At 40.0% G+C, this 288,358-nt stretch overlaps 2 protein-coding genes, 3 long non-coding RNA genes and 1 pseudogene across 7 annotated transcripts in view; 3 read left to right on the top strand and 3 right to left on the bottom strand.

Annotated features, from left to right (window-relative positions):
• LOC115414601 (uncharacterized) overlaps positions 1-587 on the top strand; it is a 1,499-nt gene extending 912 nt beyond the window's left edge. The window contains exon 2 of the long non-coding RNA XR_003934680.1: positions 126-587. This is a non-coding gene — a long non-coding RNA (uncharacterized LOC115414601). The remainder of the gene's footprint in view (positions 1-125) is intronic.
• An 8,599-nt stretch (positions 588-9,186) lies between these two features.
• Positions 9,187-10,322, bottom strand: LOC115414605 (uncharacterized). The gene is made up of 3 exons (XR_003934683.1): positions 10,279-10,322; positions 9,950-10,045; positions 9,187-9,319 (listed from the first exon to the last, which is right to left on the bottom strand). It is a non-coding gene; the product is annotated as an uncharacterized LOC115414605 (long non-coding RNA).
• Positions 10,323-52,994: 42,672 nt separating this feature from the next.
• Positions 52,995-158,015, bottom strand: ube2j1 (ubiquitin-conjugating enzyme E2, J1). 2 transcript variants are annotated; one of them, XM_030127811.1, is made up of 9 exons: positions 157,661-158,015; positions 152,789-152,885; positions 119,771-119,844; positions 108,810-108,941; positions 107,247-107,331; positions 92,923-93,028; positions 79,036-79,165; positions 68,288-68,419; positions 52,995-55,963 (listed from the first exon to the last, which is right to left on the bottom strand). In XM_030127811.1, exons 2-9 carry the CDS (start codon positions 152,835-152,837, stop codon positions 55,670-55,672), a joined length of 1,002 nt encoding a protein of 333 aa, XP_029983671.1. In that variant the 5' UTR covers positions 152,838-152,885; positions 157,661-158,015; the 3' UTR covers positions 52,995-55,669. The 2 variants fall into 2 exon arrangements, with proteins under 2 accessions (XP_029983671.1, XP_029983672.1); XM_030127812.1 differs by lacking the exon at positions 152,789-152,885.
• Positions 158,016-162,858: 4,843 nt separating this feature from the next.
• On the top strand, positions 162,859-168,525 carry LOC115415589 (uncharacterized; annotated as a pseudogene).
• A 69,257-nt stretch (positions 168,526-237,782) lies between these two features.
• On the bottom strand, positions 237,783-254,788 carry LOC115414598 (uncharacterized). Its single transcript, XR_003934677.1, has 3 exons — positions 254,735-254,788; positions 254,502-254,536; positions 237,783-237,980 (listed from the first exon to the last, which is right to left on the bottom strand). It is a non-coding gene; the product is annotated as an uncharacterized LOC115414598 (long non-coding RNA).
• A 2,537-nt stretch (positions 254,789-257,325) lies between these two features.
• gabrr2b (gamma-aminobutyric acid type A receptor subunit rho2b) overlaps positions 257,326-288,358 on the top strand; it is a 51,972-nt gene continuing 20,939 nt past the window's right edge. For both annotated transcript variants that reach the window (XM_030127815.1, XM_030127814.1), the window contains exons 1-5: positions 257,326-257,397; positions 262,443-262,666; positions 262,787-262,869; positions 265,798-265,938; positions 267,333-267,485. In XM_030127815.1, coding sequence (XP_029983675.1) covers positions 257,395-257,397; positions 262,443-262,666; positions 262,787-262,869; positions 265,798-265,938; positions 267,333-267,485 — 604 coding nt within the window. In that variant the 5' untranslated portion in view covers positions 257,326-257,394. The remainder of the gene's footprint in view (positions 257,398-262,442; positions 262,667-262,786; positions 262,870-265,797; positions 265,939-267,332; positions 267,486-288,358) is intronic.

Here is a 288,358-nt window from a genome sequence, read left to right as displayed (position 1 = left end):
GGGGAGGAGTAAAGCATGTTGATTTTTTAACAGTATGGTTTGTCATTTAAATTCATTTTAAATTGACGCACTACTGCCCACTGACAATTGCAATGCTTTATTTGAACGCCGATGCTTTCCCCAAGGTAAACCAGCATATGAGATGGACCAGGCTCATCCAGACTTGGGCTCCAGCCTGTCTTTTGGGTAACTCTGAAAGGGCAGCCACATCGTCACACCAACATGTCCACAGACAACGCAGATGTCATCTGACAGTGTCCAGGAGATGTGAAGATGAAGCCAGAGCTGCAGAGGAAGACCAGCGTGGGGGTTTTCACTAAAGGCAGATGACAGCTTGATGCAAAAGACGTGGAAGAGACACATGTTATATCACACCTTAGAATCCATGCAGAAAGGGTAATATGCAAGTTGTGTAGCAAGTACTGTTGGAGGACACCAGTCAGTTTGTTGCTTCCATGTGAGGGTGAGGTTACCCTTCTAAAATAGTTGATGTTTGTTGTATATTACTGAACATGTGCCCAAGTGTTGTTGTAAGGCCAGAGGACACATGCACTTGTTGAGTGATTGAATAAAAAAAAAAAAAAAAAGTCCTGCAAACTGCAGTGTAAAGTTGCTTGTGCTTTTATCAAATTAGCAATTTTGAATCACTGAATTCAAGCACCATATTTCAAGTACCAGGGTGATACGTTGAGTCAAGTAAAAACTTAAAAATAAAGTATACACACAAAGCTCTGTGTATTAACCCATAAAGGCCCAGTACTACGTTGGTGGCAGTTCCTAAATTAATTTTTATTTAACCTTTCTAAAATGATTGATCACCATTATAATATTATCCTCTGTATTTCGCTTCTTTTTTTTTTTTTTTTAAATGTAAATCAGGTATTTTCCCATATTAAATTCACTGATCATGTAGGTGTTCATAAAATCTCAGATTAAAGTTGAGGATTATTATATCTCTGATATTTTATGCACCTTATATATCACGCTGATTATCATATATCATATTGTTTATCATATATCATACTGTTTATCATAGAATCATATGTCATACTGCTATCTTGGACTGTTCAGACTGTATTTCTGATAATTCTGCACATTAACATCTGACTTGTCTCAGGCAGTTTTGCACATTCTCTGTGCCATGTGTCTGACAATTTACACAATTACCAGATGTTGCACATTCATTTAAATATAATTTTTTTTCTCTTGGTAATACTAGTTTATATTTTTATGCTTTTTTCTATTGCATGTCATTTTTAATTAACGCTTTGTTTTGGTTGTGTAACATCCTAGTTTAATTATTCTCTTCAATTTTTTTATACTTAAACTCTTGTGGCGTTCAGTGTGAATGGCAAAATAAGATTTTCCTTGTACAGGGAAACCTGTTTACACATGGCAATAAACACTTTGAATCTAGAATCTTTAGTCAAAAACAGAGAAAACTAAAGAAAAGTGACTGTCAGTGAAATCTTTCAACTGAAAATAAACCCAGTGTCTCCATCCACTGTCATTGATTCCAAGTGAAAGCAGCCTCAGCCCCACAATGTAATAAAATTGGTGAGATTTGCTACATTCATATGGTATAAAAATTCAAGAAAATGTGAAATTATTCCAAGTTTAGGATTACAATACTCAGATTGATTAATGTAACGAATTATAGTACAGATTACTTTTTGGGAGTGTATTCTGTAATCTGTAGAGGAATACATTTCAAAAGTAACCCTAACCATATGGATTGTGCTTTCAGGAAGAGGAAAATAATGATCGCTTTTTTTTTACTCGTGTTCAATTACAAACTATTTGTGGAAAGACATAGTAGACTGGCTGAAAATGAAAACTGATAAAGTAACTAATGTAGAACAAGTAACATAATTTTCCAAAGGAACTCTTCACAATTTGTTACATAATTATGGGTAAATACCACATTCATAAACGTAAATACAAAATAAAAATTCTTTCCTTTGTGTGTGAACATTGAGCTAAGAGCCTTGTTTTTGTCTTTGTCACTCCTAAAGGACTCAAAGGAAAATGGAAGCCTTATATGTGAAGATGTTTCTACATATCTATAACTTTGATAAAATGCGCTTTTGTGTATTGTCGTTTCTCTCTCTTTCAGTGACATACATATTTAATTTGTTAATAAGCAGCCTTGCTCGTCCCTTTTTGTCTTTGTGCTGCATCCCATCGAGAGTTTTGTACGTTTAAAGATGTAAATAAATAAAAGTGGTGTATTTCTGGGTTTGAGTGGAGGTCACATGGTCTGAACGGAAGTGGAGCTCCATTTTCTACCGGCTTCCACAGCTAGACTCTTGTTCTGAAAATTAAAAAAAAAAAAAAAGCTGTTAAGACCACTGATTTATTTACATTTTATAACTTTAAAGTAGATTTTTTTTTTCCATACATGTATTTGTCCCCTGGCAATGTTCTGTAATTTTCTGTTCTGTTCAATCGTTGTTTACTTCGTTATATCTTCATTATGTTGTATATGTCATAATTACTATGTATTTTGTATGAAAGCAAATAAATACGTTTAGTTTCAAAAAAAAAAACCTAGACCCTCTTGCAAATCTTGAGTAATGGCCACTCTGCAATGCATGATGGGAGTTGGTACTTGCACCATGAGTAAAACTCGTTGTGCGTTTGATCTGGTTCAGGCTCAATAGAGTACCAAGTGCGTTTGGAGTGCACTCGATTTCACCCCCAACTGGACACTTGTAAAAATTACTTGATATATATGGAATGAAGATTGAATATTTTGAATGAAAGCTGATATATATGGAATGAAAGCTGATATATGGAATGAAGTTTGAATAAGTATACATACATTTGAAAATACTGAGTGAATTCAAGTCATTTACTTGTCATCAAAGTGATACTCTTCTGAATTCCCTGGCTTTGCAACATGGCTTCAGTTGGAATATTCCAATACTTTGCTGAACTCGACAACTTTTTTGCATCACCTGGCCGTACTCCAAATGACACAAACAGTTTGGAGGTTATATTGCGTCACCTTGAGGATCATATTACCATTGTTGCGATGTTCTTATTGCTTGTGGGTAATAATGCTCAACAAAACCTTGTTGAAAGAACATTATGCATGAATCTTGAAAGAATTTACGCGTTACTTCAGGAGATGTTGGCTGAAATAACACTTCAGGCAGAAGCTGATATACAAAGGCATTGTATGGACACATTCTGCATCTCAGAGAGGAAGACCAAAGCAAGTGAATCTGAATAATTTTGGCTGCTGAGTGTAACTCTTTTAATGCAGAAGTGTTCTTGTAAGCAAGTATTTACACACACATTAACGCATTTTATTTATTTTTTTTCTTTTAAGGTACAACATAACAGCTGCTCAACTGACTAACATGCGGGACTTAGGATTTAGCTGGATGGCCATATCTCGAATACTGTCTGTCAACATTCGAACACTGTACAACCACAGGACACAGCTTGGTTTACTGGACTACGGGAATTTCAATAACATTTCAAATGATGATCTTGATTATCTTATCAATGAGGTTCTTAGACAAACCCCTGGCTCTGGAGAGACTTACATCACTGGTAGTTTGAGAGGGAGAGGAATCCGAGTTCAACGATGGCGAGTGTGAGAGCGATTAAGAATTGTCGATCCAGTAGGAAGAATGTTAAGAGGACGGAGGGCAATTCAGCGGAGGGTCTACAATGTTTCTATCCCAAATCAAGTGTGGTATGTGCTGTTTTGTAAATTTCATTAAGGTATAAGTCACTATATACATATTTTTACAAGATTATACTTTTTTAAAAAAAGTTTTATTTACAGTATTCAAAAAGGTTTAAGAGAGGGGAAGCTACTGGTTTTGCAGTAGAATATAAGCGTGCAGTACTAATGTAGTAACCCAGTTTCCCCACAGATGGAGTTTGATGTTTGTGAGCACTCTGCCAACCAGAAATATGTAGTAGTATTACACTAATGAAGTAACAGCAGAGTTACTCATGTTATGCTGTAAAATCTCTGCGTGTTTGAAATAAAAATATCTTCTGCGTGTTTAAAATAAAAATATCTTCAAGTATGCGACACTAGAATGGCTTATGAGCAACCAAAGAACAACACATGACAGTCGTAAGAAGCTTTGAGACTGAGGGTTTACACAAGCTGCCCAGTTTATAAAGAGTTTGATCAGATGGGCAATTGGCAGCACCACTGGAGCAGCTGAGGCTAAGAGCCTTGCTCAAAGGCCAAAGGCACCTCAGTAGCGACTAGGAAGGGGCAAGTACTGATGTGTGGTGATTGAACTACTGCCCCTAAAATGCTGAAAAGGTAGTTTAGTATTTTGCAGGCAGATTTATGGCAGTTACACAGAAACAACCATAAATCTTGTCAGGTAACAAGTTACAACAATAAACATAATTTATGCAATATATGGTAAGTACTTATTCTAAATTTTCACAAATTGCTACATTATTACTGAGCTATAATGTAAGGTGCTACATATTTTTTTACTTTGTACACATGCATGATCTTTGGGGTTGGGAAGTTTTTATCACCAAGTAGCCTAGAAGAGTCAAAGACGGTACATTTTGATATGCAGTATATTCAATGTGGTTCATAATAATCAAAATAATAATGATGCATTTCCTCTTATTCTAGGCATATTGACACAAACCACAAGATAAATCCATGGGGATTTGTCTTTCATGGAGGAGTTGATGGATATAGTCGCTGCATTACCTACCTGAGATGCTGCACAGACAACAGAGCATCAACTGCATTACAACTTTTCCAGCGTGCTGTTGATGTTTTTGGGCTCCCAACATGTCAGGGGTGATGCTGGTAGTGAGAATATTGATATTGCAAGGTTTATGATACAAAATCGAGGGGCAAATAGGGGGAGTTTTATGGTTGGACGTAGTGTTCATAATCAAAGAACTGAAAGATTATGGGGAGAACTCAACAGGGTTGTGTCAGCATACTTTAAAGACCTTTTCCTCTTTATGGAAAATTTTGGAATTTTAGATGCACTGATCCACTTCATATTAGGTTTCTTCACCATGTTTACCTTCCAAGGATAAATAGATCTGTGGATGAGTTTGTAAGACAGTGGAACAACCACAGCTTACGAACAATGGAAAGCTGGTCACCACTGCAACTGTGGACGGTTGGATGCTTCAACTTCCTCAACATCAAAGAACAGCATATCAGGTGCATGGGCAATACCCTTATGATCACCAGTGGGATGTTGAGTTGGGGCCAATTAATCCCTTGGAGGATGATGGAAATCATGGGATAGAACTTTTTCTCTCAGCATGTAACCTGCTTGAAATAAATGCTTAATCTACCAAGTAAATACGTTGCTGTTCATCTCACAGTAGTTACGTGATGTCAGACAGATGACCAGTGGATTATACAACGTTATTGTGAGAAAATCAAAGTTCTATGCTGATATTTTGTAAGACACTCGATTTGCAAAGACTATTTTAACCTTCACTCGTGCCTTTTAAAGGACAAAGATGGACAAGAGTCTGCAGGTCCTTGGACAGAATAGTATATTCTTAATACACTTACAGCTTAAAATACACTTGTTTCATGACAAACCAATTGTTATGACCATATAAATACTGAATGTAGTGTGTATTTTGTATCATACATAATGTGTTTGCACCATATTGAAGATGAAGCCTGCTTTTTAAGATCTAAAAATGTGTATACTTAACTTGAAATAAAAAGAAATGACATCTAAAGTCTGGTGTGCCTTTATTTCACAACAGATACTTAAGGACAATAAGTCAGTACATGCAAACCAGGAATATAGAACACTTTGTTAGAGATCCAATGCACAATGCATGAGGGGGAACAACCTGCCATAGAAATGGGGGTTGAGCTTTACATTACAGGAGGCCATTGTTTGTCTCCCATTTCAAACAAAATGTAAACACCATTTGTAACTAACCCAGTGTTTGATAGTAACTATGACCATTGTCATTTATATTCTTATTTAACCCTTTGACCTTTTCCTAACCAACCTTATTATTGAAAATTATGCCTTTACAATCCAAACCTTAAACATGGCATTGTCACAACCTAAACTAATAGTGATTTTATAAATTTGAATGCTTAATTTGTGTATTTTGTTTACAGTTCCTTGTAGGGGTACTAATCAACCAACATTGCCAGGGGTGGAGACAAACATAGTTGTTCAGTAGTGGTCAACAAAGTGCCTCACATTTCTCAACTAAAAAAAAAAGTTCAACTGCACATTATTAATTTTAACACAAAACCAGGGCTTAAGATATATCAAATTTAACTTAAATTGTTTGACTATTTGTGCCTATTCTTATGCTGAATTTGTATCAAAAAAACTAAATGAAACAGGAACTACATGTCTTCCTCATAACTCAAGCGCTCAACCTCTTCAAGCCCTCCATAATACCTCACGCTCTTCCAAATCCTGGTGAATTCCGTATGGCAAAATTCATATCAGCTTTGAAGTCAGAGTAGACTAAATGAATTGGTATGTGAAGAATGTTTTCGCAAGTATTGGCCACTGGAAATCGGGAATAGGTGATGAACTCGAGGCTTGGCTTTGGGGAGAAACCCAGTGCTGGAATGCTGTCACATCCAGTGAAGAACACAAGAATATCCTCCAGATGGACATCTTTTTCAACTGTGAAAAAAAAAAAAAAAAACAAAGTAGATGAGAACCACGTCTACTTGTCTTTTTATAGAGTACATAATTATACATCTGGAGCAGAGGTGCCCAATCCTGGTCCTCGAGCTACTATCCTATCCTAGTTTTAGATTTCTCCCTCTTCTAAAAACACCCGATTCACTTGATAGCCTATCATTAAGCTCTGCAGAAGCCTGATAACGACCGTTGAATATGTTGGAACAGGGATACATCTAAAAACAGTAGGATAGTAGCTCTCGACCAAAACTGGGCACCCCTGATCTGGAATGATACTAAAGACAGGTAAGAGGGGCGAGTAGTTAAATTCCCTTTAACCACCACTAGATTTTTTATTATTGCCATGACAGTAATGTCTAAGGGTTTGCTATAATGCCAGAAAAAAAAAGTGTTTAATTAGCAGGGAAAGATAGCATTGATTAACACCAACTGCTGGATGGTCTGCTGATACATAAATAACTATTATTTACACACAGCCATAATGAAGGTCACAATATTGTAACCTTTGCACAGGTGAGGCCCTCTACGGTATCCTAGGGTTGGGTGATATGGAGAAAGTAGAATCACAATATTACTGACCAAATGCATCAATATTGATATTGCAGCGATAATATATGGTTATTATTGGTGCTTTCACATAATATTACACAATGAGATTACTGATGATCAGAAGTAATGTGTAAATAAAGACTATGTGGATAAAGATAAATTGGAGAACAGCTAGAACAGACTTGTAAGTAAAGCACATTTTGCTTTCATGTAAGCTTTAAAAAAAAAAAAAAGAAAGAAAGAAACTACTCTTACATTATGACATCCAAAATGAAAACCACATCTGGTTTCAGCACAATATTAATAAGTGCACTTATTAAGAAAAAAAAATCTTTAGGGTGTTTTTGTAGAACAGGACAGGGAAGAAAGAATCGGACATCACCACACCTGAACTTGGAAGACAGAAGTTAATTCCAGCTCATGGAAATAATAGCCTCAGCAGACAACAGTAAACACAAAATCAACATGGCTCTGCCCCCTTTGGAGCTTCAGCCTAAACAATGTCTTACATTGAAACACTGCAAATTGAAAACTTACATTCAGCATCCTGGAGGTAGTCTTGCCAGAAAGCCAGGGCCCGGCATTCTCGTTGGAATGCATTACTTCCCCTTTCAGAATGAATGATCTGGACGAGATTCTCCACATCTGTCGCTGTTAAAGCCTTTTCAGCCTTCACAAAAAGACACTTCATCTGTATAGGGTTTCTCTGGAGAGCATCTTGGACACCTAGAGATTTTAGGCCGTCTCTGAACCTAGTCAAAAGAAAATAAATCGTAATGTGTTTGTGACTAGAAACCTGTGATGCAAGTTTTGTCCATGTTTAATTTAGTAAGTTCCTCAATGAATTGCAGAAAATTATATGTCTGCTTGGACTGGTGTTATAGAAAATTATATCTTGAATCTTTTATATACACTGCAGTAGCATTCTTTGTACAAAACTTAAGCTTTTTCCTTGTATTTGATTTTCTCTCATCTTTTCCATTTCTACCATTTTACTACAACTGACAATCGTTTGTTTTTTGCCAATGTACCATTATGTGCTCAGACATGAACATACCTTTCAAAATGTGCACGGGTCCGCTGAAGGACATACCAGTGAGCCAAGTCCAAAGCAGTCTCTTGTTTGTTTGCAAGTGTTATGCGAACGTTGTGACCAGCAAGGCTGATCAAGCTGGCGGCTTGTGCAACGGCATCTTGCAGTTGCGTTTCAGTCTCAGCCTGTAAGATCTAAAAACAAAAGGATAGGAAGGTAGTGATTTTTCGTTGACCCCATTATTAGAAGCTTCAACAACTATTAGCTTTACCGTTTACCTTGCATGTTAATGTGTACAGGCAAAATAACTGCATTAGAAATTCAATAGAATCAGAAAAATGTGCTCACCGACAACACCTGTGACCTTGTTTCTTCATCAGTAAGATGTTCAGCTGTGACCTTTACATTGTCTGGACCCTTTTGAAGACACTCGTACAAGAGTTCAGACAGGAAACATGGACTCTGTCCCCCATAGGCAATTGACATTGCCATGATCTGACCAGCATAGAAGTATCCATTGTCTTTCATCCTGTTATCAAATGAAAAAACATCACAAAAAGTGGTTACATCCAAAAAAAAAAAAAAGTCACATGTACAAAAAGCTGGTTAATTTTTATGCCAAAGCTCCTTTCCCAGTGTCAGTATAATAGAAAACTCCAAAGTATTTACATTTCCTCACAAATCTTAAGATGCAATGTATCCATTAAGCCAAAAGAAATGCAATAGTCCTCTTGCAGCAATATAAACTAATTTATTCATAAGTACCTTTAGCGTTGCATGTGAGGACTTTTGCATTAGGTGGACCCTCAAATATGCCAATTTTGTCCTTAATTTCATGAAGACAAAGTCAGAAAAACTCCAGAGTAGGTCCTCCATTGTCCACAGCACCCTCAGATGTTCCGTAGTCATCTGTAATCTTCACATCCACCTTCTTCTCAGGTGAAAAATTTGATCTGCTCTGGATGCACCATCCCACACATTTCTTCTTATGATATTGAAGTGTACAGTGCAGGCATCAATGACCCTTGAAGAAATCTGTTCGGCAATTGTCTCTAAAGCCATCCTTGAATCACTGAAATTTTCATAACACAATGTAGTTAGTGCAAATGATATTAACTCGCCCACTGAGCTATAATATAATATTCCTAAGATTGTAAGCAATGTTTATGAAAGTTTTACAAAAACATTTGTGATAGAAAAAGGTCAGAGTTTTACTTTCTCTTGTTTATCTTGAATTACCTTATCTAGTAATTTATCACAAAAAGTGTGAAGAGCAATGCAATCATTACAACACTGATACAAATCACACATGTGCATATCATAAAATTTATCATAGCATGGATAATTGTCACTGAGAAATTTTATACCATGGCTTTAAAATAAATGTTGATAATATGACTTCAGAAATGAATGCATATCTCATAAGAAAAAAAAAGGTATACATAAAGATATTTCTGACCAACTTGGGTTGCAGCCTGCTTTTAAGGGACCAAGTGACGACTCACTGTCATCTTTGCTTCAATGGTCTTTTTCATATATGAAAAAGTTGTTTTTTGTCATTTAACACTCATATGCTTAAAATTCTGCTTGCTAATCATAGTTACCTTGCAGCTGTCTAGTTAATCTTTGTACTAGTCCACACAAAGTTTTATACTGCAATACAATTTAAATAAATTACACTTTATATACATCTTCTACTAACCTCTCATTTACTCTGCAATCCAAAGACCTTGAAATGGCTTCCTGGAGATCAGGGTCATCAGAGTGGTATTCTTCCTCAAATAGGTCGAGGTATGCACTACAAAATAAAACAGTATCATTTTAATGACATAGAGCTACAAATATGATATGACAGTTTCACAGGACGAAGATGTTGATGGTCTAATAACGCCAACGGACAGTGCGTTACTAGAGAATCACAGTATCAAGTAAAGAACATCTATTGTAATACAAAAATTAGACTGTAAATATGGCCAATAGTTATGAATTCCGGACCATTAAAAGAGACCAGAACATTTTAAAAAGATATACCTGTAGGACGTGCTGGACAAACTACTGCCAGATGCACTGGGCTGATTGAGACCATGAGACACACTGGAGATATTGGTGAGGACAAATGAGTGTCAGCACTAGCACTGGCAGTGGGACAGATCAGCAAGTGATGGGTGTTGCCGCTGGAGATAGCAGAAGTTCCACTGGAGGGGTGAGAGTCTCTTCATCAATAATGACAGGAGCACTAGTGGACAGCGTTAGGGTGTCAGCTGAGATGGAGGGTGCATCGGTGGAAATATCTTTGGTATCAACACACCAGACAACTTGATCACCACTAAAGCAGGATGGGGCCTCAACAATGGAGTTAGCTGACACAACATGTTTGGGAATGCCAGGCATGCTTTCAGTGACTGCAAGAACATAGTAAAACAGATTAATATTTAGATTTTGAGTAACATTGAGTAACAGCGTCAGCATCAGACCAATCTTGAGGTTGTACAATGCATGAATTTAGCAATAGATTAAAAGTTGCAATAGGCTTTTAGATTTGTGTCTGACTTTACACCAATTTGCTCCAATGTCTTACACGCATGAGCAATGATAGCCACACAAAACCATAGTTTTTAGAGCCAGGTGCTGCAGTTGCTCTGAACCAATTGCAGACCAAGAACATGGGAAACACTTAGCCCTCACCTGATTGGTTGTTGACTGAACTATGACATTTACATAACCACGTCATTTCTGAGGGACAGATTTTGATTTTTCCGATTCAAAAGTTTATGCTGTTAGTATACATATTGTGTTGTTGATTGTGACGTTTAGTCGATTCTCACATTTGTACAGATGTAAAGCCCTGACTGCATCCGACTGATTAATAGTGAAAGCCATTGTCCTCTGAGTATTAATGTATTTATACATTCCTTTTTCACATTTCAATTGATTACCCTGTCAGTATTGAAATAGCTGTACACTGCAGACAAACTGATACAGAAGTCCGATTACATTTTAATGGAGCAGAATCTGATTTAACAGGATGTAAGGGTTGCTGTGACTTCCAAAGTGACTTGCAATGACTGAAGGCTGCTGAAAACTAATCAAGAACACTGCAGATTTGTCACACCCCATGGTCTTGGCCACTTTAACAGTCAAGGTCCAGTTCATCTTTAACAAGCCTAATGTTGGTTTCTTACCTTGTATTTTTGCTTTGGAGTTGCTACATATACCTGTGCCTGAACTCTAACTGGGACCTGTAACTACTGCCTGCACTTGCTTTTAAGCCTTCATCATTAAAGTCATATGCACATTACCCTGCACAGCCAGCTGTGAAAGAACCAACATCATTCTCAGCTTTTTTGTGGATGCATGTAGAAAAAAATTATATTTACCATGTTTGTCAGTTTCTGATATTTCTGTGAAATCATGGCTGTTTGTCCGGTTGTCTTCCTCAGAACATAACTGTCAATTATAGCAGAGAAGTAAAACAAACTTTATGGATCCATTCAATAAAATTATACTAACAAACTTTGTCAGAGCATAGCATAACAGTATTTCAAAATAGCCAGTAAAAATACATTGCAATTGTCATTGTCACATTTCTTGAAATCTTTAGCACTACTCACAGATTCTTTTTCCTCACTTAGAATGACCTTGTCAGGCCTGACATAAATTGACTTCTGATGAAACAGTTTTTCACAAGGTGTCCATTCAAAGTCTGATTAGAGATAAGGGATGGTTGAACTAACTTGTAGTGGCACGGCATCAAGATTTGTAACCTGAGGGAATGAAAGAAAAGCATGCTGTATGAAACTTGTTAAGGTACACTACAGAAACCTATGGAAAGGCTTTAGTTTCAGCACATTTGTTTGCACATAGACATGGAGGCTACATTGTCAATTTCAGTTAATCAGTTCAACTCATTTGAATGCAATTTTAAAGCTAGTTGTGAGAAGAAATTTGACCAAAAATGGTTTGTCAAAACCAAAATTGTGTAGTTACATATCCTTGCCAGCTTGTCAGAAATGAGCAGCTGCCACAAGGGATGTAAACAACAATAAATTCAAAACCTTTCCAACTACAGAATGTCATGTTACTGTTGCAAAAATACCATTATCAAACAGGTAACAAATGTGACAAGACAGATCAAAAACTTACCTGCACCCTTCCACATTTGGCTGGAAAGCCATCATTATTGTCTGCATTACTTTGTCAGCGTCCCAGTCACAGGAAAATTCCAAGGCAGATTTTATATGTCCATTTTCAAAGAGCCAAGCTTTACTGTCACGCCTCGGCACATGTGTAGATGTATGGTCTGGCAGGAGAATGACCTCTTTGGTGAAAGACTGAGCCACACTGCTTAATTGTTCCTGAAACCTTAGAAAAATTAACCAAAAAACAATAATGTATTCCATGACATTAAACAGTGTTAAAGATGTACTTAATGTTTTACGATTAGGCTATTTATTATCACAGCATACATACAGTTGTGGAAAAAAGTTGTCCAACACTTTTAAGATTTTGCACAATCTCAAATATCATCATGCAATCCAAGGAAAGAGAAATCAGGGCACTCATTACGGTTGGAAAAATCGACAGTGCTGGCGTAAAATAACATCTACATGTATCAGCATGCGCCTTCTTCAGGGTATTACAAAGACAAACACTTATTTATGCTAATGTCAAAGAAAGACACTCATTTATTGTAATGGACTTCATGTGGGACAGCCAGTGAGACAACTGTGAAAAGTTGTTTTGGGCACTAGGTGAGAGTAATTTTCTTGTGTTTTGAAAAACAGAATATGTCGGAGGGGGAAAAAAATAAGAAAAAAAGGAAAAAAATACAAGAAGCACCCAAAAAACGATACAAAAAAATTAAAATAAAATAAAAAAACTAAAACTAAAAATAAATTAAATTTAAAAATATTTTAAATATAAATTTAAAAAAGAAAAGACAAAAAAATAAAGAGAAATAAATAAAATAATGATTAATAAATAAGTGAAAAAAATTATAATAAAGAAAGAAAGAAAAAATAAATTTAAAAAATACGAAAACACACAAAAAACAAAAAAACTAATATAAAAGTATATATAATAAAATATATTTTTTAAAAAGTTAAAAAATAAAATAACAAATCTGAAATTCAACATTTTGAGAAATAATTTATAAATAGCGTGACAAATCGAAGTCTCCATTCAAACCTGGGTGCCACATGGCTTTGAGGACAAAGATCCAGTAGGCTAATCATACAAATGACTCGATTCTGATGGTTTCTGGCATTGAAGCCATCATAATGGATGCCAGGGGTGGGGACAGTCAAACGCCTCAAACAAAGAGAAGCCTAGTGGATTATTTTTTCTTCCTTCATTTATTTGTAATCATATTATTATTATTATTATTTTATTATTATTATTATTATTATTATTATATTACTATTATGATGATGATGATGATGATGACGATGATGATGATGATGATTATTATTATTACTATTATTATTATTATTATTATTATTTTGCACTTATTTAGTTACCTATTTATTTTATTTATTTCTATTTATAATTTTCTTCTTTTAATTAATTTATTTTTTAATTACATTTTTTAATTTGCTTTAATATTTTCTTATTTATTTTCTTCGTCCTGTGAAACTGTCATATCATATTTGTAGCTCTATGTCATTATAAAATGATACTGTTTTATTTTGTAGTGCATACCTCGACCTATTTGAGGAAGAATACCACTCTGATGACCCTGATCTCCAGGAAGCCATTTCAAGGTCTTTGGATTGCAGAGTAAATGAGAGGTTAGTAGAAGATGTTATATAAAGTGTAATTTATTTAAATTGTATTGCAGTATAAAACTTTGTGTGGACTAGTACAAAGATTAACTAGACAGCTGCAAGGTAACTATGATTAGCAAGCAGAATTTTAAGCATATGAGTGTTAAATGACAAGAAACAACTTTTTCATATATGAAAAAGACCATTGAAGCAAAGACAGTGAGTCGTCACTTGGTCCCTTAAAAGCAGGCTGCAACCCAAGTTGGTCAGAAATATCTTTATGTATACCTTTTTTTTTTCTTATGAGATATGCATTCATTTCTGAAGTCATATATCAACATTTATTTTAAAGCCATGGTATAAAATTTCTCAGTGACAATTATCCATGCTATGATAAATTTTATGATATGCACATGTGTGATTTGTAGTCAGTGTTGTAAATGATTGCATTGCTCTTCACACTTTTTGTGATAAATTACTAGATAAGGTAATTCAAGATAAACAAGAGAAAGTAAAACTCTGACCTTTTTCTATCACAAATGTTTTTGTAAAACTTTCATAAACATTGCTTACAATCTTAGGAATATTATATTATAGCTCAGTGGGCGAGTTAATATCATTTGCACTAACTACATTGTGTTATGAAAATTTCAGTGATTCAAGGATGGCTTTAGAGACAATTGCCGAACAGATTTCTTCAAGGGTCATTGATGCCTGCACTGTACACTTCAATATCATAAGAAGAAATGTGTGGGATGGTGCATCCAGAGCAGATCAAATTTTTCACCTGAGAAGAAGGTGGATGTGAAGATTACAGATGACTACGGAACATCTGAGGGTGCTGTGGACAATGGAGGACCTACTCTGGAGTTTTTCTGACTTTGTCTTCATGAAATTAAGGACAAAATTGGCATATTTGAGGGTCCACCTAATGCAAAAGTCCTCACATGCAACGCTAAAGGTACTTATGAATAAATTAGTTTATATTGCTGCAAGAGGACTCTATTGCATTTCTTTTGGCTTAATGGATACATTGCATCTTAAGATTTGTGAGGAAATGTAAATACTTTGGAGTTTTCTATTATACTGACACTGGGAAAGGAGCTTTGGCATAAAAATTAACCAGCTTTTTGTACATGTGACTGTTTTTGTTTTTTGTTTTTTGGATGTAACCACTTTTTGTGATGTTTACTTTCATTTGATAACAGGGATGAAAGACAATGGATACTTCTATGCTGGTCAGATCATGGCAATGTCAATTGCCTATGGGGGACAGAGTCCATGTTTCCTGTCTGAACTCTTGTACGAGTGTCTTCAAAAGGGTCCAGACAATGTAAAGGTCACAGCTGAACATCTTACTGATGAAGAAACAAGGTCACAGGTGTTGTCGGTGAGCACATTTTTCTGATTCTATTGAATTTCTAATGCAGTTATTTTGCCTGTACACATTAACATGCAAGGTAAACGGTAAAGCTAATAGTTGTTGAAGCTTCTAAATAATGGGGTCAACGAAAAATCACTACCTTCCTATCCTTTTGTTTTTAGATCTTACAGGCTGAGACTGAAACGCAACTGCAAGATGCCGTTGCACAAGCCGCCAGCTTGATCAGCCTTGCTGGTCACAACGTTCGCATAACACTTGCAAACAAACAAGAGACTGCTTTGGACTTGGCTCACTGGTATGTCCTTCAGCGGACCCGTGCACATTTTGAAAGGTATGTTCATGTCTGAGCACATAATGGTACATTGGCAAAAAACAACGATTGTCAGTTGTAGTAAAATGGTAGAAATGAAAAGATGAGAGAAAATCAAATACAAGGAAAAGCTTAAGTTTTGTACAAAGAATGCTACTGCAGTGTATATAAAAGATTCAAGATATACAATTTTCTATAACACCAGTCCAAGCAGACATATAATTTTCTGCAATTCATTGAGGGAACTTACTAAATTAAACATGGACAAAACTTGCATCACAGGTTTCTAGTCACAAACACATTACGATTTATTTTCTTTTGACTAGGTTCAGAGACGGCCTAAAATCTCTAGGTGTCCAAGATGCTCTCCAGAGAAACCCTATACAGATGAAGTGTCTTTTTGTGAAGGCTGAAAAGGCTTTAACAGCGACAGATGTGGAGAATCTCGTCCAGATCATTCATTCTGAAAGGGGAAGTAATGCATTCCAACGAGAATGCCGGGCCCTGGCTTTCTGGCAAGACTACCTCCAGGATGCTGAATGTAAGTTTTCAATTTGCAGTGTTTCAATGTAAGACATTGTTTAGGCTGAAGCTCCAAAGGGGGCAGAGCCATGTTGATTTTGTGTTTACTGTTGTCTGCTGAGGCTATTATTTCCATGAGCTGGAATTAACTTCTGTCTTCCAAGTTCAGGTGTGGTGATGTCCGATTCTTTCTTCCCTGTCCTGTTCTACAAAAACACCCTAAAGATTTTTTTTCTTAATAAGTGCACTTATTAATATTGTGCTGAAACCAGATGTGGTTTTTCATTTTGGATGTCATAATGTAAGAGTAGTTTCTTTTCTTTCTTTTTTTTTTTTTAAAGCTTACATGAAAGCAAAATGTGCTTTACTTACAAGTCTGTTCTAGCTGTTCTCCAATTTATCTTTATCCACATAGTCTTTATTTACACATTACTTCTGATCATCAGTAATCTCATTGTGTAAATATTATGTGAAAGCACCAATAATAACCATATATTATCGCTGCAATATCAATATTGATGCATTTGGTCAGTAATATTGTGATTCTACTTTCTCCATATCACCCAACCCTAGGATACCGTAGAGGGCCTCACCTGTGCAAAGGTTACAATATTGTGACCTTCATTATGGCTGTGTGTAAATAATAGCTTATTTATGTATCAGCAGACCATCCAGCAGTTGGTGTTAATCAATGCTATCTTTCCCTGCTAATTAAACACTTTTTTTTTCTGGCATTATAGCAAACCCTTAGACATTACTGTCATGGCAATAAATAAAAAATCTAGTGGTGGTTAAAGGGAATTTAACTACTCGCCCCCTTACCTGTCTTTAGTATCATTCCAGATCAGGGGTGCCCAGTTTTGGTCGAGAGCTACTATCCTACGTGTTTTTAGATGTATCCCTGTTCCAACATATTCAACGGTCGTTATCAGGCTTCTGCAGAGCTTAATGATAGGCTAAATCAAGTGAATCGGGTGTTTTTAGAAGAGGGAGAAATCTAAAACTAGGATAGGATAGTAGTGCTCGAGGACCAGGATTGGGCACCTCTGCTCCAGATGTATAATTATGTACTCTATAAAAAGACAAGTAGACGTGGTTCTCATCTACTTTTGTTTTTTTTTTTTTTTCACAGTTGAAAAAGATGTCCATCTGGAGGATATTCTTGTGTTCTTCACTGGATGTGACAGCATTCCAGCACTGGGTTTCTCCCCAAAGCCAAGCCTCGAGTTCATCACCTATTCCCGATTTCCAGTGGCCAATACTTGCGAAAACATTCTTCACATACCAATTCATTTAGTCTACTCTGACTTCAAAGCTGATATGAATTTTGCCATACGGAATTCACCAGGATTTGGAAGAGCATGAGGTATTATGGAGGGCTTGAAGAGGTTGAGCGCTTGAGTTATGAGGAAGACATGTAGTTCCTGTTTCATTTAGTTTTTTTTATACAAATTCAGCATAAGAATAGGCACAAATAGTCAAACAATTTAAGTTAAATTTGATATATCTTAAGCCCTGGTTTTGTGTTCAAAATTAAATAATGTGCAGTTGAACTTTTTTTTTTTAGTTGAGAAATGTGAGGCACTTTGTTGACCACTACTGAACAACTATGTTTGTCTCCACCCCTGGCAATGTTGGTTGATTAGTACCCCTACAGGAACTGTAAACAAAATACACAAATTAAGCATTCAAATTTATAAAATCACTATTAGTTTAGGTTGTGACAATGCCATGTTTAAGGTTTGGATTGTAAAGGCATAATTTTCAATAATAAGGTTGGTTAGGAAAGGTCAAAGGGTTAAATAAGAATATAAATGACAATGGTCATAGTTACTATCAAACACTGGGTTAGTTACAAATGGTGTTTACATTTTGTTTGAAATGGGAGACAAACATGGCCTCCTGTAATGTAAAGCTCAACCCCCATTTCTATGGCAGGTTGTTCCCCCTCATGCATTGTGCATTGGATCTCTAACAAAGTGTTCTATATTCCTGGTTTGCATGTACTGACTTATTGTCCTTAAGTATCTGTTGTGAAATAAAGGCACACCAGACTTTAGATGTCATTTCTTTTTATTTCAAGTTAAGTATACACATTTTTAGATCTTAAAAAGCAGGCTTCATCTTCAATATGGTGCAATAACACATTATGTATGATACAAAATACACACTACATTCAGTATTTATATGGTCATAACAATTGGTTTGTCATGAAACAAGTGTATTTTAAGCTGTAAGTGTATTAAGAATATACTATTTCTGTCCAAGGACCTGCAGACTCTTGTCCATCTTTGTCCTTTAAAAGGCACGAGTGAAGGTTAAAATAGTCTTTGCAAATCGAGTGTCTTACAAAATATCAGCATAGAACTTTGATTTTCTCACAATAACGTTGTATAATCCACTGGTCATCTGTCTGACATCACTGTAACTACTGTGAGATGAACAGCAACGTATTTACTTGGTAGATTAAGCATTTATTTCAAGCAGGTTACATGCTGAGAGAAAAAGTTCTATCCCATGATTTCCATCATCCTCCAAGGGATTAATTGGCCCCAACTCAACATCCCACTGGTGATCATAAGGGTATTGCCCATGCACCTGATATGCTGTTCTTTGATGTTGAGGAAGTTGAAGCATCCCAACCGTCCACAGTTGCAGTGGTGACCAGCTTTCCATTGTTCGTAAGCTGTGGTTGTTCCACTGTCTTACAAACTCATCCACAGATCTATTTATCCTTGGAAGGTAAACATGGTGAAGAAACCTAATATGAAGTGGATCAGTGCTATCTAAAATTCCAAAATTTTCCATAAAGAGGAAAAGGTCTTTAAAGTATGCTGACACAACCCTGTTGAGTTCTCCCCATAATCTTTCAGTTCTTTGATTATGAACACTACGTCCAACCATAAAACTCCCCCTATTTGCCCCTCGATTTTGTATCATAAACCTTGCAATATCAATATTCTCACTACCAGCATCACCCCTGACATGTTGCGGGAGCCCAAAAACATCAACAGCACGCTGGAAAAGTTGTAATGCAGTTGATGCTCTGTTCTGTGCAGCATCTCAGGTAGGTAATGCAGCGACTATATCCATCAACTCCTCCATGAAAGACAAATCCCCATGGATTTATCTTGTGGTTTGTGTCAATATGCCTAGAATAAGAGGAAATGCATCATTATTATTTTGATTATTATGAACCACATTGAATATACTGCATATCAAAATGTACCGTCTTTGACTCTTCTAGGCTACTTGGTGATAAAAACTTCCCAACCCCAAAGATCATGCATGTGTACAAAGTAAAAAAAATTATGTAGCACCTTACATTATAGCTCAGTAATAATGTAGCAATTTGTGAAAATTTAGAATAAGTACTTACCATGATATTGCATAAATGTTTATTGTTGTAACTTGTTACCTGACAAGATTTATGGTTGTTTCTGTGTAACTGCCATAAATCTGCCTGCAAAATACTAAACTACCTTTTCAGCATTTTAGGGGCAGTAGTTCAATCACCACACATCAGTACTTGCCCCTTCCTAGTCGCTACTGAGGTGCCTTTGGCCTTTGAGCAAGGCTCTTAGCCTCAGCTGCTCCAGTGGTGCTGCCAATTGCCCATCTGATCAAACTCTTTATAAACTGGGCAGCTTGTGTAAACCCTCAGTCTCAAAGCTTCTTACGACTGTCATGTGTTGTCTTTGGTTGCTCATAAGCCATTCCTAGTGTCGCATACTTGAAGATATTTTTATTTTAAACACGCAGAAGATATTTTTATTTCAAACACGCAGAGATTTTACAGCTAACATGAGTAACTCTGCTGTTACTTCATTAGTGTAATATACTACATATTTCTGGTTGGCAGAGTGCTCACAAACATCAAACTCCATCTGCTGGGGAAACTGGGTTACTACATTAGTACTGCACGCTTATATTCTACTGCAAAACCAGTAGCTTCCCCTCTCTTAAACCTTTTTGAATACTGTAAATAAAACTTTTTTTTAAAAAAGTATAATCTTGTAAAAATATGTATTTAGTGACTTATACCTTAATGAAATTTACAAAACAGCACATACCACACTTGATTTGGGATAGAAACATTGTAGACCCTCCGCTGAATTGCCCTCCGTCCTCTTAACATTCTTCCTACTGGATCGACAATTCTTAATCGCTCTCACACTCGCCATCGTTGAACTCGGATTCCTCTCCCTCTCAAACTACCAGTGATGTAAGTCTCTCCAGAGCCAGGGGTTTGTCTAAGAACCTCATTGATAAGATAATCAAGATCATCATTTGAAATGTTATTGAAATTCCCGTAGTCCAGTAAACCAAGCTGTGTCCTGTGGTTGTACAGTGTTCGAATGTTGACAGACAGTATTCGAGATATGGCCATCCAGCTAAATCCTAAGTCCCGCATGTTAGTCAGTTGAGCAGCTGTTATGTTGTACCTTAAAAGAGAAAAAAATAAATAAAATGCGTTAATGTGTGTGTAAATACTTGCTTACAAAGAACACTTCTGCATTAAAAGAGTTACACTCAGCAGCCAAAATTATTCAGATTCACTTGCTTTGGTCTTCCTCTCTGAGATGCAGAATGTGTGTCCATACAATGCCTTTGTATATCAGCTTCTGCCTGAAGTGTTATTTCAGCCAACATCTCCTGAAGTAACGCGTAAATTCTTTCAAGATTCATGCATAATGTTCTTTCAACAAGGTTTTTGAGCATTATTACCCACAAGCAATAAGAATCGCAACAATGGTAATATGATCCTCAAGGTGACGCAATATAACCTCCAAACTGTTTGTGTCATTTGGAGTACGGCCAGGTGACGCAAAAAAGTTGTCGAGTTCAGCAAAGTATTGGAATATTCCAACTGAAGCCATGTTGCAAAGCCAGGGAATTCAGAAGAGTATCACTTTGATGACAAGTAAATGACTTGAATTCACTCAGTATTTTCAAATGTATGTATACTTATTCAAACTTCATTCCATATATATCAGCTTTCATTCCATATATATCAGCTTTCATTCAAAATATTCAATCTTCATTCCATATATATCAAGTAATTTTTACAAGTGTCCAGTTGGGGGTGAAATCGAGTGCACTCCAAACGCACTTGGTACTCTATTGAGCCTGAACCAGATCAAACGCACAACGAGTTTTACTCATGGTGCAAGTACCAACTCCCATCATGCATTGCAGAGTGGCCATTACTCAAGATTTGCAAGAGGGTCTAGGTTTTTTTTTTTTGAAACTAAACGTATTTATTTGCTTTCATACAAAATACATAGTAATTATGACATATACAACATAATGAAGATATAACGAAGTAAACAACGATTGAACAGAACAGAAAATTACAGAACATTGCCAGGGGACAAATACATGTATGGAAAAAAAATCTACTTTAAAGTTATAAAATGTAAATAAATCAGTGGTCTTAACAGCTTTTTTTTTTTTTAATTTTCAGAACAAGAGTCTAGCTGTGGAAGCCGGTAGAAAATGGAGCTCCACTTCCGTTCAGACCATGTGACCTCCACTCAAACCCAGAAATACACCACTTTTATTTATTTACATCTTTAAACGTACAAAACTCTCGATGGGATGCAGCACAAAGACAAAAAGGGACGAGCAAGGCTGCTTATTAACAAATTAAATATGTATGTCACTGAAAGAGAAACGACAATACACAAAAGCGCATTTTATCAAAGTTATAGATATGTAGAAACATCTTCACATATAAGGCTTCCATTTTCCTTTGAGTCCTTTAGAGTGACAAAGACAAAACCAAGGCTCTTAGCTCAATGTTCAACACACAAAGGATAAGAATTTTTATTTTGTATTTACGTTTATGAATGTGGTATTTACCCATAATTATGTAACAAATTGTGAAGAGTTCCTTTGGAAATTATGTTACTTGTTCTACATTAGTTACTTTATCAGTTTTCATTTTCAGCCAGTCTACTATGTCTTTCCACAAATAGTTTGTAATTGAAAACGAGTAAAAAAAGCGATCATTATTTTCCTCTTCCTGAAAGCACAATCCATATGGTTAGGGTTACTTTTGAAATGTATTCCTCTACAGATTACAGAATACACTCCAAAAAGTAATCTGTACTATAATTCGTTACATTAATCAATCTGAGTATTGTAATCCTAAAACTTGGAATAATTTCACATTTTCTTGAATTTTATACCATATGAATGTAGCAAATCTCACCAATTTTATACATTGTGGGGCTGAGGGCTGCTTTCACTTGGAATCAATGACAGTGGATGGAGACACTGGGTTTATTTTCAGTTGAAAGATTTCACTGACAGTCACTTTTTCTTTAGTTTTCTCTGTTTTTGACTAAAGATTCTAGATTCAAAGTGTTTATTGCCATGTGTAAACAGGTTTCCCTGTACAAGGAAAATCTTATTTTGCCATTCACACTGAACGCCACAAGAGTTTAAGTATAAAAAATTGAAGAGAATAATTAAACTAGGATGTTACACAACCAAAACAAAGCGTTAATTAAAAATGACATGCAATAGAAAAAGCATAAAAATATAAACTAGTATTACCAAGAGAAAAAAAATTATTTTAAATAAATGTGCAACATCTGGTAATTGTGTAAATTGTCAGACACATGGCACAGAGATGTGCAAAACTGCCTGAGAAAAGTCAGATGTTAATGTGCAGAATTATCAGAAATACAGTCTGAACAGTCCAAGATAGCAGTATGACATATGATTCTATGATAAACAGTATGATATATGATAACAATATGATATATGATAATCAGCGTGATATATAAGGTGCATAAATATCAGAGATATATAATCCTCAACTTTAATCTGAGATTTTATGAACACCTACATGATCAGTGAATTTAATATGGGAAAATACCTGATTTACATTTTAAAAAAAAAAAAAAAAAGAAGCGAATACAGAGGATAATATTATAATGGTGATCAATCATTTTACAAAGGTTAAATAAAAATTAATTTAGGACCTGCCACCAAAGTAGTACTGGGCCTTTATGGGTTAATACCCAGAGCTTTGTGTGTATACTTTATTTTTAAGTTTTTACTTGACTCAACGTATCACCCTGGTACTTGAAATATGGTGCTTGAATTTCAGTGTTCAAAATTGCTAATTTGATAAAAGCACAAGCAACTTACACTGCAGTTTGCAGGACTTTTTTTTTTTTTTTTTATTCAATCACTCAACAAGTGCAGGTGTCCTCTGGCCTTACAACAACACTTGGGCACATGTTCAGTAATATACAACAAACATCAACTATTTAGAAGGGTAACCTCAACCCTCACATGGAAGCACAAAACTGACTGGTGTCCTCCAACAGTACTTGCTACACAACTTGCATATTTCACCCTTTCTGCATGGGATTCTAAGGTGTGATTAATACCATGTGTCTCTTCCACGTCTTTTTGCATCAAGCTGTCATCTGCCTTTAGTGAAAACCCCCACGCTGGTCTTCCGCTGCACTCTGGCTTCATCTTCACATCTCCTGGACACTGTCAGATGACATCTGCGTGTCTGTGGACATGTTGGTGTGACGATGTGGCTGCCCTTTCAGAGTTACCTCAAAAGACCAGGCTGGAGCCCAAGTCTGGATGAGCCTGGTCCATCTCATATGCGGGTTTCCTTGGGGAAAGCTCGGCGTTCAAATAAAGCATTGCAATGTCATGGGCAGTAGTGCGTCAATTAAAATGAATTTAAATGACAAACCATACTGTTAAAAAATCAACATGCTTTACCTCCTCCCCTAGTGATAATTACTTTAAAATAGTGAATTTGGCACAGATAGTACCAACACAAAGTCTTATAATTGATATGGCATCATAGTGAGTGTCTGTGTTGTGTCAGTTTTGTCATCCTTTACTATCCACTACTAGTTCTGGCTATACACATAGACCATAGATGAACTACAGACACTTATCACAGGGTCAGTACAGTTTCTACACATGACTTTAAGCTGATAAATACACAAATATCACTTCGTTCGGGCCTTTACTCTGACACAAAGGATTAATGAACTTAATAAACCACGCACTATTGCTGTTAACCAGTCCTTTTCCCTGTTTTAATTACCATTTTTAATCTCTAAAACACCCGTTGAATGTGAGCTTAAGCATGTATTTGAATGTATTGATACCGTACCATTTAACAGTGATCTGATATCCTATCCTTTAGTTAACACAGTTCCTTGGTCTAGTTTGAACCAATACGCACATGTTAAAGGTCATCAACTATGGTATTAGCTTAGCAACTGCATTAGCATGGGTCCAGGTCCCACTTGTAATCAGACTCATAAACTCTCATGTGTTTGACATGTCTTGGTCAGAGTGTGTGTCTTCTGTACCTCTTGTCCATGTGTGACTCTTCCTTTAGTTCATGGTAGTTTCTATCAGACACATACAACATGTTCTTTTGGACCTGAGTTCCACTGAGCAGCGTCCACCACATTAGCTCATAGCCCGAACACAACTGGGCTTTAGCTTCACAAAGAGTCCCCTCAGAGGGTAGTTCAGAAGAAATACTACGGTTCTATGTGTGTGTTCAATTAGAACAGCTACCTGCAAAACACAAGATGTGGTTACTAACCGGTGCGGACTTGTTGACAGGTTCTCAGCTTTGTCACTTACTGACCGAACTGACCGCGTATGTACGACCTGCACCTACTGATGCACAAGGCACCCTCTGCTGGTCAGAGGAAATAGAGCTTTTACAACACACGAGAAGAACAGAACGGGAAGCTTACGTAGTAGGCCACTCTGCAGTCAGCACCATGAGGAAAATCCGATGCGCGTTGATCTGATTCGGGCTCAATAGCGTGCCAAGTGCGCACAGAGTGTGCTCAAAGTTCCCTGCTACCGACCAACACCGTAAAAATCACCTGATATATATTGAATGAAGTTTGAATATTTGAATGAAAGCTGATATATATGGAATGAAAGCTGATACATATGGAATGAAAGCTGATATATATTGAATGAAGTTTGAATATATGGAATGAAAGCTGATATATATGGAATGAAAGCTGATATATATGAATGAAGTTTGAATATTTTGATGAAAGCTGATATATATGAATGAAGTTTGAATATATTGAATAAAAGCTGATATATATGGAATGAAGCTGATATATATGGAATGAAAGCTGATATATATGAATGAAGTTTGAATATTTTGAATGAAAGCTGATATATACTGAATGAAGTTTGAATATTTTGAATGAAAGCTGATATATATGGAATGAAAGCTGATATATATGGAATGAAAGCTGATTTATACTGAATGACGTTTGAATATTTTGAATGAAAGCTGATATATATTGAATGAGGTTTGAATATTTTGAATGAAAGCTGATATATACTGAATGAAGTTTGAATTATTGAATGAAGCTGATATATATGGAATGAAAGCTGATATATAAGGAATGAAAGCTGATATATATTGAATGAAGTTTGAATATTTTGAATGAAAGCAAATATATACGGAATGAAAGCTGATATATATTGAATGAAGTTTGAATATTTTGAATGAAAGCTGATATATACTGAATGAAGTTTGAATATATTGAATGAAAGCTGATATATATGGAATGAAAGCTGATATATATTGAATGAAGTTTGAATATTTGAATGAAAGCTGATATATATTGAATGAAGTTTGAATATTTTGAATGAAAGCTGATATATATTGAATGAGGTTTGACTATTTTGAATGAAAGCTGATATATATTGAATGAAGTTTGAATATTTTGAATGAAAGCTGATATATATTGAATGAAGTTTGAAGTATTTGAATGAAAGCTGATATATATGGAATGAAAGCTGATATATATGGAATGAAAGCTGATAATATTGAATGAAGTTTGAATATTTTGAATGAAAGCTGATATATATTGAATGAAGTTTGAATATTTTTGAATGAAAGCTGATATATATTGAATGAAGTTTGAATATTTGCATGAAAGCTGATATTAATTGAATGAAGTTTGAATATATTGAATGAAAGCTGATATAGTATGGAATGAAAGCTGATATATATGGAATGAAAGCTGATATATCTGAATGAAGTTTGAAGTTTGAATATTTTCAATGAAAGCTGATATATATTGAATGAAGTTTGAATATTTTGAATGAAAGCTGATATATATTGAATGAAGTTTGAATATATTGAATGAAAGCTGATATATATTGAATGAAGTTTGAATATTTGAATGAAAGCTGATATATATTGAATGAAAGCTGATATATACTGAATGAAGTTTGAATATATGGATTGAAGTGTATATATATTGAATGAATTTCAGACTTTCAATCCATATATTCAGACTTTCCATAATATATATATATAATAATTTCCTAAACGGCATGCCTAGTGTGTGTGTATATATATATATGTAAAGGTAGAGACTGCGATCTGGTAGGATCGGCGATTCTACCAGTAGTGACTCCGATCGTAGTCTGTACTGGTAGAAACCTGATCCTGCCAGTAGAAGGGTTTGGTTTAGGTTCGGATCGGAGTTTCTACTAGTAGAGACTCTGATCGGAGGTCTCTACTGGTAGAATCGCCGATGCCTACCAGATCGCAGTCTCTACACTGACACACACAATATATATATATATATATATATATATATATATATAAAACCTTTTTTTTTTCAGTGGCCCTAATCCTCTGCTGTAGATTTGAGATATTGGGCTTTGAAAAGATATACTTTTTAATGAATTTACTTATTTGCACACAACAACAAATCAACATTAGGACAAGCAAAGAAACAGATTCTGCCGGGTGAGATGAGAAAACCCCATGGGGTTTATAAAATTAATCTCAGCTCATTACAATAATAGACTAAGTACAACAAAAATTTGAGCCCGACCAATATGGCATTTTTGGGTCCGATACCGATACTGGGGCTTAAGAAAAAAAGCAGATGTCCAATATATCGGTCGATATTTGATATATTGACTGATAACCAGTATATCAGCCGATATATGAAATAAGAACATTGATGTACACAGGATATAGTAGTCTTAGTGGACATGTGAATTAACAGTTGCATCTTTGTTTATCTCACGAAGATAATTTACACAACTTTAAAATGCTGTATAATAGACCAGTGTTTCCCAACCAGTGTGCCACGGCACATAAGTGAAATCAATCGGGTGTGCCATGGAAAATTATCCAATTTCACCTGATTGGTACTGTAAGCGAGTAGCGTGATATAAGTACATATGACAGCATGCACCAATGATTCGCTCAATAATAACAGTCTCCAGTTTCCCTTTGCAAAATAAAAGTGAAAGTGTGCCGGCCTTGATGCAGTGCATTCTGTTGATAAAGCCCCCTCACTAGTGATGTACAGATTAGTGGAATACCTGCGAACATATCAGGTTGGGGCGGGGGGTTATGCCTCCCATACTATTATACAACGGACCTCAATCCAGGGGTCCAGCTGAGGGGTCGCTGACGAACCCCTCTTAGCTTTCTTGTATCAAACGCCCCCACGACAATGTCACCCTGCAATGTGGCCCCCGACTCAGAGCTGTTGAGTAAGATTCGTGTGTGTCTTTCTTCAATTCCTGCAAGAATATCAGCTTTGTGTTCAACTAAACAGGCCCAGGTTTCACAATGAGTAACTTGAGACTAGATTTGCATTATATTTCAATAAATTACTTTTGTGACATTTTTGTTTGGTGGTGAGCCTCGTGATTTTTCTAATGTAAAAATATGTGCTGTGGTTCAAAAGAGGTTGGGAAACACTGACGTAGACCATTTTTTTAATAAGCACATGCAGCATCAGCAACAAAATCATTCTATAAATCAAAGCAGGTTTCCCTCTTTAATAATACAATTACCGTAATTGTCATGATCAGTAGAACCAAGATTACACTTATTTTGTCCAGGGTACAAAAAGAGCACCAAATCAACCAAATGAACAAAAATGAATAAAATAATCCAACAAAGTAAAAAATAATGATAAAAATCAATGAAATGAACAAAAATTTACAATACGATCAACAAAATTAACAAGAATTAACATAAAAATGTCCTAACAAATAAACAAGCATGATCAAATTTTATTTTATTTAATTTTTTGGAGTATATAGGACTTAGATTGTGTTGGGAGTTTTTCAAAAAAAGTGCGTTTTGACAGTGTGACAATGTAGAGTTATTGGATTTAGTTGTCGCACTTAAATTCACTGCTACACATGTAAATGGTTTTCTGAGATTGAGGTGTCAGTAAAAGTGACATGTTCTTTCCATGATCACCTGCAGGTGGTGTAACTCCAAATGCAGTAGATGAAGCGCCCCCTCTGTCCTCTTCCCATCGCAGAAAGGCAGCTGGACCACTTCCTCCAGATAGCACAAGCAGTTTGGTTAACCAACCAGAAAATGAAATGTATGAAGTAGTGAGATAAACTGTCTCTGTGTCTGAAATAATTTAACATTTAAATCATGTAGCCCTGTCATGGTCCAAAGAACATCTATAGTTCCAGGAAAAAGGGTAGACACTGACAGATACAGCACACTGACAAATTGTAAGACATGTTCCAGATTATTCTGCTAACCTTACATGGGTGTACAAATCTAGTGTTTGGGGGAGTGTGACAAACAGCCGTGTGTCACTTAAGTATGAATACAGGCACCTTTTTTCACTTAAGCATTTTAATTTGCACATGTAGTTTACAGCACAGCACTTTAAACAAACATATTTGCACAAACAGAGTAATTGCACACGATTGGTTTTTTAAAGTAGTTTATTGGTTTTATTGTCTTTCCTTTTCAGTTTTTACTTCCAGTGGTACTTGTATTTTAATTGATTGATGATTGCTTGGCCCTGGAGAAAAGGGAGACACAAATTAGACCACAAAAAGATAGAGTGCAATGTAAATGTGCAGTATTTAAGTTTAACTTTGTTAGTGTCTGTGTGAGTGGATTTTAAAGCGTTTAGTGAATGGCGTTTAGTGTGTTTATACTTACCCTGTCCTTGTGCTCAGGTCCGTCAGCAAGAAGAGTCACAGCATGAACAACAGCCCTGAAGAAGGTTCCGGCCTGGACCAAGGCAGGGAAATATGTGGTGTAGCCTGGAGATGTATTTTATTGGTTTATGGTTTTTATTTAACTTTGGTGTTTAGATTTAGAGTTTTTAGATTTATAGCTTGGGTTTTAGATAGGTTATGGTTGTGGGTTTTAGTTATGGAGGTTTTAGATTAGTTTTAGCAATTTATGTAGATTTGTAAGTCCCCTAGGGAGTTGTAGTGGTTTTAGCCAGTTAGTTGAACAGTATAAAAGATTTTCATCAGTTGAGGTTCGGCTGCTGGAGAAGACACTGCTGCTCAAACTGCCATATGCACTTGCACTTTTTTTTTTTAAGCCCTTGCACTTTGTTGGAAAAAGGATTATTGAAAACATTAAAAAAAAAAAAAAAAATTGTGGACCATGCCATCTCCTGCCTCTGCCTCATCTCCTTCCTCATTCACTGACCCCCAACCGCTAAATGGCCAGCCTACTTCACAGGGAGTGATAGAATATCGAAGGGAAGAGGGACTTATTTTATTCATATCCTTCAGCACAACTGGATGCTCTGTGCTCTACTGTTATATTCATCTTTCAAGTTAAGTGCCTGTAGTGTCATTATAATTACATTTAAAGTATATTGTGAGATGAAATAATGTTCCAACATGCTGCTGCAGAAAACATAAAGATGAAAACACAGGACTTCATTATATGTGCAAGCATTCAAGTAACCTAAAATGCACATTGCATAAAAATAGCTAATTTCAGTACAGTTCAGCCAGGAGTGAAGTAGAGTGTAGTTTCAGGCCTCCCTGTGGTCATTCAGCAACAAATTCAAAACAGCAGGCACAAAACTGTTGTTGAAAATGTAAGAACATAACGTGCTCGCACTTGAAAATCCTTGGCCTGACTTATGAAAATCTTCAAAATATTGACTGTCACTGATATGTTGGTTTGCAATATGTAAAATGTTTAAGACTGTTAATACTGGAATTGGTTTGTGCAATAGATGTATCAAGGAATTCAAGATTTATCTAAAACAGTACATACAGTGGTAAAGAATTAATGTAAATTAACCATAAGTATAGGAGAAATAAGTCAAAGAGAAATAAATATACGATGAGAATATTTTAAACTGTTTAGATACTTAGCATGTTTAAGAGATCATGTGAGTTAGTGTCATGTCTTTTAAAAGTGAATAAGAAATAAATGTGAATGACAGAATCCACAAAGTGGGATAAGTGTAGAAAAATTTGTCATATTGAGGCTTGATTATGATTTATTTAAGAGAAAACATGTCAAGGAACTGTAAAGGGTGCGTTTCAAGTTTATTATACAGATATTCTAATTTATCTAGTTTTGTCTGTAATTAGGCACCCCCTCCAGCAGATGGCGCCCTAGGCAGTCACCTGTGCCACCTATACCCAGAGCCAGGCCAAACTCTAACATTACATTAGGCCCTTTTCCACCGCAGGAACTTTTGCAGGAACTTTGTGCATTACCCTGAACTTTCAAAGTTCCTGGTGCGTTTCCACCGAAAATTACCTGGGTAAATGACTTCCCCCAGTCCTGAATTTACCCCAAAGAGGTTCCTGGTAGGGAGGTAGTACTTTCCAGATTACCAGGAACTTTAAGGGGCGGAGCTGTGTGCTGCAGAACACTGAGTGGTGTACTACACTCACAACGTTTCTGCATTCTGTTCACCACCAATATTTAATTCATGTAATTTCCACAAGCTTTGTATTTTGGTAATTCGGAAAATGGACCAAAAGAGAAGCTACAAGTGGACGGGCGATGAAGAAATTTAGACGGACTTTGAATCGCCGACACGAAACGAACGAGTAAAAGCTGTCGGAGCCAAAATATAAGACACAAGCCTAAAGAAATACGAGAAAAGAAGAAGAAACTTGTGCAGGATTAAAGGAAACTTAAAGGACCACAACGGTCGCAGTGGTTCTGACTGTCGAACAAACCAATGGTATGTATTTGACAGAAATATTCCCTGTTTAGTTGGTTCCCTTCTGTAACAGTAGTCAGCGGCACATCAGCTGTTCAGTCAAAAGAGAAGTCCGGTTAACCTAATACTAACTGGTCAACAGTCTGACGCTAAACCTAAGTCAGAGAACTGGATGTATTTGTGTTGTTGCCGTGAGTGGAACACTGATTTATTCTGTATGTTTTTGATTTCCACCTGAAATGGACTGGACGGACTCGCCTCTTTTTCCGAACCGGCGGCTCATTTGTGCGCTGGTCCATTGTCTACTGTCCTTCACAACGGCCCAGGTAAGACATTTGACATTTCACATCATACTGGTAGGAATCTGTCATCATGTGTTCTGTTATTCATTTTAGCATTTTTCTTACTTTTCCTGTAGGAAAACGAAAAAGGGAGCGGGACCATGGAGTTCCAGACCGGCTGTCCAGGACCAGCTGGTCCAGACACTGGCCCAAAAGCCTGAACCTTTCACACGTGTTTATTTCCCTTTTAATCTCAAGGCACCTTGTTTTTTTGCACCTTTTGTTTTGTTTCAATTTTTAATAAAAAAAAAAAAATCTAACCTAATACTGTCTGTTCATTTACAAGGCATCAAAATATTAGTAGAGTATAAGTAGCTTTAAAAGTAATATGCGTTCGAATTAAATGCAGGCATTTGAGTAAATCTGTCTGACTTTAGGATTGAACCTGGACTATATCTGTAAACAATAGAAATGAAAAAGAACCATCCATCACACATAAAGTTAGATGTGATTTAGTTTAAGGAATGAGAAGTTGAAAATACATGTTCTACCATTTTTAAATACAAATTAAGGATATGTAATGATGGTAAACTTCATTTAAAATATATTCCAGAGGGATTAAGTGATTCAACAACCAGTAAAACATTAAACCCAACCTGTCCACTTAAGTACTGTTTCATTTTGTTGTGCTAGAGGTTAGTTTGTGAATGTACATGAACTGGACTACAGGTTCTGTTACTGCTCCCTCATACATCATCAACCTGATTTGAATAAATTACCCTGAACTTTGGGGTGCGGTGGAAACGCAATTGCCAGGAACTTTTTTTTACCCCAAATAAGTTCCTAGTAAATAAGTTCCTGGTAATAAAGTTCCTGGGCTTTTGGTGGAAAAGGGCCTATTATTAACATTCACGTTAACAATTAGGGTCATTTTCACAGGCTTGAGGAAAATATTGGTGAAAGTTATTCTTTAGTTACTTTCTCTCACCCATTCCTCCACTTTATCATGTCTCCAATGTCAAGCTGCAGTGAAGCTGGACAGGAAGTGAGACTACATTGTTTGTTTTTCCAAATGATGGTTTGCAGAGGCATTTTCATTCATCCCTCTTTTTTTCTTAACCGTGCTGTGCACTGTCACGTCCGATTTTGGTCTGCATTGAGTGTGGTACGAGTACCTGCAGATATCCATGGAGTGTATTCAGCCGACTCCGGACTACTCTTGGGGGCCTGCCCTAGTGGCCTAACTTATCAGTGCATGGCAAAGTTTTGGACAGATGGACGGACGGATGGCCAACCAACTGATGACAATACCCTGCGGCCAGTGTGGCCGAGGGTAAAAATCATAGATGGCATTTAATTTTCGGAAATGTTTTACATTTGATGTCTATATTTTATATATTTTGTATTATGTCAGAAATTTCTACTCCCTACATTTCAAAACAGGCTCACTTCAGTCATAATGGATTAATGGAGTTGTAAGTAGGGTGACCAGGTGTCCCGCTTTGTGTGGGACTGCACAGCATGCTGACCATTTTTTCCACGTCCCGCAAATTGAGACGATGTCCTGCATTTGATTGGCTCAAGCTCTCCAAAGAGCAGGACTGCACACATGTTTCGCCTTTCGCAAAACATGACTTTCATTTTATAGCAGAGACAGCACTACCCCATTGGCTGTGTCCCCTGTCAATCAACCAACATACACGTGGGGTCAGGAGTCCATCAGCCTGTCACCAGCGTCCTCCTGACCTACGCCCACTGACACACAAAAAACAAAGGGAAAAGCCTCAGACATAGGTGGAAATCATAGAACTCCGCGCAAAAAAAAGAAGATGCAGCTACAGAAAAGAATGGGAAAATGTTTATACATGGGTGAAAGCGGTGGGGGATGATTCACAGAGGGTATTCTGCGAACTATGTCAAACCTATTTCTATATTGTGCATAGAGGCGAGTATAACTTGAAGCGACACACTGTATGTATGTGATGTTTGGTTAGATTTGATCCATATTCCCTTTTGCCTATTTTTTTTTTTAGCTTACCTGGCTGAAAGGCCGTAAGCTATTTTTGTCATGCGGCATCGTTGTTGTCTGTTGTCATCGTCTGTCGTTGTCTGTTGTCGTCTGTTGTCGTCTGTTGTCCGTTACAAAACTTTCAATCATCTTCTTCTCCGAAACTACAATTCCGATTGACTTCAAACTTGGCATACAGCTTCTTCATGATGATTTCAACAAAAGTTAGTGAAATTATTTGGATCTGGATCTGATTCTGGATTTGGTGTGACTTTGAAAAATTTCCCCATTATAAGAGATAGGAAGTGGATCGATGCAATAACTCAGTAAATATAAAGGATATCAAGCTGAAATTTCTACAGTACAGCCCTGATGGGTAGATGACCAAAACATAAAGGCCACATGCTGATCAGGATCTTCTTCTGGATCCGGGAACTTACGGAAAATTTAACATGGGCTCTTATGGGGAAAAATTTTCAACTGTCTTCTTCTCCGAAACTACAGTTCTGATTGACTTCAAACTTGGCATACAGCTTCTTTATGATGATGTCAACACAAGGTATTGAAATTATTTCGATCCGCATCTGATTCTGGATTTGGTGCGACTTTGAAAAATTTCCCCATTATAAGAGATAAGAAGTGGATTGATACAATAACTCAGTAAGTATCCATGATATCAAGTTGGAATTTGAATTTTTTACAGATCTGATTGGAATATGACCAAACATGGGCTATTTCTGTAATAGAATAAATACACATAACTGGGTGATAATAATGGCATCTGGATACATTTCCCAAAGCTTTTAATTTGGCTGGTAAACTACAGGGCCATTGGTCCTATTTTTAAGTTCGGAGTTTGAACTAAGAGACAACAAACAAACCAATATGCTTTTGTTAAGTATGGGGATATTTATTTTTTGACAAAATTCCACAGGATATTTACTTTATCTTATTCTATTTTAATGACTGTGTTAGACTGTTAAATGTTTGACTGTTCTGTGTATGGATGCACAAAGGTTTTTGGTCCAAGTAATTTTAGGTTGGCTGGAAGTGGAAACAGCTGTTATAATGTTGTCAGTTATGCCTTTTTGTTTTATTGCACATACTGTTGATTAGTTTACCTTTGAGGGTTGAGAACATGTAGTCAAATAAAAAAAAGCTGACTTTCTAAAAGTATTCAATAACAATTTTTGAAACTTGAGGTTTCTTTTTGAGTTTTTACAAATAAATTTTTGTTTTGTTTTTACAAGCAAAAAAAGTTGTTGAAACCTGTGGAAAAAAAGCAAAAAATAATGCCCAGTGCAAAAATATGCATACTGTGTGCAACCGAATGAAATTGTTGTTATTCATATTTATAAGCTCGACAATATGATGCACATTTTTTAAAAATCTAGACTTTGTTCCAGCATTACAATTACATGTCTCACATTGTTCCACACAAACACCTTCTTGTCCCACATGTGGCTCGTAAGCACCTGGTCACCCTAGTTGTAACAAATTTGAGAGAAATTATTTGTTATTTTTCCATCACTGCATAAGAGACGAAACTAATTCAATACCATTTCAGTATGTTTTTATATTTGAAGCTAGAGACAAATTTAATAGCATGTAGGAATGTTCTACTTTTTACTTTTATAGACTTTTTCAATTTTACTGCAGTAAGGAATCAATCAGTTCAATACCTCTACTTTTACTACAGTGTTTCTCATACACGTATATGTGCTTGTTCTGTATTGAAAAAACGAAGGGGCTTCGAAAATTTGTGGAAAAAGGACAGTTGGAAACAACAGTTTGAGTTAGAATGTTTATTTTTCAACATACAATACAGGCCAAAAGTTTGGACACACCTTCTCATTCTTTGCATTTTCTTTATTTTCATGACTATTTACATTGTAGATTCTCACTGAAGGCATCACAACTATGAATGAACACATGTGGAATTATGTACTTTACAAAAAAGTGTGAAATAACTGAAAACATCTCTTATATTCTAGTTTCTTCAAAGTAGCCACCCTTAGCTCTGATGACTGTTTTGCACACTCTTGGCATTCTCTTGATGAGCTTCAAGAGGCAGTCACCTGAAATGGTTTCCTAACAGTCTTGAAGAAGTTCCCAGAGATGCTTAGCACTTGTTGGCCCTTTTGCCTTCACTCTGCGGTCCAGCTCACCCCAAACCATCTCGATTGGGTTCAGGTCCGGTGACTGTGGAGGCCAGGTCATCTGGTGCAGCACTCCATCACTCTCCTTCTTGGTCAAATATCCCTCACACAGCCTGGAGGTGTGTTTGGGGTCATTGTCCTGTTGAAACATAATGATGGTCCAACTAAACGCAAACCGGATGGAATGGCATGTCGCTGCAGGATGCTGTGGTAGCCATGCTGATTCAGGTTGCCTTCAATCTTGAATAAATCCCCAACAGCGTCACCAGCAAAACACCCCCACACCATCACACCTCCCCCTCCATGCTTCACGGTGGGAACCAGGCATGTAGCATCCATCCGTTCACCTTTCTGCGTCGCACAAAGACACGGCGGTTGGATCCAAAGATCTCAAATTTGGACTCATCAGACCAAAGCACAGATTTCCACTGGTCTAATGTCCATTCCTTGGCTTTCTTGGCCCAAATAAATCTCTTCTGTTTGTTGCCTCTCCTGAGCAGTGGTTTCCCTAGCAGCTATTTGACCATGAAGGCCTGATTCACGCAGTCTCCTCTTAACAGTTGTTGTAGAGATGTGTCTGCTGCTAGAGCTCTGTGTGGTATTCATCTGGTCTCTAATCTGAGCTGCTGTTAATTTGCGATTTCTGAGGCTGGTGACTCAGATGAACTTATCTTCAGCATCAGAGGTGACTCTTGGTCTTCCTTTCCTGGGGCGGTCCTCATGTGAGCCAGTTTCGTTGGAGCGCTTGATGGTTTTTGCGACTGCACTTGGGGACACATTCAGAGTTTTTGAAATTTTCTAGACTGACTGACCTTCATTTCTTAAAGTAATGATGGCCACTCGTTTGTCTTTACTTAGCTGATTGGTTCTCGCCATAATATGCATTCTAACAGTTGTCCAATAGGGCTGTCAGCTGTGCATCAACCTGACTTCTGCACAACACAACTGATGGTCCCAACCCCATCAATAAGGCAAGAAATTCCACTAAGTAACCCTGACAAGGCACAGCTATGAAGTGAAAACCATTTCAGGTGACTACCTCTTGATGCTCATCAAGAGAATGCCAAGGGTGTGCAAGGCAGTCATCAGAGCAAAGGGTGGCTACTTTGAAGAAACTAGAATATAAGAGATGTTTTCAGTTATTTCACACTTTTTGTTAAGTACATAATTCCACATGTGTTCATTCATAGTTTTGATGCCTTCAGTGATAATCTACAATGTAAATAGTCATGAAAATAAAGAAAATGCGAAGAATGAGAAGGTGTGTCCAAACTTTTGGCCTGTACTGTATGCTCCATCTAGGTCAATACACTTCTCCATCCATCTCAGTTCATCTGTGTAAAACTGAGGGCCATGTGATTTAACCCATGTCCAAGCTATGTTCTTTTTCTCAAAGTTTTTGATGACCCTTTGTAGGTGCTTTCAGAAACTTCATCAGAATTCTGGATTGTGTAGTCCATGTTTAGTTAAGGTTAATCAAATTAGTTTTATATATCAAATCCACCTCAAAAAAGAATTTCAAAAACAGTATTTTACATGAAAAAAACATTTAGAAGAATATATTTTATTAATAGAATTGGAAGAAAAAAAACTCTGCCTCAGAATTATACAGTGAGAATTAGGTCTAAGTTTTAGAGTTCAGGCACATGAAAAGAAACTGTTAAAAACTAAAACATCTGGTGCTAGTATAATTACCAATAGCTAGAAGAAATATCCATAACTATTAATACTATTACTCCAAATACAAGTATTAACAAGTATTAACTACTGCAACTGTTATTACAAATAATAGAAACCTCTACCATCTATATAACTATATAATAAGCACTATCACTGTATGGATAAATGAGTAACAATGACGACAGGAGAGAAGCAGGACCACAGCAGCATTGAATTGAATTGAAAAAATCTTTAATGTCCCCGAAGGGCAGTTTGATTTGTCACAGAAGTGTACATATCTCACATATCACCAAAACAATCAATCTCATATAATACAAAAAATACAGTAAATAAGACATCATAGTTAATTGTGCATTGTTCCCAACAAGCTCGTCTACAGGCTATTTAAAAATTTAACGGTAGATGGGCCAAATGATTTGAGATATTGGTTTGATTTGGCTCTGTCTACCTTCTCTTAGATGGAAGAAGCTGAAACTATGTACCAAGTTTGAAGTAAACTGAAACAAAATTGATGTTTTTATAAACATTTGAAATTTCGCACATTATAAGTAAATGGGAGAGGAAAAAAGATTTTAAACATTTACAAAAAAAAAAAATAATAATAATAATTTTGACCTACTTCTCCCACAATGTAATCACATACATTCTGGATCACTGGCAATCTATAAGCCAAAACTGGTGTGAATTCAACCGGTAGTTTTGCTGTGATAGACATTTGAAATTCCGCCCATTGCAAGTAAATGGGGGAAAAAAAGATTTTAAAAATTCATAAAAATTTTTTAACTTTGACCTACTGTTCCCAAAATGTAATGAGATCTATTCTGGGACACTAGCAATGCATAAACCAAATCTGGTATGAATTCAACCAATAATTTTGCTGCTAGAGCCAGACCAAAAACTATACCCCTTAAAAAAATTATTACAAAAGCAATTGATGAAATGTGTTAATCACATTTGTTCTATGTACTCAGGGGTTATCAAAGTTTTTAATCACATTGCATTTTTGTATTTCAGGTACCCTGTTGATAAAATAGGTTCCGTTAAATAAACCCCTAAAAATGGCTACGCCTCAAGAAGAGGCACAATGTGTATTGTGGTTTATTGAAACAAAATTTCTATCTATGGGGTAAGTGCAGTGTTTCCCAACCAGTGTACCACGGCACATAAGTCTCTTTACAATGTAACACATTTATTACAAAAGCTTTTTATTTAACACACCTCTATCTGGGCATCTATTAGTTGCACAAAGCACATCAAGACAGTACTAGATTTCTTGCCATGTTCACTGCAGCATAGCCTCATCAATGGTAGTATCTTTGTTCAATACACTGATAACTGACAAAAAGTCTTTCACATCTCTGTGGTGGAATTTTCTTATTTGCAGAATTGTTCAGCCGCATTAGAAGGTTTTCAAGCATGAACGACCTGTTTAAGGTCATGCATAGCATCTCAATCAGATTTAAGTACAGACTTTGACTAGGCCACTCTGGAACCCTTATTTTTATTATTTTTTTCAGCCATTCAGACATGGACTTGCTGGTGTGTTTCAGATAATTATAATGCTGCATTACCCAAGAATGCTTGAGCTTAAGATCACAAACTGCTGATCGGACGTTCTCCTTCAGGATTTTCTGGTAGAGAGTAGAATTCATGGTTCCATCAATAACAGTGAGTCATCCAGTTCCTGAAGTAGCAAAGCAGCCCCAGACTATCACATACCACCATCATGTTTGGCTGTTGGTATAATGATTTTTTCTGAAATGCTGCTTTAGGTTTACGCCAGATGTATTAGAAAAGTCCTGAAAAGTTCCACTTTTGTCTCATTAGTTCACAGAATATTTTCCCAAAAGTCTTGGGGATCATCTACAGTCTACTCTCGTTAAACCGCCCGCCGTTATACCGCCATTTTCGCTCACCACCGACCAAAACCTTTGCACAAAAATCCCCAATGCATTATTCCATTAGCTACCGCCATTTCCGCCTATCGCCATCCGCCAGCCCAGTTCCATGCACAAACAACACTTATACCATTGATTTCCCGACCGTTATACCGCCAGCGTGATTGCCATCGAGTACACATAAATTTTAACAATGCACTGAAACAAATGCGCCAGACGCTGATCGCGACAAGCTACGAGTAGGTCTACGGAACGGCCACCGTTCATTTATCGCAGAACACTCAGTAGGTCAGGATGTCAGGAAGAGGACATGGGATTAAGCCAAAGCCTCAAGATGATGGGGTGTCATTTCCCGGCACGGTATAATAATGCTTAAAATGTTTCCCCACTTTAAATGATCCCTTACAACATAACAGAATCAAGATTTATTTAGAAACGCAATTAGAACGGGTTAACGGAGGCAGCATAGACATCATATAGTAAAGACATGCACATTATGGATGCAACCCGTTGTAATGCCATTTTCGCTATACCGCCAATTTGGCCGTGAACGGAAGTTGGCAGTATAACGAGAGTAGACTGTATATTTTTTTGGCCAAATGTGAGACAGGCCTTTGGTTTCTTTTTGGTAAGCAGTGGTTTTCACCTAGGAACTCTCCCCTGGATTTTTGCCTTGTAACTTTCTTAATGTAGAGTCATGAACACTGACCTTAACTGATGCAAGTGTGGCCTGACCCGACTCATGATTTAACATATTGTCTACACAGTAACTCACTTTTAAGGGCTTTATTTTGGGCTAACACGTACGCCATCAATAAATCTCTAATATGTTATATATACATCACTCACAAACACGAGCAAGCATGCACTTGGCAATAAAACATTTTTAAAAATGCCCAAGTGGCGATACATAGTCCAAAAGTGCAACAACAAAGTAAAAGAAAAATGTTGGTCTCTATCAACACATTTTGTCAAAGAACAGTGCCCTAATTAAAGCGGGAATGTAGAAGCCAATAACATAATAAGGACACATAACGTAATAAATTTGCCATTTTTAAAATGTAATAGGCCAATAACAGACTTTGACTAGGCCACTAATGTAATTAAAGCCCTGAACTGATAATGTAATAACTTCTGGCCAATAACGTAATAACTTATTACGCTGTCGGTAGATTACTATGTTATTGGCCTGGTAAAAAAAAAAAAATCTTTGCAAATGTAATGACTGAGCCAATAGCATAATAATATATAAATATCATTGTATTTAAGTTTAATTTATGAGATATAACTGTGATAAATTCTCTCTTTCTCTCTCTCTCCATGTATTTGTCTATTTAACTTGATGGTTAAAATTATGCCCTGGGAGACCCTACCAGGGGCATAAAGCCCCTGACAACATAGCTCCTGGGATCATGCGGGCACTAAAACTCCCCCACCATGATTAGGTGGCAGTTCAAGTCTCCCAAGGCAAACAGGTCCTGGGTGACGGGCCAGACTAAGAGCAGTTCAGAAGCCCCTCTGACAAAGACACATCAATGGAATGTGACGTCGCCCGGTACGGCGCAGCCGGGGCCCCACCCTGGAGCCTGGCCCGGGATTGGGGCTTGTAAGTGAGCGCCTGGCGGCCGGGCCTATGCCCACGGGGCCCAACCGGGCCCAGCCCGAAGGAGTGATGTGGGCCGGCCCTCCGGAGGACCCACCACCCACTGAGGGAGCCGTAGGGGCTGGGTGCAGTGTGGATTGGGTGGCAATCGACGGCAGGGGGCTCGACGACTCAATCCCTGGACACAGAGTCCTTAGGGACATGGAATGTCACTTCGCTGGGGGGGAGGAGCCTGAGCTTGTGAGGGAGGTTGAGAGATACTGTCTAGATATAGTCAGGCTCACCTCCACACACAGCTTGGGCTCTGGAACCCAACCCCTCGAGAGGGGCTGGACTCTCCACTTCTCTGGCGTTGCCCGCGGTGAGAGGTGGCAGGCTGGCGTGGGCTTGCTCATAGCCCCTCAGCTCAGCTGCCATGTGTTGGAGTTTTCCCTGGTGAATGAGAGGGTCACATCCCTGCGCCTTCGGGTCAGGGACAGGTGCCTCACTGTTGTTTCGTCCTACGGGTCGAACAGCAGTGCAGAGTACCCAACCTTCTTGGAGTCCCTGGGAGGAGTGCTGGATGGTGCTCCGACTGGGGACTCCATTGTTCTCCTGGGCGACTTCAATGCCCACGTGGGCAACGACAGTGAGAACTGTAGGGGGGTGATGGGGAGGAACGGCCTCCCCGATCTGAAACCGAGCGGTGTTTTGTTATCGGACTTCTGTGCTAGTCACAGTTTGTCCATAACAAACACCATGTTCGAACACAGGGATGTCCATAAGTGCACTTGGCACCAGGACACCCTAGGCTGGAGGTCAATGATCGACTTTGTTGTTGTGTCATCAGACCTATATATGTATATATATATATATATATATATATATATGTGTGTATATACATATATATATATATATATATATATATATATATATATATATATATATATATATATATATATATGTGTGTGTGTGTGTGTATATATATATATATATATATATACATAAGGGCTGGGCAAGTTAACGCGTTACTATTGCATTAACAAATTCATTAAATAACACTGACAATTTTTTTTAAAATCTCCTGTTAAAGCCGTTCTCCCTTTCAAGCAAGTCCTAGTTCATTTATACATAAGGACTCTTATTTTGAAACTCATGCTTTTATTTTGGCGCTCCACACACACTCCACACACTGGTGTTCTGTGTGAACAGCACATAGCTGAGAGAAGAGTGAACAAACTTTCCGAGTAATGCTGAACCAAACTTTGCAGAAGCAACGCCTGTATGTGTCAATCTTTCTATTGTTTGCTAAATAATTTCACATGCAAATGTGCCGTTAGAAACATGTTTATGACATTATTTTGGGTGTGTTTATTACAATGTGTTATTAACATGTTTAAGCTAATTCGTTTATGCTAGCAGTCGGAGATGGGTTGCAAATTCTTTATGCAGGCTCATGTAGCGATTAGCTCGGCAGATAGACAACAGGTTTCCCAAGAAAAGCCCAAAACTTCTCTCCAAATCTTTTACTTGAGACTCACTGTAAAACTGCAACATACAAACAAAATATGTCTCAGTTCTGTTCATTGCCTTAGTACATTTACATGGCATTATACATTTAAATGAATGGGGAAAAGACCGCTAGCTCAATGATAACTTGAATGGGAAAATCCATAGACACGCTAACGATTAGCATTTACAGATTAACTTAAGATTTACAACGTCTTTTTATCCAGCAACTACGGTTCACATCAGAGATATTTGATACTATACATTCTTACAACAACTGACCATAAAATACTCACTGGCAAACATTTTTGGGGCCAAACAAACAGAGTGAAAGAAACGTGTCTGTCAGTTCCTTTTTATGTCTGAACTGGCTACGGGAACACCGCAAGGACAAAACATATGTTAGTGCAACTAATTCCGACCACTAGAGGGACCCTTTGTTTGCTTTGAACAACTGAACATCACATATTATTGGGCTTATTAGTATTAGTACTTATTAGTGGGCTTAAGACTCCTGTCAATCACTCACAAGCGGAAATAAACTGGTGGGGACATAAACATGGAGAAAAATAGCAGGCTTTTACATGGACATTTTCATTTTAAATGTCTTCAGATGGTAGGGTTGAGAAGGCCAAAGTTGTTTTTAAGCACTGACGTGGAATTATTTTTATCACTGGAGTACTTCAAGTCTGAAATATCACTTAAAGGCAATACTGTACATGCTGTTGATGCCAACAACCCCCCCCCCCCCCCCCCCAAATATAACTATGCAATTACTCACGATTAATCGCAGAAATCCACGTGATTAATTGCGATTAAAAATTTTAATCGCTGCCCAGCACTAACATATATATATATATATATATATATATATATATATATATATATATATATATATATATATATAAAAGTAGAATAAAAATGAGGACATGAGAAGAATTATGAATAGCACACACATAATTTACCATTTTTATTAGGGCTTTGATTTTGAAAAACCTATTCGTGTATGTGTTATGCTAAAAATCAAGTCAATCAAACGGATTGTGTCTCACAGACAAAAACACACATACACACACAGTAGGATTTTTCAAAATAAAAGCCTCATTCAAAATGCAAAATAATGAGTGAACTTTTCTTCATTTTGATGACCAAATGCTTGACTGTACAATTTCAGTAAAAAAAAATTTCGTTCTCACACACAAAACAGGGTTTTTCAAAATAACCGCCTTAAATGTGCTAAATTCTGAGTTGTATGATCAACTGTTCGTACAATTTCAAGTCACTCAAACAGATTCTGTCTCACACACACACACATGCATACACACACAGTATAGATTTCAAAAATAAAAGCCTTATTAAAAATGCTCAATAATGAATATTAATTAATAACTTTTCTACATTTTATGACCAAATGCTTGACTGTTTGTACAGTTTAAGTTCATTAAAAATTAGTCTTTCTCACACACACACACACACACACACACACACACACACACACACACACACACAGAGTATGGATTTTCAAAATAAAAGCCTCATTCAAAATACAAAATAATGACCATTACAGAAAATTTCTTAATTTTTATGACATGATAAAAATGTGACATTGGACTCTACGGAGACGTGGGGGACCTTGAGAGTTTTCAAATAAAGCCAAATATGTGGTTGCCATGGGAATGGCTATATTGTTCTTGCTCAGATTGTTATTATTAGGTCCGAGCCGAGTAATGCCCGTGCAGGGCATATTGAGTCTGCAGTGGGTGCATGGGGATGAAATCGCCAGTGACACGGTCGCCTTTCACCACTCTCACACATATTCACATTCACGACAGTGAGACCTTTCCAAACATGTACATGTCATGTACACAAACCGCATATTTACACCTGCTTGAAATGAATGGGAGCCAATGGCCACACCCAGTAGGGGTCAGTCGTGTGTGTAAGTGCAAGGCATGAGATATTGGACCCCACATAGACGTGGGGGACCTTGAGAGCTTTCAAAAAAATCCAAATATGTGGTTGCCACGAAAACGGATATACTGTTCTTGCTCAGATTATTTTTAGGGACCGACCTGAAAGGTAAGGCCCTCTCACACAGTGAGGGGCCTTGCCTTGAAAGCAAGGCCCTATTGTTTTTCGTTCGTTTTTATATTATTATTATACTGTCGCAAATTTCAACTGGATTTTGACCCCCTAAACATGCTCAAAAACTCACCAAATTTGGCACGTATGTCAGGCCTGGTGAAAAATTTGATAAAATGAAAAAACTAACCCCATAGGTGCCAAAATAAGCACTCTAGCACCACCTATCTGAAAAAAAACCATAACGGCCCTAGTGGCCAGTAGGAATGTTGTACAGACATGAAACCAGTGCCAAAATTGTTGTTGGATGAAGCACTACAAATGATACACTGACACCCATGACCTAACTCCAACAGGAAGTTCGCAATATGCCTTTCAAAATAAAATTTCTAAAACTAACTCGTCTGACACCGTTTGTCGTATTGACTTCTAAATTCCTGCGATTACTCTTTATTAATTTCAGACTTTTTTCAAAAAAGTTATACAGCCTTAAATTCCCACAAGTCTGAAGAATCAATAAGTGAAAGAATTTTTTAGATAGGACCTACGGTTTTGGAATAATCGTGATTTTTTGAAGACTACTCTTTACTTTCACTTTTCACTTTGAAAACAATCCCTTTGAAAGTCTTACTGGTGTATTATTGCAAGTGTCTAGGGATGGAGTAGCGGTGAGAGATTATACCTATTGCACAGGAGGTCCCTGGTTCAAATCCCAGCCTATGCAAAGAATCCCGCCCCGCACACTTTAAAACAGGTTTTGCTGCATTGTATTGTGGATATTTGACATTCTGCACACATTACAGAGTACACAGAGTACATTTTTTCAAAATAAAACCCTTATTAAAAATACTACATAATGACTATTAAATAACTTCTCCAGTTTTATGCCAAACGCTCAACTGTTTCTACAGTTTTAGTTCATTAAAAATTATTGTCTCACAGACACACACGCACACACAATAGGGTTTTCCAAAATAAAAGCCTTAAATGTGGTAAATCACGACTTTTATGCTCAACTGTTTGTATAATTTCAATTCATTCAGACTGATTCTGTCTCTCTAACACACACACACATACATACACATACACACAGTAGGGTTTTTCCAAAAAAGCCTCATTAAAAAGTGATGGTGGTTTCAGTAGAGGGTTGCTGGTGTTCTGTAGAGATGTAAGGTTGACGGACACAAAAGGGTGGGAGCTGGTATTGGGACAGAGAGGTGTGAGTGGAGCTGAGGTGTCAACGGTCACGAGTGGCAGAACGCGTGGTGCGAGGTCCCGCCCAATGCTGCTTATTATACTTCTGTCAGTTTAAACTGGATTTTGACCCCCTAAACATGCTCAAAAACTCACCAAATTTGGCACAGATGTCAGGTCCGGTGAAAAATTTGATAAAATGTAAAAATTAACCCCGTAAGTGCCAAAATGGGCTCTCTAGTGCCACCTATGTGAAAAAAAAACATAACGGCCCTAGTGGCCAGTAGGAATGTCATAGATACATGAAACCAACGACAAAATGTTTGTTGGATGAAGCACTACAAATAATACACTGACACCCATGACCTAACTCCAACAGGAAGTTTGCAATATGCCTTTCAAAATAAAATTTCTAAAACTAACTCGTCTGACACCGTTTGTCGTATTGACTTCTAAATAGCACCAAAAGATAGAGTGAACTCTTCTCAAAAAAGTGATCGTGCAAGTTTTTCAGAACTGCCTTAGTTTTTTTGTAGAAGCTCAGAAAGTTGCGATGTCTGGAACCCATTTTTCACTTTGGACTTTTTCCCCACATGTTATATATCTATACATTCAGGGGACTAACCATAACTCTCACATGCAAAAATTTATGAGCTAGGATGTACGGTTATGGATTTTTTTTACAATTTGTTTATTTTTATACTTTTTCCACTTTAAACTGCCATTTGACCCCCTTAACATGCTCCAAAATTCACCAAAGTTGGCAGACATGTCATGAATGTTGAACACTTTGATACAATATCAAAATTAACCTCTTGGGTGCCAAAATGGACTCTGTAGCACCACCTATGCACTGAAAAACACACAACTGCCAGTGCTAGTGGCCAGTACGAATGTCACAGACACATGAAATAAACGCCAAAATGTTGGTCTGATTGAGCCCGACAAATCATACACTGACACCCATGAGCAAAATCCAACAGGAAGTTGGCAATCTGCCTTTAAAAGTTACTACATATTTCTGCAATTACTGCTTATTCATTTCCAAATTTTTTCACAAAACTTATACATCACCAAATTCCCACAAGTCTGCAGAATCCAAAAGCGAAAGAATTTTTGAGATAGGACTTACGGTTGTGGAATAATCGTGATTTGTTTCAAGAGTATTTTACCATACTGTTATTTTTCACTTCGACAGATTGGCCTCTCTGCTATCAGGGCTCATAATCAGTCTGTAATAATGTGACTGTTTAGTGTGGTGGTTAATGCTTTGGTCTGTCACACAGAGGACCAGGGTTTGATTCCCAGGTGAAGCTGACTTTTTCCTTTTTATATTCATAACCAGCAGTTTACTGCATTTCGTTGTGGGTAGGTGACAATTTGCACACAGAGGAAAAAGTACACACAGTATGTTTTTCAAAATAAAAGCCTTATTGAAAATAATAAATAATGACTATTAAATAACTTCTTTTCATTTTTATGACCAAACACTCAACTGTTTGTACAATGTTTCTTCATTAAAAATGACTCTTTCTCACAGACACACATGCTCACACAATAGGGGTTTTCCAAAATAATAGCCTTAAATGTGGTAAATCATCACTATTATGTTCAATTATTCATACAATTTCAATTCATTTTTCAAACTGATTCTGTCTCTCACATACATGCACAGTAGGATTTTCAAAATAAAAGTCTCATTTAAAGGTGATGGTGGTCTCAGCAAAGGGTCACTGGTGTTCTGTAGGGATGTAAGGAGGATGGACACAAAAGGGTGGGAGCTGGTATCGGAACGGAGAGGTGTGAGTGGAGCTGAGGTGTCAATGGTCACAGGAGGCGGAATGCCCGGTGCGAGGTCCTGCCCAATGTTGCTTGCAGCTTTAATTATTATTATTATTTTTGTTTGTGTTTTTTTTTTTTTTTTGTATTTTTTATTTTTATTTATTAGGCCCGAGCCGAGTAAAGCCGGTGCAGGGCCTATTGAGCGCATGGTGGGCGCATGGGAACGAAATCGCCAGTGCCTTTCGCCACTGTCACCACTCTCACACATATTCAAATTCGTGGTAGTGAGAACTTTCCGAACATGTACATGTCATGTACACATACTGCATATTTACATCTGCTTGGAATGAATGGGAGTCAGTGGGCCATGCCCAGTCGTGGTCAGTCATGTGTGTGTAAGCGCACAGCACGTGACACTGGACCCCACAGACATGTGGGGGTCCTCGAGAGCTGTCAAATATGGCCAAATAAGTGGTTGCCACGAAAACGGATATATTGTTCTTGCTCAGATTATTATTATTATTATTATTTTTTTATTTTATTCATTTTTCTTTCTCCTGTGCTTTGAGCTTAAATTTGACCCCCTGAACATTTACGAAAACTCGCCAAATTTTACCCAAAATTCAGAAGTGTGAGAAATTGAATTTACATATAGTAGGTGGTGGGCCAGACCCCAATAACTCATTTTTAATCAAAACTGAGAAGCTGTGTATGATTTCTTTCAATGATGTTATAGTCAAAAATCGTTTAAGCTTCATAGAAACTGTTTCCATCGTTGCCTCCCGCACATTCATTAAATACAGTCTTTTAAACGCCATTCATTTTGAGCATGCAAACCTGCAGGACAGCTAAATGATAATGAACGATTTGTGTCACGTTTCCTGGGCAACCAGGAAGTAAACAACTCAGCTTGCCTCTCACTGGACTCTCACTTCTGTCTCCTGTTAACACCATGTCTTTCCTATCTTCTAAAACAGTGTGTTGTTGGGAAAATGTTTTGTTGGGATTTACATGGAACTGATCTGCTAAACGAGACAGACAGTATACAAGCAGTCAAACGGGTTAGCTTTGCATTTTAGACATGTTTTCTGATGAGATGGTGGATCACAAAGGTATGGTACGAATGTTTGAAAATGCAGTATGGTCATGTCGATAGTATCTTATGTGTGCAAGTTGTATGGTTTTTGACTTTACAGATTATTCAAATAAATTATATCTTGTTTGATGAATAACTTGTGTATCTCTCCTCTCAATCAATGCATTTTAACTTACACAACACACTTAATGAAAGCACCCACAGCATGTCGAGTGATTACTTGACATGCAAGTTGTTGACAATTACACAGAGAGAGAGAGAAGGAGAGAGATGGGGAGTAGGACTGGTTGGCACATGTTCTCCTAGGTGAACTATTGAGATACTCCTTGTCCTAACTTTTTAGGAAGGTGTTGCAGGGCTGAATGGCAGAAATGGGTGGATATTTACGAATAGTCATGAATTATTCTGTTCTTAATATTAGCTGCAATGAAATATGAATCAAAGGATGTTAATCAATCACTGCAGTCAGGTTTAGCTGCATTTTACATACTGTACCAACTTTCACTGGACATACAATTTTCAATTTGGAAAGTTACTTAATACAGTAACAAGTAGTAAGTTACAGAGTATAAATAATTAGGAAGACAAAAAAGAAACCTTGAAGAAGTTGTCTGCACATAAGGTAGCCTGTTGATGTTATGTCTGTGTTGAGACAGCTTTTCTTGCATGTACAGGCTCAAGTAGAACTCCCTGCCATGATCCACTCAAATTTGGTCCCACATGCCATTGTTGGCAACTGCTGTGCTGTAAAAGAAAAATGTGTGTATTTTATGGATACATGTTTGGATATGATACACGTAGCACATAGTGATTATAACATAAAACTACTGATATTGTACTATAATCCCATGTAGTGCTTATTATTTACTTTGTTTTTAACCTTGACTGGACTTGCCTGTAAACTTGTTCATAAATAACAAGGTTGCTCTTCATGGCATTGTGAATTCAGCAACGATTTTGCTGCTGAATCCATCAATGGCCAAGAAATGTGTCACTCCAAACATTACCAGCTTCTCATTTTGATCAAGGTGGAATTTGTGGCCCATATATGCTGCATGGTAAGTAACCGAATTTAGATTACATGCACCCTTAAAAACGAGAATAATTCAGTCAATGTAAAGTTCAAAAACATTAAGATAGCTAAAAAGTTCATATAATTTTTAAACTGAAGACATGCATGGACTACTACTAATATGTGTACTTTAAGTCTACTGTAAATTTAACATTTCATCAGATCATTAATTTCAAAAATCTCACTTTTGATCTCAAATATAATTAAAGGAATAATTCACCCAATAATTAATTAATTAATTAATTAATTAATTCATTCATTCATTCATTCATTCAGGTGACTTACCTGGCAACACAGCTCATTATAAGGTTGGTGCACCTCTCTGAGAACCCTTCCTACTTGAGGTTTTCCTGCCCTAACCCCCACTGATGACAGGCATCCCGTCATGAATTTCTGGCCATAAAATGGACCTGTCTGTTCAGACAAAAACATAAAACAAACAAATAAACAAACAACAACAACAAAAAAACATTTTGAAGACCGCATCAGGACAGGACTGCAGCTCAAGACAGCTGGTTTCTTCTGTTAGAAATTTATCATGTTCGAGGTCAGAAATGTCACAATGACATACAGGATCAACAACAGAAATGAATCCGTTTAAGGAGACAAAGATGAAATAATATCACTTCTAAAGTCAAAAGATTAATGAGTGAAGGATCACGTCATGATTGTCCTAAATGAAAAACAGACACAACATAAGCATGGAGACTAATTCAAATCCAGTGCATTCTTGTTAAAACTACACGTACCTACACGTTTGCATGCACTTCTGCCCAGCAATGTAATTAACAGTTCAAACTGAAAAAGAATATATATGTATAATTAACAAAATTACAGAGAGCATATGGTACATTATAAATAGATAAATACAAAATAAATAAATAGAAATTAGGCACAGTGCACAGGAAATTTTAAATATTCCAAAGATAGGAAAAGGAGTGGGAGTGGTGGGGATATCTTCACAACCTGAACTTAAACCAGCACCTCAAGTGTTGATAACAAATTTACACTATCTCCATTGAATAATGAATACGAAATGCATATCAGTTACTGTTAATGTTGTAATGCTTACCTTATCAATTGATGACCTGATTGCACTTTCCAGCTTTGCATCTGACACATGGCCCTTTCGCCTAGCTGATGTCTGGCACAGAATCTTCTTACAGACATTTCCGAGCATCTCAGCACACCTGTCTGCTGAAGCACCGCGGAAATCTCAGCATGTGTTTTGCCATCCTCAAACAGCTGCTTAATTATAGCAAAATATTCCTCCAGTCCGACCATGATTCCGTTTGTTTATTTTTCCCTAGTAACGACTACTTCCAGGTCAGACAACTTAACTATATTAAAAATAGCAAAATCGGAGGAAATGGTTATCTGTTTTTTCCATTTTTCATTTGAGCACAACATCGGGAAATGGAAAAACGAACCGTTATCCGTTTTTCATTCTGGTTTTGAAAATGAAACACAAAAAACGAATCTTTTTTTGTTTTTAAATTGAAAAACGAATGAACAAATGATTCATGGATTGAGATTGTCTTGTCAAGTCTTTGATGTTAGAATACATTCAGAGGCAGATTGCTAACTTCCTGTTGGATTTAGCTCATGGGTGTGAGCATATGATTTGTCGGGCTCGATGAAACTAACATTTTGGCATTTGTTTTATGTCTGTACAACATTCCTACTGGCTGCTAGGGCCATTTTTTTGTACATAGGTGGTGCTACAGAGTGCATTTTGGCACCTAAGGGGGTAATTTTGATATTGTATGAAAGTGTTCACCAGACAGGACATGTCTGCCAAATTTGGTGAGTTTCTGAGAATGTTGAGGGGGTCAAATGGCAGTTTGGCTGAAACTCCTTCTTTGTGGAATGCATACAATGGAAACACAAGATGGTGCTATAACACCATGAATAGACAGTGAGATCACTACTTTGACTTTTCCCTTACCTAAAAAGCATGCAAAGCAACTTAACTGTCAAATTCTCCACAGAAAATCCTTTTTACAATACAGAAAAAAATATGAAAATTAAACAAGAATATATATACACACACACAGAAGGGATTTTCAAAATAAAAGCCTCATTCAAAATACAAAATAATGACCATTACATAACATTCCTTAATTTTTATGACATGACAAAAATGTGAATGGTACACACATACATACATACATGCACACACACAGTAGGGTTTTTGAAAATAAAAGCCTCATTCAAAATGCAAAATAATGAGTATTACATAAACTATTCTTCATTTTTATAACCAAATGCTTGACTGTTTGTACAATTTTAGTTCAATAAAAATTATTCTCTCAGACAGAATAGGGTTTTCAAAAAAAAAAAAAAAAAAAAAGCCTTAAATGTGCTAAATAATGAGTTTTCTGCACAACTGTTTGTACAATTTCAAGTCACGCAAACAGATTCTGTCTCTCTAACACATGCATACACACACACATTATGGTTTTTCAAAAATAAAAGCCTTATTAAAAATGCTAAATAATGACTATTAATAACTTTTCTTCATTTTTAAGACCAAATGCTCAACTGTTTGTACAATTTTAATTCATGAAAAATTATTCTTTCTCACAGACACACACACACACACAAATGGAATTTTCAAAATGAAAGTCTTAAATGTAGTAAATCATGAGTTTTATAAACAACTGTTCCTACAATTTCAATTTTTTCAAACTGATTCTGTCTCACACACACACACACACACACACACACACACACACACACACACACACACACACACACACACACACACACACACACACACACACACACACAATAAAGCCAAAGAGATTGTTTGTTTCAAGTGGTTTATTTTCTGTTGCTATCCTACTACATCAGCCTGGGGTAGAATAAGTACCAGCAGATGCAGAGAGATTCCAAAATAAGGGTTTTCAAACAGGATCTCTGCTGCCTGCTTCCAGTCGTAGCTGGGTACATGCAAGCACAAGTTGTTGCACTAAAGAGACAGATTTGTTCCCCTCAACAGGTGCTCTCTCTGAGCTATCTATGCTGCCAAATTGCAGAACGTGTCACAAAACTCTTTGCTATGATGTGCAAAGAAATAATTTAAATTGCTTCCCAATTTGGCAGTCCCATCAGTGTGATAAAACCCAACTCAAGGTATATCAAAGACGCTACAATGTTAGAGAGTGCATGGGTCTATTTGTACAAGTGAGTCTGCATATAGCTTTAGAAAACAATGAGCCAAAGAAGAGGCAAATGTGCAGAGATGTGGTGTGAATGTGGTGAAACAGTAGCAAAGAAGCAGCAATGCTGAGTATCAAATTACAAAAAGAACTTCCTGATAGAAATCAAACAAATAAAATCCGTAGGTGTTCATTGAGCATGTGGGATTTAGCTGGTTCTCAGTCACTGTTTATTCCCTCCATAGAACTGCTGGGAACACTTTTTATCCTGGTGTTTTGTGGCAGTAACACAGCACCAGCACAAGTAGCAGCTCTGACACTTCCATTTTCATGACCTCACATTGGTTGTATTCTCTGCAGTATTTTGGTACATAGGTGGGAGACTCCTAGAACTGAGGCAGAGGTAGGTGGACTGTGGTGTTGACTGTCTGAAAGCTTTAAAACATAATAATAAAGAAAGTAATCGAATGTTTTTGCAGAGAGATACATATCTTGTTAAATTTTTTGTTTTCTGTTTCATTTTTGTCCTCTTGTAATTTCTTTGTTTCATCTTAAATGCTTTTTATCTAATAGATTTTTTTTAACAGCCTTCATCCCATCCTTGACATTTTAATCTTCTTTCACATGATTTTCATCTTATTTAATTATTTATTTATTTAACCTTTATTTAACCAGGTAGGTCAATTGAGAGCCAATTTTCATTTACTATGATGACCTGGCCAAGAGGCAGCATAACAGGCAGATTAAACAGTAAAAACAAAACAAAATAAAGGAACAAGTTATATAACAAGCCATAACAGTGCTAAACAGTATTATTTACAGTATTTACAATTATATATTTTTAAAAAAAATAGTAGTTATTAACAGTAAGACTAGAAAAACAAACAATGCAGTTTTACAACATGTTGGACCAATGCTAAAAGAAGGTAGCAGGTATGCTATATATGGTAACATGTGTAATGCCTTTTTTTTTTTTTTTTTTTTTTTATTACGTTACAAACTTTTTTGAGTTGTTCAATCATTTTTGTCTAATTACGTCTTTTACATTGTTTTGGTATTGTGTTTTTTTCATGTAGTTTTTTGTTACATAATTATGTTCTTTTTGACTCAAAAAACGTGACATTGCTCAACTAAGTCTGGTTGAGCAATAGCATTACACATATGCAACACCTTGGAAAAAAATAAGAAAACGCTCATAAATGTCTATGACATCCTAATTGGCTTCAATAAAATAATCACCCACTAAATCTGTTTCCATTTTTCCTCTAAAAACAGAAACATACATAATAGAATATGTGTGTAGTAAAAGATCTGAAATGTCAGAGCTATAAAGAACTACAATATGCATTTGAAAGCTAAATACACAATATAGTGGTAGACTGATCAATAGAAATTATCTTGTAACTAATGCTAACTAGCTTAGCACACAGCTGTTAACGAAGAAAGGTAGTTTAAAAATAATTATAAGCTATTCATAATAAATTAATCTTGTATTGTGCATATAGATTTCAAACATTGTTTCAATCATTGTTTCTGTCTCCCAACTAACCAGTACACAAATATGCTATTATTTCCTTTGGAATATCACATCTATGTAAGAAATACCAGTCACTGTAACAAAACAAACCTGAAGCACAAAGCTCTTATTTGATGCATGCTTGCTAAAAAAAAATCAAACATTTTGAAAATAAATGATTATTTTAAAATTACTTTATTGATTTAAGAATTATCTCCCAAGTCTATGAACTTTGCCAACAGCATTGGGCAGTAATTTATAGTAGTTCTGTGTGACAGAAATGACAAACAGTAGAATGTTGTCCTTGGCCAATCAGTATCAGTATCAGTATTCAGGAAAGCCATGCAATATAATCAGATTTATCATTAATTTACTATAATTGTAATAAAATAATGGAAAATGCCATTAAAAGTTGTCATACATAATGTATTATTAGTAACTCTGCCTGCTACAACGGTTAGTATATATCAATGTAATATGTAACGGTGACAGATTCAGCATCAACACACCATTGAATCCATGAACTCATCTCTCTCCTCTCAAGGTTTAGCTTCATGAAAGTCCAAGATACCCCATCTTCCTCTATACTTTGATCAAACCTGCTTGACGTAATGAGCTTGATATTTCACTCACTTCCTCCCACCTCACTTTAGCTTCTAACACAAAACTGGACAGCAGCTGTTCTTGGATCACCCATGCCAGTGTTTTTTGCCTGCAGATTAGGTGGAAGTTTATGCCCTCAACGACACTTTTGCGCCTTCTAGGCATCTCCACCTCTACCTGATGATTCTGCTTTGGTTCATTTGAGACTTATGAGTGAAACTTATGAGTGAACTGGTAGCTATGCTTAAGCAATCAAAACAGAGCTCTCTGTGTATGTGTGTGTGTGTGTGTGTGTATATATATATATATATATATATATATATATATATGTACTGAGTTAAAGCACATGATCCAAGAGGCTCTATGAACATACAACCTACGTGTGCTGATGCTTCCATGATTAAATGACTACTTTGGGACAAGACACACTTTAATTTTGTGCTGTTGACCTATTAGATTACAGTTTTGATTAAATAATGGGAACAAGCAGCAGCTCAAGGACAGATGACAATTGTACAAAAAATGTGGTGAGTGCAGCGGCTGATCACAAAGACAAGGAAGATTCCCGTTCTTAAAAATGCATAACTCTCGAGAGTAAAATTTCACATTGATTTAAAAGACACAATGGAGGTGTTGTATTGAGTCAACCACTTCCTCTGTAGGAATGAAAGCTCCTTCTGGAAGGAGACCGAAGCCTCGACTATTTGGCAGCCAGGGCTCAGCATCAGTGTCGACGCCAGCTTCGGCTCTGCTGGTAATGTGGTTCTGTAGGCAGCGGTCAGAGAAGGCGAGGTTGACTCGCGGCCTAACAATGGTGCAGCCTCATTATAGTTCATAGTCGAACTTGTACTCATGGGCCAAGTAGATTCTGCGGAAGATGAGTGCAGCCAGAGCCAGAGTTAGCACCACGATGAGGACAGCCGAGCCGGCGTGACTTTCCTCCTGAGGCTGGTGGGCGGCAGCTGCGAAGGCAGGCCTGTTGGGAGCCTCCCTGCTGTCCCTCTGGCCCTGCTGGCTATGATGCTGAGTACGACGCTGCCGGGGGCTGAGGGGGCGGCTGGTGGTGGGCACTGGGGGGGTAGGAGGTCCCTCTACTCTCGAAGCTGGAGATGCTTCTGCCTGTGAAGGTCGATAAAGGCTTTGTGACACTGGAAGTCAATTAGTTAGTGAATGCATCTAAAATCACACATTTCTGAGGTCCCCAAGCGAAGTAAAGATGTAATCAAATATTTTCAATTCATAACATTAACTTAAGAATAAGAATAGAAAACTTTTAATCAGTGTGAATGTTACTCTACAGATTTGGAGAATGCATTTTCAAGAATGAGACACCAAACCACACATGTTCCATCCCTTGAATGAATGTAGAAATTATGTTTTCTGAATCCTAGAATTATGAATGGTGCTTAAAGTGCTTAAAGGGTTAATATATCATCCCTAATATCTTCTGTAATTTCAAACCTTGCACAGTAATTTTACATAACAATCATTGAGCTCAATCATTCCATCATCTTTGATGGAATGCAAGCATCATGTTGTATTTTTAAGCACATAAGTGGAAAAGGAGAAGAGAGCACATAGAACACACAATCAGAGACCAGGAAACACTTAGCTTGCACTGTATAACTTCTAAAGCTGTAGTATTTGTGTCAATTTCAGTCTCTTTGGTCACCGTACTATGTATTTTTGTTATATGCTGAACCAATTAACAGTAGATTTTCATGAGGCTCAGCACTGATGGAAAAGCAGCCACTGTAGCTTTGTATCACCTCAGTCATGTTCTCGTGAAACATAAAAAGCTGTTTAAAGACAATAAGATGATGACACATAATGGTACCAATACTAATTTCTGAGCAGAGATACATTTCGTAAGCAATTACGCAAACCGTTAGCTGCAATGAAACGTTCCTAAAGTAATCTGAAGCTGTGGTGTCTAACTGCATAAAAGATGAGCAGTAGCTCATAGATGTAGTTTTCTGAATGACATCAATTTAAAGTTGCAAAGCAAACACAAAAATATAATTGACTTGATCAGGTCTCAATCACAGTTTGATAGACTTTGCAACAAGCTTTCCACGAAAAACGTTATATGGAAATGTGGCTAATAGTCTATCAGCCAGAGGGGGTCACTGGTACCAAACAAGGGGGCAAATGCTATCACTTATTTTTTGAAAGGTGTATATATGTAGATAATAAAAATGCATGATAGCAGTGTGAGAGTGGTAGCTTTCTGTAAAATATTGGCATGTTTGATATACGTAGTTGGTTCCTTTACAGCATTTTGGCTACACTGACCTTTAGGTAGTTTTCTACTAATATCTTCTGGCCATTTGAAGATATTATCACAAATATGGTCTTAATCAAAAGCCAAGATATGGGCCTTTAAGATAAATATTCATATTTGTTGCAGAAAACTTTATTGTAGGAAAACTAGCCACTGGTACTTACCCCTACCCCTTAAATATTTGTGTTTTTTTCGTTAAAATTCTAAAGTTCATCTCAGAAGACAACCATGTAGTTTACGACAATATGTTTGGCTAAATTACTTAGCCTTAGGACATTTCTACATAATGCATATCTTACATTAGGAATTTATGCATGTTCTAGGAGAAATTATGTGAAAATAATGCCAAACAGTCTGCTTTTTCAAAGGTTTTTTTATGATAGCTTCCTTATTAGTCAAGATATATCTACGAAAAGGGTATCAACCTAAAGTTGGTATTACTGGCTTTTAGGAAAGACTAGAAAATGTAAATTATATCCAATTAAACTGGCAATCTTTACTTAGATTGTTAGCCCTACCCCTTAAATATTTCGTTGTTTTTTTTTTTTTTTTACATTGACTCTCTATTTTGACCTTCATGCTGTGAACATATGGAGCCTTGGATCCTTGTTTTACTTTGGATGAAAGAGGTAATTATTTTTCATAATTAATCTTTTCCACAGTTTGGTAATAAGTGACTTTGTACATGTATGCTTTACACTGAATCTTCTGTATTTGCAGATCTGATTGGTTACTTAAATTAGAGGTAACAAAGTTGTGTGTTTTATTCTGTTAATTCAGTTTCAAATTGTTTGGTTTGGTTTCCTTTGCCATGTTCTTTTACCAACTTACTTATGACATTGAAAATTGTATTTGAGTGTAAAACCTATCATTATGGCATGACCATTATACAAACAGGAAGATATATCTCTATTCTCCAAACAGATATCTATCATGTTTTGGCACATTAGGAGGGTTTGTATGTTTATGGTTCATTTAGTATTTAAATGCTAACAATGAAAAGAGTTCTTGTAAAGTAAACTTAAGCATAATCTTTGGATGATTCAATATTGAAGGAGCTAATCTGTACCATATTATCTCTAATAATCTGAGTTTAAATTGTGTTCAACAGGAAAATGGCAGACAAACAGGGAGAGACTGTTGATGATCAGATCCCTGGTGGTCGAACAACCAGTGCCGCAGCCTCTTGCATAGGGCGTCTCAAAAATCACTTTTCTCTTCAGATCACAGTGTTATTTAAACAGTTAATCTCCAACATGATAATAGCCCCCCCAAAAAACATTTCAGCAAAATCTGTCAACGTTTGACCCCCCCCCCCCCCCACACACACACACACACCACCACCACCGCAAAGTATGAAGGGCCCATCAAAAAACGTCAAAAAGTGCCAAAAAATGCTGTTTTTAAATGCATTACCATGTTTAATAGATACTAAATGGATACTAAAGTGTCTAAAGTACAGACATCCATACTGCGTCACATGTGTTGCCTGTACTGACTGAGTCTACTGTGGTACTAAGTCTGTTTGATAAAGAAGTACCAATAGAAACCAAAGCAGCTATGGAGAGACGACTGCAGGCCAAGCCCAAACCTGCAGTATTCACTAGAGGCATGGACAGCAGCCTGACCTGGAGGATCTTGTGGGACCCCAGTCCTGGCTGATATTTGACCTTGGCATGGATGGGGCATGGCTGGAAGCACCCCCTAGAGCAGTGGGAGGAAGAGCCACAGTGCAGAGAAATGAGGGCTATTGTCTCGGGAGACACAGTGGTGCAGTGGTTAGCACTGGTGCCTCACAGCAAGAAGGTCCTGGGTTCGATTCCTGGGTGGGTCCTTTCTGTGTGGAGTTTGCATGTTCTCCCCGTGTCTGCGTGTCTACCCTCCCTGGGTACTCTGGCTCCTCCCACCATCCAAAGACATGCACTGATAGGTTAATTGATTAATCTAAATCACCCATAGGTGTGAATGTGACAGTAATTGTTTGTCCCTATGTGTTCAGTCTGTGATGAACTGGTCACATGTCCAGGGTGAACCCTGCCTTTACCCCTAAGTAGCTGGGATAGGCTCCAGGTGACCCCTCTAGTGAAGGTTCAGAAAATGAATGTCTCGGAGCTATCTGTGGTTAACGATGCTGCAGACAGAGGTGTTAAGGACATCCCAGATGATGCCAGTGCATCCATGGATGGAGCCCATAGAGGGAACATGGTTCCCACAGAATCAAACTACCAAAGTTTCTCAAGAATGAAATGGAAGAGTAACTATAGAGTGAGAAATAACTGAATAAATTGTGAAATGCATATGTATAAAAGTCATCATTAAAGTCTTTGATTTATGCAACCTTAAATCTCGTATTTAGCCTTATTATTGAAGTGTTCAGTTATATTTGTCTTTAACACAAACTTGTATTTTGCTGAAAAGGAGGTTAAGAAAATAGACATTGTGTTCAACTAGATTTACTGTTCTGAACTTCTTTCTATTTCAAGTTTTTAGCCTATAATTGAGTTATTTTATCTTAAAATAACCTTATTTTCACTTCTATATCACCTGACACAATAACCTATGAAGTTGATATTACAGGAACACTGTAAAATACCAGAAAAAGCAATTTGTGGACACTTAAAACCTAATTAAATATGATTTTTTGGGTTAAAATCAGCGTTTTTGGCGTTTTTTGATGGGCCCTTCATACTTTGTGGTGGTCGTGGGGGGGTCAAACGTTGACAGATTTTGCTGAAATTTTTTTGGGCGGGCTATTATCATGTTGGAGATTAACTGGTTTAATTAACACCGTGATCTGAAGAGAAAAGTGATTTTTGAGTCGCCCTACTCCTGCATCATTCATTGCAAACTTAAAACCTGTACAAACCAACCAAATGATGAGGAAGAAAGTGAAGTGAACATATCGAGTGAAGACGACATTGATGAGCCTGATTATTAAATTATTCTCACAATCTTAAAAACTGTAACATACTTTTCATATGCAAGCACCACGTTGTCTAAGAGGTTTTCACAATGTACAGAGTGGCTATTCAAAAAGACAATTCCTAATCAGTGAAATACGTCTATTAACCAATGGTTTCCGCCATGTTTACATATTCTCCTGTAGATGTTGAAACATTCCCCTTATGTCATGTATATAGATTAGTAAATATTAGCTAAACACAAACATTGGTTCTCATTCCGTGTGGTCACCATGTACGATGCGTTCTTCATTATTGTTATAATGCTTTGTATAAAAAGAGCTTCATGTAGAATTTGTACACAAAGAAAGATTAAATTGTAATAAACATGCTTTTCTCAGATATATACAGACCTATATTTGATTCCCTAGTGGACATGATTGTTATTTGGTTGGTATACCACTGCATAAGTATTCTAATCAAACCACAGTGCAAATGTGTCAGTAAATTTAAGGGGTAGGGGAAACATATTTTGGCAACTTGTTTTAGGATAGGCCTAAATATTTATTTTTGGGTAAAAGCCTATTGTGTTAGCTTTTAGTGATATATTATTTGTAGCTCTATCCTGAGCAGAACGAAAGTTATTACAAAATGTCCTTCAAAAAGTATGTGCTGCTGAAAATCATAGTTTGATTGACTACTTTTCTAATTTCCTCAAAATCTGCAGCAAAATCTGCACAATAATTCATAAACAAATATGCATTTTATAGCAAAGGCCTTGGTTAATGTAAAAAAAGTCAAATAATCATTCTTAAGACCCATATTGTCAATAAAGAACAATAAACATTGACCAAAATTGAAATATTTTCAAATTTTAAGGGGTAGGGGTAAGTATAATCGCAAATTTCTTCTTATGTAAATTATATTTTACCACATGTGAATATTTGTGTTAAATACCTGTCTCCTGGCTCTAGATTAAGACCAAATTTGTCATGATATATTTATTGTACTTGAAGTTATTGACAGAAATTCTCTTAAAGGTCATCATGGGCAAAAGTTAAAAGGACCGACATTGCATATCAAACATGCCAATATTTTACAGAAAGCTACCACTCTCACACTGCTATCATACATTTTTATTATTTACAGATGTACACCTTTCAAAAAAATAACTAATAGCATTTGCCCCCCCTGTTTGGTACCGATGGCCCAAATTTTGAGGTCGGGCTGATAGACTATAATATCCCATCAATAACTGCTTTGTCTTTCAAAGGAAGAATGAGTGAGACAGCAGATTACTCAAGCAGGCCCTCCATGCTTTTCAATACATTTAGGTATGATACCTTTTGTTTCCAATCTTTTATTTTATTTTTTATTATTTTACATAATAGTTCTGCATCAAGCTCCACTATTGTGGAACCACCTCCCTGCTTCACTCCAGGAGGCAGATACCCTCTCTATGTTTAAGAGTGGGCTAAAAACTTTCCTTTTTGATTAATCTTATGCCACGTTTCTGCTAAGTGGAACCGGCTCAGCTGGACTCGACTTGACTCAACTCAGGTACCAGATACTATTCCTGGAGACATTACAGGACATTACAAGATATTACCGACTTTAGAGTGCCTGGATGTCATAGCAATGCAGCACATAAGTTCTGTGATGTCTCCTCAGAGAGTTGCATATTGTCCCATCAAGCTCACGCTGAATTTTTTCTCAGCCACCAAGGACAGAATGTCTGAACGTCCTTGATCGACCATGGTGTAGTTTGGCGGGCTGCCATCATGTGGATTAGCCTACCAGTTTATTTAATGTAAACTTCTGAATCTGTTTTTTTAAAATGGCGTGTCGCACATTGATTCTTCCATTTTGGAACCTTGGCGGAGCAGATACCAATAAACTAGTACCAGGTACCAGATTCCAGGTCCTTTTACATAATGGAAACGCAAAAAGGCCAAGTCAAGTCCAGCCGGTACCACTTAGTGGAAACGTGGCATTACAGTTAGGGTGGTTCAGGCTGCTCTTAGTTAGGCTGCTATGGGCTTAGACTGCTGGGAGACTCATCATGATACACTGAGCTCTTCTCTGCTTCTCCTCCTTCTCTCTGACCTCCCTTCTGCTCCTCCTCTCTCCTATTCTCCTCTATTCACACCCCAGCAAATGCATGTTACTGACTTGACTTCTTCCCTGGAATCTCTGTACTTTATCACCTCACAGATATTCCCTGAATCATCTCTGGACTTGCTGCTGTGGTCCTTCTTCTCTACTGCCTTCTCTCACCATCATCATTCACTTATCCATATTGTTGTGATAATGTTTATTATATAGTTACATAGATAGTAGAGGTTTATATTATTTGTACTAACAGTTGCAGTAGTAGTATATCCACTGTTAAGAGTTGTGTTTGTAGTAGTAATATTAACAGTTATGGACATTTGTTCTAGCTATTGGTAATTATACTAGCACCCACTGTTCTACTTTTTAACAGTTCAAGTTCAGTTTGCTGTGCATCCATGTGTCTCCCCCTACTTTCCCCTTCTCCCCCTCTCCCCCAATCTCTCTCTCTCTTTCTCTTCCTTTACCCTCTCTCCTTAACTCCAACTGGTCAAGGCAGACGACCATCCTCCAGAAGGTGGGGTCTGCTTGAGGTTTCTGCCTGTTAAGAGAAAGTTGTTCCTTGCCACAATCACCAAGTGTTTGCGTATGGAGGATTCTGTTGGGTTCTGTAAATTGGCTTGAGAGTCTGGTTTCCACCGCCTCTATATGTAAAGTGTCATGAAAAGGGTGTAAAATTAACTTTTTACCTCATCTGCCATTGGCTAGTGACCTCCAAAAATGTACCTGCCAAAATTATTTTTCACCGGCCAAATAAAAATTACAGGCCTTATTTGACTTCAAATAATTACTTTAGGTTTTTGTAATGAAAATCCAACTTAAGCATCACTTAAATAATACAGTTATATACAGATGAAATTAGATTTTGCCATTTTATTAGGTTAGACTTCATTTCAAGGTGACTGCTGCGCAATCATTTCATAAAAATATTCAAAATTTAAACGTTGCACATTGACTGAGTGAACAAGATGTCTGTCTGACAGCTTTATCAGGAACATTCTGTTTAACCCGCAGGAAAAGGAAAAAGAATTTAAAAAAACATTAACTGGGATTGAGTCTAAATGAAATTACCGTACTTTCCAGACTATAAGCCGCTACTTTTTTCTTGTTTAGAACCCTGCAGCTTATACGGCGATGCAGCTCGAGTATAGATTTATATGGGCTAACGGCCACCGGGGGCGGTCTAGCAGGAAGCACAAAAGTGAGACAGACAGGTGGAAGAGGTGATGCGAAGAGAAGTTTTAATCTTAACTTTTAACTATCATTTTGCGTGTCGTGCACAAACCCTCATCATGGAAAACACACAAAGAAATGCATATTTTGCAGCTTTTAAGTTAAAAGCAATCAATGTGTCTGTCCAAGAAGGAAACAGAGCTGCTGCACGCAAGTGCCATTGAGTAACAACAGAGGAGAGACGTAGAAGGTGTGTGATGGAACCTTTGAGGCTGTACAACTCCAACACTGAAGAAGATGACTGCAGTGGTTTCAATGAGCAGAAGGAAGATGAAGATAGAGATCAATTACTTTTCTGGTTTTTGAACCAGCTGTGTTCCGGCTGTTTTACTGCCGTGTTACAAGCACTGTTTGGGAAAAAAGCAGTGAAGGTATGGAAATAAATATTTAAATAATCTTTCTGTTTACCATCTTTCTGTATAAATATCTCATGTCACAATGTGGACACCTGCGGCTTATAGTCAGGTGTGACTTAAAGTCAGCCACGGCTTATAGTCAGGTGCGGCTTATATTCTGGTGCGCCTTATAGCCCGGAAAGTATGGTAACTCCACAGACCAGGGACATTTGTCTAGAATGCTCTATGAATACTAGAGCTGGGTAAAAAAAATCAATTTGATCGCTTTTTCAGAGCGTGAGTACCTGACCCGGGTACTGCCACACCAGGGTGTGGACGGGTCCGTCTCGCGGGCCCCTAGGGGAGACGTGGAGTCTCGATCTTGATCGCCAGGACGCTCGTGGAGGAGGGGTGGGGAAAACTCCTCCGTGGGAGGTCTCCGCTGAACCCATACGCAGTGCCGAGGAACTGGCTCTCCGAGGCGAGTTGCGGAAGCCAGCCGTTCTCACATGCGATTCAAAATTTTCCATTGGCCACTGGTGAGTGTGTGTTTTTGTTTTACATGCCAAACAAGTTTTTTACCCGCAATTGGTGCTTGGCAGGTGTTAATTTTACACCCTGGTCATGAGATAACTTTTGTTATCATTTGGCACTATATAAATAAAATTTGATTTGATTTTGGATGCTCTCCATGCTAGTGTCTGTCTCTGAACTGCCTACACAAATTGTGGAAATATACATGGAGGAATGATTGCTGTAAGACATTTGTTCTAAAGTCGCACCAATTACAGTGCAGGTGGAGTGAGTCCAGAGGAGAAACCTGAGGAAACCCAGTAAACAGCATAAATTTCTCTGTACTTCTAAGGCAGTGTGGGACACCATGGACCTACGCATCTCATTTCTCTTGCAACTTCAACGGCAGATGGAGAGTTCTATTTTTGCCATGGCCCTCCTCAGTTTATCCAAACTTGGAAGGACCAAACACTAATCTAAACTGGCCTCCTCTTTGTGCTTCTGTAGGGAGCACCCGGCATCAAAAATCAATCCTCTTAGCTATATCATCTAAACTGGTGAAAATAAGCCATGTGAACACAGACTTTGAGCTTCTACAACACGTTCACTATGACGTTAAGGGACAGTGCTCATGTGCAGCTGCTTGATTTCACAGCTTGAGTCTGTGCAGCCGTTCCAGCCTGCATGGTGTGGCACAGTATGCATAATCATTTCCTTTTATTCCATTAGAAATTATTCAGGAGCTCAATGAAATGTCAGTGGGTGATGAAGCATATAATTAATTAAACGAAACAATGTGAGAAATACAGTTATTGATTGCATGACAACAGCTCCATGTAAGACTGTGTGTGTGTACACACATACACACACACACACACACACACATTAAAATAAACTGTGTTACACTTCCTTCATGCTCTGGTCCTCCACCAGAGGCCTGGGCATCTGAGGATTTCTGCGCAGGATCTTAGCTGTTCTTTGTACAGTGCTCTTTTGGACAGAGATCTCTGATGTTGTTCCTGGTGTCTGTTGGAGCCATTCACCCAGCTTGGGGGTTACTGGGTTGGTAGAGAACAGGAGCAATTCTAGGATCTGACCTTTGGGGGGGCTCAGCGCCCAGGAAGCAGCTGACATCGATTCTTGACAAAGAATTATTAGGCTATTGAATTTAATCCAGTTTTTAAATTTCTTAGAAAAGGCAAAGATTTTTCATAAAAACATGTATGACAAGAATGTGTGATAATCCAACAATGATCTATGTACAACTTCCACTGACATACAATCCCACCACTTTTTCAGCCATTTCACCCGATGAGAGTCTAATATCATCTTAAAACTATGATGTATAATATTAATAATTAAGGATGAACAATGATCAACTTTTCTCCAAAATTAGTGAATGTAAACTCAGGAGAATGCTCAATTGACCACAGCTGTCTATTATATTGTGTCTCAGCTTTTTTGGCCTATTAAAGGATAAAAGAACATTTTGAACTTTAGACTATTTTTGGGCTATTTCTAAAAGCCTATGCCTTCTAAATGTGATTTAGTACTGTGTAAATACGATATGGAATTATGTGCTGTCCATGGCATGGAGGAAGGTAGTTCATGTCTCAATACATATTAAATCACATTTAGAAGGCAAAGGCTTTTAGAAATAGCCCAAAAATAGCCTAAAGTTCACAGCCGCTGCGGATCAAGGAGGAGGCTGTGGAGGAGGTGGAGGACTACTAATACCTGGATGTGGTGATCAGCAACAGACTGTACAGGAAATCTAACACTGAAGGCTCTGTACAAGAAGGGGATGAGCAGACTCTTCTTTCTGAGGAAGCTTAGATCCTTCGGCGTATGCAATAAGATGTTGGAGATCTTTTATCAGTCTGTTGTGGCCAGTGCCATCTTTGCTGCTGTTTGCTGGGGCAGCAACATCAGAGCCAGCGATACCAACAGCCTTGATAGAATCATCAAGAAGGCTGGCTCTGTAATTGGTCTCATGTTGGACAATTTTGAGACCATGGTGGAGAGGAGGACGCTTAGAAAACTGGTATCCATTACGGACAATGATGAGCACCCTCTCCACCACACACTGAATAGACAATGGAGCACACTCTCCACCATACACTGGATAGACAGCGGAGCACCCTCTCCAACAGACTGTTGCAGTTCCTCTGTCGAATGGACAGATTCAGGTAATCGATAAACTCACCTTTGTTTAATGTTAAAAACTGGTTATAAACATATTTCCACTGTGCACTTTGTTAATTATGCACCAACATCTTACTGAAAAATTCCATTTTACATTTACACATTACATTTTATTGTTGCTCCTTATTGTTCAGATTTTCTACCAGTTCTGTTTCTATACTTCTAATGTATTGTGTATAGTGTGTTTCTATGTGTGTTGTATTTATGATTCTTGTGTCCTGTTAGTATTGTCATACTGCTGCAGTACAATCTCCCAGTTTGGGATCAATAGATAAAGTAAATAAAATAAGTAAAAAAAGTCAGTCCGTCTGTCTATATTCAGTTTCAGGTATTGTCAACATACGTTCTTTGGCCAGCAACTTCTATTTCTATCTACTTTATAAAACCAGCAAAATGATACATTAACATTAGACTTTATTTAATTTCCCAACACTGTAGTTAACTACTAGTGACAGGGGGCCGAATCTACTAAGATCCCAATTTGTGTGTACTAATTTGCTTGCACAATCTAGAATTTTGCGTGTGGGGTGTGACCACGGTTTGCGGGTGATTTACCAAGATTGCTTGTGCAAATTACAACAGGTGCAAAGCTTTGGAGACCGCCCTATTTAAACAAGGGTTTTGCGTGTGCTAATGGAGACAATATGCTGTAAAAACTGCTCTGGGATACACCAGCACTAATGGGAACAGTGTGCTGAATGATCCAGACGCACAGAAATGTGACGTTGGAGGAGTTTTGTCATAGAAGGCATTGCATGACTCATTCATTCCTTCATTTATTTTTCATTTTAAAAGGGTGTGTGTGTGTGTGTGTGCGCACGCGCGCACACAGATAGTTGGGGGGATAGTTGGATTGAATGACTGTCACGCACATAATTTTGTCACACTGTAGCCTAATGTCGGTGCGTATTTTTAATCACAATCATCAGGAGTGGAAAAAAGTCCTGTAAAGTGTGTGTCTGTGTGTGAGTGTGTGGGGGTGGGTGGGGGGTGCATATGTCTCAATTATTTTTTCTTCCGTCACTCCAAAAATGTTAACACGAGGGTGAAAAATGCGTTCTCTGCCTCTCATTCCATCATTTTGATGTCCCCAAACCGCAGCCATGAGTGTGCAATTACACATCCAAACCATTTGCACCTCCTTTTGAGACATGTTAAATATAGACGCAGTTTCTGTGAGCAAAATTGCTTTCGGGTTTGATAAATCACTTTGCGTGTGCTAAATTAATAAATTTATATTTTCTTCTCCCAGCACACGCACAACTGTGTTGAAATGCCCCAACTTGCATATTCATTGTGACAAATGTACTAACTGGATGCAGACACACTATTTTGCACCTTTGAAAGACGCAACTCTTACTGCACACTGTTAGAAAATCAGTTTGTACATTTTTTTGCGTGTGCAATGAGTTTGCACACATTTTAATACACGCAAACCTTTGATAGATCCGGCCCAGGAAGTAGTTGTCTTTTCACACATGCAGGACAAATTAGGTTTCTGGCTTCACACAAAAAAGCAAATATCTTTCTACTAGCTGCTTCATGGAGATTCTAAATAGGTGTTTTCAAATGCTCTCCTGATATGACTTCACTAGAAGTCAGAAAACAACAACTCCCCCAGTCTAAACTGACTGGAACTGTTCACATTACACGATTATCTTGATCATGCTGCAGCTACATATTTTGGTTGATTTTTCAAGTAATTCTATGAGTTTTCTACTGTAATGAACTCAGACTGAAGGACAGGTGAGCAGAATGCTGTGGGAAATGTCTCCAATAGTATTATGTAATTATGTAATTTGCTGCTGGGGTCCACACTGGAGGCTGGTTGGGATCTGTGCAGCAGCGCCATCCAACCTACCTGTTCATCCAGGGCGGACCTGTCAGCATGTTCAGGGCCTGCAGACCTAGTGGTGTCTCCCTGGGGGGGTGTGGGGGGCTCATTTCCTGACCCTCTGCACTCACTGGCCTGTCTGGATAAACTGGATTCTGCCTGTACGGACACACAAACAATTAACTCAAAGCTGCAGCTGGAAATGGAAACCAAGACCTTCATTAAACAGTCACTGATCACAGCTGATAACATGGTATATAAAGTATCACTGTGGTTTTCTAATACTGGTTCACTTTGCTCTGAATAATTACCAGTTATACATTGAAACTGTGGGGCCTTGGACTTTCAGGGAACAAATTATCTGATTTATTTCACAACTATACTCATTATGTCTGAGTGGAGATTTGACCTAGGTACACATACTTTACTTTCTGATGTCATGTAACCTAGGTATTGAAATTCAGTTACATGAAAACCTGTGGACATAGAGATGTGCACTCCATTTACTTCCATTTTTTCAATTTTTGCAAGAAAAGTTTAGAGTTAGGAAAATCACTTTCTTCTAAAACTGTTGAAGACTCAGACTGAGAACATATGTTATTGGAAAGACTACACATTCAAACCTCTTGTAAATGTTCCCCTAATTTTCTCTGTCCACAGTCTGTCCCGAGCTGCTGAAGATCAGACCTGCATTTACTCTCACCTCCTTTAATCCTCTTTGACTCATGCTGGAGAACACAATCCAGTGTGGTAATGTGACAGTCCTACAGGTGTCTGTTGGCATCTGTGGTACTTTACTATCTTCACAATAAACTGTAATTTTTGTGTTTAACTTTTTTTACTGAAAATTTTTTATTTAAATAGACAAATACATATGTAATTGATGTCATGATTCCAAGGGGATCCAAAATTGTCTCTCACCATTGACTGATATTGACATTTTTTCCAAAATAGGGTCCCATGGAGCCCAGCAAAAGGGTACCCATAACCCTAACCCCCAACTGTCAACCCCAACAAAGCGGTTACCACAGATGGCGTTACCTTGGAGCCCAAAACCACTGTGAGGAATCTAGGCATTATTTTCAATCAGGATGTTGTCATTTAACTCAAACATAAAACCGATTTCTGACTGCCTTTTTTCATCATCAAAATACTTATAAAATCAGGCATATTTTAACACAGAATGATGCAGAAAAATTAATCCATGCATTTATTACCTCCAGGTTATATTATTGTATTTTGCTTTTCTCAGGTTGTCCCAAAAATACTTTAAAGACGCTTCAGTTAGTCCAGAATGCTGCTTCCTGTGTTTTGACTAGGACTAATATCAGTGAACATATTTCTCCTGTGTTGGCTTCTCTGCACTGGGTCCCTGTAAAAATTAGGATATACTTTAAAATACTCCTCACTTACAAAGCGCTTCACGGCCAGGCACCTACTTATCTGAAAGAGCTCTTAGTTCTCTACAATCTAGAGCACTATGCTCTTAACATGCAGGCTTACTGGTGGTCCCCAAAATCTCCAAAAGTAGGACAGGGGCTAGAGTATTCAACTATCAAGCTCCTCTACTGTGCAACCACCTCTCTGCCTCAGCCTGGGGGGCAGAAACCCTCTCTATAGCCCCTTTTACACAGCACCTCTGTTACGGAAATATTTCACGTTTATTCCGGAACATCTGTGTAAACAAAATGGTGGGATTGTGACAAACAGCCGTTTGTCACTTAAGTATGAATACAGGCACCTTTTTCACTTAAGCACTTTAACTTGCACATGTAGTTTACAGCACAGCACTTTAAACAAACATACTTGCACAAAAAAATAATTGCACATGATTGGTTTTAAAAGTAGTTTATTGATTTTTATTGTCTTTCCTTTTCAGTTTTTACATCCAGTGGTACTTGTATTTTAATTGATGATTGCTTGGCTCTGGAGAAAAGGAGATAAATTAGGTCACAAACAGAAGCAGTGCAATGTAAATGTGCAATATTTAAGTTTAGTGTCTGTGTGAGTGGATTTTAAAAGTGCTTAGTGAATGGTGTTTTAGAGTGTTTGTACTTACCCTGTCCTTGTGTCCAGGTCCGTCAGCAAAAAGAATCCAAGCATGAACAACAGCCCTTAAGAAGGTTCCGGCCTGGACCAAGGCAGGGAAATGTGTGGGGGAGCCAGGAGGTGTATTTTATTGGTTTATGGGTTTTTATTTAACTTTAGTGTTTGGATTTAGAGTTTTTAGATATATAGCTTGGGTTTTAGATAGGCTAAGGTTGTGGGTTTTAGTTATGGAGGTTTTAGATTAGTTTTAATAAGTTATGTAGATTTGTAACTCCCCTGTGGCGCTGTAGTGGTTTTATCCAGTTAGCAAAACAGTATAAAAGGGCGCCTGTTTTCATCACTTGTGGTTCTGCTGCTGGAGAAGACACTGCTACTCCAACCTCCATATGCACTTGCACTTTTTTTTGGCATTTGCACTTTTTCAGCACTTGCACTTTGTTGGAAATAGGTATTATTGAAAATAAAAAAAAAATAAAATTGTGGACCATGCCATCTCCTTCCTCGTTTCACTGACCTCCAACCGCTAAACGGCCAGCCTACGTCACAGGGATCAATCTGCAATTTATTCACTATGATGGTCTGTTCCATTTGGTCACCTGTGGATAATGTCATATCACCTATAGTAAGTTAACACTGACATTACTGGCATACATGTCCATGAAATTAAATAACTTAACCGAACTCTGACTCGAATCAAACAAGCAGACTGAGACTCCACTTCCAAATGGTCTCTGGGCCAGTTCACTTCTGGTGTGAATATAACCAGCTTCGAGCCAAAACAAACCAAGGAACCATGCGCCTTTTTGTGCTTGATGAGTGCTGGAAGTGGCCAAGCCACACGGATAGTCAGAGCTAATAGCAGCAGCCATGAGCCGTGGACAGACGTGGACCAATGAGGAGATTGAATGTGTCATTGACATTTGGTCAGATGCCCGTATTACAAAACTGGCTCTGAATGAGATGTTCTTGACAGTTAACATTATTTTCATAAATTTGTGTCTATAAAAATATAATACATATTCAGAAAATGATAACTGCACATAGGACCTGCACATACGTTTTCATCAACACCTGCCATCTCTGATTGACCCTGCCCCCAACTTTTCTGTTCAATGCCAGTAGTCACAGCAGTTGTCACATGCATGCTTATATTTACAAATTTTGATCCACTAGCAAAAAGTGTAATGAGAATGTGATCCGACCCAAACAAAAAAAAACAAAGTCTGCATTCAATTCGAATCAAATAAGAAGACGAAAGGACTTTCCAGGTATGAATACACCATAAAGATATACGTCTTTGTTGAAACACACCATTTTAAGTGTGTAATTGCAGTGTATGTTCTTTCATTGAAAATGCTACTCAAAGGTACATAATTTCAACATTTGCTGTAAAAGAATGACATGCATGTTGTACTGAGAGATGGTCATTTTCTAACTCGCTCACTGCATTTCTAAGGTAAAGGTAGTTTTTGTTGTAAAAGAGCAGCAGAAATACTGAGGAAGTCAGGAACAAGCACGATGATTGACAGAAATCAGTGTGTTGTGTTATCATGGATGGAGACAACTGAGCAACTAGCTAAGCATCGACTGACCATCTCCCACCACAAAACAGACACTAGGGCTGCACAATTAATCGATTTTAAATCGAAATCAGATTTTTTAATTAGGACAATTTTTTAAAAAGGAAAATCGTCAAATCGATGTCATCTCTCTCATGCCTCCCTACCGCGCGCCACCGGGCTACTGTAGGCTCTTCCTTCTATCTGTGACAGCAGTCTTTCACAGAAATCTATGTAATGACTGGACTTCAAATCTGCTCATGAGCCTGCAGTAGTGATACCAATATAAGCCATGGCTTCACGCACGGATCCCACAATTCAAATATAACTGCATGGGGATCACTCATCTTATGTGGTCCACGCATGCATGACTGATGCCTGTCTTATATTGGTGCCACTTCTGTGGGCCCAGATACCCCAAAAAGGAAAAAAAATAAATTACAATTAATTTAGTTCTCTTACTTGCTAAATTTTTCATTCACAAATGTAAGTTCTGTGACATAAAACCAAATATTATTTATTTTTTGAAAGATGTTGAACTTTATTCAAAGCTGTTAGATAAATCTGGAAACAAAAGGTATCAGTATTTGGTCTGATTTGGACATTGTATTGTAGTGTATTCCCCCTGGCAAACTTATGTTAGTTTCTTATTGTATACATTGTTTGTATACTCTACTTCATTCAGTAAAGATTTGATGAAGAAAAATAAAACTTCTGTGGGCCCATCACGTGATACCATCACAGATTTGAGGTAGGGAGCAGTGGCCTGCATTGTGGGCTGCTCACAAAAATGGCATGCTGGCTTCTGTTGTCTTTTGTAGTTCTACCCAAAAATCGAAATCAAAAAACGAGTTTTTAGAGGAAAAAAATCGGGATTTTATGTTTTGGCAAAATCGTGCAGCCCTAACAGACACCAAGACAAGCTTCATAGAAGCACATGAGCATGTACTAATATTCAGCACAGAGAAACAGATGAATGTGAAAACATAGATGTTGTTCTGTATGAAGGAAGTCATAGTCATGTCACATCAAAAAATGATCATTACTGATTGGACGGATTCTTTTCTTCCTCTTCATTTTTCAGTCTTCTGAGTTTTCATTTAATTTGAGCCAAGACGATCTGCAGTGTAAATACGCTGTCTGACAAAACACAAATGTGACGGCCCCGCACCTTCCGGGCACTAGGGGCACTGTCAGTTTTCTTTTGCAGATGGTGATTTCGTGATGGGTAACACCTGTGGCAGCCAAGGCCTGCCTATTTAAGCAGCTCGCCCGGGATGATCATTGGCTCTCTGGCTCTGTGGTTCTCGGGCTCTCTGGCTGGCTCTCTGGTCGTCTCACTCTGGTTTGGCCTGGTCTACACGCTCTCGGTCTGCTCCGGTCTGGTCTCAGTGCTGCTGGTGTCTGGTCTGGCCTGGTCTAGTCCTGCTCTGCCCTGCTCCTCCTGGCTGGCGTTTTCAGCATTCTTGTGTTTTTGTTATTGTTAATTTACTTAATAAATCCTTGTTACTTTTTCACCACCTCCGTCTCCATTCTGGTCACCACCTCAGAGCCGGGTTGTGACAAGTGGGGGCTCGTCCGTTTGGTTTCCTTGATCATGTGACAAGTGGGGGCTCGTCCATTTGGTTTCCTTGATCACATGACGAGTGGAGGTTGTCCGGTCCTTGGTCCATGTGACAAGCGGAGGTTTGTTTGATTCATTCATTTTTTCATTAGCGGTAGTCTCTGCCGTGTGGGCGGGGCCTACATGATTTTGTGAATGACTGGTTGTAGTACTGTCCACGTGACGTGGCGGTCGGGTGTGTTTTTTCATTGTGCATGTGTGCGCAATCTGTCTGCTTTTGGAGACTTGAGGTGAGTCTGTTTGTGTGTAGAGCGAGCCGGATGTGTGTTTTGTTAATGTTCAGCTGAGTTTAAACTCTGAGCTCTGTTCATGTCCTTTCACACTGGTGTGTCGCTGCTGTCTGGTCCCTGTAGGCTCAGAGCGTCTTCCCCTTTGGAATTCGCTGGGGGGGCTCTTTCTTAGGTGGTGTTGACCGTGGGTAGAGCAGTTGTCTCGGGAGCACGTCCGATGCTTTAGTTGAAGTCGCCGTTTATCCGGTTGCTTCACTATGCATGCGGGTGCATAAGTACCCACCACCAGTAGACAGCTGAAGACTAGGGAGGAGCTTAGAGAAGTTTCTGCTAGGCAGATAGAGGGACTGGCTGCGGTGGCTGTGGGGTGTGTTCTGGCTTTTGGCTCAGGAGTTTCAGGTGAGTTTTAGTGGTTTTTTTCTGGTAGGTTGACTTAAAATGGCCTCGGTAGAAGACTTCCTGTCTGCTCCTTCAGAGGAGTGGTTAGACAGCTGTTCCAGAGAGCAACTGGTTAAAGTAGCTGAGCATTTTGATTTGGATGTCGGTGATAAGCGGCAGAAAGTCGTTATGAGACAGATTATTAAAGGCAATCTGTTAGAGAGCGGGGTTCTCCGGTCTAAACCTCAGGTTGGCTTGACCGTAGATTCTGGTGCTGTGTCTGTCTCAGATGTGGAAGACGCAGGCTTAACGTTTGAGCAGCGGGAAAGGTTGCTTTTACTGCAGCTGGAGCTTAAACGGTTAGATCTGGATGAACGAAGACTGAGTTTAAGTCAGGGTAGTGGACCCGGTCCTACTCAGTCCTCTGAGGTTCCGCGTTTCGATGTGGTTACTAACTTACGTCTGGTCCCTCAGTTTTGTGAGCGGGACCCAGACACATTTTTTTCTCTGTTCGAGTGCGTGGCTGACAGCCGGAACTGGTCTGACGCAGAGCGCACACTGCTGCTCCAGTGCGTCCTGACAGGGAAGGCGCAGGAAGCGTATTCTGCTCTGAGTCTGGCAGAGAGTAAAGTTTACGGATCTGTCAAAAAGGCTGTGTTAAAGGCATATGAACTGGTGCCTGAGGCATACCGTCAGCGGTTCCGCACCTGGCAAAAAACACAGTGGGCAGACTCATATGGAGTTTGCTAGAGACTTAATTACACACTTTAATCGGTGGTGTTTGTCATTGGGTGTTGAGTCTTATGAAGCACTGTGTGACTTGATAGTTTTGGAGCAATTCAAAAACACTGTTCCTCCTCACATAGCTGTTCATATTGACGAGCGCAAAGTGAAAACTGTGACCGAAGCGGCTGCGCTCGCGGATGAGTACGTGCTGACGCACAGAGGCCGTCAGTTTAATGGTGGTGTAGACCCTGAGGACAGCAGGTTCCGTTCGTCTGGTAGACAACGGGAGGCTGGGTCTAGGTCCTGGAAGCAGGACGCATCACCACGTTTTCCAACTAACTCTAAGGTTTGTAATTATTGCAGAGGCAGGGGCCATTGGAAAGCAGAATGTCCACGCAGATCTGGTAAAAATGCGCAGGTTAAGCCCGTGGTTCTGGCTGCTCCTGTGACACACTCTGTTTCTGTGGACACCTGTAGGGTCAGTATCGATCCTATTCAGGTTCATTCCTGTGTGCCCTGTAGCGACGTTAAATCTATGAATGATTGTGGTTTGGCGCAATCTGATTTTTCTGCATTTATTTCAGATGGTCATGTGTCTTTGGTGGGCGCTGATGTTTCCACTCCAGTGAAAATCCTACGTGACACAGGTGCATTCCATTCTTTTATTCTGGGTTCTGTGTTACTGTTTTCTGACAGCACAGCCACTGGAGATTTCGTTCTGGTCCGAGGAATGGGTTTGACGGTCATACCTGCTCCCATTCATAAACTCCATCTTAGTTGTGGGCTGGTGACAGGTGAGGTGGTTATGGGGGTGCGTCCTGCCCTGCCTGTTCCCGGAGTGCATGTTATCCTGGGTAATGACCTGGCTGGTAGCAGGGTATGGGTTGATACTCCGCTTTCCCCAGTTGTGACATTTTTTCCATCTGTCCCCGAAATGCCTGAACAGTCAATCCAGGACGACTCTGAGGTGTACCCGGCATGTGTGGTTACTCGCGCTCAGAGTAAAAATCAGTCTGAGGCGGAGCATTGTGAGGATGTCCGTGACACATGTGCTTTTGCTGTACCTGACTCACTTCTGTCTATTTCCCGTAGTGAGCTGATCGCAGAACAGCGTGCTGATCCGACTCTCTGTGAGCTTGTGCATAAGGTGCTATCAGCTACTGAAGGGAACAGTGCGGCTCAGTGTTATTTACTGTTGGATGACCTGTTGGTGCGTAAATGGACGCCCCACTGTGACAGTTTCTTTGGTGAACCGGTGTTTCAAGTTGTTGTTCCCTCAAAATTCAGGGGGGAGGTGCTTAGGACTTCTCATGATCAGTCAGGACATTTAGGGGTTCACAAGACTTATAACTACATTCTTCAGTATTTTTTTGGCCCCGTATGAAAAAGGATGTGTCAAACTACATCAAATCATGTCACACGTGTCAAATTACACGTAAACCAAATCAAACCATTAAACCAGCTCCTTTAGCTCCGATTCCAGTTGCGGCCCAACCTTTTGAGCACCTGATTGTTGATTGTGGTGGCCCATTACCACGTTCCAAATCAGGTAACTGTTATTTACTCACCGTGATGTGTCAGACAACGAGGTATCCAGCTGCTTATCCGCTTCGCACGATAACTGCGAAGGCTGTGGTTAAAGCCTTAAAACAGTTCATTTCAGTGTTTGGAATCCCTAAAATAATTCAGAGTGACCAGGGTACAAATTTCTCCTCAAATTTATTTTCACAGGTTCTTAAACAGCTAGGCGTGAAACATAATAAAGCTTCTGCATGTCATGCACAGAGCCAAGGTGCATTAGAACGATTCCATCAAACCCTTAAGTCTCTGTTGCGCAGTTATTGCGTAGAGTTGGATCAGGACTGGGATGAGGGGTTGCCGTGGTTATTGTTGGCTGCCAGAGGGGTGGTGCAGGAGAGCACTGGCTTCAGTCCGAATGACCTGGTGTTTGGTCACGCAGTTCGCAGTCCATTGACTCTCCTCCGTGACTCTGTGGTTCCGTCTGAACCTCCTCAGTCTCTCGTTGATTATGTGCAAGGGTTTCGACGTCGTTTGCTTTTGGCTGTGGAGATGGCTAGGGGAAATCTAGCCTGTGCACAAAGTAAAATGAAAAGATTATATGACAGGAAAGCTGAAATTCGGGTATTTTCTCCTGGTGATCAGGTTGTGGCTTTATTACCGCTGGTGAACTCACCGTTCCAGGCTAAATTTCAGGGTCCATTTTCAGTTTTGCAGCGGACTTCGGATGTGAACTACTTACTGTCCACTCCAGGTCGTAGGAAGAAAAAACAGCTGTGTCATGTTAACCTGCTGAAGCCGTACCACCCCCGTGAGTTCCAGTCTTTTGAGGGCGGGGGGAGTGCGCAACAGCAGGACGCAACACCTGTGCTTGCTGTTGCTGCCGCTGAGTTGTGTTCAGTAAATGTCACACCTGTGGTAGAAAATGATGAAGTCCGTTCACCAGATGAAAGTATGTTGTGTGGCAGACTGAAAAATTCTGAAATGCTGAATAATAATAATAATCTCTCACTGGGTCACCAGGTGAAGGCTATTTCCCACTATCCTGTGCCGACCACCAAAAAGGAACTCATGCGTTTCCTTGGCTTAGTCGGTTATTACCGTTGTTTTTGTAAAAATTTTTCCACCATAGTTGCTCCCTTGACAGACCTGTTAAAGGCGAGGGCAAAATTCATCTGGTCCAACTCCTGTCAGCAGGCTTTTGACAGCGTAAAGACTGTTCTGTGTTCTCCTCCGGTCCTCGCGGCTCCCCGTTTGGATCAGCCCTTTCAGCTGCACGTGGATGCGAGTGACGTAGGAGCAGGTGCTGTGCTGCTTCAGACAGGAAGTGATGGCATTGAACATCCTGTTAGTTTCTTTTCAAAGAAGTTCAATGGGTACCAGATTAACTATTCAGTCATAGAGAAAGAAACTCTGGCTCTGGTGTGGGCTCTCCAGCATTTTGAAGTCTATCTGGACTGTAGTGTCCCACTGATCATTTACACTGATCATAACCCAATCACATTCTTGAACTCTTTGATCTGTCCGAACTGTAGGCTGATGCGGTGGTTCCTGTTTTTACAGGCATATAGTTTAGACATTCGCCATATTAGAGGCTCTGAAAATTTTGTGGCGGATGCTCTGTCTCGAGCCTGATTTTTTGATTTCATTCCCCATCTCTCTTAACCCGCTTGCTTCCACCTGTCCCTCTCACTCTTAAAGTGCTTCTCCAGGCGCCGGAGTTGCTGGGTGGCTGGATGAGGATGGTAAGCTGGTGCTGGTTTTAAGAGACCTGGGTAAGCATACAAATCAAAATTGTTACTGAGTGAATGTTTTGTTTAACCTGTTTTCTCGCAGTCGGTCCTCTTGGAGAGAGGCCCTTTCTTTTTGGGGGGGGGGGTGACGGCCCCGCACCTTCCGGGCACTAGGGGCACTGTCAGTTTTCTTTTGCAGACAGTGATTTCGTGATGGGTAACACCTGTGGCAGCCAAGGCCTGCCTATTTAAGCAGCTCGCCCAGGATGATCATTGGCTCTCTGGCTCTCTGGTTCTCGGGCTCTCTGGCTGGCTCTCTGGTCATCTCACTCTGGTTTGGCCTGGTCTACACGCTCTCGGTCTGCTCCGGTCTGGTCTCGGTGCTGCTGGTGTCTGGTCTGGCCTGGTCTGGTCCTGCTCTGCCCTGCTCCTCCTGGCTGGCGTTTTCAGCATTCTTGTGTTTTTGTTATTGTTAATTTACTTAATAAATCCTTGTTACTTTTTCACCACCTCCGTCTCCATTCTGGTCACCACCTCAGAGCCGGGTTGTGACACAAACTATAAACTTCTGATGGTTGGCCAGTTATTGTCTGTTTTTCTGTCTGTGTGATTGTACCATCCTTACTCTATTAACTCTATACTATTATCCATTAACAGTCTGGAGTTACCAGTTCCTCCATACAGGGCTGTGAAAAAGTATTCACCTCCTTCCCAATTTATTTGATTTTTTTCATATTTGTCATACTTACATTTTTCAGAACAAGTCATAATAGTGTAACTGAAGTTCTTTCCTTTAGTGATAATGAAATCTCTGCAAAGAACGTGATGCTTTTTCCGACTGAGTGTAGGTAGAGACAAAAATGAAAAGCAACAGTCAAGGTTTCTTTGTACTTCGTGCAGTCACTCATCAGTGACTGAACCGTGAATCAATATAATGTGGAATGTCCAGTCTTTGTACCTTGAAGTTGATTTGCTGAGCCAGTTCTTTAGCCTTGTGGTCATCTGTGCTGCAGCGGCTGTTGGCGGACAGAGGCAGGAGGGCCGAAGACATGGAACAACCACATATGTCACAGCAGAAGTCCACAGACCTGCCCAAGAAGAGTAAGCATTGGTCAGAACCATGGTGTTCCAGAACACTGAGAACATTCACTGCCTTCTGCTCAGTGATAGAATTGGGCACTTGGATGAACTACAGCAGGGGTGTCCAATCCTGGTCCTTGAGGGCCGGTATCCTGCATGTTTTAGATGTATCCCTCTTCAAACACACCTGCTTCAAATGATTATCATATCATAGAGCTCTGCAGAAGACTGATAACGACCGTCAGATGTGCTGGAAGAGGGAAACATCTAAAACATGCAGGATACCGGCCCCCGAGGGTCAGGATTGGACACACCTGAACTACAGGTACATCTCAAAAAATTAAAACATCATGAAAAAGTTCAATATTTTTTGTCCCTCAAATCAGAAAGTGAAACCCATATATTAAATAGACTCATTAGACATGGAGGGAAATATTTCCAGTCTTTATTTCTTGAAATTTTGATGATTATGACTTACAAATAATAAAAACCCAAAATCCAATGTCTCAGAAAATTTGAATATTACATAAAATCAATGAAAATTAAAGCCGCAAGCGGCATTGAAAGGCCCTCGCCACGGGCATGCCCAGTAAAAGTATGTCCCTTGTTCAGAAGGTGAAGCTCTAGCACCAAATTTTATGTATTCTGATGAATGGGTGTAGGCCTGGGAGACTGACAATTGACCCAAAGTTTAGGCAAATCAGTGTTCATATGTCCGAACTGAAAAAATTTTAGTATAAGTAAATCTGTAGGGGGCGCTATGGAGCCAAAATCCAATTTCTTCCATTGAATGAGTGTAGGCCTGCGATATATACCACTGAGTCAAATTTCAGCCAAGTAGATGTTTGTATGTCCAGACTGATGCAATTTTTGTGAAGGTAAATTTGTAGGGGGCGCTATTGCGTGAAGTGGCATTTTCTTTCGATAAATGGGTGTAGGCCTGGGATATTGACAACTGATTCAAATTTGAGCCAAATCGGTGTTCGTATGTCTGAATTGCTGCAATTTTTGTGAAGGTAAATTTGTAGGGGGCGCTATTGAGCGAAACGGCAATTTCTTTTGATAAATGGGTGTAGGCCTGGGAGATTGACAACTGATTCAAATTTGAGCAAAATTGGTGTTCATAGGTCTCAAGTAAAGTAATTTTTGTAAAGATAAAATTGTAGGGAGCGCTGTAGAAAAAATTTCAAATTTTTCTGATAAATGGGTGTAGGCCGTAAATATAGATGTCTGAGTCAAATTTGAGCCAAACTGGTGTTCGTATGTCCGAACGAAAGCAATTTTAATAAAAAAATGTAAAAAAAAACTTGTAGGGGGCGCTGTAGAGCGAAATTTCAGTTTCTTTTGACAAATATGTGTAGGCCTGGGAGACAGATGTCTGAGTCAAATTTAAGCCAAATCGGTGTTCGTATGTCCGAACTGATGTCATTTTTGTAAAAGTAAATTTGTAGGGGGCACTATAGTGTGAAATTTCAATTTCTTTTAATAAATGGGTGTAGGCCTGGGAGATAGATGTCTGAGTCAAATTTCAGCCAAATCGGTGTTTGTATGTCTGAGCTGAAGCAATTTTTGTGATGGCAAATTTTTGAAAAAACTTCGCAAAGTTTGTAACTTCGTCGCAAAAGAACGGTGACACCGATTCAAAAAATTCATCTAACTTTTGATGTCCCACTTCTCTAGATATTGTACACCGATTTTGAGGTCATTCGGCTAAACGGCTTAGTAGGAGATAGGTAAAATACAACGTCAGCGAAAACGCTGACACTGCATTTTGGAAATTTCAATCCAATATGGCCGACTAAGGGTTGGTTTAGGGGTGTGGCCATAATAATATTTGTTGTTTGTCTCCTCATGATGGATCTGTGTACCGATTTTCGTGGCTCTACGACAAACTTTATGTTGGACAAGCTCCCATTGGCGCAATGCATTTCCACTTTTCAAGGGGGCGCTGCTGCAACATTTCTTTACCGACCTCTACGAAACCTATATGTAAATTCAATTTCTCGCACTTCTGAATTTTAGGCAAAATTTGGTGAGTTTTCGTAAATGTTCAGAGGGTCAAAATTGAGCTCAAGGCGCAGGAGAAAAATAAGAATCTGAGCAAGAACAATATAGCCGTTTCTATGGCAACCACAGCAACCACAAATTTGGCCTTATTTGAAAGCTCTCGAGCTCCCCCACATGTCTGTGGGGTCAGATGTCACGTGTTGTGCACTTACACACAAGTGACTGACCCCGAGTGGGCGTGGCCCATTGACTCCCATTCATTCTGAGCAGGTGTAAATATGTGATTTGCGCACATGTCATTTACATCTTCGGAAAGGTCTAAGTGCCGTGAATGTGAATATGTGTGAGAGTGGCGACACTGGCGAAAAGCGACCGCGTCACTGGCGATTTTGTCCCCATGCGCCCACTGCAGACTCAATAGGCCCTGTGCCGGCTTTACTCGGCTCGGGCCTAAAAAGACAAAAAAAACAAAAATAAAAAATAATAATCTGAGCAAGAACAATATAGTCGTTTCCGTGGCAAACACGTATTTGGCCCTATTTGAAAGCTCTCGAGGTCCTCCACATGTCTGTGGGGTCAGGTGTCACGTGTCGTGCACTTACACCCACGTGACTGACCCCGACTGGGCGTGTCCCATTGACTCCCATTCATTCTGAGCAGGTGTTAATATGTGATTTGTGCACATGTCATGTACATCTTCGGAAAGGTCTCAGTGCCGTGAATGTGAATATGTGTGAGAGTGGCGACAGTGGCGAAAGGCGACCGCGTCACTGGCGATTTTGTCCCCATGCACCCACTGCAGACTAAATAGGCCCTGCGCCGGCTTTACTCGGCTCGAGCCAAAAAAAATAAAAAATAAAAATAATAATAATCTGAGCAAGAACAATATAGCCGTTTCCGTGGTAACCATGTATTTGACTTTCTTTGAAAGCTCTCAAGGTCCCCCACATGTCTGTGGGGTCAGATGTCACGTGTCGTGCTCTTACACACACGTGACTGACCCCGAGTGGGCGTGTCCCATTGACTCCCATTCATTCTGAGCAGGTGTAAATATGCGATTTGTGCACTTGTCATATACATCTTCGGAAAGGTCTCAGTGCCATGAATGTGAATATGTGTGAGAGTGGCGACAGTGGCGAAAGGCGACCGCGTCACTGGCGATTTCGTCCCCATGCGCCCACTGCAGACTCAATAGGCCCTGCGCCGGCTTTACTCGGCTCGGGCCTAAATATTAAAAATTTTGTAGGGGGCACTGTAGTGCAAAATTTCAGTTTCTTTTGACAAATAGGTGTAGGCCTGGGAGACAGATGTCTGAGTCAAATTTCAGCCAAATCGGTGTTCGTTTGTCCGAACTGATGTCATTTTTGTAAATGTACATTTGTAGGGGGCGCTATAGTGCGAAATTTCTTTTAATAAATGGGTGTAGGCCTGGGAGATGGACGTCTGAGTCAAATTTTAGCCAAATCGCTGTTTGTATGTCTAAGCTGAAGCAATTTTTGTGATGGTAAATTTTTGAAAAAACTTTGCAAAGTTTGCAACCTCGTCGCACAAAACCAGTGACACCAATCCCAAAAATTCGGCTAACTTTTGATGCCCCACCTCTCTAGATATTGTACACCAATTTTGAGCTCATTTGGCCAAATGGCCAAGAAGGAGATAGTTAAAATACAATGTCGGCGAAAACGCTGACTCAGCATTTTGGAAATTTCAATCCAATATGGCCGACTAAGGGTTGGTTTAGGGGCGTGGCCACTATAATATTTTTTGTTTGTCTCCTCATGATGAATCTGTGTACTGATTTTCGTGGCTCTATGACAAACTTTATGTTGGACAAGCTCCCATTGGCGCAATGCATTTCCAATTTTCAAGGGGGCACTGCAGCAACATTTCTTTACCGACATCTACGAAACCTATATGTAAATTCAATTTTGGACATTTCTGAATTTTAGGCAAACTTTGGTGAGTTTTAGTAAATGTTCAGGGGGTCAAAATTGAGCTCAAAGCACAGGATAAAGAAAAATAAGACAAAAAAAATAATAAAAATTAAAGCCGCAAGCGGCATCTAAAGGCCCTCACCAAGGGCACGTCCAGTAGAAGTATGGCCATCGTTCAGCAGGTGGTGCTCTAGCACCAAATTTCAATGTCTTCTGATGAATGGGTGTAGGCCTGGGAGATTGACAATTGACTCAAATTTGAGACAAATCAGTGTTAGTATGTCCGAACTGAAAAAATATTTGTATAAATAAATCTGTAGGGGGCGTTATGGAGCCAAAATTCAATTTGTTCCATTGAATGGGTGTAGGCCTGCGAGATGTACCACGGAGTCAAATTTGAGCCAAATATGTGTTTGTATGTCTGAAGTAAAGTAATTTTCGTAAAGGTAAAATTGTAGGAGGCGCTATAGCACCAAATGGCAATTTTTTCTGATATATGGGTGTAGGCCTGAGAGATCGACATCTGAGTCAAATTTGAGCCAAATCGGTGTTCGTATGTCCAAACTGAAGCAATGTTACTAAAAAAAATTTAAAAAAAACTTGTAGGGGGCGCTGTATTGCGAAATTTCAGTTTCTTTTGACAAATAGGTGTAGGCCTGGGAGACAAATGTCTGAGTCAAATGTGAGCCAAATTGGTGTTCGTATCTCCGAACTGATGTCATTTTTTTAAATGTACACTTGTAGGAGGCGCTATAGTGCGAAATTTCAATTTTTTTTATAAAATGGGTGTAGGCCTGGGAGATGGACGTCTGAGTCAAATTTGAGCCAAATTGGTGTTTGTATGTCTGAGCTGAAGCAATTTTTGTAATGTTAAATTCGCGAAGAAACTTTGCAAAGTTTGCGACGTCGTCACACAAAAACGGTGACACCAATCCAAAAAATAACTTGTGATGCCCCACTTCTCTAGATACTGATTCTGATGAATGGGCGTAGGCGTGGGAGATTTACAATTGATTCAAATTTGAGCCAAATCGATGTTCATATGTCTGAATTAATGCAATTTTCGTGAAGGTAAATTTGTAGGGGGCGCTACTGAGCGACATGGCAATTTCTTCTGATAAATGGGTTTAGGCATGGGAGATTGACAACTGATTCAAATTTGAGCCAAACTGGTGTTCGTATATCTAAAGTGAAGTAATTTTCGTAAAGGTAAATTTGTAGGGGGCGCTATGGCACCAAATTTCAAATTTTTCTGATAAATGGGTGTAGGCCTGGGAGATAGACATCTGAGTCAACTCTGAGCCAAATCGGTGTTCGTATGTCCGAACTGAAGCAATTTTAATAAAAAAATATAAAAAAAATTTGTAGGGGGCGCTGTAGTGCAAAATTTCAGTTTCTTTTGACAAATAGGTGTAGGCCTGGGAGACAGATGTCTGAGTCAAATTTCAGCCAAATCAGTGTTCGTATGTCCGAACTGATGTCATTTTTGTAAATGTACATTTGTAGGGGGCGCTATAGTGCGAAATTTCAATTTCTTTTAATAAATGGGTGTAGGCCTGGGAGATGGACGTCTGAGTCAAATTTCAGCCAAATCGGTGTTTGTATGTCTGAGCTGAAGCAATTTTTGTGATGGTAAATTTTCAAAAAAACTTTGCAAAGTTTGCAACCTCGTCGCACAAAAACGGTGACACCGATTCAAAAAATTCGGCTAACTTTTGATTCCCCACTTGTCTAGATACTGTACACTGATTTTGAGCTCATTTGGCCAAACGGCTTAGTAGGAGATAGTTAAAATACAACGTCAGCGAAAACACTGACTCTGCATTTTGGAAATTTCAATCCAATATGGCCGACTAAGGGTAGGTTTAGGGGCGTGGCCATAATAATATTTTTTGTTTGTCTCCTCATGATGAATCTGTGTACCGATTTTTGTGGCTCTATGACAAACTTTATGTTGGACGTGCTCCCATTGGCGCAATGCATTTTCACTTTTCAAGGGGGAGCTGCAGCAACATTTCTTTACCAACATCTACGAAACCTATATGTAAATTCAATTTCTCGCACTCCTGAATTTTCGGCAAAATTTGGTGAGTTTTCATAAATGTTCAGGGGGTCAAAATTGAGCTCAAAGAGCAGGAGAAGAAAAATAAATAAAATAAATAAATAAAGAAATAAAGAAAAATAATAAGAATCTGAGCAAGAACAATATAGCCGTTTCTATGGCAACCACGTATTTGGCCTTATGTCAAAGCTCTCGAGGTCCCCCACATGTCTGTGGGGTCAGATGTCACGTGTCGTGCACTTACACCCACATGACTGACCGCGACTGGGTGTGTCCCATTGACTCCCATTCATTCTGAGCAGGTGTAAATATGCGATTTGTGCACATGTCATGTACATCCAGGGCTTTAGATTACCTTAATTTGGGCACATCAGATGCTGGAATCGGCGGAGGGGGTGGGTGCGGGATTAGATTTTTCAACAGTAATTCCTGTTTTCTCAGACTATTTCAGATATATTCAAGAGTATGAAGGCATGGATTCCACAAGTCTAATTTCCAGAAGTATTGATCAGCATATGGCCAGCTGATTTTAATTCCAAAATCACAGGACTGCATGCAGGCAGATAATTCATATGTCATATGTTTCACTGCGTTTGTTATGTGAGCGGCCTGAACTTATAGGTCGCCCACGAGGCATGGTTGTTGAGAGAAAACCTTTGGCGTACAACGTACAAGTCAATCTCCAAGCTCTCATCACCTCTCATTGGCCGAAACGGGTGATTTAGACCAATCAAACGGCGCAAATATGTCATACCTGCTGCCAGACAATAGTCTGGTCTTGTCTGTCTTTTATGTTTTGTGTGTCACTTCCTGTTTTATTTTGTTAAGTTTTCCCTCATGTGTCTTGTCTGTCGTCTTTACTTCCTGTTCCCCGCTCATCCTGACCTCTGTCCTGATTACCTGTCTCCGCCCTAATTTGCTTCACCTGTGTCTAGTTGTCTTCCCTCCCTTTTGTGTATTTAAACCCTGTCTTTTCCCCTTGTCAGTCGCCAGTTTGTAACTCCAGTAGTTCAGACCAGCGTACTTGACCTCGTTTGCTTGCCTGTTTTTTGACCTGTTTTGGATTCCTCGGTTTTTCGTCTTCTGCCTGATCCCTGTCGGTTTTTGTCTGCCTCATCTGATCTGGTTTTGACCTTCTCGCCCTGACTACCGGTACGTGAGTTTGCCTAGTCCTTATGTCCTGTTGCTCGATTGTTAGCCTGCCTGTGTATGACCTGTTTCCGTCCCTGACCTCCCTTTGCTTTTCCCCAGTCGGGGAAAAGACTCCTAACACCGCTCGGGGAGACGGGCTGCTGCCCTCGATCCGGAGGACGAATCTGAGGAGAAAATCCCCAACCATTATCCTCAAGATTCTGTCACTCATTATATTTTTTCACCTGTGTGTGAACAATAAACCTTTTGGAACTAACTTTTGTTGTCGGAGTTCTGCATTTGGATTCTGTGTTTGTGCTAACGTTATCACAAAATATGACTTCTGCGGGAAGCATGAATACTTGTGCTTTCCTGTTCGGTACATATGTGTTGTTGTTGTTGTCAATGTTTTCTCTGTCGTTATGAACAAGCCTTGTATATTATAACCGATGTGTTTTACGGGAGGAAAAAAGCAGGGGCGAGTGAGTCAATACTTTCGTTTACACTCTGCTCTGGCCTTTTTTTATTTTTAATTTGGGGACACTAATTTGGGGACATTTAATTTGGGCACACCGTTAGTCGGCCCAGCCAAGGTGTAATCTAAAGGCCTGACATCGTCGGAAAGGTCTCAGTGCCGTGAATGTGAATATGTGTGAGAGTGGCGACAGTGGCGAAAGGCGACCGCGTCACTGGCGATTTCGTCCCCATGCGCCCACTGCAGACTCAATAGGCCCTGCGCCGGCTTTACTCGGCTCGGGCCTAATAATAACCGTTTCCATGATAACCACGTATTTGGCCTTATGTGAAAGCTCTCGACGTTCCCCACATGTCTGGGGGGTCAGACGTCACGTGTCGTGCACTTACACCCACGTGACTGACCCCAACTTGGCGTGGCCCATTGACTCCCATTCATTCTGAGCAGGTGTAAATATGCGATTTGTGCACATGTCATATACATCTTCGGAAAGGTCTCAGTGCTGTGAATGTGAATATGTGTGAGAATGGCGGCAGTGGTGAAAGGCAACCGCGTCACTGGCGATTTTGTCCCCATGCGCCCACTGCAGACTCAATAGGCCCTGCGCCGGCTTTACTCGGCTCGGGCCTAATAATAAGAATCTGAGCAAGAACAATACAGCCGTTTCTATGGCAACAAAATATTTGGCTTTAATTGAAAGCTCTCGAGGTCCCTCACATGTCTGTGGGGTCAGATGTCACGTGTTGTTCACTTACACCCATGTGACTGACCCCGAGTGGGCATGTCCCATTGACTCCCATTTATTCTGAGCAGGTGTAAATGTGCAATTTGTGCACGTCAGTGCCGTGAACGTGAATATGTGTGAGAGTGGCGACAGTGGCAAAAGGCGACTGCGTCACTGGCGATTTCGTCCCCATGCGCCCACTGCAGACTCAATAGGCCCTGCGCGGGCTTTACTCGGCTCGGGCCTAATTAAAGCCGCAAGCGGCATCTAAAGGCCCTTGCCCAGTAGAAGTATGCTCATCGTTCAGCAGGTGGCGCTCTAGCCCCAAATTTTGCGTCTTCTGATGAATGGGTGTAGACCTGGAAGATTGACAATTGACTCAAATTTGAGACAAATCAGTGTTCATATGTCCGAACTGAACAAAATTTTGTATAAATAAATCTTTAGGGGGCGCTATGGAGCCAAAATTCAATTTGTTCCATTGAATGGGTGTAGGCCTGCGAGATGTACCACTGAGTCAAATTTGAGCTAAATCGGTATTCGTATGTCCGAACTGATGCAATTTTCGTGAAGGTAAATTTGTAGGGGGCGCTATTGCGTTAAATTGCATTTTCTTTTAATAAATGGGTGTAGGCCTGGGAGATTGACAACTGATTCAAATTTGAGCCAAATTTGTTTGTATGTCTGAAGTAAAGTAATTTTTGTAAAGGTAAAATTTTAGGGGGCGCTATAGCGCCAAATTTCAATTTTTTCTGATAAATGGGTGAAGGCCTGAGAGATAGACGTCTGAGTGAAATTTGAGTAAAATTGGTGTTCGTATGTCCGAACTGAAGCAATTTTAATAAAACAATTTTTTTTTAAAAATTGTAGGGGGCGCTGTAGTGCGAAATTTCAGTTTCTTTTGAGAAGTAGGTGTGGGCCTGGGAGACAGATGTCTTAGTCAAATTTGCGCCAAATCGGTGTGCGTATGTCCGAACTGATGTCATTTTTGTAAATGTACATTTGTAGGGGGCGCTATAGGGTGAAATTTAAATTTCTTTTAATAATTGGGTGTAGGCCCTGGAGATGGACGTCTGATTCCTCCATCCATTATCTTCCGCTTTATTCAGGGCCGGGTCGCGGGGGCAATAGTCTAAGCAGGGACGCCCAGACTTCCCTCTCCCCAGACACCTCCTCCAGCTCTTCCAGGGGGACCCCCAGGGTTCCCAGGGCAGCGAGAGACATAGTCTCTCCAACATGTCCTGGGTCTTCCCCGAGGTCTCCTCCCGGTGGGATATGCCCGGAACACCTCCCCAGGGAGGCGTCCAGGAGGCATCCGAAACAGATGCCCGAGCCACCTCAGCTGGCTCCTTTCGATGCGGAGGAGCAGCAGCTCTACTCCGAGCTCCTCCCTGGTGACTGAGCTCCTCACCCTATCCCTAAGGGTGTGCCCAGCCACCCTGTGGAGGAAACTCATTTCGACCGCTTGTAACCGGGATCTTGTCCTTTCGGTCATGACCCAAAGTTCATGACCATAGGTGAGGGTAGGAACGTTGATTGACCGGTAAATTGAGAGCTTCGCCTCTTGGCTCAGCTCCTTCTTTACCACAACTAACCGGTACAGCGACCGCATCACCGCAGACGCTGCACCGATCCGTCTGTCAATCTCATGCTCCATCCTTCTCTCACTCGTGAACACGACCCCAAGAAACTTAAACTCCTCCACTTGGGGCAAAGACTCCCCACCAACCTGGAGAGGGCAAACCACCTTTTTCTGGTCGAGAACCATGGCCTCGGATTTGGAAGTGCTGATCCTCATCCCGCTCACTTCACACTCGGCTGCAAACCGCCCCAGGGCACGCTGAAGGTTCAGGTTCAATGAGGCCAACAGGACAACATCATTTGCAAAAAGCACAGATGAAATCCTGTGGTCCTCAAACCAGACCCCCTCAGGTTTGGAGGGGATCCTGAGCTTAGAAATTGTGTCCATAGAAATTATGAACAGAATCGGTGACAAAGGGCAGCCCTGCCGGAGTCCAACATGCACCTGGAACAGGTCTGACTTACTGCCGGCAATGCGAACCAGGCTCCTGCTTCGGTCATACAAGGACCGGACTGCCCTTAGCAAAGGGCCCCGGATCCCATACTCCCGATGCACCCCCCACAGGATACCACGAGGGACACGGTCGAACGCCTTCTCCAGATCCACAAAACACATGTGGACTGGTTGGGCGAACTCCCATGAACCCTCGAGCACCCGATGGAGAGTGTAGAGCTGGTCTAGTGTTCCGCGACCGGGATGAAAACCACATTGTTCCTCCTGGATCCGAGGTTCGACTATCGGTTGGATCCTCCTCTCCAGTACCCTGGAATAGACTTTCCCCGGGAGGCTGAGGAGTGTGATCCTCAATAGTTGGAGCACATCCTCCGGTCCCCCTTCTTAAAAAGGGGGACCACCACCCCAGTCTACCAATCCCGAGGTACTTTCCCCGACTGCCACGCGATGTTACAGAGACGTGTCAGCCAAGACAGTCCCTGCTCATCCACCCCAGGAGCCCTGCCACAGAGGAGCTTGCCAACCACCTCGGTGGCTTCAGCTTGGGTGATGGATGACTCCACCTCTGAGACCTCAGCCTCTGCTTCCTCCATGGGAGACGTGACAGCGGGATTGAGGAGATCCTCAAAGTATTCCTTCCACCGTCTGACAACATCCCCAGTCGAGGTCAGCAGCTTCCCACTTCCACTGTAAACAGTGTTGGTGGCGTACTGCTTTCCTCTCCTGAGGCGCCGGATGGTTTGCCAGAATTTCCTCGAGGCCGACCAGTAGTCCTCCTCCATGTCCTCCCCAAACTCCACCCAGACCCGAGTTTTTGCCTCCACAACCACTCAGGCTGCCACACGCTTGGTCTGCCGGTACCCATCAGCTGCCTCGGGAGTCCCACGAGCCAACAAGGCTTGATAAGACTCCTTCTTCAGCTTGACGGCATCCCTTACTTCCGGGGTCCACCACCGGGTTCGGGGATTGCCGCCACGAAAGGCACCAGAGACCGTATGACCACAGCTCCAATCAGCCGCTTTGACAATGGAGGTGGAGAACATGGTCCACTCGGACTCAATGTCATCAGCCTCTCCCAGGATCTGGGAGAAACTCTCCCGGACGTGGGAGTTGAAGACCACGCTGACATTGGGCTCTGCCAGATGTTCCCAACAGACTCTCACAACACGTTTGGGCCTGCCGAGTCTGTCCGGCTTCCTCCTTCGCCAGCGGATCTAACTCACCACCAGGTAGTGATCGGTTGGCAGCTCTGCCCCTCTCTTCACCCGAGTGTCCAAAACATGCGGCCGGAGGTCTGATGATACGACAACGAAGTCGATCATCGATCTCCGGCCTAGGGTGTCCTGGTGCCAAGTGCACTTACAGGGGTTGGACAAAATAATGGAAACACCTTCTATGATGCCACAATGTTAGGTGTTTCCATTATTTTGTCCAACCCCTGTATGTACATCCCTGTGTTCGAACATGGTGTTTGTTATGGACAAACTGTGACTAGCACAGAAGTCCAATAACAGAACACCACTCGGGTTCAGATCAGGGAGGCCGTTCCTCCCTATCACCCCCCTCCAGGTCTCACTGTCATTGCCCACGTGGGCATTGAAGTCACCCAGGAGAACAATGGAGTCCCCAGTCGGAGCACCATCCAGCACACCTCCCAGGGACTCCAAGAAGGCTGGGTACTCTCTGCACTGCTGTTCGGCCCGTAGGCCGAAACAACAGTGAGGCACTTGTCCCTGACCCGAAGGCACAGGGACGCGACCCCCTTGTTCACCGGGGTGAACTCCAACACATGGCGGCTGAGCTGAGGGGCTATGAGCAAGCCCACACCAGCCCACCGCCTCTCACCGCGGGCAATGCCAGAGAAGTGGAGAGTCCAGTCCCTTTTGAGGGGTTGGGTTCCAGAGCCCAAGTTGTGTGTGGAGGTGAGCCCAACTATATCTAGACGGTACCTCTCAACCTCCCTCACAAGCTCCGGCTCCTTCTCCCCCAGCGAAGTGACATTCCATGTCCCTAGAGCTAGACTCTGTGTCCGGGGATCGGGTCGTCGGGCCTCCTGCCGTTGACTGCCACCCAATCCACATCGCACCCAGCCCCTACGGCTCCCTCGGTGGGTGGTGAGTCCACCGGAGGGCGGGCCCATGTCGCTCCTTCGGGCTGGGCCCAGCCGGACTCCGTGGGCATAGGCCCAGCCACCAGTCGCATTCGAGCCCCAACCCCAGGCCTGGCTCCAGGGTGGGGCCCCGGCTCCGCCATACCAGGCAACGTCACGTTCTTCTGTTGTTTATATTCCATAAGGGCTTCTGAACTGCTCTTAGTCTGGCCCGTCACCCAGGACCTGTTTGCCTTGGGAGACCCTACCAGGGGCATAAAGCAGTGTAGCTGGCTGCTCTTCTCCACTGCCTTTGGATTGATTTCTCTGAGGTAAATATGGTGTGAAATGAAGAGTGACATGCCCACTCATGATCCCTCCAGAGAATGGGTAGTTTGGTGATAATGTATTTGTTGTCTTGCAAAACCTGAGGTGGTTTAGGCGCGTGTAATTTCTTTTGCAAGCAAGGTGGGTGGCATGTCCACTGAGGCAATGACTGTATTACATGCTGCATAAGTAACCCCACCAGGAAAACGTCTACCAGTCTTAAAAATAAAACTAAATTGTCTTCTCTTAAGTACACAAACCTGATCAGCTAAATTGAAAGTAGAATAAAATTACATAACAATACAAAGGGTTTTTGTTGCTTAAGAATGAGTTTGCTAGACCATGTTTCTGTGGTGAAGAACAGACTTCTTTTTCCCCTTTTTTTATTGTAATAAATAGACAGCATCTAACCTTAAACAGGACTACTGTCACCTACTTTTAGAGATAGATAACTAATTTTCAAGACTGATATAATAATAGACAAGGACGAGTTTAAAACCATAATCAACCATTGGAAATCTTTAACCATCACACAGGACCAAAATCTGCATATAACTTGAACAAAACATTAATATACCATCTATCAAACTACATTTATTGATAGGGACAAAAATGTTATCCTGATAGCATTTATTATCTCACCCAGTTTTGAGCTAAATTCATGAAATACATTAATTCCAGTAAAATGGAATTCAATCTTTTCCTATTTCATATCATAATACAAGATGGCTTGGAAATGACCGTAGAAGTGGTCAAGAACATTCACTTGCTCCACCAATGATTTATAGATCATACAAATTGTGGAAAAAGGTCATGGTGTTTTTTTTTCATTTTTACAAAGTTTGGAAAACATTCATCAACAGAACAATCAACAAACTGCCCCATAGTGTCTAATCATCATTCTCCAACCATAGCTGTGAACACACAACTTACATTCTGCAGAGATCAAACACTGAAGAGGGTTCACCAATCAAAACTTACTTTTTGGCCAGAGCTTTTCTTTCCTCTGGGGTGTAGTCCAGAGATCCTATGGCTCCCTCCCCTTTTGTTGGCATGAATCCAATGATAGCTAACAAGGCCGTTCGGACTGACAAGACAAGAAGGGAAAGGAAAAAAAACACAAATTGATAAGAACAGTGTAAAAACAGAGCACATTCAACTTTGTTTGGTGAAGGCAAAGAAGGTTAAATTACACGTCAGGAACTGAGACTCATGATATTCGTTACCTGTGCGTTAGTTAACTAGGTCCCAAGGCCTTAGTATGTCTGTGTCACTATCAGACATACATACTGATTGTTAGGCCTGTTAAGAGAGGTGTGAATTTGTCAAAGTTAAAATTTAAAGTAAAAGTACTCTTGCAACAAAGTGACGTCAAAATATGACGTCAGCGAAAACGCTGACTCAGCATTTTGGAAATTTCAATCCAATATGGCCGACTTCCGGTTTGTTTAGGGGCGTGGCCACAATAATATTTTTTGTTTGTCTCCTCATGATGAATCTGTGTACCGATTTTCGTGGCTCTACGACAAACTTTATGTTGGACGTGCTCCCATTGACGTAATGCATTTCCACTTTTCAAGGGGGCACTGCAGCAACATTTCTTTACTGACATCTACAAAACCTATATGTAAATTCAATTTTGCACATTTCTGAATTTGTGGCAAAATTTGGTGAGTTTTCGTAAATGTTCAGAGGGTCAAAATTTAGCTCAAAGCGCTAGAGAAAGAAAAATAAGACAAAATTAAAGCTGCAAGCAGCATTGGGCGGGACCTCGCACCGGGCGTTCCGCCTCCCCCGCGATCTGCCTCCCGTGACCGTCCACACCTCAGCTCCACTCACACCTCTCCGTCCCCATACCAGTTCCCACCCTTTAGTGTCTGTCCTCCTTACATCTGTACAGAACACCAGCGACCCTCTGCTGAAACCACCATCACCTTTAAAATGAGACTTTTATTTTGGAAACCCTACTGTGTGTATGTGCATTTGTTTTGTATGTGAGAAAGAATCAGTTTGAAAAATGAATTGAAATTGTATGAATAATTGAGCATAAAAGTGATGATTTCTCAGATTTAAGGCTATTATTTTGGAAAAACCCTATTGTGTGAGTATGTGTGTCTGTGAGAAAGAGTACTTTTGAATGAAGAAACATTGTACAAACAGTTGAACGTTTGGTCCTAAAAATGAAAAGAAGTTATGCAATAGACATTTTGTATTATTCTTAATTGGGGTTTTATTTTGAAAAAATGTAGTCCGTGTACTTTTGAATGTGTGCCAAATTTCCAATATCCACAATACAATGCAGTAAAACCTGTTTTAAAATTACAAAAAAAAAAAAAAAAAAAAAAAATAGGATTGCCTGGGACTTGAACCCAAGTCTTTTTGTTCCATAGGCAGCTACATGAACCACTGCACTATAGAAGGACACTTACAATTGTGCACCAGGAGGAGTTTTAAAGGGACTTTGTCATTGTGAAAAGTGAAACTAAAGACAGTCTTCAAAAAATCGTCATAATTCCATAACCGTAGGTCGTATCTGAAAAATTCTTTCACTTTTGGATTCTGCAGACTTGTGGGAATTTAATGAGGTATACCTTTTGTGTCAAAAGCCTGAAATGAATAAGCAGTAATTGCAGAAACGTAGAGTAACTTTCAAAGGCAGATTGGCAACTTCCTGTTGGAGTTAGCTCATGAGTGTCAGTGTATGATTTGTCGGGCTCAATCAGACCAACATTTTGGCATTTGTTTCATGTTTCTGTGACATTCCTACTGGCCGCTAGGGCAGATTTTGTGTTTTTTAATACAAAGGTGGCGCTACAGAGTCCATTTTGGCACCCAAGGGGTTAATTTTGATATTGAATCAAAGTGTTCACCAGCCATGACATACATGGCAAATTTGGTGAGTTTTGGAGCATGTTAAGGGGGTTAAATGACAGTCTAAAGTAGAAAAAGTATGAAAATAAACAAATTGCTATAAATCAATAACCGTACATTCTATCTGAAAAATTTTTGCATGTGAATGTTGTGGTGAGTCCCGTGAACGCATAGATATGTCACATGTGGGGAAAAACTGCAAAGTGAAAAATGAGTTCCAAACATCGCAACTTTGCAGGCTTGTAAAAAAAAAAACTAAGACAGTTAAGACTAAGCTACGAGATAACTTTTATGAGGAGGGTTCACTCTATCTTTTGGTGCTATTTAGAAGTCAATACGACAAACGGTGTCATTGGAGTTCATTTTAGAAATTTTATATTGAAAGGCATATTGCGAACTTCCTGTTGGAGATAGCTGATAGGTGTCAGCATGTGATTTGTTGGGCTCGATTGAACGAAGGTTTTGGCGTTGGTTTCATGTCTCTACGACATTCCTCCTGGAAGTTTGCTATTTGAGCATTTTACTTTGAAAGGCAAATTCTGAACTTCCTGTTGGAGTTAGGTCATGAGTGTCAGCAAGTGATTTGTCGGGCTCAATGAGACGAAAATTTTGGCGTTGGTTTCATGTTTCTACGACATTCCTACTGGGCGCTAGGGCCGATTTTGTGAATCTAGGGGGTGCTAGAGAGCTCATTTTGGCACCTATGGGGTTAATTTTTACATTTTATCAAATTTTTCGCCAGACCTGACATGTGTGCCAAATTTGGTGAGTTTTTGAGCATGTTCTGAGGGTCAAAATCCAGGTCAAAGTGGTGTGTGAATAATAATATAAAAACGAACGAATAACAATAGGGCCTTGCTTGCAGGCAAGGCCTCTCACTGTGTGAGAGGGCCTTACCCTTCGGCTCGGTCCCTAATTAGCCGCAAGCGGCATCTAAAGGCCCTCGCCACGGGCACGTCCAGTAGAAGTATGTCCATCGTTCAGCAGGTGGCGCTCTAGCACCAAATTTCAATGTCTTCTGATGAATGGGTGTAGGCCTGGGAGATTAACAACTGATTCAAATTTGACGCAGATCTTTGTTCGTATGTCCAAACTAAAGACATTTTGGTATTAGTAAATTTATAGGGGGCGCTATTCAGCGAAATGGCAATTTCTTTTGATAAATGGGTGTAGGCCTGGGAGATTGACAACTGCTTCAAATTTGAGCCTAAACTGTGTTCGTATTTCTGAAGTAAAGTAATTTTCGTAAAGGTAAAATTGTAGGGGGCGCTATAGCTCCAAATTTCAAATGTTTCTGATAAATGGGTGTAGGCCTGAGAGATAGACGTCTGAGTCAAATTTGAGCCAAATTGGTGTTCATATGTCCGACATGAAGCAATTTTAATAAAAAAATGTAAAAAAAAACTTGTAGGGAGCGCTGTAGTGCAAAATTTCAGTTTCTTTTGACAAATAGGTGTAGACCTGGGAGACAGATGTCTGAGTCAAATTTGAGCCAAATCGGTGTTCGTATGTCCGAACTGATGTCATTTTTGTAAATGTACATTTGTAGGGGGCGCTATAGTACGAAATTTCCATTTCTTTTAATAAATGGGTGTAGGCCTGGGAGATGGACGTCTGAGTCAAATTTGAGCCAAATCGGTGTTCGTATGTCTGAGCTGAAGCAATTTTTGTAATGGTAAATTCCTGAAGAAACTTTGCAAAGTTTGCGATGTCGTCACACAAAAACGGTGACACCGATCCCAACACTTTGGCTAACTTTTGATGTCCAACTTCTCTAGATACTGTACACCGATTTTGAGCTCATTCGGCAAAACGGCCAAGGAGGAGATACTTAAAATACGACGTCAGCGAAAACGCTGACTCAGCATTTTGGAAATTTCAATCCAATATGGCCGACTAAGGGTTGGTTTTGGGGCGTGGCCATAATAATATTTTTTGTTTGTCTCCTCATGATGAATCTGTGTACCAATTTTTGTGGCTCTACAACAAACTTTATGGTGGACGTGCTCCCATTGGCGTAATGCATTTCCACTTTTCGACGGGGCGCTGAAGCAACATTTCTTTACCAACATCTACGAAACCTATATGTAAATTCAAGTTTGCACATTTCTGAATTTTGGGCAAACTTTGGTGAGTTTTCGTAAATTTTCAGGGAGTCAAAATTGAGCTCAAAGCGCAGGAGAAAGAAAAAAAATTAAAGCCGCAAGAGGCATCTAAAGGCCCTTGCCACGGGCACGTCCAGTAGAAGTATGTCCGTCGTTCAGCAGGTGGCACTCTAGCACCAAATTTCAATGTCTTCTGATGAATGGGTGTAGGCCTGGGAGATTGAAAACTGATTCAAATTTGAGGCAGATCTTTGTTTGTATGTCCAAACTAAAGAAATTTTTGTATAAGTAAATCTGTAAGGGGCGCTATGGAGCCCAAATTCAATTTGTTCAATTGAATGGGTGTAGGCCTGCAAGATGTACCACTGAGTCAAATTTGAGCCAAATCAGTGTTCGTATGTCCGAGCTGATAACATTTGCGTGAAGGTAAATTTGTAGGGGGCGCTATTGAGCAAAATGGCATTTTCTTTTGATAAATGGGTGTAGGCCTGGGAGATTGACAACTGATTCAAATTTGAGCCAAATTGGTGTTCGTATGTCTGAAGTGAAGTAATTGTCGAAAAGGAAAAATTGTAGGGGGCGCTATAGCGCCGAAATTTCAATTTTTTCTGACAAATGGGTGTAGGCCTGAGAGATAGATGTCTGAGTCAAATTTGAGCCAAATCGGTGTTCGTATGTCCAAACTGAAGCAATTTTAATAAAAAAAAATGTAAAAAAAAAACTTGTACGGGGCGCTGTAGTACGAAATTTCAGTTTCTTTTGACAAATAGGTGTAGACCTGGGAGACAGATGTCTGAGTCAAATTTGAGCCAAATCGGTGTTCGTATGTCCGAACTAATGTCATTTTTGTAAATGTACATTTGTAGGGGGCGCTATAATGTGAAATTTCAATTTCTTTTAATAAATGGGTGTAGGCCTGGGAGATAGACGTCTAATGGAAATTTAAGCCAAATCGGTGTTTGTATGTCTGAGCTGAAGCAATTTTTGTGATGGTAAATTTTCGAAAAAACTTTGCAAAGTTTGCAACCTCGTCACACAAAAAGGGTGACACTGATTCAAAAAATTCGGCTAACTTTTGATGCCCCACTTCTCTAGATACTGTATACTGATTTTGAGCTCATTTGGCCAAACGGCCAAGGAGGGGATAGTTAAAATACAACGTCAGCGAAAACGCTGATTCAGCATTTTGGAAATTTCAATCCAATATGGCCGACTAAGGGTTGGTTTTGGGGCGTGGCCATAATAATATTTGTTGTTTGTCTCCTCATGTTGAATCTGTGTACCGATTTTCGTGGCTCTATGACAAACTTTATGTTGGACACGCTCCCATTGGCGCAATGCATTTCCACTTTTCAAGGGGGCGCTGCTGCAACATTTCTTTACCGACATCTACGAAACCTATATGAAAATTTAATTTTGCACATTTCTGAATTTTGGGCTAAATTTGGTGAGTTTTTGTAAATGTTCAGGGGGTCAAAATTGAGCTCAAAGCGCAGGAGAAAAAAAAAAAAATTAAAGCCACAAGCGGCATCTAAAGGCCCTCGCCAATGGCACGTCCAGTGGAAGTATGCTCATCGTTCAGCAGGTGGCACTCTAGCACCAAATTTTGTGTCTTCTGATGAATGGGTGTAGGCCTGGGACATTGACAATTGACTCAAATTTGAGACAAATCAGTGTTCGTATGTCCGAACTGAACAAAATTTTGTATAAATAAATCTGTAGGGGGTGCTATGACCCAAAATTCAATTTGTTCCATTGAATGGGTGTAGGCCTGCGAGATGTACCACTGAGTCAAATTTGAGCCCATCAGTGTTCGTATGTCTGAACTGATGCAATTTTCGTGAAGGTAAATTTATAGGGGGCGCTATTGTGTGAAATGGCAATTTCTTTTGATAAATGGGTGTAGGACAGGGAGATTGACAACTGATTCAAATTTGAGCCAAATAGGTGTTCTTATTTCCGAATTGATGCAATTTTCGTGAAGGTAAAGTTGTAGGGGGCGCTATTGAGCAAAATGGCAATTTCTTTTGATAAATGGGTGTAGGCCTGGGAGATTGACGACTGATTCAAATTTGAGCCAAATTAGTGTTCATATGTCTGAAGTGAAGTAATTCTTGTAAAAGTAAAATTGTAGGGGGCGCTATAGGTCCAAATTTCAAATTTTTCTGATAAATGGGTGTAGGCCTGAGAGATAGACATCTGAGTCAAATTTGAGCCAAACTGGTGTTCGTATGTCCGAACTGAAGCAATTTGAATAAAAAAATTAAAAAAAAAAAACTTGTAGGGGGCGCAGTAGTGCGAAATTTCAGTTTCTTTTGACAAGTAGGTGTAGGCCTGGGAGAAAGATATCTGAGTGAAATTTGAGCCAAATCGGTGGTCGTATGTCCGAACTGATGTCATTTTTGTAAATGTACATTTGTAGGGGGCGCTATAGTGCAAAATTTCAATTTCTTTTAATAAATCGGTGTAGGCCTGGGAGATGGACGTCTCAGTCAAATTTGAGCAAAATTGGTGTTCTTATGTCTGAGCTGAAGAAATTTTTGTAATGGTAAATTCGCGAAGAAACTTTGAAAAGTTTGCGATGTCGTCACACAAAAACGGTGACACCGATCTTAAGAATTTGGCTAACTTTGGATGCCCCACTTCTCTAGATACTGTACACTGATTTTGAGCTCATTCGGCTAAACGGCCAAGGAGGAGATAGTTAAAATACGACGTCAGCGAAAATGCTGACTCAGCATTTTGGAAATTTCAATCCAATATGGCCGACTAAGGGTTGGTTTTGGGGCGTGGCCATAATAATATTTTTTGTTTGTCTCCTCATGATGAATCTGTGTACCGATTTTTGTGGTTATATGACAAACTTTATGTTGGACGTGCTCCCATTGGCGTAATGTATTTCCACCTTTCAAGGGGGCGCTGCAGCAACATTTCTTTACCGACATCTACGAAACCTATATGTAAATTAAATTTTGCACATTTCTGAATTTTGGGCAAACTTTGGTGAGTTTTCATAAATGTTTAGGGGGTCAAAATTGAGCTCAAAGCGCAGGAGAAAGAAAAGAAATAAAAAAATATTAAAGCCGCAAGCGGCATCTAAAGGCCCTCGCCACGGGCACGTCCAGTAGAAGTATGTCCATCGTTCAGCAGGTTGCGCTCTAGCACCAAATTTCAATGTCTTCTGATGAATGGGTGTAGGCCTGGGAGATTGACAACTGATTCAAATTTGAGGCAAATCTTTGTTTGTATGTCCGAACTAAAGAAATTTTTGTTTAAGTAAATCTGTAGGGGGTGGTTTGCAGCTAAAATTAAATTTCTTCCACTGAATGGGTGTAGGCCTGTGAGATTTACCACTGAGTCAAATTTGAGCCAAATCGGTTTTCGTATGTCCGAATTGATGCAGTTTTCGTAAAGATAAATTTAAAGGGGGCGCTGTTGAGCGAAATGGCAATTTCTTTTGATAAATGGGTGTAGGCCTGGGAGATTTAAAACTGAGTCAAATTTGAGCCAAATTGGTGTTCGTATGTCTAATATGAAGTAATTTTCATAAAGGTCAAATTGTAGGGGGCGCTTTGGTACCGAATTTCAAATTTTTCTGATAAATGGGTGTAGGCCTGAGAGATAGACGTCTGAGTCAAATTTGAGCCAAATTGGTGTTCGTATGTCCGAACTGAAGCAATTTTAATAAAAAAATATTTAAAAATTTTGTAGGGGGCGCTGTAGTGCAAAATTTCAGTTTCTTTTGACAAATAGGTGTAGGCCTGGGAGACAGATGTCTGAGTCAAATTTGAGCCAAATCGGTGTTCGTATGTCCGAACTGATGTCATTTTTGTAAATGTACATTTGTAGGGGGCGCTATAGTGCGAAATTTCAATTTCTTTTAATAAATGGGTGTAGGCCTGGGAGATAGATGTCTGAGTCAAATTTCAGCCAAATCAGTGTTTGTATGTCTAAGCTGAAGCAATTTTTGTGATGGCAAATTTTCGAAAAAACTTCGCAAAGTTTGACACCTCGTCACACAAAAACGGTGACACCGATTCAAAAAACTCGGCTAACTTTTGATGCCCCACTTCTCTCGATACTGTACACCGATTTTGAGCTCATTTAGCCAAACGGTTTAGTAGGAGATAGTTAAAATACAACGTCAGCGAAAACGCTGACTCAGCATTTTGGAAATTTCAATCCAATATAGCCGACTAAGGGTGGGTTTTGGGGCGTGGCCACAATAATATTTTTTGTTTGTCTCCTCATGATGAATCTGTGTACCGATTTTCGGGGCTCTATTACAAACTTTATGTTGGACATGCTCCCATTGGCGCAATGCATTTCCACTTTTCAAGGGGGCGCTGCTGCAATATTTCTTTACCGACATCTACGAAACCTATATGTAAATTAAATTTCTCTCACTTCTGAATTTTGGGCAAAATTTGGTGAGTTTTCGTAAATGTTCAGAGGGTCAAATTGAGCTCAAAGCGCAGGAGAAGGAAAAATAAGACAAAAAATAAATAAATAAATAAAAATTAAAAATAAAAATAATAATAATCTGAGCAAGAACAATATAGCCGTTTCCATGGTAACCACGTATTTGGCCTTATGTTAAAGCTCTTGAGGTCCCCCACATGTCTGTGGGGTCAGATGTCACGTGTCGTGCACTTACACACACATGACTGACCGCGACTGGGCGTGTGCCATTGACTCCCATTCATTCTGAGCAGGTGTAAATATGCGATTTGTGCACGTCATGTACATCGTCGGAAAGGTCTCAGTGCCGTGAATGTGAATATGTGTGAGAGTGGCGACACTGGCGAAAGGCGACCGCGTCACTGGCGATTTCGTCCCCATGCGCCCACTGCAGACTCAATAGGACCTGCGCCGGCTTTACTCGGCTTGGCCTAAAAAAAATTTTAAAAAATTAATAAATAAAGAAAAATAATAAGAATCTGAGCAAGAACGATATAGCCGTTTCTATGGCAACCATGTATTTGGCCTTATGTCAAAGCTCTCGAGGTCCCCCACATGTGTGTGGGGTCAGATGTCACGTGTCGTGCACTTACACCCACGTGACTGACCGCGAGTGGGCGTGTCCCATTGACTCCCATTCATTCTGAGCAAACATTCTGTGTAAATATGCGATTTGTGCACATGTCATATACATCGTCGGAAAGGTCTCAGTGCCGTGAATGTGAATATGTGTGAGAGTGGCGAATGTGGCGAAAGGCGACCGCAGCGAAAGGCGACCGCGTCACTGGCGATTTCGTCCCCATGCGCCCACTGCAGACCCAATAGGCCCTGCGCCAGCTTTACTCGGCTCGGGCCTAACAAAATAAATAAATAAAAATAATAATAATCTGAGCAAGAACAATATAGCCGTTTCCGTGGCAACCACGTATTTGCACTTATTTGAAAGCTCTCGAGGTCCCCCACATGTCCTTGGGGTCAGATGTCACGTTTCGTGCACTTACACATTTGTGACTGACCTCGAGTGCGCGTGCCCCTTTGACTCCCATTCATTCAGAGCAGGTGTAAATATGCGATTTGTGCACATGTCATATACATCTTCGGAAAGGTCTCAGTGCCGTGAATGTGAATATGTGTGAGAGTGGCGACAGTGGCGAAAGGCGACTGCGTCACTGGCGATTTTGTCCCCATGCGCCCACTGCAGACTCAATAGGCCCTGCGCTGGCTTTACTCGGCTCGGGCCTAATAAATAAATAATAATTAAAAAAATAATAATAATAATATGAGCAAGAACAATATAGCCGTTTCCGTGGCAACCACGTATTTGGCCTTATTTGAAAGCTCTCGAGCTCCCCCACATGTCTGTGGGGTCAGATGTCACGTGTTGTGCACTTACACACACGTGACTGACCCCGAGTGGACGTGGCCCATTGACTCCCATTCATTCAGAGCAGGTGTAAATATGCAATTTGTGCTCATGTCATGTACATCTTCGGAAAGGTCTAAGTGCCATGAATGTGAATATGTGTGAGAGTGGCGACAGTGGCGAAAAGCGACCGTGTCACTGGCAATTTTGTCCCCATGCGCCCACTGCAGACTCAATAGGCCCTGCGCCGGCTTTACTCGGCTCGGGCCTAAAAATAAATAAAGAAAAAAATAATAAGAATCTGAGCAAGAACAATATAGCTGTTTCTATGGCAACCACATATTTGGCCTCATGTGAAAGCTCTCGAGGTCCCACACGTCTGTGGGGTCAGAGGTCACGTGTCGTGCAATTACATCCACATGACTGACCCCGAGTGGGCGTGGCCCATTGACTCCCATTCATTCTGAGCAGGTGTAAATATGTGATTTGTGCACGTCATGTACATCTTCGGAAAGGTCTCAGTGCCGTGAACGTGAATATGTGTGAGAGTGGCGACAGTGGCGAAAGGCGACCGCATCACTAGCTATTTCCTCCCCATGAGCCCACTGCAAACTCAATAGGCCCTGCGCTGGCTTTACTCGGCTCGGGCCTAATAAGACAGAAAAATAAATAAATAAATAAAAATAATAATAATCTGAGCAAGAACAATATAGACGTTTCTATGGCAACCACATATTTGGCCTTATTTGAAAGCTTTCGAGGTCCCCCACATGTCTGTGGGGTCAGAGGTCACGTGTTGTGCACTTACACCCACGTGACTGACCCCGAGTGGGCGTGTCCCATTGACTCCCATTCATTCTGAGTAGGTGTAAATATGCGATTTGTGCACATGTCATGTACATCTTCGGAAAGGTCTCAGTGCCGTGAATGTGAATATGTGTGAGAGTGGCGACAGTGGCGAAAGGCGACTGCGTCACTGGCGATTTTGTCCCCATGCGCCCACTGCAGACTCAATAGGCCCTGCGCCGGCTTTACTCGGCTCGGGCCTAATAAGAATCTAAGCAAGAACAATATAGCCGTTTCTATGGCAACCACATATTTGACCTTATTTGAAAGCTCTCGAGGTCCCCCACGTCTGTGGGGTCCGATGTCACGTGTCGTCCACTTACACCCACATGACTGACCCCGAGTGGGCGTTTCCCATTGACTCCCATTCATTCTGAGCAGGTGTAAATATGCGATTTGTGCACATGTCGTGTACATCTTCGGAAAGGTCTCAGTGCCGTGAACGTGAATATGTGTGAGAGTGGCAACAGTGGCGAAAGACGACTGCGTCACTGGCGATTTCCTCCCCATGCGCCCACTGCAGACTCAATAGGCTCTGCGCCGGCTTTACTTGGCTCGGGCCTAAAAACAATAATAATCTGAGCAAGAACAATATAGCCGTTTCCGTGGCAACCACGTATTTGGCCTTATTTGAAAGCTCTCGAGCTCCCCCCCGTCTGTGGGGTCAGACATCATGTGTCATCCACTTACACCCACGTGACTGACCCCGACTGGCTGTGGCCCATTGACTCCCATTCATTCAGAGCAGGTGTAAATATGCGATTTGTGCACGTCACGTACATCTTCGGAAAGGTCTCAGTGCCGTGAATGTGAATATGTGAGAGTGGCGACAGTGGCGAAAGGCGACCGCGTCACTGGCGATTTCGTCCCCATGCGCCCACTGCAGACTCAATAGGCCCTGCGCCGGCTTTACTCGGCTCGGGCCTAATAAAAATAATTAAAGCCGCAGGCGTCATCTAAAGGCCCTCGCCACGGGCACGTCCAGTAGAAGTATGGCCATCATTCAGCAGGTGGTGCTCTAGCACCAAATTTCAATGTCTTCTGATGAATTGGTGTAGGCCTGGGAGATTGACAACTGATTCAAATTTGAGGCAAATCTTTGTTCGTATGTCCGAAGTAAAGAAGTTTTTGTATAAGTAAATCTGTAGGGGGCGCTATGAAGCTAAAATTAAATTTCTTTTGTTAAATGGGTGTACGCCTGCAAGATGTACTACTGAAACAATCCTTTATAAGCATTTTTTCACTTGACGTGTAGAAATTGGCCTGTGCCTGTAACAGAAGTTTTGTAACATGTGCTTTTCCAAATAAAGAATTAAAAAAAACAAACAAACAAAAAAAAAACACAGTCGGCCCACTGACTATAATAGTCATGTGCAAGATTGTTGATTAACAGATACGAATGTCGATTACGATTATTTTTCGATTAATTGCCCAGCTCTACCTTTAGTGTAAGTCAAATTGCTATGTTGAATGAGCTGACTGATTATATAAATTATCCAGCAATAAATAATGTAAACCTGCAAGTTGCTTACTGTTACAGTCCTCAAACCTAAACATTTGTAACAGGCTTCCTAGCAATGACAGTAAATCCTATGGGAGCTAGCATGTCTCTTAAGGCATCAAGAGTCTACGTTGGCTAATGCTAACATTGGCATAACATTCTGTCAATTAGCTTTAAGGCTTTATTTCTGCTCACATAAACATTTTATCAATAAACTACTCTTTGTAACTTATAGATAAGGTCCTGTAAAAGATTTTAAATCTTTTTCTGTATGTACTTTTCAAGTAATTCCCCACTCAAATGAGGCATAGGTGTGATTGGCAAAGGGCAAAAAAGCAGGAAAATATACAGTGCACCTACTAGGGCTGCAACGGTATAGGTAGCTCACGGTATGGTCCCTTCCACAGTTTTTGGGCCATGGTTTCGGTACACGTTTTGTGCGTAAAGAGAACTGTTTATTTTCCTCCCAAAATTATATTTATATTTTGCTTGTCAGTAAAAACTGAATTTCACAGTGGAAACAAATTCAATCACTGTACTGAATGAAATAACACTTTCTGTACTGAACAACAGAACCCTGTCTTATTCCTTGACTACTTGTATACAGTTGAATAAGACAGGCACGTGCACACATATGGCCCAAAAGGGGTTTGAGCCCCTTCCCTTTTTGCCCTGCTGAAAAAAGTGCCCTTTTTATTAGATTTTATTTTATTTTTTAATAAATGGGCCCCATGCACAAGCCCACTACTTCCTTCAGGTGGCTCCTTTATTTCCAGTCTTTCATTATTGGACATACTGTTTAATCCAGGCGTGTCTGTTACTTCTTGTTGTGACTACTGTGGTCAGGAACACATAGATGCAGTCAGCAGCAAAGCAGATCAGCTGTCAACTGCTGTGGTCTGTCTGTTCTCTTTACTTACTGACTGATCAGAGTTCAACTTTAGTGGCTATGAAAGCCAGGGGGTAGGGATGAAAATAATACAAGAAAACACCGCTTTTTACGCCGTCAAAAGTGACACAGAGCGCTGTAAAATACGGCGTTTTAAAGAGCTGTAAGACGGCGCTTTATGCGCCACTCTTAAAACAGTACATGACGGCGTAAAAAAACGGCATCTATGCACTTTGTAGAAAGACTGCCAATATCCCTAAAAAACCACTCCATGTCCCAGCATCATGTTTTTATTCCTTCAGGATCATAAAACCTATTGTTGGGAAGTGATTCTAATCTCCAGAAAGCATGCAGAGAAGAGATAAGCTGAAAAAAAGTGGTTTATGTCCATCAAACAATAACGCGCAAATGGGGAGAGGTCTTGTGAAAAAAATTGATTTTTTTGTTGAAGAGGGTATAAAACTATATTTCCTACAGTGGATTAACCTTGTTCATATTGCTGAACTTTCATAAAATACTTGTGAAATAAATGACAGAAGAATTCTATTTTCTGACCCAAATGTGACACTTTATTACACCTTAGCTGATTTTGACTCATATACTTCATCTAGCATGTGATTTGATGTAAATACAATATTTTTCTTTCACTAAAAGTTTTCAAACTGGATTCCATCTCCTGTCATCATGTCAGAATCATGTTACTGTGCCAACAGTTCATATCTGGATTTTACCTCCGCCAAGAAATGGCGGAGGTTATGTTTTCGTTGGGGTTTGTCTGTTTGTTTGCTTGTTTGTTTGTCTGTTAGCAAGATAACTCAAAAAGTTATGGATGGATTTGGATGAAATTTTCAGGAAATGTTGATACTGGCACAAGGAACAAATGATTAAATTTTGGTGGTGATCGGGGTCGGGGAGCTGATCTGCCTTGGCAGAGGTCTGCGCTCCCCAAGTGCTTTTCTAGTTTAGGGCATACATTAACAAGAACACTACAAATTATACATTTCCTAAAAGGGCTAAATGAACCCAGCGTGATGGCATAGCGTTATTTTCCAGAGCCACAGAACACATTATACAGCTGTTTGTGCAGGATAAACAATACTCACCATGACTCTTCGAAAAAGCAATCGGCCCTGGATGCAAATAATATGATTCATCCTTAAGAGCATACTGTCTGGTCTAGAACTCTGAGGTGTCGTAGAAAAAAGAACAACACAGAGGAATTGATGGCCCTCATGTGGAGAACTGGGGCTTTTCTTTAAGAATACTCACTGCTCCACGAAGGCTGCCATGTCTCTGGATGGTGACCGGAGATGCTGAGACAAATCTTCTTTCCAACTTCAAATCTTCCATTTGGCTGAGAGAAAACAAATATTCAGAGTGAACATGTGGTAGGAGTTGAATAAATGACACCAAACGTGTGGTCGAGGATGCTTTCACATCAATTAATGAAATGCTATATCTGATTTTGTAAGAATGTTCCTGTGTACATGCACAAAGCTTGAGCTTTAACCTTGTTAGTCCTAAAGCACTAAAGAAAGAAGCCAATTTTTAGGGTGTGTGACAAGAACTTTACAACGAGGCTCTGAAAGCCATGTCCCAAATGCAGATATTCTTCACAAAGCATCTGTAATTGTTTGTATGCAACTTTTTTGTGCCATCTATTGATACAGTGACCTTGTCTGTTGCTGTCCTTCTGTGCCTGAGTTGATTTTGACAGAAAGCCATACTTCATAATACATTCTATTGCATCTTAGACTCTGAAATCTACATCGCTATATTGCTTTCTATGGAAATGCATGTGGACGCTAATAGAGATTTCATAATGCATTGAAGTGTCATGCATAAACTCAGAAATCTTTACCTGACTAGCCATAAAGGAAGTTTAATACTTAGAAGGTAATTTAGATTAATTGTATCTACGCTAGTTAACATACATAGTTTTAGACAAAAGTATATTTTTGGCATTCAAATTAATTAATAATGTGGCTTTTGAATACCACCACAATGAGATCACAGGAACCTTGACCAACAAAGTCAACATGCTGAATTTTGTGTCATTCCGTCAAACTGCTTCTGTGATATCACATAAGGTGACAAATGGAGAGAGATTGAGATTATGGCTGCATCTAAAACACATATGACACATTTTTGATTTAATGGGATTGAGATGGGGTTCATTCTTGATGTAAAGATTAACATCTTTAATACTGTACCAGGTTACAGGGTTCCTTGGAAAAAAAGTTGCTCATGATTAGCCTTACTCTTTTGACAGGCTCTTTCGTATCTAAGAAAACCTGACATGATACCTGAAATATCTCTGACTCAATACTAAAAGGACGTGTAAATCAGTGGTGATACACAGCCCTAGTTCGGACACAGAAGTATGAAGCAGTTAGTGTGAGGATTTTACAAATGTTGGATGCTATTCTGGTAAATATACGCTTTCAGAAAATTTATATAAACAAATAAATGAAGTATTATAGTAAAAAAAAAGGAAAAGAAGCTGGACAGAATACAAAAAATTAGTATGTCACAACAACTCAGAACCATGTAGCTTTTATAATTCAATCCTGAATGCAGCTGTTTGAATATAATGAGACATTTTGATATCGTCATAAAACCATTGATTATTCATGTGTCAGTGATGACAGATTAGGCTTTGTTCTGACAACTGTCACTATGTGTTACGCAACCAGAAATATCTCAGTTCCAAAGATGCGCTGTCCATTTTCCATACTTTGATCATCTAATATGATGTCTTCCAGCTCCGCCTCTGTAGCTGAATTTGATTTGACTGAATGTGATCTCTGTGCGGTGAGGGCCTCTTCTTACTGTGAGAAGGATGATGCTTGGGGGCTTCATGGGGTACTCTGGGGGTAGCACAATCCTGCCATGGTAAACCCCACCATCGAAGTCTGAATCTGGAGGACCGCGAACAGAGAAGTGCCACTCAAAGAGGTTATCCTACAGGGAGAAAACAGAAACGAATGTCATATTAAACACAAAGTCAGTGTCATCTGAAGAGTGAAGTGACAGCACTGACAGGCCAAAGGAGGATGAGCTGCATACAAAGGTCGGTTTTGTTAAGGAAAGGCCCAAATTGTTGTCTAGCAACATCTCATTTATTAGAGAAGTTATGACTATGGCTACAAAAATATATTTTCAAAGAAAAACTAGACTTTTTAAAGTTATGATACAAGATACAATGTTCAGAAAACACTATGATCAAAGGGCCAAAGAACACATTGATGTACATCTGAAGGAGACTTAGACCAGAGATACACAGTTTCATGGTTTAAAGGTGATAAGACATTCATTCATTCATTTTCTGAACCCACTTTATCCTCACTAGGGTCACGGAGGTCACTGGAGCCTATCCCAGCTACTTTATGGGCGAAGGCAGGGTACATCCTGGACATGTCGCCAGTTCATCACAGGGCCAACATATAGAGACAAACAATCACTCTCACATTCACATTACCTATGGGCAATTAAACGATTAACCTATCAATGTATGTCTTTGGACAGTGGGAGGAAGCCGGACCCAGGACCTTCTTGCTGTGAGGCACGAGTGCTATCCACTGCACCACCGTGTCACCCATGTGATAAGACATACTAAAATATTTTCTCAATTATTTTTTCTTATTTCAAAATTAGTTTTGTTTATTTGTTTTTTTAATAACATTCCTTGATGCACTTGAACTTCCAGTTTCCTTAGTTTTCATGCTGTTGACACTGGTTTAAGTAGAATAGAATAGAATAGAATAGAATAGAATAGAATAGAATAGAATAGAATAGAATAGAATAGAATAGAAAGACTCTACACACCCTTGTCAGGTTTTTGTGATGTAAAAAAAATTAGACCAAGATAAATAATTTCAAAACTTTTTTCCACCATTAATGTAACCTAAAATCTTTATAACTCAATTAAAAAACAAACTGAAATCTTTTAGGGAGGGGAAGTAAAAATAAACAACTGAGATAATGTGGTTGCACATGTGTGTGCATACTCTTATAACCGGGGATGTGACTGTGTTCAGAATTAACCAATCACATTTAAACTCATGTTAAATGGTAGTCAGCACACACCTGCCACCATTTTAAGTGCCTCTGATTATCCCCAAATAAAGTTGGACTGTTCTAGTAGGCTTTTCCTGACAACTCTGTAGTCACATCTTACAGTACAAGCCATGGTCCGCAGAGAGCTTCCAAAGCATCAGAGGGATCTCATTGTTCAAAGGTATCAGTCAGGAGTAGGGTACAAAAGAATTTCCAAGGCATTAAATATACCATGGAATACAGTGAAGACGGTCATCATCAAGTGGAAAAAATATGGCACAACAGTGACATTACCAAGAACTGGACATCCCTCTAAAATTGATGAAAAGACAAGAAGAAAACTGGTCAGAGAGGCTGTCGAGGCCGACAGCAACACTGAAGGAGATACAACAATTTCTAGCAAATACTTTCAATGTGGTACAAGACAACAATCTCACAGGTCTGGGCTATCGGTTAGGATAGAAAGACGAAAGCCTTTTCTTTCAATGGAAAGTACCCCAGCCCAGCTAATTTTTTTCAAAGCACATTTTAAATCTCCCAAACGCATGTGGGCACAACTGTTATGGTCAGATAAAAAAAATTCCAAAAGGTACATTTGGTGCAAACACAACACTGCTCATCACCAAAAGAACACCTTACCTACAGTGAAGCATGGTGGTGGCAGCATCATGCTTTGGGGCTGTTTTTCTTCAGCTGGAACTAGGGACTTAGACAAGATGGAGGGAATACTGAACAGTTCCAAATACCAGTCAGTGTTGGCACAAAACCTTCATGCTTCTGCTAGAAAGCTGAAGATGAATAGGAACTTCATCTTTTAGCATGACAGTGATCCAAAGCCCACATACAAATCAACAAAAGAATGGCTTCACCAGAAGAAGATGAAGGTTTGGGAATGGCCCCACCAGAGTCCAGACCTAAGTCCGATCAGACATCTGTGGGGTGATCTGAAGAGGGCTGTGCTCAGGATATGCCCTCACAGTCTGACAGATTTGGAGCATTTTTTTGATTAAAGAGTGGGCAAATATGGCCACATCAAGATGTGCCACACTGATAGATTACAACCCAAAAAGACTGAGTGCAGTAATAAAAGCCAAAGGAGCTGCAACAAAGTATTAGTTTAAGGGTGTGTATATCTATGCAACCAGGCTATTGAAGTGTTTCATTTTTTATTTTTCCCCTTAAAAGATTTCAGTTTGTTTTTCAATTGACTTGTACAGATTATAGGTCTCATGAATGGTGGAAAAAGTTTTGAAATGATTTATTTTGGTCTCATTACTTTACATCACAAAAACCCGGCATTTGAACATGGGTGTGTAGACTTTTTATATCCACTGTATATATCTTTATTGTCACTGTAACAAGTACAACTAAATTGAAAGTGCCAACAAACCTGTGCATCACATAAAACCTACTATAAAAACACAAATGAAAGCAGCTAAAATAAACAGGTATAAATGTTAAAAAAAAGTCAGAAACCCATCACTGACACACAAACAGACGTTCTGACTACGCTGATCCCTTTAAAACACATTGCACACCAGATGTGTTTTTCTCCGTTGAGTGCGGTGACTCCTGTTGGGTAAAACTGGTTCTTACATCTGTTTGCTCTTGTCTTTATTGTCCCGTCTCGTCTGCCTGTAGCAACAGTTCAAACAGAGTTTGTCCAATCATCCTTTATAATGTTTTGTGCTTTTTTGAGCCAGTGGGAACTATAGTTCTTCCAGTGTTTGGAAAGGGCAGCCCACAATCTTCTGAGCCATTTTCTCTGACGCTCTGAAGCACTTTCCTCAGAGCTACTGTGCAGCTGTTATTGCTGCCAATAATGGTTTGCCTGGGGCACCTCAGTCTTATAATGGCAGGGAAAATCCTGTGAATACTGCATACAACATAAAGCACACAATGGCTGCAAGACAGAATTGTTTTTCTTTATTTTGCAAAAAAACTATGTGCTAAGCAGTAGCAGGCCATGTATTTGGTACCTGGGCCTTCAGCGAGGATTTACTCGATCCATTACTTAATCCATTGCAATTTTTAGTGAATAACTCTGCAAAAAATTCACGAATCTCTACCAAGAGTCATAGCACACTATTCTGGATGAACCCGCATGTTTTGGTGCATAATTTGCAGGGGTTTTCACAAAGCCCTAGGAGGAGTAGCGGGCCGAAATTTTGTCGGGAAGATGAAGAATAAGCGTGCGGAAGAACCATAGGTGGCTCTCTCCCATAGCTTTGCTATGGGGGAGCACTGCATGAAAAGTGGGGTTTTTGTCAGTTAACGTCCCTGTAAATTGCTGTGGAACTTCAAATTAACGCCTACTGGTGGGAATTTGAAGTCACCACAGAAAATTCTCTCTAACTGCCGGGAATTGCAGTGAATTCCCACCCTCTGGTTAGAGAGCCTTGGCAATAACCCCTCCCCAGCCCCTTGGGCTATGTGAGGTTTTCGTATGTAAATGGTCCTGCTGTGAGGTATACAAATGCAAATGGAGTCGTACATGACACAGCAGTTTACAGTGGAGGTGAGACAACAACTCATTGACTTGAACCAGGCAGACACTGCTGGATGACCGACCAGACTGTGGACAAGAACCAGAAAAAGGCTTGTGCACAATCCAAAAATTGTGGTAAGTATATATTCAATTAATTATTACAAGTGTGCTATTTGGGTGGGTATTTTATCTTAGTGTGACTTTCTTAGTTAATTGCACAGTGTATGATAGTGTGGTTTGACTTGTGGAACTGATTAAAGTAATAAATCTGTCACATTGACCTGCTTGAACCTGGAGGTGTTTGTTCCTCAAAGTGACGTAGTCTTGTATTTTTTTTTGGAAGGTGTGCGCCGTCTGCAAAATAGTGAAGGAAACAACAGATGGTATGAACCAGAGCAAGGGTAAGATTTTAAATAGTCTGGATCCAGTCTGCTCTATAGAAGTAAATGTATGCCTTTAATGTATGCTTTTTCTGAACTATTTCTATTTGGTTTTCAGACTGAGCTCACCCTACAATGAAGCAGTGACTTCTCATTTAATGGCAGCTCCAGCTGCAAGTCCAGGCTTGAATGGAGTAGAAAGTGGAGTCCTGTTCATTAAGTAACTTTAATAGTTTGTTGTGTTTTGTTTCTCTATTGTTATAATCCTATGCATCTATTTTTTTACTCTTCCTAACTTGTATATTTTAATTCCAGTGGCCTGTAAAACATAAAGAAACAGTCCGATGGAACTACACATACAACCAACCAGATCTAACAGTCCAGGCAGAAGCCATGAAAATTTCAGCCCACAGCCGAGAAGAAAGACGGTCAGATTTATAAGAATCTGTGTTTAATCTGAATCTGACACAAACACCACATTCTACTATTCTGTTAACCTCACAGTGCAGCACTGATGGTACTTCTGTCTCTGCAACAGCTGGAGGCAAAAGAGGGGTGAACTGGCCAACAAGGAGGAGATTTATGGAGAGGGATCACAATGGATATGACGTCCGATGAAGAAGATGGCACTGCTGATGGGACATCTGGGTTGACTGTAAGGCATCCATCCTTCCAGAGTCTGGAGCTCTCTAACCTTTGAGCTGCACTCCAACACACACTACAGCAGAACCAACACATGTTCTACCACTACAGACACTACAGCAGAACCAACACATGTTCTACCACCACAGACACTACAGCAGAACCAACATATGTTCTACCCACCACAGAAGACTGGACTGGACCACCCTCAGAGAAGCTGGCACCAACACTTGTCTGATGTGATGTTTTTAGGTCAAAGATCAAACTTATTTCATAAGTTGTATAAATTACAATTAAAAGTTACAATAAGTTGATAATAGATAAATCGGTTAAAATCTGTTAAAATGCAGTTGGCTTAAGAATTGATAGGAGTGACATGTCGCCTCCTTAGGGATCTTTGTGTTTGCTGTGCGCTAAGGTTGTATACAGTGTGACCGCTCTTTTGCTAGAGATGATCTTTGACGTATATTTCCCGTTCGCTATTTTCTCTGCAGTTAAAGTTCAGAAAAACTCATGTTCGCTAAGTGTGCTCTACCACTGTGTGCCTTGGAAAATTTTCTTCTTTGTAAGTGTATATATCCGAAAACAACATTAGGGTCTAGATGTTGGTTGATTGAAACTGTTCTGTGAACGTGTAATGAAGCTAACGTTTATGCTATTCAAGCTAGCAATGTGAGTGCATTACGTGTGTAGCATAATTAATAATAACTGTCTGTTAGTAATTTAAGTTGGATGTATTTTATATGTTGCAGTTACAAAAACGTTAAAGAAAATGTCAAGTAAAGGAGAACCTCCAACTCAGAACAGAAAGCCTTGTTTGGACTCTACTGTACTGTTGTTTCTGGCTGTAGCTGCATAGTCCCATGTTGTGAGGACAGCACATCTGACTGAACTGACTTTTGAAATTCTAAGTTTGTTTTAATTTGAGAGTGTTGGCACTGTTTTCTTAAATATGTAAGTGTGCTTTTTGCATTCTGCATTTGATTAAAGCTTGTCTTTATTTTTTAACATGATCTTGGCAGTCGTGTTCTTTCTTAAGTGATGTTGGTGGTAATGTTTTCAGTATGTGAATTATTACCCTGCAACAATAAATAAATATGTAAATAAATATCTGAATAATAAACATAATAATAATAATAATAATAATAATAACAATAATAATAATAATAATAATAATAGTAATAATAGTAATAATAATAATAATAATAAAAACAATAATATTTTTAGTGGGTGGGGCATATTATAATGCTGCACAGATGACCAATCACATGAGAGCTGTCCTTTGTGGTAACATCCAATGGGTTGCTATAAAAAGAAAAAAAAAACATCCAATGGGTGTCTCTCTTGCCAGACATGGCAGGCACCAGTGACATTCAAATGTAAATTAGGGTCATTCACATCTCTGTGAGCTGTTAACCCCCACACCGCTCACCCCCACACCCGCCCCGCCCCCCCTCCCTCATTGGCTCCGTTTGCGGCAGTTTCCGGCACAGCTGAACTTCTCTGTAAACTCACGATAATTACCGGGAATCTTTGAAGTTGGCGGGCGTTTACGGGGTCGATAATCTGGTTTTTCATGCAGTGGAGAGTGGCTTGTGTCAATGCCCTGAGCCCCTAATAAACTCATGGAAGAACAACAGGTGGCAAAGCCATGAGCCACTGTCTCCCATAGCAAAGCTATGGGGGGAGAGTGGCTTGTGTTGATGCCTCAAGCCTTGGGGCATAGCTTTGCTATGGGAGACAGTGGCTCATGGCTTTGCCACCTGTTCTTCTGCGCGTTTATTCTTCATCTTCCAGACAAAATTTCGGCCCGCTACTCCTCCTAGGGCTTTGTGAAAAGCCCTGCAAATTATACACCAAAACATGCGGGTTCATCCAGAATAGTGTGCTATGAGTCTTGGTAGAGATTCGTGAATTTTTCGCAGTTATTTGCTAAAAACTGTGAAAAAAAAGTCCCATAGGAAATGAATAGGAAGAGAAAAAAATCTGCCAGGAAAGTCCACTCGTTTCCCACTGCTACTACTTCACCATACTTTCACCCTGCAGACTTCATTCGAACTTTAAAACGCAAGTGTTTTTGTCTTCTCTCCAGGAATGTGTTTGGTATGAGGATGGGGTTTACGGTTTTTTGATAGGCGAGTCTTCAAACCCCCCTGGGTTGAGTGAAAATTGTCAAAATCTCCTCTGTTAAAGTGTGTGATGTCATAATGCTAAAGTTGAGGAGCTGCGAAAATTCACCTGAAAATTTTCTGAATAACTCGCCCTCCCAGCCAAACGATACATAAGAGAATAGTCTTTTCCAAAAATGTTGCCACGGTTACTTGGATTCATATAAACCCATAATTGAAGACCTAACTTTTTTTAAAGTGAAATGGCAGGCAGCAGTTTGAGCAGAAATCCCTTCTTCTCTCCCATTAGAGCCAAAATTAACAGAATATTTTTTCTACCAGTGGACTGACTGTTTTTACACTGCCATAACTCAGTCATTTTTCACAGTATGGCAAAAAAAAAAAAAAGACATTGGTGTGTTCTCCAGGTCTGTCTACCACTCGCAATCATTTTAGTTTTCACCTAACATTTATGGTTTTCCCGTAATTAGCAGCTGTTCTGGAGCTGTTTTGGAGCCTCTCAGAGGCAGAAATCAGCTCCTCTGTGCCTGTGTCTATGTGCTACAGTGCTCGTTGCCATAGTAATCACCATGGTAATGGCAGCTCTGGTCTGTGTCAGGCCCAGCTGATGACAATACAGCTAATTAAGGCTCCACAGAGGCACAGCCATACAATTGACAGCAAAACCACTATGTAGGCAATTCATATTCAACATAAACACACACATAAAGGTTTTGGGAGGTTTTGGCGACAGTCACCTGGGATCACATACACATGGAGCTATTCAATTAAAGGAGCCTATTTAAACAATGCTTGAACAGGATTGAGAGAGACTGTAGGAGGCTTCTCATCTGAATACAGGCCTCCATAAAGTCTTTGATGATGTCAGTCGCCATACACTGCCACTAAGATCCAAACTTTTTTAGTGTTATTATTATTATTATTATACTAGTAATATAATTTTAAAAAATGTAAAAAAAAATGTATTATAATTAATAAACTTGTATTAATATAATATTGTTAATTATACAACTCTAATTATGATTAAAAATTAACAACTGACATGCATGTCTGGGACATTAACTGTGTTCACATAGCAAGACGGAGACACTGTTTCATTAGATTACGTAATTTCACTGTTTCCTTGTAGCACAGCCACAATCATGTAGTCATTTCACCTCAACTCACAGGGAGGGCCAACACCACCAGGGATATCAACAAGACAGCTGAAACATAGGTTGCCGGGTGATCAGCATCAGCTAATCACGCCACACACATGAAAGATGTGTAATTAAAGGGGAGTTCTGATGTTAAAATTAAATAAGGTGACATATATCCCAGTGCTTTGTTCCATTATGTTAGAATCACTTCTATCAGTCATTTAGGACATTATGATTAGTGTAAAATATATATTTAAGGTATGTTGCATGAATGTTTGTATTGTTATTACCATGACAGCATTAAATACAGTTTAATATTAATTCTTTGTGCTGTTAATTATGGAAATAAAGTGACCACTGTCACTTTATTCCTTATATCACATTATACAATTTTATTCCTCATATAATTTTAAACTTGTCATAAAGTTCTATAATCATACCAACTGTTAAAGGAAAATATGACAGTATGACACAATCTCAATTTAACCCATAAAGACCCAAAACACCAACCAAAATCATCTACTGATCTAAAACGTTTCATTAACTTCTTAACCACAAATCCTATCAATGCATGTCAATAACTGGTGTAAAATGCAGTTTGTCATCTTTTCATAGTCAAAGTGGAGCTTGGAGCCCCGCCTGGGTCCGAGTTCTGTAAATGAAACTGGTTCTCAGAACTGGATCCTTGCCTCGGGTCACTGCAGTTTAGCACACCAACAAGCCCGGGAGGAACCCGGCTTGCTGCAGGGCACGACACAGCAATGTGGCACTTGGGGTTGGCATTAATTAAGTCAATCAAAATGATATTCACCAGCAATAAAGAAAATGTAAGCAGCAGACAAGTGCAAATGTGTATTAATTTCTGGCTCGGAGATGATGGAGAGCCTTACTCAGAACAAGATCCGAGGTCCGTGGAGGTCTGCGGCTTGGTGTCCCAGGCCACTGTGGTTTAGTGCACCTGCAGGCCCGACAGAAACAGGGGCTTGGAAGGCTTGTTGAGGGTACAAAGCCTGGGCTTGGGGCTTGGAGCACGGCTTGGTTCTGAATTCTGTAAACAACACTGGTTCCGTAAACGGAACTGGTTCCAAGATAATCAAATGGAACCAGTTCCATTTACAGTTCTCAGAACTGGTTTTGAGAACAGAACCAACCTAATGCTATCACTGTAAATGCCTTTCAAAGAAATATTTAACATCACTATGAATGCATTCTTTTCTGTTATTTTTGATTTAAATACATAACAAAATGAGGGCCATTATTATATTTCTTCCTAATCTGTGTGTTATACCACTAAATTTAGTCTAATCTGTGTGTTAAAACACTAAGCTTAGTCAAGTCATCAAGTAATGTGAATGTGATGAAGTCATACAGTAATGCTGTAAATCCCTTTCAAAAAAATATATATGGTAACTATGAACACATTCTTTTCTGTTACTTTTGATTCCAATACAAAACAAAATGAGGGCCATTATATTTTTTCCTAATCTCCGTGTTACACCAGTAACATGGAGCTCCCCATTTGATCAACTCTACTGCTTCTAGAACCCGTGGATTCCCACAGTTCAGTGCGCTAGTTATTACTAAACCGAGAAACCCAGTTAAGACAACTCCAAACCTCTACACTACAACCACAACTGTGCCATGTACATCATCTAGAGGAGGTCATAATCAATATTTATCTAATAACATGACAAAAACAAACAAAATTTAAATAAAAAACATCACAGCCTCCTCACCAGAGATAATTATTTATGTACAAAATCCAACCTTCTTTCTTTGTACAGGAAAACTTCAATGACTCTGTCATAGAGATGATCTGTATGTTTCCGTTCCATCAGTAATTCCTTTTTTATGTCCATGGAGGCCAAGGCTGCAACTCTCCTCAATCTAGTCGTATTCCTGACATAAGTTTCTATTCTCTTGAGGGCAGAGAATGTCTGCTCGACAAGCTAGCTAGCGTCGAGGTTGGCCAACCTCTCCTCACAATGTCCGGCTTTTCTGGAAAAGTCCGCCTTGAAAATGTTTTTTATAAGTATATCGGAGACCAAATGATTTTCTTCTCCTCCATTAGCCATTGTTGGCATAAAAAAATTCAACCTCAAATGTCATAGTTTGATTAAATTCAATTAAAATGAGCTTTTTTGGCATGGATAAAACAGAATATTACAGAAATTACATCAAATATGTTTTGCTCTTACCATCCAGTCAGAGGAAGGATAAATGCTGATGACAGTCAGGGCCAGCTAGCTGGCCCTGAGAGGCGATATCTTGGTTAAAGAAACAGTCCCAGTGCAATACAGTTTAAGTTACATGAGCCTTCACTACACATTCTGAAGGCCCAGGGCAGATTAGATTGACCCTGGCAACGCATAGAGACTGAAATCTTATTAGACAAAATATCTTACATCCACATACATGTACTGGAAGCAGTCAAGAGATAATGAAGAGAATAGTCTATTGAGAATAAATTAATACAATTGCATGGAACAAATATTCATATTTAGGTTGTAAATGTAGGTCAGTCTTTCTGATGATGTTTACGCCAGCAGAAAAGGCTTTGCTGGCCCTGACAGCCCACCAATGGTGCTAAGCTAACTAACATTGGCATTTTCATTTGAAGGAAATACTGAAGAATTGTTTTTGTTTTGTTCTTTTAATTTCTGCGATGTTGTGAATGGAATCCTCAAATGCATATTGCAGTCCTTTATGTCCATTTCTCTATAATATTTCTGAAGTAAAATCTGGAAATTATCCTCAGCTACTGTGAAATGCATGTGATTGATAATTTAGTTATTAGAATCTCATAGTACAGGAACAAAAATGAAAAAAGATTACCAGCTCTACTTCTTGTGTGTACTACTTGTCTTGTCCTTTCACACTGAGTATAGTACTGAATGTAAATGTGCAGTATTGAGGTATCTATTCTCTGACTGTGGTGGTCCTACGGTGAACTTACTTCCAGTGGCTGGGCGTGATAGTGTTCCGTCGGCTCTCGGAGTTCCACTGCCTCCTTCATCAGCCGCTTCACCGCTGGATACAAAGGAAACAAAGAAACACCAACACAAAAGTGAGTTGATACACACTTAATGACCCAGTTATAAGATGCAAAGTACTCTGTGTGATGCAGGAGAAACATTTGCTGGCATTAACTTTTGTATCATGATGAAGCCTACCACACAGTCAGGACTACAACAAAAAAACATCGTCATTCCAGGACGGTTGGTTACTCAAGTCCAACAGATCATAACAGCAATGATTATGACGGTTGTGTTGGGGGGGGGGGGGGGTTACTTTATACTGTGGTCTCAGTGTGAGTAAATCTTTTAAGTTGACTAGCTGTCATATTTCTCTTTCAAATGAAAGATTTGTCTTGTCGTTTGTAAGCAGATAGCAATGCAAATGCAATCCTTTCTATTAATATGGATTTACAGAGTTAATCAGTGACACTGAAAAGGGCCTGAAACCTGCTCTGAGATCGCTGAAGAATTAGAGCCGCAGGAGGTCATTTTGATTTTGCACCTTGGTCCAGTATTTTAGTAGCAGGCTTCTTCTACTTTAAGTTTTATCATATATTTTATATTTTTATCTTTTTTTTTTTAATGATGGCCTTTGTTGACCATAGTACAAGGCTTATTTTGATGTTCTGCCTTGGATGGTAATAATGGGCTTTGTATATTTAAGTCACTGAGTCATACTTGCCATCTTCAATTTTTCCATTTCATTTCAATTTATCCTCTTTTTCATAAGGTTTACAGGTATAATACACTAATATTAAACTTATACTGTAGTAGTGGGATGAAGTTAAAAGCAAAGATAATACAATAAATTATTATATTTGGGGCAGTTCAATCATAGCAGTCTTACAGAGAGTTCATGTAATAATAAAAGGTATGGTAATTTAAAAAGTAGACAAGTTGAGCCAAATAGCTCAGGTGCTGAAATAGAGCATCAATATAGGGCTGCATGATTTTGGCCAAAAAAGGGATCCATGTGTGGAAACGACCAACCCAGGACATGCTGGAGGGATTATATCTCTGGGCTGGCCTGGAAACGCCTCAGAACTCCCTGGAGCTGGTGGATGTGGCTGGGGCGAGGGCTGTCTGGGCTACTCTGCTGAGGCTGCGGCCCCTGCAACCCGGATCAGAAGAAGATGGTATGATATGGATCCATGCGGGACAATGTAAGATGAGTGATTCCCCTGCAGTTATATTTGAACTGGGGGATCCGCGCATGAAACCACAGCTTACAATGGTATCACTACTGCAGGCCCATCACAGATTTAAAGGTGCTGTATGTAAGAATTATGTTCCAAGTAATCATAAAATGACCCTGTCACCAGACATTAAGGAATCATGTTCATTTCAATACTGATATCACTGACAGTAGTAGTCCAGCCAGAATATTTGCATTTGAAAAGCTGTCAGCCCCTAAATAATGTTTATGTTGTCATTTTGTGTTTTGGTCTGATGCTCCATCCATTACCTATCTCCCAATCACCATGTCAGTAGCGTTTCAGCATCCAGGTTGCTAGTTCCCACTGAGCTGCAGCTGGAACATTTCTGATCATAAGTCTGAAATTACTAAACTTAAAAGGCCTCTTATTACTCCCATGTACATCGTGACAAAGTTAGAAACAAAACAAGGATATGTATAGGAGATGCTTTTGAAACAGGGAGACGACTGAGAGCGGAGAAGAATTTGAAGACCGACGCTGGCTCTTCCATGGTCTCCCTCGGCTTTCAGTGGCTCTTACCGGGTGGTGAGACTGTGGGCCTGGGCTGCGATGTCTTCTCCCGGGCTGAGCCATGGTGTTTTCCCCCGGGCAGAGCCGCGGTGTCCCAGGAAAAGAGACTGTGGCCCGGGTGAAGAGACTGGGCCCGGTATAAGTACTGGTGTAGGACTCGTTGCTTGCCATGGTAGCTCCTTGTAGTAGACACTCATGCTGGATCTGGCAACCCTTAGTCTGGGAGGAGGAGGAGGGAATACCACGCTTTGCAGTATTTTGAATGTGATTGCAGTACCAGTTTTGGCAACAATCCTACATACAACTCCTTTAGGTCCGTGGTCGTTGCATGGACTCCTGTGAAAGATTGCTCTCACAGATAGCAAGAAGAGTCAACAATAGCCCAGAGGCGCTCGGCCCGGAGGTGCGTAGCTTAGAGGCACATGGCCCAGAGGCACAAGAAAGATGAAATCGATTTAATCATTTCCCTTTTTTTAAAAATTGTTCTAATTAAAAAATCCAATTTCATCCCCAAAGCAAGCACCCCCATGGTACAGCATAGAGCAATCTAACTCAGGCCCTCTCCCCCTTCTGCAATGTTTATCCTCCACAACAACTAAAGAAATGAAAAATCACCCAGATCTTCGAGATATATGGAAAAACATCTTGAGGTTGATAAAGTTTGATCTATACCTAAATGGGTCAGCCAGTATTTGGTTTAAACCCTAGTCAAATATTAATAAAAATGCTTTCATTTGGAAGGAGTGGGTGGAAAGGAATATTTTGGTCCTAGGAAATTTGTTCAACGGACACTCATTGAAAACTTTTAATGACCTAAAACAGGAATATGACTTACCTCAATCTCAGTTTTGGAGATATCTTCAGCTACGCCATACAGTGCAAAAGAATTATGGGTCAGGCTCACAATTACCAAAGTCAGCAGATAAACTACACACAATTCCTAAGATATTTGGAAAAAAGGCCATGAAGCGTCTAAATATTATAAGACGCTTATGGAAGGTGAGAGGGAGGAGGGAATCACAGCTTTGAGACTCTCATGGGAGAGAGACCTGGGGGTATTATATGAAGAACAGGATTGGATTAAGGTGTGTGGCAACTTTAAAATAATGTCGAGGGACCTGAGAGTCAGACTTACTCAATTTAAGATCCTGCATAGGTTTTACTGGACCCCAAGTAGGCTGTACAGACGGGGCTTAAAGGAATCAGATACTTGCTGGAAGTGTGGTATAGATGAAGGTACATTGATGCATTTGCTGTGGCTATGCCCTAAAACTAAACAGTTTTGACTGAAGATTCACAGGTATGTTATTAATGTTATAAAAAGATAATTTATGTTATGCCACAAAGTTATTTATATTAAGAGATCCTGAAGTGCTGTCTGCATTTCCCAAACCACTAAAAGACTGAATACAGACTGTTCTAATAACTGGACGACAAATTATCATGAGGAACTGGAATATATATGGAGAGCCTCCATTCCAGGAGTGGATGATGGAAGTGGGAAAAGTAGCGGTATATGAAAGAATGTCATATAGAATGCAGGACAAGACAGAAAAATATTGTTTGAAAATTGTTTGGAGCAAATACCTGGAATCTTAAGATTTTAAAGACTAAAGAGGATTCACACTGAACAGTCAATGATCACATACCTTATGTATGTATGTGTGTATATTATGATTAAACACTTCTGTGTAGATATTTATAGTGTATGTATATATTATATACGTGGATACTCAAAATTTATGTGTTGTATAAAATATCGATATGAAGATCCCTTCTGGCTACGGATGGGTGGGTAATTTACCAATGCTCTAATGTTAGTATTTGATGTGTGATGATGTGATATGTTTGAAAAAAGGAAATTAAAAATGCAAGTCATCAAAAAAATAAATACAAATCTGATTTGAACTAAAAACCAATTAATCTTTACATCAATAATACTTAAGCCTTACATCAATAAATTAAAAATAGAAATCAAAACAGATTTTACCATGGAAGTGGTAAAATATGACTAATTTTTGGAGCCAGCCTCAAGTGGCTATTTGGGGAACTGCAGGTTTTTAATAATTCCATAATGGCTTTACTATACAGTCATGAAGTTTTCCACTTGTCAAATACATCCAGAACAAAGCCAGTGTCTAAATATCCCATGACTATTTAAGACAATAGTCCATGGGCTAGGAAGGGTCCTCATGCACCCCCCCCCCCCCCCCCCCACAGCTTGACTTCTTTGGTATATTATTATACCTATAGGCCTACTCTATCAGAAAAATGATGTTAACATGAGATTAACTGGTTCACACTATCCATATTTGACCTTTGTAATATCGTTATGTCACGTAAGTATAGATTGGTAAACTAGGGGTAGGGGAAATAAAATTGATTATATTATACATTTCTATACTAAACCTCTAGACTAGTTATATGTCATTTTAAAGCTCTTGAACAACTCTATACAATAACACCAACCAAAATGGGGATATTATCATTGATAAACAGATTTAGGTCAAAAGGTCATGTGTACTCCAGGGAAAGTAAAATTTTCACCTTTCTCATTTCAGAACACTGTTTTGGCAACTGTGGTGGAAAAATTTACTCTTTATATTTTATACTCTTTATATTTTATACTTTTAATATTTTATACTGTTAGTACATCTTCTTTTAATGCTGAGTCATTATTCATTGTGTGATGTTTACCACTCTGTAACACCCCCGACCCAGGAATGGAGTTCTTTCTTGCCTTGAGTTAAAACCCAAACACCTAAATGTCTGAATGTGTAGATAGAGGATGGCGCCTGCACTCCAGATAGGATCCAAGCAAGGTTAGAGTGAAGAGGTCATCATGACCTCTTCACAGAGCAGAGAAGTAGTATGGGGTGGTACGATGTACGTAAGGAATGACATCATAGTTTGAGGGGGTTGGATTTGGTTCTATATAATCTTTAGTTTTCTCTTGTTTAATCAGACTTCACTTACAGAGTTTCTCTGTGACTGACCTCTCAATAAATGCATTTATTTATTTTAACTCTAACTTTCTCTCCTCCTCTTTGTGTGTGGGTTATCAGTTGAACATTTCCACAACAAATTGGCGTTGTCGGCAGGATTCCATGTGTGCTGTCGGGCGGGGAATGGAGGTTGGTGGACTGATCATCCTACGGGCCAAAAAGCGGCTGTAGCCCCGTGGTAAAACGACACTGCAGACGGGGGACCGGCCCTGAGCCCCGCCTGTCTCACCACTGGAATCAGGACTGAGTTCAACGCCACACACGGTGAGAAAGTTACAGTTTGGGGTGTGTGGGGCTTTTACTCTCTGTGTTCCAAACTCACGTCACCGGTGTAACAGTGGTATACAACTCAGGTTTATATAGGGGGGAAAGGGAAAAAAAAGGGGGAAAAAAAAGGATAAAAACAAAAAATAAATAAAATTAAAAAAAAAAAAAATATATATATATATATATATATATATAAACCTGAGTTGGGTTGCTATTGTATGCAAATGCAATAGAGTACAGGCGTTTTTGGGAGATTTTTTCGCCTGCCTTCAACCAAAAAGAAAAATCGTAGAAGGTTGCTACTGTATGTAAATACAGTAGAGTAAAGTTTATAACAAACTTGAAAGCGTTTTAGGTGATTTTTTTCGCTGACAACTGAAAAGAAAAATCAAAGAAGGCTTTTTTAGTATTTTGTTCACCAAGTAAGGAACAAAAAACGCTTAGGAGACGTTCTAAGTGTAAAAATGGGACACCGGCCGGGGCACAGTGACGGGGGTGTGGACAGAGAGGCCCCTATTCCAAAACCCATGGGTAAAAAGAAAAATATGGGGAAATTGTGCTTGAATGTGCTGATTATTGGGTAAACATGGGTATTTTTCCTAAAACGCCAACTTTGAGTGTGCAAAAACTGAATGAGTTAAAGGGAGGCTAAGAGAGAAAAAACAAGGTCAGGGTATTTAAACAATAGGAAATTTGTAACAAATAGTTTGAGATGTGGTTGGAGGAAGCTGAATGAAGCAAAAACAAACTGAGGCATGTGTAACCGTAGATGACACCATCTAGCTGTGTTTTTTCCCTTTTATGCCTAATTTGTTAGAATATTTAAACCACTTCTTTGTATTCATAACTTTATACTTCCCTTGTATTTTTGTGCGACGTCTGTGCTACATCTGTAAGATCTGGTAAATTATGCTGCTGGTTATAAAAACAGATATAAAACAGAGTATACAGATTAAACAGCTATATTTTCGATTGTCAAGGAGCTTGAGCTCCGCCACTTTACCATATACCATATGCCCCCCCTTGTGTTTCTGTGCAGGCAGCAAAGTTGGTGTCCGGGTCTGGACGCCTGCCCACAAAGACGCCATGAGAACCCGCCCCCCTTCCCGGAACACTTAGCCGTAATTCCAGAACCGGTCAAACGTCAACGGGCCCCCAGCAGGCCCCCCAGGTCTGCTGACCCCCGGCCTTCTCCACCGCCGGAGCCGGACTCCACACAACCCGACTCCACCCCCGCTGCTGATGCTGCAGGCTGGGGGGAGGACTGACTTCTGGCACAGCTGCACAAATGCCCATGGTGGAAGTCAGCGGACCAGACGGTCCTGTTGTGGTGTTCAGGGCATGGACATTCACTGAAACATCTACCTGATCCATCCGAGGGACTTTCTGCAATGAACACAGACCCACCGGGTCCGAACTCAGGCGGCTTCTGGCTGCACAGATGACCCCTAGCCTCTGCCGGACGTTTTTTCCCACCTAAGGCTTTCTGTCTGCATGGAGAAACCTGAAACAGGCCTGATGAGACAGTGGAAGATTCCATACCCAGGGCAGGGGTCACTTTCATCAGACACTCCGGATGTAGGTGGGCCTCGAGTGTTCTCCGGTCCGCCCGCCCCCTGACCCGCCCCCCCCGGTCGGGCGGACCGGAGAACACTCGAGGCCCACCTACATCCGGAAAGGGGTGGTCCGACATGTGGAGGGGTGGGCCACCTCTGTGGCCAACCAGGACATGGGAAAAGGGACTGCCCACAGAGAAGGCGGGGCGGAGACAGCCACGTGGAGGGAACGGGGCAGGGGATTGCCTCGCGGCCCTGGAGGGCGGGTCTTCAGACACGAATACCACACCCACTACAGCTTCTGCTGCACTGCCCGAGGGAGGAGGAGGTGACACACATCATACACACACACACACACACACACACGCTTAGCTGTGTACTGACTCCTATCAGAAGCTCCCTGTGGTTGATCTTACTATAAGCAGGTTTAAGTTATTGTTTTTAGTAGATAGTGGAGCTACATACTCTGTGATCAGACATGCAGACTTAACACCTACACCAAAGTTGAGTGGAAAAACTATTATTTCTGTGTCGGCTGGTGGTAAACAGGACAGAGAGAGCTTTTGCTGGCGTGTGTTTCACAGGAATGTACTTTCTAACATTCTTTTTTTACTCTCACCCGTCTGTCCCATTAATTTGTGTGGGCAGGATTTGATGTGCAAATTGGGGGTAAAACTCGAATCGGGTCCAGAGGGGTTAACGATAACTCAACGAAACACAGTTGCGGGCACAGATCTCCACTCACATTGTGTGTACGCACACACAATGGTTAGGTATGCTGCTGGCTTACCAGATTATGTATACCAGTGGAAAGTCTGTTCCCCCCAAATTACAGAAAAATGGGTCGAGCTAAGTGACAGCGGACTTCAGCCTGGCGCTTATGTCTCACCCCCAAATGATTTATAGTGTGCTTCTCATTTCAGTCCTGGAGGCCCTGACCCCATAGATCATGGGTGGATGTTTATAGTATTTTTTCCCATAGTATTTTGTTATTTGTCCTCCAATGTCAAACCTGATCTAAAAAAAAAAAAAGAAAGTCTGGAAATTTGGCTACATATTATTTATATCTGGAGAAATATAGCTTAATTAGGTTGTGTATGGTTTGATGATCATTTATAATCATTCATTGATACTCGTACGTAAATTTTATGTTTTTGCATGATTGATTCGTTTGAATAATCAAAAGGGAGGAAATGTGGTGGAAAAATTTACTCTTTATATTTTATACTCTTTATATTTTATACTTTTAATATTTTATACTGTTAGTACATCTTCTTTTAATGCTGAGTCATTATTCATTGTGTGATGTTTACCACTCTGTAAAACCCCCGACCCAGGAATGGAGTTCTTTCTTGCCTTGAGTTAAAACCCAAACACCTAAGGCTACGTTTACACGGCAACACAAAGATCCAATTCCGCAAAGATTTCTCCTTTGCGTTATAAAATCATTCCGCGTTAAGACGAAGCCGCTATGATAACGATCTGCGTTCACATGAGTCCGCGAGGACGGCTGAATACGCTGTAGTGGCCATGCCAGACCAGTAGCTGGCGATGTAGAGCTGTAGTGAAACAGTGGCGGTAAAACACGCGCCTGCGCACAAACAATTTCCGGTTTAGACAGCCTTTAAATGAGAAGAAGAAGAATAGGCGGACAACACTATTTACAAACAACAATGGCGAGTGGTCGTACAAAGACGCAGGACTTCTTTGTCTGGACAGATGAGCTGAGCACAGTTAGCAGCACGTATGTTGTTCTGAAACCGGCCATTGTTGTTGTGGTTGTTCCTTCTTTTTCTGCAGCTTTATTGTGTCATAGAGGCTGGCAAACCAGCTTGGAGGCGCATTACCGCCACCAACTGGCCTGGAGTGGGTTAACTGGCGGTTCTTGGCTGCGCGCACATGCAGTGACGTCATATTTTACCCCGGAACGCTCCGACTCGCGTTAACACGGAGCTGGAATGCGGAGCGTATCGATAACGTTCCACCCTGGACCCTGGTATCAAAAGTTTCCGGATTCAGGCACTCTAGGCACCGTTTCCATGTTAACAGAAGGCTAATCCGCGATGAAATCTTCCCGGAGTCAACTGAATCCGTCGCCGTGTAAACGGCCCCTAAATGTCTGAATGTGTAGATAGAGGATGGCGCCTGCACTCCAGATAGGATCCAAGCAAGGTTAGAGTGAAGAGGTCATCATGACCTCTTCGCAGAGAAGGAGTAGTATGGGGTGGTACGATGTACGTAAGGAATGACATCATAGTTTGAGGGGGTTGGATTTGGTTCTATATAATCTTTAGTTTTCTCTTGTTTAATCAGACTTCACTTACAGAGTTTCTCTGTGATTGACCTCTCAATAAATGCATTTATTTATTTTAACTCTAACTTTCTCTCCTCCTCTTTGTGTGTGGGTTATCAGTTGAACATTTCCACAACACAACAAAACCTAAATATATCTAACAGGCAATTCCAAATTATCTTAATTGCATGAAAGTTTAATCAAAAATATATTTGCTGGTAATTTGAATATAAAATATACATGTAGATACAGTACATGTCACTGACTTATTAATTACTGTCATTGTCCGACAGATCTTCCTCCTTGGATACACCATTACTGTCACTCTCCTCAGTGTCTGCATCACTCTCTCCATCCTCTTCTGTGTCCATCTTCTCAAGGGTATCAACCAGGTCCTCTGGTAATACAGCCTTTCCTGACCATTTTGGTTGAATCTTCCCATCTTCAACAGTCCATCCATGTCATTGACTGGGTTAGGAATGTCAGGTTTGGCAATACGAGCACACTTCCACATGGCCACTTGGTAGTTAACATGCTTGATGTGCTCAATTAGTGAGCTGTGACATGGTGGAAATGAAGCCAGATCTATCTTCACCGCATTTTTGCAAGCGTCAGGTGTGTCTCACAGCATTCACTTTTTTCACATGTTCATCCCCGTACAATAGGCATGTAAACTCTTCTAACAATGAAGCTTAAATGGTCTGAACTTATATAGCGCATTTTCTACACCTTAATGGTGCCCAAAGCGCTTTACAATTCCTCACATTCACACACTCATACACCAGTAGGCAGCTGCTGCCAGTGTCTTGCCCAAGGACATTTCGACACGTGGACAGTTGGAGCCAGGATTCGAACCGCTGACCCTTCGATCATTGGACGACCCACTCTACCAACTGAGCCACTGTCGTCCCCTTTGATCTAAAGGCACTCGTACCGTCACAGCCTGAAAAGGCATGAAGTCCAAGTAATGCTGTGGTGAACAAGGGGCAGTAGGATTCTGCCATCTTGCTGATATCGGTGCAGCACATAGTGAGTCCCTTCCCTGTTTCGAAGAGAATTTCTAATCCACTCAGTCGACGGGCATAATGAAGGAGGATAAAAAATATATCCGTGTCAGTACTTTTCACCCTTGTTGTAGCATATCCATTTTCTCTAATTCAGTGGTTCTTAACCGGGGTTCAATCGAACCCTAGGGGTTCGGTGAGTCAGTCTCAGGGGTTCGGCGGAGGTCAAGACACACACTTGACTCATTAGTCGGGTGTGTGTGTTGGGCTAGGTCCGTGTATGTAAACAAACGGCTTTGGAGACTCTTTCTCTGACTGACATCCAATATACGCGGTGTATTGTTGTTGCTTATAGCACTACAACACATCCGGAAGTGTTTATAATCTCTTCCACTCGTCTGACGATGAATTATTTTCCACATCGTTGTTATGACTTTTGCTACTTCCTGTTAACCACGGAGGCAGCCATGTGTAGCGTTAGTTTACATTTTCGGTCACCGCACTGGTCAGTTACAATCATGTGACGACCGACACACCGTTGCGGATGGAGAAAGAGAGTGGCACTTGCCAAGGTGAAGTCACGCATTTCTGAACTGGTCTCTCAAAGGCAACAGCAGAAGTCAAACTGATTTGCAGTAAATATTCATTATTATTGTAGCCTGATGGAAATTAGGTGATGGGTGTGTGTTAAAATGTTAAAAATGATAAATAGCATAAATACAATAAGTTCATTATTGGAATACATAAGGTTAAAAATTAAAACCATTTCAGTGTGGTAGTATTAAAAAAGGTCATGTCTTTGTGAAAAGGTATGGAATTTGTTGTGAGTTCATGCACTGTATTGGTTTTGTTCTTTGAACACAGTGATGTTAATGCACGGTTCATTTTGTGCACCAGTAAAACATATACCTGTGTCTTGAATTTGAAAAAAAAATCATATTTTATTTTTTAATAAAGAAGGGTTTGGTGAATGCGCATATGAAACTGGTGGGGTTCAGTACCTACAACAAGGTTAAGAACCACTGCTCTAATTATTATAAAAACCTTATAGGTTTGTGCAATAAAATATTTGGAATTCCCTGTTAGATATATTTAGGTTTTGTTGCCAAAACAGTATTCTGAAATGAGAAAGGTGAAAATTTTACTTCCCCTGGAGTACACATGACCTTTGACCTAAATCTGTTTATCAATGATAATATCCCCATTTTGGTTGGTGTTATTATATAGAGTTGTTCAAGAGCTTTAAGATGACATATAACTAGTCTAGAGGTTCAGTATAGAAATGTTTAATACAATCAATTTTATTTCCCCTACCCCTAGTTTACCAATCTATACTTAGGTGATGTAATGATATTACAAAGGTCAAATACGGATAGTGTGAACCAGTTAATCTCATGTTAACATCATTTTTCTGATAGAGTAGGCCTATAGGTATAATAATATACCAAAGAAGTCAAGATGTGGGGGGGGGTGCATGAGGACCCTTCCTAGCCCATGGAGTACAAGTAGTGCTGCGTATCTAAACTCATGTTCAGGTCCGGACTCAAGTCCAGAGGTTTAGGTTCAGGTCCGGACTTAGAAGTCATAAGACATTTTTTCATTGGAAAAATACTGGTTCCAATCCGAAGTATGTCATGTCAATGTAGGGCTGCACAATTTTGGCAAAAAATAAAATCCCGATTTTTCCTCTAAAAACTCGATTTTTGATTTTGAGTTTTGCGTAAAACTACAAAAGACAACAGAAGTCAGATGTTATTTTCGTTAGCAGCCCGCAATGCAAGCCACTGCTCCCTACCTGAAATCTGTGATGGTATCATGTGATGTGCCCACAGAAGTTTTTTTTTTTTTTCATTATTAAATCTTTATTGAATTAAGTAGAGTATACAAACAATGAATACAACAAGAAAATAACAGAACAAGTTTGCCAGGGGGAATACACTACAATACAATGTCCAAATCAGAGCAAATACTGATGGTTTTTAGAGCCTTTTTGTTTCCAGATTTATCTAACAGCTTTGAAAAAATTTCAACATCTTTCAAAAAAATAAATAATATTTGGTTTTGTGTTACAGAATTTACATTTGTGACTGAAAAATTTAGCAGGTAAGAGAAAGAAATTACTTATAATTTTTTTTTTTTTTTTTTTTCCTTTTTGGGGTATCTGGGCCCACAGAAGTGATACCACTGTAAGACAGGCATCAGTCGTGCGTGCGTGGACCACATAATATGAGTGATCCCCATGCAGTTCTATTTAACTTGGGGGATCCGTGTGTGGAACAGACCGACCCAGAACACGCTGGAGGAATTATATCCCTGGAGCTGGTGGATGTGTCTGGGCACAGGGCTGTCTGGGCTCCTCTGTTGAGGCTGCTGAGTCAGGGGTCCGGGTCCATGTCGTGGGGTCAGACCCAGACCCGGACCCAGATCGTAAGAGGACAGTATGGTATGGACCCGGGACAATGTAAGATGAGTGATTGATCCCCATGCAGCTGTATTTCAGTATGCTTCAGACTGTGAGTATGTGAGTTTTACCATAAATTAGCGGTGCTGACAGTGTCTTTGACTCTTTGTCTTACATTCTTGGTACATTGTTTTGCCCCTTGCAAAAGGTAACATCAATACGAACGCAAGAGTCGGGACTTGTTGTAAAATAAAATATAAATTATCAGTCTGTGTTGTTCTGTTCTGGGTGAGGCCATGAACTTATTGAACGGCCCTCGTAGGGTAAAATTCACCTCGCTGTTATTTTGCCCACCAAACATCACTGTCAATGTGGCTGAGGCAGCATGTGGGGTTGTCTCTATGTCGTGTTGGCATCTCAAGTGCCTTGCGATGTTTGACGCTCCCCCAGCGACCTGGATCTCTTTCCCACACAGTCTGCACTTTGCTTTAGGTAATTACTTATATTTTCAGGAAAATGTATTTTGACATGAGAAAAAAATCAGTGGAAAAAAAATTTGAGGAGTTTTATGAGTATGAATGTTTGGAAGGTGACAAAGTTTTCTGCCGTCAATCTGGGTTAATTTTATAAACTCTCATAAATAAACTAAATTTATTCCAAATACATTGATATTTGACTATTATATTATTTATGTCATATTCTAAGCACACATCGTTTAAAATTTTGGAGAAAAAAAAAAAAATTTAATATGATTTTTGATCATCCAAATATCAGAGAACCATAATTTTTTATACTTACACATAGCTCTTTTATATATGGATATTGTAATATTTTCTGCATTTATTCTTTTCAGTGTTTTGTTGTTTCATAGAACTAAACAACTGTTCAGATGTTTGAGGTGTCACTAAAGCTAAAAATATTGGCGTCAAAGTCGCTGTTTTGCTTGACATGCCTCTTTGCACAAAAAGCTAATTTTCTCTGTTTTCTGGTCAAAAACAGGTGTTTATGCTGAAACCACCCTATGTTCTACTGCCGATTACTGAAGAACTTAAAGGGCTAGAAACAGACTTTTTCTTCCTGATGAAAGAAGAGAGTCTACACTTTCTTTTGATAGTTTCAATGTTTATGTAGTCATATGACTCAATGTTCTGTGGGTCTTGAAATATCAGTCAAAATGTTCCAAAATGCTGGCAGTTTGGGGCTCTCTGCTCTGAAAATGGCTGGCTGCCAATGAGTTAATAGCAGAGGCAGGACTAGGTCACACATGTGCAACAAATAGTCAGTCTCAACTCTCACCATTCAAGCAAGGTGAGCTTCTATGATGAAAGTGAGTAAGTCAAGTTGAGTCGCAGTTAAAGGTTAAGCTTATTCAAGTCATTAATCAGGTAAAACAAGTCATGTCATATAAACTTCGAATAACCTGTCCTAAATGCAAAGCTGAGCCCTTGATTACAATCTTCTTAAATGAACAATGGTGAGTGGTGCTCTGAAATTCAAATACAGACAATCCATCCATCCATTTTGTGAACTGCTTATTCTTCATGAGGGCTGCGTGTGAGAGACTGCTTTTGCTTGCTCGCCATCTTTGTTGCTTTGGAATTTCCATTCCCACAATGCACTTCGCAACAAATTTTCCAAAAAGGCCAAGTGACATTTTGGTTTGTTATGTATATAAGTGGACTGTGTTTATGATGGGGTCATCTTCAAAGTTGTTCACCGTGAGGGAAGTGATTCAGCTGCGTAAGCACAGAAAGTCAAATGCATTACCAATAATTAGGCTATCACTTGGGTCCACTCCTTTTTCAAAACAGAAAAAAATTGGTCGAACCTGCAGATTCTAACCCACAGACTGCATTAGCATTGCAAGCAAGGGTGAGATTGACCTCTACCTGATGTGGAACCGGATGTGGAAACCGGGAGGACCGGGGGGGGGGGTGAGAAAACCGGAGAAAATGCCTATATAAAGATATGCTTTTATGTCAAATATTTGAGTATAGTTTTAATTTATTCCAATTTTAATTTTATATACCTAATATTTGGAACCAATATTCACTTTTAAAAGTTTTTGAAAGGGGTCAATAAGCATCTTTGTGTTATTTATGCAATAAATTATATACATTTTTCAAATTGAATTTTATATTGCACATACTTAATGTCATCATCAGGAGCCACCACCACTAGCGGTAAGCTACCGGGCCGGGAGCCACCACCACCAGCGGCCAGCTAACGGGCCAGGGGCCACCACCACCAGCGGCCAGCTACCGGGCCAGAAGCCACCACCACCAGCAGCCAGCTGCCGGGCCAGGAGCCACCACCACCAGCGGTAAGCTACCGGGCCAGGAGCCACCACCACCAGCAGTAAGCTACCGGGCCAGGAGCCACCACCACCAGCGGCCAGCTGCCGGGCCAGGAGCCACCACCACCAGCGGTAAGCTACAGGGCCAGGAGCCACCACCACCAGCGGCCAGCTACCGGGCCAGGAGCCACCACCAGCGGCCAGCTGCCGGGCCAGGAGCCACCACCACCAGCGGTAATCTACCGGGCCAGGAGCCACCACCACCAGCGGTAAGCTACCAGGCCAGGAGCCACCACCACCAGCGGTAAGCTACCAGGCTAGGCCAGGAGCCACCACCACCAGCGGCTAGCTACCGTGCCAGGAGCCACCACCACCAGCGGTAAGCTACCAGGCCAGGAGCCACCACCACCAGCGGTAAGCTACCGGGCCAGGAGCCACCACCACCAGCGGTAAGCTACCGGGCCAGGAGCCACCACCACCAGAGGCCAGCTACCGGGCCAGGAGCCACCGCCACCAGCGGCTAGCTACCGTGCCAGGAGCCACCACCACCAGCGGTAAGCTACCAAGCCAGGAGCCACCACCACCAGAGGCCAGCTACCAGGCCAGGAGCCACTACCTCCAGCGGTAAGCTACCGCGCCAGGAGCCACCACCACCAGCGGCTAGCTACCAGGCCAGGAGCCACCACCACCAGAGGCCAGCTACCAGGCCAGGAGCCACCACCTCCAGCGGTAAGCTACTGCACCAGGAGCCACCACCACCAGCGGCTAGCTATCAGGCCAGGAGCCACCACCACCAGAGGCCAGCTACCAGGCCAGGAGCCACCACCTCCAGCAGTAAGCTACCAGGCCAGGAGCCACCACCACCACCGGTAAGCTACCAGGCTAGGCCAGGAGCCAAGCTAATACAGGAGACACGGCAACGAAAAAGCTTGCAGAAGACATGGAAGAAGTTAAGAAGTCTTTGAACTTTATGTCTGAGGAGCTAAGCAAGGTGGCAAAACAACAGACGGGACTACTGGATTTAATTGAGGAAATGCGGAAATTGAAGGCGGTGATCACGGAAATAGACAAGAAAATAGACGAACTGGAAAGAAGAGTTGAAGATCTGGAGCAGTGCATAAGGATGGATGATCTAATGATAACAGGACTAAAGACAAACCATTGCACTTATGCAAGCATCACAGCAGGTGACAAGGACGATGAGGATGCATCAAACACTGAATTACACTCTCTGGAGGAACAAGTTATTAAGTTTTTAAACAGCAAAGACATTCCTTTACACCGTAAAGATATAGCTGTTTGTCACACCTTACCCCAAAAACAGAGCAAGAGGCCAAACATTATCATTCGTTTGGTGAGCAGAAAACAGAAGATTGAAGTGCTCAAGCACGCAAAAAAACTTAAGGGCACAGGGGTGTACATAAATGAAAATTTAACAAAGAGAAATGCTGCAATTGCAAGACAAGCAAGAATCTTAAAAAAGGAAAAAAAAATCCAAGACACATGGGTAAGAAACTGTAAGGTAATGATAAGACTAAATGGTACTCCTGAACGGGCCAAAGTTGTTGTTGTTATTAGAGACATAACTAAGCTTGATCAATACAAATGAAGATGAAGAACAAAGTACAGAGGTGGACCAGTGGAGATATGTCAAATCAGATTTTGTTGTGATGGAGCTATGAGGTCAGATTCTGTTGGGGACTGAAATATGAGAATGTGTGAATACACTGAATTTAAGTCTTTTGACTTTCAAGATCACAAACCCTATGTTTTAGAGAATGATATTGATCCAGAGACCCACTTCTACTACAGCATTAAAACAACATGTGAATATTATTCAGAAGACAAGTATGAGTCTAAAATGAAGGGTTTTTCAGTGATTCACTTTAATAGCAGGAGTCACTATAGCAATTTTGATCAAATTAAAGATTATTTGCAAAAATTCCAGCATAAATTTAGTGTAATAGCAATTTCAGAGACTTGGCTGAGTGATGAGAAAGAGTTACATGATGAATTAGAAGGATATGAGATGTTTTGACAAAACAGAGCCAATAAAAGAGGAGGGGGCGTGGCCCTATTTGTATTAAATCATTTGAAATGTAAGATAAATGGTGATTTGACAATTGCTATAGAAAATCTGATGGACTGTGTAACGGTTGAAATTAAGATGGAAAAACACAAAAACATATTTCTTAATTGTATTTACAGGACACCAGGGTCATGTATTGAGAAATTCAATAAGGAGATTACTGAGTTATATGAAAAATATTGTGATAAGGTGATTTTGGTTTGTGGTGACTTTAACATTGAGCTACTGAAATAGATTGAACATGCAAAAACAGCAGAATTTGTAAATACTATGTTTAGTTTGAGTTTTCACCCTGTAATTACAAAGCCAAGTAGAATCACATTGGAAAGCACAACATTGATCGATAATATTTTTTACAAACATTATTGATGGTGAAATAACGAGTGGTCTATTTCTGACTGACATAAGTGATCATTTGCCAGTTTTTATAGAACTGGAAATGAACAACAAATTACCTTTACCCAACTATAAGCAAAAACCTTGTCTGGTTAGAACAAAGTCACCAGAAGCAATTATGGCCTTAAAGGAGGAACTCATAAATTATGACTGGCATGACGTTTATGTAGATGATGTTAATGAATCATATAATGCTTTCCTAGACATATTCCTGACATTGTACAACAGACATTGTCCTGTGAAAGAATATAGACAAGATTTTAAAAAGAATAAGAAACCATGGTTAACTAAGGGATTGGAAAGGGCTTGTAAGAAGAAAAACAGGCTCTATAGGGAATTTCTGAGGCACAGAACGAAAGAAAAAGAGAATAAATATAAAAGATACAAAAACAGATTGACAGCAATTATAAGAACACATAAAAAAGCCTATTATGATAAGTTGTTAGAAATACACAAAAATGATATTAAAGGTACTTGGAGAGTGTTAAATGATATGATTAAAAAAAGTAATAAAAAGAATTTTGCTACATATGTTGTTAAAACTGGTGACACTGTGGTGGAAAATATAGAGGACATCGTGAACATATTTAATGATTTTTTTTGTTAATGTCGGTCCTAATTTGGCAAAAGATATTACCAAGTGGGAAAAGGATGATAAAACCTTTGATTTTGCTATTGAAAACAATAATTCAATGTTTCTTGGTGGAGTTTGTGAAAGTGAAGTGTTGGAAGTGGTCAGGAAATTTAAAAATAAAAAATCTACTGATAGAAATTCCATTGATATGTCACTCATAAAACAAGTGATGAACAGTATCCTTCAACCATTCACTTATGTATGTAACAAATCATTTCAAACAGGCACTTTTCCAGAAAATATGAAAATAGCTAAAGTGACTCCGATTTATAAAAATGGTGATAAGCACATGGTGTCAAATTATAGACCGGTGTCACTGTTACCACAGTTTTCTAAAATTCTTGAGAAACTGTTTGTAAAGAGGTTAGATGACTACATAGACAAACATAGGATATTAAATGATCACCAGTACGGATTTAGGAAAAACCGATCAACATCTTTAGCAGTAATGGAATTTGCAGAAACTATAGCAACAGCGGTGGATCAGAAACAACATACTGTTGGTGTTTTTATTGATTTAAGGAAAGCATTTGACACAATTGATCACTCAATATTACTCCGGAAATATGAAATGTATGGTATAAGAGGTGTGACGCAAAACTGGTTAAAAAGTTATTTACAAAATAGGTCTTAGTATGTATCAATTGGAAATACAAATTCACAACTTAGAAAAGTAACATGTGAGGTCCCACAAGGTTCAGTTCTGGGACCCAAGTTATTTATACTTTATCTAAATGATATTTTTATGGCATCTAGTAAGTTAAAATTTACAATATTTGCAGATGATACTAATTTGCTTTATTCGGGAGTAAATATGAAACAAATATTAGAAACTGTGGAAAAGGAATTGAGCAAGTTAAAAAAATGGTTTGATGTTAATAAGTTATCACTTAATGAAGATAAAACAAAATTTATGGTTTTTGGTGGTGCTAGGGCATGTGATGATATAAAACTGAAAATTAATGAAATTGAAATTGAAAGGGTGTATGAAACAAAATTTTTGGGAGTGATTATTGACCATAAAGTCTGTTGGAAACCACAAATAGAATATATCAAACGCAAAATGTCCAAAGCTGTTGCGATTCTTTATAAAACTCGAGACTTGTTAAGCAAAAAATGTTTGCATATGTTGTATTGTTCACTTGTAATGCCATATATGTCATACTGTGTGGAAATATGGGGCAATGTGTATAAAACTAATTTAGACCCAATAATTAAACTCCAAAAAAAAGCTATTAGAGTCATAAACAAAGCTGGTTATCTCCAATCAAGTAATCCACTTTTTGTAGAATCTGGTTTACTAAAATTTCTTGACATTGTATATTTAAAAACAATGGAATTTATGTTTCGCGTTAAAAGTAAACTCCTTCCTTTTTGTATTCAGAAAATTTTTAAGTGAAGAGAAGGACATTATAATTTAAGAGGGATGTTTGTGTTTGAAAAATGTAAAGTAAGAACAAATGTTAAATATCACAGTGTTTCAGTTATTGGTGTCAAGCTATGGAACGAACTGAAGGATGAAGTGAAATTGTGTAGCTCACTGTTGAGTTTCAAAAATAATTTAATTGGTCAAATTATGAAGGGCTATGAAAGTAATATGATAACAAAATAACTTACTACACTGAATGTAGTATAATTTAAGTTTAAGTATTTATCTGCTGCAACTTAAGGTGTGGACATGGACTAAGGATGTAAATGGGAGAAGCAGAAATAAGCCTCCGGCTTCAGCTTCTTCCTTTTTCAGTTACAAAATGTGTTAATTTTATGTTTGTTTGGGTTTTTTTTTATATGTAGGTGTTTTATTTTGTTGTTTTTTTTTAATATGTATGTGTTTTGTATTTTGTATTTAACTGAAATAAACATTCATTCATATTTTTTGTGTTTCTTGGCCTTTTGTGTTGATATTGTAGGTTAAAGTGAAAAAGTAACAGGCAGATGAGATAGATGAATAAAGAACATTTCTTTATATAGTATATAAAGGCAAAATCAAAAGTACTCAAAAATGGCCAAAACAGGCTCAGACCCCTAAGGGTTATTGCCAAAAAAAAAATGCAGATAGGAAAAAGACTGATGACATGTGATGTACTTCTGAGTAGGGCTGCACGATTGATTGATTTTAAATCGAAATCGGATATTTTTAATTAGGGCGATTTTTAAAAAAGGGAAATTGTACAATCAATTTCATCTCTCGTGCCTCCAGGCCGCGCGCCTCCGGGCCGCACTCTTGCGGGCTACCATAGGCTCTTCCTCCTATCCGTGACAGCGTCTGTCACAGAAGTCTGTGTAATGACCGGACATTAAATGTGTTAATGATCCCGCAGTATTTATAGCAATGTAAGCCGTGGCTTCACGCACGGATCCTGCAACTGAAATATAACTGCATCCCTCCAGCGTGTCCTGGGTCGGTCTGTTCCACGCACGGATCCCCCAGTTTAAATAGAACCCCATGGGGATCACTCATATTACGTGGTCCACACATGCACGACTGATGCCTGTCACTGACTTACAGTGGTATCACTTCTGTGGGCCCAGATACCCCAAAAAGAAAAAAAAAAAAAAAATAATAATAATAATAATTAATTCAGTCCTCTTACTTGCTAAATTTTTCATTCACAACGGTTTTCTGTAACACAAAACCAAATATTATTATTTATTTTTTGAAAGATGTTGAACTTTATTTAAAGCTGTTAGATAAATTTGGAAACAAAAAGACTATAAAAAACATCAGTATTTGCTCTGATTTGGACATTGTACTATAGTGTATTCCCCCTGTCAAACTTATGTTATTTTCTTGTTGTATACATTGTTTGTATACTCTACTTCATGCAATAAAGATTTAATTAAGAAAAAATAAACTTCTGTGGGTTCATCACATGATACCATCACAGATTTGAGGTCAGAGCAGTGCCTTGCATTGTGGGCTGCTCACGAAAACGACATGCTGACTTCTGTTGTCTTTTGTAGTTTTACCCCAAAATCGAAATCGAAAATCGAGTTTTTAGAGGAAAAAACAAAATCAGGATTTTTTTTTTTGCCAAAATCGTGCAGCCCTACTTCTGAGAGTGGGTTTTTTGGGGGTACCATCATACCATCTATATTATAAAAGCGAAGTGGCCTCTGTGTGCATGTATGTACGTGTGTATGGGAACTCACACAAAATCCAGAAAGAGCTGACTGCTGCAGTTTGGCACACTTAATGTATTTTTGGTCAAGGAACAGACTAGTAAATATGGCAAGTTAATAGCACCAATATTTTGGGAGATAATAGTAATTCTGGAATACAATCACATTGCTATTGCCAGACCGCTTTGGTGGTGACTGCTGGACAAATGCCGTGCAGCATGCACGAATACACAATAGAATACAAACTACCACATGTAGAGCCCGTGGATCCCCACTAGTCAGCGCCCTAGTCCATTTAATAATTCTGGACTTCACTTGTAAGTAAGTAAAGAAGTAAAATTTATTTATAGAGTACTTTTCACAGACAGAGTCACAAAGTGCTTTACAGTGCAAAGTACAAATAAACAGTACAAATAAAATACAATTAAAATACCATTAAAACACAATAAAATACAGTTAAAATATGATAAATATATACAGTGCAATCAGTTTGTAGAAGCCTTGATTCAGTTGGGAAATTAAAAAGCTTGCTTGAACGGGAGTGTTTTGAGGTGTTTTTTAAAACTCTACAGAGTCCAATCACCGTAGGTGTAGAGGCAGGTCATTCCAAAGACACGGTGCTACAGCTTTAAAAGTCCTGTCACCCTGCGTGCTAAAACAGGTACAAGGAACCATCAGCAGGTGCTGCCCTGAAGATCTCAGGCTACGAGCCGAGCTGTAGGGCTGAATCAGGGCAGCAATGTATGCAGGGGCCTTGCCATGTAAAGCCCGGAAAGTTAGCACCAGAATTTTAAAATGAAAACGATATAGTATAAGGAGCCAATGGAGTGATTTAACAATGGGTGTGATGTGGGCTCTCCTGTTTGTGCAGGTCACAAGCCTTGCAGCAGAGTTCTGGACAAACTGTAGACGAGCCAGCTCCTTCTTGCTTAAGCATGTGAACAGGCTGTTACAGTAGTCTAAGCGAGAAGACACAAATGCGTGGATGATCATCTCAAGCTCACTGATGGACACCATGGATCTCAGTTTGGAGATGTTGCAAAGTTGGAAGAAACAGTTCTTCACCAGGTGTTTGGAGTAGTGGTCTAAAGACATAGTCTGGTCAAAGATGACACCCAGATTCCTCAGTTTGGTCTTCACCAAAGAGCTCAGGTCACCGAGGTGCTGTTTAATCCCTGAGATAGCACTGTCCGGGGCAATAATGAGGGTCTCCGTTTTGATGGAGTTCAGTTGGAGGCTGTTATCATTTAGCCACTACTTTAGCTCTGACAAGCAGTTGGTTAAGGAACTCAGTTTGTGGGGCTCAGAAGACTTACAGGAGCAGTACATCTGGATGTCATCCACAAGCAAATGATAGGAGATATCACTATACTGCTGGATAATGTGGCCAAGGGGGAGGACATACAGCAAGAACAGGACTGGCCCCAGGACAGAGCCTTGGGGCACACCACACAGTAGATCCACTGAGTCAGACTGGATGTAATTGATTGACACACTGAAGCTTCTGCCAGTCAGGTAAGAGGAGAACCAGTCTAACACAGGACCTGACATCCTTACCAGGTCCCTTGTAATCCTAAAGTCTTAACTACATGAGAACATTTTTGTCTTTCCTCATTCATTTTGAGATGGACATACATCTCTTAAAATACAAATTAATAGAAGCAGAAAGTTCAGTGGTTTGATGAGATTAAAGTAAAAAACTCAAAAAGATGAAAGTCAAGAGGAAGGTTTAATCTGGACAATCAAGGGCAACATAGGAGTGTTTGAAAACAGATATTTTGTTTGGACAACATTTTGTTCATATACATCTTAGCAACTCCAAAACTAATCCAATGTGGAAGTATCTTATAAATTGTAATACCACTGATGGTCAGTAAGTGCTGCTTTCTAAAAATATATTTTAAAAAATTTACAGGGGTCACTGCTGTCTTAATTTTATTTGGACTCTGATAATTAATCTGGTGGTCCATTTTTTAATTACTTCAAATAGAAGACTTCAATGTCTGCCATAACAGTATTGCACTAACATGTTTGTATGACAGCTCACTTGGGTGCTGAGTAAGCGTCTCAAACTTTTTATTCATTTAATAAAGCACATTTTTTCTCGACGGAGGGCTTAACTGTAGTTAAAGGTGGGATGCAAGATGTTTTCCTGGAGCATTTTTTATTATATTGGTTAAAATCCCTTTCACACCCCGATTACAACCAATCAATTAAATGCTCTAACACAAAAATAAAAAAAATTTAGTCATCTGTGGAACGGACAGGACTGAAAAACACCATCAAATCATTTTGAGCGCTCAATCAAAATGATTGAACGGTGATATGTCTATCAAACTCAATTGCTATTTGTCCCTCCCCCATCTGCATACCCCTCTTTGTGCATGAATCATGCATTCTCAGCAGTTTGGAGCAGAGGTTGCGCTAGACATTTTTATTGTCCGTCATTTTGACGGACAGGGTCGTAAAAATTCCGTCATAACGTATTATTATCCGTCATTTCAAATTTTTATTTTTTTAATGATAAAAAGATATATTTAGTAGTACTTAATGTTCAAAAACATTTCAATGATGCAGCAACTGTAGTTGCTGCTGGCTGATAAACCAACGTGATATCACGACTCGCATAATTATATACGCCACTTATAATTGGTGTGTTATGCACTGAGGGTTAGGGTTCAGGTTATATGAACCAGAGATCTACGCACAAATTGACATGCCATCAAATAACACATGAAAGGTAGAAAATGCGCACATATAGCACACCAAATGCCACTGGCGTATTCCTTGCTTTTCCGTCATCCTCCACCGCATCCGTCCCTCTTTTTTCACCACGTTTATTAATGACATCGAATTTAACTGGGTTTTCTAAAATAACTAAGGAGACTCGGCTGTCTTCACAGTTTGCGCAAGAAAAGTAGCATCTAATTTTGGCTAAAGTCAGCAAAACAACAACACAAGACTGAACACTGACTGATTAATGTTCACACTCACTATCAACTGGACAGGGGTCTACTACAGGTGGACTAACGGTGAGTCATGTGACAGAAGTACCGCTGTTGTATTCAGTGTAGTTGTGAACAGTGGTGCTGTTGGTTCTATACAGGTGGATGCTGTTATGGACTGTCTGATGCCTCGTTAAGAGAGACAGACAGACCAGCGATTCTGCGAACAGGTTCTGTTCACAGTGTTGTGTGAAAACTTTCTTTGGTAGTATGAGACTGGTGTGTGTTCCTTTAAAGTGCGAGAGCGGTGTGTGGTGCGTGCGTGAACGTATGGTGTGAGTGGTCGAGCAAGGTGAGGGAGCAGCAGTTTTGAGTATGAGTGTGTAAGAGGACAGAAGGAAAAAGTGTACAAACATCGATATACTGTGCATAAATAAAAGCTGCTGTCTTCCACTACCGGCAAGGGAGTTAACCCGACATCGGCCCTGGAGGAAATCTGCCCTGTGCTCGCTGACTACGGTCGGACGAGCCAAGCAGGAGAGGTTAACAGTAGATTACCCTCAGTATTTGAATCTGTCAAAATGACGGACGGCCTTCAGAATTTTCCATCATTTAAAAAAAAAATCTGTCAATGACGGAATATTTTCGGTTAACGCGACCTCTGGTTTGGAGCACTTGTACAGGAAATGAAGCCAGAGCCCGAGTTTGGCTATATTAGGTATATTAGGATGGAAAGTTCACCGGAAAACTGTTTTGTCACCAACATAAATTCCTAGGAAATGTAACATTAGCCAGATAGGTATGAATTGGGGCTGTTCTGTAAGAGCGGAGGTATTGGAGGAGACTGAATGAGGTATGCATGGATCAGGGCCGCCGGGGCCAGGGCAGCTGGAGCTGGGGCCGCCGAAGCTGGGGCCACCGGAATCGGGGCTGCTGGAGCCGGGGCAGGAACTTATGGCTCCAAAAAGTACACCATAATGATGGCCAGAATGCAAAATACTGGCTTCAAAATGGCAGGTCAGAAACCATTCGGAGACATAAGACTTCCTCTGTTCACCAAATACAGTCTGTGGGACAAACGCTTTCTCAGTGGGGTTAAGGTCACATCATATCTTTCTTCAAGTAATCCTTTAATTATTTTAGGCCAGACCACGCCCACTTGCTTTGGACAGCCTTGTACAATGGTTAAGGTCCACCAGCTTTTAAAATGTGCATAACACTATGGATGGACATGTTAATATGGTTAAAATGTGATACATTTGGAGGGAAACCTACATAATTTACTGCCTTCAGGACATTAACTTAATTTTGATGATCATCGCCCACACAATATGCTGTACTAACCTTTGCTTACATCATCACATATCACTGAGCCCATGACCCCAATCATCCATTACACAGCTTCCTGTGCAAAGTAGAGCCTGATGAATATGGGATTTTCGGGGCCAATGCAAATACCAACATTGGGGGCTAAAAAAAAGCCGATATCCATTATATCGGGCGATAAGCGATATTGGCCGATAACCAATAGATTGGCCGATATATGAAATAAGAACATTGATCTACACAGGAAATAATAATCTGATATCAGCTAATTGGGGACAGGTGGATTAACAGTTACATTAATCTTTGTTAATCTCACGAAGATAATTTACATAACCTTCAAACGGTGTATAATAGTCTTATACTAGACTAGTATGTGACCTGTGGGGAAACACAGGTTGTAGATGTGGTAGTTTTCATGCTGGGGAGAGCAGACTATTAGTGGTCCAGTGGGTCCAGCGGAATTAGTGGTCCATCCTTGTCGGAGCTTGTATGTGTGTGTGTGTGTGTGTGTGTGTGTGTGGGGGGGGGGGTGATAGCGTGATTGTCCTAGCGGAAGTTAAAGTGAAACTGACAGGCTTCACTGTTCCTCTAACTCTCCGGGCATCACACACACAGAAGCAGCGAGTGACAGAATCTCCACAGCAAAAAACTTGATAAATCTGTTACATATTGGCTGATGTTGATTAATCAGTGATACGCTATAATCAGCCCAATTAATCAGCCAGCAGATTAATTGGTCGGGCTCTAGTGCGACACCCCGTTTTCTCGAGCATGGCAGAACTCTAATTCAAAAATCTGCTGCTAAACTGATTTGAATTGTTTCTGTAACAGTCACAATAAAGACCAATTCTACAAACAACAGTGTATGTTGTTGTTAGATCTTGGATAAGGCTTAAATGACACTGACAATGGTATGCATGGAGCACATTAAACTGATGACAGAATTTTTGGTATTTAGGTACAGTTGAGTACATTTGTCAGAAACGGTAGTACTATATCTGGTGCGATAAACTACTGTCTTTAACAAAGCCAATTAATTACATGGAATTAATTGGACTTAATTTAATTACAGTCAACTGATAAAATTTGAGCTATTTACTTCTCAACAGCTTCCAGGTCTGGAACATATAGTACAGTACAGGGAATGCCTCACAGTTACAAAGCACTTGTCTGTACTTATACATATAGTTTGGTTTTACCATATGAGACATGGTGTTCGCCTGGGGTGACAACAACCCTGATATGCAGCCAAAGTTGTCCTGACAGCACAGGGACATGTAGTCTCCCACAATTCTTCCTGCAGGCCTTGGCAGAAGCCAAAAGCACTGGGCCTCATTCCCACAGCAACAGCAGCAAATGAGGCATTAAGTTGCATATTATGGAAGTGTGGAGGTGGACTTAGTGTGCAGAAAAAACGGACTCCAGAGAGCAATTGGAAGAAAAATAAGAAGCTTCTACAATCCTTCTTACCCACATGTCTACTTCTTCATATGCCCCATGAATTATTCTGTTTACCCAGTCATTTCTCTTTACTCTATCTGCCTATTTTTGTTCTCACATGCTGAAAGAAAAGTTGTACATTTTCTTTTGCTAAGAAAGTTTCTCAAACTCCACCATTTTCTTTGGGTGGGTTCCCATTCGCGCAATGTATTTTCATATTTTGAGGGGGCGTGGCCAAGTCATTTTTCAATATTTTTAAAATTCTTCTTGCTGGAAAATTCTACTTTTCCACAGTGTAATTTTCAGTCTGTGTACCATTAGTGGAACACAAAGAGTTTTTCAGCAATAGAGTCGTTGTACCAAAACCCCATTCATTTGAATGGAACAGTTTTAATGTTGTCATGGCAACACAATTTTAAATAGGGGTGTGACCTCATTGACTTTTTGTTTCAGTTTGACATGACAGATGTGTGTGTCAATTTTATTTTTGCCTATGTTAAAAAAAAATTTTCATTCCCATTCAAAAACTGTAGGGGGCGTCAGAGAGCCATTCTACGAATCATCTTTACGATTTACATATCATCGTGTTCAGGTTGTCATTCTGCACAAATGTTACTTGGGTCCAACTCAATCTGACAATGTCTGTGCGAGATATACACACTTCTATACTTCTAAAAATGGCCGGTTCATTGTGAGGTCATCACAGCCACGCCCATCATTTAATCAAAAATGTAAATGGTAACTTTTGATTAAACGTGTGTAGGTGATTTTCACCCAGTTTGGTCGAAATTGGATGTAAACCCTATACACTCAATACACACGAAGCAATACACACTTAATTTTTTTTAACAGGAATCCATTCAGCTCTGTGCTGTGGTAGCTGGAAGTTTGTTTTCCAGAAGGTTTCAGCCTCTTAGAAAAGCAATCTATTTGTTTGTTTTTATCTAGTCATATCACCTAACACCAGTAACCTGAATTAACAATAATTTGATATGAAATCCATTCTTCAGATGAAATTTCCAGTGTTAAAAAGATGGATTTGTCCTGTAAATGTAGGTGCTCACTGGATTTTAGTGGTTTTCTTCTATTTTCCTCAGACCTATTTCTGATATATATATATATATATATATATATGCATTTCAGTTGACCTGATGCAACAGAAGTCAATTTTCATAAAAGGGTTTGCAACACAAATATGTCCTAGTGTGATGGAATAACATAAATATAGTAATCATTTATAGATTGTCACCATGTCACAGAGGACACTGCTACTTGTTAATCCAGACAAGTATATTGTGTATTTCGTATGCTTGTTATGCTTTTTAAACAATAATTAGGAATTTCTTGAGGATGGTGGGCCATGAAGTCCAAGGAGATAAATAGACTGTAAAAACTGTTCACCACAACAAGCAGGAAGATGCCAGTAGCTGTGGGATTTAGGTGTTAAAGGTAAAGATTTTAATTCAAACTGTTTGTAGTAAACAGTTTTTTTTTTTTTTCCTTTATGTTAGCCAGTCATATGTAACTGAATGCCTAAAATGTCATTTTGCAGTTTACCAGAAGGGTTTCTCAACAATAGAGACATCACAAGCATCCAGACAAATCCTGCAGAGGTTTTAAAGGCTCAATGGGAAGCAGCATGTGCCCTCCCACAGGTGGGAGGTCTGTGGAAAGAAACATGAAGCCACCACGGATGGGATAAATACAGACACCAAATTTCCCTCACAAGATCAAAATAGTGTATATAGTGTATATATCAAATAAAGTTGACTTGATTTGAATGTAATGTTTCTTCTGTTGTCCCATGTTCAATGTGTCGAGTATCACAAAGGTGAGGTGTGTTACCTGTAGTAGGAGCTTTATTTAATAGAAGCTATAAGTGTCTAAATGAGCTACCTTCACCCATATTCATATGATTAAGTAAATAATGGTGTTTATGTAGTAGGAGCTTTATTTAATAGAAGTTATAAGCCAGTCTAAATGAACTACCTTTACCCATATTCATATGAATAAGTAAATAATGGTGTTTCTATAGTAGGAGCTTAATTTAATAGAAGTTATAAGCCTGCATAAATATGTTACCTGTTGTGGGAGCTTTATTTGATAGAAGTTATAAGCCTGTCGAAATGAGCTTCCTATACCCATATTCATATGAATAAGTAAATAATGGTGTTTTTCTACAGTAGAAGCATTATTTCATTTTCAAATAGGCGTGTCGAAACATAAGGTAGCATGTTTTGACGGGGTAGCATCAATCGATAGACGTCGCTGTCGATATAAGCTACTGGTAGCTGCTCGACGGAGCAGGATGGCTTGATACGTGCGCGAAGCAGGGAGCACAGCTCGGTTCTGAGTTTTGTAAGCGAAACCAGTTCCATGATCCTCAAAGGGAACTGATTCCGACATCCTTAAAACGGAACGGGTTCCTTAAACGGAGCTCCAGCCTGGATCAGCCACTACTGGCCCACTGACTGAGAAAATCAGAGCCGAATTTTTATTTCATCATAGTACAGTATAAAATTAGTTTTTAAAAATTGGCTCTGTTTTTCCTAATTAACGAGATACTGTTTTCTAAAAAAAAAAAAAAAAAAAAAAAAAAAAATTAAATTCAAAATTGTTTATTTTTCCCCAAGTAACGACTACTTCCGGGTCAGACAACTTAACTATATTTAAAATAGCAAAATCGGATGAAACGGTTGTTATCCGTTTTTTCCATTTTTCATTTGAGCACAAAATCGAGAAATGGAAAAACAAACCGTTATCCGTTTTTCATTCTGGTTTTGAAAATGAAAAACAAAAAAACAAGTCATTTTTTTGTTTTTTCATTTTTGGTTTTAAATTGAAAAACGAATGAACGAATGATACACGGATTGATAAGCTTGGTCTCTCTGGGAGAAAAACAAAGATTCTTTTGCGTACAATGGGACAAGAACAGGTAGTTGACAGTCATATTGCTTCTTATTTGGAAGTTGCTGGATTGGACAATGACATGTATTGTGAAATACCAAAGTTATTTGTACAAAATAGGGTGCCTGTTGACAAAAGCAACATCCCACAGCAGCAAGACTTGGAAAAATGGCCTCACTTGAAGCATATTTGTTTACCAGAAATAGATGCAGATGTGGGGATTCTGATAGGCATGAACGTTCCTAGTGCTTTGGAGCCCCTGAAAGTTATTAGGAGCATGAATGGAGGGCCATACGCTGTCAAGACGGCGTTGGGTTGGACAGTAAATGGGCCACTTGGTGGATGCAGTGGTAGTCCTGGGTGTCAATCAGCAGTTACAGTTAATAGAATTTCAGCCATCACACTTGATGAGCTCTGGAACAAACAGTTTAACACAGACTTCCTTGAGAACAACCAAGATGAACTGCTGGGGATGTCAAGGGATGATTGCAGGTTCCTGGAAATGGCTGAAAGGTCTGTGAAACTGATTGATGGTCATTACAGCATTGCTTTGCCTCTTAAAGACAGAAATATCAGTATGCCTAACAACCGCACAACTGCAGAACAACGCATTTTTAATCTGAAGAGGAGGTTTGAAAGGGAGCCATCATTCCATAAGGACTACATTGCATTCATGAATAATCTCATGTCAAGTGGATTTGCAGAGAGTGCCAGACACAGATTTGGAACGCAGTGATGGCAAGGTTTGGTATATCCCTCATCATGGGGTATACCATCCTCAGAAGAAGAAGATGCGCGTTGTTTTTGATTGTGCAGCATCATTCAAGGAAGCCTCACTTAATGCACATCTCCTGCAAGGACCAGATCTCACAAGCAAACTGATTGGTGTTTTAACCAGGTTCAGAAAGGAACCTATTATACTGATGTCTGACATCGAGGCTATGTTTCACAAGGTTCGAGTGCCAGAAGAGGATGCAGACTTGTTACGTTTTCTATGGTGGCCCAATGGAGACTTTAGCCAGCGTTTGGAGGAGTATAGGATGGTTGTCCATCTGTTAGGGGCTACATCTTCCCCAAGCTGTGCTAATTTTGCTCTCCGGAGGTCCGCCACAGATAACAAAGACCTCTTCAGCCAGCAGGTGATTGAAACCATCATGCACAGTTTTTATGTTGATGACCTCCTTGCTTCAGTGGCCTCAGAGCAGCAAGCTATATGCCTGTATAAGGACCTAAGAAGGCTATGTGCTAAAGGAGGCTTCAATTTAACCAAGTGGACCAGTAATAGTCGCTGTGTGCTGGCAGCAATACCAGAGGAAGAAAGAGCAAAAGAAGTTAGAGACCTAGACCTGGATCAGGATATTTTACCAGTGGAGAGAGCACTGGGAGTGCAATCGTGCGCAACCTTTCCAGATCGACCATTGACCCGAAGAGGAATCCTTTCAATTGTCAGCTCATTCTATGATCCTCTTAGAATCTTGTCTCCTGTGATTTTTACAGCTAAAAGGATCCTACAAGATCTGTGCCGCAAAGGGTTGGGATGGGATGACACTATAGCACCATCTGCTGCCGAGGAATGGACAGGCTGGGTGGAAGAGCTACAAACATTGGATGGCTTCAACACCAGCAGATGTTTAATACCTCCCAACTTTGGAGAAATAGCCACAGCCCAGTTACATCATTTTGCAGATGCAAGTGAAGAGGGATATGGGACCGTCACCTACCTCCTGTTGCACAATCACCAAGGTCTTTCACACAGTGCCTTTATAATGGGAAAATCCAGGGTTACACCTTTAAAGCCTGTGACAATCCCACGTATGGAGCTGACAGCAGCTGTGGTGGCTGCTCGCATGGACAAATTGTGGAGGAGAGAGCTGAGGATGAACCTACAAGATTCTGTTTTCTGGTCAGACAGTACCTCTGTTCTAAAATATATAAAGAATGAAACTACAAGGTTTCGTGTCTTTGAAGCTAACAGAGTCACAGAGATTCTAAAGACATCTAATCCATCTCAGTGGAGGTATGTGTCTACAAAACACAACCCTACAGACCTTGTTTCCATCTTTTTTAAAGAATGAAAGAATCTTAAAGAATCTTTTTTAAAGAATGAAATGTGGATGTGTGGTCCCCCATTTCTCTTAGAGCCAAAGGAAACCTGGCCTGCTGATCCATATGACTTGGGGGGGCTTCTGTTCGGAGATCCAGAAGTCAAGGTATCTGCAATTGTTTCTGTGGAACAGAAGGAAGAGAATGCTGTGACATGTTTGATAAACCGCAGCTCCTCCTAGACACGTCTCTTAAGAGTGATGGCCTGGATACTAAGACTTAAGGCCTTGTTATTAGAAATTAGGGAGAGGAAGGAAGTAAATGTACACTTTCCTGCATCAAATGTAAAGCAGCACAAGGATATTAAAATGAGATGTGGTCATCTCTCATTGGAAGAAATCAAAGCCAGTGAATTAGAAATAATTAAGTTCTGTCAGAGACAAAAATACTCAGAAGAATTTTCTTACCTCCAAAGGGGTGAGAGTGTGAGAGGAAACAGTCACATGTACAAGCTCAATCCAATAATGGATGATAATGTTTTGAGAGTTGGAGGTCGGCTTAGTGAGGCGGCCATGCCTGAAGAGTCTAAACACCCAGCTGTAATAGCTAAAGATCTTCATATCTCCGATCTCATCATAAGCCATATTCATCAAGAGGTCGGCCACGGTGGTAGGAACCATGTGTTATCAAGGTTGTGTGAATGTTTTGGATTCCCTCTGCCAGCGTTGCCAAAAGAAGGATCCTATCTAGATGTGTTGTCTGTCGCAGGTTACATGGAGCTGTAGGTCAACAACAAATGGCGGATCTGCCTGTCGACAGGATTTCACCAGATGAACCTCCCTTCAGTTATGTTGGGATAGATTATTTTGGACCTTTTGACATCAAGCGTGGAAGGAGTCTGGTTAAAAGATATGGAGTCATCTTCACTTGTTTGGTGATAAGGGCGGTGCATATTGAAGTTGCTTCATCTTTGGACACAGACTCATTTATAAATGCACTATGATGCTTTATTGCAAGAAGAGGAAAGGTTAAGGAGCTCCGCTCAGACAATGGCACTAACTTCACTGGCGCAGAGTGTGAGTTAAAAAGAGCTATTGAAGGATGGAATCTGGAACAGATCAATGACACACTCTCATTGAAAGGAATCAAATGGACCTTTAATCCTCCTACCGGATCACATCATGGTGGAGCATGGGAGAGGTTAATTCATTCCATCAGAGGGGTTCTTAATTCCACTTTGAGAGCACAAAGTTTGGATGAGGAGGGACTCCAAACGGTTCTCTGTGAGGTTGAATCAATTCTCAATAGCAGACCTCTTACAAAGAAGTCTACAGATCTAAATAACTTGGAAGCATTAACACTGAACCATCTTCTGCTTCTCAAAACCAAGCCCTGTTTACCACCTGGTCTGTTTCACAAGGAGGACAGTTATGCACGTCGCAGATGGAAGCAAGTCCAATATATTTCTGATTTATTTTGGAAAAGGTGGACTAAGGAGTACTTACCACAACTGCAGGAGCGCCAGAAGTGGACAAAGGTCAAGAGGAACTTCATTCCTGGGGACACTGTGCTAATAGTGGATGATTCTGCACCTCGGAATTCCTGGATCATCGGAAAGATCACTGAAGCAGTTACTGACAGAAGAGGATTAGTGAGGCAGGTCCAGATTAAGACCCGGACCAGTACTTTTTGTAGACCTGTGACCAAGATCTGCCTTCTACAGGAGTCTGCACAGTCTTGAAGGCTGTTTTGACTTATTTGACTTGACTGAGTGAATCAGGACATGTGCTGGAAACCTCTGTCCTAGACATGACTTGATTTGACTTAAGAAAACTGGATCAAGATCTATGAACTGTATACATACGATGGACACTAGTAAAAGAAGATATGTAAGAAAAGGGAGAAATGTAAATTGTATGTCTTCTGTCTTTCTACGTGGGTCATGTATTTGTAATTATTACTGGGGTAAGTGTAATAATTATGGGGCTGGAATGTAAGTGCCAGATAATATTTTCTTTGTCACATCTGGGGAGGAGTTACTGAGGGTGGTACTTATGTCACTGACGTAGTAAAATCAGCTGTTTTACCTGTTTGAATGAATGAACTGAGGGGGTGAGGGGGTAAGGTCATACTTTTGCTGACCGCCGCCAAAGTATACTGTCTAGGGTGTTTTTTAAATATTACTGGATTATTTCACTATTTGTTTTTTACCTTTAATAAACATATGGACATTACTCTGGAGCTCACTTCCCCTTTTTTATTGTTTAGCAGCGCGTCCGGCAGAAAAAGATTTTTTCCCTCGCTTAGCTTCTTGGCGACATTGTTTTGTAAAAGTCGCCCCAACAATGATAACTGTGATGATTTTGGTCACAATAATCGTGATATGAAATTTTCATATCGTTGCATCCCTAATTAGCAGTCAATTTAAGTTTATAATAATTACATCCATGCATTCTCTGTGAATATGCATATCATTAATAGACATAACTAATTGATTTATTTTGTCTTTATTTTATAGTTTCACTGTCAATCTGCATGACGTCAAGTATGTACATTAAAGCTGCAAACTTCAACATATCTTGCATCGACAATTCAGAGTTTAGCTTGCTGTCTAGCTCAGACTAAGTACAGACGTCTTAGCAAGGACAGTACAATTATAACTCCTATTATTCTGCCTCTGCTTGTGTGCGTGCAGCGATTAGCTCGGCAGATAGACTACAGGTTTCCCAAGAAAAGCCGGACGCCCAAAACTTCTCTCCAAATCTTTTACTTGAGACTCACTGTAAAACTGCAACATACATACAAAATATGTCTCAGTTCTGTTCATTGCCTTAGTACATTTACATGTCATTATACATTTAAATGAATGGGAAAAAGACCGCTAGCTAGATGCTAACTTGAATGGGAAAATCCACAGACACGCTAACAATTAGCATTTACAGATTAATTTAAGATTTACAATGTCTTTTTGTCCAGCAACACTGCCAGAGCGGTGCAAGTCAAACTGAACATGCTTTACTATTGCTCTAACTCTACACTCCGAGTTAACATTCCTAGAACGACTGGTTTCCATGTTCCACATTGGTAAGTCTCCATCAACCAGATGGTCCAGGCAGCCAGTTCCTCCACACTGCAGGATCGAGATTGAGGCTGGTAGGACCTCCCCCAGAGAGGTTTTCCCCACCCTTCCTCTGCACCCCTCCTGTGCCAGAACTGTCGCGAGAGAGAGGGAGACGCCCTGTCTCCCCCAGGGGCCCGCAAGACGGAGCCAGCTGCACCTCAGCATCGGCGGTACTCAGTTCAGGTGCTCATGGTCCTGCTCTGAAAAATCTATCTCATCCACTATTAATTGAGAACGCTAAATTAACATAAAATCGATCCAAAATCATCAAATCATCAAAAAAATTTTATCCAGCCCTAGTCCTCAGTGCATCTCTATAAGATGAGTCTGTCAGTCAGTCATTCCAATTTATACTGCAATATCTCTATTTTTATTATTTGACAAAATCTCACAATATTTGGCTCAAATGCTTGCTTGGACAGAGAGCTGAACTGAAACAATATTGTCAGCCAAAAGAAAAACTTAAAAGATCACTGTTACCTCATGTTTCTCCATTCTTAAGAATATTATATCACCAACATGATTTGAGTTTTTTTTGTTTTGTTTTGGTTTTTTTTTTTTAAATTTAGTACAAACTTTTATGTGGGCTGATTAGAATTTGGTGGCCAAAAGTCAAGGTTAATAAGAATTTTGGGTGTAAGTGCTAGAAACGGAAAAAACTGCATGAACAGATTATGAGTGGATACATCCAACAAAGTTAGAACGTTTAAATGTTCACACCTCATATAAACATAACATGATGTTCAGCTTGTTTTGCACACAAACAGCTGCTAGTAGTATCCTTTAAAGGCCTACCATAGGGCAAAGAATGTGTGGACGTCTGCAGTTTCCACTGGTAAGGTTTTACCATGGCAGGCAGTGATCAGCTCGTGCATACTATATAACTAATCGCCATATGGTGTCCTGCAGTATCCGGATCCACTCCTCCTGCAGAGCCTGGACCAACCCACAACTAGAGGTGTTCTGTGGTGACAGGAAATTCCTGCCCACAAATCACACTGGGTGATCCAAATGAAACCTGCTCTCGTCCGAGAACAGCACACCAGCTCAGTGCAGATGGGTCCATCTCAGGTGTTTTCTGGCCCATCTTAGTCATGTCTGTTGTCAGGCTCTTGAGAGGACATTACTCCAGAAAGGCCTTCAGACTTGGAGGTTGGCTTCATGCAGGCGGCGACGTACAGTTGGGCTGCTTATCCTGGGGGAGTGCCTTCCAGATGCCTCATGTGCTGTGTGAGTGGAAGGGAGAAACCAGTCGCTTAGGTGCTACAACTGGATATGGCAATCTTGGTGGAGTGTAGTTACTCTTTCGCGGCCTAGGCATGGTCTGTCCACAACAGTGTCTGTGTTATTATGCTGTTCCACCAGATTTTGGATTGCGGGTTGTGCACAGCCCATACACCTTACCACCTTGCTGTAGGTCAACCCAGCCTGCACCATCCCAAGGCCCTCAGATATTCTTCACGTGACAGACGTGGCATTTTGACATGCACTGGAAAAACACTAGTGGCCTTTTTAGGCCCTATATAAAGGCTTTCAAAGGCACTACTCAAACTGTACAGATTCATATTGTTTATTGCTCAAAATGCATGTGGTCCATTTTTCTGAAGAGGCCCCCCAGATGTGCAATGAAGATGTACCAAATTTTTTACCTAAAAGTTTTTAATGACTGTTATTAACTGTACTTGTTTCACTCAGCTGTTTTTAAAGGGGTGACAGGACAATTACAATGATTATGCAAAATAATCATGGGTGGCTGAAATAATCGCAATGTGGCAATTACCTAATAATGGTGATATGTTTAGCTATGACACATTAGATGGAGGCACTAAAACAAAGTAAACCAGATGCAAACTGTACTGAGGGCAAAGCGGTGATGTACAAAGAAGCACAGCCTGTTCAACTGTCAGAAAATCCACTTCTCCAAAGGAGGAAACAATGCAAATAAGACCTTTTGTCCTTCAAGTAAAGTGATGCATATGTGTTCCTAGTCAACATAACTCCTGATACTGTCACATCACAAAGAAGTTACCATCCTTCATAAGATGTACAACAGCTTTTCTGTATCTGACTTTGCCTCATTTTACAGTATGTAAGTGGTTCAAATTGATTGAATATGAGCCAAAAGCATCAAACTCTATAATACAGCAATTCTGAAAGTCAGAAGATCAAAACCAAAAACACACAGGGTTCAACTTCCTGATTCATAAGCAAATCATGTGTGTCTCAGGATACCATGCACCTGTGTGTGTGTGTGTGTGTGTGTGTGTGTGTGTGTGTGTGTGTGTGTGTGTGTACACCAGCAAAGCAAACAGAACAGAAAGCTAACTTGACACACTTTCCTGGCAGCAAGTGATACGTGGCAGTATATGTCAAGTTTTTCCCCAAGCTTTTAACAGATAAGTTTATCTCAGAGAAAGTGAGGTGGAAATCTTTGAATAAAAAGGATAACAAACATTAATATGTAAACCTGATACTTCCTGCGTATTTAAAATCATTTTCATTTGTGTGGCAAGTCATTCTTTTGGCTGAGTTCATGAGAGGCCTTTTAAACATTAAAGTGCATTCGAATATATATAAAAACAATAGTATATTTGACAATTGTTAAATGTAAAAAAAAAAAAAAAAAACTATATTCAGCTGTATGTATTTAAACCTGTTACTTAACATTCTCGCAGCCCTCAATGATCTGTGAGAGCCCTATAATGTACTTGGATGTATGATGTAGGGTAAAATGTAGAGTCTAAGACTCTACAGCTCAAGTCACTGGTTGGTTTAGACGTGTTTAGGTCACCCAACAAAATAAGTCACCAAGTTTATGTTTCTGTGCACAAAACCTTTCCTATTGTTAACTTGATTAGCTAATGAATGGAAAAAAAAACATTTTTCATGCAAATTTGTGTGAAGCTAAACGATGAGTGGTGTCATAAATACACTTTCCATGTAAATATTCCCGTAAGGCCAAGAAGAGAGCACTGCCAAGGCTAAACCAAGTGACCACAGATGGCTTTGTTTCAATTTTACATAGTAAATAGAGCTACCGTTATTTCACCAATGCTAGAAATCAGTCACGTGTACACTGTACATGGCAGCACTGTCATTTCATTTAATATCCCTGCTAAAACCACACTGACCATAATAATTAACGTACTTTATTAAGACATGTCAACAGTGAACTGTTGAGTTCGAGTTGTCAATCATGCTAGCAGCCCTTGAGTCCTGAAACAGAACCAAAAATAATATCTGAAAGTGAGCTCACCTGGACTCTTGAGGTTGTATTTATTCTCCATGTTACCCGACATATGAAACTTTTTTGTGGGGAGGCAGTTGTTGTAGAGTTTCTCTTGTTCTGTCGTTAGCTAATGCTACGTCGAGGCTATCCAACTCTGACGTTAGCTTCAGTTAGCAGTCCGACTAGGTTAGCTTGATTCGGTCCTAAAATGAATACACATCAGCCGAGTGGTGCGCTCTCTGCTGCTCCGGTATGTCACCAGGACTGAGGGTGTTTGACTGCAGACATTGAATACATATTCGAAACTTGATTAATAAGTTATCAGCAGTTTCCTTTTCGAAACTGTTTGTTAAATATTATCCGCGTGACGTCATTTCTGGGAACGTAAACAGGAAATGACCCCAAACGCAAACGCACCATTAAAAAAAACTATACACAGTAATTTAAAAACAAAAACAAAACAAAAAAAACAGGTGCGTATTATTAGAGCGTTATTAAATTATTATTTCTCAACTGCTTTTAATAATAATCCCAAGATATGAGTAAATAATTGTGTGAATCATTACTGTGAGGATGCAACAAGCGATGGATACCATTTCGTGCTGCGTTCTATTCGGCTCGGAATTAGAAACTTCTGTCCTCCAGCTAGAAATCCTGCGATGGAACAAAATTCAGCATTCTAATTCCCGGTGTAGCCAAATAAGCATAAGTAAGTACGTATTAACGGTAAACCACGTAGTACTGCATCCAAATTCTCTTGTGAAGTGAAATTAAGCAGGTCCAGCATTAAGATGCATTACTGTTGTGTCGCCCCCTGTGTTTGACCAGAATTTTGAACCCTTTAAATAAAAGTTGTGAAGGGACAAATCAAAAATTGACACTAGACACGCATGTATTTTGCTACTACCATAGGAAAAGGTCAGTGGTAATTAAATCGGTTCCAGTCTACAAATTCATCAGTATTCTATGTTTATAGTTGTATTCTATCTTTTTTTTTTTTCTTTTAACTTCTGTTCTTCGCTGTACACTGGGTCTTTGGGCTACACATTTTCAGTGTTCTGTGTGTGCACTACATATGGCAAAACTGACAGTAAAGCAGACTTTGACTTTGATTAAATAAGCTAAATATCACACTGAAGCTCTAAACACCGAGTAGCAGGTATGTTGTTAGCTTTCCATAGATAAAATGCTCTGTAAAGAAATTTCTGTTCATGTTCACACCATAGGTTCCATAACTTCAATAAGATATAGTCACAATCTTTGCATCTTTTTTTTTTTTTTTTTTTTTTTTTTTTTTTTTTACAATATCTTTATTGATTTTCAATTCACATACAGACTTTATCATTCAGTATTACATTGCACAACAACTTTTGAACTCAACATCCCCTATCTCTCCCTGCAACTATACAGTTGTCTCCTAACATGTCTTCTGTTCCCAGATCTTAGTGTCACACAATTCATTCATTTTTAGTGAATGATATTCCATGATACCCCTCCAGGAAATCAAAAACAAAAATTTTAATAAAAAAATTCAATTTCATCTGTTTTCTTCCAATTGAGGACAATTATCATTTTAGCCTGCATTATGGCAAAATCAATTAATATATGTTCATGGGGTCTAAGACTAAGATTTGTTGGATATATATTTAATAATATCATTTTGGAATCTATTGAAACATTTTAAGACAGAACTGTCGCAGTTGTATTTATTACATCCCTCCAAAAGTTTTTGATTTTGTCACACTCCCAGACACAGTGTATAAAGGTTCCCTGCACCTCACAGCATTTAAAACATGTGTCACATATGTTTCCATTATACTTATTCAGCTTGACAAGAGTTACAAATGTTTACATTAAGTTGTATTGGAGCAGTTTGTTTTATTAGTTTGTATTGGCAGTTTTTTTCTAAACCTTTTCACATGTTCATTTCCAATCATTTTCCAAAATTTCCTCTTTTAAGTCTGCCCCCCATCTCACAAGTTTGTTTGAGGTTTTGTTGCTACGAGATATCAGCCAGTTGCATAGCAATGGGATACGGCCCCTATTCTTACAGTTCTTTGTGACCATTTCTTCTAGTGGTGAAAATATTGGAATATTCCCTGATTGTTTTTGCATGGAAGAAATAAAATACCTCAACGCAGATATTTAAAGAAGTGCTTTGTTAGTATGTCATATGTTAGAGATAAATTGTCAAATGACATAAAAAATACCCTCTTTATTTAAGTCCCCTATATTTCTTATTTTTTTCTTTGCCCAAATCTGGAATCTTGCATCCAATTTGCCTGGTTTAAAAGTTACATTGCCCCAAATTGGGCTGAATTGTGACAGAGAGTCATATATGTTCATAAGTTTTTAATGTCGTATCATATATTAACCGTATTTTGAACTATAGGGGGATTGGTGTGTATTCTCAGATACTTTAGGTTGGCTGAGTACAAATATAAGTGCAACGATATCTGAAAGGAGCATGAGTCCGTGCCCACCCAATGCAGCCTATCCCCAGAGGAGAAACAGAACAATATAGTTCTTAATTGTGTTGCTAAATAGTACCAATAGAAGTTTGGGCATTTCAACCCCCTTGCATCAAACAGAAGATATAACAGGCACAAGTGAACTTGAGGACATTTCTTGTTCCAAATACATTTCCTTAAAAGTGATGCAATTTTCATAAACATTACTGTAGGTGGTGCCAGAGGAATGTTTTGAAACAAATATGTAAATTTAGATAATATACTCATCTTTAAACTATTTTTCCTTCCTTTTCCTATTAGAGATATAGGTAAGAACTACCATCTTTCTACAGACTTATACAGCGAATCCAGTATGGCTTCATAATTTATTGATGCTATATTTTCTAATTTGGATATTATTTTGATGCTCAATTATGTAAAATTTGATATGATCTTGAAATTAACCAAATGTTGGTTTGTTCCTTGTCTTTCATTTTCATTAAGCAACATTAGTGATGATTTTGGTGTGTTTATTTTGTATCCAGATATATTTCCAAATGAGCTGATCAAATCCATTAATGCTGATATGGAGAAATTTAATTGTTTGAGGAATATGATTATGTCGTATCCCCATATTTGAAAAACTAGGTTAGCCTTAGTTTAAGTTAGTTTACAAATCATGTAGGCGCAAAAGGTTCATAATCACAAAATGAAGACAAAAACCATGAAAGATCTGATCATGAAACCAAGAGCTTTACTCAGAAGTAACGTTAGCCAAAACAATACGTAATTTAAGGTATGATTTTACCCAAAAATAGAGCATTAATTAATGTTACCTGACACGAAACGGGATCCACAAATCTAGGTTTGGTTTCCTGGATTTGTGGATCCATCTACTTCTCTTTTCTTTGTCTTTCGGTGCCTGTAAAACGATAGCTCTGACTGCTTTTCAAACTTGTTCATACAGTCAATCGCACAACAGCTCTTCCCATTTTTTATTATTAAATATTGTTCTTAAGTTTAGACAGTATTGAAGCCAACACTGCTACTCATCTCCCTCTTTCTGCCACTCAGTGGGTGTAACCGCGGTGACTTCCGCTAGCGGTGATGTCACATGCATACCCTCTATTGATTTTCAGTGGGTCAACAATAGTATTCCCATCCTCTATGCTAGTAATTGTCCTCTCTATTTCCTGTTGTTTAATATGCTAAAGCAAGGAGTTGGCCAGGTTTTTTTTCCTGATCATAGTACTGTTGTTTGAGCCTCAATAAATTTGTAGCAGACTTATGTTATCTCATTATATTGAGTTCTAAGTATTTGTAATTGTTCTGAGATTTCATTTTTGTTTTGTCCTTCTTGTACATTTTTGCTTTCCAGGGTTTTGATTTCGTATTCTATATTGCTAATTCCTTCCTTTGCTTCTTTTGTTTTCCTGCTTGTGTCGCTTATAATTTCACCTCTAATAAATGCTTTTCCTTATTAACTTTGGCTCCACATAGGTCATAGATAGCTTCATGATCAGATATAACTATACTGCTATACTGACACCCTTTAATATTGGAAAGGAGTTCTGCTGATACATAATCTATTCTACAATAACTTTTGTAAGTACTGGAGTAGCAGCAAAATTGTACCTTTAATGGATTCAGGTGCCTCCATATATCTGCTAAATTTAGTTCTTTTATATACAGATTTAGTGCTTTCTTAGTTCTCATGTGAGTATTATCTGATCCAGAGGATCTATCTTTACTAGGGTCCAAGACACAATTGAAGTCCCCCGCAATGATATATTTGCCTGATAGTGCTGAAATTTTTTGAAACAAACTGTTATCAGAATCAACATTATCATCATTTGGTCCATATACAGTATGTTGATTTAGTTAACCTGTACAGAAAGAATACAGCCCTGTATGATTAAAAATCTCCTGTTAGGATCCATAGTTACATCCTCAATCTGCAGTGGAATAGACTTATGTATCAGTGTCATTATTCCTTTAGAAATGGATGAATATGACGATGAAAAGACCTGCCCTGGCCACCAAAGTTTTATTTTGTTCGACTCAATATCTAGCATGTGCGTTTCCTGTAAGAACACAAGCTTGGCTTTTTACTGGTTTGTCCTGTTCATAACCTGCTTAATCTTTGTAATTTTGTGTAGCCCTCTACACTTCCGTGATATATACACTATTGAAATATCTGCCATTATTTATAACATAATTCATTTGTTTGACCACTTACATCAGCACCACACAACTATTATATACCCCAGTTTTTTCATATCACAATATATGTTGCAGGGTTTAAAAAAATGGCAATGTCAGTTTTTTCCAATATCATGCAGCCCTAACAGTAACAAGTTTCAACAGTTCACTTGTGGGTAATCCAATGACAGCTCATCCTGCTACATCCACAATGTAAAATTTTGCATTGACCCATTTGGACTCTTTCCACTGGCATGGAATGTCTATAGCTCCCTAGCACCATATTGGTTGACCACTGTATGCAGACAGTTTTGTGTGGGTCTTTTTCAGTCTCATCATTGTGTAGCTACCTCTCCCATACATTAGTCTGTATGTACATTGTGGAAGAGTATTTCTTTATGCCCCTGTGTCAGTTTTCAGCCATAGAGTGTGTCCATGGCTGGGCACATCAGGTGGTTTCATGTTTAAGACTTTGATTGCCTCCTCTCTAGGTTGTGTGGCATTAAAGCTGTGAAGACATTTATTACTGACAGTAATAGAATAGAAGTGTTTTTGATACATGTCTCATTCCACATGAGCCTCGTTGCCAGGCGACTGACAGACTACCTCCTGAAGAACTCCTATATTGACACCTCAGTCCAGAAAGGAGGGATCCCGAAGGTCTCTGGGTGTCTAGAACATACAGGCGTGGTCACTCAGCTCATCAGGGAAGCCAGGGAGAGCAAGGGAGATCTGGCTGTGCTGTGGCTGGACCTTGCAAACGCCTGTGGATCCATACCCCACAAGCTGGTCGAAGAGGCACTGAACTGACATCACATCCCAAAGAAGTTCACAGACCTCATCCTGGACTACTATGCCAACTTCAGTGTGAGAGTCTCCTGCGGATCAGCAACTTCCAACTGGCACAGGCTTGAAAAGGGTATCATCACCGGATGTACGATCTTGGTCCATGTGACCTCGCCATGAACATGCTGGTGAAGTCCGCGGAAGTTCAGTGTAGGGGGCCCCTCACCAAGTCCGGCGTCCGACAGCCACCCATCCGAGCGTTCATGGATGACCTGACAGTGACAACAACATCTGTCCCAGGGTGCAGGTAGATCCTGAGTGGCCTCGAAGAACTTGTCTCCTGGGCTCGCATGAGCTTCAAACCGGCTAAGCCCAGGTCTCTCGTGCTGAAGAGAGGGAAGGTGACAATTAAGTTCAGCTTCTCACTTGGCAACACTAGGATACCATCACTTACCGAGGAACCTGTGAAGAGCCTGGGGAAGGTGTTTAACTGCAGCCTGAGAGACGCAGCCTCTATACAAGCAACCAACCGAGAACTGGAGACCTGGCTAACTGCGGTGGACAAGTCCGGCCTTCCAGGTAAGTTCAAGGCCTGGATCTATCAGCATGGTATTCTCCCTCGGATCCTCTGGCCCCTCTTGGTCTACGAAGTCCCCATTTCAGTAGGGGAAGGCTTCAAGATGAGGGTCAGCAGGTTCCTCCATAGGTGGCTGGGATTGCCTCGAAGCCTGAGCAGCTTTGCTCTGAATGGGCAAAACAACAAGCTGAAGCTTCCCATCAGCAGCCTGTGCAAGGAGTTCATGGTGACTCGAGCCAGGGAGCTACTTCAATACCAGGACTCCAGTGACCCAAAGGTCACCCAGGCTGGGATCGAGGTCAGGATGGGACAGAAGTGGAGAGCTGCTGAAGCTATGAGCATCGCAGAGTCAAGGCTGCGGCAAAGGGTGCTAGTGGGTGCAGTGGCACAGGGGAGAGCTGGCCTTGGCAGTGGTAGATCAACCCGCTATGACAAGGCACAGGGGAAAGAGAGGAGGTCGCTGATCCTGGAGGAGGTGAGAGCAGGAGCAGAGGAGAAGCGGGCCAGCCAGATGGTGGGGATGTGGCAGCAGGGAGCCTGGACAAGATGAGACCAAGCTGTGGAGCGCAAGGTCACATGGACCGAGCTGTGGAAGGCTGAACCCCACAGGATAAAGTTCTTGATCCAGGCAGCAGGGCCGTGCAAAGAGCTATAAAGGGGCAGGGGCTCAAACTTCCAAAAGGGCACATGAAAACAAATAACCACCAATTACAAAGTTCACATTTAGCAACAAGCAACATTATTAACCCACAGCAAGTCAAAGATTGACCAAATGGTCCAGGCCAATGTACTCAGTACTGGGTGTGTCTTCCCTGAGCCCTAACACAGACTGTGCACCTTCTGCGCACACTCTGGATTCACCTCCTGATCCTATCTGGGAGCATGTTGTCCCACCCTTCCTGAAGGGCCTGTATGAGCATCTGGCGGTTGCCAGGTGCTGGACGCCTAGCATACATGGATCTACCAAGAATATCCCACAGATGTTCAATGGGATTGAGATCTTTGACTTGCTGTGGATTAATAATGTTGCTTGTTGCTAAATGTGAACTTTGTTGAACTATCCTTTGTCATATTTTACATTATGCTCTGGATACTCATCCACTGTTTTGTTGTTTGTTGTATTTTGTTTGTTAATTAAATGTTTTTTAAGAACAAGAAAGAATTTGTTTTCATAGTTAATAAAATGGTGTGAAATGGCATCACATAGAATATGTGATAAGTTTCTTTTGATGTTCAGTTTCTATATAAGTGGAAATAAAGATGTAATGTGTAGAAGTTTTTGTGTGTTAATACCCTGCAAATATCTAAATCTTACCAGGTGTATTTTTCTCATTTCTAGTCAAAATATCTCATCCCACTTAAAATAAGACAAAATCACCAAAAGAGTACCTTTTCAGTGAGATATAAGAACTTGGTTTTAGACAATAGATCTGAAAAATCTTATTTCAAGAAATCTTAGTAGATAATTTTCACTTGTTCCATTGACAGATTTTTTCTTTTGCTTAATTCATGATTTTTATTTATTTTTTGCTCAATTCACCAAAAAAATCTGCCAATGGAACAAGTGAAAATTATCTCGGTAAGATTTCTTGAAATAAGATTTTCTAGATCTATTGTCTAAAAATAAGTTTTTTATCTCCCTTACAAGTTACTCTGTAGGTGATTATGTCTTATTTTAAGTGTGATGAGATATTTTGACTAATAAATGAGAATAATACACTTAGTAAGATTTTGATTTTTTCAGTGGAAGTCTAAGACAAATTCTTAAAAACAGATGTTAAATTATGTATAAAAGCATGACAGTGAATGTTAACTAGAAATACCTTCATTTTACATCTGGTTTTACACCTACTTTTACAGTGAAACATTGAATATTTAGTTTCTTTTCATTATAGGACATATTTATGATGATATTTAGGTTTTCCACAGTGAAGAAATAACCATGTAGAGGAAGTGTTAACCCAAGCCAAACCATTTAACATTACATGATAATAATAAAGTTTATATTGTAGTATTTATAGCTGTATCATTTAATATTGACCAGGTTGATGGGAATATTTGTGGAGGTTTGTGGTTATTTTAAATAAGATTCACTCAAGGTGTTTGAGGCGAACACGGATATTACGATAATCGATCCAACTGTTTCTGCAACAAAACCAGAAATGTCAAAGTGTTGGCACTGATGAAAGAGTCGAGGGATTTTACATAAGTTTTATGACTTGTACACCAAAAGGGCCGGATTTAGGAATTGGATGAGAAGAAGACTTGGATGTGTTTTCTTTTTATGCAATTTTATATTGGTTTAGCAGAATTTAATTACTTCAGCACATTTTAACCCATTAAGACCCAGTGGTACTTTTATGGCAGCTTCTAAATGATTTTTTTTTTTCTCTCTTTTTAAACTTTCCTATGTGATTTATCACCATTTATTATAATAAAAACCTCTGTGTTTTGCATTTTTCAGTGTAAATCACTTACTTTACCCTATATTTAATTTATTGATCATATAGATGTTCATTAAAGCTCAGAGTAAACTTAAAGGTATTATGCAAAAACAGAGAAAACTGAAGAAAAAGTGACTGTTTCAGCAAGTGAGGCCTATTACCATGTGTTACAATTTTGCGGCTAAAACTCAACAGTTTATGGAAATAAAACATAAGCAAATATGTGTGACTACTTCAGTGAGGACTCAGACTCAGGTGAACACCCAGTTGTTAGAGTGTGCTAGTCTGGGAGCTCATACCATGATGTGACAATGATATTGAATTATTTACTCACTTACGATCGGTTTTTGGCCCCAAAACTATAGTTGTTGAAGAATAGGACCAGGACCAAAGGAGACAAGTGAATGTTTTGGGCAGATAGCGGGGTGGACTCTCACGTACCTTGAATCGCGGGGCTTCCCTCCTCCACGTTCATTCAGACCGCATGACATCTGCGCACGCACGCACGTGTGTGTTGCAAGCAAGGTTGCACAGGAGGAAGGGGCGGGGCATGACAGAGATGAAAGGGCACCATGACCAGGTCCAGTGACAGCGAAATTAAACCACTCTTAACATTTATTATCATTGATCAAAATTTTAGTCGCGAAAATTTTAGTCATGCAGTTTTTTGTGAAAAAAAAAAAAAACTAGTAAAAAGGGCACTTGCAGGCACAGGATCAAAGCAGCAGGGGCTCAAGCCCCCCCGGCCCCCTGCTTTGCACGTGCCAGCCAGGCAGTCTACGACATGCTGCCAAGCCCATCTAACCTCTTCACCTGGGGGAGGGCAGAGACAGCAGCTTGTCCCCTCTGCTAGAGGAGAGGAACCTTAGAGCATGTCCTCAGCTGCTGCCTGAAAGCCCTGGGCGTAGGGATGGGAATCGAGAACCGGTTCTTTTTGAGAACCGGTTCCCAGTAGCTCGATTCCTTGGAATCGTTTGCCTGCCTGCTTAACGATTCTGCTTATCGATTCCGCCTTCGTTGTGCATGCACGATGACATCACACATACGCTGCATTGTTTTGGTCAGAACGTGGCCAACATGGCGTTGAGGCAGAAACTGTCTAAAAAGACGACACCACAGCCACTTACTTGGAACACTTGCAAAGCTTCCATGTCTTCAAAAGGGTGGAATCCCTCCAATATGCTCAAACATTTGTCCACAGCATGTGAATCATTTACAGGAATGTCATGTATTTGATACTCAGCAGCGCTTGTGAATGTAGCGGCAGAGTGAATGCCGGGCCAGTTCCGGTGTGGGCAACAAATGTCGTAACTCCTCAAATACAAGTTTCCGAAGGTAAGAAGGGAAGGGAAATGAGGTGCACAACAATGGGAGACGAGCCGAGTCGAACTGGTTCCATGTAGTAGAAATGCGGAAATAGAGAAATTAGTAAAGCGTCTTTAGTTTCACTTTCACTGTACGTCCCCACCCCACCCAGAACCAGCCCGGCGTCATCTGTCATTATCATTTGTACATACTGTATATGTTATATTTTCTGTGCAGAGATGGAAATATAAAAGACAGTTAATGCAAACACACCCGTTTGTACTCTTTTATTCCCTCACCCAATGACAATCGATAAGAGAATCGATAAGGAATTGGATTGATAAGCAATATCGATAATGGAATCGGAATTGTTACATTTTTAATGATTCCCATCCCTACCTGGGCGAAGGGCGCTACCGTTGGGGACATGACCAGGTCCTGAAAGCCATAGCGAACACTATCTGGGGCGGGATCAGCCACAGTAAGAGCCTTCGCCAAGCAAATAACATCATCACCTTCGTCAGAGCTGGGGAGAAGCCTGCAGTGGCCACCCAAAACACCTCCCCTGGCCAGCTGGCAACGGCGTGCGATTGGGAGCTGAAAGTTGATTTGGGGAGGCAACTGAAGTTCCCAGAAGCGGCTGCCAAGACAACATTAAGACCAGACATTGTCCTCACGTCAGCAGTGTCCAAGCAGACAATTCTCTTGGAGCTCACAGTGCCTTGGGAAGACAGAATGGAGGAGGCCCAGGAGAGGAAGAGGGCAAAGTACTCCGAGCTAGTGGAGGAGTACCGGAACAACAGTTGGAAAACAAGATGCCAACCCAGTGAAGAGGGATGCTGAGGATTTGTGGGCCAGTCCCTCTGCAGGGCCTACAAGATGCTGGGCATCACAGGGGCCAGCCAGCGAAGGGCCATTAAGTTGGCCACCGACGCAGCAGAAATGGCGTTAAGGTGGCTGTGGATCAAGAGGGGAGAGGAGTGGAAAGTAGGGTAGCGCTACCTGGACACAAGCTGGGGCCTGATCAACCCAGGGTGGGTCGCCTGGGGGAGGGGGTCTGATTGTTGAAAGACCCGAAACCCCCTGAGATCCCAGGTTACATCACTGATGATGTGTCCAGGAGCACCACAAGGTGTATCTTGGAACCACATCACATTCCTGGCCCTCTATAGCATCAATGTGAGACTTGCTTCACTGCTTCTGATCACTTTTAGATGGATGGTGCTGGTATTTGCTTTTGTGATATTCTTCTTTTGATGGGCAAGACTTACTTCTCTGCTGGTGGCTGGTGTGTTGTCCCGACTGCCATTGGCTTTTCTTGAAGCATCTAGCCCAGTGTCCCTTAGTGCCACAAGCACAACATTCGTCATTTTATGTTGGACATTGGTGCAGTTTATGGTCAGTACCACAATTACTACATGTTACTTGTTCAGGGGAAAGGCTGGAACACATGTGTTTGTAAGACTCTGTGGAGAGAGAGTCAAAAGTGGTGGGTAACTGCTCCAGAGACTAGAAGTCCTATCCTCATATTTGTTCCAACCATTCACTGAACCAGCCCATTTTGATGAGCACAACTGCTCATCCACATATGCCGCGTTTCCACTGCGTGGTACCAGCTAAACTCGACTCGGCCTTTTTGCATTTCCATTACGAGAAAGGACCTGGAATCTGGTACCCAGTACTAGTTTTTTGGTATCACCTCCGCCGAGGTACTAATCCGTGATGTATAACACTGCAGATCACTGATTGGTCAGACAGCTTTCTCTGTGACCCGCCGTTTTACAAAAAAACAGATGCGGAAGTGGACAGTAAATATAGTGGTACATTAATCCACATGATAACAGCCCAAAACTACACCATGGTTGGTCGAGGAGATTCAGTCTTTGGTGGCCAACATAAAAATTCAGACAAGACAACATGCAGCGAGTGAGTTTATCAGCAACTCTCTGAACAGATGACACGGAAATAACGCACCGCGTCACTATGACGTCCAGGTACTGTAAAGTCAGTGGTATCCTGTAATGGAAATGGTCTCCAGGAATACCGAGTCGAGCCAAGCCGAGCCGAGTTGAGCTGGTTCCACGTAGTGGAAACGCGGAAATACATGGGATAATTAGTGGAATCACCTGTGTTAAGTAAACAGGTAGAAGCAATAGATGGCAGGACTTTTACTCTGTGAAGCTGGGATTACCCACCTTCACTGCTCACTGATGCCCTGCCTACCCGAAGATTAATTTGGAGTCTTTTCAGCTTCCAATCTTTATAAAAACTAGGAATGCACCAATACCACTTTTTTCCAGACCGAGTACAAGTACTTACATTTGAGTACTTGCCGATACCGAGTACCAATACAAGTACTTAATAATCCCATTCCAGTTCTTAGTTCCTTTTGTAAATGTACTTTATTGTTGTTGTCATTAGTCTGACTGTAACAAGGTGCTGCTACTGACATTTAATGTGTTGGAATGAGCATTTCTCAATTAATCCACCAGGGGGTGCCGCTCTTAATTAGCCATACTGGACAAATATCACGAAGAAGAGTAAAGTATTCTGAGAAGAAGAAGAAAGTCAGTAATAACAAACATGGAGACGACAGAGGCAACACTAATGTGACACTAATATTGCAGCGTTTTCGCTAGTAAGGTTTAAAAGCTTAGCTTCAGCAGGTAGAGAAAAGATAAATGAGCGATAACTTTCATTTTCACTTCCACTGGCAGCGGTCCGCACTGCTCCGTACCCCCCGGCAGTTCCTGGTGGTATTCTCTGTCCAGGTATGCATCCGCCAGCACCTGGAAAACGGATGGAATGTACACAGAGGACGGACAGAACACTCCGTCCGTATCTGTATGTTTCTTTAACGTTACTTGCAGTCAGCGTTACTTTTATCACCGTCATTTATTTTGAAAAATCTCCACACTCTTCACACTCCCCACACATTATTCCACCACCGTGTACCTGCTGCACTGAACTGTGAATGTCACACGGCTGTAAGTGGTATCGGTGCATTTGTATCGGATATCTTTTATGAGTACGAATACAAGTACACACACTGAGTATCGGAGCCGATACCCGATACTCGTATCGGAATCGGTACATCCCTAAGAAAAACTTTTCAAATTTTTGTAAAAAAAAAAAAACTAAAATTGAGAGAAAGGGACATGCAAAGAATGTGTGTGAAATTTGACAAGAATTGGGTGAATAATGTCACAGAAATTGATTAGACAACTTTTCTAAGTTGAAATGTTAAAAAATTTGTTTAAATTTGTTTTTTTTTAAATCCAAAAATTTAAATTCCACAATTCCACTCAAGATTGTTCACAACGGGGCACACACATTGTCTGCACAGGTCTCACTATAAACCAGGTGTTGTGCCTGGGGTGGGCTTGTCTTACTGTAACATGCACATTCTTGAAAGCGCCGTGCCCGCACTTGTGGACCGCATAGCAAACTCTGGGCAGTGATGGAGCTTTTCCCCACTTCCTGTTCTCCAACATCCTCCCGCGTCATTGCAGGCGGTAAAAAAAGAGCGGACAGCGGATAGGGTATGCGTGGACCAGGCGCATCATGCAGTTTTCATGAGTTGGAGATGAGACCCACACCACGCACCTGTCAGATGATGGTGTTCACTTCAATCCAGAGGGAACCGGTGTGTTCTGCAGAACATCCGATGGTTGTTGGCTGAGGTATGTGGACGTTGATCACCACAAAGGCTCTTTTCAGAGCTGCCAAACCTTACCATTATCTAACCTAAACATTATCTTACAACTATAACAATAAAGTAACTTTTTTTAGAACAACAAACAAATTTTGGTACCAAAGATGAACATGTGACCAATATCAGTGGGTCAGTGCACATCTCAGAACATTAAAGTCCAAGCTGGTCCAAAACACAAACATGTCTGTCCATGTTTCTTTTCCAGTCCAGTTCTTGTCCATCGTCCAAACCTAAATTTTTTGCCTAGTCTAGTGACAGATCACCATGGCAGTAGATTGGTTTGGTGTACATCCTTAAAATGAGTCCAGGGTGCTCCAACGCCAAAACATTAGTTCCACTCGATACATGTTCTAACCTGAAGAACAAAAAAACACCCAGGACTGATCCCATGACCCCCCTGAAAGACCCTCAGTTTGACAAACACTGCACTAAAGGAACCAGTTTGTCAGTGGTGTAGCGGTCCCTGGAGAAGTGGGTATACTCTCAATTTTTGCTTTCCTTTTTTTAAGTAGTCCAGAAAAACACATGTTTTAGAAACAGTGACATGTCAGACTACTCTATTTAGATTACCCAAAAATCCATTAGAAGTATTTTGTCACTATTATAAAATGATCCTGACTTGATCAGGAGCAGTTTGTAGGTTTTACTGGTCACACATGCAGCTGCATGAATGTAAATGTATTCAACATGAGGCAAACATAGGGTTAAAGTTATTTTTGAACATTTGTTTAAAAAAAAGTCTTAAATCTGAAGTTGACAATGCATCCTTGTTCGTATTTCACCTTAAATAAAATTTTCTCTTCCACATATCAAAACCTATTCCATAAAATCAGAAATGCACTGTCCATGATGTACACGATGTATGTGGCGCAGGACGTAGAGCCCCACCCATGGGTTAAACGCCTGGTTTTTAGTGAGTCCCCTGCCTGCACAGCCATCCAAAACATTCTGTTTACTGCCCTTGACTTCCACATGACTTTGAACTAGAATTGGACCGTAGTGAGCATTGTTAACTACATCCTGGTCTGCAGATATCAGTAATTGGCCAGTAATTTTTGGTCTTTGATTATAGTTACTCTGGCATATTGATAACCCAATGAAATTGACTTTGCATGAATCTGGTAATTTAAACATGTAGTTTCTTATGTTTATCGCCATGTTAAGTTGGCGCAACTTAAAGTAGCTTCCCACGTAGTAAGCTACTTCTGTGATGTTTGTGTAACTTAGCTTGCTACATTTGGCTGGGTGGTAGCTTCTGTATAGTGAAGCTTCATTATGGTAGAGTAACTGGTAGCTTAGCTCACTACATTTTCCAAGTAGCTTGCCAACACTGCCAAGGGAATAGGTTTGATTTTGGCATTGGTGGGGACATAAAAGTGCTCCAAGGCAGCACTCCTGAAAGTTGATGTTTTTTTGCATTTGCAATCATAATTTCATGTCATGTAGAGCTGATCAAACAAGCAAACTGACACAAGCACACGGAGAACCCAAACACAGCACTACAGGATCAAGTCTTTTAACAGATTTATTAACAAACGAACAAGATTCAGACAAGGGGCAGACGGTGGGATGGTCAGGGCAGGCGGGGGTCAAGAACTGGGGAATCCAGACAGATCCAGTGGGGACAGACAAAGCCGTGGTCAGTGGTCAGAAGGAGGTTCGGTGTCCAGGGCTGAGACAAACAGGCTTGGTCTGACGAAGGCGGGTCGGTTCCGAGGGCTGAGGACAGGTAGGCGTAGTCGGACGAGCGGGGTTCAGGGATTCCGGACAGGCGGGTCAGGTCGAGGCAAACAGGTTCAGGAACGGAGATTCAGACAGGTAATGCTGGATAGTAACACTAGGTTGACAATCTGGCGACATACACATGCAGAGGCAGAGGTTAAATAGGCCCAGGCCTAATGACGGCAGCTGGGAACAACAGGTGAATGGAGTTGAGTAATTAGAGGAAAGGTCAGAGAGATGAAGAGGTGTGACTGAGAGAGAGAGAGAGAGAGAGAGAGAGCAGAGCAGAGCAGGTAGAGATGTGACAGAACCCCCCCCTTAAGGGACGGCTCCTAACGTCCCAAAAAAAAACCAAAAAAAAACAAGACAGGGAGGGCGGAGGGGGTCTGGAGGAGGGTCAATACTCTTCGGACATAGGTTCCTCTTCAGACCCAGACCCCTCTTCTTCATCCAACGAAGACCCCTCCTCCTCTGTCGGCGATCCAGGAGTGTGGGGAGGGGGAGAAACCACACCATTGTCCACAGTGTGGTGGCGGTAGTTGGATGGCTGATCTGGGTTCCGGTGGTGAAAATCACCAATCAGCTGGGCATCCAGAATCTGACGGGCCAGGACCCATGACCTCTCCTCAGGACCATACCCCTCCCAGTCCACCAGATATTGGAGGCCCCTGCCTCCATGTCGAGAATGTAGCAAACGGTGTACAGTGTAGGCTGGTGTTCCATCAATCATTTGTGGAGGAGGCGGCAGCTGTGGGTCCGGCACCAGGGGACTCTCTTACTGGCTTTATCCTGGAGACATGAAAGGTAGGATGAATGCACATGGAGCGGGGCAGCTTTAATTTAACAGCGACCTGATTCACAATCTTTACAATGGGAAATGGCCCTATGTATTTGGGGGCCAATTTTTTGGATTCAAACTGAAGGGGTAGGTCACGCGTAGACAACCAAACCTTTTGCCCCACCTTGTATGGAGGGGCCTGTGACCGGCGACGATTGGTAGAAAGTGAATATCTTTCTGCTGCTCGCCTTAAAGCAGCTCTGGTCTGGACCCATGTCCATCTGCAGTGGCAGATGAATGCTTCTGCAGACAGACAAACTGATTCAGCCTCCGCTATGGGGAAAAGCGGAGGCTGATACCCATTGGCGCATTGAAACTGGGTGAGTCTGGTAGCGGAGCTGGAGAGGGTGTTATGGGCGTATTTGACCCATAGCAATTGTTTTGTCCAGGTCGTCGGGTTCCTTGAAGCCATACAGTGGAGGGTGGTTTCCATCTCCTGATTCATCCTCTCGGATTGTCCACTGGATTGGGGATGGCACCCGGATGACAGGCTGGATGAAGCCCCGAGCAACCTGCAGAACTTCTGCCGAAACACTGAGGTGAACTGGGGGCCTCGATCAGACACCACATCCATAGGGATGCCGTGTAAACGAAAAACATTCTGCAGGACAACTTCCGCAGTCTCCTTGGCCGAGGGGAGCTTTGGCAAGGGAATAAAATGGGCCATCTTGCTGAAATGGTCAATGACCGTTAGAATGACGGTGTTACCTTCTGAAGGAGGCAGTCCAGTGATAAAGTCTAGGGCGATGTGTGACCAGGGGCAGTGAGGTACAGGCAGTGGGTGGAGCAGACCTGCAGGAGGGCGACAAGGGGTCTTATGCTGACTGCATACCAGACATGCGTTGACGAACTCAGTCGTATCCTCTGCCAGTGAGGGCCACCAGAACCATCGTTGTAGCACCTCAAGTAGTGCGTTGGATACCTGGGTGACGTGAGGTTAGAACCATGTATCCATTGCAAAACATCTGACCTGAGCTCTTGAGGAACAAACAAACGGTTCTGGGGGCAGGCACTAGGACCAGGCTGATCCTCCAGTGCGGCCTTCACCCATTCCTCCATGTCCCAGGTAAGTACCGCCATCCGGTGAGTGACAGGTAGAATGGGGTCCATCGTTTCACCATTCTCCTCTTCGGCCAGGAACTGACAGGAAAGAGCATCAGGCTTAATGTTGCGGGAACCTGGCCGGTATGATAGGGAAAAGTTAAACCGAGTAAAAAATAGTGACCACCGAGCCTGGTGTGAGTTGAGTCTCTTGGCTGTGCAAATGTATTCTAGGTTTTTATGATCGGTCCAAACCAAAAATGGAACCTTCGTCCCCTCCAGCCAGTGCCGCCATTCCTCCAGGGCTAGTTTCACGGCCAAAAGCTCTTGGGTACCGATGTCATAGTTTCTCTCGGCAGGAATTAAATGTCTGGAAAAGAAAGCACATGGATGCATCTTTTGATCATCAACAACTCTTTGTGAAAGCACCGCTCCCACCCCCACATCAGAAGCATCCACCTCCATCACAAACTGTCTTTCAGGGTCAGGAACCTGTAGGACCGGTGCCGTACTGAAGTGGTCCTTAAGGTGTCTGAAGGCTGTGTCAGCGGCCTCTGTCCATCTGTACAGTACCTTGGCAGAGGTGAGGGCAGTCAGCAGAGCTGCCACCGTGCTGTAATTGCGGATGATAAAAGCCTCCAATAAAAGTTTGCAAACCCCAGGAACCTCTGCAGCTGTTTGCGGGATTCAGGAATGGGCCACGAATTGACCGCTGAAACCTTGGCCGGGTCCATCTCGAGCTGATCTCGTCCCACGATGTAGCCCAGGAATGAAACAGAAGAAATGTGGAACTCGCACTTCCCTGCCTTGACGAACAGTGAGTTCTCCAGCAGCCACTGAAGAACCACCTGGACATGTAGCACATGTTCCTGCTCAGACTGAGAGAAGATCAGAATGTCATCCAGATAAACGAACACAAACTTGTTTAACATGTCTCTCAACACATCATTTATGAGGGCCTGGAAAACAGCAGGAGCATTAGTCAACCCAAACAGCATAACCAGGTACTCATAGTGACCAGTAGGGGTGTTGAAGGCCGTCTTCCACTCGTCTCCCTCCCTGATCCGGACAAGGTGGTAAGCATTGCGGAGGTCCAGCTTGTTGTAGATGGTCGCCCCCTGTAACAGCTCAAATGCTGACGAGATGAGTGGGAGAGGATATCGGTTTTTAACAGTTATGTCATTCAGCCCTCAGTAATCGATGCAAGGTCTAAGTGTCTTATCCTTTTTGTCCACAAAGAAAAACCCCACCCTCGCCGGAGACGAGGATGGTCGAATTATACCAGCAGCTAAAGGTTCTTTAATATAAGTCTCCATGGCTTCTCGTTCAGGAGCTGACAGAGGATAAAGCCGACCCTTAGGGGGAGTGGTGCCTGGTACAAGGTCAATAGCACAGTCATAAGGGCGGTGTGGCGGCAGGGACGTAGCCCTGGATTTACTGAAAACCTCCTTGTAGTCATGGTATTCAGGAGGAACACTGGACAGATCTATGGCCGAACAGTAACTTACTGCGGTCTCTGAGTTAGGGGTCTGCTGAAGACAAACTGTCTGACAGGCGGGGCTCCAACCTAAGATGGAACCTGTGGACCAGTCAATGTGTGGGTTGTGCCCTCAGAGCCAAGGGTAACCCAAGATCAGGGGAATCTGTGGAGACTGGAAAATAAAAAACTGGATAGTCTCACTATGATTACCAGACTGTTGCATAGGAATGGGTGGAGTTTGGTGTATTACCGTTCCCAGGAGGTGACCGTCCAGCGCACTGACTGACTGAGGCTTAGGCAGAGCGACCCAGTCAATCCCCAGCTGTCTGACGAGCTCCTCGTCCATTAGACTCACATCAGTGCCAGAGTCAATGAACGCAGTGAGCGTAACAGGCTCCCCTGCTGGTAGGAGCTGGACGTGGAAGAGAGGACGGGAAACAGGGGCGGAGAAATGGGAACGACTCAGCAGAATGCCCCCTAACTCTGCTGAGCCCTCCCTTTTGCTGGACATCGGTTAACGAAATGTACAGACATCTGCAGGAGAGATCAATTCCGTCACACCATCAACAAGTGAAGCAACATCTAACAGAGTTATACAGAATGTTGAGGACACCCACACATCCTCCATTATTCCAGTATGGGTTTCAGCCAAAAGTGAGCCAGAACTTGAAGTGCTTGTGTATGCACTCCTTGATACACAGAGTGATACAACCTTCATTCTTGAAGAAACAGCAAGAGCTCTGCATACCAAAGGTGGATCAATTCAGCTAAAGCTTACTACTATGTCTTCAAGAAACACAGTTGTGTCCTGTCACAAGATTTCAGGTCTACAAGTAAGAGGTTTTTACTCAAATAAGACCATTCACCTACCAGTAACGTATGCAAGAGACTTTATACCAGCAAATCAAGATCACATTCCAACACCTGGAACAGCCAAAGCATGGCCTCATCTCGAATACATTGCAGATGAAATCGTTCCACTACAAAGCTGTGACATTGGCCTCCTAATCGGTTACAACTGCCTTCAAGCACTTGTACTCCGTCAAGTTGTGTGCGGTAAAGAAAATCAGCCGTTCGCACAAAAAAACAGATCTTGGATGGAGTATTGTAGGTTATGGTAATTCATGCCTTGATTATGGAGATGCCTTCGGAGTTAGTCACCAAGTCATCATGAAGGAAGTAGTGCCAGAAATTCAGCCCTCTTCAAACCTCACCAACAAGGTTCACTACATCTACAGAACTCAGATAAAGGAATTGATCTCTCCTGCAGATGTCTTAAAAATGTTGGAGTCTGATTTTATCGAGAAAGCTTCAGAAGATGTAAAAGTCTCTCAAGAAGATCTCAGATTTCTGACAAGAATAAAGGAAGGCATTAGACACAAGGAGAAGGGTCACTACGAGATGCCACTCCCATTCAAGTGTGAAAGGCCTAACCTGCCAGATAACAAAGCATGTGCCATTCATCATCTCAGATGTTTAGAAAGAAAGCTCAAGAGGAACAAACAGTACTTCGTGGACTACAAAAGGTTCATGGACGAGATCATAGCTCATGGAGATGCTGAAAGAGTTCCAGAGCAAGATATTGACAAAACACCGGCCTGATATATCCCACACCATGGGGTGTATCCAGGGCCGGACTGAGACTCATTTTCAGCCCTGGAGTTTCATACCTCAGACCGGCCCACTTTAGATCATGACCAATTATTATTAAAATCATGCAATTATAACCTTACATGTTAGGTCTACACACTGTTCTACAAAGCCTTCTAATTCAGTGTATTTTCTAAAATATTTCCAATTCAGCGCAAGTAAAGGTTGCTTCACAATGTGGATTTATTTCAAAAGTGAGTGCACATCGACATCTCCAACATTATTATTCCTCACAACACAACAATAACAGAATCTATATTTTTGTTCTTATAAGTGTTAACATTTTTCAAACCCTTAAAATGTTTGAAATGAAATGAAAGTATAAAAATATTAAAAAATTTAAAAAAAATAAAAAAATAAAGCTTGCTGCACTTTCTAATAACTATTATTTTTGTATCCTCTGCAACAAAAGATTTCCATCACAACTTACTTGCGGTTTGTTCCATCGATGCTATTGAAAACTTTTGGTATAGTGATATTAGGGGTTTGATGAGGATGATAAGAAAAAAATATGTGTATCCTGTGACTGAGGGCGAGCAAAGCAATCAAAGCTAACAACAGACTCATCTTCATCTGTGTCATTTCTGACTAGTGGTTCAGGGTTGTGCTGCTGAGCTGCTCCTCTGTCATCAGTAGACTCTGCTCTCCCTTTCACACTTCCTCCAGTTTCCCTAGACTCGCCTGCACCTGTATCACAATAAAAAATAATATCTACAGACATTTGGACTTACTTAACCAATTAAGATATTTACATCGGCAAAATATGCAGGCTTATTTGATATTACTTTATGCTACTGCCTTTCAGTTGTGGGCTTTGTGTATTTACTGTCTCACTTTTAATAATAAAAAATAAAATAGGTCAGGACTATCATTTGGGTCTAGAAAGTGGTTTTAGGAGAACTAATGCTTGTTCACACAGTCTGTTCCAACAGCTCACCTTTTCCTTCCATCCTGACAGGAACAATCCCCTCATCACTACTTGCTCCTGGCTCTGCTTCTGACACTAAAGCACAGTTTAAAAATGGTCATAATTCTCAGCACAAATCTTCTATTTTGCAAAGCCTTGGTGTCAGTTTTATTCATGTAGTGCTGAATCCTGGAGCATCTCAGAGCACCTTTCATACTGAACAGGCCTACACCATACTCTTCAATGGAGCCTATTTATTAATAATCTTCCCTCTCTGAGCAGTCCTACCTGCCCACTCTGGACTTGTGGGCTCATGGCCGGTGTCTGCTGCTGGATGTTCTTTCTGACTCTGAGGAGCTACAAGACAAAGTTTCCCAGTTATGGGGCGTCGTATCATACTATTATTTAAATGACATAACGTTATGTTACACGCCACAATGCCACACAATTCATTGACTCGATAATTAACTAGCTTGAAAGGTGGTTTACCCGGTTCGTCGTCCTTATTAGTTTCCAAACGGGAGGTCGTTTTTGTGAAAAAGTTGCCGATTTTGTCACATTTGGCCGCGTTTGCTTCCAGAGCTTTCCTCTTTTTAATTCTTGTCTTCTCTACACCACCTTTGCTCTTTCTATTATCCATGTTTCAAACAGCAAACACAGCTGACCATCCACAGCCTGCAGAGCACAGATGGTATATGCTCCACAGCTACAGTACAGAGCTACTAACCGTATGCAAGGACATGTTACGCCAGGTCACGGTGTGTCCGCAAAAAAAACAGGAAGAAAACAAACAGTTTGCTAGCAGAGGGGGTGTGGCCCAGGAACAGCGGCTGCAGATTACGTGATCAACTCAGTGCTATGACTGAACACCGGCCCCCAAAACATAAATAAATAAATAAAATATTAAATACATATTTAAAGTGAACTCCGGCCCTCGCGGCCCAAATATTATACCGGCCCACCGGGAATTGTCCCGGTCCTCCCGATTAGCCAGTCCGGGCCTGGGTGTATCATCCACAAAAGCCTGGAAAGATTCGCATTGTCTTTGACGCCTCCGCCAACTTTCAAGGAACTTTATTAAATGACCATCTCCTGACTGGTCCAGAGCTAACAAACACCCTGCTTGGAGTCTTGTGCCACTTCCGAAGAGGTCCAGTGGCTTTCATGTGTGATATCGAACGCATGTTCCATCAGTTCCATGTGTGTGCTCGTGACCGAGATTATCTAAGATTCTTGTGCTGGGAGAATGGTGACCTTGAAACTCCACACGCTGTCTACCGGATGAAGGTACACCTATTTGGTGCAGCTTCCTCCCCAGGTTGTGCCAACTACGGCCTCAAGCACATTGCAACTGAAGGAGAAGGAAGTTTCAATGAGGAAACCATCAAGTTCATCAAAACAAACTTCTACGTCGATGATGGATTAGCAAGTGTCGACACCGAAGATCAAGCAATACAGTTTGTCAGCGAAGCATGCAAGCTCTGCAGTACAGGCAAACTTCGGTTGCACAAGTTAATCTCCAACAGCGTCCAAGTTCTAGCCTCACTTCCAAAACAGGAATGCGCTGCAGCTGCCAAAGATCTGGATATGGCATTTGGTGAAGTACATATGGAAAGAGCACTTGGCGTACAATGGTGTGTGGCATCAGATCAGTTCCAATTCTGAGTGACCATCAAGGAAAATCCACTTACTCAAAGAGGAGTAAGTGTCTACCGTTGCTTCTGTGTTCGATCCACTTGGATTTGTCTCTCCTTTCATCTTGCTGGGAAAGCAGATCTTGCAGCAGATGTGTTGACATAAACTCAGCTGGGGTGACACCTTACCAGACAGTCTTCGACCTCAGTGGGAATCTTGGCTGCTTGACCTGAGAAACCTAGCAGAGATAAGGATTCAGAGATGCTACATTCCTTCAAACTTCAAGCCACAGCGCTACGAACTTCATCATTTCTCTGATGCAAGTGCATCTGGATATGGTATGTGCACCTACCTTAGAGCAGTAAGTACTTCTGGTGAAATCTACTGTTCCTTGGTGATGGGAAGATCGAGAGTTCCACCATCCAAAGTCACAACTATACCACGGCTTGAGTTGTCCGCGACTGTTGTTGCTGTTCGCACCGGTGATATGCTGAAAAAGGAACTGGATATGGAAATCTCCAAAGAAATGTACTGGACTGACTCCAAGGTTGTACTCGGATATATCAGCAATGAAGCTAGGAGATTTCATGTGTTCGTTGCAAATCGAGTGGAACGCATCAAACAAAGTACAAAGTCAACCCAAAGGAGGTTTACGCATTTTATGTTATGTTTCTGTTTATGTTTACGCATTTGGCAGACGCTTTTTTCCAAAGCGACTTACAGGGGAAAACCAATTAAATCACTCAATCAATCAAATTTTATTTATATAGCGCCAGATCACAAAAAAGTTATCTCTTGACATTTTATATATAGAGTTGGTCAAAACCAGACTCTAAGTCAATTCTACAGAAACCCAACAGAATCCTCCTGGAGCAAACACTTGTGACTGGTGACAGTGGCGAGGAAAAACTTCCCTTTAACAGGCAGAAACCTCGAGCAGACCCAGACTCCTGGAGGATGGCCGTCTGCCTTGACCAGTTGGGGTTAAAGAGAGAGAGTAGAGAAGGGGAAAAAGAGAGAGCGATAGAGATAGAGACTGGGGGAGAGGGGGAGAAGGGGGGAGTAGGGGGAGACACATGGAGGCGGTTGAGGATAAGTGAGTGGTGATGATGAGGGCAGGGAAGAGGCCGGACCACCGCAGCAGGTCCAGAGATAATCGTGAAAGAATCTGTGGTTGTCCTGGGAAAAACCTTATTAGAATATTTAAAATGGAATGTTTGAAAGTGCTAGGATAGGAGGTGCTCTCGGAAGAGCTGGGTCTTCAGGAGCTTCTTGAAGATAGGCAGGGATGACTCTGTTCTTGTAGCACTTGGTAGAGCGTTCCACCAACGTGGAACGACCCATGAAAAGAGCCTGGATTGTCTTGTACAAGGTCTGGGGACCACCAGACTACGTTCCCCAGACGAGCGGAGTGGTCGTGGGGCGACATAAGCTTTTATTAGTGCACCTAAGTAGACAGGAGCAGACCCACTGAGTTTTTTTGTATGAAATTTATGGTGTGGTGGCAAGGATTAGTGGAAACACTAGTAGTAGATGCTCATGCGGGATCTGGCAACCCCTAGCCTGGGGGGAGGAGGAGAGGATACCACGTTCTACAGTATTTTGAATGTGATTGCAGTACCAGTTTTGGCCACAATCCTACATACTGCAGCTTGAAGAACATTCCTATATGAAGTCATGGCAGTGATTAACAGCAGACCAGGCCCGGACTGGCTAATCGGGAGGACAGGGACAATTCCCGGTGGGCCGGTATAATATTTGGGCCGCGAGGGCTGGAGTTCACGTTAAATATATATTTAATATTTTATTTATTTATTTTTTGGGGCCGGTGTTCAGTCATAGCACTGAGTTGATCACGTAATCTGCAGCCGCTGTTCCTGGGCCCCACCCCCTCTACTAGCAAACTGTTTGTTTTCTTCCTCTTTTTTTGCGGACACACCGTGACCTGATGTAACATGTCCTTGCATATGGTTAGTAGCTCTAGACTGTAGCTGTGGAGCATATACGATCTGTGCTCTGTAGGCTGTGGATGGTCAGCTGTGTTTGCCGTTTGAAACATGGATAATAGAAAGAACAAGGGTGGTGTGGAGAAGCAAGAATTAAAAAGAGGAAAGCTCTGGAAGCAAACGCAGCCAAATGTGACAAAATCTGCAACTTTGTCACAAAAACGACCTCCCAGTTGGAAACAACTAATGAGGACGATGAACCGGGTAAACCACCTTTCAAGTTAGTTAATTATCGAGTCAGTGAATTGTGTGGCATTGTGGCATGTAACATAACGTTATGCAGTTTAAATAATAGTATGATGCGAGGCCACATAACTGGGAAACTTTGTCTTGTAGCTCCTCAGAGTCAGAAAGAACATTCAGCAGCAGACACCGGCCATGAGCCCACAAGTCCAGAGTGGGCAGGTAGGACTGCTCAGAGAGGGAAGAGGATTAGAAGAAATAGGCTACAATGAAGAGTATGGTGTAGGCCATTTCAATATGAAAGGTGCTCTGAGATGCTCCAGGATTCAGCACTACATTAATTAAACTGACACCAAGGCCTTGCTAAACAGAAGATTTGTGCTGAGAATTATGATCATTTTTAAAATGTGCTTTAGTGTCAGAAGCAGAGCCAGGAGCCAGTAGTGATGAGGGGATTGTTCCTGTCAGGATGGAAGGAAAAGGTGAGCTGTTGGAACAGACTGTGTGAACAAGCATTAGTTCCAGTAAAACCACTTTCTAGACCCAAACCATAGTTCTGACCTATTTTAATTTTTATTATTAAAAGTGAGACAGTAAATACACAAAGCCCACAACTGAAAGGCAATAGCACAAAGTAATATTAAATAAAGCTGCATATTTTGCCAATGTAAATATCTTAATTAATAAAGTAAGTCCAAATGTCTGTAGACATTATTTTTTATTGGGATCCAGGTGCAGGTGAGTCTAGAGAAACTGGAGGAAGTGTGAAAGGGAGAGCAGAGTCTACTGATGACAGAGGAGCAGCTCAGCAGCACAACCCTGAACCACTAGTCACAAATGAGACAGATGAAGATGAGTCTGCTGTTAGCTTTGGTTCCTCTGCTCACCCTCAGTCACAGGACATACAGACAGTTTTTTCTTATCATCCCCATCAAACCCCTAATATCACTATACCAAAAGTTTTCAATAGCAACGATGGAACAAACCACAAGTAAGTTGTGATGGAAATCTTTTGTTGCAGAGGATACAAAAATGATAGTTATTAGAAAGTGCAGCAAGCTTTATTATTTTTTATTATTATTATTTTTTTATTTAATATTTTTTCCTATTCTTTCATTTCATTTCAAACATTTTAAAGGTTTGAAAAATGTTAACACTTATAAGAACAAAAATATAGATTCTGTTATTGTTGTGTTGTGAGGAATAATAATGTTGGAGATGTCGATGTTACACTCACTGTTGAAATAAATCCACATTGTGAAGCAACCTTTACTTGCACTGAATTTGAAATATTTTAGAAAATACACTGAATTAGAAGGCTTTGCAGAACAGTGTGTAGACCTAACATGTAAGGTTATAATTCCATGATTTTAATAATAATCGGTCGTGATCTAAAGTGGGCCGGTGTGAGGTATGAAACTCCAGGGCTGAAAATGAGTCTCAGTCCGGCCCTGCAGCAGACCATTGACTACTGACCAGCCCAGAACCTTTAACACCAAACCACATACTGACCATGAAGTCCACAAGCATTTCCCCACCTCCAGGAAAGTTTGTCAAGGAAGATCTTCATCTCCATAAGAGGTGGCATTGTGTTCAACTCCTCGCCAACACATTCTGGACAAGGTGGAAAAGGGAGTACTTGTTAAATCTACAAAGCAGGCAGAAGTGGACCAAAGAACACAGAAATGTTAAGATCAATGATGTCATTTTTCTGAAAGATGAGATAACCCCACATAATCAGTAGAAGTTGGCAAAAATCATTGAGGTGTATCCTGGATGGAAGAGTGAGGAAGGTGAAAATGTTGAGTGATCCAACCCTCGATAAAAAAGGAAAACGTATCTCCAAACCTGTCCACCTGGAGAGACCCATTCAGAAGACAGTTGTCTTGCTGGAAGCAGAAGAAGATGCTCAGCCTCACTCTGCTTAAAATATAAATATAATTCATAAATCGTTAATTCATAAGCTGTTCATAAGCAATACTTTGTTCTTTAAAATCACAAGTGATTGGTGGGAGTGTAACAGTCTCCTACATTTAACATTTTAGTTCCTATGTACACTGTAATAAATTTTACCGTTAAATAACAGTAAAATACTGGCAGCTAGAGTTGCCAGCATGCTACTGATATTCTACAGTATCTTTACTGTAATCTACAACTACAGTTTCTTACTTTAAAAAGTATTACGGTACTGGGCTGTAAATAATGTTCCTTTTACAGTAAAATACTGTTAGCCACACTTGCTGCATTTTACAGTAACTACCATATTCCAAGAAACAATATATTACTGTAAAACATATTTAATGTAATATTTACAGTATAACACAGCAAAAAGCTAGGATTTTAACATTTCAAATTACATTTTAAAATACAAAATCATGAACATTGCTAGAAAAAGCTCAAACAAGAGATGACCTTATAACACTGAGCTTTTATTAAATTCACTGCAACAGCAGCAACCATTGTGATGAAGCTTGGTTGGAGGCCTTCACAGACAACATGGCTTTTAATGCTCATCATCCAACTTCCACATGTGACTTCATCACCTGCAACTGATGGAGACAAGAACTGAGGTTAATGTCCCAAAACAGTATCAGATATATTGTTTACCAAGAACCTATGTAGTCACTGTAAGGTATGAAAATTGGTTACGATTAACCCAAAATTCTGAGTGATACATTTATTTTGTACTTTTTTTGTACTTTATTTAAATTTGGTATCATAAGTTATACTGCGACCACTTACGGCTATTCTTGTCTTACAGTGGCAAGACACTGTCATGGAAGAGCAAAAGCAATTATTTTACTACACAGATATAGACATAGACAAACATAGACATACAGACACTTCCAGCAGTATTAGTCTGGGACTGGCTGGAGGGTCAGAGTGAGCTCAGTATCAGCTGCAGTGGAAGACATTTGGACAATGGTAGATCAGTTATGAATGACACTGTGTTTCTAGAGCTATAAAGCATACAGACATTAAATAATGCTACACATCCTAAACAAACTGCCCAACAAAGAGGGAAAAAATTAGCCTTAGTCACTTACTTTTATTAAAACAGTGGTTAATTATATCAGTTAATATGGATGTCCAAGTTAGTAAATTCCACTTTACAGATTTAATGTCTTAGAAATGTAACCCTGGGGCAGCAAAAACCACACAAACTGACACACTGTTCAGTTTAACTGTGTCCACTTCGCAGCTAGCTAGTATGCTTCAACTTAAATTAGCTGCATGTTAGCTACATAAGGCTAACACCCCCAAATATGAAGCAGTATTACACTGTTACACCGCGTAAGTTGCACCCGGTGTTAACGCGGTTTATGGAGGCATTTAATGTTTAATGAACCCAAAATGCCACAGCATGGTGACAATTCCACTGATAAAATCACATTTACCTGATAAATGACCAACTGGAGCAGGATGGAGCGATGGCAGTGTAGGTACAGAAGGATGAAAGCATCAGGTGGCCTCTGTTCCACTGCTGGATGGTCCGGGGGAAAATGGTCGTTTTTTCTGTATTTATTTTTTTCCTTCTGTTTCGTAAAAGAACCACTAACCTTTGATGCAGCCAGTCTAGAGTTAACATTCGTTAGACTGAATCTTTTTCTAAATGAGCTGGTGAGACTTGATGCCAGATGACTTGGTTCAGAGCAGTTCCGGGAAGACAGCAGTGGAGGAACTGAAGAAAATACTGTAGAATACTGTCAAATTTCTGAATACTGTTTTAAATTTCCTCCTTAAAGACCTCATTATTTACAGCATTATACTGTATTTACAAATAACAGCATGATACCGTACAAAATTTACCGTTTTTTTACAGTAATTTGTTACAGTGTAAGTTTTATGTGTTTATTCAGACATCTTTCAGTTAATATATAATACATTTTACATATACAATGTTCTTGTGCCATCTGGTGGTATACTGTAGGTGGAACAGTCGCATAGTTTTTAGATTCCGCCCGACCCCTTTTTCTTGACACACTTCCCACCTGCTGTCTGTAGCTACCAGTTAGCTTCACCACATGAAGATGAAAAGATGTAGAAATAACCATAAAACCAAAGAAACAAGCAAGAAAGAAGACAAGACTAAGGCCAAAAGGATTATTTAGCCCCTCGTTGATGCCAGTGAACGAGGTTTGTGTACTTTTGAATGTTTTATTTCACGTGATTAACATCTGTGATTTATTTATTTATTTGTTTAACACAAAGAGCAAGAACATGTATTAAAAGGTATTTTATTGTGTTTTTCTGTCATGAGCAGTTCTCACGGGTTCCAAGGAGAAGAATAAACCCTGTTTTTTAACTCTACTCGTGCATACGCGAAATCTATGAGGGTGCTACAGAATATTTAAAGAGAATACAAGAATTTAATGCATTCTGCAATGTTATTCTCATGACTAACATATCCATCATTATTTAACTTCACCTGTGAATTTACAGCCTCTCCACCTCTATCTCCTCCAGCCTCTCCTCTTCATCTGCTCCAGCCTCTCCTCCTCTACCTCCTCCTGCCTCTCCTCTTCCATCTCTTCCAGTCTCTCTACTCTCTGTCAAACAGTTGCTCTCTTCCATACAAATATATGAAAATAAGTAAAATTAACTTTAAAAAAAAGTGTATCTGTTTGGCATTAAATATTGTCTTTTATTCAGTATCTGTGTTGTTGAGCCTCTATAGTTCTATACCCTTGAAGTAACTTACACTTTGACTCCTAAAGAAGTGTCTTATGTCCAGTTTTCTTTTCTTTAAACATTCTTCAAATCCTAATTACCAAGCACACACACAGACACGCATATGTGTGTGCATGTACATGCATGCACATAGACACATGTACAAATGTCAATGTAAATGACACCACTGATATTAAAATCCGTCTAGCTGACGGGACCCAGGCAGAACAAATGTAAACATGTTGACAACTTATGCTAAGCGGTTGGAGATACATATGACCTGCCTCCTGTCTTGTCTAACTAGCAGGTAGCTTTTACAAGTAGATGGAGTAACAGCAGGGATGGCCAATCACATGTACGATAGCAAAACCGCAATTGGAGAGTGATAATTAGGTTAGAGGCAGGACTTCTAGCAGAGACCGACTATTAACCCTTTGTGTGTCATAATCATTGACTAAACACTACAGACAGCGGTTGTATTGATAGTGACTACACAGTGGTGGCTGGACATTGGTAGGGACGTGTCCCTAGCATCCCTACGCAATTCTACGCCCCTGAAGATGACAAAAGGAAAGTGTAAAAAGGCCACATCATACGACATAGCACGGCCTGTTGTTGAAGTGCAAAATGGTCAGCATATGGGGGGTAGAGCAGTTCAGCACTCTGAATGCCTCTGGGTAGAAGCTGTTTTTCAGTCTGGATATTTTTGCCCGGATGCAGCACAGGGGGCATTTGGTTCAATCGTAGAGTTATTATAACAAAAATGTATCTTTTTGCTAACCATGATGGCAACTCCTCTTTGTTTTGAATTAAAATTTGCCAAATAAATGTGAGGGAATAAGGGAGACTTGAGTATATGACCTTCAGATTTAGACATATGCATTCTCTTGTAGTAAGACAATGTCTGTCTTTAGTTTATTTTTAGTGATTAAAAATTTTTGATCCTTTTTTTCCTTGGAGCCAGTTCCACACATATTCCATGAGCAGAATGTCAGTGGTGCCATATTGGAAACTAAATCTGATAATAAAGCAAGTGTGTGTGTGTGCGCGTGCGCGTAGGTGCATGCGTGTGTGTGTGTGTGTGTGTGTGTGTGTGTGTGTGCGTGTGTGTGTGTGTGTGTGTGTGTGTGTGAACGTATGTATATGCATGTGTGATTGTTTCTATGCAAATGTGGTTGTGTATGTATAAACTGATGCCACCTACGTCATCAATACTGGATGTAAACAGATACGCCACCATGTTGGAAGGCAAGAGTGGAGGAAACAGAGTGACAGACTGTGTGTTTAGCAGCTGCTTTATCAGTGATAAGACATTTGAAATGGGTTATTTGTGACAGTTTATCGTTTAAATATGGTAGACTATTTTCAAACTCTGAACCCTACTGAAAGGCAATGGTATGCTGAGTAACTGGCTGTGATTAATGGGTTTGACCCTTAAAAAGACACATCCTGAGCAGGAACACCTAAAATGTATAACGTTTACATTTTTCAGAAATATTACATACCAAAACAATCATTATTTTAGATGCATGAACCCATGTTTTTTTTTGTTTTTGTTTTTGTTTTTTTTTACCTTTCTTCATACCGATACCACTGCACAAAGTAGGCCTATGGTTACCTGTTGTGGCTCTTCAGTTATGGTTCACGGCATGGCCTGGATGCAGCGGCCGACCGTCCTGTTGAGCCAGAACACCGGACGCTGAAGCCACGCCCCGCTCCCAGCCCTGTTTGAGCCTTGGGGCACGGCGCACAACTCGCACTCTGCGTGCAGCCCCAGCCAAACCCAGGGTGTGATCTCTTTATCATGGTAAAGCTGACCATTAACATACAGTTCGTCAACAGTGATAAGAGCACGGGCCCCACCGTCAATAAACCTACGGCAAACGGGGAACAGACTCTTACGTCTCTGCAGGATTTCCTTCGGAAACTGGTCGTTCATGCTGAAATCAGTTCCTTTCAGCTCCCTGCCTCAGCTTCTCACCTGCTCCTTCTGCTTGAAGTGTTTACATTAAGCTATGATTGTTTTAGAACACAGTAAAATTAAGTAACACAACAAAATATCACAGCACGCTGAAGCACGCTGTCACGTCGCTGCGGTAAGAGAAGAATAAGTTTTTGTGTACGATTTGCGCCAGGAGATACAGAGCGGATAAAACTTTAGGATAAAGCTGCTCGGGTATATTCCCATGGACTGTGGATTAGTTGAGAAAGGAAACGACAGGAGCTGCCATGGCTCCGAAAGGAGAGGACTATGTCAGTTTGTCGCAGGTGCACAACCTGCTTAAACAACAGAGAGAGGCATACGAGAAGCTACTAAAGCAGCAAGAAAACAACTTTAAGAGTTTTGTGTAAATCCTGGTCGACTCCACTAACAAGAGAATGGATATTATGATTAAGGAGGTGCATGACCTGAAAACCAGTCTGCAGTTTTCACAAAAGGAAGTGGATGAACTAAAAGAACCCGGAAAAGAGTTAACTAATAAGAACAAAGAGGCACACACAGACATCAGAACAGTGTGTGATTGTTCTTAACAATGAACGGCAAAGCGGAATACCTTGAGGGTCAATCCAAACGAAATAATATAATCATCGATGGCATTACCGAGTCCCCACAGGAGAGCTGGGAGGAATTAGAGGACAAGGTCCGTGATGTGCTTGCGGTGAAGCTCCAGATGGATGAGAAGAGGATCGAGCTGGAGTGGGCCCACAGAACGGGAACTAACTCAGGGGACAGACCCAGGCAGATTGTAGTGAAGTTCCTCCGGTTCAAGGACAAAATGGCAGTGCTGGGAAGACGCAATAAACTGAAAGGGACTAACATCTTCCTTAACGAGGACTACACTGAAGCAGTACGACAGAAGAGGAAAGAACTCATTCCAGCCATGAAGGCTGAGAGGAGCAAAGGGAACATTGCTTTCATTAGATATGACAAACTTATTGTCCATCCTCCCTCCCAAAAGACTGAGAGAAGGGAGCAACAAGCCAAAATGGGTTTGTAACTTGGTATAACTTGGTGGACACGCACGCACACACATACACATGCACACACAGACACAAACACTTTTGTTGATTCATCACTGTATTATGTTTGTATCTGAAAAACTTCCCAAAAAAGGACTAAAAATAGCCCACATTAATGTATGCAGTCTCAGAAATAAGGTTCAGGACATCAAGAATTGGCTGATATCAGACAAAATTCATATTTTGACCATATCAGAAACACATTTAGATGACTCATTTGAGGATGGTTCAGTGTCAATAAGTGGATATAACATCTATAGAAGGGATAGGGACACCTATGGGGGAGGGGTTGCAGTGTACATTCAAAGTCACATTCCTGTTAAAAGAAGAGAGGATTTGATGTCAAGTGCTGTGGAGACATTGTGGTTGCAGGTTCACCTGCCTCACTTAAAACCTCTGTTATTGGGATGCTGTTATAGGCCTCCAAGTGCAAATAGTCAATATGTAGACATGTTGTGTGAAATGACTGAGAAAGTATGTGATGAAGATAGAGAGATTTATTTACTGGGAGACCTGAACATTGATTTTCTATCATCAAGCTGTTCACTGAAAAAGAAACTTCTTAGTGTAACAAACTCTTGTAATCTGGATCAGATGGTAAATCAGCCAACAAGGGTTTTCACTAATAGCTCAGGAGTCACATCATCCACCTGCATTGATCATATTTATACCAACTATGTTCAAAAGCTGTATTGGTACCTGTTGGATTTAGCGATCACAATGTAGTAGCCATAGCCAGGAAAGCCAAGGTACCAAAGGCTGCACCTAAAATAGTATTCAAGAGATCATATAAATCATTTTGTTATGAGTCGTATGTGGATGATGTAAAACATATATGTTGGACTGATGTGTGTAAAGAGAGGGATCCAAATGCTGCACTGGATGTTTTTATGAAATTGCTGTGTCCTGTGGTTGACAAACATCCACCAGTCAGGAAGCTAACAGTCAGGGCTGTGAGTGCACAGTGGATTGATGAGGAGTTAAAGAAATGTATGGACAAGAGAGATGGGGCCAAGGTGGCGGCAATTAGGTCTGGCAATCCACTAGAATGGCAGATATACTGTAAAATTAGAAGCAAGGTGACCAAATTGAACAGGAAAAAGAAGAAACTGTATTATGTAACTAAGTTGTATAACATGAAGCATTATGGAAAAAAGCTCAGGGGTACCACTAAATAATATAATGGGCAGAGAGAGCAATTCAACACCATACTTCATTGAAACAGATGGTGAATTTATGACTAAACCTCTTGAAATTGCTAATTATTTTAATAATTACTTTATGGACAAAGTGAGTAAACTAAGGCAGGAAATGCCAAAATCCAGCTGTGAGCAAAGAGTTTTTTTCAATGGTAGCTTCTCTGAAGCTAGAGTGGTTGAAAGTGGAATTCCGCAAGGAAGTTCGCTTGGTCCATTGCTGTTCTCTATTTTCACCAACGATTTTCCATCAGCTCTTAAAAAAGCAAATATGTCTATGTTTTCTGATGATACAACAATATACATTGATGCACCAACAGTTGATAAGATCACAAAAACCCTGAATGAAGAATTGCAAATAGTATTAGACTAGGTAACCAACAACAAATTAGTCTTAAATATATCAAAAACTAAAAGCATGCTATTGGGTACAAATTATGCACTGAGATCCAAACCACAGCTAAATCTGATTCTAAACGATACAGCTGTTCAACAGGTGGAAGAAACAAAGCTGTTAGGTGTTATTGTGGATTGTAATTTGTCATGGACGAGACAAATAGATGCTGTTGTTGGGAAGATGGGAAGGAACATATCTGTTACTAAAAGGTGTTCAGCTTTTCTGACACCACAACTGACCAAGCAAGTTCTTCAAACTGTAGTGTTGTCAAATTTAGACTATTACTCAGTGGTGTGGTCAGGTGCAAGTAAGAAGGAGATAGGAAAGCTGCAGATGGCTCAGAATAGAGCAGCTCGGCTGGCCCTACGATGCACACTAAGGTCTAATGTAAATGAAATGTATGTCAAGCTCTCCTGGAGGAAAGTCACGGAGAGGCTGACAGCATCACTGATTGTTTTTGTTAGAAATATTAATATCTTAAAAAGCCCCAATTGCTTATATAACCAACTGACACATAGTTCTGACATACATACATACCACACGAGTCCTGCCACCAGAGGCTGCTATACAATTCCTATAGCAAGAACAAAATCAATCCAAAGAACAGTTCTATATCAAGCCATGGTGGAATGGAACTGTCTTCCAGAACAGATCACTAAAGAACAAACAAAAGTGAGATTTAAAAGACAACTGAAGCAATATCAAATAACCCAACGTCTGTAAACAATTCGGAAGACATGTAGACATAAACATATGATATTAGCAAATGCATGTACACACACACACATACACACAAAATTATAATTAGGTTTATTTATTGAATATTATTAATTTTTGTTTGTTTGTTTGTTTGTGTTGTTTTTAATTTGATCTTGTAGTATTGTTATTATTGTTAATGTTGTTTTGTTTGATTGTTGAGTGTTCTTAAGAAGGAAATATAAGGGTGAATCACATTGTTGTTATGCTTGGAAATGGATACTGTATGTCTGTTTGGAATGGGAGGACCCCAGGAGGAGTAGTTGATGTACTGCATCAGCTAATGGGGATCCTAATAATACATAAATAAATAAATAAATAAATAAATGATGGGTCGAGGGCGCCATCTGTCCTGTCTCTTCCCTCCAAGGTGGTGCACTCGGTAGGAGATGATCTTGTTGCATGTTTTTGGATGTCAAATAACAGATCAATTCTTTTGAATGTTGTTGTAGAAAAGATGTTGATTATTAATCCAAGAATATTAAAGGATTGTTTGGATTAAATTACAGAAAAAATACAATACAGAGGACCTATAAAGGACCTGGAATCTGGTACCCAGTAGTAGTTTTTTGGTATCACCTCCACCAAGGTTCCAGGACTGGGGAACAGATACTAAAACGTGACGCATAAACACTGCAGACCACTGATTGGTGAGAGAGTCGTCTCTGTAACCCACCGTTTTACAAAAAACAGATGCGGAAGTTTCCAGTAAAAATAGCGGTAGATTAATCCACATGATGACAGCCTACATCATGGTTTGCTAAAGAGGTTCAGACGCAAAAATTCAGCGTGAGCTTGAATCGACAACACGCAACAAGCGAGTTTATCAATAACTCTCTGAGCAGACGACACGGAAGTAACGCGCCGCATCGCTATGACGTCCAGGTACTGTGAAGTTGGTAGTTTCCTGTAATGGAAACGGTCTCCAGGAATAGGACCTGGTACCCAAGTCAAGTCGAGCCGAGCCGAGTTTCACATAGTGGAAACATGGCATTAGACCAGTGTTTTTCGCCCTTGGGGTCGGGACCCTATGTTGGGTCACCTGGAATTCAAATGGGGTTGCCTGAAATTTCTAGTAATTGATAAATTTAAAAATAAAAACTTACTAATTAAAAATATATGGTCAGCAGACAATCACAATACATAAACACGAAAAGCACTCGGAGAGTGCAGACCTCCACCAAGACAGATCAGTGGGGCCCCCCCGTGGGCCCCCCCACCCCCGATCACTACCAAATTTTAATTATTTCTTCCTTGTGCCAATATCAACATTTCCTGAAAATTTCATGAAAATCCGTCCATAACTTTTTGAGTTATCTTGCTAATAAACAAACAAACACGCACGCACACAAAGCAAAACGATCACAATACCTCCTGGCGGAGGTAAAAATGTCTCTGTTTTGAATGTCTGGGGTCGTCAGAAATTTGTGATGTTAAAATGGGGTCACAAGCCAAAAAGGTTGGGAACCACTGACTTAGACTGTTTTGTTATATTTGTTCAAGACAAGAAAAGGAAAACCAAACGTATTCTGTGCATATATATTACCAGCATATAAATTACCATCAGTCAGACAATAGAGATGAAAACTGCTTTAAAAATATAAGACTTAGGCATCTATGAAAGTTATTCCATGTGATACAAACAGTCCTCTTAAATTCATCTTTGTAAAAAGAGCAGTTATAGAAAACAATTCTAAAAAACATTTAAGCACATATTTTGGTTCCTTTTGTTGATCTTTTTTAAGGTGTGGGTGTCTGAAAAACAGAAATAGAGCCAGTAATCAAAGAATTCATTCATTTGACAAATGTGTTAATATTTCTAATTTTAATAACCTCTTGAAAAAGCTGGGTCAAATCATGAAAGAGGAAGAGAAAGCATTCCTTTGTCCTGGCCAAAACAGCAGAATAGTATTATCACTGTTGTGTTATGCAGCATTAAGCATCAGGAAGTCTTGACTGTAAAACACTCTTAACCATCATTACAATCCAACCCCCTTTACAAAACTCTCTTGTCTCTAGTAAATCACCAGATCACAATGCAATGCAGCAAAGGGCTGCTTGACCACCAAATCATGTCACACCACATCAAATGTAATGAAGTTATTCTGCAAGTGTGCCCACGCATTTCAACCTCACACAGAGAAAAGCTTTAGTCATATATAGATGCCAAGAGCAGAGTGAAAAGCACAGCTTCAATGTCACAACCAGAAACCATGAACATGCTATAGGGACTAGTGACCACCTTAAGGCTCATTCACAGATACTGTCCTACTGCTACGTGACCTATATCTATGATGACTATGATGTGGTTTCCCTGCGGAGGTCTGTGTTCCAGCCACACAGTGTTCTGTAGGGTATTTTAAAGCAGGTGCTTTGTAAATAAACTGGAACTACTCAATTATTCCCAGTATGAGTGTCAGCGTTAAGATTTATACATTTGTCACATCATAAAAATCTACAATTTTAAACAGCCTCCCCAAGCACTTTAACAAGTAAGCTTTTACAACTGAACTCCCCTGATAGGAATCAAGCCATTTTTATAACTGCAAAAACAGCCCAATTGAGCTTCAAAAACTACCAGAAAGAACAATGACCTGGACAAATGAGAACTTACATTAACACTTCATCTGGACCTTCAGATAATACAGGACATAGAAGACACAGAGGCTGTCATGAAGGTGAGCAGAACTGACAAGGAACATTATAAACTAAAGTAATGGTATTGCTTTGAGTAGTAGAAGTGTAGTCTTTATGTAGATGTCACCATATCACCAGTGTCATACACACTTATACACCTGTATGACATATTTGATGCTTCATGTGCATGTTTGTTACGGAAAACGGCAATAGACATGTAAGAAATGCCATAATTTTCTAATCTCTTTATCACACAGCTATACAGCTGCAAATTAAAATATATATAGTATAATTAAAATATTGGTGTGGACAGGGCTGTAGTTTTTATATGATGGAATGTGGCTCTACATGATGTGTCAAAGATCATGAGAGAATTGTAAGAAAGTTCAAGAAGAATATTTCTCAACACAGTAATGAATAATTTTGGCCTTTCATTATATATAAAGTGTATTTACAACGAATTATGAAATTATTCAGGGAGGTCAGGAAAATCTGTGTATATCAAGGCCAAAGGTGGACAATGCTGTTAAATGTGTGTGACCTTTCACCCTCAGGCAGTATTGTATGACAAACCATCATTTCACCATGATGAATGTGGACACATGGGCTCAGGAAATGGTTGTCACTTAGCACAATGTGTCACTGCATTCAGAAATATGCAACATATAATGTAATACACCAGGGGCAAAAGAATAACAGTTGTGTAGAAAAGGTTCTCTGACCTACACTGATCTCAGATGAACTGCAAGCAGGGGAAATATGGGCTGTGGTCACACAAATCCATGGTTTCAGCTTGTTTTCAGGAAAAATAGAAGGAAGGACTTCAAATTTATTGAATGTTATCAAGGTAATCATGGTTTTAACTCCCATGGGTGCTGTTATGAGTCTAATGCCATTATTCATGACAAAATAACATATGGTTGTCTACATATAAAATTGGGCTTAATGTGGTTTTTGGTGGATCCCTGCAGTGCCAATACTGATCTGGACTCAATGAAACAATGACATGTATCAACTCAATGATTCAGTGACATTACAAATCCTTATTATTTGCCTTACAGTTAAAGAATACAAACAGGAATTCTAGGCAAAATTTTGCTTTTGTAGTTGTGGTATAAATATTTAGAAATGACCATCACATAAAACAGAGATACATTCTATCCCACTCCACTTACTAGTCAATAGCACTATTCAGACGGGATTAGTTTTACATGGGTACATGGGGTAAAGTAATAATTGCCAGAGATTTTAGTCCTGTGCTATGTGCTACGTCACTAATCATTACTACACAATATTAGTATAGCTTACCCCAACTTTTATCTTCTGTAAAAGGGTCCAGGAAAATGACCCCAGGTAATACTACTCATGTGTGAATAGACCAGTAGTTAATATGTGTGTAGATATTCTGTCATATCCTGTTTACAAGTAGTTTTTCACAGATTTTCAAACATGGAGGCTCTTGAAGAAGCACTCAGTTTTCCAGTAGGCAGTCAGACAAGTGCATGTGAAACCTCATGTACTGTCAGAATTGGCATATGACAAACACAATTCAGAAGCCAAAGAAGGTCAAAAGCACTTGATTGAGGCATGGGACTTCTGACTGCTTTAGGTAAATTAAGCAACATAGCAGGACTATATGTGGCTAATAAAAAAAAATGTTAGTTTAATCATCTGGTTGATGGACAATATTTATATTCTTGGCAGTGATAACAGCAAGCGACGTCACACCCACATGACAACAGTAGGAGACGCCGGTGCATGAATGGATGTACCCCTCCCACTTGTGGTAGTTTTACTGATATTTCTAATCCCGTGTGAATTGGCCATTAATATTACCATTGTCCTGTGGTAAAGTAATATTACTCCACGTGCCCATGTAAAATTAATCCAGTCCGAACTGTCTCCTGCTCAGGCAGTCTATTACAATCTCCAGGATGGACTCTAGGTACTCAGCACAGACCAGCCCACCTTAGTGAGTAATCAGCAATCGGTGATGAGTCTATACATAGGTAAAGCCCAGTTCGGACCAAAGATTCACAACTAGTCAAGATGCAACAGAACAGCTTGTTATGGAAAAAATATTACTTTACTAATTCGTCTATAATAGAGAAGGATAAGTTCAAACGTTCAGTGTCAAAGAAATCCCTTTATTTGGAGCTCCATAGAAAGAGATACCCCTCAGACAAAAGACTGAGACGGTCTGAACCCAAAAATACAAAATCATCCTGTAGTCTTCTGTCTCCCATGAGAAAATTATGATGTGTGGAAAGTGTTTTGGTTAGTGTCAGGAACTAAGAGATAAGACCCCTGTGAGAAATGTTGGTTTGGCCTTCTACTCTGGACACAACACAAAAGAGGTCCAAACTGCTCTATAATACACAGTGACATGAATATATCTGAAATACCTATATGATATATGAAATATATGAATATATATGGATATAAGTAATTTTGCCATTACAAGCTGAACAGGCAAAGTACCTTCCCTGCAGGGTCTCCATCATGTGGATCAGCAAAAATACATAAATGAATGATGAATATGCGTAATATTGTTATGAAATGGACAGAGTGTATTTTGTTTTTGACATAGGTATTATTGTTATAAAAGGGATAGAGTTTTTTTTCTATGTATATTACTGATAAGAAATGGGCAGAGATTATTTTTGATATGTGCATAATTGTTATGAAAGGGACAGAGTTTATTTTTGATATGTGTATTATTGTTATGAAATGGACTTTTATATATATATATATATATATATATATATATATATATATATATATATATATATATATATATATATATATATATATATATATACATATATATGTGTGTGTGTATATATTGTGATAAAAGGGACAGAGTTTATTTTTTATATGTGTATTACTGTTATGAAATGTACAGACTTTATTTTTGTTTTTGATATGTGTATTGTGTGGGTTCTCTCTTACTTCTGTCTGGGTACTCCAGCTTCCTCCCACCATCGAAAGACATACACTGGTCAATAGGTTAATCTAAATTGCCCATAGGTGTGAATGTGAGAGTGACTGTTCGTCAGCCCTACGATGAACTGGCAACATGTCCAGGGTGTACCCCATTTTTGCCCATAAGTAGCTGGGATAGGCTCTAATGACCCTAGTGAGGGTAAAGCAGGTTCAGATAATGAATGAATGAATAAATGAATGAATGAATGAATGAATGAATGAATGAATGAATGAATGAAAGGATATTTGTATTATTGTCATAAAAGGGACAGAGTTTATTTTCATGTGTAATGCTGTTGCCAAATGGACAGAGTCTGTTTTTGATATGTATAGCATTTTTTTGTTTGTGCTGTTTGTGTGTTTGTCAGAATTTAGTTGGATAAGTGTAGGATTTGTTGAGTTACTTATTGTCATGTCTTGTCAGGTGTGTTAGTCATGTTATCTATCTATCTATCTATCTATCTATCTATCTATCTATCTATCTATCTATCTATCTATCTATCTATCTATCTATCTATCTATCTATCTATCTATCTATCTATCTATCTATCTATCTATCTATCTATCTATCTATCTATCTATCTATCTATTTATTTATATTTAATTTCACACATGCAAATAAACAAAATAAAATAAAAATGAAGCAAATTAAGACAAAAACAAAATAACATTTAAATGAACAGGATCTTTCTTCAAGCACATACAAGTCTGAATATTGCATGGTCGAAAAGGAGTAGGAAGAAGTATAAATTTATTTAATCCTACCCCTCAGTGCTTTTGCACCTTTATCACTAACATAATACAAGAATCAAACAATACAACAAACAATTTCTAATTTTAGCATCAAACCACAACAAATACATAATGCAGTAATTGAATTATACACAACAAACGTTCATGGCAGTACAGTTATACAAACAGACACAACAATTGAACAATTTTCTTCAATAATTACAGCAGATTTATCGATACAACATTATCCATAAACAGACAAACAGGCCTCATTGTCATTATTAAATACTGTACCTCTTAAGAATCAATTCTTTATGTCTTTTTTAAACTGAATTATGTTAGATATTTGTTTTATCTCCACAGACAATTTGTTCCACACTTTTACTCCACAAATGGTGATACAGAAACTTTTTTACGTAGTGTGTACTTTATGAATCTTTAAATTTAATTTTCCCCGTAAATCATAGCCTCTTTCTCTTTCACAAAACATTTCTTGAACATAAGTAAGTAAGTAGTAGTAGTAAGTTATTCTTTGCTTTACACATTATTTTAATAGTTTTGAACTCCACAAGATCAATGAGTTTTAAAGTTTTAGACTGTAAAAATAGTGGATTTGTGTGTTCATGAAAACCAACATTGTGAACAATTCTTATTGCTCTTTTTTGCAGTATAAAAAGTCTTTGTAATGAACTTGTATATGTATTTCCCCATACCTCCAAACAGTAACTTAAATAAGGTAAGATCAATGAATTATACAGAATCTGAAGTGATTTTTGATCTAATATCCCCCTTGCTCTGGCCAGGGCTGAGATGCTTCAGGATAGTTTGTTTTGTACATATTTTATGTGAGGTTTCCAGCAAATTTTATCATCAATTATTACTCCAAGAAACTTGTTTTGATTCACCCTTTCTATATCTACACCCTCTATTTGTACCTTTACCTCATGACTTTTTTTACATTTACCAAAAGTCATGATTTTCATTTTACACAGATTTATTGAGAACTTATTTTTGTCAAACAATACTTAATTTTATCTAGCTCTAAAGTGGTTAATTCCAAAAGTTGCTGTAAATTCTCACCACTTCCTAGAATATTTGTGTCATCACCAAATAATATAAATTTCCTTTGTTCAGACACTTTACCTCACCCTGAGTCTTCTGTGAGGAAGACACCCAATCAAGCTACAGGTAGACCTCAGGAAAAATACCCCCAGTGGGTCCCGAGAGGGGGGGAGGATGAGATCCCCAACAGGATGGACCCAATGGCAACGAACCACACTAACGGCCAACCGACCATGATGAACACCGTTAGATGCACCTGTGGCAAGCTTTGTAAGAACGAGTGTGGCCTAAAAATCCATATGGCCAAGATGAAGTGCAGAGAGAAGGAGCAGGAAGAGCAGAGCACAGGCACCAGCCCTGGTGAGATGCAGGAGGGGCCCGGCCAGGAATCACCCCACAGCGCCCAGAACCTCCATGCCTTCCAGCCCCCCAAAGCCTGTGCAATATTGCAGAATAGGAAGATTAGATGGCCCCCAGCGAACAAAGTGGCCAAGTGGCAACAGTTTGACGAAGACGTCTGCAACATCTTAAAGACTACATCCAAGGGTGATGTGGACGGCCTATCGAGGTGGGATGTCGAGGCTTTGCAGGTCGGTCACTTTGCAGACTCTTAGCTAAGCTAGGGATTGTGGGCCTGGTGAAGAAGAGGCCCATCAAATTAACCACTGATGCTGCAGAGAGAGCCACTAGGTGGCTCTGGCTACAGAGGGAAGCCCCGTGGTCAACTGCTGCTGGGATGCAGGCCGGGACTTGATCACCCCGGTCGGGTCGCCTGGGTGAGGGTGTATGATGCTCGAACAGACCCGAAACACCCGTTGACCCCAGGAAACATCACTGATGATGCATCCCAGCGCATCCACAGGATGTGTTCTAGAAGCTACGTATATTATTAATGTACATTAGAAACAGTTTAGGTCCCAACACTTACCCCTGGGGGACACCACACACAGTACCTAAACACTCAGAATGACAGTCTCCCATCATCACAAACTGTTTCCTGTTCTCCAAATAGCCTCTCACCCAATTCAGCTCCACTCCCCTGATTCCATACTGTTCCAATTTATTGATGTTATGAAGGTCAAAATAGAGAGTCACTGCAAAAAAAAACAAAATATTTAAGGGGTAGGGCTAACAATCTAAGTAAAGATTGCCAGTTTAATTGGATATAATTTACATTTTCTAGTCTTTCCTAAAAGCCAGTAATACCAACGAAAGGTTTATACCCTTTTCGAAGATATACCTTGAGTAATAAGGAAGCTATCATAAAAAACCTGGGAAAAAGCAGACTGTTTTGCATTATTTTCACATAATTCTCCTAGAACATGCATAAATTCCTAATGTACGATATGCATTATGTTGAAATGTCCTAAGGCTAAGTAATTTAGCCAAACATATTGCCGTAAACTACATGGTTGTCTTCTGAGATGAACTTCTTTAGAATTTTTCTGAAAAAACACAAATATTTAAGGGGTAGGGGTAAGCACCAGTGGCTAGTTTTCCTACAATAAAGTTTTCTGCACCGAATATGAGTAGTTATCTTAAAGGCCTATATCTTGGCTTTTGATCAAGACCATATTTGTAATTATATCTTCAACCTGCCAGAAGATATTAGTAGAAAACCACTTAAAGGTCTGTGTAGCCAAAATGCTGTAAAGGAACCGACTATGTATATCAAACATGCCAATATTTTACAGAAAGCTACCACTCTCACACCGCTATCATACATTTTTATTATCTACAGGGTGGGGAAGCAAAATTTACAATGAACATTTATTTGTTTTGGCGACACGGTGGTGCAGTGGTTAGCACTCGTGCCTCACAGCAAGAAGGTCCTGGGTTCAATTCCAACACCAGTCGACGGGGGGTGGGACCTTTCTGTGTGGAGTTTGCATGTTCTCCCCGTGTCTGCGTGGGTTCTCTCTGGGTACTCCGGCTTCCTCCCACCATCCAAAGACATGCACCGATAGGTTAATCGGTTAATCTAAATTGCCCTTAGGTGTGAATGTGAGAGTGATTGTTTGTCTCTGTATGTTCAGCCCTGCGATGAACTGGCGACTTGTCCAGGGTGTACCCTGCCTTCGCCCCTATGTAGCTGGGATAGGCTCCAAGCGACCCCCGTGACCCTGGTGAGGATAAAGTGGGTTCAGATAATGAATGAATGAATTTAGTTGTTTTTTCTCACCAGGCACTACGTCAATTGTTTTGAAACCAAATATATATTTATGTCATAATCATACCTAACACTATTATCCATACCTTTTCAGAAACTTTTGCTCATATGAGTAATCAGGAAAGCAAACGTCAAAGAGTGTGTGATTTGCTGAATGCACTCGTCACACCAAAGGAGATTTCAAAAATAGTTGGAGTGTCCATAAAGACTGTTTATAATATAAAGAAGAGAATAACTATGAGCAAAACTATTACGAGAAAGTCTGGAAGATACTATTAAAGAAGAATGGAAGAAGTTGTCACCCGAATATTTGAGGAACACTTGCTCAAGTTTCAGGAAGTGTGTGAAGGCAGTTATGTAGAAAGAAGGAGGACACATAGAATAAAAACATTTTCTATTATGTAAATTTTCTTGTGGCAAATAAATTCTCATGACTTTCAATAAACTAATCAGTCATACACTGTCTTCCAATCCCTGCCTCAAAATATTGTAAATTTTGCTTCCCCACCCTGTACATATGTACACCTTTCAAAAAATAACTGATAGCATTTGCCCCCCTGTTTGGTACCAGTGACCCCCTCTGGCTGATAGACTATTTAGGCCTGATGGCTGGCTGCTGGTGGTGTGGGATCCGGCCTGGCCTGGTGACTGGCTGCTGGTGGTGTGGGACCCGGCCACTAGTTTAGTGTTTCATGTCTCGACTTTGGTCACTTTATGTTATGTTAGAGTCATTCACATTTGGTCCTGTCTTGCACTTCCTGCTTTATTTTGTACACATCTCTTCCCTCTCATTTCAGACCCAGGGCCTGTTTCACGAAACTAGGATTCCGTCATCCAGGATGACTGACTAAGCCGCGTTCAACGAATCCAAAACATGGGAGTCCAGGCTTAATCGGTTTCATAAAGACCAAGCCAGGATGAACGGACACGGATTCATCTAGCCAGGTGTAACTCATCCTGGATAAGTGTGCGCACCCAGCTTCCTCTGTAGACCCCAACATCGATCACAGATTCACTGATTCACCATGGTAACTTGAGCAGCGAACTTTACCCTGTCGGACGCAAAACTCCTCATTTTGGCTAGCGAGGAAGTAAAGGACCGAATCAAAAAGAAAGACAACACCACCACAGTAACAAAAACAACGAGAGACAGCGGTAAAGGACTGCAGACCACCTGAATGAGTAAGTAGAGCACAAATACACACTGACTGTTCCACTGAAACCATCACAATTATAACCCAAGTAGTTAATTAACATCTGTGAAAACGGAGTTGTGAAATTGTAAGTTAAACTTACTGTAGATGTAAGTGAAATTGTGTAAATGGAACTGCATCAGACTGAATAACTCTGATAAATAGATGAGCTCACTGACTTCTGTGAATTTACCTTTGGGATAAATAAAGTTATCTTATCTTATCTTATCTTATCTTACCTTATCTTATCTTATCTTGTTTTTATCTTATCATGATTCATGACTTTGATATTGTTAATTAACCCATAAAGACCCAAACATCAGTCACTACTGATCTAAACTGTTTAATCCCTGTTGATTCACTAATCCTATTCATCCATGTCAGTAATTGGTGTAAAATACAGTTCTTCATCCTCTCATGGTCATCAGATATGACCTATTTGGACATTCAGAGGCTCCGTAGTGAATGTGGAAACACTGTCATCTTCTACAACATTGATTCACCAGTCAAACCCATGGAGTTGGATCAATGACAGTGAATGGATACATTGGGTTTATGTTCAGTTAATGACAGATTGGACTGAAAAAGACACTGTTTATTCAGTTTGATCCATTTCTGATATAATAACCATCAACTTTAATCTGAGCTTTAATGAACATCTACATGATCAGTGAATTAAATATAGGAAAATATCGGATTTATACTGATAAAATACAAACTACAGAAGATAATATTATAACAAATGGAGATAAATCACTTCAGAAAGGTTAGATAAAGAGAACATTCATTTATGAACTGAGATTAAAGTAGTACTGGACCTTTATGGGTTAATGAACACTGTTCCTTGTTTGTGATGTTCATTGTTTGGTTTAATATTCTTCATCTTAACATTTCAGATGGTCCATGCTGACTGTCTTATCAGTGTTGTGTCTCAGTGGTCTGGTTCTGGTTCTGGCCCGGTCCATGACTCCTGAGTCTATTGGACCTCTGGAAACTGTCAGCTCCTACCACAAGGTGAGCCACACAACCTCTGTTAACAACCACTGTTTTACATCATATCTGTGTCCAGAATGTCCCTGTATTTATGAGGTTGTGATGCTGAAGTTTTGTGTTGACAGGTGAATTCTCTGGTGTGTTTCTGGGGGACAGGGGGTCTACCTACCAGCCTTTTCTCTGACACCATACACAGACCCCCAGGAACCACAGCAGACCTACAGTCATGCCCATACCAGGACAAGGACCAGGATCCAAAGGACCTTTGGCCTCCTGAAGGAATGCTTTCACTGTCTTCACCACTTAAGGGTCAGCCCTTTGAGGTTATGTGACATCACTGTGGCCTGTACTGTCCTCCACAATGTGGCCTGAGGAAGGAGAGGGAGGGAGGGAGCCCCCCATCAAAAAGTGCATCACACATGGACTGGGACAATCCTGCCATCTTCCCTGATGACCGCAGTGGGCAGCTTGCCAGGGACCAATATGTGTTCAATTATTTTAGTTCAGGTGCATGATTTAAGGTAAATATGTCCTGCAGGGGCAGAGGAATTTGTGTGTGTTTTTTTTTTTTTTTTTTTTTTTTTTTTAATTCAATTTAAATTGATTTGGCCTGTTTTGATGTTTGTGTTACATACTGTGAATATACTGTATGTATACTGTATTTATACTGTACGTATACTGTGTATATACTGTGTGTTTACTGTGTGTACATTGTGTTGCAGGGAGGCTACTGCATCCTTTCATTTCTCTGTTCATTTGTTACATATGGATTTGTCTTGCATTTCTTTCAGTGTACAGACATGTGTATGTCTTTCAGTGTACAGACAGGTGGGCTGTATTCTACCTTTAAATGTGTATTTATTCATCTGTTCTATCATATGTTTTGGTTCTGTTCTTTCTATCTTGTACAGTCACTATGACTTCAGTTTTAAAGGAGCTGATGGTTTTACTTGCTTTGATTTATCCTTATTCAATAAAGGAGCATCATGTTACTCTTTGTGTATTTATATTTATATTACATATATAGTCTGTGGGAAACTGTCAGTTACCTAAGTATAAATAATACAGAGACCAAAAGGGTCAATGTAATCAAATTCCTTGGAATAACTATACAAAAGAAGTGAAGTTGTTGTACGTTGTAGTTCATGGAGGTGTGGGGGAATACTGACAGAACTAATATAAATCCAATCAACATTATTCAGAAAAGGCCAATACCACTGATCAATAAAGTGTCCAATAGGGAACACACACATCAGTTTATGATCAAATTAAAAGTTTTAAAGTTCGGTAACTTAGTCCACTTTAAAACAAAACAATTCATGTTGAAAATTTTTTTTAAAAAATCGGTTGCCTGTTCATATTCACAGCTTGATAAAAATATGGGAAATTATTTCTAATTTCAGAGGAAGTCATGTGTTCAATAAACCTTCTGTTAGAACAAATATGAAGACATTTAGTCCGTATGCTGGAGGAAATGTTTGGAACAAGTTATATCCTGAGTTCAAAGACTGTACAACACTATTTATGTTTAAAACTATGTTTAAATGACATGAAAATATATGAAGAATGTGAATGTTCATTTTTGTATGACTCAAACTATTGAATTGTTTAGTTTTTTGTTGCTTGTATTGTTACTAAGCTAAAGGCATTGGTATCTATTTTATTTAATTTTGTTTGGTGATATGAATGGGGGGGTCAGCAGAATGATCTTAGGCTTCAACCTATTCCTTTACAGACTCTTTAGTTTTTAAACATTGTATCTGCATAAATGTCTAATGTTTGAAATGTCTGAATAAACACAATTGAACTGAACTGATCTACTGATTGCAAAATCATCTAAAATCATCATTTATGTAAAATTATTGAAATTAATAATCACAAATGTTTATATACTGACAGTGGGTCTAGTTACTGTGATTCTATTGTTTAATGGACAATGGAATAACTATTGGTTTCCATTCGTGGTGACTGTTGACTGAGATGAGGGATGAGATAAAATAAATCCTGGAACTTAGCCTGGTCTGGACCAGGCTAGCTCCACAGACTAAATCTCCATGGTAACTTATATCAAAACATATCCTGCTTTCCCCTATCCTGCTTTTGTGAAACCGGATCACGGATAAGTTGAGCTAGGATAGCCAACATATCCCGGCTTAATCCCTTATCCTAGTTTTGTTAAACAGGCCCCCTGACTTCATCCCTTTGTGTGTTTTCCCGCCAGTGTGATCGTTAGCCCCTCCCCTGATTGGTGTCACCTGTGTTCCCCTGCCTCAAGTATAAATAGTCTCTGTCTCCCTTTGTCTTGTGCCAGTTCATCTTATTCTGTCTGCATGTTCATGTCAAGCGTCCAAACCAGGTTTTTTCATGTTTGCCAGTTTTGCTGTAAGGACTTTGTTTATTACAGAGATTCTTTAGATTAGTATTATATATCCTTCTTGGACTGCTTTTTGTTCAAACCACTTTTTCAATATTAAAATACTTTTGTTAAAATCTTCAGTTTTCAGAGTCGTGCATTTGAGTCCTCCATTTTATGTATCAAGGATCTTACACTTATAGGATCTGACATGGGAATCTAGGGCAGGTAGAAGGATGGGTTAAGGGGGTGGGAGTATATAAATTAAACTTCATCCTGTTCCTTTTCAAATATGTTTTCTTTTCATATAAAATTTTCTTTTTGCTTTGGTTTTAATGTTATATTTAAAATAAACAATCAATCGCATAAATTCATCTAAAACATAAAATGATCTGGATTAGATTGTATTATGTGTTTCTGTGTTCCTTACTGGGCTGTGGTATTTTTCTCTAATCTTGGTAAAATGCACTTGTCCACTAAGAGCAAAAATAAGAAAACATTGGTGAATTCCAGAAATCTATAAGTACAAACAATATAAGAGAATATGGAAATGAACAAAAATAAGACAAAATTTGTTGGTGTATGCTTTGTTGCATTAGGCCCATGGTGTGTGAAGCCTGTTCAGTTTGAAGGGACGGTGAAAGATGGTTCACAGGAGACAGATGCAGACAGGCCCGGACTGGCTAATCGGGAGGACCGGGACAATTCCCGGTGGGCCGGTATAATATTTGGGCCGCGAGGGCCGGAGTTCACTTTAAATATGTATTTAATATTTTATTTATTTATTTATTTTTTGGGGGCCGGTGTTCAGTCATAGCACTGAGTTGATCACGTATTCTGCAGCCGCTGTTCCTGGGCCACACCCCCTCTGCTAGCAAACTGTTTGTTTTCTTCCTGTTTTTTTGCGGACACACCGTGACCTGGCGTAACATGTCCTTGCATACGGTTAGTAGCTCTGTACTGTAGCTGTGGAGCATATACCATCTGTGCTCTGCAGGCTGTGGATGGTCAGCTGTGTTTGCTGTATGAAACATGGATAATAGAAAGAGCAAAGGTGGTGTAGAGAAGACAAGAATTAAAAAGAGGAAAGCTCTGGAAGCAAACGCAGCCAAATGTGACAAAATCGGCAACTTTTTCACAAAAACGACCTCCCGTTTGGAAACTAATAAGGACGACGAACCGGGTAAACCACCTTTCAAGCTAGTTAATTATCGAGTCAATGAATTGTGTGGCATTGTGGCGTGTAACATAACGTAATGTCATTTAAATAATAGTATGATACGACGCCCCATAACTGGGAAACTTTGTCTTGTAGCTCCTCAGAGTCAGAAAGAACATCCAGCAGCAGACACCAGCCATGAGCCCACAAGTCCAGAGTGGGCAGGTAGGACTGCTCAGAGAGGGAAGATTATTAATAAATAGGCTCCATTGAAGAGTATGGTGTAGGCCTGTTCAGTATGAAAGGTGCTCTGAGATGCTCCAGGATTCAGCACTACATGAATGAAACTGACACCAAGGCTTTGCAAAATAGAAGATTTGTGCTGAGAATTATGACCATTTTTAAACTGTGCTGTAGTGTCAGAAGCAGAGCCAGGAGCAAGTAGTGATGAGGGGATTGTTCCTGTGAGGATGGAAGGAAAAGGTGAGCTGTTGGAACAGACTGTGTGAACAAGCATTAGTTCTCCTAAAACCACTTTCTAGACCCAAATGATAGTCCTGACCTATTTTATTTTTTATTATTAAAAGTGAGACAGTAAATACACAAAGCCCACAACTGAAAGGCAATAGCATAAAGTAATATCAAATAAGCCTGCATATTTTGCCAATGTAAATATCTTAATTAGTTCAGTAAGTCAAAATGTCTGTAGATATTATTTTTTATTGTGATACAGGTGCAGGCGAGTCTAGGGAAACTGGAGGAAGTGTGAAAGGGAGAGCAGAGTCTACTGATGACAGAGGAGCAGCTCAGCAGCACAACCCTGAACCACTAGTCAGAAATGAGACAGATGAAGATGAGTCTGTTGTTATCTTTGATTGCTTTGCTCGCCCTCAGTCACAGGATACACATATTTTTTTCTTATCATCCTCATCAAAGCCCTAATATCACTATACCAAAAGTTTTCAATAGCATCGATGGAACAAACCGCAAGTAAGTTGTGATGGAAATCTTTTGTTGCAGAGGATACAAAAATAATAGTTATTAGAAAGTGCAGCAAGCTTTATTTATTTATTTATTTATTTTAAATATTTTTATACTTTGATTTCATTTCAAACATTTTAAAGGTTTGAAAAATGTTAACACTTATAAGAACAAAAATATAGATTCTGTTATTGTTGTGTTGTGAGGAATAATAATGTTGGAGATGTCGATGTGCACTCACTTTTGAAATAAATCCACATTGTGAAGCAACCTTTACTTGCGCTGAATTGGAAATATTTTAGAAAATACACTGAATTAGAAGGCTTTGTAGAACAGTGTGTAGACCTAACATGTAAGGTTATAATTGTATGATTTTAATAATAATCGGTCGTGATCTAAAGTGGGCCGGTCTGAGGTATGAAACTCCAGGGCTGAAAATGAGTCTCAGTCCGGCCCTGGATGCAGATCCCAGAGAGTTACATCAGTCCAAAGGATGCCCTTACACTGTCCTCCACTGCAAAAATATCACCCTTGAACACAAGCGCATCTTGACGTCTTAAATGTGTCCGAAAACCTGATGAAGTGGTGCCTTCTTTCTTGTACAAAATCTGCGCCCTGTTCATAAAAGAAGTCGAGGTGTCGGTAATATTAATGGGACCTTGAGTTAAGACAAGCGGTGTCTGTCTCTTACAGACTCGTCAGGAGGTTTTTGTTTTTGTTTTGCAGCGTGCTGTATGAGGTGCTGATGCTGTGCGCTTTGAGTCAGACAAAGCATCTGTGGAGTCATACCACCAATCGGTGTGCAGATCGTACTCTCTCTCTCTCTCTCTCTCTCTCTCTCTCTCTCTCTCTCTCTCTCTCTCTCTCTCTCTCTCTCTCTTTCTTGTTTCAGTCTCGCTGCACATGTTCATCCTGTCTCGGACGCAGACCAGGATGTTTCCGTGCAAACACCGTCCTGCACGCGGGCCAAAAGCGTCACTGAGAGACTACTGTGTGCTGGACGTTTAAGCTCATGATGCTGCTGTATGTCAGGTGTTTACTTTTACTTTTGTGTTTGGTCCTGGTCGGGGAGTGCAAGAAACACAAAAGTAGGAAAAAACGTTGGTCTGCGTCTGCGGAGGCTCACAAGCTTGGCACGTAAGTGTGCAAAAGATGTTATGGACATTACGTGAAAGGTATTTGGAACTTTCCGCTGTTCATAATTGTCTGTTCCATTGTGTGGGAGTTGAGAGAGTGTTTTTATTTTGGAAAGTTTTACCAGAGAAACGAGTGAAAGGCTGAAAACTGACAACTCTGTTTAGTAAATGACATATAAACATCATAAATCTGTCTACAGCCGTTAAAGAACAGCGCAGCGTTCAGCGTTTGGTATTAAAACTTCAGCAGCCCCGTGTAGCTGATAGAAAGGAATTTATGTTAATTTACACACTGAACAACATAGGGACAGTTCAGTCCCCAAGAAATTATAACAAAACTAACTGTTTTTCACACAAATCTCAACATTTCTAAAAAATAAAATAAATAAATAAATAAATAATACTATTGTCAGTATTTGGACACAGACTGCACATGGAACACACATGTTCCTATACATCTTTATTCCGACCCGGCACTATTATTGTGGAAACTAATGCACACGCAGCGGTCACTGCTGTTATACAGGAACCATGCCGTGCATAAAACATCCGGGGCCTCATGTATAAAGCGTGCGTACGCACAAAAACCTGGCGTACGCCCTTTTCCACGCTCACGTTCAGACAGGCCCGGACTGGCTAATCGGGAGGACCGGGACAATTCCCGGTGGGCCGGTATAATATTTGGGCCACAAGGGCCGGAGTTCACTTTAAATATGTATTTAATATTTTATTTATTTATTTATTTTTGGGGGGCCGGTGTTCAGTCATAGCACTGAGTTGATCACGTATTCTGCAGCCGCTGTTCCTGGGCCACACCCCCTCTGCTAGCAAACTGTTTGTTTTCTTCCTGTTTTTTTTGCGGACACACCGTGACCTGGCGTAATATGTCCTTGCATACGGTTAGTAGCTCTGTACTGTAGCTGTGGAGCATATACCATCTGTGCTCTGCAGGCTGTGGATGGTCAGCTGTGTTTGCTGTATGAAACATGGATAATAGAAAGAGCAAAGGTGGTGTAGAGAAGACAAGAATTAAAAAGAGGAAAGCTCTGGAAGCAAATGCAGCCAAATGTGACAAAATCGGCAACTTTTTCACAAAAACAACCTCCCGTTTGGAAACTAATAAGGACGACGAACCGGGTAAACCACCTTTCAAGCTAGTTAATTATCGAGTCAATGAATTGTGTGGCATTGTGGCGTGTAACATAACGTAATGTCATTAAATAATAGTATGATACGACGCCCCATAACTGGGAAACTTTGTCTTGTAGCTCCTCAGAGTCAGAAAGAACATCCAGCAGCAGACACCAGCCATGAGCCCACAAGTCCAGAGTGGGCAGGTAGGACTGCTCAGAGAGGGAAGATTTTTAATAAATAGGCTCCATTGAAGAGTATGGTGTAGGCCTGTTCAGTATGAAAGGTGCTCTGAGATGCTCCAGGATTCAGCACTACATGAATGAAACTGACACCAAGGCTTTGCAAAATAGAAGATTTGTGCTGAGAATTATGATCATTTTTAAACTGTGCTGTAGTGTCAGAAGCAGAGCCAGGAGCAAGTAGTGATGAGGGGATTGTTCCTGTGAGGATGGAAGGAAAACGTGAGCTGTTGGAACAGACTGTGTGAACAAGCATTAGTTCTCCTAAAACCACTTTCTAGACCCAAATGATAGTCCTGACCTATTTTATTTTTTATTATTAAAAGTGAGACAGTAAATACACAAAGCCTACAACTGAAAGGCAATAGCATAAGTAATATCAAATGCCTGCATATTTTGCCAATGTAAATATCTTAATTAGTTCAGCAAGTCAAAATGTCTGTAGATATTATTTTTTATTGTGATACAGGTGCAGGCGAGTCTAGGGAAACTGGAGGAAGTGTGAAAGGGAGAGCAGAGTCTACTGATGACAGAGGAGCAGCTCAGCAGCACAACCCTGAACCACTAGTCAGAAATGAGACAGATGAAGATGAGTCTGTTGTTAGCTTTGATTGCTTTGCTCGCCCTCAGTCACAGGATACACATATTTTTTTTCTTATCATCCTCATCAAATCCCTAATATCACTATACCAAAAGTTTTCAATAGCATCGATGGAACAAACTGCAAGTAAGTTGTGATGGAAATCTTTTGTTGCAGAGGATACAAAATAATAGTTATTAGAAAGTGCAGCAAGCTTTATTTATTTATTTTTTTATTTTAAATATTTTATACTTTCATTCATTTCAAACATTTTAAAGGTTTGAAAAATGTTAACACTTATAAGAACAAAAAATATAGATTCTGTTATTGTTGTGTTGTGAGGAATAATAATGTTGGAGATGTCGATGTGCACTCACTTTTGAAATAAATCCACATTGTGAAGCAACCTTTACTTGCGCTGAATTGGAAATATTTTAGAAAATACACTGAATTAGAAGGCTTTGTAGAACAGTGTGTAGACCTAACATGTAAGGTTATAATTGTATGATTTTAATAATAATCGGTCGTGATCTAAAGTGGGCCGGTCTGAGGTATGAAACTCCAGGGCTGAAAATGAGTCTCAGTCCGGCCCTGCATTCAGATGTACAGGGTGACACAAAAAAAACGGGAACTTTTTAAGAATCCAATAAAACCAAGAGTGACGGAAGAAAAATATTTTATTCATAGTAATTGAAACCTTAAACCATGCCATTTAAGAAAGAATGATGGAATTTTCATTTTTTTAAAATTACTTCCTGTAGATGGCATCCTCCTGTACGAATGCATTCTTGAAATCTGCTGTTGAGATTCCTCATTGACTGCTGCAACATCTCAGCTGGGATACTGTGAATTTCATCCTGAATTCTCTGTTTTCACTCATCCAGAGTTCTTGGTCGAGTCGTGTACACTTTATTCTTGAGATAGCCCCACAAGAAAAAAATCACAAACGGACAAATCTGGCGATCTAGGGGTCCAGGGAACGTTACCGAATCTTGAGATCACACGGTTACCGAACAATTCTCGCACAGCCGCCAGTGGTTACTAAAATGGGGGTGTGTTTACTTGCTCAAGGTTACTGTCTCGCAGTGTCTCCACTTGCTCATGTCTGCCAATACGCACTTCAAAAATTCCCGTTTTTTTGGGTCACCATAGTAACCACTGGCGGCTGTGCGAGAATTGTTCGGTAACCGTGTGATCTCAAGATTCGGTAATGTTCCCTGGCCCCCTAGATCGCCAGATTTGTCCGTTTGTGATTTTTTCTTGTGGGGCTATCTCAAGAGTAAAGTGTACACGACTCAACCAAGAACTCTGGATGAGTTAAAACAGAGAATTCAGGATGAAATTCACAGTATCCCAGCTGAGATGTTGCAGCAGTCAATGAGGAATCTCAACAGCAGATTTCAAGAATGCATTCGTACAGGAGGACGCCATCTACAGGAAGTAATTTTTAAAAAATGAAAATTCCATCATTCTTTCTTAAATGGCATGGTTTAAGGTTTCAATTACTATGAATAAAATATTTTTCTTCCATCACTCTTGGTTTATTGGATTGTTAAAAAAGTTCCCGTTTTTTTTGTGTCACCCTGTATAAAGACTGAAATGACTGTGGAAATGTGCGGTCCTTCACGCCAAGTCCATAGCTGGCATACGCACGTTTCTAGTGCATCAGAACTTTTGGCGATACTTAGAGGTGACACTAAGAAACTGTTAATAATGTGACAAAGGTCATTCCTCTGATTGATGGGCACATCAGAGACACACAGATGAACGATGAACACACTGGCACGTCATCCTACTGCCAGAGCAGCACATCCACCCATCAGAACCAGACCCTGGACCCATCAATGCCAATCCGGCCTGGGAGGACATTAAGCAACAACCATATAAAGAGACATGACACAAAATTCACTGGTTGATAAATGTATTTAATATTCTATTAATGTCTGTGAAAACATTTATAAGTCGGTTCAGTCGCTCACTGACACCGCCGATTGTTCTCACGATGTCCTCTTGTGACTCGGGTGACCCGTGCGGGTCGGATGGGCATCAACAGCTGGCTGTTGGACCAGAGGATCAGCTAACGCTAGGGAGGCAACAGGAAGCCTCTGTAACAGGAGGTTGATACTGCGTCTCACCGTCTTCTGCCTCATTGTTGGAAAATAATAATTTGAGTGATTAAAAATGAGTCAAAGTCTTTGATTTCCTCTTTCATATCCTGACATGATTACGCATGGATCTTTATCTTGTTTGGCTGTGATCAGACTGTTGTAGGACCCGTAGAATGAACTAATGTGTGAGTTACACAAATACTAAATATATATTTACCTTAGGGGTGATCCGAGTCAGCCCTGTGAGACCAGTGTCACTCTCTGCTCAAACGGGCTGAGTTTGTCTCTTTTCTCCTTCCGCCTGTTTTTTTTTTCTCCTTCCGCCGGTTTTGGCCTCCGCTTTGCATCCACCTTGACGTCATCATCTGATCATGCAGAGCAGGGAATCCCAGAGGGAATCCCACCTGCAGGCCCCGTTTATATTAATTTGCATTTTTAAATGTGGATGTGTAGAGGGAGGAGTCAGGTACTCCAACATATGCGCTCAATTCCACGCTGATTGGGATGTATAAAGGAAATGAACTTGGTGTATGCTCAGTTTTATTCATCTGGATTTTTTTGTGCATAAGGACTTTTCTGGATTTAAGCATACACCAGGTTTCAGTATGAAATCCACGCAAGTCTTTATACATGAGGCCGCTGGTCCTTCATTACCATGAAAACACACATTTTAGTCCATATTGACGCCGACATTTGCCATCTTGCAGCAGGAAATGTTACGAGCACCAACTCTTGGTCTACTGTTAATACGCTCCCTGTCCTATTGGACTCACAGTGGAGCTCTTTGAAGGAATCACTAAACTTTTGTTGAATTAATCTTGTCATTTTACACTTTTCATCACTGTCCTGTTTAGATCAATGCCAACCTGCCGCACCAAAGCAGAAAGCTTCCTTTAAACTGGGAGCAACAGAAGTGCAATTTATTCATCAGATGTATTGCATCATTTGACACGAAGCTGAACATGTTACGCTGTCAGTCAAAAATACAGTTATGGGGCAAGACAGTGATGTAATTGCTACTTTGATAACAGGTACACCATGTGGGACCTGTTGGAGTTGCAATCCAATTTAAATACATCAGAGATGCTGACTGTTAGCGTAATCCAGGTATTAGACACATCCACATTAGTTCTAGAGATACACAAGAGAAGTTACTGTAGACAGGCATTCCTGACATGGCATTACAGAACAATATATCCAATCCAATCCACTTTTATTTGTATAGCACATTTTACCAGCACAAAGTCTCCAAAGTAGAAATTAGGATAAACAAAAAATTGCAAATAAATAAAAATAAAAATAAATGAAAACATGTTCAAAAGCATACAGTCAGCAATATAATAAAATCTATAGGATAAAAGACAGTCAGAGGACTGCACAATTCTTATGCCGGGTCAAAAGCCAGTTAGTAAATGTACATTTGTAAACGAGACTTAAAAGCATCAACAGAGGGGGCTGTTTTAATGTGAGGCGGGAGAGCATTCCAAAGTTTGGGGCCGACGACTAAAAAGGCTCAGTCACCCTGACTTTTAAGCCTCATCTTAGGGACAACAAGCAGGAGCTCGCTATCAGACCTCGGTGATTGCATGGGGATGTAAGGTACAATGAAGTCTGAGATGTATGCCGGCACCAGTCCATGCAAAGCCTTAAAAACAAACAATACAACTTTAAAATCAACTCTAAAATGAACAGGGGGCCAGTGCAATGAGGATAAAGTTGGCATGATGTGCTTTCTATGTTGAGTGCCAGTTAAAAAACATGCAACAGAATTTTGCACCAACTGTAAGAGAGCAAGGTTTGCTTGGCTAATACCAGTGTACAGCACATTACAGTAGTCAAGATTTATAGCCAGACTGAAAAATGTCCATGACATTGTGTTGTTGTAAAAAAGACTGCAACTGTAAAACCACAGTTTTTCCAAAATCTTAGACAAAAAAGGAAGTTTCAATATGGGTCTATAATTTGCCAGATTTTGTACATCCAAGGTAGGCTTTTTTTAAAAGGGGTTCTACCACCTTTCTTACAAAAGGCAGGCTGTTGACAATATCTAAAACATTATGCCCAGTGGTTTCCCAGACCTCTTTAAAAAGGCGAATGGGAATACAGTCTGTGGGACATGGCGGTGCCTTTAACTGCCCAACAATTTTAGAGTGGGCTGAAAATGAGACTGTCTCAAAGTTTATAGAAAAACAGCAGGCTACCTTTTAATGGCACTCACAAACCTGTGCTGTCTGTCTACTCACCTGTTTCCAGTCCCTTGTCCAAGAAGGTTGTAGATGGGACCAAAGCCCGGAAGGTAAAAACTGGTCACCTTCTGCACATCGACGAGCATGATTTCACCATGAGGCCTGCCTTCGCAGGTAAGACCAGAAACCTTTCAATCAAGAGTTATTGGGAGAAGTCAAACCATTAAAACAAAAATATATCTAAATGGGATTTAACTGACTAAAATATTTTGTGGAAAATCTCACCTGGGTAGGGCGACATGCTGGTGCAGTGGTTGGCACACTGGCCTCACAGCAGGAAGGTCTTTGGTTCAGCATTTCTCTGTGCGGAGTTTGCATGTTTGCCTGTTCTCCTTGTGTCTGAATGGGTTCTCTCCAGGTTCACCAGCTTCCTCCCACCACCCAAATACATACACTGGTCAACAGATCAAACTGAAGGTGTGATTGTGAGTGAATGGTTGTTCATCTGTATTCATCGGCCCTGTGATGAACTGGCAACACAACCCTGCCTCTGCCCATTGGGAGCTGGAATAAGCTCACAAGGAATAGCAGTTCAGAAAATGGATGGATGGCAGTCACCTGAGTACTTTACATGTAAATCAGTGAGCAAACTGTTATCATAAATGCAGTCAATCAAAATAGAAGAAGTCATTAACTTAGCATCAGCAAACCTCCAGCTCCCACAACAGATGCCAACACAAGCTTTACATGAGCATCCACAAACCTCAAATATTGATCCTTTAATTTAAAAAAAAAGTTCTTGGACAACCCCAGGATTTTTTAATTTTCAAAGAAGTCTTATCAAGCTAACTGGCCTGTGTGCTGTTAATGTGTCAGCTTTCACCCTTCACTGAACTTGACTGTGGACTGAATGATGATAACATGCTGACTATAGGAAAGGAAGAGGCTGGTTTATTTTTCCCACGTGTCTTTTGTTGAACTCAACTGTGAAACCCCAAAGAGGAAGTAACAGGGAGATACTCAGCGAGTTGTATTATAACCAGACAGTGAGCAGAGGTCATGCAGCAGCAATTCCAGAACATATCCCCTTTATCTACACAGAGTTGGAGCTGATGTTATTTTTGTGTCGGGCTCTTCTTAAGCTGGTGGCTCTTATTTTCCTGTGCTGACACTTATCACTGATGATGTGTGTCCTTGCTTTACACCTTAAATGGTAGGACGATGGTAGTACTGCTGGGAATTGGCAAAGCCATTAAAAATAAGCATCTTATTTGATGAACCAGAGAATTCCATATTCTGGTGTTTAGTGAAACTTCCCACCGTGAATATCATGCTCCCAATGCTCTAGTTGCAGCTACAAATGGGAAAGTGATGATCACTTTTCATCTTGTGTTTGTCAGCTTTTGTTTTCTCAACGCTGGCAGCTAGCACAGAAGTGGAAAAAGAAGAATGCGATTGCCTTATTAAAACATCATCTAAAACAGACTTGTGTGAGTGCCTTGCCGCCTTGTCAGACTGGTGCACATTCATTTCAACTGAGAAACAGTGAATGTGCAGCAGCTGCTGTGGTTCTTCCTGGCTTCAAATGGAACGACTGCAGTATTACTAATGAAAGCCTCTTTCACGGCTGTTTCCTGCTTTGCTGGAGGACAGGATGATGCTGTGACACTCCAATGGGGATGTCAATGCAGGGAACAAGAAAATTTGCCAGTCACATTCAGACAAATCCTGACGGTGCAGAGCTTTTCATTGTCGTAATGCACAAAAAGAAGTGCTGTGGGGTGATGTCTTATCCCAAGGAATATAGTTACTGAATAGAGAAAGGATAATTGTTCGCTTAAGATTCATCTCCCTTAACAAAACGCTTCAGACCACCTGCGCTAATCCCAGTGGGCGGTGGCAGTCTATGTCCATTAAGATAAAAAAAAAAAATCAGACATTTATTTGAGTTGAATAATTTGTCATCAGATGAATCTCCAACTTGCTGAATGCATGTATTGATGGAGCTCCTCCACCATGTGCTCAAGCTGATGATGAGGTGGGTTTGACCTGTTCAGCATTTTTGACATTTACATTAAAGGGGTCATATTTTGTTAAACCCACTTTTATTACTCTTTGGTACATTTATTTGTGTATATGGAGACCCTAATAGTTCAAAATGTTTGAATTTGAACCTTCCAGGTCCTGGAAAGTTATCTTTATATTCATTTTAGCAAAAATCGAGCGGATTTCTACAACCCATTTTAATTCCTGCTTAGTTTGTTACGTCTATAACTAGTTACGATACAACATTTGCACATATTAGATTGAAACTGACTTTGCTACTGACTTTGTGATTGGGAGATTGGTGGTGCGTGGAGCATCAGACCAAAACACAAAATGACAATATAAACATTACTTGTGGGCTGCCACTTAATTTTTCAAATGTAAATATTCGGGCTAGACTACTACTGTCAGTGATATCAGCATTTGAAATGATCATGATTCCTTAATTCTGGTGACATTCAGGGCCATTTTATGATTACTTGGAACATAATTCTTACATACAGCTCCTTTAAGTCTTGTTGCATTAACTAATTAATTTAGAGTAATTGGCTAATCTAAATGGCCCACAAGTGTGAATGTGCGAGTGATTGGTTATTCACCGCTCCAGAAAAGAGGACTCGTGGGCAGGCCCGGACTGGCTAATCGGGAGGACCAGGACAATTCCCGGTGGGCTGGTATAATATTTTGGCCGCGAGGGCCGGAGTTCACTTAAAAAAAAAAAAAAAAAAAAAAAAAAAAATATATATATATATATATATATTATATATATATATATATATATATATATTTTTTTTTTTTTTTTTTTTTTTTTTTTTTTTTTTGGAGGGGGGGGGGGTGTCAGTCATAGCACTGGGTTGATCACATAAGGTGCAACTGCTGTTCCTGGGCCACCACCCCCTCTACTAGCAAGCAGACGCACCGTGATGTAATATGTCCTTGCATACGGTTAGTAGCTTTATACTGTAGCTGTGGAGCATATACGATCTCTGCTCTGTAGACTGTCGATGGTCAGCTATGTTTGCTGTTTGAAACATGGATAATAGAAAGAGCAAGGGTGGTGTGGAGAGGTAGACTAAGAAAGAGGAATGCTCTTGAAGCAAACGCCGCCAAATGTGACAAAATCGGCAACTTTTCACAAAAACGACCTTCCGGTTGGAAACAACTAATGAGGACGATGAACCGGGTAAACCACCTTTCAAGCTAGTTAATTACCGAGTCAGTGAATTGTGTGGCATTGTGGCATGTAACATAACATTATGCAATTTAAATAATAGCATGATGCGACGCCACATAACTCGGAAACTTTGTCTTGTAGCTCCTCAGAATCAGAAAGCAGATCCAGCACCAGACACCAGCCATGAGCCCACAAGTCCAGAGTGGGCAGGTAGGACTGCTCATACAGTGAATATTATTAGAATAAATAGGCTACAATGAAGAGTATGGTGTAGGCCATTTCAATATGAAAGGTGCTCTGAGATGCTAGATGATTCAGCACTACATGAATGAAACTGACTGAGAATTATGACCATTTTTAAAATGTGCTTAGTGTCGGAAGCAGAGCCAGGAGCCAGCAGTGATGAGTGGGATTGCTCCTGTCAGTATGGAAGGAAAAGGTGAGCTGTTGGAACAATTTGTGTGAAAGCAAGCATTAGTTCCAGTAAAACCACTTTCTAGACCCAAACGATAGTACTGACCTATTTTAATTTTATTATTAAAAGTGAGAGTAAATACACAAAGCCCACAATCGAAAGGCAATAGCATAAAGTAATATCAAATAAGCCTGCATATTTTGCCAATGTAAATATCTTAATTAGTTCAGCAAGTCAAAATGTCTGTAGATATTATTTTTTATTGTGATACAGGTGGCAGGCGAGTCTAGGGAAACTGGAGGAAGTGTGAAAGGGAGAGCAGAGTCTACTGATGACAGAGGAGCAGCTCAGCAGCACAACCCTGAACCACTAGTCAGAAATGAGACAGATGAAGATGAGTCTGTTGTTATCTTGATGCTTTGCTCGCCCTCAGTTACGGATATACAGACATTTTTTTCTTATCATCCTCATCAAACCCCTAATATAACTATACCAAAAGTTTTCAATAGCAAAGATGGAACAAACCGCAAGTAAGTTGTGATGGAAATCTTTTTTGCAGAGGATACAAAAATGATAGAGTTATAGAAGTGCAGCAAGCTTTATTTTTTTAAATAATTTTTTTCATTTAATATTTTTATATATTCTTTTATTTCATTTCAAACATTTTAATGTTTGAAAAATGTTAACACTTATAAGAACAAAAATATAGATTCTGTTGTTGTGTTGTGAGGAATAATAACGTTGGAGATGTCGATGTGCACTCACTGTTGAAATAAATCCACATTGTGAAGCAACCTTTACTTGCGCTGAATTGGAAATATTTTAGAAAATACACTGAATTACAAGGCTTTGCAGAACAGTGTGTAGACCTAACATGTAAGGTTATAATTCCATGATTTTAATAATAATTGGTCGTGATCTAAAGTGGGCAGATCTGAGGTATGAAACTCCAGGGCTGAAAATGAGTCTGCTCGTGGGCCAAACCAACTTAAACATTTGGGAGGGAAGAATTCCCTCAGATGGTAGAGCCTGTCAAATCTACTGCAATGTAGGCACTTCGCTGTCAGATGAATGGAGAATGAATGGGAGAAGATTAGGGAAGTGTCATATCTCCCGATTAGCCACTCCGCCATTGGACACAGATAAACTTTATTGACCCCTAGGGGGCAAATTCACTTTCATATAAACAAAGAGGGAAACAAAGGAAGTTGAACAAGAAATTTTCAGCCATATTTCTTTCATCATATTGGCTTTTTGGAACTGAGACCTTATTAATGAAGCAATAATTTAAAGATGGATTAGATCCCCTCCAAATAAAATAAATGTTAGTGCCAACCATTGACCTATCCATATGCGTAGCCAAGTGGGGACAGCCACCCCCCCCCCCCCCGGGACAAGTCTGCCCCACCCAGTGGCCCCCACCTGCATGACCAAGAGCGAGCCTTTGCCGAGGTGAACAATAACATCACACCGACTCACAACATCACCCATATATTATCAGTCTAATATTAGTTACAATGTCCAACAATACTCGATCAAAATAGCATCTTATTATCTCACTGGCATTGCTGGTATCCCATTGCAACATATAAAGTACCGTTAACTATGAATGGGAAAATGCAGACTCCGCAGGAAACACGCACAGTTCCAAAAGCCTTAAAGATGATTATGGACACAGACTCGACAATTCGAGGTATGATGAACCTTCAGAAGAGCTTTTTAGAGACAATGACTGAGAAATAAGAGGTAAGGGAGACAGGCACGGGGAAACAGAGGAACATGGGTCCAACATGGAGATGAGGGAAACAGTGGGGGATGTGTGGAAACTAGTGATGTGTGGATCAGGTTTTGTTTTCAACCCACGGGTCCCATCTTTGTGGAATTATTTGACCCACCTCAACCCGCCCCACAAATAAAGTGACGTTATTATTATCATTATTATTTATTTAGTTTTTTATAATCTTTTTATTAGGACACATTTTCAGTTTACATGTTCTCTCAGCACAGGTATAAGCATGTCCAGTTTTCCAAAACCCAACTAACAACAAACAAAAATTTAAACTAAAAAAAAATTAAATAAAAGCCCCCCCCCCTTCATATCATTTGAAGTGTTTCCGAAATTGTGTCCATATCTTCAAAGTTGACAAAACCACTGTGTTGTTAGTATATTTTCTTGTTTGGATAGGTAAGGGGGAGCATGTCAAAGCTACAAGTGAAGTTGTATGACAAATTTTACACCAGTCTAACTCCACCTCGCATTACCACTTGAGTAAATTATGTATATTTGCTGCCCAGTAATAAAAAAAAATTAATTAGGTAGCCCGATTCCTCCCTCCCACCATGCCACCTGTAGAGCACTTTTCCTTATTTTTGCAACCTTTCCTGCCCACAAAAATGAAAGAATAATTGTATCAATTTGTTTAAAGAATGTTTTTGTCAGGAAGAGTGGAAGTCATTAAAAAAGACACAAAAATCTTACCAAATGTTAATTTCTATGGTTTGCACTCTGCCAGCTAATGACAGTGGGAATCTGGACCATTTTTGTAAATTTGCTTTAACCTTGGCTTATAACTTATCAAAGTTTTGTTTATGCAGCTCCTGAAATTAATGAGCAATAGTAACTATAGGTATCTAAAGCTGTCTGAGGAGAGATGGAAGGGTATCTGCCCATGTGTAAGCTGCTTCGCTAAAGAATTGCTTGGAAAACACAGTTTTTTCTTACTACCAGTCAAAAGTTTGGACTCACCTGTTTTTTTTTTAGCTTACCGGCCAACAGGCCGTAAGCTATTGTCGTCATGCGCCGTCCGGCAGCGGCATCTGTCGGCGTTACAAAATTTTCAATTGTCTCTTCTCCGAAACTACAATTCTGATTGACTTCAAACTTATTATACAGCTTCTTTATGATGATGTCAATAAAAGATAGTGAAATTATTTGGATCCGGATCTCATTCTGGATTTGGTGCGACTTTAAAAAATGTCCCCGTTATAAGAGGATTGATACAATAAATCAGTAAGTATTGGTGATATCAAGTTGGAATTTGAATTTTTTACAGATCTGATTGGAATATGACCAAAACATGGGTTATTTCTGTAATATAATAAATACACATAACTGGGTGATAATAAATGGCATCTGGATACATTTCCCAAAGCTTTTAATTTGGCCGGTAAGCTACAGAGCCATTGGTCCTATTTTTCTTTATTTTCATGACTACATTGTAGATTCTCACTGAAGGCATCAAAACTATGAATGAACACATATGGAATATTGTAGTTTATAAAAGTGTGACATAATTTAAAGCATGTTTTATATTTTAGATTCTTTAAATAGCCACATTTTGCTTTTATTCCTGCTTTGCACATTCTTGGCATTCTCTCGATGAGCTTCATGAGGTAGTCACCTGGAATGTTTTCGAAAAGTCTTGAAGGAGTTCCCAGTGATGCTGAGCACTTGTTGGCCATCTGCAGTCCTTCTCATGCCATTTACAGTATTGGCCAGAATTAGACTCCACTACTTTTGAAAAGTGGGATGCCATCGATGTTTACAGTGAGGTGCACATCATTATGGTCCATCTGACTTAAGTAACGACAGATCCCCTTTTCTAAGCCATAATACTTGTAGTGCCCTCCACATTTAGGCTCTGCTGTGTTGCTGCTTGTGGTGTAGCAAGGAGTGTCCAGCAATCCACAGGCAATAGGTGCCCTTGCTTTCTTAATGTGGACAATAACCTGTTAAGTGCTCTGTGTGTCACTGTGTGCTCTACAGCCCATTGTCTCAGGTCATCTTCAAAGCTGCTGATCACTTCAGCTTCATCATCATTTGGTTCATATTCAGAGTCAGTAGACAAATTGTCCATATCAGTGTCAAAATCAAAACTATCTGATGTCCCAGGAATGCTGTCACTGGTTAAACTATGTGGGGTCCCAGGCACACTATCTCTATTATCTTCAATGTTCTGATGTTCATCATCGCTGTCAGAATAACTTAGAAGTTTATCCATATCTCTGGCGTTTTTGCCATTCTCTCATTTTCATAGCCATCTGTAGACATAGATGCAGTCTAAGTTATTTAAGTTTTACAATTTATTTGACTGGGACATATGCAAATGGAAGGAGCACCTTGTTTAGGTGACTTGGCTCCAAAGGGCAGGACACCTCACTCCACGCTCAAAAGAGGACCTCACACCACCTGATAAAAGGATAAGACCTGTTTAGAAACACCCAACTAAAGCTTAACAATACTCAGCACTCCATTGCACTAAATTGTTATGCATTTGGCTGCAAACCACCACCTGAAAATATTCAGCAAACCACACTGAACATTTGTGAAATGTTCAAAAATTATCCCAAAACATTTTTTGTGTGTTTTTAATAACAGCTATGTATGCTATTTTTTTAACTGAAGCAGCGAGTGTTAAAACCATGGACCCATAACTATGACAATGTACAAATGAACCAAATGGACCCTTGTGAGTCCATTTGGTTCCATTTGTACATAGACTTACATACATGCAACGGTGTACTCCTAACTACGGCTGGGTGGTATGATCAAATTTCCATATCATGATTTTTCAGAATCATATCGGTTTCACTGTATTTGGCGTTTTTTTCATGCAAGAGTGGGCTTATCCACATTTTCTTCTAATGAGAAAAGAGTTACTGCAGTAGATCGACTTCAAATTGCTCATTCTACTGTCACAAACATGTCCACACACAGGTAAATGCAGCATGAACAGCACGGGTGATTTCCATTAATAATTAACTAGGACAATGGCAGCCCACCACAGTCCAGTTTGGGCCCGCCATAGTCCCGTTTGGGCCCGCCACAGTCCCGTTTGGGCCCGCCATAGTGTCTCACAGCGTTAACAGCATTTCACTATCGCTCATCTCTGTCATAGCCACGTGGGGGCTGGTAGCTTGTTCCTTTCGCTAGCTTTACAAATTTGGCTTAGAGAAGCTACTAGCCTCGCTCTGATAGTGATTAGAGATTTAGCAACCGAACAATGTTGTTTGCAGTGTTCACGTTAAAGCTTCCGTAAAGGTTTAGGCACTGTGGTCGTGTTCAAAAGCTAACGTTAGATGATAGGAAGAGATGCAGTGCTAATTGTAACGACAACAGGTTTAAAATAGATTAATACAACAAAGCTAAAACTGCAAACACTATAAATGCGTAAATGAACATACAATTAACTAGGCAGTCTATGGGCTGACCGAACTTACCTGCAGTTTAGTGGACGATGATTTAGGACGGATGCGGGTTGTTGTTGAAGTCGTATAGCCAATGGTAAACAGAGCTGAGCGGGCATTTTCTTCCACAGTAGAGAAACACCTGGGCCAATCAGAGTGTATGTTGTGATGACGCAATGCCTGTGATGTAGGCTGGCCGTTTAGCGGTTGGAGGTCAGTGAAATGAGGAAGGAGATGAGGCAGAGGTAGTGATTGGACATTTGAAGCCGAGGCTTCGAGGCGTGCACCGAGTAGAAAGGGGCGTGTCAGACGAGGCCCCGCTTCGATGCTTGTGTCAGTTTGCTGAAAACCACGTGACCGATGACAAACGAGGTCACGTGATTGGTTCATTTTACGTGTCACTTTTCAAAATAAAAGCAGGAAGAACCGCGACGTTTCGTGGGTTGTAGTAGGTTGGAGTGTGGTCAGCGCATTGTCAGTAGCAGAGATTGTAGCAGTAGTAGTAGTTGTAGTAGTAGTTGTAGGAGTAGTAGGAGTAGTCGTGGTAATAGTAGTAGTAGTAGTAGTAGTAGTAGTAGTCGTGGTAGTGGTAGTGATACAAGAAGTAGCATTACTGAAAATGGAGCCATCAAGAAAGAGGAAAACTTCTCCTGTCTGGGAATATTTTGAAATGGCTGCTCACAAACAAGGTTTGTATAATGTTTGTGTACATTGTTATTTAATTGTATGTGTATCATCAGATGACTGTGTTAATTATATTGCACATTTATGTTTGTTAGGTGAGGTGTTTGTTGTGTGACAGAGAGCTTGTGTACAACAACAATACCTCATCAATGCTCAGGCATTATCGAGCAATACGTGAGAATGCACAGTCTGCAAACACACCAAACACCAGCCAAAGTATCTGTTTTTCATTATTCAAATCATAGTGTGTGTACCATATATTATTGTATCATATTAATTGTTTCCACTTTATATTTATTATTATCATCACATGTTCCAGAAAGCAAATGCTGGATGAGGCTGTGGTCAGCCTGGTCATAAAAGACTCGCAGCCATTTTCAGTAGTGGAAGATGTGGGGTTTAGGGAGCTCATCCATTTGTTGGATTCCAACTATGTTCTCCCTACTAGAAAGGTGTGTATGGGTTTAATAACAAGTTGATGTATTCATAATAAGTATCTTCACTAACTGAAATGAATAAACCCCAGGCATTGAAGAAGATGGTGGGTGAGAGATACAACAAAGCCAAGGAAAAGGCCACAGAAGAGATTCAGAATGTGTCTGCTGTTAGCTTGACAGCAGATATGTGGACATCAATGAATATGGAGGCTTACCTGGCCATCACCTGCCACTTCATTGATGAGAATGACAAACTGGGCACTGTGTTGCTTGGAGTGGAGCATTTCCCTTCAAGTCACACAGCTGAGAATTTAGCACAAGTGGTGCGTACCCACATGGAAGAGTGGGGGATTACCAATAAAGTGAAATGCCTTGTTACGGACGCTGCATCCAATATGATTGCATGTGCTAAAGCTTTGCAAATCAGACATTCTATCTGCATTGCTCATGCACTGAATTTGCTAGTCCGCAAATCATTTGATCAGATCCCCGCCCTCTGTGAAATTCGTACAAAAGCCAAAAAAATTGTCACATATTTCCGCACAAGCACCACAGGTAAGGAGAAACTGGATGGGCTTCAGTTACAGATGGGAGGACAGGCACAAAAGCTAGTGATTGAAGTGGACACACGCTGGAACAGCACATACCTCATGTTGGAACGTCTGTTTCAACTGAGAGAGCCAGTGGCAGCAGCCCTGGCAACACTGAGAACAGACATAACCCCACTGACTTCTCAGGAACATCAGACAATAGAGGAGTGTTTGCCCATATTGTCCCCATTCAACCAGGCAACAGTGGAGCTCTCAGAAGAGAGAAGGGTATCAATTTCAAAAGTTATACCCTTGATGAAGATGCTGTATCATACAGTGCTTGCTAAGTCTGAGCATCTTAGTAATGATGTGGCAAGGCTGCTCTCTGATAACCTTTTAAGGCATATCAGAGAAAATGTGGCAGGCAATGAATCTTTAAGTGTCATGACAATGGCCACTATGCTGGACCCAAGGTTCAAAACCCTTGGATTCCTCAGCCAAAATAAGGCACAAGAGGCAGTACGGTGGCTGAAGGCTGAATGTTCTGTCGTGATTGGAAACAGTGAAGCTGTTCAACTGCCAGGTCCATCAGAGGCAGCTGAAGGTACCAGCAGCTCTGGTAGGTTTTCATTCTGTGCAAATTGCTATTGCTGTTGACATATTACTACTGCTGTTTGTTGCCCATAAGTGTTTTATATGATTATTTCTAACCAGTGATTTAACTATTTTTAGGTGAACTGTGGTCTCTGCTGGATGCCACAGTGGATCAGAAAAGATGAAGCTCAAATGCCACAGCAGATGCCATTGTAGAAGTGGAGCAGTACCTGGCTGAAAATAACTTGAGAAGAAATGAGGATCCACTGGAGTATTGGCATACACAAAAACATGTGTATCCTCATTTATACCACCTGGCACTAAGGTTCCTGTGTTCACCAGCGTCATCAGTGCCTTGTGAGAGGGTGTTCTCTAAGACTGGAGAGGTTATCAGCAAAAGGAGGAACCACCTCAAACCAGAAACTATGAAAAAAGTCCTGTTTTTAAATAAAAATGATTAACCCCCCAAAAACCCCACCCCCCAGAAAAACACATATACTACACTGTGTCCCTACACAAGCACTGCACTCCCACCACACAATAACACCAAGTACTTTGAATGAATAATGGGTCCATGACAAAGAAAAGCACAACTAACAATGATAATCACACTGATAGCAGGGTCACTTTGGGTCAATTCATTATTAGGAATAAAATGGGCTGAAGACATAGCAGTATTACAAAGTATATAAAGTAGACTTTCTTGTTATTATATGTGGGTTCAACAAATATCTTTATTATGAAAACATTGTATATACAGCTATAGTTTGTTAGTTTTTCATTCTATTTGAATAATTTCGCTGTCACAGTTTAACTCTACCAGTAGATGTCACTAGTGAGCACTGAATGAAGCTTCGAGTAATGAACCTTTGAGCAACACAATGGGTTGGAAAGCCTCATTGCTTCAGGAGGCTTCATTTGGCCATCACTAGGCAGAGGCAGGAGATGGCGTGGTCCACAATTTTTAAAATATTTTCAATAATACCTATTTCACACAAAGTGCAAGTGCTGAAAAGTGCAAAGGCTGAAAAAAGTGCAAATGCCAAAAAAAGTGCAAGTGCATATGGAGGTTGGAGCAGCAGTGTCTTCTCCAGCAGCCGAACCACCAGTGATGAAAATGGGCGCCCTTTTATACTGTTTTGCTAACTGGCTAAAACCACTACAACTCCATAGGGGAGTTACAAATCTACATAAATTGCTAAAACTAATCTAAAACCTGAAGGCACCTGGAAGTGGAGAGCTGCTGACCTCAACTGGGGATGTTGTCGGATGGTGGAAGGAATACTTCGAGGATCTCCTCAATCCCACTGCCACGTCTTCCATAGAGGAAGCAGAGGCTGAGGTCTCAGAGGTGGACTCGTCCATCACCCAAGCTGAAGTCACCGAGGTGGTTGGCAAGCTCCTCGGTGGCAGGGCATCGGGGGTGGATGAGATTCGCCCTGAGTACCTTAAGTCTCTGGATGTGCAGGGACTGTCTTGGTTGACACGTCTCTGTAACATCACGTGGCGGTCGGGGACAGTACCTCTGGATTGGCAGACCAGGGTGGTGGTTCCCCTTTTTAAGAAGGGGGACTGGAGGATGTGCTCCAACTATAGGGGGATCACACTCCTCAGCCTCCCGGGGAAAGTCTATTCCAGGGTACTGGAGAGGAGGATCCGACCGATAGTCGAACCTCAGATCCAGGAGGAACAATGCGGTTTTCGTCCCTGTCGTGGAACGCTGGACCAGCTCTATACTCTCCATTGGGTGCTCGAGGGTTCATGGGAGTTCGCCCAACCAGTCCACATGTGTTTTGTGGATCTGGAGAAGGCGTTCGACCGTGTCCCTCGTGGTATCCTGTGGGGGGTGCTTCGGGAGTATGGGGTCCGGGGCCCTTTGCTAAGGGCAGTCCGGTCCTTGTATGACTGAAGCAGGAGCCTGGTTCGCATTGCCGGCAGTAAGTCAGACCTGTTCCAGGTGCATGTTGGACTCCAGCAGGGCTGCCCTTTGTCACCGGTTCTGCTCATAATTTTTATGGACAGAATTTCTAGGTGCAGCCAAGGGCCGGAGGGGGTCTGGTTTGGGGACCACAGGATTTCATCTCTGCTTTTTGCAAATGACGTTCTGTTGGCCTCACTGAACCTGGACCTTCAGCGTGCACTGGGGCGGTTTGCAGCCAAGTGTGAAGAGAGTGGGATGAGGATCAGCACCTCCAAATCTGAGGCCATGGTTCTCGACTGGAAAAAGGTGGTCTGCCCTCTCCGGGTCGGTGGGGAGTCTTTGCCCCAAGTGGAGGAGTTTAAGTATCTCGGGGTCTTGTTCACGAGTGAGGGAAGGATGGAGCGTGAGATTGACAGACGGATCGGTGCAGCGTCTGCAGTGATGCAGTCGCTGTACCGGTCAGTTGTGGTGAAGAAGGAGCTGAGCCAAGAGGCGAAGCTCTCGATTTACCAGTCAATCTACATTCCTACCCTCACCTATGGTCATGAGCTTTGGGTCATGACCGAAAGGACAAGATCCCGGATACAAGCGGTCGAAATGAGTTTCCTCCGCAGGGTGGCTGGGCACACCCTTAGGGATAGGGTGAGGAGCTCAGTCACCAGGGAGGAGCTCGGAGTAGAGCCGCTGCTCCTCCGCGTCGAGAGGGGCCAGCTGAGGTGGCTTGGGCATCTGTTTCAGATGCCTCCTGGATGCCTCCCGGGGGAGGTGTTCCGGGCATGTCCCACCGGGAGGAGACCTCGGGGAAGACCCAGGACACGTTGGAGAGACTATGTTTCTCGGCTGGCCTGGGAGCGCCTCGGGGTCCCCCCGGAAGAGCTGGAGGAGGTGTCTGGGGAGAGGGAAGTCTGGGCATCCCTGCTTAGACTGTTACTCCCACGACCCGGCCCCGGATAAGTGGTGGATAATGGATGGATGGAACCTAAAACCTCCATAACTAAAACCCACAACCATAACCTATCTAAAACCCAAGCTATATATCTAAAAACTCTAACTCTAAACACCAAAGATAAATAAAAACCCATAAACCAATAAAATACGCCTCCTGGCTCCCCCACACATTTCCCTGCCTTGGTCCAGGCCGGAACCTTCTTAAGGCTGTTGTTCATGCAGGGACTCTTTTCGTCGACGGACCTAGACACAAGGACAGGGTAAGTACAAACACACCAAACACCATTCACTAAACACTTTAAAATCCACTCACATAAACACTAAACAAAGCTAAACTTAAATATTGCACATTTAAATTGCACTCCATCTTTTTGTGATCTAATTTGTGTCTCCCTTTTCTCCAGGGCCAAGCAATCATCAATTAAAATACACATACCACTGGATGTAAAAAACTGAGAAGGAAAGACAATAAAATCAATAAGCTACTTTAAAAACCAATCGTGTGCAATCATTCTGTTTGTGCAAATATATTTGTTTAAAGTGCTGTGCTGTAAACTACATGTGCAAGTTAAAGTGCTTAAGTGAAACAAGGTGTCTGTATTCATACTTAAGTAACAAACGGCTGTTTGTCACAATGCCTCAGCCAATCAATAGCGTTGACTGGTTGTTGTTTTTTTTTTCCCCAATACACCTTTATTCAACTTGTTGTATTAAACAGAATAACATATTGCTATTTTAGAAAGGAAAAACAGGAAAATGTAAACAAAGTATTACTGTTAATCAAAAATAATATTTAATCACAAATAATCATGTTAACAATAATAATAATAATAATAATAATAGACACATTAATCATGTTGGTAACAACGATGTTGGTATTATATGTATATATATATATATATATATATATATATATATATATATATATATATGTATATATATATATATATATATAGATAGATAGAGAGAGAGAGAGAGAGAGAGAGAGAGAGAGAGAGATAGATAGATAGATAGATAGATAGATAGATAGATAGATAGATAGATAGATAGATAGATAGATAGATATTTTTTTGGTGTTGTTGTAAGGTTCCTGTACTCATGTCTTATAAGCCCATGAGGGCTGGGCACCTTTTGTGTATGACACTATGATAATAAAAAAACTAACTCACTCACTCACTCCTGCTTAGACGTCCACTTGACGTCCAAAAAAGTTACCTAGCCAACATTCAAATGTTGAACGGCATATTGACGTCCAAGTGGGGTCATGGTTAGACGTTCAAATAGCAGACCTAATTTGCACGTTGTGCAGATGTACAGAATTGGTCTTGGACCGACATACGCGATATAGACATGGTCTGCACGTCCATCAGACGTCCAATGTTTAGTGGGTATTCATCATGTGAATTTCCTACATCTGTCATAGACGTCAAATTGGCGTCCAAAAATGTACCCAGTTCAAAGGTCAAATGTTGAACGTCAGTATGACATCCAAGTTGGGTCATGTTTGGATGTCCAAATAGTGGACCTAGTTTGGAGAAATAGATGTCCAGAATTGGTCATGGACTGACCGATCCAATATAGACATGATCTGCACGTCTATCTGACATCTATCTACGTCATCTGACGTCTATCTGGCATCTATCTATCTGTCTGGCTTACGACCTGTCGGCCGGTAAGCTAATAAGTGAAAAACCAATGCACATAGTGAGTTAAATAATAAGCCTGATTAAAAAAAAAAATCAAAAGCTGCTTAATGCCCATGCGGAGCTGATGAAGTGATTTTGCATGTGTTGTTGTATGTTGTGCATGTGGATGGGGTGCTTTTGTTTTTCACTCTTATGCTTTGACCAGAATTCCATTTGAAAGAGGAAAGTGGTTTGCTAGATAAAGCCAGTGTTATTCACAACAATGCAGAACTGTGGAATTTTGTTTGCATAAATTGGGCTGTTTTGTACATTTGCATATACTTTTGTTTCCTCCATTGTGACAGTGGAAGGTGGTGCTGTGGGCCAGGAGGCTCATAGGATAACACTGCTGATGGCACAGAGGGTCAACAGGATTTACAATGAGGAGCTTTGCTGTGACCGCTGCATCCACTGGCCTCATATGATCATCAGTGACGTAGAATAATTCGATGATGTTGTCAGCTGAAAATAGCACAAGGAAATCTTCTGGCAAAACCTCACACAGGACATTGGACGTGACTGGTCTGAATGTAGTTCTCAACCACAGACAGGCCTTTGGCAGCATCTGCAGAAAACACATCTAAACATGTCAAGCAGCCACATTTTGCCCCTGTCCTCACCATGGATGTGGATCTGAACTACTATAGAACCCTCTGTGACCTGGATGAACAAAACCAGACCAAACAGCATGGTTAAGTCTACTACAAATTTAGACTGAATCTGAACTCACCTGATGTAAACAGAAAATAAGACGTTCCACCTCAGAGAGGCATGGTCACAGGCTGAGACCTCGGGCTTATTTCATTTATTGTGATTTCAGGTTTTAGGGTTCATTTAGTTCATATTTCATTCACTTATATCGATTTAATATTTGTTTTTGTGGCTTTTTATGACTTTGTTGGACAGATGAAATGAAGAGAGAACACATAACATGAAGAAAAGGAGCTTGGCTCTGAATCAAACATAGTTTTATTTTTTTCATTTTCTTTCATTACCATGTTTTATTTAATTTATTTTGATCATGTTCTTGATTGTGGTTTAATGTTTATTCTGTGTCATTGCCTTTTTTTGCTTAATTTTTAAAATACTTTTTGCAGATATTTTTATGAGTTCGTTATGTTTTGTTTATTTTTTTATTTGTCTGTTTAGTTTATTTTTGTTGATTACAAATTTATCACTTTCATTCAGTAATACATTGAGCTTAATCTGAGTTCTTATTCAACTTTATAGATGTATTATTATTTAAGATAATTATTATTATTTAGCAAAACTTATTTAACTTCATAGAATTTTCTAATTTTAATTCATTATCATGATGACAGCTAAACATACTCAGGAATTTAATTTTTCCATCATTATTTTATTTAAAAATAAGTAAAATTTATTTTAGGGATCAGATCCATCCTGCTCCATAACCACCATCTGTTGTCCACTATGTCAATCAAATTCAAATGTATTTATATAGCACCAAATTATAACAAAAGTTATCTCATGACACTTTACATAAAGAGCTGGTTGAAACTAGACTCTAGGGATGGGAATCGAGAACCGGTTCTTTTTGAGAACCGGATCCCAGTAGCTCAGTTCCTTGGAATCGTTTGCCTGCCTGCTTAACGATTCTTCTTAAGGATTCCGCCTTCATTGCGCATGCGTGATGACATCACGCATACACTGCATTGTTTTGGTCAGAATGTAGCCAACATGGCATTGAGGCACAAATGGTCTGAACAGATGACATCAGGTCCACTGGAACACTGTCAAAGCTTCCATTTGTTCAAATGGGTGGAATCCCTCCAATCTGCTCAAACATTTGTCCACAGCATGTTCGTTTGATGCGCTACTTAGCGGCACTTGTCAATCTAGCGGCAGAGTGAACACCAGGCTGTCATCCGGGCCCAGTTCCAGTTCGGGCAACAAACGTCGTACCCCCTCAAATACAAGTTTCTGAAGGTATGGGAAAGGAAATGAGGTGCACAACAACAGGAGACAGGCAGAGTCGAACCGGTTCCACGTAGTGGTAGTGTGGCAACAGAGGAATTAGTAAAGCGTCTCTAGTTTCACTTTCACTGTCTAGTGAAAGTGACACACCCCCCCCAAAATTGGACTCGGCATCATCTGCTATTATTTTTGTACATACTGTATGTTATGTTTTCTGTGTACAGATGGAAATATGCACAGTTAATGCAAACACACCTGTTTGTACACTTTTATTCCCTCACCCAATGAGAATCGATAAGAGAATCGATAAGGAATCAGATCGATAAGCAAAATTGATAATGGAATCGGAATCGTTAAATTCTTATCGATTCCCATCCCTTCTAGACTCTCAAACTAATTTACAGAAACCCAACCGATTCCTCCAGGAGCAAACACTTGGTAACAGTGGCAAGGAAAAACTTCCTTTTAACAGGCAGAAACCTCAAGCAGACCCTCACTCCTGGAGGACGGTTGACTGCCTTGACCAGTTGGGGTTAAAGAGAGAGGATAAAGGAAGAGAAAGAGAGACAGAGATATGGGAGGGGGAATGGAAGATACATGGATGCACAGCAAACTGAACTAGAACAGTTAAAAAGTAGAACAGCTGGTGCTTGTATAATTACCAATATCAAGAACAAATGTCCATAGCTGTTACTACTACTACTACAAATACAAGTATTAACAGTGGATATACTACTCCTGCAACTGTTAAATAATCGAAACCCCGACCATCTATGTAACTATATAATAAACAATATCACAACTAGAGATTGACCGATATGGGTTTTTCAGGGCCGATACCGATTATTAGTAGTTAGAGGAGGCCGATAACCGTATTTGAAGCCCGATATTCATTTGCAGTAAAAGTGTAAAAATTGGCGTGAAAAATTTTGACATAATGCAAACACTGAACTTTGTTAAATGCCTAAAAGCATGTTTATTTAAGAAAACAAATACAAATAATAGCTCAGAAGAGCATGGATTTCCTCGACACAGAAGCATCTCCTCGTAAAGTTGAATAAAGCTTAAATAAATAGCTCCCCTTAAATTTTCCACAGTAAATAAAGTAGTAAAATTTAAAGTAACTATAATGACTTATCTTTGTTTTAAGTTCAATCACAACAAAAATACAGGGAGACTCTTGTAAACTCTTGGCCACATGCTGACATAGCTCAACTCATCATGCTTAATTTATTACAGCAGTTGGCAGGGCCGGACTGAGACTCGCTTTCAGCCTGGAGTTTCATACCTCAGACCCCGCCCACTTTAGATCACGACCAATTATTATTAAAATCATGGAATTATAACCTTACATGTAGGTCTACACACTGTTCTGCAAAGTCTTGTAATTCAGTGTATTTTCTAAAATATTTCCAATTCAGCGCAAGTACAGGTTGCTTCACAATGGGGATTTATTTCAACAGTGAGTACACATCGACATCTCCAACATTATTATCCTCACAACACAACAACAACAAATCTATATTTTTGTTCTTATAACTGTAACATGTTTTCAAACATTTTAAAGGTTTGAAATGAAATAAAAGAATGTATAAAAATGTTAAATAAAAAAATAATTTAAAAAAAATAAGCTTGCTGCACCTTTCTAATAACTCTATCCTTTATGTATCCTCTGCAACAAACGATTTCCATCACAACTTACTTGCGGTTTGTTCCAGGCCAGACTGAGACTCATTTTCAGCCCTGGAGTTTCATACCTCAGACCGGCCCACTTTAGATCACGACCGATTTATTATTAAAATCATACAATTATAACCTTACATGGTAAGGTCTACACACTGTTCTACAAAGCCTTCTAATTCAGGGATTTCTAAATATTTCCAATTCAGCGCAAGTAAAGGTGCTTCCAATGTGGATTTATTTCAACAGTGAGTGCACATCGACATCTCAACATTATTATTCCTCACAACACACAATAACAGAATCTATATTTTTGTTCTTATACGTGTAACATTTGTCAAACCTTTAAAATGTTTGAAATGAAATGAAAGTATAAATTATTAAAAATTAAAAATAAATAAATAATAAAAGCTTGCTGCACTTTCTAATAACTATTATTTTTGTATCCTCTGCAACAAAGATTTCCATCACAACTTACTTGCGGTTTGTTCCATCGATGCTATTGAAAACTTTTGGTATATTGATATTAGGGGTTTGATGAGGATGATAAGAAAAAAATATGGGTATCCTGTGACTGAGGGCGAGCAAAGCAATCAAAGCTAACAACCAGACTCATCTTCATCTGTCTCATTTCTGACTAGTGGTTCAGGGTTGTGCTGCTGAGCTGCTCCTCTGTCATCAGTAGACTCTGCTCTCCCTTTCAACTTTCCTCCAGTTTCCTAGACTCGCTGCACTGTATCACAATAAAAAATAATATCTACAGAATATTTTGACTTACTGAACTAATTAAGATATTACATGGCAAAATATGCAGGCTATTTGATATACTTTATCTATGCCTTTCAGTTGTGGCTTGTGTATTTACTGTCTCACTTTAATAATAAAAAATAAATAGGTCAGGACTATCATTTGGGTCTAGAAAGTGGTTTTAGGAGAACTAATGCTTAGTTTCACACAGTCTGTTCCAACAGCTCACCTTTTCCTTCCATCCTGACAGGAACAATCCACTCATCACTACTTGCTCCTGGCTCTGCTTCTGACACTAAAGCACAGTTTAAAAATGGTCATAATCTCAGCACAAATCTTCTATTGCAAAGCCTTGGTGTCAGTTTCACTTCATGTAGTGCTGAATCTGGAGCATCTCAGAGCACCTTTCATAATGAACAGGCCTACACCATACTCTTCAATGGAGCTATTTATTACTAATCTTCCCTCTCTGAGCAGTCCTACCTGCCCACTCTGGACTTGTGGTGCTCATAGGCTGGTATCTGCTTCTGGATGTTCTTTCTGACTCTGAGGAGCTACAAGACAAAGTTTCCCAGTTATGGGGCGTCGTATCATACTATTATTTAAATGGACATAACGTTTATGTTACACGCCACAATGCCACACAATCATTGACTCGATAATTAACTAGCTTGAAAGGTGGTTTACCCGGTTCGTCGTCCTTATTAGTTCCAACGGGAGGTCGTTTTTGTGAAAAAAGTTGCCGGATTTTGTCACATTTGGCAGCGCTTGCTTCCAGAGCTTCCTCTTTTTAATTCTTGTCTTCTCTACACCACCTTTGCTCTTTCTATTATCCATGTTTCAAACAGCAAAACACAGCTGACCATCCACAGCCTGCAGAGCACAGATGGTATATGCTCCACCGCTACAGTACAGAGCTACTAACCGTATGCATGGACATGTTACGCCAGGTCACGGTGTGTCCGCCAAAAAAAACAGGAAGAAAAACAAACAGTTTGCTAGCAGAGGGGGTGTGCCCAGGAACAGCGGCTGCAGATTATGTGATCAACTCAGTGCTATGACTGAACACCGGCCCCCAAAAATAAATAAATAAATAAAATATTAACTACATATTTAAAGTGAACTCCGGCCCTTGCGGCCCAAATATTATACCGGACCCCCCGGGAATTGTCCCGGTCCTCCGATTAGCCAGTCCGGGCCTGGTTTGTTCCATCTTTGCTATTGAAAACTTTTGGTATAGGGGTTTGATGAGGATGATAAGAAAAAATGTCTGTATATCCTGTGACTGAGGGCGAGCAAAGCAATCAAAGCTAACAACAGACTCATCTTCATCTGTCTCATTTCTGACTAGTGGTTCAGGGTTGTGCTGCTGAGCTGCTCCTCTGTCATCAGTAGACTCTGCTCTCCCTTTCACACTTCCTCCAGTTTCCCTAGACTCGCCTGCACCTTTATCACAATAAAAAATAATATCTACAGACATTTTGACTTACTTAACCAATTAAGATATTTACATCGGCAAAATATGCAGGCTTATTTGATATTACTTTATGCTATTGCCTTTCGATTGTGGGCTTTGTGTATTTACTGTCTCACTTTTAATAATAAAAATTAAATAGGTCAGTACTATCGTTTTGGGTCTAGAAAGTGGTTTACAGGAACTAATGCTTGCTTGTTCACACAATCTGTTCCAACAGCTCACCTTTTCCTTCCATACTGACAGGAGCAATCCCCCTCATCACTGCTGGCTCCTGGCTTGCTTCCGACACTAAAGCACATTTTAAAATGGTCATAATTCTCAGCACAAATCTTCTATTTTGCAAAACCTTCGTGTCAGTTTCATTCATGTAGTGCTGAATCATCTAGCATCTCAGAGCACCTTTCATATTGAAATGGCCTACACCATACTCTTCATTGTAGCCTATTTATTCTAATAATATTCACTGTATGAGCAGTCCTACCTGCCCACTCTGGACTTGTGGGCTCATGGCTGGTGTCTGGTGCTGGATCTGCTTTCTGATTCTGAGGAGCTACAAGACAAAGTTTTCCAGTTATGTGGCGTCGCATCATGCTATTATTTAAATTGCATAATATTATGTTACATGCCACAATGCCACACAATTTACTGACTCGGTAATTAACTAGCTTGAAAGGTGGTTTACCCGTTTCATCATCCTCATTAGTTGTTTCCAACAGGGAGGTCGTTTTTGTGAAAAAGTTGCCGATTTTGTCACATTTGGCTGCGTTTGCTTCAAGAGCATTCCTCTTTCTTATTCTTGCCTTCTCCACACCACCCTTGCTCTTTCTATTATCCATGTTTCAAACAGCAAACATAGCTGACCATCGACAGTCTACAGAGCAGAGATCGTATATGCTCCACAGCTACAGTATAGAGCTACTAACCGTATGCAAGGACATATTACGTCACGGTGCGTCTGCGTCTGCTTGCTAGTAGAGGGGGTGGCGGCCCAGGAGCAGCAGTTGCACTTTATGTGATCAAACCCGTGCTATGACTGACACCCCCCCCAAAAAAAGAATAAAAATTATATATATATATATATATATATATATATATATATATATATATATATATATATATATGTATATATATAAAAACATACCTAAACTGGCCATGTCCCGTACATAACCATGCTTCAAATTTTCATAACTTTTGAATACTAGAGCAACTATATTTCACTGGAAGAAAGTGTTTAGTAACTGCTTTAATCTTCACAAGAAGAAATCATAGCACAAAGAACAATTCAGTGATTCTTATCCATCTTTAAAAAGAGTGTCCCGTACATAACTTTTTGCCAGTGTGAGTTATGTACCTTAATATATTTAAGCTAATCTTGACATTCTGATTTGCTGATTTGAACTGATGGCCTTGATGGGCATTTCATGACCCATCTCATTAGTGTAGACCCAATTTTACCCAGGATGTGTGGAATATAAGTGATGTTTTAAGCTTCATATCCATGGTACCTGAAAAGTGGATTTTTTTTGCTGGGAATTTCGCATCATGCATAAAAAACTTTTTTTCACTTCTTTTTTTCTCTGACTAGAACATAACCCTAACCTAACCCTACATTTCAGGTATTTGGAAGTTTGTTCTTTAGTTATTGTTGACACTTTGTCATGTTTTTCTGTTTCACACAAATAATACAACCCCCTTTCCACCATGCAATAGCAAATGACATTTACAAAGCATGGTTTAATCATGTTTTACCCATTTCAGGAAGTAACAAGTTCAAAATGATGATCATGGAGGCAAAATAAACAAGTGTCTCGTACGTAACCTCCATGTCCCGTACATAACCCAGTGGCGGCTGCTTGTCCTTCAGACAGGGGAAGCTCATTGTCAGCTTACATAAAAAAAAAATTGTCAAGATATTTAAAAATACATTTGGCCCTCCGTTCCTTTTTAAGAAAATGGTCAGTGATCTTATCGTACCAAGTAGGCGTGTTTTCCAGGGACTGGACCAGTGTCCTCTCAATGTCCAGCAGAGCTAGGCTGCTTAGATTGCCTTGGCCCATTGTGTTGCAACCAGGCCCGGACTGGCTAATCGGGAGGACCGGGACAATTCCCGGTGGGCCGGTATAATATTTGGGCCGCGAGGGCCGGAGTTCACTTTAAATATGTATTTAATATTTTATTTATTTATTTATTTATTTTGGGGGGGCCGGTGTTCAGTCATAGCACTGAGTTGATCACGTAATCTGCAGCCGCTGTTCCTGGGCCACACCCCCTCTGCTAGCAAACTGTTTGTTTTCTTCCTGTTTTTTTTGCGGACACACCGTGACCTAGCGTAACATGTCCTTGCATACGGTTAGTAGCTCTGTACTGTAGCTGTGGAGCATATACCATCTGTGCTCGGCAGGCTGTGGATGGTCAGCTGTGTTTGCTGTTTGAAACATGGATAATAGAAAGAGCAAAGGTGGTGTAGAGAAGACAAGAATTAAAAAGAGGAAAGCTCTGGAAGCAAGTGCAGCCAAATGTGACAAAATCGGCAACTTTTTCACAAAAACGACCTCCCGTTTGGAACCTAATAAGGACGACGAACCGGGTAAACCACCTTTCAAGTTAGTTAATTATCGAGTCAATGAATTGGTGGCATTGTGGCGTGTAACATAACGTTATGTCATTTAAATAATAGTATGATACGACGCCCCATAACTGGGAAACTTTGTCTTGTAGCTCCTCAGAGTCAGAAAGAACATCCAGCAGCAGACACCAGCCATGAGCCCACAAGTCCAGAGTGGGCAGGTAGGACTGCTCAGAGAGGGAAGATTATTAATAAATAGGCTCCAATGAAGAGTATGGTGTAGGCCTGTTCAGTATGAAAGGTGCTCTGAGATGCTCCAGGATTCAGCACTACATGAATGAAACTGACACCAAGGCTTTGCAAAATAGAAGATTTGTGCTGAGAATTATGACCATTTTTAAACTGTGCTTTAGTGTCAGAAGCAGAGCCAGGAGCAAGTAGTGATGAGGGGATTGTTCCTGTCAGGATGGAAGGAAAAGGTGAGCTGTTGGAACAGACTGTGTGAACAAGCATTAGTTCTCCTAAAACCACTTTCTAGACCCAAATGATAGTCCTGACCTATTTTATTTTTTATTATTAAAAGTGAGACAGTAAATACACAAAGCCCACAACTGAAAGGCAATAGCATAAAGTAATATCAAATAAGCCTGCATATTTTGCCAATGTAAATATCTTAATTAGTTCAGTAAGTCAAAATGTCTGTAGATATTATTTTTTATTGTGATACAGGTGCAGGCGAGTCTAGGGAAACTGGAGGAAGTGTGAAAGGGAGAGCAGAGTCTACTGATGACAGAGGAGCAGCTCAGCAGCACAACCCTGAACCACTAGTCAGAAATGACACAGATGAAGATGAGTCTGTTGTTAGCTTTGATTGCTTTGCTCGCCCTCAGTCACAGGATACACATATTTTTTTCTTATCATCCTCATCAAACCCCTAATATCACTATACCAAAAGTTTTCAATAGCATCGATGGAACAAACCGCAAGTAAGTTGTGATGGAAATCTTTTGTTGCAGAGGATACAAAAATAATAGTTATTAGAAAGTGCAGCAAGCTTTATTTATTTATTTATTTTTTTTAATTTTTAATATTTTTATACTTTCATTTCATTTCAAACATTTTAAAGGTTTGAAAAATGTTAAGACTTATAAGAACAAAAATATAGATTCTGTTATTGTTGTGTTGTGAGGAATAATAATGTTGGAGATGTCGATGTGCACTCACTTTTGAAATAAATCCACATTGTGAAGCAACCTTTACTTGCGCTGAATTGGAAATATTTTAGAAAATACACTGAATTAGAAGGCTTTGTAGAACAGTGTGTAGACCTAACATGTCAGGTTATAATTGCATGATTTTAATAATAATTGGTCGTGATCTAAAGTGGGCCGGTCTGAGGTATGAAACTCCAGGGCTGAAAATGAGTCTCAGTCCGGCCCTGGTTGCAAGTGTAAGACTTCAGCCTTTTTAAACAAGAGAAGCTCCTTTCACTCCGACCTAGCCAACAGTATGATTGATTTAACTGTCTACAAAATGATATTAAACTCGAACAAGAAATGATAAAATTATGTAACTGAAAGAAGAAAACGTTGAAATCATGTTAAATTGAAACAAGGAAGTCCAATGAGTGTGTTTTATTTACAGTGCAAGAAATGAACGAGTAATTTTGTAGTGGTTTCTCTCTCCATTTCACAGCAGAATGCACGACGGTATTAAACTGAACTGTGTCAGTGAAGGAGTAGATCTGAAAATAGCTGTCAATCAAACGGGATTCAGCCTTTCGACTGATCCTCCAATCAGCATGTGGGATTCTGGCGTCCAGCCTGGCCGAGCTCCGCCCACAGCTCCATTCACCCCCAGAGACACCCGGCGTCCGGGGGCGGGACAACATCATGCCATTTATCCAATTACCGTCCAGTTTTGAGGCAATGAAAAAAACTGTTCCACTCGGTCCCATTGAAGCCCATAGACGCCTGGTGTCTATGGGCAAATGCACTGAGCAGAGATCGTATGGGAAAACAGCGCAACGGGAATGTATGAGAAGTGAAAAGCATCGCGTCCGTTGGTTTGTGATAAAGCTGATTCTGAACGAACTCATCTGTGAGATGAACGTGTTCTAACACATTTGTAGTCAATGAAATGTCAACACAATCATACATATTTAACCATTTAATTTTCGTAATTTTAGGGGAAGTCGGGCTTCCCTTGCAGTCTATGAGAAATTGCCACTGACATAACCCCTACTGTACACTGAATTTTTGAACATTCTCAGCCTTGATAGAAGACCAGTGATTCATGCCCTTAGTTTGACAGTGTTACATGTCTACTCATTGTAAAGGAGCTGTTTGGTGGCATTACCTGGTGATTTGGGGAAATGAGGACTAATGGAACCATATCCTGAAAATCCTATTGGATGTTAAGAATGCACCAGGTTCAAAATCGCACACTAAAATCCATTCAGATTGATTTAATGTACCTCAGCTGACTTACGCTTGGGCAAACCTGTCAACTGGAGCCCATTTTTTTGATGAGAATTACATTTTTATCATCATTCACCTTATTTTTGTTGTGTGTGTCCCGTACATAACCACAGTGTTGTCATGGTTTTCTAATTGCTGTTATTTCATAATAAAGCATAGTATTTGAAAACGGTTTTCAGTTTTTTCTTCCTTAGGTTCCTCTCTTAGGGATCAGCTGAGTTTTGAGCAATTTCACTATGGTAAAAATTTTGGCCCTCTGGTTGACAAAAGTTGCGAGTATTCTTGAAACACCCCAAATGTAAATGTAGTGCTCCCGTCAGTAATCTTGTCAATGAGGGAGAGCTGTTGGGTTCTTTTAATATCCAATTTATTTAAACCCTGATTAACTCAGTTTTAATATTATCTTTGATCCCTTTAAATAAAAACACACATCAGCATTTTAAATCCAAAATATTATGAAATCAACCTTTTTTTTTTTTTTTACCTTTTAAAGATTTTAACCAAATGTACCCTCCATATAATAGAAAATAGAGTAATAAATTCACACAAACTACAGGATTTAGAAAAATCATTCTCAATTATTTAGTGGAGGATTTAGTACAAATGATTAGTGCAACATACAATACAAATAAAACATAGAAATGCTCTCTTTAAATCCTTAAATTGAAATTCCTCTCTTCTTTCAGGAAAATGCAAAATTATACATTAACTCTATGGCATGAGTACCAGAAAATACCCTTTTTCTAACAGAATTAGGCAAAACGCAGGAATATTAATTCTTCAGGATTACATTCAATAGTAATTAGTGGGCCCACATACGCACACACTTAAAGCAGTCCCCCAAAGCTGGCAAAACTAATGTAAAATAAATAAAACATTGCAGTCAAATAGTGCGTCAAATAGTGCCACTATGGGGCTCTGACCATATGCGTCGATGTCTGACTATTTGGGATGAGACTGTGTTGGTATGTAATGTAATAGTGTGTGTTTGCGTTAAAGTCAAATGAAGAACTCTACAACTCACAACTACTAATGTTGCTGTGAGCTTTCTAGTCCTGTGATCTGAAAATTAAAGTGAAGATGAGAGAGTAAAATTCAGAAGTGATCTGAACATGGTGGAACATTTTAAATCCTGTGTGGGCTCATTAAAGCCCTAAAGGCTGTGTTCTGTCAGGAGTTTAATTGCACTCATAGCAACTATTACACTTTTTTTATGTAGCTTTTGTCATATTAATCATTAATAATGTAGCAACATAGTTTTGAATGACAGGGTCCCTGCTATTGCATGGTAAAATATAAAATTTAATAATGAAATCAACTTAAGGCTTCCCAAATGTCAGGCCCAGACTGGCTAATCGGGAGGACCAGGACAATTCCCGGTGGGCCGGTATAATATTTAGGCCGCGAGGGCCAGAGTTCACTTTAAAAAAAAAAAAAAAAAAGAATTAAATTAAATTAAAAATATATATATATGTATGTAGGTATGTGCACTGTCAGATTTTGGAGATGTGCAGAAAGGTATTTCCAGCATGGGCTTCCTAAATTCCTTCTTTACAGTGATATTTTGGTAACTCTTCATCAGTAGGAAGAGTATTTGGCGTGAACTATGAAGTCAATATCAAACCCTGCTTGGATGGAAAAGGCATGTTCCACACTGAAGTGGTTATATACGGGACATTCCTTATGTGCAATGTTTCAACACTTACTACTGGCCTATTTCTAAGATGACAAGTTTCACATTTGGTTGTTTACCTTCCTCTGTGGTAAAGGACTGTAACTGATGTATTTTTGGCCTTGCCTCTCTGTTTTTATTTCAAGATATCACTTTGAAATTAAGTGAAAATTTTGGTTATGTAAAGGACAGGTGAGAACGTCCTCAACAGAGGCACACCAATCACAAACAAGTTGGTTACTTGATGGCTGAACTAGTTATTCTCGATAAAAGATGAGTATTGAAGGAAATTGACATAAAAACCCATAAAAGCCTCTATTTCTTATCATCTGAGGGACAAAAGATTTAGAGGGTCAAAAACCTGAGCAGCGGTTACGAAAACAGGTTTTTGAAAAACTGCTGTCATGATGTTAAGATCCATAAAATGTAGACCTAAATTGTTCTATCACTGAGGTAATATCATAGAGTATTCAAAATCATTCAATATGTAAGCAATTGTTTGGCTTTTTAAACAGGGCAAAGGGTTGAAAATTGTAATTACCCTTTGGTTGACACAAAACAGGCAAAAACGGGTTATGTACAAATGGAGTTGAAGAGGGAAATGTAGGGATTACTGACCGAATTTTCAGGCGTGCACATTGTAGACAATGTCCAACACACCAGGTAAACAGTTCAGAACATGTCTATTACTGTACATTTATGAGATTCACCATGGTTACAAGGAGTTTTTCCAAAATTGCAAGTATTCTTGAAACACCCTATTTCCGTGCATCTGGATCATTTCAGTGCACTGTTCCCATTAGTGCTGGCATATCCCAGCACAGTTTTTCCAGCGTACTATCTCCAGTAGCGCATGCAAAATCCTCATTTAAATAGGGTGGTCTCCAAGACTTTGCACCTGTTGTAATTTGCAAGAAATCGTAGTAAATCATCCGCAAACTGCAGTTAAGCCCCACACGCAAAATTCTAGATTGCGCGCTGTTATGGAAAAATAATACTCTACTAATTCGTCTTCAATAAAGAAGGGTCAGTTCAAGCGTTCAGTGTCAAAAGAAATCACTTTATTTGGAGCTCCAAGAAAGAGATACCTCTCAGACAAAAGGCTGAGACAGTCTGAACCCAAAAATACAAATCACAATGTAGTCTTCTGTCTCCCATGAGAAAATTATGATGTGTTGAAAGTGTTTTGGTTAGTGCCAGGAACTTAGAGATAAGACCCCTGTGAGAAATCATTTCAATCCTCCTCAGGTGTCGGCCTGGCCTTCTACTCTGGACACAACACAGAAGAGGTCAAAATATCTGAAACAGAGTTAGAAGCCCATATGATATACAAAATACATGCATATATATATATATGGATATATATGGATATAAGTAATTTAGCCATTACAGCATGCAAATTAGTACATGAAAAATGGGATCTTAGTAGATCCAGCCCTCTGTTGTTAAACTCGAACCAAAATGAAGTTATTGTGCTCTGCCTAAAAACTGTTAGGAATGCAGTGTCTACAGAAGTAGTGGCCATGGATGGTGTTACCCTGGAGCCCAAAACCACCGTGAGGAATCTAGGCATTATTTTTGATCAGGATCTATCATTTAACTCACACATAAAACAGATATCTACAACTGCCTTTTTTCATCCGTGTAATATTGCTAAAATCAGGCGTATTTTAGCAGAATGATACAGAAAAATTAATCCATGCTTTTATTACATCCATATAGTTGTGATTAGAGGTCGACCGATTATCGGCCGGGCCGATTATCGGCACCGATATTTGGAAATTTAACGTATATCGGTATCGGCCTTTTTTTAATCCGACAGGCCGATATTAAGAAATCAATTTAAAACTGGGTTATTTAGGCTCAGATGCAGCCGCGCCTCTCTCTCTCCTGCCTACTGTCTCCTGCACTATCCACCCCGCGCCCTCTGATTGGTTGATGCGGAAGCTGTCCACACACACAGACTGGGACTGACTTGGGATGAGACTGTGTTCTACATACATTTTTCCCCATTACTAATACATAGTCTGCAGAGCGTTTAGAGTCAGATTGATGAACTAATGTTATGGTAAAAGCTCATCAGACTCCTCCTTAGTGTGCTTCCCTAAAACAAGTGAACTGACTTTTTTACGCGCTCTCTCTTAATCACACACACATGCTTTTCTATCACGAACTGTTTTCATCTCCATATTATCAGCAGTCTTCTTTTAAAGCTGCAGTATGTAGGAATTATGTTGTAAGTAATTGTAAAATTGCCTTGACTGTCACCAGACATCAAGGAATCATGTTCATTTCAAATACTGATCTCACTGACAGTAGTAGTCCAGCCAGAATATTTGCATTTGAAAAGCTCAGTGTCAGCCCCGAAATGATGTTTATGTTGTCATTGTGTGTTTTGGTCTGATGCTCTGCCCATCACCTGTCTGCCAGTCACAGAGTCAGAAGCCTTTCAGCATCCAGGTTGCCAGTTCCCAGTGGGCTGCAGCTGGAACATTTCTGATCACAAATGTCTGACGTTATTAAACCTAAAAGGACTCTTATTATTCCCAAATACATCGCGACAAAGTGAAAAATAAAACAAGGAGATGTATAGGAGATGATTTAGAACCATGGAGACGGCTGAAAGAGCAGAAGGATTTGAAGACCGACGCCGGCCCTGCCTTAGTCTGACCACCGGTAAGAGCCACTGAGAGCCGGGGTCGCGGCCTCTTCACCCGGTCCCTTCTCCCGGGGCTGGGCAGCAGTCTCTTCTCCTGGCCCCGGTGAGGAGACTGCCAGTCCGGGACTGGTGAACAGACCGGGTACCGGTGTAGGACTTGTCTCTTGCCATGGTAGCTCCTTGTAGTTCAGTGTTTTCTGTGGAAGTGACCTGTTCATTTAGTGGTGTGTAATCCGAACGGGGCGTGTGTGTGTGTGTTCGGTCCATGGTTCGGTTGTGGGGGTGGCTCGGTAGCTCGGCGTCCGTGGTTCAGTGGTGAGGGGGGTCGGTAGTCCGGTGTCCGTGGTTTGGTGGGGGGGTGGGGGGGTTCGGTAGTTCGGCGTCCGTGGTTCGGTCGGGGGGGAGGGGGGTTCGGTAGTCCGGTGTCCGTGGTTCGGTGGTGGTGGGTGGTTGGGGGGGTCGGCAGTTCAGCGTCCGTGGTTCAGTGGTGGTGGTGGTGGTGGGTTAGAGCGATCGTGCGGCTTGTAGTAAAAGTGAAACCTAATGCTCATTTCCCTTTTCTCTATCTCCTGAATCTTCGCAAACTTTCATTTGAGTGTGCAGGACGTTTGTCCTGGCCTGTTATATATTAGACTTATGTAGAATAAGTCTGGTGATAATTTTTTTGTATGAAATTTATGGTGTGGTGGCAAGGATTAGTGGAAACACTAGTAGTAGATGCTTATGCGGGATCTGGCAACCCCTAGCCTGGGGGGAGGAGGAGAGGATACCACGTTCTACAGTATTTTGAATGTGATTGCAGTACCAGTTTTGGCCACAATCCTACTTACTGCAGCTTTAAGCTTCAACTCAATCGTCCTCTTGTGTCTTCTTGGTGAGAACAACAGACTTTTACATCCACAGTTTAACTGGTGAAGTTAAATCTTATCAGGAAATCCCATCACTGTTCATGTGCTGACTGCAGACTCTGTTAGCTTTTCCGTTAGCTTTAGCGTTAGCGTTAGCGATTGCGTTAGCACAGTCTCAAACAGTCTCTGAACTCCTCGTAGATATTCAGCCATTATCTCCCAGGTGCAGCTTTCACTCCCGACACTGGCTGTCGTGCTTACAATCACAGGATACACTCTACACAGTAGTTAGTGCTCTGCAAACTTATAAAACAATTCAGATAATCTCTGCATCACTTCAGCGTTCACCCGTTTCCTCCATTGATCGGTCCATACTCTTAACTGTCTGTGCGGAAACACCTGCTACGTTACTCTGCAGAATGTTAAAATGAACCACATAAATACTAGTTCTGACAGCATATTCCAGTAACATATGGCTTCTTACACAAATAAATAAAAACAATACAAACCTCTTACTCTTAATGAACTAATAGCGCTGTATTATTAATTAAACACTACACTTTAAACAAAGCTTTTTTTAAACAAGCTTTTTAAACATTTTTAAATCTTATTTAAACTAAACCATATTTAAATGATTTCAATGGTATTTATATCACAATGTGTTTATTTATGATGTTTTAATGGGGTTACATAAAGTTGGAGGAATTTTGTCATAGTAGGTATGGCATGACTCATTCTTTCATGTATTTTTCATTTTAAAGGTGGGGGGGGTTAGACTGACTGTCAGGTGCACATAATTTTGTCACACTGTAGCCTAATGTCGGTGCATATTTTTAATCACAGTCATCTGGAGTGGAAAAGTGTCCCATAAGGTGTGTGTGTGTGTGTGTGTGTGTGTGTGTGTACGGGGGCACATATGTGTCAATTTTTTTTTTTTTCTGTCACTCCAAAAATGTTCACACAAGGGTGAAAAATGTGTTCTCTGCATCTCGTTTCATCATTTCGATGTCTCCTAACCACAGCCATGTGTGCACAATTACGCATCCAAACCGTTTGCACCTCCTTTTGAGTTGTGTTAAATATAGATGCAGTTTCTGTGAGCAAAATTGCTTTCGGGTTTGATAAATTACTTTGTCTGTCCTAAATTAATATATTTACATTTTCTCCTCCCATCACACGCACAATTGTGTGTAAATGCCCCATTTTGCATATTCATTGTGGCAAATGTACCAACTGGATGCAGATGCGCTATTTTGTACCTTTTGAAAGACGCAACCCGCAGTGCACACTTTGTAAATCAGTTTGTACATTTTTTTGTGAGTGCAATGAGTTTGCACACGTTTTAATACCTAACCTTTAGTAGATCCGGCCCAGAAAGTTGTTGGTCATCCACTATTTAATATCTTTAATGCACTTGTAACCCACATCATGCGATATGATATAATATAATATGATAAGAACTAATGCACTAAATTGTCATTAAGTTATGTTTCTGATAGTTATATTTTCCTGTTATTAGTAAACGGATATTGTTCAGTAGCCAAAGACTTAACTTCCTCGGAAATTGATTGACACACAGCTCCTGACCTATGAGCTGTTGTAAATCGGCGCACTGTTTCGACCCTTTTCTCTGGAACCTTCCATTATTGTCAGTTCCTCCTCCTTTCACTGGGAGCTCTTAAACTCAGCAGTACGGACTAAGAAGGAGAAAAGAGCGAGAAATAAAAGGAGAGAAAAGGAAAAATAAGGTGAAATCTACCAGTCAGCACGACCTGTAAGATTGGCGTCGGCAGTGAGACAACTCCTTTTTTAGAGTCTTATCAAGCGCTTTGCTGGATTTTCCCCCATTTTGAAGTTAAAACTTCACCGTGACCCGCGGGAAGTTGAAGAAATCCAAGGCTTTGAAGCAGCGCGATTTTGTGCCTCCGCTTTGTCCGCTATGCAGGTTGTTTATATACATATATATATATATATATATATATATATATATATATATTTATATATGTACACACACACTGTAACAAATTACTGTAAATAAACCGGTAAATTTTGTACGGTATTATGCTGTTATTTGTAAATACAGTATAAAGCTGTAAATAATGAGGTCTTTAAGGAGGAAATTTAAAACAGTAAGCTACTGTAAAATTTGACAGTATTCTACAGTATTTTCTTCAGTTCCTCCACTGCTGTCTTCCCAGAACTGGTCTGAACAAAGTCATCTGGCATCAAGTCCCACCAGCTCATTTAGAAAAAGATTCAATCTAACGAATGTTAACTATAGACTGGCTGCATCAAAGGTTAGTGGTTCTTTTACAAAACAGAAGGAAAAAATAAATACAGAAAAAACAACTATTTTCCCCCGGACCATCCAGCAGTGGAACAGAGGCCAACTGATGCTTTCATCCTTCTGTACCTACACTGCCATCGCTCCATCCTGCTCCAGTTGGTCATTTATCAGGTAAATGTGATTTTATCAGTGGAATCGTCACCATGCTGTGGCATTTTGGGTTCATTAAACATTAAGTTACCTCCATAAACTGCCTTCACACCGGATGCAACTTGCGTGGTGTAACAGGCGGTGTAATACTGCTTCATATTTGGAGGTGTTAGCCTTATGTAGCAAACATGCAGCTAATTTAAGTTGAAGCATACTAGCTAGCTGCGAAGTGGACACAGTTAAACTAAACAGCGTGTCAATTTATGTGGTTTTCGCTGCCCCAGGGTTACATTTCTAAGACATTAAATCTGTAAAGTGGAATTTACTAACTTGGACATCCATATTAACTGATTTAATTAACCATTGTTTTAATAACAGTAAGTGACTAAGGCTAATTTTTCCCTCTTTGTTGGGCAGTTTGTATAGGATGTAACATTATTGAATGTCTATATGATTTATAGCTCTATAAACACAGTGTCATTCATAACTGATATACCATTGTCCAAATGTCTTCCACTGCAGCTGATACTGAGCTCATCCTGACCCTCCGGCCAGTCCCAGACTAATACTGCTGGGAAGTGTCTGTATGTATGTGTTTATGTGTGTATGTGTGTCAGTCTGTCTGTCTGTCTGTCTGTCTGTCTGTCATTCAGTCTGTCTATTAGCTGTCTGTCTATATCTGTGTAATAAAATAATTGCTGTTGCCCTTCCATGACAGTGTAAGACAAGAATAGCCGTAAGTGGTAGCAGTATAACTTATGATACCAAATTTAAATAAAGTACCAAAAAAGTATAGAATAAATGTATCACTCAGAATTTTGGGTTCATCGTAACCAATTTTCATACCTTACAGTGACTACATAGGTTCTTGGTAAACAATATATCTGATCCTGTTTTGGGACATAACCTCATTCTTGTCTCCATCAGTTGCAGGTGATGAAGTCACATCTGGAAGTTGGATGATGAGCATTGAAAGCCATGTTGTCTGTGAAGGCCTCCAACCAAGCTTCATCACAATGCTTGCTGCTGTTGCAGTGAATTTAATAAAAGCTCAGTGTTATAAGGTCATCTCTAGTTTGAGCTTTTTCTAGCAATGTTCATGATTTTGTATTTTAAAATGTAATGTGAAATGTTAAAATCCTAGCTTTTTGCTGCGTTATACTGTAATTATTACATTAAATACGTTTTACAGTAATATATTGTTTCTTGGAATACGGTAGTTACTGTAAAATGCAGCAAGTGTGGCTAACAGTATTTTACTGTAAAAGGAACATTATATACTGCCCAGTACCGTAATACTTTTTACAGTAAGAAACTGTAGTTGTAGATTACAGTAAAGATACTGTAGAATAACAGTAGCATGCTGGCAACTCTAGCTGCTAGTATTTTAGATTAGATTAGATTTAATTTATTGGTCCCCGTGGGGAAATTCGTCTTCACTGACTGAAACATTACAAGAAAAAGACATTACATAACATACAAGAAAAGGATAACATAACATTACAAGAAAAAGACAGCAACATTATACAACACAGACAACAACAACACTTACTGTTATTTTTATAGCAGTAAGTGTTTTATAACTGTTATTTTTATTTTACTGTTATTTAACGGTAAAATTTATTACAGTGTATATATATATATATATATATATATATATATATTATATATATATATATATATATATATATATATATATATACACACACATCTTTGAACCTCCATGGTTACTTCGTTGGATCATTCGACAGTTGATGACGAGCCAAACCCAGTAGACCAGGGGTGGCCAACCCTGGTCCTGGAGAGCCACTATCCTGCATGTTTTAGATGTATCCCTCTTCCAACACACCTGATTCAAATGAAAAGCCTGTCATCAAGCTCTGCAGAAGCCTGATAACGACCGTCAGGTGTGCTGGAAGAGGGAAACATCTAAAGCATGCAGGATAGTGACTCTCTAGGACCAGGGTTGGCCACCCCTGTAGTAGACGATCTCTGATCCTGCTACTGCACGGTGCTGTGTGGTAGGCCCACTGCAACAAAAACTCTTCTGCATCATCTTACACCAACTGCCTCTTCCCAACACACACACATTCCCCTGTAACTTTTCGACATTCAACGGAACTTTTTGACATTCAGCTGGACTCATCGGACTTTCTACATATACATGTTCAAACACACAGGAAGTGGATTTGGTGTGGGTTTTGTTTCTCTTTGGAAGCAGTTCCCTTAAGAATATGGTTTTGTGTGGAAAGTGAATGATTTCCTACAATCCATGAAATGTTTATTGAATTTACATGTGAACTGTGATTTCAGTAATTAGTAGCCTTGTGTATGTTTAGATTTAGACCGGGTGTACCCAGGTAAGAGAACTGTAACCACTGTGATTGTGAAAACGGTTGTTACTGAGAACTGTTGGTACCAAAAGAGAGAGAAGTTTTATTTAAAATTTATTTTTTTTTATTGATTTATTTTTTTATAACTTTTTCTTAAAATACAAGCCAGCATTTATAAAGTCTTTGTCAGCCTTTGTCTGAGTCTCATTCAACTTACACCTCCTGTAAAGCAGCCGTTCCTTCTGGTCCAAAATCCTAAAATTCTATGTATTAATCTCTAAGTGTATATCAGCCCTAATCTGACATCCTCATAGCATTGAGTATGCTACACACTCCTATAGTTTAGTTAGCTGATTGGCTTCATCAGGTTTAATAGATAAATATAATCAGCATAACAATTAAAGTTGACAGGGTTTCCTTATTAAGTTACCTAAAGGAAGCATGTATAAGATAAACATTATTGGTCCAAGAACCGAGCCTTGAGGAACTCCATTACTAACTGTAGTGCACTGAGGAGATTCATTATTAACATTAACAAACTGAAAATGATCTGTTAGATAGGATTTAAACCACATTAATGCCGATCCATTAATGCGAATTGATTGTTCCAATCATTGCGGAAGGATGTGATGGTCGACAGTGTCGAAAGCCACACTAAGATCTAATAAAACCAGTATAGAAACAATACCCTTATCTGTAGCAGTTAGAAGGTCATTGGTAACTTTGACCAGTGTGGTTTCTGTGCTATGATGTTCCCTAAAACCTGATTTGAAATTCTCAAATAGATAGTGGGTTTGAAGCAGGGCCGGACTGAGACTCATTTTCAGCCCTGGAGTTTCATACCTCAGACCGGCCCACTTTAGATCACGACCGATTATTATTAAAATCATACAATTATAACCTTACATGTTAGGTCTACACACTGTTCTACAAAGCCTTCTAATTCAGTGTATTTTCTAAAATATTTCCAATTCAGCGCAAGTAAAGGTTGCTTCACAATGTGGATTTATTTCAAAAGTGAGTGCACATCGACATCCCCAACATTATTATTCCTCACAACACAACAATAACAGAATCTATATTTTTGTTCTTATAAGTGTTAACATTTTCAAACCTTAAAATGTTTGAAATGAAATGAAAGTATAAAAATATTTAAAATAAAAAAAATAAATAAATAAAGCTTGCTGCACTTTCTAATAACTATTATTTTTGTATCCTCTGCAACAAAAGATTTCCATCACAACTTACTTGCAGTTTGTTCCATCGATGCTATTGAAAACTTTTGGTATAGTGATATTAGGGGTTTGATGAGGATGATAAGAAAAAAATATGTGTATCCTGTGACTGAGGGCGAGCAAAGCAATCAAAGCTAACAACAGACTCATCTTCATCTGTCTCATTTCTGACTAGTGGTTCAGGGTTGTGCTGCTGAGCTGCTCCTCTGTCATCAGTAGACTCTGCTCTCCCTTTCACACTTCCTCCAGTTTCCCTAGACTCGCCTGCACCTGTATCACAATAAAAAATAATATCTACAGACATTTTGACTTGCTGAACTAATTAAGATATTTACATTGGCAAAATATGCAGGCTTATTTGATATTACTTTATGCTATTGCCTTTCAGTTGTAGGCTTTGTGTATTTACTGTCTCACTTTTAATAATAAAAAATAAAATAGGTTAGGACTATCATTTGGGTCTAGAAAGTGGTTTTAGGAGAATTAATGCTTGTTCACACAGTCTGTTCCAACAGCTCACGTTTTCCTTCCATCCTCACAGGAACAATCCCCTCATCACTACTTGCTCCTGGCTCTGCTTCTGACACTAAAGCACAGTTTAAAAATGATCATAATTCTCAGCACAAATCTTCTATTTTGCAAAGCCTTGGTGTCAGTTTCATTCATGTAGTGCTGAATCCTGGAGCATCTCAGAGCACCTTTCATACTGAACAGGCCTACACCATACTCTTCAATGGAGCCTATTTATTAAAAATCTTCCCTCTCTGAGCAGTCCTACCTGCCCACTCTGGACTTGTGGGCTCATGGCTGGTGTCTGCTGCTGGATGTTCTTTCTGACTCTGAGGAGCTACAAGACAAAGTTTCCCAGTTATGGGGCGTCGTATCATACTATTATTTAAATGACATTACGTTATGTTACACGCCACAATGCCACACAATTCATTGACTCGATAATTAACTAGCTTGAAAGGTGGTTTACCCGGTTCGTCGTCCTTATTAGTTTCCAAACGGGAGGTTGTTTTTGTGAAAAGTTGCCGATTTTGTCACATTTGGCTGCGTTTGCTTCCAGAGCTTTCCTCTTTTTAATTCTTGTCTTCTCTACACCACCTTTGCTCTTTCTATTATCCATGTTTCATACAGCAAACACAGCTGACCATCCACAGCCTGCAGAGCACAGATGGTATATGCTCCACAGCTACAGTAACAGAGCTACTAACCAAGGACATATACGCCAGGTCACGGTGTGTCCGCAAAAAAAACAGGAAGAAAACAAACAGTTTGCTAGCAGAGGGGGTGTGGCCCAGGAACAGCGGCTGCAGATTATGTGATCAACTCAGTGCTATGACTGAACACCAGCCCCCAAAAAATAAATAAATAAATAAAATATTAAATACATATTTAAAGTGAACTCCGGCCCTTGCGGCCCAAATATTATACCGGCCCACCGGGAATTGTCCCGGTCCTCCCGATTAGCCAGTCCGGGCCTGGTTTGAAGGAAGTCACATAACTGATTAGCGACTTATTTTCTCCAGAATTTTAGAAAAGAATGGAAGGTTTGATATGGGTCGATAGTTAGTTAAAATTGCAGGGTCAAGGCAAGGCTTTTAAGAAGAGGTTTGATTACAGTTACTTTAAAGGACCGTGGTACATACCCTATTGATAATGACAGATTAATCATATCAAGGAGGTGGCTGCTAAGTAAAGGTAAAGCAGCTTTAATGAGCTTTGTTGGAACTGGGTCTAAGGGCGTTTTCACTCAGCATACTCAAGTTGATATCTGAGTACGCTTGACCCCAAAGTCCACTTAATTTTGTCCATGTAAATGCAACTGTTCCGTGCTCAAGTACCATACCCAAGACCAGTTTAGAAGGTAGTTCTGGGTACGGACTGCCTGGACTCCAGTACAGTACATTGCCATGTGAATGCGATTCATGCCCAAGACTGGAAGTGACCTAATCCCCATTCCGACAATGGAAGTGAGTTAATAACCACGAGACCATAGACGGTGCTCCTGTTGCCTCCTAAAAAAGCCTTGGATCCACACGGCACAACTCACCTTATCGACTGAACCACTCTGATATATCAGGGATAACGAAGGTCACTCTTCTTCTCTTTGCCTCAAACACGCTAACAGATAGAAAAGTATTGCCTGTGAACAGAACAGTCACTCAGTTGATGACGAAAGGGTTTGTCTTCTTCTGACTTCTTGTTGGATAACGACAGAATTCCTTCCACACTGCCACCTACTGTTTCGGCCCTCTAACACCCATTCATACTCGGGCACAGGCCGCAGTACATGCTTGTGAACGTAACATCTGCGGGAAAGGTGTGAACCTATCCAAGTATGGTGCGGACTCAAGTATGCTGTGTGACAGCACCCTTAGATGAAGAGACTACTGAAATTAGCTGACGGATCTCTATGGGAGACAAGCAATTCATAAAACCAATGGTTCAGTAGTAAACTCTGTAGTTTCTGGGTCTGAAGGATTTAAAGGTGGACTAGAATTTGTGGAGGACAGGATATCATTAATTTTATCTCTGATGAGCAAAATATTATTGACGAAGTTCATAAAATCATTGCTATGGAGGATTGCAGGATTACTAGCCTCATACGCACTTTGTCAGTCTGGCTACAATACTGAAAAGAAAACTCTGGTTGTTCTTATTATCCTATATTGATGATGAATAATAAGCTGCTCTAGCAGAACGAGGTGCATTCCTATATTTATTTAGACTGTCCTGCCAGGCCGAATGGTGTTCTTATAGTTTAGTAGAATGCCACTTTCTCTCAAGTTTTTGGGTATGCTGCTTTAATTGGCGAGTATGAGAATTAAACCAGGGAGCTTGCTTCCCTTGTATTATAATCTTATTTTTTAGTGGAGCGATTAGATCTAATGTTTTTGGCAGAGAGTCTGCTGTATTATCAACAAACTCATCAACTTCAGATGGACTAAAATTGACTGAGTTGGGGAAAGAATCCACTTCGTAATTCAGATGCAGGATTAAATTAAGTGCCAAGGCCAAAGCTCGATGTCACAGTGATCTCATACCTGCTGTTTCAACCGAATGCAGGATGTCAGGAACACTTTGAGGAATTGCTTACACAGATGATTATTTTTAGATTTTGGTGGCCGACGCTCAAGATTGGTTAATAAATAAAGGTCACTAAGCTTGAAGTCTGTCAGTAATTGAGAAAATTCTGTGAGAACTTTATGTTTCCTTAACATATGGTGCTTGTACCTTTAATTTGTCTGCCGTCTATATGCACCACAGTGCACGGCTCTGATACTTGTCTTGGTTGAATGATATCTTGTTAAACAATCTGAAAAATATAAATTGGCAGTTTCCTAAAACCTAAATGTATTTTCTACAGGGCCAGCTGTTCCTGTTGGTGTGGATGTTCAGGTGGAGAGCTTGGACAGCATATCAGAGGTGGACATGGTAAGTGATTTGAAAAGTGAGTATAAATGTAGTAATGAGGGGAAAAACAACAACGAAAGCAGCTTTAAGCTGACTGCAACAAGTTACATATGCTACAGATACTAGACTGAAAAAAATTCAGTTTGGAGAAAAACTGAAGATTACATGAGATATTCATTTGGGATTTACACTGAGGATATAACGGATACAGACAAGGACCCAAATGCAGAACCATGGACAAAGTACTTGGTTTAGAACAGTCTTTATTCAATTGTTGAAACAGGTATCAAAAAAAAAAAAAAAAAAAAAAAAAAAAAAAAGAGTACTATGAGTCCAGACAACAGTTTGTGTCCTGTAGCCACTACTGAGCTGTGGGCTAGTAGCTCACCGGGGTGGAGAGGAACACGATGAATCCACCAGAGTCAGGAAATCAACTGCTACAGTCGAGCCGCCGACGAGGAACAGGCAGCTGGTGAGTCAGGGACAGGCGAAGGATCTGAAACCAGAGAGCCAGAAGAAACCAAAGGAACGAAGGCAGGCAGGTTTACCAGGAGGTAGGCAGAGAGACGTGGTCAGGAAAACAGGTAGGCAGAGCAGAGCAGGTCAGGGATGGTCAGGTTCAGAATCAGAGTACAGGCAGGAGTGTAATGCTGTAAAGTCTTGCACAAAGCAGAAGAACAATCTGGCAATAAACAGAGAACAAAGAGGTGAATATATACACCCAGCCTGATGACCAACAGCTGTGCTCACAGGTGAGCGGCGTTAGCTAATGAGGATGTGTGGCTGAGTAAAAGAGAGAGAAGCAGCAGAACAGGCAGAGATGTGACAGAGAATGAGGTAATAAGGTTATGAAAGAGGTGGACATATAATACCACTAGTAATGATGCTGTTTCAGAGGATTATGTTACTGGTGGTAAATTTAACAGTAAATGTATGTCAGACTAAGTCTGAAAAAAAAAACCCTGAAAGTTGCTGACTTTAATGAATAAATAAATAAAAAAGAAGATGGATCCAAACTGCATAAACACATGATGGAGATGCTTTGCAGCTAATGAGGCATTGTAGGAACATTCTGTTGGAACAGCATGAGAACAGCTACATGAGCAACATAGCAACTTTTCTTCTCAATCCAACTTTTTTAGAACTGTACACACAAGATCAAAATTCATACTACCAAATATAATAGTGAGCTGCTTTATGCAAGGATGTCCAAGGATTATATTTAATTTGAACATTTGAGTTTTGTATTTAAAGGTGGGGTCTGAGATGTTTTTCTGGAGCATTTTTTATTATATTCCTTAAAATTCCCTTCACACCCCGATTATAACCAATTAATTAAATGCTCTAACGCAAAAATGTAAAAAAAAAAAAAAAAAGTCACCTGTGGAACGGGCAGAACTGAAAAAGCACCATCCAATCATTTTGAGCGCCCACTCGAAATGACTGAACGGTGATATGTCTATCAAACTCAACCCCTCCCTTCCCCCCTCTGCGCATAGCCCTCTTCGCCTTCCCAGAGGCTGGAGCGCCTACGCAGGAAGCGTAGCCAGAACCTGGCTATATTAGTTTTATTAGGATGGAAAGTTCGCCAGCAAACTGTTTTGTCACTAACATAAACCACAAGAAAATATAACATTAGTCACATAGGTCTGAACTGGGGCTGTTCTGGAAGAGCGGGGTGTTAGAGGAAACTGAATGAGGTATGCATGGATACGTGAGCCGGAGCCTCAGCCGGTGCCATAGTTGGGGTAGGAGCCCGAGGCGTACGGGAGCGAAGCAGGGGATGGAGCCTCAGCCAGAGATGGTTTGGCCAGACCGGACCGTAAACGGCATCGGAGCCCAACCCGGGTCCGGAGCAGCAGCTGGCGAATTGTTGCTGTGCAGCACTCGTGAACCCTCAGCAACAAGCACTGCGCATGCTACTACTCTGGAGGCGTGCCTTCGGAGGGATGTCTGAAGAAAGGGGTTTGGATTTTTGAACTGAGTATTTTCAAAATGTAGCGAGCTCGAACCGTTTATCTGAGATCTCAGACCCCACCTTTAATTGTTTTGTAATAGAGAGTGGAAAAATGAATGATTCTAGATGTTGATTGTTTTTAATGACATTATAAAATATCACATAGCTGCACGATGCTAAATAGTCATACAGCAAATTATCTTAAGCAATTTTACAGTCTGCAGCAGCTATTAAACCCATTGGGTTCTTCTGAAGACATAAATCTGCTATTTCCTTAAACACCTGTAGGAAAATTATTAACACAGAGGAAATAACAAAGTCCCATAAAAAGCTGAAAAAATGTTTTAGCTGTAACTTTAAATTGCTGCATGTTTAGTGCCATAAGTAATTGTTATTACTGGGCTGCAAGGCCCAGTGTTGGTACCCTGCATATTTTCCTATTATTTCTCTATTTGCCACTTTCTACTGCCAAAGTGTGGTACTTAATTAGTTTCACAGTTTTTGATCTGCTGGCACCAAATTCAAGGAGTCATGTTTCATTTAATTTAACATGGGATCTGCCCTTTTTAAACTTAGCTTATCAAAAACAGCAGGTGCAACAGACATCAGAATTAACATTTTGGATAATATTTTGGATGCCCTGAGGCTAAGAAGAAAAAAATATCAGGCAACCAGGCCTTTAGATTACACCTTGGCTGGGCCGACTAACGGTGTGCCCAAATTAAATGTCCCCAAATTAGTGTCCCCAAATTAAAAATAAAAAAAAGGCCAGAGCAGAGTGTAAACGAAAGTATTGACTCACTCGCCCCTGCTTTTTTCCTCCCGTAAAACACATCGGTTATAATATACAAGGCTTGTTCATAACGACAGAGAAAACATTGACAACAACAACACATATGTACCGAACAGGAAAGCACAAGTATTCATGCTTCCCGCAGAAGTCATATTTTGTGATAACGTTAGCACAAACCCAGAATCCAAATGCAGAACTCCGACAACAAAAGTTAGTTCCAAAAGGTTTATTGTTCACACACAGGTGAAAAAATATAATGAGTGACAGAATCTTGAGGATAATGGTTGGGGATTTTCTCCTCAGATTCGTCCTCCGGATCGAGGGCAGCAGCCCGTCTCCCCGAGCGGTGTAGGAGTCTTTTCCCCGACAGGGGAAAAGCAAAGGGAGGTCAGGGACGGAAACAGGTCATATACAGGCAGGCTAACAATCGAGCAACAGGACATAAGGACTAGGCAAACTCACGTACCGGTAGTCAGGGCGAGAAGGTCAAAACCAGATCAGATGAGGCAGACAAAAACCGACAGGGATCAGGCAGAAGACGAAAAACCGAGGAATCCAAAACAGGTCAAAAAACAGGCAAGCAAACGAACAAACGAGGTCAAGTACGCTGGTCTGAACTACTGGAGTTACAAACTGGCGACTGACAAGGGGAAAAGACAGGGTTTAAATACACAAAAGGGAGGGAAGACAACTAGACACAGGTGGAGCAAATTAGGGCGGAGACAGGTAACCAGGTCAGAGGTCAGGATGAGCGGGGAACAGGAAGTAAAGACGACAGACAAGACACATGAGGGAAAACTTAACAAAATAAAACAGGAAGTGACACACAAAACATAAAAGACAGACAAGACCAGACTATTGTCTGGCAGCAGGTATGACATATTTGCGCCGTTTGATTGGTCTAAATCACCCGTTTCGGCCAATGAGAGGTGATGAGAGCTTGGAGATTGACTCGTACGTTGTACGCCAAAGGTTTTCTCTCAACAACCATGCCTCGTGGGCGACCTATAAGTTCAGGCCGCTCACATAACAAACGCAGTGAAACATATGACATATGAATTATCTGCCTGCATGCAGTCCTGTGATTTTGGAATTAAAATCAGCTGGCCATATGCTGATCAATACTTCTGGAAATTAGACTTGTGGAATCCATGCCTTCATACTCTTGAATATATCTGAAATAGTCTGAGAAAACAGGAATTACTGTTGAAAAATCTAATCCCGCACCCACCCCCTCCGCCGATTCCAGCATCTGATGTGCCCAAATTAAGGTAATCTAAAGCCCTGGCAACACTTTGGATCCTAATGACATTTTTTTATTAGGATTGTCCTCTTGCATCTACTACATTTGTCATTTTTACATTTTTAGAAACCTAACCTCCTTACCCCATTTAACACTCTCCTTTCAGTCATCATGAAAATTCTATCATAATCCCCATTTTTCAGTGTCTCATTTTACTGTGTTTGGGGCTAAAGATGTTTTCATAGCATTTTCACAAACCTTACAATAATTCTGGACATTATGGATTACTTATCTCATACACAATATTAAAATCATCAGACTTTGTACATACATTCACTATGATAATCACTTAATTTATTAAGACACCACCACAATGCCACCATGTTCACTGACATTAGCCACTAGAAACTACAAGACAGAGTGTAGCAGCAAAAACCTGGAGTTAACATACAAGAGTTTTGTTTTATTACTTATTTCATTGGTAAGATGAATGAACAGCAGCCTTATTTTACAATATGCAGCTGTCAGGACAAAAGCAATGAAGGTTTTTAAACTACTAAAAGCCTCCAGTTAATAATAATAACGTTCACTGAAGCAGATTTTTGGTTACTGTCCTCTAAATCATTTCTCATTAGGAAAGTTTCAACAAATTGCAGTCATTTCACATTTAAACCAGACATCCTCCTGAAGTCATCAGAGGTACTGTCATACTGGGTACCAAAAGGACGATGTGTTTCTGTGGCCATTATTCCAAACTGATCTAGTCTTATGTAATGCCATGAGGAGGGACCACTTGACTGCATAGTAACTGGGGGGATGGAGCTGAGAAGAAAAGGGTCTTCTAAGACGAAGGGTGCTGTGGACTGTCCAAAGTTAACATATATTTTTCTTATCTGTTTGTCTGGTTTGTTTGGTTATCAACAGTCCATATAATCCATAAATCAGCCATAAATCACAACTGTGTAATCCCAGAGAATTCAATGACATGAGACAGTGAGCAGCCCAGTCATGGTGGTAGACTTCATCCAGAGGCTGTTTCTATTTTCCTCCCCCTCTGACCTCACCCCCCTCAGGACTTTACTATGACCCTGTATCTGAGGCACTACTGGAAGGATGAGAGGCTGGCCTTCCCCAGTGCCACCAACAAAAGCATGACCTTTGATGGGCGTCTAGTCAAGAAAATCTGGGTCCCTGATGTGTTCTTTGTCCACTCTAAGAGGTCTTTCATCCATGATACCACCACTGACAACATAATGCTGCGGGTCTACCCTGATGGTCACGTCCTCTACAGTCTGAGGTAACTAGAAAATCCCCCCACCCACACCCACAGCATCACCGCACAAATCCAAGCAAATGAGAGTTGACAGGCTGTGTGTGTTGATCCGCTGTGCTTTACACTCTGCTTTTAATTCTTCAGGGTTACAGTTACTGCTGCATGCAACATGGATTTTAGTCGATTCCCTTTGGACTCACAGACGTGCACACTGGAGCTGGAAAGCTGTAAGTATTAACATGCACTGACACACAAATATCATTGAAAGAATACATTTGTAACCATTAAAAGCCTCAAACATTTTTACAGAATGTGTTTTGACCACACTAACAAGAAACAAGTTTTCACATCATTGTGTGATACGAGGTTTCTAGATTATGTTGGTCATCTTAAATGTTAAATAGTGGACTAAACTGGCCTTTACGTCAGGCTGTATGTGATCATATATTAGTTCAATTCCTGTTTTTGATTATGTGTTTAGGGGACATCACATAGGCATTTCCTTGTGAGTTACCATAACCACAACATACCTAAACTCTAACAGTACCTCTTACATACCTAACCCAATCCAATATAACCCATGACATGACAAGGATTAAGAGATGGGACATAAAATGAAATATATGTGCATGTTCACAAACATGGTGACATGGTGGTACAGTGGTTTTCTCACAGTAACAAAGTCCTTCAAAGATTAAGCAGTTTGGAAAATGAACAAATGAATGTTCATAAACATGCACATCCACACATATATGGATTATACATACAGCCATTAGTAATTAAGTTAATACTGAATATTTTCTCATTGCCTGTGATACTGTGACTAAAGCTGCCTTCTTGTGCTATTGGGAAGATGACCTCTTCCACTTGCTACTTTTCGTGACTCGCTACTTGGGTAAAAGTTTTGGATGTATTAATTCATTTGCTACTGCATTTTTCCTTGTAAAGTTTTTGTTTTTGCAAATTGTGTATGCTATAAATGTGCAAAATCGTCAGCCAACAGCAGCAGAATATTAATAAAAGAATTGTTTACCACTCACCATGAATCCCTTGTTGCTGGGCCCCCCCAAAGCTGGTTCAATGCAGTTGAACCTCAACTCCCCACCCCAACTCTGACACCTTGCATAGATTGCTAGATTGATAGACTGATAGATAGACTGATACATTGATTGAATCTAGATTCTTCAGACTACTAATGTGACCTTGCAGGCATTATTATTATTATTATTATTATTATTATTATTATTATTATTATTATTATTATCCATCCATCCATCCATCCACCCACCCACCCACCCATTTTCTTCTGCTTATATGGAGCTGGGTCGCGGAGGCAACAGTCAAATCCAGGATGCCCAGACTTCCCTCTACCCAGACTCCTCTTCCAGCTCTTCCCTTACGGTGCACTCAGCCACCCTATGGAGGAAACTCATTTCGGCCGCTTGTATCCGGGATCTTGTCCTTTCGGTCATGACTCAAAGCTCATGACCATAGGTGAGGGTAGGAACGTAGATCTTTACCACAACCAACTGATACAGCATCACTGCAGTTGCTGCACCGATCTGCCTGTCAATCTCACGTTCCATCCTTCCCTCACTTGTGAACAAGACCCCGAGATACTTGAACTCCTCCACTTGGGGCAAGGACTCCCCACTTACCCGGGGAGTTATTATTATTATTATTATCATTATTATTATTATTATTATTATTATTATTGTTATTGTTGTTGTTGTGAGTAGTGGTAGGCCTATTATCATTACTAGGCTATTGCTATAATTGGGAATTAGCACCAGAGCTCTGATATGAATTTATGCTTCATTATTGTCATTACTGAAGAGGCCGGCAAAACAGGACATCCTCCTCAATCACCTTGTCCCACAGATACTTGACATAGGGGAGGAGCTGGGCCTGCCCAGCAGTATCAGTGGATTCGTCCAGCTGCAGCGCGTAGTAAGGACTCTTTTTTTTTATGAACTCTAGCAGTTGCTCTCTGATATCATTAGACATGTCTGGAGTTCTCCTAGTGACTGTGTCATTTGGCACTGGTATTTTACCGAGTTTGGCTGCTGGACTCTCTCCTATCATTATTCTGCACGTCTGGCACAGCCGGCAAAATGAGAGTCTCGGCAAATGTATGCAGTTTACACAGTTTACTAATTCTTTTGGCTACTGCATAAGATGCCTCCAGACACTGTTTATAGAGACAGTGCTGTGCATTGTAATGGTTGACTGTTGCTGATGGAGGCCATCAATATTTCATTAAAAATAGTCAGCAGGTTTATCTGTAAGGTCAGCATGCTTGGTTTCGAGGTGCCTTTTAAGGGCTTCATGCTATTGTTTGCCAGCACCTCGACACACACTATACAGTGAGGTGTCTGATCAGCTGTGACTGTAAACCCAAATTGCAGGTATGTTTCATCATTCTTTCAAAACTTGGGCTTTTTGCAGCTGGTGGTGCATCAGTAGCCTTGGTGGTTGTCCTCACAAGAAATTTCTCCATTTTATTTTGGTTGTGAAATAATTTGGATGTGTTTTTTTTAGTTGTGTTTTCAGTAAAGTTCATGATTTAACGTGTGTGTGTGTGTGTGTGTGTGTGTGTGTGTGTGTGTGTGTGTGTGTGTGCGTGCGTGTGTGTGTCTGTGTGGCTATGTTAAAGGACTAGTCTAGTATCGGGGGCTTATCAGACTTGGATTTAGACATGAACTTTAATACACAATTAAAATTTTTGCAGGCAATGCAGATTTTATTTTATGACTTGACAGTTGTAGTCCCTTGTGAGTGAGCAAGCGAGCGAGTGAGTGAGTGAGTGAGTGAGTGAGTTGTAGATGTGTTGCAACACGGTGAAAAAGACAGAGGGGTAGTAGGCTAAGTGCATGCCTAGCAGTTAAAAAACCTCTGTACCTACTGTTTTAATTTTAGATTTTTGAAAGAAACTGTGTGGTTGATTTGTGTGTGTGTTATAATAGTCCAACCGCTTACATTTCGACGTGGGTAGAATCTGCTGCATCTCCTTTGTACTAATAGCCAGTGAGTCTGTGATTTTTTCCCCCCTCCTGTCCTGTGCTCACGCCCCCCTGGTTGAGAACCACTGTTATAGCACATGAAGGCAGCTTAGTATCCCATCAATGCTCAGATCGATGCTTTGTGTGTTCCAGATGCTTACACTGATGAGGACCTAATGTTGTACTGGAAAAGTGGTGATGAGTCGCTGAGCACCGACGAGAGGATTTCTCTGTCTCAGTTCCTCATCCAAAAGTTTCACACTACCTCCAGACTGGCTTTTTACAGCAGTACAGGTACAATGGATAAAAAACCAGTACAGACTATAGTGTAGACAGATTTTATGCCAGGCTGGATTACTAACCATAAAAGTGCTGTTTGATAGAGTTCCACAGACTCCACAAGCATCAGCTTCACGTGCTAATCTGATTTATGAGTGAATATAAACTGAATGTCTTCAGGGGATTTTTACATTTTTATCCTGAGATCTTCTGTACAAGTCTTGTCAAATTTCTATGTATATCTTAGTTTAAAGGTGGGGTCTGAGATCCTAGAAAAACGGTTCGAGCTCGCTACATTTTGAAAATACTCAGTTTCAAAAGTCCAAACTCCTTTCTTCAGACGTCCCTCCGAAGGCACGCCTTCAGAGTAGTGGCACGCGCAATGCTTGTTGCCGAGGGTTCATGAGCGCTGCACAGCAACAATTCGCCGGCTGCTGCTCCGGACGCCGTCTACGGTCTGGTCCGGCCAAACCGTCTTTGACACCGGCTGAGGATCCGTCCCCTGCTTCGCTCCCATACGCCTCGGGCTCCTACCCCAACTATGGCCCCAGCTGAGGCTCCGACTCACGTATCCATGCATACCTCATTCAGTTTCCTCTAACACCCCTGCTCTTCCAGAACAGCCCCAGTTCAGACCTATGTGACCAATGTTACATTTCCTAGTGGTTTATGTTAGTGACAAAACAGTTTGCCGGTGAACTTTCCATCCTAATATAACTAATATAGCCAGGTTCTGGCTACGCTTCCCGTGTAAGCGCTCCAGCCTCTGGGAAGGCGAAGAGGGGTACGTGCAGAGGGGGGAAGGGGGGAGGGGTTGAGTTTGATAGACATATCACCATTCAGTCATTTCGAGTGGGCGCTCAAAATGATTGGATGGTGTTTTTTCAGTTTTGCCCGTTCCACAGGAGACTGATTTTTAAAATTTTTTGTTAGAGCATTTAATTAATTAGTTGTAATCGGGGTGTGAAGGGGATTTTAAGGAATATAATAAAAAATGCTCCAGAAGAACATCTCAGACCCCACCTTTAAATATTGTACATCTTTTGTATCTTATGTTATGCATATTTAGTACATACTCTCAAATGAATTGAAGTTAATGAATTTAAGTAAGTTGGAGAAGATGTTTATAATGAATGCCAGAAGATCATTTCAATATGGCTACAGTCTACAGTCTGTTGTAGACACCTGCGACACCTACAATATCTCTACAATTCAGATATAAACAAAAGAAGAAAACATCATATCAGTGTGATTGGACTTTTCACATCCACAGAAACACAAGTCCAGGTTGTGTTGCTGGATGTGCTGTTAGTATCAATATCCGTTTGATTTCCTGGCACATTCACAAGTTTGTATTCAGATTTTGGTCTTGTTTGTGCAGATTAGTAATTAATTTGACCTATCTCCAGGATGGTACAACCGTCTGTACATCAACTTCACCCTACGCCGGCACATCTTCTTCTTCCTGCTACAGACCTACTTCCCTGCCACCCTGATGGTCATGCTGTCCTGGGTGTCCTTCTGGATTGACCGCAGAGCTGTCCCTGCCAGGGTTTCATTAGGTGAAAGCGAATTACATACAATGACATCCTGTCTGTTCACCTCTGATATGCTGGAAACTTCTAACCAAACCACAGCACAGTCACCTAAGGGCACATGTAATCTCCAGAGGGAAATTCTCATATGTAAAGACATCAAAAAATGAATTGTCAATGACTATTGGGCACAGTAGTAAAACATCAATAGCATTAATTTTGAGAGCAAAAACCAAGGAACATTTGTCATCTTTTGGTAGAGCCCATCCCCCAATATCTCACAGCCCTTGTGCCAAGACAGAATACAGCATATATACAGTACATGTGGAATTTTATTGCCCATATTAGCAAGCACATGCCTCAGACAAGAGGCACTCCAATATGGAGATTGCAGTAATTCTTGATTTCACACAAGAAGCAAACAAATGTCATATTAGATTGTTAACAGCAACAAAAGGCCACCAAAATGTTAGATAGTTTGACCAATCATGGAAATGGGAACCAGTTTAATTCAGGGGGAAAAAGCTGAAGACACCCTTAAGTTTTGAATAAAACACCTCCTAACTGCAGCTCTAGTATTTTATTGTAATTAAACTAGAACTATCTAGCAAAGTTAGAACCCATGAAAATGGAATGAACTGACTCTTAATATTCGCATAATAGTAGTTGACGATTTGTTCGTCAATTTTCTGAAAATTGGCAATGCATCCTAGAATAAATTTGGATATTAAGATCCCTTTCACCTCAGCTACAGCTTTGTGAAGCAAAATTTGCTTTAGGAAGATAAATAAAGAGAAAGCCAACAATATTAAACAACCAATCAGTTTGGTAGATTCCAGCTGAAATGTGTACAATCAGTTCGTCAGTGAGATTAGCCCATACCACCCTTTTCTGTGCAGCTCTGCTTAGATGTCTAATGCATACAGTGTGTTCTAGGACAAAACTTTAACCAAGTTCAGACATAAATCTGGTAATATCTGAATCCATGAAAACATGGTGGTCACTGGACATGGAGGATCTAGAATAGCTTTCTTTACAGCTTCTTTCCTGTAGAAGAGCTGTGATATTACTGACCCCATCACTTCATCAGTTCTAATGTAACGCCACTAACTTCACTTACAATTTTCTTCATTTTTTGTTTTGATAGTTCTTCCCCTGCTGGGCACTATTAAAATGCTACTGCAGTGTTGTGATTTTTTAAAATTCCCTTTGAACCACGTAGTACTATGATGTAGTTCAGGTTGGGTTTTAGCCGTATACTAAGCCCACAAAATAGATGTTCCCTTTCAAATCAAGTCTAATACATCCATTTTGGCCCCCACACATCCTCTCTCTTAATATTAAAATTTTGAGGGAAACTATTAGAAGAAGTCCCGATTTTTTTTTAGCCTTTGTTCTGTGATGAACAATACTAAGTCATCTTAAAATCATCTGCTTCTAAAAAGAGACTATGTATTTCTAAATGCGTTCCCTTTTTTTTTTTTTTTTTTTTTTTTTTTTGTTAATTTGTATTTTTTTGATCAATGTAACAGTACATACATAGAAGTGGAATTACAGTACATACATTATTTTTCCCCATGCCCAAACCAACCCCAAGGCTCTCCAGGAGAGGGCAACTGCAGGAGAAAGAATATTATAACAAAGTCTCCGTGCAGTAGAAAATCAATTAAGTACAAAAAGTAACAAACATGTGATATACAAAAATAATAACTGAGCCAACAGAAAATAGGAAAGAAAGAATATATCAATGAATAAATAAATAAAAATGAAAATATAATATAGAAAGAATAAGTAGAGATAGCTTGTAGATACAAATGCCTACCTTAAAATAGTAGACACTACATAACAGTATCAAAAGGGAAAATAATAGGTAGACAGAATGAATTAAGACAAAAAACCACACTTAAACAAAGAGTAGAGAGTAGGGTGTTGGTGTGAGAGATAAGTCTGAACGCAGTGTTCATAAAGATTGAAAGTAATCCAAAAAAGATTGCCATTTATTAAGAAATTTAGTCGAGCAACCTTGAAGTGAGAGTCTAATCTTTTCTAATTTAAGAAAAGGCATAACATCCCTAAGCCAAAGTGAAACAGATGGTGTTTTAGGAGATTTCCATGAAAATAAGATATGACGTCTTGCAAGCAGGGATGTAAAAGCTAATATATATCTGACTATTTGGTTTAAACAGGAGTCAACAGAGTACCCAAATATAAGAGGGCAAGTAGTGATATTTTCCCCAGAATCTTTGTCATGATCCTAAAGTAATCACCCCAAAATTTCAGTAACCTAGGACAGGAAAAAACATATGGGTTAGGTTACAGGAAGAGCCCTGACACTTGTCACATTGGTCCACAATATTTGGATAGATGCAAAAAAGTCGAGATTTTGTTAAATGGGTTCTATGCAACACTTTGAATTGAACAAGCTGTAGTTTACCACAAGGTGTGGACGGTATAGTAAGGACAGCTGTATCCCACAGCTGGTCTGTGAGGTTTAGACCTAACTCACCTTCCCAAGAAATTCGAACTTTAGTCACCAAGTAATCATCAAATGAAATTAACTGTGTATACATTTTTGATATAAGAGATTTCTGATTGGGTTTCAAAGTTAGAAGATTGTTCCATGACTGTTTGGCTGGAAGGGAAGGGAAACCTGGAAACAGAGTGGAGGCACAGTGCCATAGTTGGAAATAAAGAAACAAATTAGATAGCTGGTAAATTGAAATCTGACATGCGATCTGAAAATGTGGAAGATACCATCCTTATAGAGGCCTCTGAAGCACTGTAGAAGCCAATAATGTAATAACGACCCATAACGTAATAATGACCCATAACGTAATAAATTTGCCATTTTTAAAATGTAATAGGCCAATAATGTAATAACTGACCAATAACATAATAAAAGTCCTGAACTGATAACGTAATAACTTTTGACCAATAATGTAATAACTTATTACGTAATCTGTAGGGTATTACGTTATCGGCCAGATTAAAAAAAAAAAAATCTTTGAAAATGTAATAACTGAGCCAATAACGTAATAATATATTAATATCGCTGTATTTAAGTTTCATTTATTACATATAACTGTGAACCACCCCCATGTATTTGTCTATTTAACTTGATGGTTAAAATGATCTCTAGTCCTGTCTGCTGCTCCTTTGTCTTTCAAACTATCTCAAAATGAAATGGAAGCATACATGTTTACGAACATAGACAATGGTATGATATGAAATATGTATGACATGTATGACATTTTTCCACTTTAGACTGCCATTTGACCCCCTTAACATGCTCCAAAACTCACCAAATTTGCCATGTATGTCATGGCTGGTGAACACTTTGATTCAATATCAAAATTAACCCCTTGGGTGCCAAAATGGACTCTGTAGCGCCACCTAAGTACTAAAAAACACACAAAATCTGCCCTAGTGGCCAGTAGGAATGTCACAGAAACATGAAACACATGCCAAAATGTTGGTCTGATTGAGCCCGACAGATCATACACTGACACTCATGAGCTAACTCCAACAGGAAGTTGGCAATCTGCCTTTGAAAGTTACTCTACGTTTCTGCAATTACTGCTTATTCATTTCAGGCTTTTGACAAAAAAGTTATACCTGATTAAATTCCCACAAGTCTGCAGAATCCAAAAGTGAAAGAATTTTTCAGATATGACCTACGGTTATGGAATAATGGCGATTTTTTGAAGAGTATGTGTAGTTTCACTTTCACAATGACAAAATCCCTATATAAGGCTTGATATCGTAATTCTGTAAGTGTCTGTTAATAGACCAGTGGTTTAAGTTGTGGTCTGTTGTACAGGAGTTCTGGGTTCAAACCCCAGACAGAACAACAACTTCTTGGGTTTTTTTTGTTTGTTTTTTTTTCTCTCCCCCTCACATTTTAAAACAGGTTTTGCTGCATTATATTGTGGATATTGGACATTTTGCACACATTACAAAGTACATGGAGTAAATTTTTCCAAAATAAAACCCCTATTAAAAATAATACATAATGTCTATTACGTAACTTCTTTTCATTTTTATGACCAAATGCTCAACTGTTTGTACAATGTTTCTTCATTCAAAAGTACTCTTTCTCACAGACACACATGCTCACACAATAGGGTTTTTCCAAAATAATAGCCTTAAATGTGATAAATCATCACTTTTATGCTCAATTATTCATACAATTTCAATTCATTTTTCAAACTGATTCTTTCTCTCACATACAAAACAAATGCACATACACACGGTAGGGTTTCCAAAATAAAAGTCTCATTTAAAGGTGATGGTGGTTTCAGCAGAGGGTCGCTGGTGTTCTGTAGAGATGTAAGGAGGACGGACACTAAAGGGTGGGAACTGGTATCGGGACGGAGAGGTGTGAGTGGAGCTGAGGTGTCGACGGTCACGGGAGAGGCGGATCGCGGGGGAGGCGGAACGCCCAGTGCGAGGTCCCGCCCAATGCTGCTTGCAGCTTTAATTAGGGACCGAGCCAAAAGGTAAGGCCCTCTCACACAGTGAGAGGCCTTGCCTGCAAGCAAGGCCCTATTGTTATTCGTTCGTTTTTATATTATTATTCACACACCACTTTGACCTGGATTTTGACCCCCTAAACATGCTCGAAAACTCACCAAATTTGGCACACAAGTCAGGTCTGGCAAAAAATTTGATAAAATGTAAAAATTAATCCCATAGGTGCCAAAATGAGCTCTCTAGCGCCCCCTAGAAACACAAAAACGGCCCTAGCGGCCAGTAGGAATGTCGTAGAAACATGAAACAAATGCCAAAATTTCCGTCTCATCGAGCCTGACAAATCACACATGGGTACTCATGACCTAACTCCAACAGGAAGTTCAGAATTTGCCTTTCAAAATAAAACGCTCAAATTGCAAACTTCCAGTAAGAATGTCGTAGACACACGAAACCAACGCCAAAACCTTCGTTTAATCGAGCCCAACAAATCACGTGCTGACACCTATGAGCTATCTCCAACAGGAAGTTCGCAATATGCCTTTCAAAATAAAATTTTTAAAACTAACTCCGATTACACCGTTTGTCGTATTGACTTCTAAATAGCACCAAAAGATAGAGTGAACCCTCCTCAAAAAAGTTACTTAGCACTTTTTCCATAACTGTCTTAGTTTTTTTTTTTTTTTTTTTACAAGCCCGCAAAGTTGCGATGTTTGGAACTCATTTTTCACTTTGGAGTTTTTCCCCACATGTGACATATCTATGCATTCAGGGGACTCAGCACAACGCTCACATGCAAAAAAATTTGAGATAGGATGTATGGCTATTGATTTATAACAATTTGTTTATTTTCATACTTTTTCTACTTTAGACTGCCATTTGACCCCCTTAACATGCTCCAAAACTCACCAAATTTGCCATGTATGTCATGGCTGGTGAACACTTTGATTCAATATCAAAATTAACTCCTTGGGTGCCAAAATGGACTTTGTAGCACCACCTTTGTACTAAAAAACACACAAAATCTGCCCTTAGTGGCCAGTAGGAATTTCACAGAAACATGAAACAAATGCCAAAATGTTGGTCTGATTGAGCCCGACAAATCATACACTGACACTCATGAGCTAACTCCAACAGGAAGTTGGCAATCTGCCTTTGAAAGTTGCTCTATGTTTCTGCAATTACTGCTTATTCATTTCAGACTTTTGACAAAAAAAGCTATACCTCATTAAATTCCCACGAGTCTGCAGAATCCAAAAGTGAAAGAATTTTTCAGATACGACCTACGGTAATGGAATAATGGTGATTTTTTGCAGAGTATGTTTACTTTCACTTTTCAGTGCAGTGGTTAGTGTTGTTGCCTATTGAACAAGAGGACCCTGGTTCAAGTCCCAGGCAAACCAAATTTTTTTTTTTTTTAAATTTTAAAACAGGTTTTGCTGCTTTGTATTGTGGATACTGGAAATTTTGCACACATTCAAAAGTACACGGAGTACATTTTTTCAAAATAAAACCCCAATTAAGAATAATACAAAATGTCTATTACATAACTTCTTTTCATTTTTATGACCAAATGCTCAACTGTTTGTACAATGTTTCTTCATTCAAAATTACTCCTTCTCACAGACACACATGCTCACACAATAGGGTTTTTCCAAAATAATAGCCTTAAATGTGATAAATCATCACTTTTATACTCACTTATTCATACAATTTCAATTCATTTTTCAAACTGATTCTTTCTCTCACATACAAAACAAATGCACATACACACAGTAGGGTTTCCAAAATAAAAGTCTCATTTTAAAGGTGATGGTGGTTTCAGCCAAGGGTCGCTGGTGTTCTGTAGAGATGTAAGGAGGACAGACACTAAAGGGTGGGAACTGGTATCGGGACGGAGAGGTTTGAGTGGAGCTGAGGTGTCGACGGGTCGCGGGGGAGGCGGAACGCCCGGTGTGAGGTCCCGCCCAATGCTGCTTGCAGCTTTAATTAGGGACCGAGCCGAAAGGTAAGGCCCTCTCACGCAGTGAGAGGCCTTGCCTGCAAGCAAGGCCCTATTGTTTTTCGTTCGTTTTTATATTATTAGGGACCGAGCCGAAAGGTAAGGCCCTCTCACGCAGTGAGAGGCCTTGCCTGCAAGCAAGGCCCTATTGTTTTTCGTTCGTTTTTATTAGGGACCGAGCCGAAAGGTAAGGCCCTCTCACACAGTGAGAGGCCTTGCCTGCAAGCAAGGCCCTATTGTTATTCGTTCGTTTTTTATTAGGGACCGAGCCGAAAGGTAAGGCCCTCTCACACAGTGAGAGGCCTTGCCTGCAAGCAAGGCCCTATTGTTATTCGTTCGTTTTTAGGGACCGAGCCGAAAGGTAAGGCCCTCTCACACAGTGAGAGGCCTTGCCTGCAAGCAAGGCCCTATTGTTATTCATTCGTTTTTAGGGACCGAGCCGAAAGGTAAGGCCCTCTCACACAGTGAGAGGCCTTGCCTGCAAGCAAGGCCCTATTGTTTTTCGTTCGTTTTTATATTATTAGGGACCGAGCCGAAAGGTAAGGCCCTCTCACACAGTGAGAGGCCTTGCCTGCAAGCAAGGCCCTATTGTTTTTCGTTCGTTTTTATATTATTATTATTATTATTATTTTTCCGTGACGCTTTAAACTGGAATTTGCCCCCCTAAACATGCTCAAAAACTCACCAAATTTGGCACACATGTCAGGCCTGGCGAAAAATTTGATAAAATGTAAAAATTAACCCCATAGGTGCCAAAATGGCCTCTCTAGCGCCACCTATGTGAAAAAAATGGGAAAAGCCCTAGTGGCCACTAGGAATGTCGTACAGACATGAAACCAGTGCCAAAATTCTTGTTGGATGAAGCACTACAAATCATCCACTGACACTTATGACCTAACTCCAACAGGAAGTTCGCAATATGCCTTTCAAAATAAAATTTCTAAAACTAACTCCGATGACACCGTTTGTCATATTGACTTCTAAATAGCATCAAAAGATAGAGTGAAACCTACTCAAAAAAGTGATCTCTCACTTTTTCCGGAACTGTCTTAGTTTTTTTTTTACAAGCCCGCAAAGTTGTGATGTTTGGAACTCATGAGCTAACTCCAACAGGAAGTTGGCAATCTGTCTTTGAAAGTTACTCTACGTTTCTGCAATTACTGCTTATTCATTTCAGAGTTTTGACATAAAAGTTAGACCTCATTGAATTCCCACAAGTCTGCAGAATCCAAAAGTGAAAGAATTTTTCAGATACGACCTACGGTTATGGAATTATAGCGATTTTTTGAAGACTATGTTTAGTTTCACTTTTCCAAATGGTAAAATCCCTATAAAAGTCTTGCTGGTGCACATTTTCACATGTCTCTCTGTAGTGCAGTGGTTCATGTAGCTGCCTATGGAGCCGAAAGACCCGGGTTCAAGTCCCAGGTATTCCAAAAATTTTTTTTTTATTTTATTTTAAAACAGGTTTTACTGCATTGTATTGTGGATATTGGAAATTTTGCACACATTCAAAAGTACACGGAGTACATTTTTTCAAAATAAAACCAAAATTAATAATAATACAAAATGTCTATTACATAACTTCTTTTCATTTTTATGACCAAACACGCAACTGTTTGTACAATGTTTCTTCATTCAAAAGTACTCTTTCTCACAGACACACATCCTCACACAATAGGGTTTTTCCAAAATAAAAGCCTTAAATGTGGTAAATCATCACTTTTATACTCACTTATTCATACAATTTCAATTCATTTTTCAAACTGATTCTTTCTCTCACATTAAAAACAAATGCACATACACACAGTAGGGTTTCCAAAATAAAAGTCTCATTTTAAAGGTGATGGGGGTTTCAGCAGAGGGTCACTGGTGTTCTGTACAGATGTAAGGAGGACAGACACTAAAGGATGGGAACTGGTATGGGGACGGACAGGTGTGAGTGGAGCTGAGGCGTCGACAGTCACGGGTGGCGGATCGCGGGGGAGGCGGATCGCCCGGTGCGAGGTCCCGCCCAATGCTGCTTGCAGCTTTAATTATTATTATTATTATTATTTTTCCGTGACGCTTTAAACTGGAATTTGCCCCCCTAAACATGCTCAAAAACTCACCAAATTTGGCACACATGTCAGGCCTGGCGAAAAATTTGATAAAATGAAAAAATTAACCCCATAGGTGCCAAAATGGGCTCTCTAGCGCCACCTATGTGAAAAAAATGGGAAAAGCCCTAGTGGCCACTAGGAATGTCGTACAGACATGAAACCAGTGCCAAAATTCTTGTTGGATGAAGCACTACAAATCATCCACTGACACTTATGACCTAACTCCAACAGGAAGTTCGCAATATGCCTTTCAAAATAAAATTTCTAAAACTAACTCCGATGACACCGTTTGTCATATTGACTTCTAAATAGCATCAAAAGATAGAGTGAAACCTCCTCAAAAAAGTGATCTCTCACTTTTTCCAGAACTGTCTTAGTTTTTTTTTTACAAGCCCGCAAAGTTGTGATGTTTGGAACTCATTTTTCACTTTGCAGTTTTTCCTGACATGTGACATATCTACACGTTCATGGGACTCAGCACAATGCTCACATGCAAAAATTTTTGAGATAGGATGTACGGTTGTTGATTTATAGCAATTCTTTTATTTTCATACTTTTTCCACTTTAGACTGCCATTTGACCCCCTTAACATGCTCCAAAACTCACCAAATTTGCCATGTATGTCATGGCTGGTGAACATTTTCATACAATATCAAAAATTAACCCCTTGGGTGCCAAAATGGACTCTGTAGCGCCACCTATGTACTAAAAAACACACAAAATCTGCCCTAGCAGCCAGTAGGAATGTCACAGAAACATGAAACAAATGGCAAAATGTTGGTCTGATTGAGCCCGACAAATCATACACTGACACTCATGAGCTAACTCCAACAGGAAGTTGGCAATCTGCCTTTGAAAGTTACTCTAGGTTTCTGCAGTTACTGCTTATTCATTTCAGAGTTTTGACATAAAAGTTAGACCTCATTGAATTCCCACAAGTCTGCAGAATCCAAAAGTGAAAGAATTTTTCAGATACGACCTACGGTTATGGAATTATAGCGATTTTTTGAAGACTATGTTTAGTTTCACTTTTCCAAATGGCAAAATCCCTATAAAAGTCTTGCTGGTGCACATTTTCACATGTCTCTCTGTAGTGCAGTGGTTCATGTAGCTGCCTATGGAGCTGAAGGACCCCAGTTCAAGTCCCAGGTAATCCAAAAATTTTTTTTTTTTTTTTATTTTATTTTAAAACAGGTTTTACTGCATTGTATTGTGGATATTGGAAATTTTGCACACATTCAAAAGTACACGGAGTACATTTTTTCAAAATAAAACCAAAATTAAGAATAATACAAAATGTCTATTACATAACTTCTTTTCATTTTTATGACCAAACACTCAACTGTTTGTACAATGTTTCTTCATTCAAAAGTACTCTTTCTCACAGACACACATCCTCACACAATAGGGTTTTTCCAAAATAAAAGCCTTAAATGTGGTAAATGATTCTGATTCTGAATGATTCTGATTCTTTCTCTCACATTAAAAGCAAATGCACATACACACAGTAGGGTTTCCAAAATAAAAGTCTCATTTTAAAGGTGATGGTGGTTTCAGCAGAGGGTCACTGGTGTTCTGTACAGATGTAAGGAGGACAGACACTAAAGGATGGGAACTGGTATGGGGACGGACAGGTGTGAGTGGAGCTGAGGCGTCGACAGTCACGGGTGGCGGATCGCGGGGGAGGCGGATCGCCCGGTGCGAGGTCCCGCCCAATGCTGCTTGCAGCTTTAATTAGGGACCGAGCCGAAAGGTAAGGCCAAAATGGACTCTGTAGCACCACCTATGTACTAAAAAACACACAAAATCTGCCCTAGCGGCCAGTAGGAATGTCACAGAAACATGAAACAAATGCCAAAATGTTGGTCTGATTGAGCCCGACAAATCATACACTGACACTCATGAGCTAACTCCAACAGGAAGTTGGCAGTCTGCCTTTGAAAGTTACTCTACGTTTCTGCAATTACTGCTTAGTCATTTCAGACCTTTGAATAAAAAGTTATACCTCAATAAATTCCCACAAGTCTGCAGAATCCAAAAGTGAAAGAATTTTTCAGATACGACCTACGGTTATGGAATAATGGCGATTTTTTGAAGACTATGTTTACTTTCACTTTTAACAATGACAAAGTCCCTATAAAACTCTTCCTGGTGCACAGCTGTATGTGTCTGTCCTTAGTGTAGTGGTTCATGTAGCTGCCTATGGAACAAGAGGACCTGGGTTCAAGTCCCAGACAATACAAATTTTTTTTTTTTTTTTTCTCCATTTTAAAACAGGTTTTACTGCATTGTATTTTGGATATTGGAAATTTTGCACACATTCAAACGTACACGGAGTACATTTTTTCTAAATAAAACCCTAATTACCAATAATACAAAATGTCTATTACATAACTTCTTTTCATTTTTATGACCAAATGCTCAACTGTTTGTACAATGTTTCTTTATTCAAAAGTACTCTTTCTCACAGACACACATGCTCACACAATAGGTTTTTTCCAAAAAAAAAGCCTTAAATGTGGTAAATCATCACTTTAATGCTAAATTATTCATACAATTTCAATTCATTTTTCAAACTGATTCTTTCTCTCACACACAAAACAAATGCACATACACACAGTAGGGTTTCAAAAATAAAAGTCTCATTTTAAAGGTGATGGTGGTTTCAGCAGAGGGTCGCTGGTGTTCTGTACAGATGTAAGGAGGACAGACACTAAAGGATGGGAACTCCTATGGGGACGGAGAGGTGTGAGTGGAGCTGAGGTGTGGACCTTCCCGGGACGCGGATCGCGGGGGAGGCGGAACGCCCGGTGCGAGGTCCCGCCCAATGCTGCTTGCAGCTTTAATTATTAGGGACCGAGCCGAAAGGTAAGGCCCTCTCACACAGTGAGAGGCCTTGCCTGCAAGCAAGGCCCTATTGTTATTCGTTCGTTTTTTATTATTATTATTATTATTATTATTATTATTATTATTATTATACTATCGTCACTTTAAACTGGAATTTGACCCCCTAAACATGCTCAAAAACTCACCAAATTTGGCACACGTCAAGCCTGGCGAAAAATTTAATAAAATGAAAAAATTAACCCCATAGGTGCCAAAATGGGCTCTATAGCGCCACCTATGTGAAAAAAATGGCAAATGCCCTAGTGGCCAGTAGGAATGTCGTACAGACATAGAACCAGTACCAAAATGTTGCTTGCAAAAAGCACTAAAAATCATCCACTGACACTTAAAATCTAACTCCAACAGGAAGTTCGCAATATGCCTTTCAAAATAAAATTTCTAAAACTTACTCAGATGACACCGTTTGTTGTATTGACTTCTAAATAGCACCAAAAGATAGAGTGAACCCTCCTCACAAAAGTGGTCTCGTAGCTAAGTCTTAACTGTCTTATTTTTTTTTTTACAAGCCCGCAAAGTTGCCATGTTTGGAACTCATTTTTCACTTTGCAGTTTTTCCCTACATGTGACATATCTACACGTTCACGGGACTCAGCACAACGCTCACATGCAAAAAATTTTCAGATAGCATGTACGGTTATTGATTTATGACTATTTGTTTATTTTCATGCTTTTTCCACTTTAGACTGCCATTTGACCCCCTTAACATGCTCCAAAACTCACCAAATTTGCCATGTATGTCATGGCTGGTCAACACTTTCATACAATATCAAATTTAACCCCTTGGGTGCCAAAATGGACTCTGTAGCGCCACCTATGTACTAAAAAACACACAAAATGTGCCCTAGCGGCCAGTAGGAATGTTGTAGAAACATGAAACAAATGCCAAAATGTTGGTCTGATTGAGCCCGACAAATCATACACTGACACTCATGAGCTAACTCCAACAGGAAGTTGGCAATCTGCCTTTGAAAGTTACTCTACGTTTCTGCAATTACTGCTTATTCATTTCAAACTTTTGAGTAAAAACTTTTACCTCATTAAATTCCCAAAAGTCTGCAGAATCCAAAAGTGAAAGAATTTTTCAGATACGACCTACGGTTATGGAATTATGGCGATTTTTTGAAGACTATGTTTACTTTCACTTTTAACAATGACAAAGTCCCTATAAAAATCTTACGTTTCTGCAATTACTGCTTATTCATTTCAGACTTTTGAGTAAAAACTTACCTCATTAAACCTCATTAAATTCCCAAAAGTCTGCAGAATCCAAAACTGAAAGAATTTTTAAGATACGACCTACGGTTATGGAATTATGGCGATTTTTTGAAGACTGTTTAGTTTCACTTTTCACAATGGCAAACTCCCTATAAAAATCTTCCTGGTGCACAGCTGTATGTGTCTTTCTGTAGTGCAGTGGTTCATGTAGCTGCCTATGGAACAAGAGGACCCTGGTTCAAGTCCCAGGCATTCCAAGAATTTTTTTTTTTTTTCTTTTTCATTTTAAAACTGTTTTTTCTGCATTGTATTGTGGATATTGGACATTTTGCACACATTACAAAGTACACAGAGTAAATTTTTTTTAAAAATAAAACCTCTATTAAAGATAATACATAATGTCTATTACATAACTTCTTTTCATTTTTATGACCAAACGCTCAACTGTTTGTACAATGTTTCTTCATTCAAAAGTACTCTTTCTCACAGACACACATGCTCACACAACAGGGTTTTTCCAAAATAAAAGCCTTAAATGTGACAAATCATCACTTTAATGCTCAATTATTCACACAATTTAAATTCATTTTTCAAACTGATTCTTTCTCTCACATACAAAACAAATGCACATACACACAGTAGGGTTTCCAAATTAAAAGTCTCATTTTAAAGGTGATGGTGGTTTCAGCAGAGGGTCGCTGGTGTTCTGTACAGATGTAAGGAGGACAGACACTAAAGGGTGGGAACTGGTATGGGGACGGAGAGGTGTGAGTGGAGCTGAGGTGTGGACGGTCACGGGAGGCGGATCACGGGGGAGGCGGAGCGCCCGGTGCGAGGTCCCGCCCAATGCTGCTTGCAGCTTTAATTAGGGACCGAGCCGAAAGGTAAGGCCCTCTCACACAGTGAGAGGCCTTGCCTGCAAGCAAGGCCCTATTGTTTTTCGTTCGTTTTTATATTATTAGGGACCGAGCCGAAAGGTAAGGCCCTCTCACACAGTGAGAGGCCTTGCCTGCAAGCAAGGCCCTATTGTTATTCGTTCGTTTTTTATTATTATTATTAGGGACCGAGCCGAAAGGTAAGGCCCTCTCACACAGTGAGAGGCCTTGCCTGCAAGCAAGGCCCTATTGTTATTCGTTCGTTTTATATTATTATTAGGGACCGAGCCGAAAGGTAAGGCCCTCTCACACAGTGAGAGGCCTTGCCTGCAAGCAAGGCCCTATTGTTATTCGTTCGTTTTTATATTATTATTATTATTATTATTATACTTCCGTCTCTTTCAACTGGATTTTGACCCCCTAAACATGCTCCAAAACTCACCAAATTTGGCACACATGTCAGGCCTGGTGAAAAATTTGATAAAATGAAAAAAGAAACCCCATAGGTGCCAAAATGGGCTCTCTAGCGCCACCTATGTGAAAAAAAACGGTAACTGCCCTAGTGGCCAGTAGGAATGTCGTAGAGACATGGAACCAGTGCCAAAATATTTGTTGGATGAAGCACTAAAAATGATATGCTGACAGTGATGACCTAACTCAAACAGGAAGTTCGCAATATGCCTTTCAAAATAAAATTTTCAAAACTAACTCCGATGACACCGTTTGTCCTATTGACTTCTAAATAGCACCAAAAGATAGAGTGATCCCTCTGCACAAAAGTGGTCTCGTAGCTTTGTCTTAACTGTCTTAGTTTTTTTTTTACAAGCCTGCAAAGTTGCGATCTTTGGAAGTCATTTTTCACTTTGCAGTTTTTCCCCACATGTGACATATCTTCGCGTTCATGGGACTCACCACAATGTTCACATGCAAAAATTTTTGAGATAGGATTTACGGTTATTGATTTATAACAATTTGTTTATTTTCATACTTTTTCCTCTTTAGACTGCCATTTGACCCCCTTAACATGCTCCAAAACTCACCAAATTTGCCATGTATGTCATGGCTGGTGAACACTTTCCATCAATATCAAAATTAACCCCTTGGGTACCAAAATGGACTCTGTAGCGCCACCTATGTACTAAAAAACTCACAAAATCTGCCCTAGCGGCCAGTAGGAATGTCACAGAAACATGAAACAAATGCCAAAATGTTGGTCTGATTGAGCCCCACAAATCATACACTGACACTCATGAACTAACTCCAACAGGAAGTTGGCAATCTGCCTTTGAAAGTTACTCTACGTTTCTGCAATTACTGCTTATTCATTTCACACTTTTAAAAAAAAAATTATACCTCATTAAATTCCCACAAGTCTGCAGAATCCAAAAGTGAAAGAATTTTTCAGATACGACCTACGGTTATGGAATTATGGCGATTTTTTAAAGACTAAGTTTAGTTTCACTTTTCACAATGGCAAAATCCCTATAAAAGTCTTGCAGGTGCATTTTTAACATGTCTCTCTGTAGTGCAGTGGTTCATGTAGCTGACTGTGGAGCAGAAGGACCCTAGTTCAAGTCCCAGACAATCCAAAATTTTTTTTTTTTTTTTTTTTTTAAATAGGTTTTATTGCATTGTATTGTGGATATTGGAAATTTTGCACACATTCAAAAGTACACGGAGTACATTTTTTCAAAATAAAACCCCAATTAAGAATAATACAAAATGTCTATTGCATAACTTCTTTTTATTTTTATGACCAAACGCTCAACTGTTTGTACAATGTTTCTTCATTCAAAAGTACTCTTTCTCAAAGACACACATGCTCACACAATAGGGTTTTTCCAAAATAAATGCCTTAAATGTGATAAATCATCACTTTTATACTCACTTATTCATACAACTTCAATTCATTTTTCAAACTGATTCTTTCTCTCACATACAAAACAAATGCACATACACACAGTAGGGTTTCCAAAATAAAAGTCTCATTTTAAAGGTGATGGTGGCTTCAGCAGAGGGTCGCTGGTGTTCTGTACAGATGTAAGGAGGATAGACACTAAAGGATGGGAACTGGTATGGGGACGGAGAGGTTTGAGTGGAGCTGAGGTGTGGAGGGTCACAGGAGGCGGATCGCAGGGGAGGCGGATCACGCGGGGGGGCGGATCGCGTGGGAGGCGGATCGCCCGGTGCGAGGTCCCGCCCAATGCTGCTTGCAGCTTTAATTAGGGACCGAGCCGAAAGGTAAGGCCCTCTCACACAGTGAGAGGCCTTGCCTGCAAGCAAGGCCCTATTGTTATTCGTTCGTTTTTATATTATTAGGGACCGAGCCGAAAGGTAAGGCCCTCTCACACAGTGAGAGGCCTTGCCTGCAAGCAAGGCCCTATTGTTATTCGTTCGTTTTTTATTATTATTATTATTATTATTATTATTATACTATCGTCACTTTAAACTGGAATTTGACCCCCTAAACATGCTCAAAAACTCACCAAATTTGGCACACATGTCAGGCCTGGCGAAAAATTTAATAAAATGAAAAAATTAACCCCATAGGTGCCAAAATGGGCTCTATAGCGCCACCTATGTGAAAAAAATGGCAAATGCCCTAGTGGCCAGTAGGAATGTCGTACAGACATAGAACCAGTACCAAAATGTTGCTTGCAAAAAGCACTAAAAATCATCCACTGACACTTAAAATCTAACTCCAACAGGAAGTTCGCAATATGCCTTTCAAAATAAAATTTCTAAAACTTACTCAGATGACACCGTTTGTTGTATTGACTTCTAAATAGCACCAAAAGATAGAGTGAACCCTCCTCACAAAAGTGGTCTCGTAGCTAAGTCTTAACTGTCTTATTTTTTTTTTTACAAGCCCGCAAAGTTGCCATGTTTGGAACTCATTTTTCACTTTGCAGTTTTTCCCTACATGTGACATATCTACACGTTCACGGGACTCAGCACAACGCTCACATGCAAAAAATTTTCAGATAGCATGTACGGTTATTGATTTATAACAATTTGTTTATTTTCATACTTTTTCCACTTTAGACTGCCATTTGACCCCCTTAACATGCTCCAAAACTCACCAAATTTGCCATGTATGTCATGACTGGTGAACACTTTCACACAATATCAAAATTAACCCCTTGCATGCTAAAATGGACTCTGTAGCGCCACCTATGTACTAAAAAACACACAAAATCGGCCCTAGCGGCCAGTAGGAATGTCACAGAAACATGAAACAAATGCCAAAATGTTGGTCTGATTGAGCCCGACAAATCATACACTGACACTCATGAGCTAACTCCAACAGGAAGTTGGCAGTCTGCCTTTGAAAGTTACTCTACGTTTCTGCAATTAGTACTCAGTCATTCCAGACTTTTGAATAAAAAGTTATACCTCACTCAATTCCCACAAGTCTGCAGAATCCAAAAGTGAAAGAATTTTTCAGATACGACCTACGGTTATGGAATTATGGCGATTTTTTGAAGACTATGTTTACTTTCACTTTTAACAATGACAAAGTCCCTATAAAATTCTTCTTGGTGGGCAGCTGTCTATGGCTGTCCTTAGTGTAGTGGTTTATGTAGCTGCCTATGGAGCAAGAGGACTTGGGTTCAAGTCCCAGACAATCCAAACTTTTTTTTTTTTTTTTTTTTTCTCCATCTTAAAACAGGTTTTACTGCATTGTATTTTGGATACTGGAAATTTTGCACACATTCAAAAGTACACGGAGTACATTTTTTCAAAATAAAACCCCAAATACCAATAATACAAAATTTCTATTACAAAACTTCTTTTCATTTTTATGATCAAACGCTCAACTCTTTGTACAATGTTTCTTCATTCAAAAGTACTCTTTCTCACAGACACACATGCTCACACAATAGGGTTTTTCCAAAATAAAAGCCTTAAATGTGAGACATCATCACTTTTATGCTCAATTATTCATACAATTTCAATTCATTTTTCAAACTGATTCTTTCTCTCACATACAAAACAAATGCACATACACACAGTAGGGTTTCCAAAATAAAAGTCTCATTTAAAGGTGATGGTGGTTTCAGCAGAGGGTCGCTGGTGTTCTGTACAGATGTAAGGAGGACGGACACTAAAGGGTGGGAACTGGTATGGGGACGGAGAGGTGTGAGTGGAGCTGAGGTGTGGACGGTCACGGGAGGCGGATCGCGGGGGAGGCGGAACGCCCGGTGCGAGGTCCCGCCCAATGCTGCTTGCAGCTTTAATTATTATTATTATTATTCACACACCACTTTGACCTGGATTTTGACCCCCTGAACATGCACGAAAACTCACCAAATTTGGCACACATGTCAGGCCTGGCGAAAAATTTGATAAAATGAAAAAATTAACCCCATAGGTGCCAAAATGGGCTCTCTAGCGCCACCTATGTGAAAAAAACGGCAACTGCCCTAGTGGCCAGTAGGAATGTCGTACAGACATGAAACCAGTGCCAAAATTTTTTTTGGATCATGCTCTACAAATCATCCACTGACACTCATGACCTATCTGCAACAGGAACTTCGCAATATGCCTTTCAAAATAAAATTTCTAAAACTAACTCCGATGACACCGTTTGTGGTATTGACTTCTAAATAGCGCCAAAAGATAGAGTGAACCCTCCTTAATACAACGATTTCACACCTTTTCCATAACTGTCTTAGTTTCTTTTTTACAAGCCTGCAAAGTTGTGATGTTTGGAACTCATTTTTCACTTTGGAGTTTTTCCCCACATGTGACATATCTACGCATTCACGGGACTCAGCACAACTCTCACATCCAAAAATTTTTGAGATAGGATGTACGGTTATTGATTTATAACAATTTGTTTCTTTTCATACTTTTTCCACTTTAGACTGCCATTTGACCCCCTTAACATGCTCCAAAACTCACCAAATTTGCCATGTATGTCATGACTGGTGAACACTTTCACACAATATCAAAATTAACCCCTTGCATGCTAAAATGGACTCTGTAGCGCCACCTATGTACTAAAAAACACACAAAATCGGCCCTAGCGGCCAGTAGGAATGTCACAGAAACATGAAACAAATGCCAAAATGTTGGTCTGATTGAGCCCGACAAATCATACACTGACACTCATGAGCTAACTCCAACAGGAAGTTGGCAATCTGCCTTTGAAAGTTACTCTACGTTTCTGCAATTAGTACTCAGTCATTCCAGACTTTTGAATAAAAAGTTATACCTCACTCAATTCCCACAAGTCTGCAGAATCCAAAAGTGAAAGAATTTTTCAGATACGACCTACGGTTATGGAATTATGGCGATTTTTTGAAGACTATGTTTACTTTCACTTTTAACAATGACAAAGTCCTTATAAAATTCTTCTTGGTGGGCAGCTATCTATGGCTGTCCTTAGTGTAGTGGTTCATGTAGCTGCCTATGGAGTGAGAGGACCTGGGTTCAAGTCCCAGACAACCCAAACTTTTTTTTTTTTTTTTTCTCCATCTTAAAACAGGTTTTACTGCATTGTATTTTGGATACTGGAAATTTTGCACACATTCAAAAGTACACGGAGTACATTTTTTCAAAATAAAACCCCAAATACCAATAATACAAAATTTCTATTACATAACTTCTTTTCATTTTTATGATCAAACGCTCAACTCTTTGTACAATGTTTCTTCATTCAAAAGTACTCTTTCTCACAGACACACATGCTCACACAATAGGGTTTTTCCAAAATAAAAGCCTTAAATGTGAGACATCATCACTTTTATGCTCAATTATTCATACAATTTCAATTCATTTTTCAAACTGATTCTTTCTCTCACATACAAAACAAATGCACATACACACAGTAGGTTTTCCAAAATAAAAGTGTCATTTTAAAGGTGATGGTGGTTTCAGCAGAGGGTCGCTGGTGTTCTGTACAGATGTAAGGAGGACGGACACTAAAGGGTGGGAACTGGTATGGGGACGGAGAGGTGTGAGTGGAGCTGAGGTGTGGACGGTCACGGGAGGCGGATCGCGGGGGAGGCGGAACGCCCGGTGCGAGGTCCCGCCCAATGCTGCTTGCAGCTTTAATTAGGGACCGAGCCGAAAGGTAAGGCCCTCTCACACAGTGAGAGGCCTTGCCTGCAAGCAAGGCCCTATTGTTTTTCGTTCGTTTTTATATTATTATTATTATTATTATTATTCACACACCACTTTGACCTGGATTTTGACCCCCTGAACATGCACGAAAACTCACCAAATTTGGCACACATGTCAGGCCTGGTGAAAAATTTGATAAAATGAAAAAATTAACCCCATAGGTGCCAAAATGGGCTCTCTAGCGCCACCTATGTGAAAAAAACGGCAACTGCTCTAGTGGCCAGTAGGAATGTCGTACAGACATGAAACCAGTGCCAAAATTTTTGTTGGATCATGCTCTACAAATCATCCACTGACACTCATGACCTATCTGCAACAGGAACTTCGCAATATGCCTTTCAATATAAAATTTCTAAAACTAACTCCGATGACACCGTTTGTGGTATTGACTTCTAAATAGCGCCAAAAGATAGAGTGAACCCTCCTTAATACAACGATTTCACACCTTTTCCATAACTGTCTTAGTTTCTTTTTTACAAGCCTGCAAAGTTGCGATGTTTGGAACTCATTTTTCACTTTGGAGTTTTTCCCCACATGTGACATATCTACGCATTCACGGGACTCAGCACAACTCTCACATCCAAAAATTTTTGAGATAGGATGTACGGTTATTGATTTATAACAATTTGTTTATTTTCATACTTTTTCCTCTTTAGACTGCCATTTGACCCCCTTAACATGCTCCAAAACTCACCAAATTTGCCATGTATGTCATGACTGGTGAACACTTTCATACAATATCAAAATTAACCCCTTGCATGCTAAAATGGACTCTGTAGCGCCACCTATGTACTAAAAAACACACAAAATCGGCCCTAGCGGCCAGTAGGAATGTCACAGAAACATGAAACAAATGCCAAAATGTTGGTCTGATTGAGCCCCACAAATCATACACTGACACTCATGAGCTAACTCCAACAGGGAGTTGGCAATCTGCCTTTGAAAGTTACTCTACGTTTCTGCAATTAGTACTCAGTCATTCCAGACTTTTGAATAAAAAGTTATACCTCACTCAATTCCCACAAGTCTGCAGAATCCAAAAGTGAAAGAATTTTTCAGATACGACCTACGGTTATGGAATTATGGCGATTTTTTGAAGACTATGTTTACTTTCACTTTTAACAATGACAAAGTCCCTATAAAACTCTTCCTGGTGCACAGCTGTATGTGTCTGTCCTTAGTGTAGTGGTTCATGTA

The sequence above is a fragment of the Sphaeramia orbicularis genome, chromosome 24 (genome assembly GCF_902148855.1).
Source record: "Sphaeramia orbicularis chromosome 24, fSphaOr1.1, whole genome shotgun sequence".
NCBI classification, from domain to species: Eukaryota; Metazoa; Chordata; class Actinopteri; order Kurtiformes; family Apogonidae; genus Sphaeramia; species Sphaeramia orbicularis.
The sequence above is the reverse complement of the archived record's forward strand: the minus strand, read 5'-3'. Positions and strand labels throughout refer to the sequence as shown.

Coding starts and splice junctions, on each gene's coding strand:
- ube2j1 (XM_030127811.1), bottom strand. CDS start 152,837: ATGAAGTTCCTCTTGACCTTTGTCCACTTCTGGCGCTCCTGCAGTTGT. Junction 93,029..107,246: donor ATGGCAGCCTTCGTGGAGCA/GTGAGTATTCTT, acceptor TTGTCTTGTCAG/TCCGAACGGCCTTGTTAGCT. Junction 68,420..79,035: donor CTCAGCAAATCAACTTCAAG/GTACAAAGACTG, acceptor GTGTCCGTACAG/GCAGAATCCAGTTTATCCAG.